This window comes from Pithys albifrons, chromosome 3, assembly GCF_047495875.1.
Source record: "Pithys albifrons albifrons isolate INPA30051 chromosome 3, PitAlb_v1, whole genome shotgun sequence".
NCBI classification, from domain to species: Eukaryota; Metazoa; Chordata; class Aves; order Passeriformes; family Thamnophilidae; genus Pithys; species Pithys albifrons.
Window position 1 is genome coordinate 49,831,640 of NC_092460.1, and position 287,616 is coordinate 50,119,255.

A 287,616-nucleotide genomic window follows, 5' to 3' on the forward strand; every position below is an offset into this window, starting at 1 on the left:
TTCTCCCTGGCTGCAGCTTTCTCAGTGCTCCAGGGAAGAGCAAACATCTCTGTCTGTTACTTTTGCTGGTTCTCCTTCTGGTCTCAGCAATGCTCGGTGCTCCCCACCTTTCTTGCTTCCCTGCTACAGAAACCTACAAGTTTTCCTGCCACTGACAGTCCCAGAGAGCACCCTATGCAGACCGTGCAAGGGGATGTTACTATGGAAACATTTACGTCCTTCTCATTTTTGGTGTACTTACTAAGAGCATTCAAAATGTTTGTTTCCTGTGTACTTGATGGTGGAGGAATAAAAAACCACTTTGCAATGTATACTTTAAAAAGAAAAAAAACAATTAAAGCACGTGCACTGACCTTCCATCTTAATGAAGGAGGAGGGTGAAGGGCACAGTATTAGTTTTCCACCTCCTGGTGATGCTGTTTGTCCGGAGGTGACTCTCTGCAGTGCTGTATTTAGCAGGGCAGTTCATCACTGCCCAGGCAGATCTTTGGCCTCTCTCCTGCAGCAAGCTCTGCACGAGCAGCAAATTTCCCCCTGCAGATGGCCCCTCGCTTCTGGGTCAGGACAGATCTTGCTTATCACAGGAGCTCTCTTTGCCAAAGTGTGGTATCCAGGGCAGGAAAATAACATCCATGGTGCTGAAGCTGTTAACGTGACGGCAGGAGTTCACTGGCCATCACACAAATTGATCTTCTCTCAGATGCCACCTTTTTGAGCTGTAAATTAAATTTTTTTCAGAGCTGCCAGACTTTCAGTCTCTGAAGCACAAATATATTCAGTCATACTGGAAAAAACCTCTTTTTAGACATTTTTGAGTTAGTAGTGGGTAGCTAGGGGTTCTTTGCTTAGAAAATACTTGTGACTTTTTTTTGTACAAAAATTCCCAAGAAATTGCTACTTGTGCTTAAAAAAAAGGTCTTCTACTTTTGTCAAAAACACTAGCTATAGTGGAGACATCTCTGATACAATACGTGCAAAGGAAGGGAGATAATTTAAAAGGGAATTGGACATGTAGCTCATGAAATTATGTAACAACAGTAATTCTGCAGTCCTACAGGAAACGGAAAAATGTCCTTTTCACTAAATAGCTGGTTTCTTGTTACTTGATTTCACTTTCCGGATTAGAGCTTGTTACAAAATATCTGTCTGGAACTAGTAATGAACACAAGTTCCCCTGAAGTTCACACACACAAAATGGAGCTGGGCAACAGACGGATCTGGGTTAAGTTCCTCTTTGCATATTTCATTTTTGCTTACGTGATTCTTGCGCACACATACCCAGAGTCATTTCAGAGAAATCTGTAATTATCTTTTCATGATGAAGGATTGGCTGTGTATAGCATTTCAGTTTATTTAGCTATGATTAGGGTCATACAATTACCCTTTTCACTTACAGGAGGGGAAAGCAGTCACGGCAGGGGATGTGAGAGCTTTCCCTTAGCCCGTGAGATCATGGAGGTGCTGTCCACCCACCCACCCAGCCATTCACCCACTTGGCTTCTTTAAAAGCTGATGCATCCTCTTATTTTGCTCTAAGGCAAGATCTGCCTACTCTAGAGTGTATTTATCAGAACAGTCATCTTAGATCACTTGATTGCTACTGTGGTTTTTTTTTTTGGCATTGGAGGACATTTTACTCTGCCCCCTCTATTTTAATGAGTCATTCTGAAATACGTGCTTGCTTCTACACAAAAAAAAAACAAACCTCAAAAACCTAACAAACCTCCCCACCCAAAAAAATCCCCAAACAAAAACCTCCCCAACCAACCAAAATAAAATAGCAACAAACCAACATGGAGGGAAAATTTCCCTTTCTCATTCAGTAGGTACAGATGCAGAATGACATACTCTGCTTGTAGCGGTGATGGTAACATCAGACTGCTAAAAGCAGAAACTGGGTCACACCCCATCCTTGCAAATTACCAGCCAAGCTGTTTAAGTTCCAGGCAGTTAGACCTGAGCAAATGTGGTGAAGGCTATGGCTTTATACAGACTAAGGTCCTAGCTGGAAAATAGTGGAACCTTTTGTAGAAGTAGCTGAGAGCAAGTTGACCCACAGGATAATGATGATTGAACAAAGGAGGACCCACTGGAGCTGATGGTGCAGTGAGGCTGGCAAGGTGGAAAATCAGCCTTTTGAAGCTGGATAACTCTGACAGTGAGAAAGGGCACAGTACTGAACTTCCCAGCTCACCAGAGCTGGCCATGCTCATCTGACCAGAGTGAAATGATGATGAAGGAACTGAAACCAGTGGAATTCTGTTGACCCCTGTGCGTTTCTTGGTGTCTGTGAACTGTTGCAGTGAGGGACAGGACTGCTGGTGGAACCATTTAGCAGGAATAGGGTGGGAGAAGAGATCTGACTTCTTTCCTAGAAGCATGTTGATTTGGATTAGATAAAACATAAGGTGAAACTGCACTTGAAAAGCTATCCAAGGCGGCACTGCCCTTTGCAGCCACGAGTCTCTGTGGGTGATCCATTAATGCTCACAGCACTTGGAGTAACATCTGCAGAGAACAGAACCAGCTGCATCGGTGCGAGACAGCATGGCAGGAGAGCGCATTCTCGTTCCTCAGCTGGGGAGTAACAGCTTCGTGTTCAGCCTTTGCATGGGGTGAGGGCACTAATTAGACGGGTGGTCTGGGCTGACTGGGAGCGCGAGCCCGCGCAGACGCCCTCAAACACACGCAGACAGACACACAGACACGGCGGTAGCGGCCTAATCTAAACGCTGCATGTGTGGAGCAGGCGGGGCGGGGGAAGGCAGCGCTGCCCGGGTTGACGCGTTATCTGGGGGAGCAGAGGCCATGGCGGCTGCCGCCGCCTCAGCGCGTTACGAGCGCCATAGGAGCGCCTCCGCCAGCGCCCGCCTGACCTCGGAGCTGCTCTGTGTAAAGAACAAAGGAGCCGTTGGAAATCAAAGTGGGGAACACACTCTGCTTCGAGAGGGACACGCCAGGGAAGGCACCGGACTGCGGTGAGAGGGCGATTTCCCTACACGGCTGCTCCTTCCCGCCACGGTAACATCCCCATCCCCATCCTGCTCCCCCTCCCCGGCCCGAGCCGGCGCCATTTCCCTGCCCAGCTACTCCTTCTCCTCCCCCTGCCCTCAGCATTGGTCTCCTCTGTGCCCTGGCCAATGACAGCTCGTGGTCTATGAGAACGAGTCGCCCGTAGCCAATGAGCGCTGTCTTTCCCACGTGGCGAGCTGCGTGACACCTCCCGCCTTTGTTGGCGGGCAAACCACCCCACACTCCCTGCGGGGGAGGCGGGAGCGTCCGCAGCCGCTCCGGTCACGTGGCGCGGCTGCGCCCGGCTCGGGGGCGAATGGCCGCGCATGGATACCATATAGTCCCTCCTCGGCTGCCTCGTCCTGGAGCCGTGGTTTCGTGTCGGAGGCTGCTGAATGTAACCCGTAGCAGAACGACACTAGAGAACCCCAGAAAGACAGAGCGCAGGCCTGTAGGCGCGGGCGGGAGGCAGGTGACGCTTGGCGGAAGGACACCTCATGGACGCGCTTTGTCATGCTTAAAGCGCCTCCTATATAAGGGCGGCACGCGGGCGGTGCCACCTCATTGTGTGCCTGTCGGTGGAAGCAGTGGTTGTGTGGTGGTCTCTGTGCGCAGCACCTCCCGCGCGGCGCGGACCCGAGCAGCGCCCCCCCTCGCCGCCATGGCTCTTTAAGGCGGCAGGGCCAGCGGCGGCATCGGCCAGTGCAGCAGGCGCAGCAGCAGCGGCGGCGGCCCCAGCACACCCCCGGCATCTGCAACCATGGCGTGAGTATTGTGTCTGAGGGACGGCTGTTCCCTCTCCTTTGTGTTGGTAGTCCCCCTATTTACCCCCTTTCCAATAGGCTTCAGGGGCAGGTTTACCACCCGTGTGGTGGTGGGCCGTATCTCACGGGAGGCGGGGAGAGAGACTTCCGTGTAGGAAAATAATGTTTAGACACTTAAATACACCAAATTGGGTGCGTGAAGAAGGGATCTTTATGGGGCTCAACATTCCGAGGGCGGTGGTTGTCAGAAATGGCAGGAAATGCCATTTCGAAGTAAGTTACGAGGTACCTCGATGTCTCCTTTCATTCAAGAAACCTTGATTCTAATATGTTTTAAAATTTATTTTTACTCGTGGGGGGGGGTTGTGGGGGAAAACCGTAAAAAGCAATACATTCCTGGGGAGTTTCTTCCTCCTTCGTCGCGAGGGGAAATGCTTCTGTACCTGGTGGGAAATGGGGCATTGGCGGTACTGGGGGTTTGACTAAAAGCACTACTTTGGTTTATAGCCAGGAGTAGGTGCACGGGGGCTGTTAAGCTCGCAGCAGTACTAATGCCAGATAACAGTACGGCAGCGCTGAGCCTGCCCCGGCCACGCTGGGAGGGTGGGCGCTGCCGGAGCCGCGCTGGAAACGTGGCACGGCACAAAATGGCGGCGGGGACGCAAAATGGCGGCGGGTGGGCGGGGCGCGCCCTGCCCGGGCATGGCGGGGCGGGGGACGCGCGGTTGGAGCCGCGCCTGGCTGTGCCCGGCGGGAAGCACCGCCGCATTTCCCCGGTGTTACAGCTTCAAAGGGCTGCTATGTTGGTCAAAGCAAGTACTCACGCGCTAAAGTTTTGTTGGCAGGTTTTTCACGGCATCGCACAGCAGCATTGCTGTAGTCGACGAAAAGACCCTCTGCTTGACCGCATCCTTTGACGTCAAACCATTACAAACTGACCAAGATGAGCTTCTTGAACAACGAGATGCTGTTGGGGGATTCAATATCCCCCTTCAGCCAGCCGTGTTCGGTGGCTGAGGAAAGTCTGGGACTCCTAGATGACTACCTGGAGGTGGCCGAGCCCCTCGGTTCGCATGGGTTCTCCAGCGACAAGGCTAAGGCAGTCTCCTCCAATTGGCTTGCTGTGGACAGTTTAGGCAACACCATAGATAGCAGCCAGGGTAAGGCGTTATTTATTTGCATAAAGGGCATGAATCACAATGGTATATAATAGTTAACCTTCAAGTTAAAAATAAATTGATAGGTTTTCGGAAACATGGAGGCAACTGCACATTATGTCTGCTTGGAAGGCACTTGTACTGTGCTGCTTACACAATAAAGAATTGCTGGTTATGGTGAAGTGACACTTGTATCGCCCTTCTAGTAACATACCAGTTGCTAATGGTACTGTTTCCTGGCAGAGGTCACAACAAAAAAAAGCATGGTTGTGTGTTTCAAATGTCCCTGAATTCTTCAGGTCTTTGAGTAAGAGGGTTGGAATGTCACAACAGCTGACTGCTTACCTTGTACCCTGCAGTCTTTGGAAGCTCAGTGGCAGGGTATTTTCTTCTCATACCAATATATGCAAGAGAGAAAAAGCTAAATAAAGAAAAGCTGTTTAAAAGTTTCAAAAAGCTTCAGTTGCATTGGTTGATGGTTTAGTGAAGTAATTTTTTTTTTTATTGTGCAGAGGATGCCTTCTCTGGCATGGAGTGGATGGTGGAGAAAATGGATCTGAAGGAATTTGATTTTGATGCCCTGTTAGGTATGGAACATCTGGAAGCCACCGTCTCACCAGACGAGCTGATGGCCACGTTGGAAGACACGTGTGATCTCCTATTTAGTGCTACCATCCAGGAATTCCACAACAAAGAACTTCCACTGATAAATGACATAATCACCCATGTCCCCGAATCTCCTGCTTCCTTTTGGTCTTTTCCCCTCTCCCCAGGGTCTCTGACTTCCACTCCAGACCACTCATTTAGTTTAGAACTAGGTAGTGAAGTGGATGTTCTGGAAGGAGAAAAAAAAACGGAGTGCCCTGCTGTTGTGGTAGTGGTCACCAAGTCTGAGAAAGAGGAGGAGAACCATTCTGATGATAGTGGAATATGCATGAGCCCCGAATCCTATCTGGGAACCCCCCAACACAGCCCCACCAATTCAGTTGGATCCCCCAATGGCAACCAGTTCCCTGCAGATGCCACCTGCGGCTCTGTGCGGTCCAAACCATATGATCACCCTGCAGAGAAGGTAGTGTCAGCAAAGGTGAAAGGAGAAAAGAAAATAGATAAAAAACTGAAAAAGATGGAGCAGAATAAGACGGCTGCCACACGTTACCGGCAGAAAAAGAGGGCAGAACAGGAGGCACTGTCTGGGGAGTGCAGAGAGTTGGAGCAGAAGAATCAGGCCCTAAAGGAGAAAGCAGATTCCCTTAGTAAGGAAATTCAGTACTTAAAAGATCTTATAGAAGAGGTCCGCAAGGCCAAGGGCAAAAGAGCTAGAGTCCCTGAGTAGTGTAGTCAGCAGTGTTGATGTGCATGTATATAAGCTTGATGCTAAAGCTGTGTATTGCTGTCTAATAAATAATTTTGTAGTAAATGTACAATGAATGTGTGAGATTATTGGGTACCTGTAAAAAATGATTTGCATCATGTCTGTGTGCAAGTACAAACATAACTGGGTGTTCAGAAGAGAATGCAGTGACACTTCTGTGCTGCTTGTTACACTTGATGAATGCAGTGCAAGTGCATGTGCACAAAGTGCTTTGTTTAATGAAGTGTTTGTTTACCTCATTCTCATGATTTCCATATATACTACAGTGCTGGGGCAGTCATACTGAGGTCCTTTAGGTTTTTCAGCAGCAAATGACTTAAGTCCATTACGGTGAAGTAGTGGAAGACCCAAAGTCAGTAATAATTATGATAGGAGGGGTTTGTTTTCAGACTTAAATGCTGTCTCTGAAGAACATCCCAGTACAAAACAAAACACGTGTATTTCAAGCAGTAACTTGCTTGGAGTCTAGTCCAGGGCAAGTAATGGCAGTTTAACTGCACTTTGGTTTCTCAGGTTCATGTGGGATCTCTGCCCTAAAGAGGCAGGAGGTGTTTCCTGTCCCTGGCTGGTGGGGTTGGGGTGGGGGCTGCCTTTGTACTGTGTTAGGAGAAGTGGGCCCAAATGAGTGGGGTTACAGTAGGATCTTATCGATGGAACAGCTTTGCATACCCAAGTGAAAGAGCCTTCAGTGAGCCACTGACAAGTCTAATTTCTGACTCCTACCAAGACTGCAACTTCTTAGCTCTAGTTCAGCCTCAGCTGTGTAGCTGGTGCAGGGATGTGCAAGGGGGCTGGAGCAGCACCTGTGTAAGGGGGTGGGTCAGGGTTGCTTCAGGATTTGGATGTGTCGTTTTCAACTATTTTGTGTGTAATTTGTTTTTTTGGCCATTGATAACCCCGTTTAACAGCACCTGATCCCTTTGGCATGTAGATGTGCACATCCTTTTATGAGGGATGATTCCTTCTTGCTTGCACTGACATAGTGCAGTGAGCTGCCTAGCTCAGGCACCTGGACGTCCCAGCTTGGCTGGTGCATACATGCAGTGCAGTGGCATCAGGGTTCCAGCCAGTGCTGGAGGGGGCAGGGAAAAAGTCCTTAAAGGTATTAGAAAATCGTTTGTGCAGTTGCAGCTTGGTGGGTGTCCTAGTTTCTGACACTTGAGCTCCTTATGTTCTCAAATTGGGCTTTAGTGCTCCAGCCCTACTCCTTGTCCAAGCCACTGGCTGACCATGGAATACAGGTGTGTGCTCAGGGACCTGCTGTGTGAAGGGTCTTCCAGCAGGCAGGTGGGGCTGGTACCTGCTGGCAGCAGGGCAGCTGCTTGCTGGTATGGAGTGCTGAATGCGCCAGGCCGCCTGTGGTGACTTGACCTGTCTATGCTCCCAGCTGATGCCTGTGTGACAAGGATGCCATTTAAATTAAAGCGAGAAGGCTCCCTGTCAGGATTCAGGGCTCATGCAACGTTGAAAGTGGTGTGGGTAACTAAGACTCTCCCCTTGGGTTTCATGAGACAATGAGTTCCCTGTGTTTGAGTAGTCTCTCACCTCCTGGGTGAGGGGCACTGACTACCATGTGCTGTATGGATGGGATGCACTGCAAACTGGCAGGCACATCAAAGTCCTCCTTGAAGTGCTGCTTTGTCCCTCAGAGTTTACTGGAGACTGTGTGCAGGGACAAGGGACTGTTGTGTTTTGGTAGGTAGATGAATGTGATAGGTTTCCTTCAGATCAGCTGGAGCTGCCAGGCTGGAGATGGATGGGGATAATTAGAGGCAGAAAAGCCCAGTAAGGGGGATAATCTTTCCTTTGAGCCAAATTGGCATCTGGGGTGACAATGTGTTTGGTCTCAACTGAGCCACAGAAAACATGGTAACTGGTATGAGTGAGCAAGTGGCTTCCCTGTGCACGTTAAAACTCTGCTCTCCCCTCCATACTGATACCCTTTTGCCACCACAGGGCAACCACTTCCCTTAGAGCCGTATCAACTTCTGCTTAAACTTGGCTGTTGCCAGGGCTGCAAGGACAGTGGGTGTATTTTGCAGCACTTACTCAGTTCTCCCAAAGCCTGTAAAGATTTTCAGCACATTTCTCCCCTCTGCTACCCCATGGTATGGCTGTCTGTGAGCACCTCGCAGCTAAAATCAATTTTGAATCCATGCTCTGCAGGCAGATGAGGCAGTGTCGGTGCTGGCCAGTAAATACATGATTCTGCTTTCTACAACCCTCCAGAGAGTATGTAGCTCCAATTTACCAAATTACATTCACTCTAGGAAAGGAAGATTTGAGCTGGAACAGGCAAGAAGAAATGTGTGACACATCCCTGCTGCTTTGCTTTCTGCAGCTGTGTGTGCGTTTTATAGAACTCTTTGCAGGAGAACCTGCCCTTGAAGAGCAGTCAGCATCATTGCTGCTTGCTGAGCCTCTCAGCCTGTGGCTTTGCAGAGGCAGCCAATATGGCAACCTTATGCAATGCCTGCTGAAATGACGCTGTTTCCATAGTTAGAAACTTAGTTAAGATTTTACACAGCCTAGAGATTAGAGCTGACTCTTCCTCTGTGTTTTTTATCCAGACTTTTCCTCCAGGCTTGCGTTAGGCACAGTCAGCATCACGCCACTGAGCTCTGCAGCCCAGCAGCTTGTCCAGCCTGCAGCAGGAGCCAAGGAACACTGAGGACACAGTCACATAAAGTCCAGCCCACAGGATAAAAATTCTGATAGCCTCCTCCCTGGTGACTGATTGTACGTTCTGCAAACCGCAGGAGCTGTCTCCTTTCTCTCACAGAACAAATGTCCCTCAATTGAATCCTTGTGGCTTGCATACAACATGATACCATGTCCAGAAATAGATTGTAGTGCATGAAATGCAGGTATTATCTACCCCCAGAAGAGCCCAGTTCTTCTACATCCTTGGAAACAGCAGAATTCCCCCAATCTACATTATATAAAAGCTATTTAAATCTGAAGCTGGCACGGCTGATGGGATTTCTCTCTCAGTTATTTTTCCTCTGAACTAAGGGAAGCGAAGTAGACCTTACATGCACAGCACGTGTGACCCTCAGGCTCTCCATCCCTTAGCAAATTTTGTGCTTCATAGTGAACAGGAGTCCAATATTCCCCCACATAACCAAACAAGCCCTGGCAGTTCACTGCTCACAAAGCTGCTCTGACAACATGTGGTCCCTTCTCATGAGCTTGTTTCTGCTGTTATCATGATATCTATAACCACCTTTCTCTCCACCCTGCCTTTAGAGAGATCCAGGTGCTTGCACTTCTCTTTCAAAATGAAAAGAGGAAACCATCACTGCTGACAGCTTCTTCAGATGCCTGTGTGGAGAATCAGATGCACCTTTGAAGCACACTTAGGAAAATAAATTCACAGCTGCAGTGTTGGAAAGTGAAGAAAGAATGATGATAAAATCTTCCAAATAGCTTTTGCCCTGGCAGAAGGCCCAGAAATAGCTGCAAGGACAGGCTGTCCTTTGGGAGATGAATACTCCTCCAGTGCTGCTGAGCTGGACTATAGAAAGAAAATGTGCATTATTCTGATCAAAACAATTTCACACAGTGGTAGTCCATTCATGGCCTTTTTTTGGGGTGGGAAATCTATATAGTTTTGGCCAGAAGATTACCAGTTTTCTTTATCTTTCCATAGACTTAGGCCTTCAGAAAAAAAAGCAGGATCTATATTGTTGTTCCTACAGGCAAAATTTCCATCTTGTGAATACAAATTTTTTCTTAGCATGGTTCAAGTAGTATCTGGAGATATGTCCTACCTTCCTTTGTCCTCCTACTCTGTTCAGAGCTTTGCTGTGCAGTCCAGCACATCAATTCCTGTTACACTTCATTTCCAGTGCAAAGGCAGTCTTGGGATCTTACAATGAGCATCCCTTGCTGGGCCAGAAATGCTCACTGTTGCTGACTTTCCCATTGAAATGCTTTAGGCCCTGTGAATTAACAGGGTAGTTAGGTCTCCTGACCTAGGCAATACTATTTTGGCTGCCTAGGTATCCCAGGTATGCCACCTTTGCATTATTTTTGGTGCACTCATGCAGCGTCACAAGCCACTGAATAAAGCTAGCTCTACCCACAAGCTCCAATTTCCCTATTACAGAAGTGCATGTTCTCCAAGCAACACCTAGCTGCCTCTCATTTCTCCTTCAGCTGCTCTTTTCCTCTCTCACATGTACACACCCTTTTAAGAAATGGCAAGGAGCAAGTTCCAGGCGCAGCAGATGCATCAGCTTAATTTATATAGGGCAGAGTGTCTCCAAGTTCTGTAACTCCTCTGCATCTCCATTGCAGTGTGCAGGCAGGTGGAGAAAGAGCCCCAGTCTTTGCCTCCCATTAAAGGAGATAAATGATCCTGCTGGCACGCAAGCAGTGCAGCTCAGGACAGACCAGCTTGGCTGGGTCTCTGGTTAGCCCTGCCAACAGCTTATTCGTTCAGAAAAAGGTGCGTGTAACCCTGTAAACAGCTGCAGAGCAACCTTCACGCTTTTTATGTTCCCTGCCCCACAGTTTAGTGGCTGCCACTGTTAATCCTATTTAACATAACTATGGATAGGCACGCAAACCTTTAATCTGTCTCAAACCTACTAACCCTTCAGCCTGCCTTGGCTGGAGTTCCACGTTTTTAACTGTAAGCAGACATTAGGCAGCCTGTCTTCTTTCATTTTTAGTTGATTTGATGGGTCTTTGTGTCTTAAAATGGGAAACTTCCTTTGCTGTAATTTTTATTTTCTGGGTTATTTAGGATCCTGCTGCTGTGCATCTTTTGTACAATAACCAGTCCCTTCCCCAGGGCATTCAGGATCCTGTCAGTACTGTAGGTGCTGGTGCTGTGTTGATCATCAGCAAGACTGAAATGGAATGCAGTCATGGAAAACAAACCAGAGGGTGAGATTGCCAAAGGTTTTTAGGACCCTTCCCCCCTCCTTGGTTTTCCCCCTCAGCTTTTTCAGTGTTTTAAATCTCATTTGCCTAAGCAAGTTTTACAGTCTGTCTTTGTTCATTGGCAGCCAGGTTTGTTACTGCTTCGTCATTTCAGAGGTAGGAAATTGGTTAGTGCCCTGAGCAAATGTGTCTTCTTGATTTATATTTGCAGTCATCCCCTCTCCCAAAACACATACAGTGCTGCTAGTAGCTGCTGTTGCTTTCTATGGTAAGGACATGAAGACTTACTGGTACAGCAGAGGCTGTATGGGCTTACATTAGCTTGAACACCTTGGAAGAAATTCATTTTTTTGCCTGTCATTCACATAACAGGGGAGCAATATTAACAGGCTTGATGAATCTTACACTAAGCTAGCTCAGGACTGAGCACCTGGGAACTATTCTGCCTCCTCTAAACAGTTTCCCTAGAAAGGTTCTACCACATTAATAACACTCCAGAGCTTTTATTTGCATTTGTATTAAAGCTGCTGTTGCCTCCCATTCTGGCTCTCTGCTGCATGTGGGTGGAGATGCACTGTAAGATGGCACCCTCCTCCTTCTTCCCTAGCTCAGCTACCTCTATTTTCTGCTGCAGGATGCTCAGCTGGTGTCGCAGAGCTGGGAAGAGAGCCAGCAGCCTGATGAGCTCAGTCAGCACGCGGCCCTCGCCCTGCAGCAGTGGGACACATCCCTGCGCCGCCATTCGCAGATGTGTGGGAAAGAAATACTGTCCAGCAGGTCCAAAGGTTATGGGCTGCGGATTGTCAGCTTCCAGCATAGGAAACAGGCTGGAGGATAACTAGGAAAACCAGCTATGGCAGCTGCTCCTTCTCTAACCCTCTCTTCTTTCTCCCACTGAGTAGAAAAGTCTGGCTGCAAAGAACTGAGACATCACAGAATCATAGAATGGTTTGGGTTGGAAGGGGACCTTAAAGTTCATTTAGTTCCAATCTCCCTGACATGGACAGGGACACCTTCCACTAGACCAGGTTGCTCAAAGCCCTGTCCAGCCTGGCCTTTAACACTGCCAGGGATGTGTAGGTTGCTCCAAGGTAGCCACCACTGGGGGTTCCAGCATAGCAAAGATGCTGGCATGCTTTAGACATGGCTAGACCATAACATAGACAGCAGGGAGTATGAGAAGGTGCTCAGCTTTATCTCACCACCAGGCATGTGCGTCAGGCTGATACCTGCTCTCCCTTCTCACTTGAAGACATTCCCCTCAGAGGCCAATACCTGTCCTTATCTAGCCCGTGTGGAAGTGGCACTACTCTTCTTTCCTAGAAGCTCATAGCCTGCCAGGCACCGGGAAAGTCAAGGCTGGAACATGTTTGGTCTTTGCCCTTGCAGATCTAGAACCATCCAGTCACTTCTTGCTTTTCCTTCCTCCCACTAAATAGTTTAATTTATTGGAGGATACTGTTGGCTGTACAACCAAGTTTGGTTTCAAATTACAAAATTCAGACTGTCAGGTAGCTTTACCCTCCTTGACAACATAATGCCTCATGGCATGAACCTCAAGTATGTTATTACTTGTGTTGGCCCTAATAGTCTTTCCAGCCAGTAATGAGAGCTACCATCCAACTCTAAAACTTCACTGATCTGGATGTTATTATCCTCATAGAAAACTGCTCTAGGCCCCACTTTAAAGTTCCTCATTAACTTTAAAAGGAGAGCTTCCCTCTTTGTTTATGTTTGCAAGCAAACAAGCTGGGTTTTGTACAGTGAACTTCATTACCCTCCTGTTCTTTTCTGGAGCAAGGATGGTTTTGCTTTCCTCAGTCTGCAGGAGAAAGGCCCAGGAGCTGAATAAACACAGAAACAAGGGTGTGTAGGAGGAACTGGTAGAGGAGGTTTAGGAGGTGACATGAAGGATGTCTGTAAGGCCTCAGAAAATGCCAAATACTGAAGATAAGGCTTGAAACAAAATAATGCCCCAGAGATGTACCTCTTTAACTAAGTTGTGGCACAGTAAGCTTTTTCACAGTTAATTATCTCTGTGACAGCTCCACACAGAGATGCCTGTGTTAGGCCAGCTCACATACACTGCAGCAGGAATAGGGTGCAGAAGTTTTAAGGAGACATGTGCTGAATACACATTTTGCTCAACTGCTTTTTCAAATAATAGTGCTTTGATTCTTTTAAACTGTTCTTTTTTTATATATACTTTTTAAAAAAATTTGTGAGCAAAAACAAACTGAAAAAAGGGAATTGGTCTTTGAACTGTTCTATATTTACCACTTTTGGCTGCAGATAGTTGAACTTGATCCTATTACAAGAAATCCCCTCCCACGTACTATTGCACAGTTTCCCGTACACCCACTTCAGTATGTTCACTCTTTCCCGTCTGGACCTCGTACATCTGAGTGACCTTCCCTCCTATGCAGACAAGAGGGAAAGAACTCAACAAAGCAATCAGAGCACAGGGAAGGGATAGCAAATTCTTGCCAGTGCTGACATCAAGCAGCTGCTACTCAGGTCAGCCAAGCCCCTTGTAATCAATTCCTGAGTCAAACCAAAGCTTGGTATTAGTCCTTCTGTTTACGTGTTTTTTCCAAAGGGAACACCCTTCCCATCTTACGAGGTAAAGGGCAGCGGCAGGAGCTCCTCAGAAGCAAAGTGGTTTAGTGTGGTTTAGTGAGGAAGTTTCTGGAACAACACTCCCACCTACTGGGCCTTGTTTGTTATAGCTGGGAATTTAGCAGTATGAGAGAATACAATTTCCCTTTAAAAACTCAGCACCACAGCTTCAGGCTCGGATTTTAACTAGATGCGAGAGATTAACGTTTGGGTCACAAGTCCTCCTGGCTACAGGATCTGGCAACATTCAGCAGTGTTGCCCTCCTGGCATGGCTAAATTTTGGTGGGATGCTCAGGTATAAGCATCCAAAGGACAACTTTCTCTTCCTTGGAGAGACAGAGACTGTAAGTAGGCAAAATGGAGGAGTCATCTCCATTCCAACCTGCACTCTTTGAAGGGCTCAGCATGTCACAGAGAAGATTAAATACATGTGTCAACATGAATCAGAGAGGCCATTCACACAACTGAGTCATCTTAAAGAGAGGAATGCTTGGATCAGAACAGTGACACAGTTTGCCTTCATCAATTGTAGCCTGTCATAATAATATTACAAAGCCAAAGACAGTGTCTACAACAATTATTTAATCAAATGACATATAAAAAGATTTTGCAATGACTTAAAAGACCTGACAGGGGCTGTAATAAGAACTGAAATTGCAGGGTTAGTCAGTCTTTCAAAGCATCCTACCCTTCCAGCGATTTATTAGTGCTGGTCCAAAACACTTCTCCCTTCAGATACAACACTTTAAATACTCCCTGCCAAATACCACAGGTAGCAGAAGCCTTACATCCTGAGGAAGTGAAACAGGATTTGTATTTGGCTTTGTCTGCCCTTCAACATTAAGCATCTAAGACATGCTGGCTGCAGCAAGATAATCATAAGGACAACACATCCCAGGGCCAAGAAAACCTCTGGGCTTGAGCTGGCCAGTAACAAGTTCTGCACAGATGCAGAGCTGCTCTGCAAGTCTGCTGCTGAAGCACTTGCTGGCAGAGGCACATCTCTGATGTCCCATCTCAAACATGCTGAGGAAATTCCCAGTCCTGTGTGCTGAGGGCTCAGCTACAGAAAGAATGGAGCTGCAAAAATCCCTGTCACGTTGTTTATGGTATCCCAAAGTATTCTCTCTCAAATTTACGGAAATCTTCCTCCGTAAAGACAGTGCCTTCAGGTTTCTTCTTTTCTGTCTTCTCTGGAGGCTGATCTTTGGACTTCCTGCCCCTGTTCTGAGCAAGAACCTTCGGAAAACACAAAAATGGAAAAAACAACAGTCATTGTTATCCAGACCAAACCACAAAAGAGCAATTTTCAAGTTCACCTGCAGCATCCCTGCTATTCTTCAAGTACCCTGCTATATCCTGGAGTACCTCCAAAGAAAAGTGAGAGGCAATCATCAATGTTAATCAAAGCAGGTCACTGGGATAACAGTACATACCAATTTGTTATTTGGAGTCAAATATGAAAACTACTTTCTAGTAACTGTCACAGAAATAGAAACACTGTTTTCAATTCAGATCTTCCTGAAACTATGACCTTCTTTTATCATCTCTCTCCATGAGACAATTGGAAAACCCAGTAAGTTGCCGGAATTCCTTCATCATTTTCTAATATGCCATCACTTTCTTTCACAATCTCCAGCCTGAGAAACACTGGGCCAAAACACTTGGTTTGTCTACGTAAGTTAATAGCCCTGTCTCTCAATAGCCCAAGATTTTAGCAGTGTCAGCTATCCTCCTCTTCAAATCCTGGCATGGGACTACTGTTTGGGAAACACCACTGGCTAAATTCTCAAGTTATGAGAAACACCATTCAAGAGGCCATGAAATTCCTATAACATGACCCAGCAGCACACCTGGTTCCTCCTTAAAAAGCCTCCAGCTACAGACAAGGCCAGTTTGATTGACAGTAAGGAGAAGGTCTGAACCAGGGTTTCTTTGCCAGATGAAGCTCTGAAATCTCTGGTAATTTAGACAGCCAACAACTGTTAGTACATTTGAGGAACCTGATCTAGTGGATAGCATCCCTGTCTGTGGCGGGGCAGTTGGAAGTGGATAGTCTTTAAGGTCCCTTCCAAACCAAATCATTGTACGATCTTAACTAGTATCAGTGAACACAACAGGGGACAACATTATCAACAAGAGTGTAAAGTTTACTAAGTTATTTTGCTGATGCACACAGAAATTCCTCAAGGCCACTTGTAGACAGACACTAAACTTGTCTCCCTTGCACGAGGTATAAAAGCTGAAAGATCTAGGGATGGTTCCCATTTCACCTGTGTCCCTCAGTGGAAACAGATCCCCAAACAGAAGTTACAGTCTTACTTGTTCTGTGATAGCTTTGTCTGCAACAAGTCGTCCCTTCAACATGTACTGTAGGTTTTCTCTCAAGTGATTCACAGGCTTCTTCTTATGATACTCCTCTGGGGCAAAGCAGAGTGAGACAAAACGCATCAGCTGCTGCTCCGGGCAGCTCACAACGAGAGACACGGGCGGATCAGCGAGGCACCGGCAAAAGACGCTGCCAGAGCTCGGGGACAGGCGTGCGCCCACAAACCAGGCTGTGTGGAAGCGGCACCAAAACGGCATCCAGGAGGGTGGGAAAGGATGGATACAGCGACCGGCAGGGTGGCTGCGGGACACCACAAGGGGCCCGGTGCGAGGGCTGGAAAGGGGAAGGGACTCACCTATCGCCGACTTCACGACTCTGCCCTTGACCGTGGCCTTACTCCTGGCGGGCTCCGGCGCCCTTCTCCTCCGCCTCGCAGCGCCCGTCGTCCTGGGGCCATCGCGGCCCCGCTGGGCTCCCGGCGGCGCCTTTCGCTGGCCTGCAGCGGGAAGAGGGATGGAGTTACTACAGCCGTACCAGCCGGGAGCCATCCTCTCCCTCCCGCCCGCACAGCGCCCGGTCCCCGCGGGCTCACCCGGCGCCTCCGGCGGCTCCAGCAGCTCCAGCCCACGCCGCAGCAGCGCCGCCGACATGGCCGTGCCAGGCCAAGCTGGGCCGCGCCTGCGCCCCGCGCCGCAGCGCCCCTGCCGGCCGGAGGGAGAGCCGCGCTCGGCCCTGGGGCGGGTCCGAGCGGGTGGGTCCGTGCGGGACAGCAGCGCTGGCCTGGCAAAATTAGCGTGCCGAGAGGACGGTGCCAGACTCTCTTCGACGTTGCGCAGTGATAGGGCGAGGAGCAGCGGCCATAAACTAAAACACATCAAATTTCACCTCAACATGAGGAAGAACTTCCTTACGTGGGGGTGGCAGAGTGGGGGAACAGGCTGCCAAGGAGGTCATGGAGTCTATCATAAGTCCTTATGGGGAGAGGCTGAGGGAGCTGGGGGTGTTTAGCCTGGAGAAGAGGAGGCTCAGAGGTGACCTCATCACTGTCTAGAACTACCTGAAGGGAAGTTATAGCCAGGTGGGGGCTGGTCTCTTCTCCCAGGCACTCAGCAATAGGACAAGGGGGCACAGGCTCAAGCTCTGCCAGGGGAAATTGAAGTTGGAGATCAGAAAAAAATTCTTTACAGAGAGAGTTATCAGGCATTGGAATGGGCTGCCCAGAGAGGTGGTGGATTCACCATCCCTGGAGCTTTTTAAACTGAGATTTGATGTGGCACTGCCATGATCTGGTAAAGGGACTGGAGTGGACCAAGGGTTGGACTTGATGATCTTGGAGGTCTTTTCCAACCCAATCCATTCTATGATTTTAAGATTCTTCCACTCTGGAGACATTCCAAACCCACCTGTGTCACCTGCTCCAGGTGACTCTGCCTTGGCAGGGGTTGGACTGGATGCTCTCCAGAGGTCTCTTCCAACCCTAACAATTCTGTGACTCTGTGAGGATGTCAAAATTGTCTTAAGTCAGAATATTCTTTGATGTAAAATCTTTGTTCACTTTCAAGCCTAATCAGCAAGAAAGGAGACATAATCAGTGGAAAAGGGAGCAGGAAGCATCCCTGAGTTAAGGGTGTTCTGGAACTAACAACCTTTAAGCATGTAGCAAATCACAATGTTGCTGTGTGTCAGTAGAACAGATCACAGTTAGCATCCCTTACTCCAGGACATCTGGAACTAAAAAGCTTTAAGGATGTACTAAAATCAAGATGTTGAGGTATGTCTGTATATACACTGCTTACTTGGCAAAATACTCAAGAACAACTCAAGTATGTTCATTATAATACTAAAAATCATACCTGCAGGTCAAAAGGACCCCTGCCCAGGTGGAAACCCTTCCTTTGAGCACACGTGGAAGTTAGTTGGGGTTATGTAACTTGTATGGAAATTACTGACACATCATAGAGGGTTTGTGCATTTAGAGTTACTAACTCTGAACTTCGGTGTATAAATAATGGTGTGGAAAATTCAGCGTGTGTGCTTGACTTGTGGAATACCACTGAGCACCCAGGCTTGTGCAATCTGAAATAAGTAATTGACGTCTCTCTCAAGTGTGTAACTATTGGCTTGTTGCACACTGGGTAATGAATTCTATTTTGTGGACAACACGAGGGGCAACTGCCATCACAGGGACATTAACAGGCCAGGAGGAAAGGGAATAGTGTAATGTTTTATCTCAGCAATGTTCCCAAATCCAGATTTAACTCTGTACTAGATTCCTCAGAGAGGTTTGCTCTGCCATAAATTGCTTATATTATTCAGGATTACTTTAGTCTATTTGTTTAATGTTCCCTTCTTTAGTTTGCACACCTCTAGAGACCTGATGCTAATATCTGCTAAATATAGCTATCATTTGAATAAAGCTTATTCAATTATAGCCAGTGCTGGCAGTAACAAGCTGACACTGGAGGAGAGAGGTTTGTTCTCCCTCAGACATGTCCTGCAGGGAGAAAGCGATACAAATGACTCTCATTGTTTCTCATAGTAATGATCCCTAACAGGGACTGATAGCAGTTAAACTCTGTTTATTAAAATCCAGTCATTCTCTGGAAATTGTCCACTAGCCCCTGCAGATGTTACCTCAATGCCTGTCTTACTGTTCATTTTCTTCTGAATCCCTCTGTGGACAGGTCCTGGCATCCTGTGTCAGTTTCTGCTGATGGTGCTAATACATTTTTCTAGACAGGACTTGCTTGGTACTTATTCCTGGCTTCAGGACTGGAGAACATCAACTGCTTGTTCAGCATGTCACTTTTCACTCTTAATTTTCCTTTTACAGTAGTCTGAGTAATTTTTTTTTGTTGTTTTGGAGAGCCAGTCATTGGGAATGAAAAGCAGAGCACTTCTCCATTTTCTTGTTTTCTATTTCTAGCAGGTGGGACATAGTGCTTGCTCAGCTCTTATTGCCTGCCAGGGTTGTCCTTCCAGTTGTGTGAAAGTTCGCAAAGTTACAGAGAGGTTATTGGAGTTTTGCAAAGGAGAAGTTGAACACACCAGGAGTTAATTGCCTGTTGGTGAAATTGAAGAAAGCAACAGAGAGTATTTTATTCAGCACAAAAGTTGTTACTGCTTTGTATACTCAGATGCTTGGTCAGAGTGAGATAAATGATAGCTGCCAGTGATCTTCCCACGGAGAAAGCTTTTTCAAAAATACCTCCTCAGTCAAATGCTCTCTTTTAGCCCCTAAAATACGATTTACAAGTTTTTTGTAAGCTGGTCATGGTTACATTTTGCAGAGTAAATTCAACATAGTTTATTCTACTGATTAAATGCAATGTTTGTATAATTTATTAGGATCACCTAATACACTGTTGCAATGCTTTGTGTCAGAACAGTGGAACCTTATAAATGCCTTATGCAGGAACCTGATGCAAAAACATCTTTGCTAGCAACACTGCAGAACATGTTTAACAAATTAGTGTGGTAGAAACTGCACTGATTTATTATTCTGTTGATGAAAAACAAATGCCCTTTTCTACCTCAAAAGTAAACCATTACCAGTACCATCTAATTTCCATTTTGTTGTTCCAATTAATAAAGCTCTCAGTTATACAGGTCTCTCAGTAAGTCTGATCCCTTCTTATTAAATACCTTCAGTAGCAAGGAATCGTAATACAGGCAACGCCTCATTTGACCAGCAAGGCTGAGCACAGACTTGCTATGATTTTAGTCAATTACCTGCAGAATAAAATTTAATGAGCGCACAGGGGTCACTTTGCTGAAGAGGGAGAGCAAGGCATTTTCTTTAACTGCATTCACAGACTCCTGCCTCAGAGTCTAGTCAGACTCTTGGAGCTGGTTAGTTCACCAAGAAGTTAAATGGATGCAGGCTTTGTGGTGTGACACATTCCCCAGGTTTGGATCCAGTGCCAAAGATCATGGTCTAACATAGGCTATGGGTTTTTTAACACTTTGTGAAATCATGTACCTATTATTAATACATTACATTTCTTCAACTCCTTTTAACAGGATCTGGCAGCTTTTCTCGAGGCATGATCACTGGATGCTTTTCCTAACTGCATTCTGGCTGCATCTGTGCTTGGCCTTGTCAGACATGGTGATGGCATCTGCGAAGTCTCTGTCCAGGTGACTGGTAAACCAACACCTGTCACACTCATACAGACAGAGGGACAGGGTCTTCCCCTGCTCTTTGGCTGTAATAGAGAATTATGCTTGTATCTTTTCCCTGCACTGCTAAACAAAATAATTTTACTGACTTATATTAGTAATGTATGATCATCTCTTAATATGAACTGGACTTTGCTTGTGTATTATGTTACTTTAAGTCTGCATCTATGTAGAATTTAGGCATTTGGATCACATAGTCTCTTCTATATGTCACAAACTGTAAAATATCCTCTGCTGACCTTAGAATAAGTCAACTACGTGCATTGGATAAATCTTCTGTATGCTGAGCACAGCACATAAAATGGTGTATTCTCTTTACGGGAGCTTCCATGGCTTTATCAGTCTCTCAGTGATGGTATGCTCCTTATGTTGCCATGATATGTACATTTAACTATCCCTTTCTTTTACTGAGTCACTATTGAAAGTAGTTGAGCAGACTCTACAAATAACTTTTTCCAGACTGGTCCATACTATTAAAAAATTAATGTTAGGAGACTTTATGTCTATGTCAGTACAAAAAAAAAAATCAGGATTTCATTATACTCTACTCAAATTAAAATTTCATCCAAGATGAATAAAAATAAAATTTCATCACTTTGTAATTCCTCAAAAATCAGTTCAGCTAGCTCTTTGAAGTGCTTTGGGGACAGAATGAATGTCAAATGGTCTTCATTTAAATGTAAAACAGCCAAATAAATCCCTATCTTAGAGCCTGAATAATCTAAGTTTGGATGGCAAAAGCCAGAGGTGCTGCATTTCAGATTGAGAATGTCTCTCTTTTTGAGAGTTAAACTATCTTCAAAAGCTTTCTGACACTAATGTCCGTGTTTTATAGCTTTCTTTAAATCTCACTGCCTCAGTGGGTAGCTGGCTTTTCAATTACAAATAACCCATCATACCAATCAGCTGAAGTTTAAAGTAACTTCCATATATGAATATTATCAGTTCACTTTCTGCTTGCTTTGTTATGGCATTGGAAAATGGGATTTTTTTCCTGTTTGAATATGCTAATAAAGTGACTTCTCTCTATTATACTTGGCTTTGGAAGATATCTGATTGGTTTGTTCCACCTTATTATTCTGTACTACACGCCAACAAAGACGTAACTGATGTTCATGTCTAGTCATGTTTCTGTCTGTGGCAGTTCATTACAGCTGTGTGTTTGCTCTTACTTTATGTTCCAGCTTCTGGGTTCAAGGGGTTACACAGGAGTCTCAATCTGAAGGAATATTGTGAAGAATGTGAGGAAACCGAAGCTGAGAGCAGCATTAAAAGTAAAATATAACAACCACAAGCATTTATTTAGTTTAGGGCTTTTTTAAAAAACAGTCTTATGATTTGGGGAAATGGGATCCTGACCCTTGAGCACTTGCTATTATCCATACTGACACATATCTCTGTATTTTCTCTTCTAAAATGAATCAGACCAGTTTTCAATCTGATTTATAACAGATTTTCGCCTCAGCCTATTTCTTCACATGTGGATTACGGAATGTGCTTTACTTTAAACAGCTGTCCAGTTTTACTCCTTCCCATATTCTCTATTTTCTCTTGAACAGTAATACCCGAAGCTGCTGTCATTAATATTTAGCTGTGTTTGCTGACTTGAAGCAGTTTGTGTTGAGGTCACTGTTCCTACAAAGAGCAGTGGATCATAACCTGCCCTGTACCTCAAGTGCATGGGAACCTTTATCCTTTAACTGTGTGACATGCCTTTGAAAAGCAGTTTGACTTTCTGGCCTACTGATTTTGAACAAGCACTGAGCAATGCTTTGATTCACATACTTGTATGGAAAAATGTCTAGTTAGTTTAGACTGATAGAAAGTATTTTATTCTGATTTTTTTTAATCCAGTGCAGATACCTACCTCTTTCATTCACTTTTCAGTGACCTCTTCCAGATCACCAAGAATCTGGTTCTGCTTTGCACAACTTCTGCAGAGAATGTTGTCACGGGTTAAGATTAAATCACCCTAATGCTGTAGTAAGAAATGAACTCTGCCCCTGAAGGAGACAAAAGTTAGTATCCTCCTACACAGATGACATAAGGAGGCACAAAGGTTAAGCAACTCTCAACATCTCCTTGTTCTCCACCTGTTTTCTTTTTTTTTGCTCTAAATGGAATGGGAAGAGAACAAGCATCAGTAGCTCTACTCATGCTCTAAAATCCTGCTTTGTAGACAAAGGTAATATTTTTAAGAACATAAATGTTTTATTTGGAAAAAAATGGAACAAGTCCTTCTTCACGGCGTAGAACACCAGAAGAAAGCACTTTGATTATAATATTTTGTATATAATACGGAGTTGGTGTCACATGGTTTTTGTGGTCAGAAAAATGAGGTTTGGCATCCAGACTCACAAAAACATCTGAATGTCTAGTACCCTCATACTTTCTATTTTTCCATAAAAGGAAAATTATTTTAAGGAGAGCATCTGCTGGTCTTGCACACCTCCTGGAGAGGAGCAGGCAAAATGGGTCTGCAGCTGGAGAGGAACAATTTCCCTCTCTGTTTCCCACCACTACCCTTAAATGTCCAAAGAAATAAGCACTGGAAGGATTTCAGGGCTCAGAATGATTCACTTTTTCCTGTTCCTTCTGTGGACCATAGACATAATTCCTGGATCTTCCTCCTGACCTCCTTGCCTACTTCATTCCTACAGCATTGGCTTAGGGAGGAAGTGGCAAACCTTACTGTCACTGTTTTCATCAGTCTAGAAGGCTTGCTGTAGTTGCTTTTCCTTTTCCCTAAAGCCCTGAGAAAACAGGATAAAGATCCCTTGGTGGAGCAGGGATGGGCCTGAGTGAACAACATGTAGGGTAGCTGTGGACTAGGAACTGCTAAATGCTGGATAATGGGTGTAAAAGATGGTGAACTAGGGAAGGAGGCACAGGAAGGGCTTGGAGTGAGCATGTTTGCTTTAGAGATTGTCAGGTTGAATAAAATGCATTGTAGAAAGGTGGGCAAAGCATGGACAACTCTAGTGCCATATGTTCACACTGGGGGTTATGGAATAACTTGAGAGTTTTGGGCCCCTGTCTTACTCTTTAGGGATCCAACTTGGGTTTTTTTTTTGTTGTTGTTGCTGTTTGTTTGTTTGTTTTTGGTTTGTGGTTGTTTGATTTGTTGTTATTGTTGTTTTGTTTTGTGGTTTTGTATCACTGGCAGTGCTAGTTCAGCACAACTTCCAGAAGTTATGAATCATTTGGTGAAAGCCTTTGAAGACTCTTCCAGGAAACCTTCTCTTGTTATTTTGGAAGTTTATGGTTAGTCATGGGCTCGATGAGAACTTACACCTCAGTCAGCAGCATCTGAGCCTCCAAGTTTACCAGGACCTTTGCTTTCCTTTCAAATCAGCTTCCAGCAGCTGGACTGTTACCTGTTGGCTTTAGTTTTTTTCTTTCTCTTACCTCTGTATTTCAGCCTATCTTTTCTTTTTCCTTTTGTGCTTCTAGAATTGGCCTTTTCAATTGAACACTGACCTCCCTGGCTTGATGTTTGACCTCCTTTTGTTTCATTTTTGGCTTCAAGTTACTCTTTATTCCTTTCTTACATTGTTTGGTTTGCTCTTTGTGGCTGTCTTTTGTGTTTTAGTCAGAAATATAGGTATTCTATGTAAGAATCTGAGAAATTCACCCCCAAAAATATTCCCCATGTGAATACACAGAAAACAGACAGAAATTGATATGGGGATTTTGAGGCAAGGTTTAGTGCATAACATTCTTTAACTAGAGGGATTTGTAAAAGGACAGTGGTGGTTCTCAATTCTGGAAATGTTGTGGTCTTTGATGAAATAAAGAGTTGTATCTTCCAGAAATGATGTATTTTACCCTGGTTATGATGGAAATAATGATTTCTCATGTAAAGAGCTTGGAAATACACAGAAAAGAGGCTGCATTAGAGCTGAGAGTTAAAGTGTCCTCATACTGTGTAGATGTGAAACTGGGCAAGTCAGTGGCTATTGAACATGGCCACTTTCAAAGCAGTGATAATGGAGTGAAAGCCTCTGTGTTCTGTTTCTAGTCTCTCTATTCCTTAAAATGTTTACTAGCCCCACAGCTGGCTCAGAGTGCAACCATGTTTAGCTAGTTATGCTTGTCACCAACCATTAAGGGTTTGGAGACAGACAGGAGCTGGGCTGGGGTTGTCACGGGCTTTACTGCCTTAGGGAGGCCTTGTTAGTGGATGTCTGTGCTGCTTGGTGCATAGCAGAGCCAGGGGAGCTGGGGGCAGCATTCCTGCTGCTGCCAGAGCTCCTGCCTGCTCTGTCCTGTGCTGGTACCCATGCAATCTTCCAATGGCTAAATGTGTGTCATGCCCATGCCTCAGTCACTAAAGGTGTAATGTATCCCCTCCAGTTCCCCAGTCCTTTCAGACCTCAAGAGGAGCCATTTGGAGATAGGAGAAAATGGGAAGCAGAAGAGGAACAGGGTTATGAAAATGTTGCAGGGATTGGGATGGCCAGGTCACCAGAGTGCATTAGAAAGGAGTGAGTCACATCAGGTGATTGCCTCTCCACTTGTTTCTGATGTGGGAATTGAGAGCAAGGTGGCATCATGGATGCTGCAAGCAGCAGGCAGGCTGGATGCTTATTGCCACAATGCACAATTTGTGGTTTCCAATTTGTGAGATTATTTTTTTCAGAATTGCTCAGAACTGCAAAGAATAACACGAGAGGCTTCCCAGATCAAGGAGATATTCTGTCTTGTGGTTGCCATGCTGCATTTGTCTGTTTAGTGCCAGACCTCTCTCCCTGCACTCTGCTTTTGTAATTTTTATTTCCTCACTTTTTTCTTCTCTTCTCTTCCTTTGTTCTCTCTCTCTCTCTCTCTCTCTCTCTCTCTCTCTCTCTCTCCCCTAACTGTATTTTGTCTTTCCTTGTCTTATTTTGTTTGCTTGACTGCTGTCTCTTTTTGCAGTCCCCACTTCTCCAACCAGGATCTGCAATTTCTGAGGCTGTGAGAGGGTGACAGTTCAACCTGACCTTTTACCATTTGTTCTTGCAACTTAGCAGTTGAGTCCCTCTGAATTATATGTTTGCCTCTTCCCTCCCCTCCCCTCCCCTCCCCTCCCCTCCCCTCCCCTCCCCTCCCCTCCCCTCCCCTCCTCTCCCCTCTTCTCTCTCCTCCTGAAAATGCACTGGCATGTACTTGAGGGAACCCCCCATTCTCTTGCGGTGCAGGGGCAGCCCTGAAGGTGCTGGGTACCAGGCACCCATATGCCCACTACATGAAAGACCCATCACGGGCAGTCTGCCTTCTTGTTCAGGGCCACATCTCCTGCTCTGCACTGTCTGCTGAAGTCCGAGGAACAAATACCAGTGGGAGAGGAGGCCAGGCTGCCATTCCTAGGACAGTTGCGTGGTGCCACTAGTGCTCTCCTCACTAGATGTCACTGTGAGGCTGGATTTCGCCTGACACAAGCACGGTAGGTAGGAAAGATGGGTGTTGAGTTTTAGGAAGGCACTGCCAGAAGCAGGAAAGGACATGGAAGAGGTTTGCAGGACAAATGTAGGGTTGCTGTAGGTTTTACTCACCCCTGGCAAGTTTTGGGAACAGAACCAGCAAGATGCAGTGGGGATTGGGGTGCAGCTCCAGCTCCATACCACTGCCTTTGAACATCCCAGCCTACATTTGATGGTCCTCAGGGCCCTGAGGTGAATCAGCCACCATGACTTTGGTCTGAATTGTGCTCATCTGCTGATTGTGATACCAGTTTGGCACCGAGTCTCTTGCTCATTAATGTTCAGCTGTGGATCACTGTTCACTGTCCCCATCGGCCATCACTCATCCATAGCCCTGGTCAGAGCACACCTAAATAGCCGTGGTACTGCCTCTTTGACAGGACTACTGTTGAGTGGACCCCTGGGGAGACATCCTGGGGACCCCCAAGGTGCTGAGGTGAGTGGTGGAGGGAGGCTTGTTAGGGCTGACCTTTTCTCTTGTGAAGGAAGCCAAGTGACAAACCAGCCACGTGGTCCCTGAAGATGTGGGGCATGAGTGCAGGGTGGCTGGCAGCTGGCAGATGCTGTCACTGTCAAGTGGCTTGTGTGACACCTCCCTGTACAGTGAACAAGGAGACCTTTTGTCCCACAGCCAGCATGCACATTCTGCATGGTGACAGATGCTTTTATAATTTGTTTTTACTTGCTTAATTTTTTTGCTCTTTCCTTATTTAATTTTTCTTTTTATTCTTTACTCCCTCTCCACTTTGATGGCTGTCTTTTCACTTTCATTGCCTCTTTTCCTCTCTCTTTGTCCTCTCTTTCTCCTTCTGGCACTTGCTTTTCCAGCCAGGGTCAGCAGTTTCTGGGAGGATGATGTTTCAACCTGATGTCTTATCTCTTGATCTTGAATCCCAGCGCTTGAGTTCCTCTAAATTACAAGACCAGGTCTTTTCTTTCTTATCTCTTTTTTTTCTTGTTTTCCTCCCTTACTTCACTCTTTGTTCTTAAAACTTTGTGTTGGGAGTTGGACCTTAGGATCATGTCTCCAACCTCTGAGGGGTTCATACTGTGCAGAACCTGTAAACTGTGTCCTAAGGGAGAGGAATTGACTAATTAATGCCCCATGAAACACCTGATCTGTGGCACAAGTAATTCTTAGGAAAGTTAGATTGTTTTATCTTTAAGTTAATCAACAGCAACCCAGAAGCAAGGGAACAAGTATGTGGAAAGCTATCAGTTCCAGGAAAAGTGTTTTGATCTGGTTGTGTATAGGTATGCAGCCTTCTGTCTCACTGGGCACACCATGATTTACACTGGTACAAGAGCACACCTCATACACATGTTAGCATCCAAAGGAGTTTCTACCTGGATGTGCTTAACTAAATGGAAACAGTGCCATGGCCTGCACAGTGTGTGAGCTCCTCTGCATGCATCCACATTGATTTTGTACAGCTGGTTCACTGTGTGGGGTTTGGCTTGCTGTAGGTAAATGTGTGTTTTTGTGTGCAAGCTGGCTCTATGCATTTCCATGTGCACCTCCATCAGTGTTAAAGAGGTTGTGAAAGTGACTGGATGTGAACCACGGGGACCTGCAGTCTTCATGGCTGGCCAGAGTGTGGGGAGCCCAGAGACTCTTCCACTGGGCTCATCTTGCCATGCTCTTCCAGCTGCATGCTGCACTGGAGGCTGAATGAAGCTTCACTTGTTCACATGCCAAGGCTCATCAACATTCACTCTATCACACTGCAACCCAATTAATATTTGAATCTGGCAAATGAGGGAGGGCAGAGAGGTTAAATGGGGTTGCTATCTGGGGTGCTGGGAATGGAGAGAGGGAGGCATGCTCTTTTTTTGTGCAACCCAGGGGAGTAGAACTGAAAGACTTTCCTGGAGGAGGAATCAGGATTCCACCAGGCTGACCACTGTATGGGATGATGGAGAAGGAGCAGAAAGTTGCTTGAACCCTCTGGGCCCTAATCACACAGATCTAATGGAGTGGGCATGTCTGTTTAGCCAGTGTTGATAGAAGGTGCAGGACTTGAAGCAAACGCCTTGAAAAGCTCTCAGCTGGAAAAAAATGGATAGATCCAGGCCACAGGATTCTGAGGAGCAACTTCTGTGTCATTTACTTGATGCACTGGCAGATAGCCACCCAGTGTCAGTGGTGCCCTGTCAGTGGTGCTCAGCAGGACATGCAGCTTTGCTTCCACACCCCAGGCAGGTGGGATGAGAGAGATGGACTCTGTCTCATAGCAGAGGTGAATCCCATGTCCTCCCCTTCTTTGCAGAGCTGCCTGAAATCCCCTGAGGACTGGGTGGCCCAAGGGGGTTCAGCAGGATCAGGAAAAGCTGGTCTGGGCTGCAGCTACTTTAAGCCTCTCTAAGATGTGATTGTTCCTTCCCAAGTATGCATCATGTCACTTCCCAATTGAAAAGTCAAATGACATTTCCAGGCAGGTTGTGGCTTTTATGCTTCACTTATTTACTTTTCTGCTCTTCTTTTTTATTTTAAATGTTTTTTCCTTTCTTTTTTTTTCTCTCTCTATTCACTGCTGCCAGCTGCCTGCTATGAATTTAGTTTGTTTCAAGGGCAGGAGAAATTAATTTTCTGCTTTCCTATTTGCTGCAGAATAAGTTCTTCCCCCCCCCCCCCGTTCCCATTCCCCTTCCCTGACTTTTGCTGAAGTAAAGAAGACGTCTTGGAAACATTTTGATTTTAAAATCTCCTTCTGCCCTTTTGTAGCTACTTGGCCTCTCTGCTGAGAGTGTGGGACAGGTGCTAAGACAGTACTCCTTTCCTGATCCAAGAGCTGGAGAGTAAACTCTTAGGCATATTGCAGATAAACAAGTGAGAGCATATCTCACTACAAATTTAGCTAAAACCAAAAGGAAAATAAGTATTAGGACAGTTGGAGAGGGAGAGGTTTTTCATCATCTCTGGGATATCATCCCTGCTAGTGAGCTCCTTACAGCTGTCAGTACTCTTACAGAGAGCATCTCAAGGTTCAGTGTTGAGACAGCAGGCTTGTCCCTGCTTGGACCTGAGATGGGAAGCATGGTATGGGAGGACAGCAGCCTGGAGATGATATGGTCAGTTTGCAGCAGACATCTGGTAAATCTAATGTTTTATTCTGGAAACTGTGTTTTTGTGTGTCAGATGTAAAACTTCCCAGCTAGGCATAAAGGAACTGAAAGCAACTTCCCAGCTCCCACAGCCCAGCAATGTATAGACTCTGTGTGTGTGTGTGTGGATGTGCAATACTTGCTGGCAGAGCATATTTGTGAGATGTGGCATTTATGTTACCTTTTAGTGGGGAAGAATCGTTTATCTCAGCATTCTAATTATGTTCCATTAAAATGCAAATTTGGGTTTATGCATTGAAATTGTCAGTACCATTGCCATGGCAACAGGAGCTTGAGGGAGGGGAATTGGAATAGGTGGGACTGTGCATCTCTCTTGAAAGCCCTCTCAAACACCTTCAGGCAATTGAAACCACAGTGCCCTTCCCCAGGAGCCATGGCACTTTCCCTCTTGTTAATTTGGGGCATCACTGAAGTTCTCTGTGAAGCTGTTATAACAGGGCAACCCACCATGTGTGTAGGTCACCAGGTAATTCCCACCAAAGTGAAAGAGCCATTGCACAGGTCTTTCAGGAAGAATTGAATCCTTCCTGTTTGACCCACTCTGTAATATTTCTTTTGAGGTGTCTGACTGGGAAAAAGGAAGAAGAAATCCCTAAGTGCCATCTATGTTTTTAAATCCACTCACTTCCATTTAAACAGCCAGTCAAGCTATCTGTGCTGGCAATGTCCTTCATGAGCAAGTTCCCCATGTCAGGGTGAGCAGACCTTCCCCATGCCACTGGCCTGGGGTCCTGCTACATTCTCTGCTTGTTTTATATGGCAAGATGGCATGACTATTTTCCTCCTCTCTTTACCAAGTACAGCAGGGATACCTGAAGCTTGTCTCCCTCCTGTTTAAGAATCAAGTGAAGGAGTTTTAGGATGCTAGTTGGAAGTGAATGCTGAGAGAGCTTAGGATGTGGCTGAGTACATTTTACAGGGGAAAAATGTGCCTTTCTCTTTTGGCTGTTGACTGAAAATTTTGATGATAAATAAAGCATGATGAGTTAATTCCCAAACCACACTGACAGCTGGGCAGGAAAGACAGGACTAAGTCTGTTTTCTGGCTCCCCATTCCTGTTAAGAGGTTTACAAAATCATCAGATACCTCATCCTGGTTTTGTCATGGGACTGTTTTTTCTTGTGCACTGGGAATCTCATTTGCTGGTGGTAAAATCTAGATACAGACTTATGAACCTGGTGATGCAAACTGCATTTGTTGTTGAATGTAATTGACTTGAATAGCCTGGAGGCTGATTACCATCCATTTAACAGTGAAATAGGGAGGAAATGTTCAGAGCAGGCTTTAGTTCAGCCTAACGAGGACCCAGGCAAGGAGAGGTAGAGTCAGGCACTGCCCCCCCAGTACAAGACAGAGAGTGGCAAACTAGAGTAAGTTTAATGAAGGGCCATGAAGATGATTAGAGAGTTGGAGCACATAATATAAGAGGATGCTGAGAGTACTAACTTTGTTTAGGCTGGAGGACAGGAATTTCAGGGGGATCTGACTGATAAGGTAATGGGAGATGTGTGCAGAGAAAATGGAAATGGATTCTTCCCAGAGGTGTGTGCCAAGGGCAATAGGCAATAGAGACAACTTGCAGCTAGGGAAATTCCAATTCCATATAAAGGAAAAACAAAATCGTGAGGGTAGATCACATGTGAGATGGTGACTCAAAGGTGTTTTGTAGTCAGCCTCTTTTGAGATACTCAAAACTCAAGCAGAAAGATGCTGAGCAACCTGCTATGGCTTTGAAGTTATGCGTGCTTTGAACAGAAATTTGGACTGGAGGCCTCCACAGATTCCTTTCAACACCGGTTATTCTGTGGGCTCCTACTGGGGACAGGTTCTGTGACACACAGTGAAATGGGGAGCCCACACTGTTTTCTTTGCTGGGATGAATAACAGCAGAAGTGATCTGTTGGCTTCTTTTGTGAGAAAATGTGTGACCCTACCTCCTGTTTTGGAGGAGTTATGTCTGTGCAGTGAGCACAAAAGTGATGGGGCTGGGGGCTGGGCAGAGATCTAGATGCCATGAGGATGAGGACTATCTCTTGCTACTTCCATGCTAGGCAAGCCACTACCTTTAGGAGAGTGACATCTGACTGGGAATGAAGGGTAGGACTAAAATAGTCCATTTTACATCCCAGGCTTTCTCAAAGAGCAGATTAAAAATATATGATAGAGAATGTCCTTCTCTTCCAAGTGGAGAAGATGGTAGGGGAAAAAAAATACATGATATTTGAATTTCTGTGTCTGATGTGACAAGGAAAAGCATGAAAGGGCTGGTCCCTGAAAGCAGAGAAGTGAATACTGGTTTCGGTGTGAACGAAGCCTTTTCACCATGTTCAATATTATCATCATTAAGATAATCAGCTTCACCAGCAAGGAAGATATTGAGAATGAGAGAGCAAATATTGTAAGGGATCTAAAGGAACACACATGCAAAATAACTGTTCTGGAGAAGACTTGCCAACAAATGCTTACAGAGGGAAAGACAGAAGGTGAGACAGAGACCAGAAGAGAAATTGGAGAAGAGAAAATGACAGGGTGGAGGAGAGTGGGAGAAAAGAAAATTTCTACAATTTCTGTAAATCTCTCCATCCTGCTCCTTTGCTGTTCCTTCACACACGCAAGTATCCTCCCTTTCCTCAGCTGCGCTGAGAAACTCAGATTTCCCCTGTACAATCCTGGTGACACTCTTGTTTCCTCTGAGGATAAGCTGAAGGCCTTCAGCCAAGAACCTTCCTGACCACTGTCCCACACCCCTGCCTGCAATTTCTGACTCCCACTCTCCCTTCCACCTCCCCAACCAAGAACTGTGCTTTAGGATAGAGAGCTTGTGCCACATCTCCTTATGAAAGACATTGAGGTGCAACAGAGGCTTCCTCTTTTACTGGGCTGAGGTTTTACTGACTAGGAAGATTCAACCCTGTGTCGACTGATATGAAAGAGCTTTCCAGTCATTTGCTAACCTTAGCAAAAGGTGGTTTTTATCTCACTAATATGGGGGAAGAGCAGAGAGACTTATTGACCCCATATAGTCCCTTGTCACCCCACAATTCTGTAGTCATTTATGTGACACTGGGCGAAAACAGCCAGTGAACCTTGTCCTTGCTGGACAGGTTGGCATTGCAAAATGTCATATTTAAGATTGGCTTTCCCATGTGAGGTCTTCTAGTGGAAACCATGGCAGAGATACCGAGTCTTCTAGCAGAGGTATCAGAGCCAGGTGATGCATCCCCTTAGCATGGCATGTGCTCTGTCCCTTCACCTCCAAACCCAGGCTGCCTGTGCACCCACACCCATCCAGACCGGTGGGGATGGCAACACATATACTCTCCTACTGCCATTCCCTCATCCTCCCTTCCCTCAGCCTGCCAGAAACAGATCCCCATTGGCTGCTTTCTTCTCACACCCTTGGCTGTTCTAACATATCCTCAGGGAAAGTGTAAGACCGGCTGTAGCAATGAGATTGTGATCTTTCTCTTTCCTTTTTTATTTTTTATTTTTTTAAAAAATTGACAGTGGAGTTTCCCTTGCCATTTTCAGCAGATCTAAAAAAACCCCTTCATCGAATATTCAGCATCTTCCTGGAGCTCAGCGGTAGCCAGCGGGGGCTGTGGGGACGTGCTTGCAGAGGAGATGACTCACGAGTCCTATCTTGTTCTTAGGCCCCCAAGATTCCTTTGCTTCTCTTCCTTTCTCCCTGCCAGCAGTTTGTGCTGATGGGCCTGTGGCTGCCAACTTTGACGGGGCTGTGACTGCAGCAGTGCTGACAGAGGAGGGGAAAAGTGCAGGGAAGGGGCGCCCTGCTCCTTGCAGGCTTCAGCAATGAGATGGGAACAGAGGTTTTCACTGGAATATGTGGATTACCAAAGGAGGGTGCCTGGGGCCTTTACATGTAATGCTGGGGATGGGCTAAGCAAGAAGTCTGGTTGGTGGGTATAGATCTGAGAGACCCTGATTCCGAACCTTCTGTACAGATCCCCCTCATCCACTCCAGATAATGTCCCCGTGTCCTCCCACAGCTCTTTGGTTCAGGCTTCTTTCTGATGGAACCTAAGCCAGCGCTGGCTCATTTTCACACCCTGTCACTCGGTCATTGACTAAATTAAATTTCAGTTACTATTTTCTTATTAAAAACCCAGTGAGAGCAGCAGTTTTTAATTGGAAGCAGCTACTTGCCTGTTGTAGCAGTGAAGGGTGTGCAAGTGGTTTGATGATGATGTGGAGTAGGCAGGGGAAGGTGCTGACTCACAGGTGTCACCTTTGTGTGGAAACGTGGGAGGGCACAGGATTGGGTTCCTGGCTGAGTCTCTCACCAGGAGATGTGGTCCCTTGTGGTGGAACATGAACAGCTGGTTTTGATACTCTTGTTCTGATGGGCTGCTAAGAGTGCATCTTGCTTGTTAGGACACCTGGCACAGCCTAACCTGCCTTCTCTGGGAGTATGTCCTTCATGGCCCCATAACAAGCTGGCAAACTCAGGAAAGACAGTGAACGTCTTTCTATGTGCTTCTGCTGGGACTTGGGGAAGAAGAAGTGTATCTGTCTGAAGGCACACACCGCTTGGCTGTTCCCCTCCTCCTCAGATGAGCAGAACAGGAGGTGTGCAGGAGGCAAAGCTGTCCTGGATCCTCTGGGAACACCAGGAGTCTTGGCAAGAGCATTGCTTTGTGTCTTTGGTTTCTGCTGTTGCTCAGTTTTTCTTATTTTCCCTCTATGCTCCTTACCAGTCATCTCTGGGAAATGTAACCTGTGACCTCAGCCATCATGACTGTGTCAGCCATGTGGGTCAGAAACAGCTGGGGCCCGTTTTCTGCTGGTGACATCTCCTGGGTGCATGCTGACAGATAGTCAGGACTCATTGTCTCTCGTACAAACCAGAAAAATAAGCTTGTATTTGAATCCCAGGTGCAGAGAGGGTCTGTCTTTCACAGCCAATTCAGCTGCTGCTCTGCCTAGTACTGTTATTTACTATTCTACAGGCTTCTATTCACCTTGCTCCCTTTTTCTTTTGCTTGCCTTCCCCTTTGCTCCTCTCTTTCTCTCTCCCTCTCCTCCCTAAGATGGCTATTAAACCAACTGTGCCAAGGTTGCAAGATGCACACAGGCACTAGGAACAAATGACACTGAGCACTTGCCTCTGTTGCAGCAGTAGGACATCAAGAACCTCCAGGAGCAGCATCTGCCGGAGACCATGTGTGTGCTGGAAGAGTGTGGGAACAGGGCATTGACAAGAGGTGTGATCAGTCCTAACTCTTTGATGAGCTGCCTCTTGCATCCTACAAGCCAAGGTGTGAGTCTGTACTGCTTGAGCTGCCAACATATAGGGGTGCAAATTTCTGATATGGTCCATGGGGCCAAGAGCTACTTTGTGTAAGTATGTTATGTACAGACCGGAGAGAATGGAAGAGATGCCTGGCTCCCTCAGGCAGTTGTAAAAGAGCCAGGGTAACTCCAGGCCCAGCACAAACACTGTGAGCAGCTCTGGGTTCTCCTCATCAGTGACCAAAATGTAAATCCAGATGCACTTGTGGTATCTTCAGGCTTTATGGAAGCAGTGGTTGGAAGGGCAGTGGGGTAGAGGAAGCATTATGGGTTTGGCTATGTCTGTCACATGGAGGAGGGGAGGTTTAGAAATGCTGACATCTTTACAGCTTACAGCAACCTCTTTTGAATGGAAAGAAGGATGAGAGTGAGGTTTTTGTATAGCCTTTTTTTCTGCTTGAGAAGTTTATTTTATTTTCATGATGGCAATTTCTCATGTTGTCTGGATTCTGAAGGGTGTATGGTGTCATCCTTCTGTACAGTGGTGATGGTGGGGACAATATGCATGAGAGGGGTGAAAGTCAGGGTGCTGAGCAAATATGGGCATTATCCTGGAGGAAGAGGATAGAGGAGAGAAGCAGATAATCAGAAGAACAGACTCAAACAGATATTATGAGTTAATTTCTGTCTGAAGGAAATTAGATGCCTTTCCCAGACTTGTTCATGGCTGTGCTCAGAAACTGTGTTGAGGTGGCCATGGCTTGCATGGATTCTCAGGGTGTTTGATGCTGGGAAAACTGGGGGTAGTGACGTGGCTTGGGCTCAGCAACACCTGTGGTGGCAGGCAGGTTGCCCACAGGCCTTTGCAGGGGACAGAATCAGCAGAGGGGAGATCATCATGCACCAAAGGATCAGTGCCTGCTTGGAGTCTGTCTCACATTATGACAGTTTCCCTTACAGGCTAGTTCTCCCTCATTGTAACTCGTTTGACTTTCAGGGATTTGCCCAGGAGTGGGTTAAACTTCCTCATTAATAACCAGACAGATAAAAATCACTGGAAAAGGTAAATGAAATGCTGCTCTGACACATCTGATGCAGTGGGGGAGGCAAATTCTCCAGACTGGAAAGCCATTGTCTCCCAGGGGTTTTCAGATATCACATCCTCGATGGAAGTGAATAGGACATGCCCAGCTACTTGAGAGCATCTGGTAATGTAGCATGGAGTGAAAATACAGGGACAGATTGGGGCCAACACTGCTTTTTGATTTTATTTTGGGAGAGAGCTTCGTGAGAGGCAGGCACTGTTTTAATCCCTGAGCTGAAGAATAAAGCACAAGGGGCAGAGACAAGATGAGCTGCAGGATTTCTATGGGGGGAGACTGTGAGCGATGAGCAATGCAAGGGAAGAGTGAATCAACCTCTGTAGGAGGGGGTGACAGGCTCGGGCTTGGAGAGACCAGCAGTGCCAAGTGCCTGGACACTCAGAATTTTCCTTAGCCTGAGCAGCACCTCCAGAGACTTATTACAGCCTAAGTACTAAAATAAATTAAAAAATGGTTAGGGAAATATTTCTGCTACCTCTTGCTGTTGTCAAGGCAGCTTTGTAGCAGGCAGTGGCAAGGACAGCCAGCAGAGGCTGGCTGGCTGCTGCTGGACAAAACTTCCCAGCAGGAGGTCATGCAGAAGGGAGTGGTGGGTCAGGGTCTAGAGTAGGAGCTCCTGCTATGAGCTCCTGAATCTTCATCCTCGTGCTCTCCTTTGCCAGTGGCAACCAAGCAGTCTGCGGCAGATTCCTCTTTTTCCCCTGTGCCTCTACTCTAATTCTGTTCAGAAATAAAAAAGAAAAAGACATTGAAGGAGCAAAGAAGGGGGAAAACTGACTTGGAAAAATAACTCTGGTGTAATATAGAAGGAATTGTATCTTATTTTGTTGAAACAGACTCGGTTTAGAAGGAGGAACATTAAGGAACACTTTAGGGAAATCTTTAATCTGGTAGCAGCATCCAAGAGAAACAGTGTAGGAGAAAAAGACCTGAGGGAGATGAAGATATGGAGATGCATTAGCAGATAAATAGCATGTAGCAGGCTCTGGGCACTTCCCCATAACTCTGCCTTGGAAGGACCATCTGGGTCTATCCTTCAACAATTCCAAATCTCTAGTAGAGGAAGAGAGGGATGCATGGCTAGGCTCTCCCTGTCTTCAGCTCTGAAGAAGCTTTCCATTGACCTGGTGTCTAATTGTAATATCCCGAGCTTGTGTCTTTAAGCATTTACACCTCCAATCAGGCCTCCAGTGCCACTGCCATGTAGAGCCATAAACAGGGATAAACGCTGATTAGTATGGTAAATAGCTTGGCCTTGTGTTTTCTGGTTACAGTATCATGGTAATTATTTTCGACTCCCTGCCTGTGTGCTCCTGCTGCCTGATTTTGTGCTCTGTACATCCTTGCCAGCCTGATTATCGTTGAACACATTAAGATAGGCAATTGCTCTCTCCTGTCTCCCATCCACTTCTCCCATCCAGTTCTTGGCTGGGGTGGAGGGAGGTGGGGGGCGTGGGGGGACAGGCCTAAGCCCATTTCACCAAGGTGATCAGGGATGATTGAGGGGAGATGGGTAACATCAGATAGCTTTCTGTCTTCTGGGGGCTGTACCTTAATGGGCAGAGCACAGGGCCATGCTGAGATAGCATAGCACAGCATTTTCTGGAAACCTACTGGTGGTGCTCAGCCGTGGCAGATGAACCTTAGGAGGAGAGTGTAGCCAGTTTCACACACGCTGTGCCTCACCTAAAAAATCCAATGCGCAGGCTCGAAGGACACACCCACGTGGGTAGAGTCCTTCCCAAATCTTCGTTTGTGAAGATTAGCCATGAATGAATGACTGCTGGTGACCAGGGCTTTGTAAAATATGGCAAAGAAATGGCCAGATGAAACAGCTGGGCAGCACCTACCTGTGCATTCCATGTCTGAGGCTTTTTTCTCTCTCCTTTTGTCTGCCTTGCTGCAGCAGACAGCTTTGCCTCTGACAGAGGGTCTCATCTCATCCTGGATTTTGAGCCTGCAGGGATGGATGTGCACATGAACTTGGGCATACATGAGATGGCTCAAGGTCTTGCTTGCTAGTGAGGGACAGATCAAACATTCCTCATCTTGGTCTCTTGGCCAGCATCCCAAACTAAGCTTTCTCAAATGCAGTGTGTTTGCTTTGGCATATATATATACAGGCTGCAGTCAGTTGAGAGCCTGAGTTCTGGCCAGCTGTGTGGAGCCTGCTTCAGCTTGAGACAGGATTCTCATTTCTTTCCAAACTCCCCCCAGTTAAAAGAGTCACTCTTTTGCAATGTGCTGTGCTTTTCCCTTGTTTCTGCTCCTCTTCAACACTCCTGTCTCACTTTTTCCTTCTGAGTGTTCCTACTTAGCCACCCTCCTGCATACTACAGGTAAATATGTGTCTCTGGCTTTATTTGCACCCATCCCTTTCTGATAAGCATGCACAAAGATCAGAGGCACTTGATGCAGCTTCTGGAGCAGGGATAATTGCGTATTCACTCCCTTTTATCCAGTGGCCACCAGTAGCATGAACAGTTCGTTATAACTCTCTCAGGTCCTGTTTTATTCATGGTTTCACCTGTTAAATGTCACCAAAATGGTTGTGTTTTCCCAGTTATAGCTGAACTCTCTGCTCTTTCCCCCATGGAGCTACACTGTCTTATAATCCCTGTGGGCCTGGTGGGTTGGATTTTGCAGCACTGTAGGGTTCACAGGCAGAGGCATTTGCTGCTCCTGATGCACACAGGCATGTGCCTTAGCTGACCCAGTTTTTTTGTTAGCTGGAGACATATGAGTGCTATTATTCACAAAGTGTTGCAAACACATGCTGGGCTCTGTGAGACTCTCAGGAAGACAAAATAAATGTGTATTGCTCAGGAAGAAATGGCCAGGGGAGAGACAGCTGCTGTTTCTCCCCGAAATGCACCACAATAGCAACACTTGATTGTGGTGGTGGCCACAGGCATTTGGGATTTGACACCCACAGAAGACAGGCCTGGCAGTATCCTCAGGATGTCACTGACTTCATATCCATGTCAGGATGATCAATGCATGTATTATTCTCAAGAGGTTTTGGCTGGCTGGTTTCGAAGCCCCAAAGGACAGGACATCCCCCTGCATCCTCAAGCATTGTATGTCTTGTCTTCCTTATCACTATATGCTCTGTACTGCAATGTAAGCCTGTTATTGCTTCTGTCCACTGTGGACACTAAGAACTGAGAATTCTTCTCCTTTTATTGCAAACTTGTATGTGTTTGAAAAATGTTATCATGCCCCTTCTCAATCTTCTGTATTCTCAACAGCTTCATTTTGCTCAGTACCGGTAGGTCATGCTTCCTGCATCTCTGATCCTGGTGGCATGATTCTCCTAGTTATTTGAAGGAGTGTGGCACTCTCCTCCCCCATCACTCTCAAGCTGATGGAAGAAAACCTGTCCATCACTCGAGGAACTGTAAGTCCTTATGGAGAGGCATGCCATCCTTCACTCCTCGAGTATGGCTTTGACTGCATGTCATTTTCCAAGGCAACTGAAGTCATTCATCAGATTTGCCTCACAAGGCTTGGATTGGAGTGCATTGCTGTTCACTAAGGTAATTAATTCTAGCTAAATCTTGGCTTAGATGTGAGCCAAAAAGGTGTCTAAAGGAAAACTTATTTTATATGTGTGTGTGTCTCCTTTTGAGAATCTCTGTAGTGTTGATCTTGGGGGAGGAGAACCTTTCCATTCATTCCTTGTAACTCCTATGCTGCTTGGAAAATCACCTCAGCAGTGGAAAACCACTCTACTGCATGGGGAGTTTTCCAGTCAGTAAGCAGACAAGTTTTCTGTGTGGCTGCCATTGAATTCAACCTTCAGGTCCTCTCAGACAACACATGTGGGGGGTTGTGATTTTGTTTCCTCAATCCAGGGTGCAAAACAGCTCATGAAAATGACAATAGCGAGATTCTGCCATTCTCAGCCTTGCCCATATTTTTTTATCTCTCACAGCTAGAAGATCAGGAGGTCTGTCTTGCCTATAGGCTATTGGAAAATCCTTCTCTGATTTCTTATTTACTTCCAGCACCTGCGACCTGGTCTTCACCTTCGTTTTTTTTTTTCTGCCTACTTATGGAGTCATAGAACTATAGAATGGTTTGAGTTGGAAGGACCCTTAAAGATCATCTAGTTCCATGGGCAGGGAAGCCTTCTAGTAGGCCAGGTTGCTGTGAGCCCCATCCAGCCTGGCCTTGAACACTCAGAGGGATGGGACATCCACAATTTCTCTGGGCAACTTGTTCCAGTGCCTGATACCCACACAGTGAAGAACTTCTTCCTAATATCTAATCTAAATCTGTCATCTTTCTGTTTAAAGCCATTTCTTTTTGCCCTACCACTATATTCCCTGATAAAGAGTCCCTCCCCATCTTTTCTGTAGGACCTCTTTAAGTACTGAAAGGCTGATACAAGTTCTCCCCAGAGCCTTCTCTTCTCTAGTCTGAACAACCCCAATTCTCTCAACATTTCCTGATAAGGGAGTGCTCCAGCCCTTGGATCATCTCCATAACCCTTCTCTGGACCTGCTTGAGTGGGTTTTTGTCTTTCTTATGCTGGGCGCTTCAGAACTGAACACAGTATTCCAGTACTTAGGACTGCAGGCTCTGCCTATCTGCCTTAGCTGAAGTCTTCTCCTCTGTCATGATCTCATCTCCTTCTGACTGCTGTAGTTTCCATTCATCCTCTCAGCTTAAAAAATGTTTACTTTCCTGCTTGCTTTTGCTGCTTTGCTTCCTTGAAATCTCACCTCAGTGGCTGCAAGAGCCCCAGTTTGCACCCATGTTTTGAGAGCTGCCTGCCTTTACCTCTTCACTACTCCCACTCCTGCAGAATGCAGCTGAAATGTCACCTGTCCTCTCCTCCTCCCTGCCTCCCATGCCCTCCCTCCCTCATTTCCCACTCTACCAAAAGTTCAACTTGCATGCAGTGACGCATGCAGAAGCGTGTGCTTAAGACACATAATAAGCACTTGGTTCCTACAGGCTGCATTTCAGCCTTGGGCTTCAACACGCTTCAGCAAAATGACAGAGATACTGCCCTCTCTGTGCAGAGCAGCAAGGTGACTCAGACAGTAATGCTTGTGCCCAAGCTGGGAGGAAAATGCAGACAGCCTAATCCCTGCCTAATGTTTCTCCTCAGACAAACAGTCCTGCCTGTCTCTGGATGTGTCTGCCTGAGGCACATCCCCCCACTTGTGATGTATGTGCATGTGAAGATGCAGATATGTGGGCACAGGCTGACCTTGTTTTGGCTGTGAGTGCCTGTGCACATGCCTAGGCAGATGTGCAAGTGCTGGAGGGTATTTCTAGGCACAGATAGGCCTCCTGGCTCTGGTGCCTTTCCCAGCAGCTGGGCTCTCTGCCTGGCTACATTTCACACTTCCATGGTGGCCAGGGAAGGGGGATGCGGAGGGTCACCAGTGGCTGATGCCAGCATGGAGGCTGGGAGTTAGTGGGAGACAAAATGTGTGACTGCTATACCATGGCAGTTCAATGGCTAATGATGGCTCTATCCCAGCTCAGTGCTGGCTCCTGAGGGCTCTGTGTTGGGCTCAGAGTACTCAGGTTAGCTTGGCAGCCAGCCCACTTAACAGCCACATGCCTTAGACAAGCAGCCTTCTCCCGGGGATTTTGTGTGGCAGCCTTTTTGGTGGGGAGGATGGTGTTGCATTGGCCTGATTTGCAGATTAGAGGAAACTTTTCTGAAATGCTCATGGTTGATCTGGGGCCTTCACCTGAGACCTGCTCCCCAGCTGACATCAAGGCAGCTTCGTTTGGTGGCTCTGGAGTACTGATGGTGACAAGAAGACACGTGTCTTTTCTGCCCTCATGCTGAGTACTTCATGGGTCTATTCTTCTGTATTGTTGTGGAGAGCTGTTCCACATGAGACTCTTCCTCCTCTTCATCTCTCAGTTGCTAATGCTGGAGTCATTTCCTCCCTGTCCAACGCACTAGCACCTGCCTGCTCTGCACATTGCGGGCTCTGACTCCATGTGTCCCAGTGGGCTGCATGCAAAGTAGGAGAAGAAGAAGGCTTTTCCTTTCGAAGTCTGTACAGCAGAGAGTAGAATAAGGAGACATGGAGCCTGTTTTTGCTGCAAGCTGGGGTTAACCCCTGCTCTCCTTTGCTCAGGCCTCCCAAGCAGCTTTTGGGGATGCATAAGGCATACTACAATGCCATGCAGATACTAGCTGTATACCAGCAGTAGAGTAGCTGTATCAACAGGACAAAATGATTTGTTCAGGTGTGATGGCTCCATGCATCTCCTTCAGCTCCAGCTCTTCTGTGTGACCCTGGGTGCTCAGGCAGACCACTTTCCTTTCTCCATCCTCAGCAAATGGAGAACCTTTCCCTGCAATTTTGCTGTGCTCTAAGCACTCCCTTCCCACCCTCTGGTAGGGCTGGCGGGGGAGTCTGGGGAGCGGGTGTGCCTGTGCTGATGGCTGGGTCAGTGGTGTGAAGCCATGGGAAGAGGCAGGCGCCCTGCATCAAATTCCCAGCCTGACATGAAGTGATGGAGCAGAAAGAGTGAGTGACAGGCAGGGCGGGAGGCAGGATGGGAGCGATGGAGGAGCTGGGGGAGGGGAGGATGCTGTAGCCTGGGAGCAGAACAGCAAATTGGCTTATTATTAACCATAACCCCTGTCCCTTCTTAACCTTGCATCTGATACACTGTTGTCTGATTCCTTTTGTGTGTGTGTGTGTTTCCTTTTTCTTTTATTCTCCCTCAGGCGCTGCTGTAGCTCAAATTTAGCCTCCAATATTTATATCTTTCTGTCTCTTTTATTTTCTTTCTTATTTGGAAAATATCCTCAAGAGGACTGTGGGACTTAGGAAGAGTTAGAAGCACAGGGTATGCCACATTAAATCAGTTGATCTATTCCAAGATCTTAATTTCTGCCCATAGTCTACCTTCATGGAAATATTAAACTGCCAATCCCAGTGAAAAACACAGCTGTGCAATGGGAAGTTTTATGAGAAACACCTTCCTCACTCTCCCCATGGCAGTGCACACCTTGAAGTGTCAGATTCAGCTTCTGTTTGATGATATTTGGTATCCATGAGGTTTCTCAGCTGGGTGCTGTACAGGAAGACCCACTGTGTGGATGTTGAGCTGGGACTGGGCAGACCTAAATTTGCATCTGCTCTGTAGGGTGACCTTGTATGGATCACCTTCTTTCTCTGGATCTCAGTTTCCTTGTCTCTAGAATGAGAACTAATAAGACATGTTCCCTTCATCAAGTGCTTATATAATACCTCTCCAGCTGAAAAATACTAGAGGAGATGTCTTGTTTTGTAATTCAACAATAGAAGAGAAAGTATCTCAGCTGTTTCTAGACCTGGAAAATTCCTCACTGATAGCATCAAGTACGTGGAAGGTCATATTGCCCCTGATGAGGGGGAAATCAGTAGGCTTCAGAAAGAGCTAGAAAGAGATAATATTGGGGAGATAATCACCCCATTGGGAAAGGTTCCTCTCAGCTTATACCCTGGGAATTTGATCTTGTTTCATCTTACTCCAGAGCCCAGAATAAGGATTGGTGGATGAAATAAATTTTCAGTTATGTTAGAGGGCAGGTGAATCCCAAACCTTTCATGTTGTGCCAATTTATGCTTTTGATTCAGGAAAAGACATCATCACAATCACCCCTCTACTGCAGTGGTGAGTCCTATAATAAAAAACACATTTTCCTTTTCATTTCTATGTTGTTTTGTGCCTTTAGTCCACAAGTTCAGTATGATGGCAAAAGGTTGAATCCATCAGCATTTTAGGCACCCTCTGTCATTTGAGCTGGGAGTTATCTACTGCATTCCTCAGGTTTCTGCTGCTCTCAGGAAAAACAGTGTCTCAGTCAAATTCATGTCTTTCCTGGCCATAGTGAATGTGAATGGGTCTCACCTTTTTGTCTATCTTACTTCCATCTCAGTCCTTTTCCAATTCTGCCCTTGGAGCCAGGAGTTCTTGACCCAGATTGCCTTTCTTGTTATTTTGTCTCTGTAAATCTCCCTCCTTTTCTCTTACTAGTCCCAGTTGTCCTGTTGTTTTTTGACCTATTGCTGGTCCCTGCCACTCAGCTGACTGAAGACATTTGTCTGATTTTCCCTGGAAGCTCCTCTGGATCCAAAGCCAGGTGAGATAAAACAGCTGTTCAGAACATGGCACAGAGCCTCAAGGAGTTAAGGCCAAGGTGGTGAATGGGTGATGAGAAGGACTATTGCTTATTTGAAGTGCAGCTTTGCTCTCTTTATTTTTAGGAGAAGTGAACATGCCTAAGAGGAGACTCCAGCCTACCTTGGGGCACTCTATAACCCTTGCTGCCTTCTCTGCTCCCTGGAGTAGCTGCTGACTGAGGAATGCCTCTTGTCTTCTCTGGCATCTCTCCAACTGTGCACGGGCAGGCAGGGGCGCTGCTTGAAAGAACTAGGCAGCACAATGTGCCAAGATGGTAGCAGATCTCTTGGAGTCTGTTGACCTCAGCCTAGGCAGAGCCTGTCCTTCTGAAACAGGCATTTTGCAAACACTTATGCACTTGAGGTTATCTTGTCTGTGCTCTCCAAATGAAGTGCTGGTCCTTGCTTAAAGGACGATCAAGCTGCTGTAAACAGACTCTTTGTGTTGTCCTTTGGATGATAAGGAGCATGAAGCTGGTCCTGATGGCTCAGCTTTGGTGCTCACCTACCAGCTGGGAAACCAGTTCTTTAACATTTTGAGTGAAGATGAGAAGGTTTTGAGCAAGATGACATATAGGCACTGGATGAGACAGTCCCTTAGAGATGGGTGTACCTCAGTCTAGGTCCAGACCCAAGGGGGAAGCTCAGATCCAGGTTTCACCATTGGGTCTCACAGACCTATACCTAGAGAAGATTCATACAGGACTTTTGAAGACAATGTTCCCTTTCCCAACAGCTGCTTAGCACTGCTTTCCTAGACTGAGCTGTTTGGTTAAATTGAATTCCATCCCTTGGAGACCTCTCCCTCAAATGCACACTCTCTCATTATGCTTTGCTTCTCCACTGGTTTTTTTTCATAGCAAATCATAAATGGTCTTTGTCTCCTGTCTGCCACCATAGCTCAGAGCTGCCCTTTGGGGGCAGAAATTCCTTTTTCTCTTGCACTCTTTTGTTTCTCTGGTCTTCTGGAGGGATTAATTTTTATTTTCCCTCTTGCCTTTTTTTGAGCTCTTCTTTTTTTGCTGTCCCCTTCTCCACTGTTTCAGATGAGGAGGAGTGAGCTGGGTGGATGTCACAGCTTGCAGATATTACAGATCCAAGGTGGCATTCAGTGTAATCAGAAATGATCCTTGTGTACTCAACCATCTATTTCAGCTCTGCTACACCACTCTGGACGTGAATTTTTGGAAGTCCAGACATGTTTGCACATGTCCTGCAGCAACGTGTACCTCTGCACTTTCTGTCTTCAATGTTACACCTTTAGAGAGGCTTCTTTTCCAATATGTAAGATGATGCTGTGTTTATCCGTGGTGGGAAGGGAAGGCAGCACCAGGCAGAGAGGAGGAGTGAGGGTGTGGGACCTCTCTCTGTGGGCCCTTGAACCTCCTGTGCAACTGATGGACATGTTCCAGCCCATGTCTAAACCACAGTAATTGAAAAATGGGAAGGCAACTGTGGCACCATCATGCCATAAATGTGCAAGGTATGGGTGCAGGTGTGAGGGAGGGTGCTGTGGCATGCCAGTCGTGTGAGTCCCCTATGCGAGTCCCTCACTTTGGCAGATCACAGAAAAGAGTTGAAAGGTCTTATTCAAATGCCTTCTGCTGATGAGAAAGTCCTTTCTCTGGATCAAAAGAGAACAGCTGGCAGTGGTTGTCAACCCTTCCTTGCAGAGCAACTGATGCCCAAGTGCGACAGGTAGGTCCTGAGACATGTTGGCAAAATGGCATTGTGTCCAGGGGCAGTGGGCTGGAGAAGGCAGGGATGCACTCTGCCAGACCTGGGACACATGGGTGGGTCCCAGAGTGGAGCTTCATGGTGGAGCATTGGCACAAGGGACCTTTGGGAGGCAACCAGTGTCCATTGGGATCAAGGCACCAGGAGGCTGCATTGGATCTGTTTGCCAGCACCGTAGCTGGGAGCATCAGGCCAGGTTTGAAATGCATCAGCAGATCTGTGAGAGGAGCTGTGCTTAAAAGCCACAACACTGAATCAATTCCCAGAAATCCCCTGTCAGCCTAACCATAAACATCAGGGAGAGTGGAAGGTGGGGACATGTGTTTCTTCAATTTCGTACAACAAAGCAAGCATAAAGGGGATTAGGAATGCAATGCTGGGGGAAAAGAGAGAGATTTAGAAGGGAAGGGTACATTAAGATTTAGATGGATAAAATGTGGATTGAAATTGTTGGGCCAGAACAGAAGAACTTCTCAGTCTATATATTTAGCTCAGTGAGGTATATAAACAGAAACCTACAGCCAGCTCAGCCACTTCTCCCCCAGTGGAGTGAGTCATCAGCCCTTGGATCTAAAGTTAGGTTCACGTCAGAGCTTGCACTCTCTCATTTTATTTTTCTCTTTCTATTTTGAAGGGTGTGGGAAAAGCTGAGCACCATCTCCTGGAAGCAGCAAATATAAACCCAACAACAGCAACAGATGCTGGACCTGATGCCCTACCTGGGAGTCTTGTGGCAAAGCCTGATTTCTCTCTGGCTTCTCCTCTTCCTTGTTGCCAGCCTGGGGATGAGCTCAGCCGACAGGTGACCATGGCTGATCTGAGCACACAACAGACCCAGCACTGAGGGGTCTATGCACTGTGCAGATGAGACGGAGGGTGGGATGGGCTGCACAGCCATTCCTGGGGGAAACAGCAACATGATTCTCAGTGATGGTCAGTGTTTGGCTCCTGTATGCTGTGCAGGAGAGCAGCATTTGGCATCAGGGCTGGGTCGGCTTGGCGGGAGGCAAGATGATGTCTGTGAGACTTGGCTAGAGGATGCCTTTAAATCCAGTGTAGGTTGCTGCCTGGTGAGCTCAGCCCACAACCACCTGCAAACCTGCAGAAGAGAAGGTTGCATCTCCCCCAGCTATCCCTACAGCCTCTCTGGCTTGATACAGCTCCCCTTTTCCTGCTTGTTCCCTCTCCCCTAGTCCACCCTCTGCAGCAGTTGCAGTGAATCACACACTTTACCCTACTAACCCACCAGCTAGTGCTACTCACTCAGGTAGTGACAGGAAAAATGTGGACTTTCCTATTCCTCTCAAAAATCACAGAGAGGACAGTGAGGGATGTTTGGAAATGCTTTGGATGCATCTGTAGAAACAGTTTGTGCCATGTTAACCTCTGGTGTGATCTACCAAGAGAGCCCAATGGTATCACTCAGGGCAGATGACAAAACTCTGAAAGTGCCTTGAGGGTTGAAGAGGGAGCCCTGTGACTACTGTGAGCTGCAGGACAAGGAGACATTCATCTTCAATCCCTTCCCTTGGGGATGGTGGAGAGAAGGGTCTTGCTTAGGGAGGGCAATGGCTTTTCAGTCCAAGTCTTGAGACTGCTGCTGTGGGGGATACCTGTGTTGTATATACCAGTAAGCCCATGGAAATCCTCCCCAGTATGCAGAGATGGGGAGGAGTGTGGAGATGAGAGGGCTCTGCTCTGGAGCATGAGCTGCCCTGGGCTTGCTTTTTTCACCAGATCCAAATTTGTGAAGTGATAAATTGCATGGCTCCGTTTCCCCACCTGGCCCTTCCTCCTCTCCCCTCCTTCCAGGCTTGCTGTGAGTCTATTGATTTGGATGGTTTGTCTGAGTGAGAGTTCAAATGTCTCTTTATCCCCATGCTTTGGGTTCAGTGGAAGGCACACAGACATGATCCTGGGATGTAGACATGATTGATAACCCACAGATTATCCTGAGTGCGTGTTTATGTGCCTCTGTCTTCCTGTGCCCCTCTGCATGTACTCTTCATCTTCCTTTACCATTTAAATTTTTTTGCATGTTCTTGCTGCCCTCTTTCTCCATCCTGCCTCATTCACCCCCTCTATCCCCTGCCCTCCTCCTCATTCTCTTTTTCTCATTTGATATTCATGCAAGAATAAATTCAGTTGCATTTTTCCCTGTTCCCCCTGAAGGGGCTTGTTGGTGAATTGCAGGCATCTGAAATCACATAATGCTCAGATTCATCATTTTGGGGACATTATTGAAGCCCTTCTATTTCTCAGAAAGGAATAACAGATGGTCTTCATGAAGACATGAGTGGCAAGTGTCTTGTGGTTGGTGAGAAAGAAGCCAAGGGGATTAACTTTGGCAGCACAGGGTGGACTTGTTAGCAGAGGGGACTAGAAGGTCAGCCAGCCCCTCTGATACAAGGCACACACAGGCGTGTGCGTATGGAGTGTGACTGCCTATGATTGCACACATTGGCTATGTGTGGTGCTAGGGGTGTGCTTAGGGATGAGTAACACCTTTTAGGGGGCTGCCCAGAGCTGGTGGAGGCAGAAACAATCTCAGTGGGGTGTCAGCATCCAGCATCCCAAGCATTTAGAGTGACTGTCTAGAAGAGATCTTCCTGAGCATCTGCCTCAGCTGACTTGTGGGACATTTATATGGCTCTGCTATTACCCCAGCCTCTACTGTGGTTCTGGGGTTGTGCCCAGCACTGCATCTCTGTTGTGCTGAGAAGCTGAGGTTCATATGTCACAAAAGCATGCCCACTTTGAGTGGGTTCCTGATGTGGCTGGGCACTTGCTGTCTCCCTGCTCCTCCATGGAAGCCTTCCAGTTCATGCAGAACAGTGAACTCAGCATAACAACAACCATCTTTGGGGCTGAATGTGACCAGAGGTAGTATCCTCCAAAGCTTCAATACAAACAGGCTCTGACCCATGGTGGGAGAGGTCTGGCTACCATAAAAAATTATTATCCTGGAATAAAATCTCTTTATAGCTTGTGGAAGAGGAATAGGTTCACCATGGAACTGCAGCCCTGGTCAGAGGATACAGGAAAAGAAAGGCTGGATTTGTCTGAGGAAGGGCTGTTTTTCATGGGAGCTGTTAATCAGGTAACATTTGATGGTCACAACATTCCCATTGTTTGTAACATTGCGCTTTTTTTTTTTTTAAACACTTCTGGTGTAGCCTGAGCATCCTCTGAGGCCTAAATTTGCCTTTCAGGAGTGATAACAAGATTAGGCACTTTATTAAGCACCAAAGTGTTATGCTAAAAGCGTACAGCAGCCATTGTCTTTGTTCAAAAGACTTTTAAGATTCTCATGAGAGACAGTGACAGGGCCAAATACCTTGCTTAGGCTCCAAGGAACTTGGCTTGTGTAAGTGGCTAGAGGCTCCTTGATTTCTGTCTCATGTTGCTGGGCACAGCAAGGCCAGGCCACACAGTCATGAATGGTAGAGGAGAGGAAATCTACTGGGTGTTTTTCAGCCTAGACGGTGAACACATGTGAGTTACCTTGAGGTAAAACCAGAGTAGTGCTGACTTTCCCAGAAGGTGGGCTTGCTCCACTGACTTTCCACAGAGAGTTAAATTCTGAGGGCCTGTTTCACGGTATGATTAAAATGCTTGGTTTCCCAGCCATTTTTAGTTTGATATGTTAATTACCCTGGCCCAGCTATTCTAGCCATACACATAAAGATGCAACAGTCAGTGCAGACATCATCTTGATGAGGAAGGTTTGGAGAGGCTTTGTGTATCCCTTCAAGGAAGCTGAGGTGCTTCTGGGCTGTAGCGCATGTTGTACCATACCTCAACTGGGAACTTGGCAATATATTAGCTTCTTATTTAAAATATATGCCTGTGGCAGAAGCAAGAATGTCTCTGTCTCTCATAACACCTGGGGTTTTATTGGTCTGAACAGGCAAAAACCATCAAAAGCCTCGAGGACTGTGATGGCTTCTTTCCTTTCCCAGGGCTGACTCAGGGATCCCCAACAGGAAAATTGAAGGTTGATGCTCCAAGAATGAGGGGCCTGTGCTGACACGGGATAGGGCTGCTCAGTTACAGAATTGGACCAGTGGGGGAGATGGCTGGGCTGGCCCTCCATTGGATGAGGTTCAGGGGGGCCATACTTTGCTTCAGCCACTGGAAGGTGGGATCTCTGCATGTTATCCATCCCCCTCATTTTCCACTGGCTTTGTAAAATGCCACAGCAAACTAATTTGCAGACTTGTTCCCACCCCCTGAGTTCCCGTAACAGATCTGGGAGTAGGATGTGGGAAGGGGAGGGACTGGTTTTGAGGGAATGACTTTTGAGGGGACATTGTTAGTTTGTTCTTTTAACTCTTCCGAAGGGATAATTCTCTAACCTGCTTATCTGTGACTTGTTAAGGGACACATGCTTACAAGTTCAGGGAAAGGCAGGCATGCTGAAGCCAGTGTCCATCAGAAAAGAAAGGATGAGTGGACTGCAGGCAGGGACAAATCAGCTGTCCTGAGTCCCCACCATGGTTGTGAGTATGTGATGGTGTGTGATGGTGTACAAGGAGATTTCTTCTTTTCCCCTGGTGCTGTTAGAATTCCTGCATTCTGTGCCTCTAATTGTAGGTTTCCCCAAAAGACATTTGGTGTCACTGTAAGGACGGCGTTTCACTCTTCCTCTCTGCCTGTACAGTTATTCTCTCTCTCTCTCTCTCACTGTGCAGTTTGCTCCATAAGCCGTTGGTGAACACAGCAAGAGACAGAGAGGGAGAGAGAGAAACAGGCAGAAACCACACACTAGCCCTTCCTCCTCACTTTCCCACCATGGAATAGCTAACCTTGCCCTCACCCACACCTCCATCACCTCTCAGCATCCCACAATTATTTTGACCCTTTCTGGTCTTTTTGGGAGGAAGCTTCTGTCACTTCTTAACACCATCCCCCAGGGAAAAACACACAGACAAAGCCCCCCAGACCCTCCCAGGAAAGAAGAGGTCCTTTTTTTAACCTCTTTTCATTTTCTCTGGCCCCAAAGCTTCAGACTCCAGCCTGAGCAGCCACAATTTCTTACCATGTATTCTCCTTTTAAACGATCTCCTTCCTGCACACGCTCAGTCCTTGCAGGCACGGATCTAACACAACTCCCTGCTCCTCGCCGGCAGGTTCTTTGCTCCCCATCACTCAGCTGATCCTGATCTTTTTTTTCCTATTCCCCCCCTCCCCGGGCACTGAGGTGTGTGTGTCTGTGTGTGAGTGTGCCTGTGTGCAAGGGGGGAGGTGGGGGGGCCTTTTTTTTTTAGTGGGGGGATTTTTTCAAAGCATCTTCATTATTATTTTATTTTGCTTCTCTGACTTGGACACTTCTCTCTTGGAGATTGCTTTTCCATGCAAAGGTAGGTGAGACGCATGCACACCTGGCTAACCTTGTGTCTGTCTCGTTTTGCTCGGTTTTGCTGTCTTTTTAATAGAAAACTTGTTCCCACTTGCATCATTGCATCATTTGTTTCATACCTGTTTCCTCTCTGGCAGAAGTAAAAGCTGAGGGTAGACATGTCTGTAATGTTAATAATTCTGTCTTTCCAGAGTGGAAAGTTATTTCTCTGTGCATGTCCAGTGGTATGTGTGTGTCTGTGTGCAGTGCCTATATATGTGAGACTGCTTCTGTTTACCCAACAAGTAGCAATAATTGATTTTGGTGTGTGTTTTGGTCAGTGGTGGTGGTGGTGGAAAGGGAATGGATGTGTGTCCAGCCATTCACATTCATGAGTGATTGCAGCAGGGAATATGTATCTCACAGATAGTCAGCAGCTCTTTATACATTACTATAAATGATACAGGGAGTGTGAATAATGCCAGAAACTTCAAATTTAGCCCTGATTAGTTTGTTCCGTTATGATGGGTAAGGGTGGTGGGGAAGAGGAAGGGTTACAAAATCTCCTCCTTGGAGAGGTAACTGCCTGAGACTTGTAAATATGTAACTTTTATAAAAACCTTCTTACTGTTGAGGGTCTTTTTGGGTTTGGGGCATTTTTTTACTTTGCAAAGCAAAACTAGGGTCTTGAATTCAGGTTTCATGAATTGTCTTTTCTTGTTTTGTTTATGGTTATTATTGCATTTCAGTTGCATGTGCAACATCCAAAGTGTCTGAAAAGGGACAGGGAATAGCATGTACTTTAATATAGCAAATGTATCAGCTTCTGTACATCACTAGAAGCTGTTGGCTAGAGTCAGGAGGCAGAGGGAGGGAGAAATAGAAGAATTAAAAAAACCCAAACTCACACAACCCCCCCACCCCCAAAGAAACAGAAACAGTATTAGGCATTGTTGACCAGCAGTTATCTGGTATGTTTTCTACCAATACTGGTTTTTGTAACACTCTTCATGGTTACATTTTGCTTCTTGGTAACAGCAGCTGTGTGAAAAGTAACAGGGGCTTTAAAAAAATAAAAAGCCAGAAAGAAAAAACCCGCCCAGTATGTATCAATACCCTGAAAATTATTGCAGAGAAAAATAGTAAACATCAAAACCCCAGAACTTGTTCTGCATTTTCTCTCTGCTAATAGGAAGCATTTTTCTCATTGATCTGGGGGTTGCTAGTAGTTCTGTGTCTCTGTCGCTTAGAAGACTGCTATGTTATGTGTCAGTTGTTTCTGTGTTGTTTCTGAGCTATTGCAGAGCTCTTGGTCTTAAATTAGGAGGATTTATTATCTCAAAGAAGGAAAGGGTCTGCTGACCCTCCAATCCCCTCACACTTCATTATTTTAACTCCGACACAAACTTCTCTGTCTGTGGAAAGGAATCTGCAAGCACATTATCTTCTCAACGCCCTACCTGCAAAGAAACTTTTAATTCAGAGCACTGGGAATGGAATCCAAAAGCCCTGTTTCTGACTCCCTTCCCCTTTATATTTAAGGATACCTTCAGAGCATCTTTCCCTGAGCCAGCACTGCCCCATCCCTGAAGGTCTGGGCAGGTGCACAGCCTCAGGCAGGTGGCAGCTCCCTGCTGCCTGCAAGGGACTGAGAGCATTTATTCCTCTCTCTATTAAATAACATGATAGTTTCATGGTGTTGGCATTGGATTTAAGCTTCCTCAGAAGGGCAGCAGTGCATGTGTGTCAGTGAAGGTCTAGTGTCACCATCCTCTCCCAGGAGAGCTAGGATGCAGTCAGGGATGGAATCTGGGCATTGCACTTGATTTACTGCTGACTGGCAGGCTGTATGCACCAGGCTGGCTGGGCGAGGGTGCAGTACCTGTTTGGCAAAGCCTTGGCCCTGGCTGCAGCAGGAAGGAGGGGAAAAGCAGTTTTCCTGCAGATCTTACTGGAAAGCATGTGTCTAAGCAATGGCCACCTTGATGCACCAGCAGATGCACATGCACCTTGCTAGGAGATCTGGTCATGAATATCTCAGAGGAGAGTCAGGAGCACAGAGAAGGAGCTTTGATCTGCGACATCTAAGAGGTGTGCCTTATGAAGCCTGGATCAATCTGACAGTGCCTATTATAAAGGGGGGTTATGCCAACCTGTGTCATGTTTTATCTTTCAAAATCTTCTCTCGGTGCTGCTTCAGGAGAGTTTTCAGACAGTGGATCTGGCCAAAGCAGGGCCAGCGCATCCACAGCCATCAAGGGAGCAAGGGGAAGAGTTATGGGAGAGGGATGTTGATTCCCAAGAACTTGCTGCTTGCCTGTGGGTGTTTCTGGATAAGCACAATGGCCTTGGTTGGCATATGAGGAGACCAGCTGGGCTCCTTGGGGTCTATCAGAGTGCACCTGGGATGCTGGGTAAACTTTCCTGTGTTCCCACTCTTGTCTCCACCAAGAGCGGCACCTTCTTTGCTTGTCCAGTCCTGAGCATCCTTGAAGTGCCAATAATGCACCTGTATCCCAGGCTGCAGCTCTGGCATCTACTCTAGTCCTGGCCTCCCTTCCTCCTTCCTTCCTTCTTTCCTTCCTTCCTTCCTTCCTGCCTTCCTGCCTTCCATCCATCCTCCCTCCCTTCAACCAACCCACTTCATATCTGGCTGCATTACTGCTGCCTGATCTGGTTTTGGAGAACTCATGTGTCCATGCCCGGTGTAACATGGTCCCAGTCTACAGCCCTACTTATGCTGTAGTCCTGCCCTGTTCCAACCACAGCAGGCCACACCAAGAGGATGTCCCAGACCAGGGTGGATTATGCTGAGCCCTGACACCTTTGATTTTGGGAAAAACCTGCAATTCTGGACTGTGCTGCAAAGAAGCTATATGGTTGGTCAGCTTTTTTTCCTAGGGAAAAAAGAATGTTGAAACCAATGTCCTTTTTTTTTCTTTTTCATTTTTCTTGAAGAGAACAAGTATCTACAGCTGGAAAGTCATGAAATACACACACATAGTGTTAGGAATCTTTAAAAGAGCAGGCCACTGATTTAAAATGAATTTGGCCTTTTATTAAATCAAAGCCCTAATCCTGCACAATCAAACAAGCAGGTGAATATCTGCAGTTACCCAGAGCCTTACTAAAGCTGCTGGATCCATGAAAAGGCTCAGAAATCAAGTGGTACAGGTGGATCTGCAAGATCATGTAGTGCCATTTCCTAGCTGTACCTTTTAAAACCAATTAGATGGGATAACATAGGGAAGATTTTAAGAGTGTTCAAGATCTACAAACCCCCAAACTGCTATTGGAAAGTAGAGGTTTCTTCCCAGTTATGCAGAGGTGCACGGTTGTTTATAATGACCTAATATAGGCAGCTTATTTAGTTTATTCATCTGTATCTGAAGTTCATACCTTGAAGCTCTTAGAAATCACACAGTGGGTTGAAAAATGTCTTACACTGATACAAAATTTATTTAAGCCCTCTAATCATAACTCAGACTGCATAAATCAACCCACTAACTTGCTAATAAACCCCTTGCTCTCCTGGTACTTGTCAGGCCCCCGTGTTTGAAGCATCACAGTGTGCTCTGAAGAGCAATCATCTTGATGTATCAGGGAATAAGATCTCAGAAAATGCCTTCTCACTTCCGTTGGACTGGAGGTGTGTACTGCTGTGGTGGTGCAGGAGGGAGGTGGTCTCTTGGCTAAGCTAGGGTTAGTCATCAGGGACTTTTGCAGGTTGACACCAGTCCTTGCAGACTGTGGACAAGTGGATACGCTGTGGGCTCTTGGTGTGAAATGCTGCTTGTTGGTGTTTTCTGCAGTAGCTTGTGCTTTCTGGCACCTGCAGAGTGCAGTACAGAAGCCCTATTTCCATGAGACCAAGGCAAGATCAGAAGGGTGCCTCCAAAAAGAAAGGTTGTTCCTCTCTCAGCAAGTATGTGTGTGTATTAAAAAAGTCAAAAAAACCCCAAGGACAGCTGGTCTCTGCTTCTGATATAACCCTTATCTGCAACACAGGCATCACATCCTTCGCTATGCCTTGATGTAAAGCTCTGTGTGGGCATCCTGGGAGGGCATGTCCATGTGAAACCACAGGAGTTGGGCTTATGGCAGTGGGGTTGAACAGAATGGAGAAGAGATGCTGACCTGAACTGTTGGTAGCTGGTGAAGTGGCGAGTAACAAGGATTTTGCTGCTACGATGTGACTTCTGAAAGTATTTGCCTGATATGATCATTGGGGTGGAGGGGGGCAGAGGGGAGGAGGTTTTTGTTTCCTTTCTCTGAAGTCAGAGTTTGGCCATGGCTAGAAAAGCTGCACTGTATGGAGAGCGCAGGTGGGGTTAGTGGTGTTAAACAATTCTCAGGTGTTGGGTTAATGTGTCTGGCTGACAGGCTCAATTAAGTTGCTTTCCAGTACAGAGGTTAAGAATGGATTTTTCTACAGATCAAACTGTCAGAAATGGATGGGATCCTGTTTCTGCTGCTCCATGTGTGTGTGCAAGCATGTGCATATGTGCCCAGTATCATTTTGCGACTCCTGCCAGAGCAATGACTTTCAGCAGCATTGATGCCTTCAGTTGCTTGTCTTCCATGGGCTTTTTTCCCTGTTTTGCCTTCAGATTTGCTATGAGTTTGCCCATGGGGGTGGTGGGAGTTGAGGAATAGGGTAACTGTTTATGAACTCCTTGTAACTGAGTTTTTGTGCCAGATTGCAAGGAACTGGCTTGGGCTGTAGTAGTCTGTGTCAGGTCTGTGGTCAGATACGCTTGCATCAGTGTCTTCTCTGCTTTTCAGTGATCTCTATTCAAACAACTGTCCAAGCTTTGATTCCTTTTCTCGTTGCAGGAGGGAGAGAAGGCAACTCACATAAATGAGTAGCAGTGTCAGTAGTCAAACCATGTGTGATGCAAGGAGCCATTACAAGGTCCTGGTCTATCTATCGACCTGAGATTGAAGAGCCTGTAGGCCATTGCAGCAGAGCTAGAAATGTCTCTTCTCTGCTTCTAGATGATTCCCATCTTCATAGCTACATTTTTTTCCCATATCCCCCCCTCCTTTCTTGAGGCAGAGCCTGGGGCATCATCACACTCCACATCGCCTCTCCTGTTTTTGCTTTTACTAAGACTTAGTTTGCTCCAAATGTGTAGCTGGGTTTATGCAGATTATCTCCATTGGAGGCATTGTAATTCATATATATGGAAGCAGTAAATTATAGGGAAAGGAGAGGTATTATATATAACTCTAGATGCTCCCCAAAGTTCTTAGTATTTTGTTCCCTTTAGATGTCCTCTACTGTCTCCATCTCCCCACCTCCATTTTCCCCTTAGGGAATCTCCTCTCCAGATGTGAGCAGTGGTGTGGGTTGGGACAGTCTGGAGGTGGAGTGAGGATGCTTGTGCAGAGATGGGAGGTTGTGTTTAGTGCTGTGCTGTGACTGGGAGTAGGGCGTCTCCTGGGATCTCCCTGCTCCTTGTAGGCTGCTGTTTTCCTACTCATTCACACTGCAACAGGTCCTAAAGGGACACTGGGATGGAATGGGCATTGGGACAAAAAGGGCAGAGAGGCTGATCTGGGAAGAATGGTGTGAAACAGCAGAGCTTCTCACTGGTGGCTCAACCTGGGTGGAAGCAGCCCCAGGCTGCCCTTTTCCATCCACTCTCAGTGCAGGTACAATTCTGGCAGTGGCAGCACTGGGCATCTATCTTTGTGGTGGGCAGGAGCTGCGGCTCTGTTCCCGCAGCATGGGCTTCTCTGGGAGGCACAGGTGAGGTATTTGCATGTTATGTCTTTCCTGCAAGCACTTCATATTCTGGCCCAAGGGCTAAGGATTAGAGGATGGCCCCAAAGCCACCACTGCTAGTAGTCTATGACACGACTACCTTCTTCTTCAGCATCCTCGTCTGACCCATCTGAGGTGTCATCTTCATTGCTGATCTGGAGGAGGGAGTAAATGGCACATTAATGACTTTCCTGAATGAAGATAAACCAGGTTTTTGCCTGCCAGGGGGGATGCAGCAAAACAACACAAGGGGAATTAGTGAGGTCAGAAAGACAGGCAGAAAATATTTTAACGAAATTTATCTTAGGAAAAATACAAGCTAATGCATCTGAGGGCAATGTAGCCTGAAACATGGGGTCTGAGGACCTGCTGAGGGGCGAGGAAGGGACGGCATGGGCTACAAGACCAAGGTGTAACAGTAGATGGCATATCAGACATGGACTCGCAGCATGTCAGGACCAGCAAGAGAGACATCTCGATGGCAGTTCGCCTATGCGGCCGGCTCAGGCACCAGCCCTGCGGGAAGGCGGCACTTGGCACATCATTATCAGCAGAACAGTGGTAGGTGAGAGGCGGCTTTCAGTGCAGATCTGCACGGAGGGACCGCGGGGCTTGGAAGATTATTTTATGAACAAGGATTAAGTGCTAAGGATGTGTGGCTTGGCTAAACGGTGGTTTAAGTGAGAGGACTTGACAAGAATCCACTTATGTGAAAGGTGTGCGTGTGCCCGAGGAGGAGGCACCACTGTGAGCAGTGCAGACCAAAGAGGGCCACAGAGAGGGAGTGGGGCAGGTTCGAAAGGGAAAATACTGACTCAGGGGCAGAATCTCCACAAAAAGGGCCTGTTGGAGTGTGGACTCATCCCCAAAAGGAGACTTTTAGTGTCTGTTTACTTGGGACACCAAAACTGAAAACGTTTTGTTGAAAACAATTAAAGATATTCCCTGGGGAGCAATGGGATAAGGCTAAGGTCTTCAGTAGCCCCACACAGTTAAGGCTAGGTAATGATTTTCCAATGGGAAACTTCCTTCTCCTCTGTATCTCCTACATCTAAAGTGACCATGTTTCTTCTATTCCTTTTTTTCCTCTCATTACCTTTTCTCCATCTCCAGCAACACCTTTACTGGTCTCCATGAGATCTCCAGACTTGGCCAAAGGTCCTTAGCATCATAAGCAGATCCCTACTTTGCTGTGCCAGAGGCAGGGACCAGAGACATGGACAGGATGGGGCTCTCCCAGACACATGAGAGGGAAGTGATACAGTGGATATTGTCTGTGATGAGGAGGGTGGGACTGTCCAGGAGATCTGGGCTTGCTCTTCCTACCATTGAGGGGTGCTGCCTGCAGTACAGGTTGAAGCCAGGGTATTGTTGAGGCTTCGGGACAGATAGCTTGCTTATTTTGTCTAGTGCTGGAGGGAATGCTCCTTTCCCTGCTCTATGGGATGTGGCAATTTCTTCTGCTCCCTGTCCTGAGCAGGAGGAAGGATACAAAACCACCAGGGTGAAAAAAGTGAGGGTACAAAGCTCTTGAGCAAATCTGGCAGAGGTTAATGGCATGTGTGGAGATATGGCACAACAATCAACCAGCACAAAGCTGAAAGACAATAGGTTGTGGGCATTTGACCAGGGCAGGGCAGCTGGGAGACCCTGGCTCTGGTGTAGGCCATGGATGGTGGAACACCAGCACCTGTGAGCAATGGATTCAGGCACTATTTGAAACACTGTCTGTTGGGTTTCTGCCATGTCCCATTGCACTTGGAGGTGGTGAGACTATGGAGATGTAAAAGATGGTCTTTCAAATTAACTGCTGATAAAAGTGACCCTGTTCCTTACTGGCACACGTACAACTCCACACACATACAAGCAGATGAGAACAGGCACTGCCTCACATGAACAGGCAGAGAAACATGCCGCTGCCAGATGAACACAAACACAGAGGGAGACATGTACTACTAATTATATTGTACCATGACAAACACTCAGAATGTGAAACCTGTATGACTAACACATCCCCACAGCCAGACGCGTGCATCAAAGATACCGCTTGCCATTTATAGCAACAAACAAGCATGGACTGACAACCATGTACAGCAGACCACCCTGGGAGGCACACAGCACACACAGCTACTGAATGGGGTCACCCACATGCTATCATCAATATACTATGCAGTCAGAGACCTCCTTAAAGAAGTCTGGCTTTATACGAAGCTGGTCACAAGAGCCGTGTCAGAAGAAGCTTATCAACCTTTGGATGGATGTTCAGAGATGATAAATAAACTCATGTGCCTCAGGTGTTGCTCCAGTTGACAGGGCTGTCTTGCCCACCCCTGCAATGCCAGCTGGAATTTGTAATTTTTGTACCTCTTCTGCAAGGCTGTTAGCAGGGCAGAGTGGCTGCTGTGCTTCCTGCTGGTTCTGAGTAATGGGTGACTGATGGTGATGGATCACATCAGGATGGGAGGTGCTGTGTGTACATAGGTCTGCTCTCAAAGGAAGTGCACTCTGCACTTTCATTTCAGATGTGGACCCCAGTGTTACCTCTGTGAACAGTGCACATGGAGGAAGGGACAGCTCCCAGGCAGTGTGGGCTGATGAGGGATACAAAGTTAGTGATGGTGGTGGCCTAGGTGATCTCTGAGGATGCTCCCACATGGGAGGGGAGTTCTCATCCCAGTGGACTCTGAGTGGATTGCCTCCAGCACTGGGATGGTGCTCTGTGGACCTTCCTGTGGTATTTCCCTCTCCCAGCTGGCTGCAAAAGGCTCTTTCACTGACAAGATGCAATAATCTGGAATGGTCTGCATGGGCATTGTAAAGGTCCCATCAGTCAACCCTCACCAATGGTCCTTGTTGGCCCTTCTCTGCCCGAACACCTGCCAAGAAGGGGTAGTGAGGAGCCAGAAAACTGCTTCAGCTGGGGTGTGATGAGTGCAGGACACCTTGAGCTGGCTTGCTCATGGCAGTTCATGGCATTAAGAGCCCTGGAATGCCAGTTGCAGGCCTGGAGGGGAGCATGTCTGAGCATAGACCTCTCTGAGCAGTGCACATCAGGGGGTGATATCAGCCTTTGGGGACAGACATCCACTTCTCCTGAATTGTGACATCTCTTTTTCTCCCAAACAATTTCCACAACTTCCCTTTCCATTCAGAGCATCCTTTTCCCTTCCCCCTCAGTAGAGTCTGGCAGGACCAGGTGCTTTTGGGGAAAGGTTGAGCCAGAGGCTGTCAGGTTCTCCTGTGCTTGCCAAGTCACTAAGCTCCCTGCCAGCACATGTGTCTAAGGCAGGTGTGTGCAGGACCAGTGGGTGTTCAGCTGGGGATGATAGTGGTTTTAAATGGCCCTTGGGGATGGATGGTGGGAGGAGGTGTCCAGGCTCCACAGCAGGTTTTGGCAGAGGCTGTGCAAGGAGAGAAGCAGGAGGTGCAGCTGGTGTAGCATTGATTCTCCAGTGGTGACTTTCGCATGGGGATATTTTTGTGTACTTGGAGGGTATTTGGCCAGAAAAATTGGGGGTAAGGAGGATTTTCTTTTCACTGCTGGGTCTGGCCTGCCACCACCAGCTGGGGTTAGGCTTGTCTGAGCAAAAGACTGAGTGAGAAGAATGTGCATCTGGCCACCCCATAAACATCTAATTGTCCTCTTGCATCACCCTTGTTACAGTAAGGTGCACTTGCACAGAGTGTTAGAGGCATCCCAAAATTCTGGACATTTATAATTCTCTTTGGTTATACTACTACTGTCTTTTGTCTGTGTAGGAACCCTCTCTGTTGATGCATGTTTTTCTGTGTATGCATATGTGTGCATGTGCCAAACCCATTCCCCTTGGTCATTTTGATTTAAACAGGGCTTCTCTAGGTTGAAATACTGCACAGGCTGACTCCAACCGAGTTACACAGCAATGCTACAGCATGGGAAGGCCAGTGATTGCAATCCCAGTGAAAACAGCAGCATTGCAGGAGTTGCAGCCTGACCAAAACTGGGGAAATAGCTGGTTCTAACCTCGACATTTGAGACGGTAGTGATGAGGACATTGGGCCTGTCTCTGGCAGGAAAAACACTCTGTTCTTTTTTGAAGTTGAGATGGGAGCAGTGACTGCATAAAGAGCTCAGAAGTGCCCCAGTGCTTGATTTTCCTCTTTCTGTCTTTTGACATAGAATATTAATCCTGCTTAATGTGGCAAATATGTTGTGATCACAGCCTTGGGGCTGCTTTGAGAGGGAGAATGGGATTTAATCTCAGAAAGGTAAGGGGTATTACTCACGTCTCCAGTGGGGCAGCTGTCATTTAAGGACTGTATTTAGTTTCGGGACATCCAAACAGACTCACTTGGCTCTGAACAACCCCTAATGACCCAATCTGAGCTGCCCAAATTGGAGTGATAAACTGCACATGATGCAGCCACTACCCAATTTATGCACATGTGTTGGACATGGGCAGAGCATCATCCCAAAGTCCCAGCTATATCTGGCAGTGGTGAGATGGAGAAGAGGCCCTGAAAGCTGGCTTGAGGGCAAAGCAGGAGATTGCTGATGAGTTTGTTTCTGCCATTCCTTTGCTTGGTAGTACTGTCAATTATGAGGCTTTCTACATTGCGGTTTGGAATTGTCATGCCCTCATCAGTGTGCATGCTCTGAGCACCCTAGTAAGTAATTCTTCCTGGCTGTCCCTCCTAATCTTTCTCCTCTGTGCCATTAATGGGAGGGAAGAAGGGTTCAGCCACCGCATGTTAATTGCCTGCAAAGGAGCCAACTCAGAGCAGGCAATGGGGAGCTGGTGGGAATAGGGAATGGAAAAGGTAGTACAAGTAACTGAATGGGTGCCCAGATCAAAAACATGATGAAAGAGAAAGCAGAAGTGCTGGACAGTGAGAAGGATGCACTGGCAATTTTTTCACAGAGCTCATGAACAGCATCCCAAATCTAGTCCGGAGACATAGTACCCATTTATTTCCAGTAGCTGCTGGCCTTTGGGATAATGAATTCAAAGAGTGTCTCTGCTATCCCCCAAGGGACACTATGTCTGCTTTTCTCTGTGCTTGCTGCTCTTTCTTCTGACAAATACCAAGCCTCGAAGAACAAGCAAAGCTTTGGATCAAGGTGCATGTTGGAAGCAGGAGGCTGCGAGAACAGGATGGATAAGCAGAGCTTTCAGGGTCTTAGCTGAGATTGATGGGGCACTGCAACCCAAGGTGGGAAGGCTGATAAGCTCCTGACAGAGGAGAGCTGTGGAGAGCACTGGAGATCATGAATCCAGCAATTGGAGCGTCAAAAGGGTCTCTGGCACAGCCATGCCAAGGCAAAACAGTGTCAACAGAGGTGCATGTAGGCTTTATGATCCTAAAGTGAAGAGAACAGAGACAAGTGTCTAGGAGGATAACCTATGGTCAGTATGCAAAGAGATGAGATCTGTGCCATGGACAGACACATGCTTTCCTGCTGCTGATCATCCCTTTCTGTATTGCAGTGTGTCTGAGGGCTCTTGTGTTGCTTTTAAACCTGCAATTGTAGCAAGGGCACTCCAGACAGCTGAGCATGCCAACAGGGTGAAGGGAAGAAAGTGGGTAGTCCTTGGCCAAGCATTCTTTCCCTAAGAGTATCACTGTAACACCCAAGTCAGACCTTGGAGTTTAACTCCCCTCACTTTGACAAGGAACATTCACGCTGTTATTTAGTTGACAACATTTGGCTTTGTGTTTTCCAGAACAAGGCTGCTGTTAAGTGCACCCAGGCAGCAAAGGGGTGTTCTTTAGCAAAAGCATGGTGCTCTATAGTGCTCAGGTGTGTTGGGGTTTAACCCCAGCTGGCAGCTAAGCCACACTAAGCTGCTTGCTTACTGCCCCCAGGGTGGGATAGGGGAAGAACCAAAATCATCAAATGAGAAAAAGGCAGAAAAATGAGATAAAGGCAGTTTAATTGATAAAGCAAAAGTTGTGCACTCAAGTAAAGCAAAACAAGGAATTCATTCACCACTTCCCATGGGCAGGCTGGTGTTCAGTCACCTCCAGGAAAGCAGGGTTTCATCATGCTTAACACCAATTTGGGAATACAAACTATCACTCTGAATGCTCCCCCCCTTCTCCTCTTCTTCCCCCAGCTTTATATGCTGAGCACGATGTCATATGGTAGGGAATATCTCTTGGTCTGTTAAGGTCACTGTCCTGGATGTGTCCCTTCCAGATTCTTATGCACTGCTGGCCTGCTCAGTGGTGAGGTGCTGTGAGAAGCAGAAAAGGCTTTGATGCTATGTGAGCACTGCTCAGCAGTAAATAAACTATCTCTTTTACCAGCCCCACTGTGAAGAAAATTGACTCTAGCCCAGCTGAAACCAGCACAGGGTGCCACCAAGTCTGGACTTGCTCTTCCTGTGCCAACCTGTGCTCTCTGACCACTCCATTGAGTAGAATAACTTTTGTGACCTGTATTCACAGAGTTTCCACTGCTCCAGCACACAAGAGCTCAACAAACTCCAGTGAAGGGGGCTTAATATTTAATCCCACTTCTGGCTTGTGTTACAGCTCTCTGTTTCAATGGGTGAGTGTTGTGCATGGGTTTGGCATGCACTTGTCAGTGTCAGTCTGAAGGAGCCTGTGCAATGGTGTGACATGGGGCCAGCCCAGTGTGCCCTTGGATGGGAGAACTGGGACAGCAGAGCTGAACCTGTTGTTAGCAGGACTGTGTGAGGGACTGCGAGGGCAGGGTGGGCTCTGTTGTGTCAGGATGGGGCAAAGCTGCTCAAAACACAGAGCTCCATTAAGGGGCTCAGGCTCTTTCCAAAAGAGCTGGCACTATCCCCTGAGATAGTACAGCACCGTGACAGGGTGTGTCAGATACAGGGATGGTTTAAATAGTTAGTGATGGAGAGGGCTAGCCAGAGGAGTCTTGATGGAGAGAGCAACTGGCAGAGAAGAGTTTCACTTAAAATTGCTTCAGCAGAATGTGTGAATGTGGTTTATCATTTGTCAGAGCCATCAGTCCTGCAGTTCTCCCCTGTTCCAGACACACTACGAGAGCATGGGCATGCTGTGCTTTTGCTGCTGATTCCTCATGGGATTTAATTTCTCTTTCTCCCCTTCTCTCCAGGGGTTCTCACTTGTGGCAGCCATGGCAGAGTATATCCCCCAGCCTCCTTCCACCTGGCCTGCAAGCCCACAGCCCCCTCACACTTCTGCCATCTGCCCACTGGAGCCTGTGGATCTGGGCATCTCAGAACAACAAACACCACCGGAGCAGCCGCCGTCCTCCCCGGAGCTGGGTGAGGATGAAGAAGTCACCTCCCCATCAGATCCTGATGTCCCCTATCCTGACTTGGCCCCAGTTGTCTTCTTCTGCTTGAAACAGACCACCAGCCCAAGGAGCTGGTGCATCAAAATGGTGTGCAACCCATATCCTTTCTGAGCTGCCCCTTCTCCCTCCCTGCCTCTGGCTCTCTCCTGCCCCATCTCTTCTTCACCCTGCCCTTCCAGGGCACCTGGCAGGTAAGGAATGACATTTCCTACATATTTAATGACCTTCTTTGTTCAGCACTTGCATTTAAACAGTAGTCTGCTGTTTTAGTGTGTGATCAAAAGAAACTGATTATGAAAGAAGGGACTTCAGAGAGAGCTGTTGACAGTCCTAGGCACAGCAGACTGGGTGAGAGGAGAGTGCAGGTATGAAGAGATGTATATTAGAAAGGCCTGTTCTTCCCCTTCCCAGCTCCCTTTTTGCCTGGGACAGAGTACGAGTTGCTAGCTCAGAATCTTGCTGGAGGCTGCCATGAACGGGAGAGGTGTCTGAGCGTACAGGCTTTAGTGAGAGCTCATCTTGCCCTCAGTGAGGGAACCACAACTCCTCTTGTACCTCAGCAGTGGGGATTGGACTGCTTGCCTTTCCATCTAGCACATGTCACTGTCCTGCAAGTGTTGTGATGTTTGGCCAGGAATAAATGGAAGAATCTATTCAGAGTTTGATGTTGAGCTCCACATACCCTGTGAGAGGGACATAAGCACATCCTTCCTTTCCACAGATCATCAATCACACACATGTGTCACCAGTCATCCTCACTGCCTTGATTGCAGGGAGGCCCCTTGCAACCCATCAGTACAAATGACGACCCCCCTGCATAGCTTATCAGCCCTGAGCCTGCTGGGAGGGCAATGGCCTATGTGGCTTCTCAGCCTGATGCTATAAAAAGAACAGGTGGAGGGCACTTGCTGTTCTTTGGGCTGTGGAACTGTTCGGGGTGGGAAGCAAGTGGAGAAGGTGAGTCCTCAGAGAGGCTGGTCTGAAATTTTATGTGACCCTTCTTTCAGCCAGAAATCTCAGGTAATAGTGTTTTCTATCTGGAAGTAAATTAGTTCTTGGTTAGGTGGGTGTTATCCCTAAGGATGCTTTTTCTGGTTTTGGTGCACTGGCTTCTAGATTAAATCTGAATCTCTGGGCACAAACAGAGACTAGCAAAATTTTTCTAAGGATATTTTTAGCTTCAAGAGCCAAACCCTGGGTGAAGTCTTGAGGTGGTGTCGGAGATAACAGATAACCTTAGATGGCTGATGACTCTGGAGATTTGTTTTGATTTCAAGTATAGTTAAAGGTTTGTGTTTGAGTTCTAAGCTCTTGTCTTAAGGTTCAAAAGTCCTTAAAGAGGTATTGCAGTCTCAAAAAACAGGTTATGACTGAGAACACACTGGAGATTTAGATTTTCTGCTTTCCTTTCTACTGGCTGCTCCATAAAATTTTAAAACTTTGTGTTGAATTATGCATTGCTTTTCTATCACTGTGTGTCTGTGCTAGTTATTATGTCCTGGGAATCTTTTCTCAGCATGCGGAGGGCTCAGAGTAAAGTGTGAAACATTTGTATCTTAATAAAAGGACTAGATTTAGGAAATGAAAGAAGAGTAATAGCTTGGGTTTGGAATGAAGATTTGCTCTTGAATGGGGAAAGGAGGTTATGGAGGAAGAAGATAAGAGCCTGTCCCTATTTCTGGCTAAAAAGTCAGTTAAAATATTCCCTCTGGTTTTGTATCTTGCAATGAGTTTGATTTAAGTTGTCAGAGCTGTTATTCGAGGAGGGGTGCTATATGGCCATTTTAGTGTTTAAATGTTACTTCTGTTCTGTTCCTCAGACATGTGCTCTTTGACTCAGAAACGGAATTTCTCCTATTAAGAACCATAACAAGAAGGGAAAAGCTTCAATCAGTCACCTGTTGGTGATGTTACACCTGGCTGCTTGTGACACCAGGGGGGTGAAGGTCAATGGTGGGATTGCTGCAAACCCTCTGAAAGGGTGCTTTCTGACCTAAGATTTCATCTCAGCTGTATGAAGGTGGGAGATTGTATGACAGATGTAGACTGAGTGAAGAGGATTCAATTCCTCCTTTGATTTCGGCTTAACTCCTTGTGGTCCTCATTTTGAATGGATCATACAATAACTTGTTCCCATAATTTTTTTTTTGGAAATGAGGTTCATTTCTGGGCCCTGAAGGCTTCTTGCAGCTTATCATATATTCTTGGCATCACACTTTTTCTAACAGCAACATAGAAAGGATTTACTTCCATGACCTGGTGGCAGATCACTTGTTGTGGCCTCATGGCTGGCTAGGAATGAGACCCTTTATTAAAGATGCTTCTATGAAAGTCAAATTGTGTCTTCTACAAATTGATATACTTTCCTCCTTTTTTCTGGTCTTGAGTCTTCCATTCTTTTTATACTGAGCTATTTGGTCTCCAATGTGCTGAAGTTAAGCAGGGCCTGACTGAGTCACGGTCATAGGTCAACCTCTGGCATTTTCTGAATATTCAGCAAAAAAATAGGGCATTAATTAAATGCCCATTAATCTTCTCATTGACTTTTTACTAGGCTAGAGCTTCCTGATTGTTGTTTTGGAAGTACTGTCAATGAGACTTAAAATGGAAGCTCTGATAGTTAAGGGCTATGTAGCAATTTTTCTAAACATGAGGTCATTAACCACCAAATTTCAATTTAGGTAATTGCATTCTACCTACTTAAATCTCCCTCCCCTGAAGATTATTTTTTCTTTCATGAGCAGTCCTGTGATTTTGTTATGTGCTATTAAACAGCTGCCATATTGCTTTGCTGCACTGTAGTAAGAGAAAGAACCATTTATTTCTGTGCTTTAAAATCGCTTCTGGAAATGTATTAGTATACAAATGTAGAATGCTGTCATTGGAAACATTTACATCTTAACTTCCTTTTAAGACATTGACTCTGCTCCATGCGAAACTTGGAGTGTTTGTCTCCAAAAGGAGTATTTACAGTGAATTTTGCTATTGTGGTATGTGTGAAAAGGAGCCTGGTGCTTTGAAGCTTGGTGATTGAGTTTCTGGGATGGCTCCACATACAGTGGGAATGAATGCTTGAATGGCTTTATTTTACTGGGGAGCAGATTTGTTAGATCCAGGTTAGTGCTATAATCAGCTGGTTATGGAACAATGCACACCTGGAGGTCTGGCTTGTCTCCTGACTATTGTCCCTGTCAGAAAGGAGTAGGTGTGATGCAGCATGTGAACAACCTGCCAACTGGCTTATCAGATTGATTTCTGTTTTGATGAACTGAAGACTGGATGGCTCTGAGTTGTAGACCGTGGGGTCGTTGCAGCTACCGTATTAATACAGTCAATATCTGAGGTATGGTTAGGAGAATGGCTGTAAGATTTTATTTTTAGCTTTTATAAACCCTAAACTCTGTCAATTAGGATTTGAAATCAAACTTGTGTGGGGAATATGGTGAAAAGTATGAAAATTTTTCCAAAACAACTGCATAACATTCACTTAAAATTTGTAAAGCATTTGGGATTAAATAATGGGTATGCCACATGGCATTTTACAAATGGATTCTTGTGCACTCTGCAAATTATGAGAAGATTATGACAGATGCCTGGATGTCTGTAGCACTGTTTGACTCCTTGAGATTCCATAAAGACTTTACACTTCATCCGTCCCGAGGGTCAAATGCATTTGGGTTATCCTTTGAGCCTTTCTTGAAACTCTTCCCAGGAGGCCCAGACCTCCCTTTGCTGTTATATCTATAATATTGACATGACAGTGAGAGTTGGAACGAAGTGTGCCATTAAAAAACAAAAAAATCAATGCTAAAACTGTAGCAGTAATGAGGTAGGCTCTGTAGTTCACTGCTGTCATTTTTCTGCTTTTGGTTGTATACCAACCCCTCTGTGAATGAAGTGTGTTGGCCATTTGGGCTTCTGTTTTGCACTCAGGCAATGAAGTGTTGCATTTCCAGCTGATTTAAGTGGTGTGGAAGCAGCAGGTCAGGTCCCAGTTGCTCAAAAGCTTATATATGCACTTAAGTTTTAGTACTGGGAGCTGTGTTTTATAGTGTACTGAGTAGAGCGACTTCTTAATGCTGGTATGACTCTGAGTACTGAGGAGCTGCCTTGTAGCTCATTACCTTTAAAGATCCACCAAATAGAGCCTTTGGCATCCTATCTGCCTCTGAAAGTCCTACCTTGTTTCTGGAGGTACCTTTCCTGTAACTTTTACTGGCAGCATTATCAGCTTGGACTATGTGCTTGGTGCACAGGGAAACAGGACTTGTCTTCAGCATTTTAATGGGAAAACAGGAAAACCTACAGATTAATTCTCTATCTCCTCCCTGCTGGGTGCCACAGACATCGTTTATGTATGAGTCAGTGGAGGATAGGATGGCTGCTGACGGGAGTGTTTCATGCTGGCACTGCCCTATGAGACCTGAGTGGAGAATCAGATGTTGGAGGAACAAAGAAAACAATGTGTATGTGGATTGGTGATTGATACTTCTCTTGGTGACACTGAGCAGATGGTGCCATGGTGCATGGGGACTGGGGGCTGCCAAACCCACTGCTTTTCAGGTGATGTGGAGTTGAGGGGCCAACAAACTTTTTACTCACCAATAAGCTTTGAGTTAATGTCTGTCATATACTACTCCCTGGTCAAATACCAGTTTGGACACTTTGTTTTTGTTCAAATGAAATTTTATGTGCAGATTCTGTAGTATGTTGCCCTTGTTTCTGTCTTAAGCAGCTGGCTTGTGTACTGTTACACCCTGGACATGGTTTTCATAACAACTGGATGTAGTTATTAAATAAGAAAACATAATCTGCAAATTTATTGCAAGTCTTCTAGCTGATGACTGTCTTAACATCTGAACTCTGTAATCTTTGGAGTTTTCTTTTTTACATGTGTATATTTGTGTGTGTGTATAACTGAAAATAATAGTTCCTGCATCTCTAGTAGGTAGAGAGAAGTTTGAAAATGTGATTAGAAGGTATGATAATATAACAAAAATTGAGTGGCTTATGGATTTTAAGCAACATTCATCATTCTTGAGAACTTAGGGATTATCACTTTGTGCTCTTGGAATCATCAGCATCAGCTTTTATGTGCGTACCTGAAAAACAGTTAAAATGTATATTATTCCTGTGTTTCCATTTTAAAGGCAGATCTCTTCCACCTCTTTTAGAAAATCTACCTCTGAAGACACATGAAGAGTCTGGCACTTATCTCAGGACTTGTGACAGCTTTTGTATCATACTAGTTAATCAGGCAGATGTTTTTGCTGTGCCCTTAGTAGTGTATTGATTTTTGTTGATAGTGCAACTTTGTAGACCTCCTTTCAGCCAAGGAGGATATACCCAAGTTCTATCAAGTGCAAGATTTTTCTCTCCTCTAACAGATTATCTAACTCTTCTGCACTCCACAACATAACTAAATTAACTTTGCAGTTGCTCCTGTTACATGGGAAACTGAGGTTGTCCAGAGCTCTCCAGTGAACTTGCAGTGTCAGTGGTATTGGTGTTTCCCAGGGCATGGGTCAGAGGCTTTTCAAGGTTTAAAAGAGAGCACGACTGCTTTAGGTAGGTCCTGCTGGTTTTCTGCCAAGCTCCCCACTGGTAGAATGAAGTTTGCTGTTAGCAAATAAAGTAACTTCTAATAAGTCAATCGTCCATTATTTTGATTAATATTTGAAGGTGCTGAATACAGTGGACCAATGCAGCCAACTTTCCAGGAGTAATCTGTCATCAACTATTCTCTTCCTGTTTATGTTAGCAATGTGCCTTAAAGCAGACATTTCATGTGCTTGTGAACTGACCCTTAATTTCCCTGTTAATTTTCCTCTTGGAAAGTTGGTTGGACTTCACCCCATCTAATTCTGAAAATCAACCGTCCAGGTTCTCTCTGGATATACTTGTCAGACTGTCACTGCAGCAGGAAATTCAGCATGCTTAATTTAACCTCCCTCTTCAGAAGGTAAAGGAACTCTCTGAAAGGGGCTATTCCTCTTACTTTAGTAAAGGAGTTTCTGGATAGCGGGCTGTAGGGTTTGCTGGCTAGCATCCTGGGCTGCATTTAGGGTTGCTACACTGTTCGGTTTCCAAGATGCTCTGGATGAAGGGAAAGGTAGGGAGAAGGTTTAGCTTTGGAAATCGTGCAGTCTGAACATTTTAGTACTTTCATAATGAAATCTTAGTTTTGCGGGAGAAGAGGAAGGCACGTTATCTGTCTGGACTCTGGATTGGGGAAAAAGTAATTCTGTAAATTTCAGCTCTATTTTTAGGATAACAACTCTTTTTCCTGATTGTGATTGATAGAGGTGACAGGGGAAGCATGATAGTGCCAGGACCTTCCTAAGTAGTTGGGAAGGAAGTTGTCTCTGCAAAGCTAGTGACAAGGAAGTGTCATTGCTGTGAGTCATTGGATGTGCAAATTTACAATGGGAAGTTTAGAGGAATCATTTGCACAGTCAGATGTAGTGTAAATGGAATTTAAACTCATGCGTTGTAATTACTTGTACACAAGGGATGAATATGTTTGAAGGAGATTTGCACACTTGAGACCTGTGAGAAACTAGCTTGATCGTGTGTATGTGATATCTATGCAATCCCAGGCAAGTGGGCAGATATAAAAGGATGAGGTCTAAATTTGTCTGGCTTCAAGCTGGCCCTGTGCATCTAAGCACAGGTCCTGAAATAGGATAAATCCCTGCCTTCTATCCCTTTAGCTTATTCCCTGGAGACTTCTTTTTATAGTTAGAAGTCAAAGACCGTGGTTTGGAAATGAAGTAGGATCTCAGCACAAACAAAACAAGGGCTCTGACTGCCTCTGAAGATTTAATGTCCATAGGGTCTAACAAAATTGGAAATAAAGCTGAAAATTTTTGATGCATCCTTACTGTCTTCATTCAAAGCTCTGAGCACTTTTACTGAAGGATAGATTCCTAATGTTGGAGGAAGGGCTAACTGTAAAATACTGGAGGGGCCTGTAGTCTGACAGAAGTATTTCTGCTGTGTTTGTTGTACTGCCTTGTTTCCCCAATTTGTTTCAAAAGCAATAATAGTCCTCCTAGACCTCCATGCCCTGATGCTTCAGGAAAGTGGGACTAGGACTCTTACGGCAATAGCTTTTGACAAGGTGTCTTAATACAGTCCCTGAATTTATGGTCAATGAATGTGAAAGGTGCAGGGAAGCAGGTGAGAGTAGAGGATGAAAGTCGTGTCATTGTCTGGTGTAAATTTGTGTTCTGCTATATCTGGTGAAAACAGATCTACGTGAACCAGCTCTTCAGGTGAGGTTGGGGAGATTGGTCTTGTCATATAGCACCATGTTATCCAGTGCAGACAGTGTAGTTTGTGGCAGCCTGGAAGTATCTGGTAGTGCTAGGCCAGAAGAGGTGGACAATGTGCTCAGCCAAATGCAGGGATAGTAGCAGTGTCTACTCTGGGGGACCTCCCCGTTGCTTTGCAATGTGTGTTGCTGAACAGAAACAAATGCTGAAAAACTTTTCTGGAGCATATTGTGTTTATTCACTGGAATATATTTTGCCTTGGAGATGAGAACCATTTATTCTTTGAAAAATGGTCAGTTTGCTTTTTCAGTCTTTGTGAACTCTGGAGCAGGGTGTGTGAGAGCCAGAAGGGCTCTTGTAGGAATAGAAAGGGCAATGAAAATACTCATTTTGAGTTCAAGACCTATACAATACTCTGACCAGACCAGTAATTGCATGTGCTGTTATAACATTGTGAACTAAGGCAATTAACCACTAACAAATTGACCAGCTGCCTATTAGAGGACTTCACACTCTTCCCACCCCAGACCATGGGAAAGGAGACTGGAGCTTTGGGCTGTGAGCATAATACTTGACAGGGGCTGCTTCAGGTGAGGAATATTAACAGTTACAGGTCTCCTGAAGAAAATGGCCTGCAGCTGGTCCCAGTATGGCTAAGAGGAAAGTGTATGAAAAACTTTGCCCATTACAGACCTGTGGAGAGAATAGGAGCAAAGAGTCTGCCAAGCTGTCAGCCTTTATGCTGGAAAGGTTTTTATAGTCCTAGGGAGACAGTGTCTTTGGATGAAGACTGGGGTAAGGCTCTTGTCTGGTGGTGCGAGATGGACCAGGCTCAAGCTTGCATCCACTTCTGTCCTGTGCTTCTTTGCCTGCTGGTTCTGGTTGGCCCAGCACCCCCTTGGTCAGCCCCTGTCCGGAGTGCCTCATACATCTCTGCTGCTGCCCCTCCTGTGCCTCACTGTCTGCTGAAGGGTAGGGGTGAAGGAGGTCCTGTTGGACATATGTTTCTCTGAAATGGGGTTTGCAGCCGCTTGCTGATGAGGGCTAAGCAGAGGTGGTAAGGGCTACCAGCCTAGGCTGGCTGTTCAAAAGGAGAAATCCAGTGGTGGATTGGGCTTGCCCCACTCTTGGTTGCTGCTGCTCCTTGGGCTAGGAGTTTGTGCTGTACTACCTCCTGTCAGCTGTGCTCCTCCATCAGGAAGGGACTGCTGCTGGCTTTGCTGCCCTACCTGCCTCTCCTCCCTGGAGGTGTTTGCTGGGCTCTGCTATGGAATTGAGCAGGAATCATCTCTGTGAAAGATTTGGAGGGGACAGGCTAGTTGAAGGGGATGGGTTTTTATTCCTTCTGGAGGAGATATCAGAGTTGAGACCAGCAGTCAGTGAATGAGGTTGAGATGAGCAAGGAAGAAAGATAAGAGTGTAGCTGGACTCGTAAAAGAAGAGATGAAGTGTGATGATGAAGATTTAAGACAAACTGATGGGGAGTGATTAGTGGAGGTTATCTATGTTGGAAACAGATGAGGCAAATCCCTGCTGAGCTTGGCAGGCACCTCAACAAACCCTTGCAATCAGTGGTATCAAAGGCAGCTGACAGATCTGAGACAATCAGCACGAGTGCTTGATCTTTGACTGCCATCAAGGGCTGGCGAAATGAGAAGGTGGTGTGATGGCAGGGTAAGCCTTCTGTTAGAAGATCTGAATAGGTGTTTGGATGGGTTGACTGGTCTGGGGGCTGGAGTCTCAGTGCAGTGCTGTGGTTGGTAAAGCTTTCCCTTTCCCAGCCCTTACTGCAAAGTCAGCTAGCAGGGATGGAAATGGCAAGCTTAGCTTGGCCTTCCTCCCTGAAAGATGTCCACCCCTTCCTTTCCCTTCTACATCTTTCTCTATGCCCATTGCATCAGTGCAGACTGGGAAGGGAAGCAACTCCCTCAGGCAGGATGGGGAATGCACAGAGCTGTGATGTGGGGGACCATCTGTCCCCTGAGACAATAGTGCCTTTTATGCTTAGATACTGCAATTCATCCAGGAGGAAAGATAAATATGTCCTTGCTAATGATACAACAGCACACTTTGTTTATCCTTTCTTCCTTTAACTTTCTCTCCTTGTCATCACCTACTGTGCTTGAGTCTATAAAAGAAGCCATTGCTCCCCCTTCTCAAGTGTGACTTGAAGCTTCTGAGTCCCTGCAGTTCTGCTAGCAGATGCCAATGTGACTAGCCACCCTGTCTCTCCCCTCTCCTCTCTGTCTGTGGCCGTCTGTCATTTTTTTCTCCTCTGTTTCTTCATTTCTCTTGCTGTCATTCCTGGGTTTTGCTTCTAGCAGCCTCTCTGCGTTGATTGTTCCTTCCCTTGTGTTGGCTCTTTCTGCAAGGTGGCTCTTTTGGCCAATACTGTGGACAACAGGCTTCCTGGGGTCAGGTATCCTGAAAGGTCAAGAGTTATAGGGAAGATCTGGAGATATGATTTAAACAGAGGACATCACTCATTGGACCTAGTTGGAATAAGGGAAAAGGTCAGGGCTCTGCTGAGATGTCAGAGCTTATCTGTTAAAACCGCAGATTTCCTCATACAAGGAGGGGATTGCTACATGGTGTGGATTGCTGCTTTCTTGTACTTGCAGGCTGCTTCTATCCCCATAGAAAACATTTTATTACAAGCCCAGGTCAGCCACTATTTTTCTGTGTCCTCCAACATGCAAGTGGCCTCCATGACATCCCTATCCTAAGTTGTCATTGTGCAGGAGCCTGTGCTCATTGCTGGGTTGCAGAGTCCAAGGGATACACCTATCCTGGGAGCAGGGAAAGAATGCAGGTAGATGAGCATCCCCTTAGCCAGTGTGAGTGAAACTTGCTGCTGGATCAGCTGGCCCTGGTCTTCTTTGTGATGTAGCTGGCTCTCTGCTAATCCCTGCTCACCAGGATGTGCTCTTGTGAGCAGATGCAGACAGATGTGAGATCAGCATGCTGTCTGGGAGTGGTGTGGCTATGATGTCCTGGCCCTGTGCCCCAACTTGAAAGCAGGACAAGGTGCTCAAGGGTTTGCTTACAAAACCTGAACCAGCACTGCTGTCTCAGCCATGTTCCTGACCCCTGAACTTTTTGTGAGAGCCGTTTCGTCTTTCCATTAATAACTTGGCATTGTTTATCACTACCTCCCTAGAGTAGCAAAAATGCTAAAATGCCACAAGGGGTTTCAGGTTGCTTGTAGCTTGAAGTAACTGGATGTTGTGAGAGGCAGAGCGAACTGAATGCACCTTTTGAGGGATTTCTCCTCTTAGAGTCAAGGATGAAAAGGGCTGATATCAGTACAAATGCATCCAGGAGAAAGCTGCTGGATCCAGTGCTTATAATGCTAGCTATGAGATTTGCCTCAACAAACAAGAAGGGAAAGAAAACACATGTTAAAATATTAACTTCCCTATTGAAATAGGCAGTTTGTAACAAACAACAGCTGTTCTGTTTCTCATGGCATAGAAAATGCAGGAGCTCAATATTTGTGGGTGGAGAAATAGTTTCTTCCATCCAGAGGTTGATAGTCTCTCAAGTGAAAGATCAAAAATGTCTGCTTGTCTTCTAAGCCCTGCTTATTAAGTGGAAGCATACTGAACCATCATGAAAGGTGTACTTGGCCCCATCATTCACACATCCCAAAAAGGGTGCTTCCTATTTTTACCTATATCCAGCATCTTGATCCTCAGCCAAAACCTCATCAGTCTAGTGGTGCAGTAAGTCCCCCTATGAATACAATGCCCTTATTTTCTACGCTTCTAGCAGATGTTGCTAATAAGCTTTGTTAACAATAATCAAGCAAAAACATATCTGAGAAAAGTATGCTTTGTGATGTAATACAGTTTTTATGTAATTGTTTTTGTTCGCATTTACAAACTTGTGATGTAATTTTTGCTTTGAGTAAGTCTCCTGGTTTTGTGGGTGATTCTGGCAAGCTCTGCTTTGTCCAAGTGTGAGATTCAGGCCAGGCCTTGAAAGTATCATGATTGAATTATATAAAAAAAAACCAAGCTCATAGGAATGCAACAGTAATAATATATTGCCTTTGGTACTGCCTGATGTTCAGTGCCACTGGCCAACTGTGATATTTCTTAATGAAGAATGTGTTTTTCCCTCAAGGCAATTTTTTACTTGCTTTTTTCTTTCCCTGTGGCTCCTTTCTGATTAATTTCCTTGATGGAGTAGAATCCTTCCTGGGTTTGGATTTTGCTCCTCTCTTCTCTGTGCTTACTTGACCCATTGTTTAGCAACCTCTGTGCTGCCATCTGCTTTTCTTGCCATCTAGAGCCCTCCCTGGAAGTGGGATTTTTGTGAGTGGAGGAGACTCCAGATAGTAGCCCACTAGTTTTATACAGGAAATGTTTTTGGAGACAGCCTTCTTCTCACTGTTTTCTTGTAGCATTTTGTTCATCCCATGCTACAGCCTCCCAGTTTCCTCTTTTTGTATGGGTTGGCTGTGGTGTCTTTCCCTCTATGACAAACAACTTATGTTTTGTTCTTGCTGAGTACTGGGTAATGGTTTTTCTTTCTTTCCTGCTCAGCAGGATTTCTGAAGAGGTGGCACAGTTTGTACAAGGGCCATGCACACAAACAGAACCAAAGAAATGGAAGACATGGTTTCCATTGTTACATGAAGTGGTAGTATGGTTTTGGAAAGTTGTCTCCAGTTTTTCTGATTGTAACAGTCTTTTTATCTCTTAATGAAACTTCAATTTGAGATCTGGGAGACAGGGACCAGACAAAAAGCTGGGGAAGGATACTGGAATGGGGGACTGAGAAGCCCAAAAGGAAGATAAACCTACTGGGTCAGGCAGCCAGCAGGGATCTGAGGTGGAAAGCTTATCCACCAGGTAACTGGCCTCCAGAGGGGAAGGACTGGAGAGTGATGACATGAGGGAGCAACCTGGAGAGTGGGCTGGATGGGCTGGGCTAATGGAGGGGTGGGTAACTGGGGTGTGGGAGGGGAGGGTCTGGATGGAAAGAAACTAGTTGAGAAGGCAAATTCTGGGGCAATGAGCTTGAGTGGAGACAGGCTATCGGGGTGGGAAGGCTCAGCATGCAGTGAGGAGGAGTGAGGTGGGAGCATCTCATGGAGTGGGGTGAAGTTATGTCCCCACCCTAGAGCCTGCATGCTTTGCATTCCTGCTCACTTCTGTTTTCCTGCTGTCAGCAAACTCCTGTAAAGCCCACTGGCTACATAGGCGAGTGCCATCCTTCCTTGTGTGTGCAGGTATCCTGTGGGAAAAAAACCCAAAAAACAACACCCCCCAAACCTGAACACATGAATGTGCGATAAAGAGTTGTGTTGTGAAGGTGGTGTGGGGAGGGGGAAACTGAGATTCTACATTCATCCTTAATTCTGTCATAATTTTTTGGATTGAGTCATATCCAAGTTTCTACTGAGCATATTCAAAGCACAATCCCCCCCCCCCCCCATAACAGCTGCTACTTTATCACTATTTGGATGGGTTGTTAGAGGATGATTAAAGAGGCCTTGGGTTACCCTGCTGCCCAGTGTGAAATCAGTGTTTCAGACAACCGACAACAAATGGTAGACAAAAAAAAAAACAAACCCTGACACTTATGCACAGACAAAAAATTTTTTTTTCAACTGTTGAAATTCAACCTAATTTTTCACCATAGCAGTGATACCTGCCATGGAAGTTTCAGTTTAAGCTGCCAGTTAGATGAAGCTCTAAGCAAATGAGACTGGTTGTTGGAAGGAAGAGGAGTTTGTGGTAGGATTAATTAAAATTAGTGTTATCAGTATAGCTGCATGCAGCCTTCCACCACATAGGTCAGCTCTTGCTGAAGCCTCAAGTTTTGCCTACAATGTAATAATTAACTATTAAAGTGGATACTTTAGAAAAACCTTCCTTCTGCAGAGAACCATAACCCAGGATTTTTTTCGAAGCATGGAATTAATTGCATCCCTCACCAGTATCTTTGAGGTGCTGGTATTTCTTTAAAATGCATTTACAGCATATTGTGATATGTCACACATCCTTTAAATAGCCAATAGCTTTTTAACTTTTAAAAATCTATTTCACACTTAGAAGCATGTCTGTAATGCATTTTTCTGGAATGTGTGGCAGATGTCTGGGGAAACTGTTTTCTCCCATGTGGGGGTTATTTTACTGGAAAATGAAAGGGGGTTGACACTTCATGTGATTTTTCCTGATTCTTTGTCTGGGTGTGAGACATGAATCCAGATCATACGTAGAGTGCACAAGGCAATATGTACTTCCTTGCCTGGATGGAAGGGAACTTCCCATTGAGGAACATCCTCTGAAGGCTACAAGGGGGGGAAACAGGCTGGGGAGGTCTGCTCTACATCCTGCTCCCAAGACTTTTGAGCATGCTCTGGAGATACAGAAATAGTATTAAGTGTATACTTGGACCTTCCTCTGCTAGGAGGAGGAAGGTGACAGCTTTGAGGTTCTCAAATCTTCAAGGAACTCCTGATACTTTTGACTGAGGTTCCTGAGGTAGGAATGGAGCTTGTACTTTGGGGTTGTGTGTTGCTAATTTGACTCCTAGGGAGGAGTCATAAATCCCAGGGCTGCAGTAATTGTAGGTGTGTCAGGCCACCGTTGCCTGGCTGTGGTTTAGGGACAGACAGAAGGGAATGTCATCACTGAATTAGCCAAAAATATTTGTGGTTTAAGGGACTAGATCTGTTTTTCTCTTGACTAATCTCTACTCTGCTTGAATGCAGTTTTCTGTTGTCTCGTCTTTGTCCTGTGGTGGAACATGTCCATGTATTTTCTTTTTTGTCCTTTTCCTGTTTCCAGGTGGAGCACTATGCTTGGGGCAGGCCCCTTTGTCATTTACCCTGCAACATCAGAAGAGGGGCAGGGATGGAAGTCAAGCAGAGGAACTGCTGCAAGCTCCTGAAGCTAGTGCCTGTGCCAACATCTCCCCTTTGCTGAGACAGATGCAGTGGGGATAAATACCAGGTGTCTTTTGAAGAGTTGTCAGATGCATCAGCAGCCCCTATTTTGTCATGTTGGGACAGAAAAGTATTTTTTCCAGATTTACATTTCAAAGGATTGCCTACAGCACATGGCCCACCCCCCTTGCGCTGAGCCTGGGAGATACACTCCTCATTTTCTGTGCAATAAACATGCCCAGGGCTTATTTGGCTGTGGTAGCAGCCAGTGTGTCCTCACTGCTGGTGTGTGTGGGCACAGGCATGCTGCTGTCAAAGTGTTTCTGGGCAGAGTCTCCTAGGGACTGAGGAGCATAGCCCTGGGGGAAGCTGTCACTGTGGGCCTTGAGCGGGGAAAGCAGGAAGGTGCTGGATATCATTTGGAATAAAGATATCAGCTTCCTCTTGGAGGTGAGGGAATGGGTGGGTGAATAACCTGGGATGTCCTCCACAGGACTGAGGATGTCTGTGATCCCATCAGTGGAAGCAAAGGTGACTGGTTAGACAGCTCTAGCAGGAGAGGGCAGAAGTGATTATTTTCTTCCCCAGCCACTTGACTTCTCTGGGTACTTCTTGAGTGTGATTAAGCTGATTAGTGTCATGCACTTGAGACTTTGTCTTGTACCTATGGCGTTTCCCATTCTTGTTTGTGTGCGTGAAGGATTTCCTCATCCATTGCTGGGACAATTCTCCCCACCTGACAGAGAATTATTCTTTTCTGATGATTAATGTTTTCATGGGTCTCGGGTAGCTTTTCAGGAACACAGAGATGTTCCCAATAGAGAATCTGATGCAAAGTCTTTATTTAATGGATTTAGTAGCTACCACTGGGACTATTTCATCCCACTGAATGACCTCTTCTGAGACCCTGTTGGTTCCACCAAACAGTATTGAAGCTTTGGATTTAAAGGTTTATCTCTGCACCTCTTCCTTACCAACCATGCTGCTTATGTGGGTGCCCTCAGGCACTTAGCTACATACTTGTGCTTGGAAATTGTTTGGAGGCCTCATGCACTGTCAGGAGGTTTTTGTCTTAGTCTTTCCCCCTCACCCCAAACTTGTGTGTGCTGTGATGCTTCCTGGGAGACAACTCTCATGGAGCCAGTGTGACTCTCAGCAGAAATGTGTGCAAGCAGCAGTCAGACCATCAAAATGCACTGAGAACTGTGCAGAAGAAAGTGCAGGAACTGGTAATGCGATATTTGTATTGCTTTTATACTATTAACGTCTATATTGATAGACAAATGCAATAAAGATATTTGACAAATAGTGATACAATTACTACATAATAAATAATCTAAATGAGTTCTTTATTATTCTAATTTAAATACATCTGTATGAATCAGAGGTGTACTTACCATTTCTTTGCCATCTCAGAAGGTACAGGGGGATTAGAAGACATTTGCATTGATGAGTCTAAGGTAAATATTTGACCTACTAATGAATTCCTATGCAATTAATCCTGGGAAAGGCTTGTTGCACCTTCCCCTGTGCATCTGTCTGGGTGATCCCAGAGGGATTTGGGGAGGGGGGGTGTGGTGGTTCACTGGTGTTTAAAATTCTGAATGGGCTGAAAAGCTTTTGACAAGAAGCTGAGGGTTTAAACTTGTTAATACTGTTCAAATTGTAGAGGGAAGACTGGAGTTATAAGAAAGAATAGGTCATGGTGGAAGAAATCTAATGGGCTGCTGTATTTTGGGGCATCTGGAGGTCACTGATGGGCAGAGTAAAGACTGAAATGCATCAGAGAGTTAAAACTGGTGAGCTCCAAAATGTCATTCAAGTGTGTAGGAAATTCAGGGTAAATCACAAATGCAAGAAATTGTGTTGCTGGTGGAAGTGGAGCCCTCCCAGCTCTTCCTTGGATCCCTACCCATGGGCTGACACATCCAGGTAGCCAGTGAGACACGAGAGGTATGATTTGGTTGAAAAATGAGTTATATTACAGGGACTGGATTCATACCCAGGAAATGGGCTGATAATGAGAACCTTTGTTTGGCATGGAGCTCTCTGTCTGCATGCAAGGTGTGCTGAGCCTCCAAATGTGCTGGTTTCAGTGTAGGTAAGTGCTTAAGTGTTTGAGTCACGCACTAGGATTAATAAATTGGCACCAATTCACTGACTTTGAGAGTTCTGTTTGTTAACCCCAGTCCAGGACCTCTTGGTTTTCTCAAAGTGGGGTGTAAATTTTAGAAGAGAGAATGAGCTCTCTCTTGCAAGACAATGGCCACTTTTCTTGTTTTCATCAGGCTGAATATACTATAAAAACCAGCCTTTGTGCTGTTTCCATGCTTTGGTTTGAACGAGGCACTTACTGAAAGAAGATGAAACCTGAGCTGACAAGTTAAGTTTGAATTTTGTCTTCACTTGGCTTGTGTTTTGTTCAGATTAATTCTCCTTTCTCCCAAGTGCTCATACCTCCCATTTCATCCCCCAGACAGGGAGGCAGTTGTTTAGTTGTCACTCCTCTCTTTTACAAAGACCCAGTGGAAAGAGGAGACAAAGCAGAACATCATCTGCCTTCTCCTCTGATGGCAGATAGGGAGATGAGCTCTCAGAGGAGCCTATGCCTAGCTGCTGCCTGTGCATCGGTGGGATGTTGCTCTGTGGGGATGCTCATGCAGCAGGTCTTGCAGAGGGAAAGAGGAGGACAGTCCATGAGAGGAGGGGATAGCAAGTCCAAGTGTTGTGAAGGTTTCTAGTTTGGGTACTTCACTGGTGCTCTGTGTATCTGTCCGAGAGAGACCTGCTAGGGAGGACCTCCTGGGATGGCTAGGCAGGCTGCAGCATGGAGACAGTGTGGGACAGAGGACCTGGGGGATGAGAGGAAGAAATGCGTTAGTGCCCCTAGGAGCTCGTATGTCTGTAAAGCTGATGTGTTGCCATGGTGTGCCTGGCAGGGAAGCTCCCTTGTTGCTTCTTTAATTCCGTTCAGGCAAGGAAGAATGGTGAGGAGATTAAACACAATGCAGAGCAAAGGCACTCTATCTTCTGCTGTAGTGTGCTCTCCTTGGCTCCTCCACTGTCCATTACCTGGGCTTCTGTAGAACTCACTACCCCACCTGGGTTGGGTAAAACAGCTTCTCTTCTACCTGCTGCCCTAGGCAAATATTGCTTTCCCATATTGTGGGAACTTGGGAGAATATCCACCTCAGCTTTTGCATGAGCAACAAAACAAAGAGTAAGAAGGAGCCTTTCTGTGAAGCCAGGAGTGTGGGTGCAACACTGGAGGCAGCAAAACTAATGGCAATACTCCCACCAAGAAAAACAGAAGCAGAACTGTGTTGGTGGAGGTCTGGTGTTACTTAGCTTCCTTTTCAGTTACTGAGTATGTTAATGGTTCTGTAGTGGAAATGTCAAAAGATCCTTGTCTACACGGTGATATAGGTAATATCACCTGGAGAGATTAGTAGTAAGAAAGACACAGGATGCATGAGACAGCAGCATGTCATCCAATTTCTTCCAAAGATGTGAAACGTGGATCTGCATTTGCAAGAGCAGTATGGCAGTTCACATTGGAGTAGATTATGCACGTGAAGTCTGCATGTTGACACTGTCTCTCTATGACCCTATATCAAGATTGATATCAAGCTTTACCTTAGCTCTCCTCAAGTGTTGTTGTTCTCTGGGTGTGCTCATTCCTCCCTCATTAGGAGGAATCCATGAAGGAGGAGTGAAAAATAAGGAAACTCAATTTGACTCAGGAAGCCCTTGAGCTGAGAGTGGTTGACAGCTGGAAGAGTGCCTAAGGGAAGTATTGTGACTGCTTATCCCATTTTTACACACTTCTCTGGGCAGCTGTGTTGTAGCCCATTCTGGACAGATGTTTGGTCCAACTTGAGATGCTCATTTCTATTTATTTTTGTTATATTCCTCTGACTGCTCCCTGACTTGTGTAGGCTTTCTGAGAGTCTGTAAACTCCTAGGTCACTTTTTTTTTAAACATCCTTTCTGCTTAATCCTTATTGCCTTTCTCTTTCTTTCGAGGTGCTTGACCTTTTGATAGGTGTTCCCATTTAGGGCAGCATGGGACCTCAAGCTCTGGAAGGAACAGGAGCTGTTCTACTCAATGCTGCTTGGTGGGGATTTCATGCTGATGATCAGTCAGTGTTCAGATGGGGTTGGAGACCTGCTGGTGACCACCCACCCCATGTTTACCTGCTGACTAGAGCCCTGAAGGAACAGGCTGGCAAAATGTCCCTGCCCAAGCACTGTGGTGTCCTGTTCTCTATCTCTCCTGCTAAAAGCAGATCAGGAGTAAGAGCTCCCTCAGAGGAGAGAGGGGTGAGTATGAGTTTTGACTCTGCTCTGCTGTAAAATTAGATGCAAAAGATGAAAAGAGATGAGCTGTCGGCTTTGAGAGGATGGGATGCCTCCTAAGGGGGAGACGGCCTCTGCCTTGATTGGATGCATTAGTCTGCCTCTGTTTAACCTGGACACACTCAACTCTACTTCATGGTTTGCTTTATGTTCATCTTCCTCCTTTCCTCCTTGAGTGTACATGAGCCTTTGGTCTAAAAATTTAACTACAGTGATCTTTTCCTTCTAGGCTGTGATAATGGCAGTCCCTGGCTACAAAAAAAGATCTAGACCAGCTTACTAACTAGTTGGAGGCTCAGTCACATGTTGAAGTTCATTTGCAGACAAACCTGTAGCACAGCAATTGAATACACAGGCAATTCAGCAACCTGAGGCTGCTGAAGGAAAGCACCGGCTGGGCAGAACTTTGCATTTCAATGCACGATGGCCTAGACCTGTTGCATTACTCTTGCATTTTGCATTTGTGGCTTTTAACTGTTTTCTGTACTCTCACAACAGCTCAAACTCCCCCAGTTTGAAATTCAGATTTAATCATAACACCAGTATTTGTCAGCAAGAGATGCAGGTGATTTAAAGGAAACTGGTTTTGTTTCTGCTGTTGACTGTGTATTTGTGTGAGAGAAACACTTCTTATTTCTGACTTTTCTTTTAAAATCATATTCAAAGTTAGTTAAGTGTTGCTTTATATGAAATACTACTCCTATCCTTGCAATGCAATTTTTCTTTAGTAAGGGCTTTGGCTGTGGGTGCTGCTCCCATGCCTCCCATTCTTTAGACTCAGCATAGTATGTGGTTTTAAGACCTACTAAGCAATTTTCTAAAGCCATGCCTAATTTCCAGGACTACACTGAGTAAGTTACTACAAGGATGAAGTAGTCTGGGAGGAAAGCACAGGGATGAATAAGCACAAGCTTTGATGGGCATCTAAGAATCAACCTTGTAAAGAACTGAGGGGTCATGCAGGAGTGGTTATTTAACTTCTAAATGAAAAAGGTGAGAAAGTGCTATTTGCCTGGGTAAAGTCTGCTTTCAATCCCTGAGAGTTGGTCCTTCCTTGTTCATAGGTATTGCAGTGACAGTAACACAGTCTAATGCTAAAGGAGACACAAAGATGATTTAGGCTTTGGAGGAGTAGATCATCAGTGAATCCATTCCACCTTCTTAATAGAAGCAGCCTGTGCATCTAAATAGGTAGAAGAGGTGAATGAAAAAATGTTTGAATACAGCTGATGTTAGCAGTTCTGGTGGGAACTCAGAGTGGGTGGAGGCAGGACAGATGTAGAAGAGAGGGATTAATTAAAAATGATTAAAATGCCTAATTTGCCTAAAAGGTTGCTTAAAGAAAATGACAATTTGTGAAAATTCTCTCTAGCATTTGGCTAGGTTTCAGAGGGTGAAAACAACTGTCCAGCTGTTGTGAACACTGAGTGAGTTCAGAAAGTGGTTCACTTGCCAGGGGGTAGTGCAGTCTGATGGGCAGTGGGGTGTGAACACCATTGATTTATTTATTTAGCATCTGTCTGAGCTCTCCCTTGTGGGTTATCCCTGTCTGGGCAGAAGGTAAAATGACTGTGAGAGCACCCTGATTAGAAGATGAGAAAGAATGAACATTGTGTTCCTCACAGAGGGAGGTTTGTAGGCAGAGCACTCAGGTGCATGTGCAACATTACCTTGAAGTCTCTCATAGTAGAATATAAATGTATTTACCTTCTTCCCAAGTCACTCTCTCCATCTGTTTTATGTTCTAGGCACCTTGGTTCTTATCTAATGTTTTATCACCTTGATAGCTCTTACCTTATTAAGTATGTCTGCTTCTATCTCTAATCTCTTCACATCACCTCCCCAGGGTGCTCTTTCCTTTGTCTCTTACTGTTCTCAGTCACTCCTTTACCTGATGCTAATTTTTTTCCCCACCCTTCACTGATACATTGCAACCTCAGCTGACATTTCTACTTTCCCTTGGAGCAGTGGTAAGGAAGCACCATTTGGATACTGGCAAGAGATTCAAAATGCAGCTGTAGTACCCTGGGGAACTGGACATCTGGTGCTCCCTGTGCTGGGGACTGACCCCTCCAGGCTTCCTATGTAACTAAAGTCTGCTCTGACCTTTGGTGGCATAGACAAATCAGACATGAAAACATCTGCTCTGTGTTCATGTAAGGAGGGAGTTTATGGGAGCCAGAAGCTTCCCACAGTGTGGTAGGAGATGCCCAGAAATGTTGCAGTAGTGAGCCTTTTCCTCTGGGACTGGCTCTTCCTGGGTATGTTCCCCTCAGGTCCTGGTGAACAGTTGTAGTTTGAGTGGCAGTCAAGGGACAAGGAAACAGTGTGTCAAATGGAGAGAGGGCTTGATGATGAGAGCAGAAGTTAAGGCAACCTGAAGAAAACAGGTATTAAAGCTGTCTGGGCCCTGGGGTTAGATCCATATTTCCTAAGTGGAGTGAAAGGGTACTGGCCAAAGGAATGTGAAGCTGGCAGGAGGGCAGCTGATGATGGTGTTGCTTTGCAAAATAGTTTTCTATCCATCTTCAGCAGGGTTAGCCTGTGAGCATCCAGCCTTACCTGAGAGGCAGAGAGCAGTCAGAGAACCCTAAATGTCTCCAGCTTGAGTAGATCTCTTGCGCACAGCACCCCCAAGAGAACTGCTAACAAGAATTGCTTGTATAGAAAAGTTATCCCAAAAAACCTCATTGTGGAGCATCTGCAGGCTTGACAGTGAGTGTGCCCTAAGCAATTCAGCCTTACGGTGGCTCCTGATCTCAGGTGAGCACTGTGCTGGTTGAGCTAAGTTGCTTCAGAGAGCCTGATCCCCTGGGAGTGGGTTTACTTGGCTGAGAGTTGATTTGTCAAATTCAGACAGACCTGTCATGGGGGGTGAGCTGTGGAGGCGAGGTGTCTAAAAAAATAAATCTCTTTTGTGAGCTGTCTAGTTGCTGATATCCAGGCAGGTGAGTTAGATGGCCCATGGAGGTGTCTGTACCTCATCAATAACTAGAAAGGGAGCCTGTTTTATCAACTCAAACTGCATTCCTGCCTTCCCATGGACTCCATGTCTACTGGCTGAAGGGACACGGGGGAGGGAATCTGAATCAGGGTGTGTGTGTGTGAGCTCTTTGCCATTTTTCCTGCTGAAGGTGTATCATTAAGTTGTCCTGCTCTGCAGCGGCAGCTCTGCATGCTTGGTCTGCTAACAGACATATTGCACCAGCTCTGTGCACATCAGTAATGGCACCCTGTCCTCATGGGGTGTTCTTATCAGAGATGAGAATGGCATTTTGAGCACTGGCATCTGGGTGCTTTGTTCCCTGGTGATGGTTTCTAGTAGGTGATGAGGCTGTCAGCAGAGCAGCATGTGTGTGTGTGAACACGTGGCTGCCCCTCAGGCATAGGGATGTGAGGAACTCTCTCTGACTCCTCAGCTCTTTCTGCCACTGCCTTTTTTCTGCCTTCACTCCCCGGATCTTTTCTATTCTTTGCCTTGGCAGGAAGAGGTGTCCCAGTATGCTCAAGGAAATGAAAGAAAAATTGGAAGCATTTCAGCTTTTTTGTGCATGTTTCAATTTTTCCTTGCAGTTTACAGCGCTAGACGCACTGGATCTTATTACATAAAGATGTTGTTTCTTGTCATTAATCCAAGGCACGGTGGCTGTTGGCACTTTCCTTCTAATTTGCAGTTCTCCTTGGTGAAGAGCTATCTCATGGCACACACAGACTCGCTCTACTTTATCCCTATTTACAGTGTTTGCTCCTTAACTCTAGGATCAAGGGAAGCATCCATCCCTTTTTTGCTTTGTTTTATTTTCCTAATTTTATTCATGATGTAAAAAATAACTCTGACTGAAGCAATAGCAGTCCAGCAAACCCATGGCTACTCTTTTTGGGGAGAAACTTTCTGGGTTTGCCCATTCAGGTCACGCAAGAGTTGTAGTGCTAAATTCTGGATCCACTGGAATCAACTATTGGACCCACAGACTCAGTTTTGTCTAGAAAGACCACTTTAAAATGCTGTGAGGATGGTTTTCCACAGAAAGAAAACCACTATCAGTGCTCAGCTGTTCATTTTCTCATGACTTACTAGAATATGTCAGTGTTAATGTTTCAACATTTCTCCTTTTGTTTAAATCAGGATGCAGAAAGCATCATCATTACAGCTTTTTAATGTGCAAGCATGATCTTTCAGGCAGGGATCTGACTAGTGCATGAGCTGTTGTTATGGTTTAACCCCAGCTGGCAGCTAAGTACCAGGCAGCTGCTTGCTCACTCTCCCCCAGCCCCAGTGGGATGGGGAGATGAATCTGGGGGAGAGCGGGAGTAGAACTTGTGGGCTGAGAAAGTAAAATATGATCATTCAAATATTACTAATTATAATAACAATTACCATAATGAGAAGGAGACAGAGGAGTAACACCCGTCAGAAGCAAGTGATGCACAATGACTGTGTGCCACCTGCTGACCAATGCCCAGCCTGTCCCTGACCAGCAGTTGGCAGCTCTTGACCAGCTGCCTGCAGTTTACATACCAGGCATGATGTTCTGTGGCATAGAATGTCCCTTTGGCCAGCTGGCTGGCTGCCCTGGCCGTGTTTCCTCCTGGCTTCTTGTGAAGCTCTTCACTGACAGAGCATGGGAAAGGGTAAAGTTCTTCATTTAGGATAAGACAGTACCTGGCAACAGCTGTAACATCTGTGTGTTATCAACAATATCCTCATGCTAAATCCAGAACAGCACTGTACCATCTACTAGGAAGAAAATTAGCTCTGTTTCAGCTGAAACCAGAACAGTTGTCCTGCAGTGAAAGTTTAATGCTGAAATCATCCAAATTCTCATCTTGCTTCCCCTTGAGGTTAGCCTTATGTATGCTTCTGTAATTCTCTATACTTACTGCTCATTTGAAAATAAGAATAATTGTTTGACCACCTGGTGGCTAATTAAGGTCTCAAGCAATAGAAGAAACTGAGACAAAGGCGAAGGTGGAAAAATAGGAAACTGTGGCAGAACCAAATCCTCCACTGTTCAAAAGTGCAGAATTAAGTTGATCAGTGTCTTTTCTTATGTGTTCACAGGCCATATATTTTCCCATCGCTCTCCTACTTCTGTCAGGTTCTTGAAGGATGGTGTTCACTTAATGAGCAGCCAGATTACACTTTGTTTTCCTGTGTTTGTTCAATGTGTGGCTCTAGGTCTTATTGACAATACACTGTTTTAAGTCCTGTCCCGAAGATGGGATTATTGATTTCCTCAGAGTTTTCTTTTTTCTCTTTCTTTTTTTTTTTTCTATCACAGTAGTATCTGAGTGCTTATCACTGTAGAACCCAAGTGCTTCACAAACATTAATTTATCTTTACAATGCTCCTGGGAGGAAAGAGCTTTTCTTGGCTCCCTGCTTATACAAAGGGGAATGGTAGTGAGCACAGTTGAAATCAGAAGCATCCAGTAATTTTGAAATCCTAATTAGAGATACATGGGACTAAGTATTTTTCAGAGTCTATGTGGTATACCACTTGCTGTGTTCAAAGTGTGGTGCCTTTAGATGTAGAAGTGGGTTGTCAGTCACTCCTCAAGCTGTATTTGGGATTTCTGGTCTTCAGTCCATAATGAAAATACCAGAACTGGTGACTTATTTTAGAATCATAGAATCCTTAAGACTGGGAGAGACCTCCAAGGTCATCAAGTCCAACCTCTGACTGAACACTACCATGTCAACTAAAGCACAACACTAAGTGCTATGTCCAGTTGCCTCTTGAACGTTTCCAGTGATAGTGGCTTCACCATTTCCCTGGGCAGTTCATTCCAATGCTTAACCACCTCTTGAAAAAATTCTTCCTAATGTCCAACCTGAAAGACCCCTGGCACAGCTTGAGGCCTTTATCTCTTGTCATGTAGCTGGTTGTCTGGGAGAAGAGGCTGGCCCTCACCTGGCTATACCCTTCTTTTAGGTAGTTGTAGAGAGTGATGAGGTCTCTCCTGACCGTTCTTTTTTCAGGCTAAACACCCTCGGCTGCTTTGGCCACTCTTTGTGAGTTGATCTCGACCCTTCACCAGCTTCATTCTACAGCCAGAGCTGGAACAAGGTCTTCTCGAGGTGCCTTTCTCATAGTACTAAAAGCCATTCCCAGAGGACCATGGACTCTGGGTGGTGTGGGGCTTGGGCCTCGGGTCTTGATGCTTCACACCACATTGGGGTCACATCGATGCTTTTTTCCAGATGGTGTCATGGCAGCTGCTCCCTCAGCTTTGTGTAGCATGAGACCATTGACTGTGTAGCTCTTACTGGGAGCTGCAGTCTCCTCAGGGACAGCTAATCAATGGGATCTTGCCTTGGCACTTGGTGGAAGCATCCCTCAATTAGTTGTTTTGGAGCCAAACACCTGTGTTAAACTCTTGCCAGTTTTGTAAGCAGGGAAATGTGGGCTCTGTTTTTCCCATATGTGTAATATTTGGAAAAATATGAGAATATTCTGATATAGTAAGTTTACCGTGTGGGAAATATGGTTCCTCTGAAGAAAGCCCATTTTGTCCTAGCTATGTGTTTGAACTTCTGACTGCTTTGTCTTGCATATTTCAGGTAAATATTAGTTATTTACTCTTTTGTACCTTTGTATTTTCACTTCTTTCAGAGAGCTTCTCATCACAACTGTTTTTCAATAGGAAGTTGTTTTCTCAATTTCATGGAAGCTTTGCCATGAAAAATGTCTCATTTTCACAGAAAAGGATTATTTAGGGCAACAAGCATAACACCTCAGGGCCTGCAACACTTGCTCTAAGCCCTCAGTATTCAGGTTCTGCAGCATATTCTGGCTTACTATAACAGAGCAGGTCGACTGCAGGGTATGACAGCAACCAGACACCTGTTCTTACGATGTCTGCCTGTCAGAATTTGCTGCTTCTGGTTGCCAAAATAGCTGCCCTGTTTTACAAAAGGGATATGAACAGGGAGTCCAATGCAGAGAGAAAAGTTTGAATGCTGAGCGAGTGGTTGAGTCCCCTGGAGCAACAATTCAGTATTCAAAGTTAATATGTTTTTCTGTAATCAGTATTTTAATTTAATGCCAAAAGTACAGAAGAAACGTTTTTTCTGACCTGCTGTCCTCTGCAGTACATAATTGCATAGCTGTTGCAGGGCTAGCAGGTTTACTTTTGACTTCCAGCTGTAATTGTTTGATCCAGCCATACTGGCTGATTGTCTAAATGGTGGTTTTATATGTTAGAGTAAAATTTTGGTTTATTTTGCTTCTCTCCCAGCTGTACTTCCAAGTCTGTGTTTTGCTTATATTTGGATAGCTGATGTCTTATGTGGGATAAATGTACTTGTTTGTCTACTTGTTGGCATCTGTGACAGGAAATCCAATCTTTCCATTGGTGTGTTTTTGGGATCCAGTGGAGACAGGCATAGGTCTTTATTGTCAATTTTACCTTCTTTTAGTCACATATAGTTGCTGTCCAATAGAGTGTCTGGTTCTGTGTGCATCTTGATGAGAAGGTAAAAGGGTGAAATGAGTGTGTTTTAGTGTAATTCACAACCGAGAACTGGGCTTATGTATTTCTATTTGCAGAACATGATCTAGTGTGCTGTTTGAGCTTTTCTTCCCACTGCAAAATTAAATGAGTGCTACCTGTATTTTTTGACCAAGGTAGGAGTGACCAGTCTGCATTTGAGCAAGTGTCATCTTTCTTGATGTTGCTGGAGTATTTAACTTGCTCCATTTAAGAGAACATTCCCCTCGCTGATTTCTTCCCTCAGTGGCCAATGCCATCCCAGTTTGTTTCTGCTGCAAACCATTTTTGGGAAAATGCTAATTGCTCTTACAGAAAATAAGACATCTTTGTCATTTAACGTGAAATGCTGCACATCTGGCTGTGGAGAAACAGCTGCTTTGCTAAGGCTATGACTGCCATCATTTGGATGTAGACAAATTCTGATTGCCTGCACTTTGAACTGGAATTACCTGTGGCACTGAAAGCAATAAATTGTGTTCTGCTGGGCTCAGTGCTGTGCTGGTGTGGTCATGGCTTCCTGCTGGTTCTGAGCACAAGTGTGGGGTGTGAACTGGTTGCTATACACAGTGTGCACATCACTTCTGTATGAAACTTCTCAGACCTGAGCCAGAACAAGACCAGGGCAGGTTTTGGTCCTCTCAAAGCTGTGAAAACATGCTTATGCAAATGCTGTTGGCTCTGAGAAATGTAATGGACACACACACATACTAAACCCTAAAATCCATCTTATGCTTTGGAGAATACAGGTGCAATTCTAATTTGTTTGTTATAATGGTGCTAGTTTACAAGACTTTCTGCTGAAATTGCATTGATGAGAAACTTTCAGGTAGCAAGTTTTCTGATGAAAGCAGAGATGACCAGTTGTAACACTTGAATGAAGACTGCGAGTCCAAGTATTGCTGTGAAAGTGCCCTCTCTCCCTCTGGGAGAAGTTGGTTTGCTGTGATCTGCATATTGAAGGATGTCACTCTGGAGCAATGCTGGTGTGTCCAGATTTTTCATAAAAGCACAGAATGGTTTTGCTTGGAAGGGACCTTGAAGCTCAAGTTCCAACCCCTGTGTTATGTGCAGGGACACCTTCCAGTAGACCAGGTTACTCAGAATCCTCTATCCTGGCCTTTAACACTTCCAGGAACGGGGCATCCATAGCTTCTCTGGGCAACCTGAGTCAATGTCTTTACACTCTGATAGTACAGAATTTCTTTCTAATGTGTAATCTAAATCTACTCTTTTTCAGTTTACTGCCATTACCCCTTGTCCAATCACTGTGCCCTTGTAATAAGTCCCTCTCCAATTTTCTTCTAAAGCCCTCTTTTAAGTACTGAAAGGCTACAATGAGATCTCCCCAGAGCCCTCTCCAGGCTGAACAACCCCAACTCTCTCAGCTGTCTTCACAGGAGAGGTGCTCCAGCTGCCTAATGATCTGGACTCCTTCTCTGGACTCACTCTGAAAGCTCTGTGCTCTTATGTTGGGGGTGGTGCCCCAAAACTGGACACAGAACTCTGGGGTGGGGGGTGTCTTATGAGAGCCTTGTAGAGGAAGACAATCCCTTCCCTTAACCTGTAGTTTTCCCGGTTTATATTCTACCCGGAAATAAAGAGGAACTTTTTATTACCTCTGGTGCACTGCTATACAGTTATTTTTAGAAAAGCATAGTGGGTTTGTTAGGTGAAACAAGCTCCATCATCTTTTCAGCTTTGGCATCGTGTATTGTAGTCTAGGTTCTACTCCAAAGCACACTTAAAGAGGAGCTCACAGCCATCTGTTTGATATTTATGAAATTGTAATTTTAGATCAGAGATTTTATTATTCTGTATTAAAAGGTAGGCATAAAATAAACTAACCTAAAGGGCATACAGCCTTTCAAAAGGTTTTCAGCCAGTTAAAGCTTTCTCTCTCTCTCTCCTACATAGTAGTGTGAAAGCAAGATTACAAAACACCTGGATGTGGTTTGTGTTGGCTCTATGTAGAGACTGCAATCCAAATGCAACTGGCTGCTGCTCTTGAGGGGGCAAAATGTCTTCTGCACTATTTTTTCTTTTGGGAGAGGTGGAACTCCTGGCATTGCAGCTGACTTATGTAAATTACAGTTTACAGTTGGCCTGTTGTTTAGTGTATTTAACTGTTCTACACCCTTCCAAACAGCTGCTGAAGGCAAACAATGTTTCAGCTTTTTCCTGAAGTGGTTTTACTGCTTAATAGCAGATTTGTATTGTTTTCTTTCAATCTTTATCACACTCACAAATCTTTGTGAACATGCTTTGGTTCTGGTATGGCTGTTTCTGCAAAGCTTTTATTTGTTAATTGGTGGATTTTATTGTTGCTGTGATTTTTTTGTTTGTTTGTTTTTTTTTAAGCTGTCTTCATTCACTGCAAGTCAAATTCCCCACAAAGGGGGTTGATGCAGAGCTTGGTTGTTGCTTGGCTCCCAGATGGATATAGACAAAAAATCCTTCTCCATGGCATTTGCCTGTATTTCACCAGGAGCTTATGTGCGTGCGAGTTTGTCCTTAGGTGGGCTCTTGAAGTGAAGATGAATTGTCATTTCTCTGCAGAGATGAACCGTTTGCCCTGTAGAGAACAACACTAACAAATGTCCGTGTTGTTTTCTGAAGCAAAGCATACTGCTGGATCTTTAATCTCTGGCAGATGTGAAATGTACGCTTAAAGCTTTGCATATAAATGTATGTCCAATTGTATTAGTTTTTCTGTGAACATGTGACCATGAAATAGGATTGCTTTCCTATATATATGCATGCTCTGTACACAACTATATCATGTGAAATATGCATTTCTTCACTTTTTCTTTTTTTCATGGATAAACACAGCTGTGATCAGCCCATGGCTTATGGATTTTACATGTGGGTTACTTCAGTTGAACACAGGGCAAGACTTAAAAGCCTGTGTATCAGTATTGCAGCACAAAAGAGCACACAAGCAGACATGCTGAGGTTTCTCTACATTTAATGAGGCACGTGAGTGGTTACCCAGTTTTCCCCCTAAAATCCACTCCCCTGCTAGTGAAGGTTCAACACCTCTTGGACCAGAAAATTTCGCTCCTGTGTAGTTTGAAGATAAATGGTAAGTGCTAAGTGAAGTACGCTAAGCTAAAGCCATAGAGGTTTGTTACTGTAGCAGGATACTTTAACATCTGCAACATTTATCTCTAAAGGTGAGGCTGAGTGACCTTGGTGAACAGCAGGAAACTTGTCTCTGGAAACCTGTGATGTCGTTTGGATTTGTGCTGTTGGGTGGCTTGTTGAAAGCAGCTTCATTTTGGGATTCTCAACCGTGAAGTGCAGATGCTTTTTTCTAATATAATAATGCTTTTAATAAATTTTCTAGTTAATTAATGTATATTTGCAACAAAGCTTGTCTGTAGGGTGCTCTTCACTGCTTATTATGTCACGTTGTTCATGGTAGAATTTAGCAGAAGTGGAATAACATGGGGAGAATTAGGCCTTGTTCTCTAATTGTTCCTTTCATGGATTACCCTAATTAGAATTGCATTATTTAATAATTAAAATGCACTAATTTGTAATTCTGTAAGGATCTAAGTAGTTAGTCTTTGCAAGACTTGAAGAGATTTAAAACCAGGTAGAGAGCTCTTCCACATGAACATGCACAACATTGTTAATTTAAGTTTAAGCCTCCCTTTTTGCCAAAATGCTTATATGTACCTGCACATATAATCTCCTGTGTTGCTTGAAAACCTGGCTTTTCTCTTCAGCAGTGGGTTTTGTCAGGCAGTGTTCACATTTCATATCTTTGTATAAATCTGATGTATCACTGCATAAGCATTCATAACATGGCTTTTCAGTAACAGCCATAGATTCTGGCTTTATAGGAAACTACTTTTTCTACAAATCTCCAGACTTTCTACACTATTATGGGTTTTGCATATTGGGATAAATCCAGCTTTTACCTCTGTATCCTTAAGGAAAGAGTCTAGGTCCCTGCACCATCTGTCTCTTGCACTCTTGAAACTCCTTTTGACAGAGGACCAGAGGTTTCAGCAGAGCTAATACAGAGGAGCCATGTAGGCTTAAAAGACCACACAAAGGCCTCTGCAGCAGAAATCCTGCAATGTGCACTCAACATTTATCAGTTATCAGGGATTCCATGTGGCTGTTCAGCCTTGAGACACATGCATACAAGGGAGCCCCTGCCCATGCCTTGGGAATTTGCTACTTGTCTGCATTCATGTTGAGTCCTGACAACAGAGAGAAATCCTCACCCCTCAGTTGTCTATGCACTTTAGAAGATGGATATTTGGCCAGAAGGGAGATGGGATTTCTTCCAGTTTATTTAAAAAAAATATTTTTCCTGGGTGCTCTGTCTATGAAATGGTTCTGACAGCTGACCTCCTGCCTGAAGGTTGATTCTGTCTCCCCTTCCTCCTACTTGGAGTTTATTTTCCTGTCCCATTTGAATGACTCACTAGTGATTACCCTCCATCTTTTAATGCAGCTCACAGTGGGAGGGCAACTTGAAAGAGGAGCTCTGTGTTTCTCTGCAGGGCCTTGGAGACAGCCATGCTGTACCAGAAGACACTTGCAGCCAATTTCCTTGTATCTGGCATTGCAGCAAGGCAGACTTCCAGCTGCACTATATTTGTCTGTGTGCACTGGATTGAGAGTTGCCACCCAGTGCTACTGTTGCTTTTTTAATTCTTTTTGAGTAGGGTGCAAAAAGTTGTTCGCCCTTGTATTTAAAGTCCTGAATAAGTAGCATAGCTTGCATTTCTGTGCATTTTCCTTAGCTATGCTATTTATTTTCTAGGATTAATGCTGCCCAGAACACCAATGTCTAGCAGAACAAGGTAGAGTTCTGTCTATTCCACTGAGCTATGATCAAAGAATATCCTAAGCTGGAAAGGACCCAAAAGGATCACTGATGTCCAACCTCTGAAGCAGATTGTACTGTGGTCACTGCAATTACCAAAAAATGCATATCATTGTTCCAGTGCTGCCCAAGTGTGCAGGAGGCTTTGTCTATAGCAGTGATGTAACTTTGAAAAAGCATTTCTAGCATGTAAGTACTGATGATGTAATTGACTAAATGTTAAGTGTTTTCTGACTTTTATTTCCCTGTTTATGTAAGGCTTGTTACAGCTGCGACAGAGGCACCAGAGGATCTTTCTTGGCTGTGATGAGGTGTGAGGTTGGCTCTTTGTACTTCTAGTCTGACGATCTGTGATTGCTGCTTTAGTTTTCTGCATTTTTCAGCTCTGTCTCTTTTTTTGAACGATGTCACCTGGAATAGCTGCTTCTGCTGTCTCAAGTCTAAATTTCAATGTAATTGTAAAATGTATTTGCATTTCATAGAATCTGAAAAATCCCTCTGGCTTGGGTTAAGGTTAAATCAGATTACCACATGAGGCTGACTTGCCAGTCCTTTTATATTCTGCGTACAAGCCTACTCTTTTCACTAAAGGGACTGTATTTCCACAAACAGACATATTTAAGCTAGAAGTCTGTCATATGCATCTACTGATTAATCTTTCCATTGGTGAAGATTAAAGGAGGAAGGTCCCACACCAGTAACTCCCTTGTACAGAAGTGTCTCCTTGCTTTGGCATCTGTCTGTGCTCTGCACCTTGTTTTTTTTCATCCTCCCCTTCATGCTTGCTGTGCTGGGAGCCTGCTGCAAGGAGAAATTGCAATGCCTGCCCTTAAAGGCTGCAGAGGGAGAGCCACCCCCTCCGTCTTAATTTCATATTGCTCCCTCAAATGTCATGTCTGCTGTGATTTCCTTGGCGGTTTGTTGTGGAGGGAAGATATTCCTTTTTCTGTGCGGCACCTGGCATAAGGGCCCTGATTAGACCAGGGCATGGAACCACTGCAGTTGTGCAAACAATCAGTAGTTTTGATTGCAAGCTCTCAGGAAGCAGAGGAACATTTTGGAGCCGGCTGGCTGAGCAGAGGAAGGCTTTGCTTTGTGACAAGAAGTATCTGGAAACTGTGGGTCTATCCTGGGTACCAGCAGTGCACTTTTTTTGTGATGCTGTCAGCTTTCTTTAACTTTGCGTGGATTCTTAGCACTTCTGACCTTTAGCATAGGAGGAGCTAATTTGGTTTAGCCTGCTCATAGTCTTCAGTATGTGCTATCCCCAAAACCGATGCTCTTCCTCTTGTTGGGGTGGCTCCAAATCAGGTCTGCACCTGTTGCAGAGACAGCCCAGGTCTGTAGGGAGGGTTCTGGTCTCTTGGTGTCAAATCGGCTCCTCTAACCCCACATAACCTCTGCCTGGACCCACTTGCTGGTCTGTCATTGGCTGCAGGTTTCTCCCTTCTTCCTCCTTCCACCTCTCACCTCACTGGCTAATGACATGTACCAGACCTGGCACACCTTGCCATTGTACCACATGTGACTACCTGGTCTTGCCAGGTGGCATCCAGTGGTATTGGGTGGACCTGCCCAGAGCAGCGGAAATAGTCCCCACTATCTGTGTGAGATCATTTGCTTTCTTAGAGAAAAAGTCCTCTCCCCCCTCCTCTCTTTTTTGCTCCCCCTTTTTTGCTTCATAGTTGTTTGCATTTTTCCACTTTCAGGCTCTGTCCTCTTTTTGAATGGAATTTTAAAAATGACCTTGTAAAACCTTTGCTCGTAATTGACAGAACTGCCTTGACACTGACACAGAGAATGAGCCTGATTGAGGGGGGGGGGGGGGGGCGGAGAAAATAAATGGTATTCCTGTTCATCTGAGAAACAAAATAATTATTTCTTTTTCATGTAATAAGTCTGTGTGAAATGAAAAGGGGAAAAGACAAACCAGAAGAGTTTAAATTCTGCACCAGGGAAGATCTTGGTGCATTCAGTCCCTGTGCACAGTGTATAATTAAACCCAAAATAGAGCAGTGAACCGAGGGAGGGAGGTGGGCTACAAGACCAAGCAGGGAGGGGGCAGGGTTACTCACTTCAGAAGCACTATCCAAAAATAAGTTTCCATTTCTTTCCTGCTTTATTTGATAAATGAACTTGGTCTCATTTAATCCCATTTCTGGTTTACTTTCTTTTCATCTTCATCTGCTCCCATTCTCTCTGCTATGTCACCATAACCATTTATTGGAAGTATACTGGAACATGATGTCCCCAGCTGAGGCTGAAACTGCTGTGCCAAAGACGTACCTGCAGTGAAGGAGGCTGGTGACTCTGCCTGGGGGGCACTGTGGGGTGGTGGGCTGCGGGAACTTAGTCTGTGTTGCCTGTAGCTTTCTCTAATTTGTTATCTAATTAGCCAGGACTGGAGTATTTTTCTCTTGGTTCAAATGTATTTCAATAACTTTTCTTACAACCACTGCACCCCTATGCCTTTTCACTAGCCTTATGTACTCTTTTTTTTCCTCCTTTTTCTTATTTAGCTTTAATTTCTCTTCACTTTTCTCCTTTTTGTTCTATTTGCTTATGTTCTTGCTTCTCCTATTTCTTTTTCCTGCTACTAAAGCTCTCTGTTGCTTTATTTTTCTCTTATTGCATTGCACTTTTCTGGGGCATCACACTTATAATATAGCCACAAGGTAAAGGCCGATGGGCTTGATAAGGAAACTGCTTTGCAAAAAAGTGAGAAATTCAGGTTAATTGGATGCAATCAGGTCAAAATTTAGTTAATCTTTGAGTGGGTGGGTGTGTTAGCACAAGGCTGTGTATGCTTGCCCGGTCTGGGGACTGATCCAGACATATTCATTTCCAACTTTGTATGAATATGCACATTCTCTGAGACTGAAAGAGTGATGTGCATCTGGGGAAAACAGCAGGAATACAAAAGTGATATCTCTTCATGTCATAGAGAAATTTCTTCCTTTTCTGGCAAGAGAACAAGTCTGTCAAATCCTAGAGTAAGGATAGCTGTAGAGCTGTAACCTAATAAACAAGAGTGAAAGTTCAAATGGAACATCTGTCCAGAGGAAAGAATGCTCTTTGTGGAGGACAGAGGGACATTGCCTGTGTGAAGAGTGAAGGGAGGGAAGGTTCCCTCAGATACCTCTATTGATATTTCTTTTTTTTTGTGTATGTGTGAATAAGGAACAGATTTGGTTATTCAAAGCTGTCCCATTTTATTCAGCTGTTGAGATGTCCCTGTACTTGAATGTCAGGATGGGATTGGAAGGTTGAGGAAATTGGTGCTGTAGTTTTGAGGGACAAAAAAAAAATCATTAAATCCTTCAGACTGGAAGAGTCACAGGAGTCCAATCTCATGCTGAAAGCAAGGGCAGAATTTAGCTTGGGCCACTCTGCTCAGGACTTTGCCCAGTTGGGTGTTGAAAACCTGAATGTATAGGGTCTGCACCACTCTGGGCAATGACTGCTATAGCTGCACTATCTACATAGGGAATGCTCTTTGCTTCTGTTTGATTTGAGGAATGCTTCTTTTTTTTTCCTGCTATGTACTTCATTAAAAGCCTGGCTTCATCTCCTTTAGTGTATAGGCTATTAGGTCCCTCAGATCTATGTGGGCTGAACAAGCATCTGTCCCTCAGTCTGTCCTTGCAGGGCAAATCCTTCAGCCCACAAGCATCTTGGTGGACCTATGCTGAACCTGATCCAGTTTATCAATATCTTGCACTGACAGATCTGATGCTAAGCCAGTTATCCATGTATGGTCTAGCAACTGCTGTATGAAGGGAAATAAACACTTTTTCCTTAATCTACTGGTTCCAGTCCTGGGGATACAGCCCTATATGCTCTCAGCTGCTTGTGCTGCTGGGGTATAGTATGTACTCCTGAAACTTTGTTTGTTTTAAGGCATTCTGTCTGATTTGGCCAGTTGTGGCATCTGAGTGGGGATGATCCTGCTTGACATTGACTGCCTCTCATCCTGGACATGAAGGGAAGGGATATGGCTCATTGTTTCTGTTGTGAATTTGCCATGTGGGAGACAGTCTCCTGGTGATGGTAAGGGCTCTGAAGGAAATGTGGAGCTGCTCCCCTTGTCATCAGAAAAAAAAAAAAAGGATTTCCCAGTGTCTAGAAGCTATTGCTTTTCATGGTCATTCATTTGGAAATACTGGTACTTTGGCCTCTATTATTTAGCAACATGAAATCAGACCCACTGCAAAAAAGTGCTTTGAATTTCTATGGCCAGATACTCATATGTCTGAACCTGTGTCACCAGGCACTGCTTAAACACTGGAATCTTGTTTGGGTCTGGAAGGTAACTGCCACATCCATCTGTCACACAGGAGGTCAGTTTAAATAATTTCAGTCCTCCAGCAGTCTTAGGCCACTCTGAGTCTGGTAAAGTGCAGAAAACATGCCTGCAAAAGTGGTACTCAAGTAATCTGCTTGGACTCTCATGTGTACTTTAAATTCTGAGTCCCACTGTACTGTAACACACTTTTACCATTCACATAGTGGACACTTTTCTTCATGCAAATGGGTGTCCTCATCTGCATGGCTTGATGTGGCCACTGAACTATGGGTTCATGAAAGTATAACCTGCAGTAGACATTCAAAAGCTGTTTTACTTCTAGTGCTGGTTTTATATGGCCATGTGGTTATGGGTTAGAATTATTCACTTGTACAGCTTTGAGAATAAATAGCTGAAAAGTAATATTAATGAATTACAGGGCATTTCCTAAGCAATTTGAATATTCAGAAATACAGTAGAAAATCAGCAAAAGGAGTAACAGATAATTTGTAAGGAGAAGCCATTCAGAATTGTAAGCTGTCTCCTTTCTTTTGAATTTGGTTATAAATCATTCATGATTAGGCTCTGTAGGAGGATGCTAGAAAATGGAGATGTAGGAAACTTCTAGGAAGCTGGAAAGAGTACACTGTCCCCATGTAACCTGAAATTAATAAAAACTTTGCTTCAAGCATGTGCTCTATCCATATTTGGGGGAATCTCCAATGGAGCCAAGGATTTAGGATTGTAATAGAAAAGGCCTCAGTAATGAATCAGCTAATCCAACTGGCCCATGAACTGCATAAGTGCTCACAAGGTTCAAGTGATTTCCCAATTTGGGTCTTTGTCAGAGAGCAGAGTTTGGATGATGCAAGAGCTGCTGGATAAGTTGTGGCTTCAGGCTGGGGTAAGAGGTGAATTGGATACCCTCCCTCAGCAATGAGAGGTACATGGTGGCTCTTGGCTGTCTGATACAGCTGGTTGGCTTAGGAGCTTGGAGGTTGTCTATCTCCATGCTGCAAAGGAAATGCCCACTAGATACCTCAGGGCTGTGATGGACTTTGCTTTACAGAGTGATTTAAAGCTGACTGAGTGGGTGATGGATTGTTGTTACTGGAGTCGTTTTAGTAGTACCTTTGTAGACCAGAGACCCTCAGTTCACCACCACTGAGTGTAAAGAGTGGAAAATCTCAGAGGCAGAGCCATGACTTCAGGGAGTAATGATCTGCAGCAGGAGATGGAGGGAAGAGAATGGATGCAGTGATTCTCTCTGCCTTTGGGCATTTCCTGCTCTGTGTCCTATTGATGCAGTCTGGAGAGACTCCCTTATCCAGGACTGAGGTGACTTTGTGTCATGGTGGGAGCTGAGCTTTGCTGCTCAAAGACTGGAGCCCTGATACTCTGTGCCTCCTGGTGGGGCTCTTAAGCCCCCAAGAAAGGTGGCAAACACAGAGGCAGAAAGGTGTATGTGATGTGGTATTGACAAGGGACTCTACCTTTTTTCCCTGTAGAGTCACGAGACATGCGCCTGGACAAGAATAAGATGGATTGTAGTCAAAACAAGATAGAGTGCCCAGGACCCTTGGAAAGGCTCCAACGGGGCAGTTCTGAGGGTGGTACAAGGGCACATGGCTTTTGGGTTGGACCTGAAAGCTTTCATTAAACAACTGCTCTCTACCTTATCTGTATTAATATTGTTTGGAAAGGCTTTTTTCCCCTCCATTTTAGGCAACATCCAAACTCAGCCCACAGGCTGAAACACTCTTGAGCATCTTTATCTGTGGCATGCTAAATGCTCGTGATTAGTTTTAATTCCAGCTATTTTCAGCTATTAAAGTACTGCTTTCTTTGCATGGCCTCGTGCTTTTAATTAGCCAAAGCAAACCCATATGCCACAAAATCCTTTCCTTCATCCAAAAGGAGGAGAGTGTTATAATTTCTGCCACAGCTCCTCTTGACGACACACAAAGAGTACCCAGTAGCTGGGCAACCCCCAGAGCTGCCAGGAGCCTGTGCTGCTGCAGGCTGTTTCCCTGGCATAGGAAGGGAGGGGTGGAAGACTCCTTTTGGTGCTCATATCAGCTCTGTTCCTTGGGCAGCACTGCCTGGGATGGTGGGAACTGAGGATCTGTGCCATCTCCCCTGGGCTGCTTGCTGTTGTGTGGCAGTGCCCACCTCGTGGCTTTAGTCCAGGTACCTTCACAAGACCCCCACCTGCTCTTCCTGTAAGATGCCCCTCTCTCCTCCTTTCTCCTTTGCTGTAAACACAGGTTTTTCAGATAAGTGATACAATATCATCTTATTTTGTGAGCTATCTGCCATGCTAGCTGTAATTTCTGAACACAATAGCACAATTACTTTACATAACAGAAGTAGGCAATTCAATAATAGCAACAGCAGAGGGAAGGGAGAAATCAACCACTGAAAAAGTGAGAGAGATGTTTCCAGCTATGAGTTTCAATATTCACAGGAGTTAAATTCCATGCCAGATGCATTTTTGTGGGGCAATCCTGAAACAAGGGAAACACTTTGGTAGGGAGTGGCATGGGGGGAAATACAGGTGACTGTTTTGCCTGAAATGCAGTGGAGAAGGTAGGAACATGAAGAATGGCCTTACGCTAGATGGGTACTCTGTCTACAAAAGCTGTCAGTGTATCTCTTACCAAATTGGGTAGTGCAATCATGGACATGGCTTTGTTTTACCCACCCTCCCCATTTTATTTTTTGGAATTTTATTCCCGTTGAGAGGGTGACCAGCACTGCATTTAATAATCCCAGTATGATTTCAGTCCTGAATTATAGAGGCTTGGCACTGCCTCTGTATTGCTTCCTTTTGTGTTCTGACATTAGTTGTGTTGTTTTTTTGATTTTATTTTTTCTGTTGTTTTTTGGGGTGTTTTTTCTTGTTTGTTTTTGATTTATTTGAGGGTTTTTTTGCCACAGCTGCACAGTAAGCTGAGCTCAGCATTCAGCTGTTCCTATTGCCATCTCAATTCCTTTCTTTTGATAAGGCAGTTGTTTCATAAATTTGAAAGATGTCTAAATAATATATAGCTTTCTCCTTTTTAGAGGTATTATTTGCATTTAGCAACATTAAATATAACTTATTATCATGTTTTCTGCTAAGGTTTCACTCAGGTTCATCCCTCTTCCTTCTGCTTTTGGCCACTTCACATAATTTGGTGTTGTGTGTAATTTTGTCACTCACTGGGTGTCCTTGTTTCCAGCTAACTGTTTAAGTAAAATACAACAGATTTAGAAATTAATCTTTATCCATCACAGAATTCACTGCCATAGTAAGGATTTTAACACCCATGGGGTATAAACATTGACCAATTTTATTCACTCACTAGCTTTTTGTGTTTGAAATATTCAGGTGGTGGCAAGAGACGATTTGCTTTAGCGTGTATGGAAAAAAAAAGCATGGAGTTTGTCATGGCATTTTCTTCCAGGTGTTTAGATATTATGGTTTTAGAGATTATTTTATCCCAATTGCTGGACCTAACTTGAATATTTCCTTGTATAGAAGTTTCTGGACTGGCTTCTGAGATGCTTTCCAATGCAAGTGTGGTGTGCTAGTTTCCCAATTTGGTTTATGTTAACTGAATTTTTAAGTGGTGGAGTTGCCTCATACTGCAAGTCATTTAGAGGTCATTGGTATAATATTTGGGAATAAGTAGCAGCTTTTTGGGTTTTACTGTATTGGCTTCTTCCTGAGCTGCTTGTCCTCCTGGTCCCTCAGTCTCCAGCCACATTGTTTTACTTTTAGTGCAGAAAAGGATGGAAAAGAGGCCAGAGCCAAATTTTTTTGAAGTGGTAAGTTAAACTAGATTCTTCTAAATGAATTGGAGATTAATGAAGCTATTCAAGTGCAAGAAGGATGATAGCTTTTCATTGTACAATGTGAACAGTAAGAGAGTGATATTGGGGGCATGGACAAGTGAAGTGGGATTTGAGGCAAAATAGGGAAATGGGTCATGATAAGAGGAAATGAAAGTGTGGATGAAGGTTGCAGCAAAGGGAGGTTGAAGAAAACTGTAAGGATGATTAATTAGACTCCTGTCTGAATAACTGTTCTTATCTGTACATCTAAAAGCTGTTCAGACATGCAGCACACCTTTAGAGAGTCCTAATAAAAGTAAAATTAGCTATGAACTTGCAAATCAAAGTATCAGAAGAAAAGTTCATAGTGGTCTTGAACTGCACTGTTAATACTCTTAGTACTGTTATTTTTAGCTCAGTTTCCTAAGGACATCAAGTGGAGGTGATCGATTCAACTCTGTAAGAACGTTTTGGCTGATGAGATGGGCAGAGCAGGGACCTCATGTATTCTGCTTGGTCCACCAGCTGCTGCAAGACAGTAAGCACCTGGGCAGTCAGCCTGCCACGCTGGATGGCCAGCACTTGTGCAGTGCAGGACCAGCTGGTAGGGCATGCTGTGCTGAGTAGGGTACACTGCTGGGAACAACGAATGGACCTAGGCATGGTGGCAAACTGTTGAGATGTTGGGAATGTAAGGAGGAAGTAAACAGTGGTGTGATACAGTGTGTAGAGTTACAGGAGGAGATGACCTGGGACATGTTGGAAGCTGGGCAAACCCAGAGAGGATGAAAAAAGTAGTTCTGTAAGCAGCAGAACTAAAAATGCCTCGTGTTTGCATCTCATCCCTTGCTATACGCTCTCCCTGAAGTAGAGGAAGAGTCACCCTCAGGAGCTCTGGGGAAGACACCTGTTCCTGGAAAGGAGAGTTTTGCAGGGATACAACATAAATCATAAAAGCTTAATAAGTTCTGCAGCTCAGAGCACCTTGCTCTCACCGTTCCATAGTAAAAGCAGGAACTGATTGTGATAAACCTTCTATAAACATAGAAAGAGAAAATGGTCCTGGCTTTAAAGATACTGTTTAGGTGTACAGTAAGACATCGTACAGTAGACCTGGCCTGTAGTCCTCCTTTTTCCTGTGTGATTGAGGTCACTACATGTTGAGTACTCTGGACTCTGGGAGGATTTTGAAAGGACCAAAATGGGAAAAGCAGCAAAAGAGAAAACAAGGGGAATACCAAAGGATCTGGAAGGATTGGTGGGGTTTTGTTGTGGGTGAGTTTTTTGGTGGTTTTTTTTGTTTTGGTTTGGGGTTTTTTCCCATTCAGAAAGATTGAAAGCTTCAATTGTGGGGTTTTTGAATTATCAAAAAGTCAAGGGGACACCTGGAAGTAATTTACAATAGGAAAAGTTTCTGTCACAGGGACGGAAAGGATTTATGTTCAAACTGTAGAAATGCTGAAGGCTTATGGTGGAGAAAAGGGACAAAATATTTTGAATATTCAAAAAAGCTTTGTGCCTGTGAAGGTGTTAAGCTGATGAATGCCCCATGGTTTGTGACACTTGCAACCCAGCTCAAATGCACTAGAAACTGTGTTGCTAGGATCCTTCAAGCCTGAGCCCAGAGAAAAGGTCTGGCTGCTGCATGTGACTCTGTCTCTGCTGACTTGCATGTTTGTAGGGAGAGAAGTATCAGCTCAAGCATAGAATTAAGAAGGAATATGGCAATTACAAGTCAGTCATACTGGAAGCCCTATCGTTGTTTCCTTGGCTCTAGCCAAACCACTCAGGCCTTAAGAGTGTCCTAGACTTTACTGGGTGCCATTTTCAGGAGTGATAGAGACTGGGTGCACTCCTATCCACAATGGCAGCAGTCTCTAGGTATCTCTGCAGTCCAGGAGGGACCACTTATGGTTTCCTTTTAAAAAAGCGAATGAGAAGGCCACAGCAGGCAAGAGTGTGTATGAAGATAGCTCTACAGAAAAGGAGTTACCTACAGAAAGAGGAAGAACAGCTGTATGACAAATTAGGAAAAGCTGGGCAGGAACAAGGGATGTCAATGCTAAATTCCAGGAGGGTGGAGCAGTTCAACATTTAAGGGTGTGCTAATGTCAGACAGAATGAGCCAAGAGAAAATCTCATGGTTTGCAGAAGATGAGATCATTAGCTATCCCAGGCAGTTCCAGTGCTCTGACTGTCAGAGCCTGCTCTAAAAACAGGCTGGGTTTCTGCTGTGTATAAAAATGAAAATGGCATTTCCCCTCTCCCTGCTTCCCTGAGAAGAGGGAGGGCTGCAAAGTGAGAACATGTCAGGGCAAAGGTGGAAATGTGCAGGGAATATATGTAGTGACATCTAGCAAGGTGGCAGGAGAGTCATGGAGGAGAAGAAACTTGGAATTGTTACATTGGGACAGGGAAGCTGGAGGGGGGTGAAAGGAGTGGGAAGTGGTGCAAAAGGAACAAGAGATGAGGAATACCCCGAGGGATGTGAGAAGGAATAAATAATATCCTGGGAGAAGTAAAAAGCAGCAGCAGAGAGCAATGTTATTGAGACTTTGACCAATCTTACATTGAAAGGAAATTACCTGTGCTCTGGCTGCTCCCATTACATATGTGTAAACTGCAATCCTGCATGCGTACACTTTTTCAACAATAAGGAAATGAGTAGAAAATTAATGAGGAACTTGGAGCACTGTCCAGGTTGTCTGGCAATACATAAAGAAAAAATTGTCAAGTGCCATGACTGAAAAGGAGATTAGAGCTCAGAGAAGGCTTGGGCACTTGGCAGTCAAGCAAACTGAGCTAGATAAAGCATTGCAAAAAAAATTTGGCTGGCAAGCAAATCTACTTACTCTGAAACTGGCTTGTGGTGCTTCAGCATTTCTCAGTGCAATACTATCTTGTAGCTGGCTTTTTCCTGGACACAGTTAAGCAGACATTCCTCTGCCTATTTAACTTACAGAAGAAACTGATGTGAAGAGGATAAGTATGTGGAGCATCTCTAGTGCTAGGCTAAGTCTGATACGTTGTTGTGGCGTCTCTGACAGTGACTGGTGGGGAGTGTGACAGCTGCCTGAAAGGTGTGTCTACCTTTTTGACCATTAAGTAGTATGAATCAGCAGCTGCACTATTGCAAACAATTGTTCTTATAAATTAAAAATGGCATGTCTTGGCCTGATCTGTGAAGGTCTGACTAAAAGTTATGAGAACGAATTTTTAGGAAGGGGAAAAAAAGCCCCAAATGAGCCTCACAGAAGGTAACACTGATGCCCGCTGCATCTGCTGTGACTCACAGCTGCCCACTTGCTCCATGCTCCAGCTCAGAGATGAGACCTGTTGCTTGTCTGCCTATGACTCCATTATGCTTAGGCACTTCAAAAAAATCAAGCAGTAAATTTGATTGCCTTGATTATAAATGTCATCCAGCTCAGATGAAAGAGGAATGGCTGAGCAGGGGCTGGTCCAGCATGTAACTGCTGCTGATTAACCACAGCAGGGAGCACCTCACAAGGAAGTGTCCAGCCTTTGCTGCAGACAAGAGTGAATTTATCCTGTGTGTATGGTTTAGAGATTGATGTAAATGCTGGGGTTTGGGTCTCTAGTAATGATAATTCTGCATATGATTTTATTTTCCTATGGATTGCTTGGTTTTGTATTGAATGATATGGGAATCCTGATCTTGCTACATTTGGTGGCAGTGAGTTCTGCTGTTTAGTCATATATTGAAATTGAGGGCAGGGGAAGGGAGGAAGAGGAGCAGAAGAATATTTCCTATCTGCCAGCTTTGGATTTGCTGTTTTCTAATGACACTGTGTATCCTCTTGGCCTTGCTCTGTGGGCACATAATTTTCTCACTTACTCTTTTTATATTTTATATATTGCTATGATGTTTCCTGTTCAGATGAGCTCAGGACCAAAAAGGACAGCTGGAATTGTCTTACCGAGCATCTTGCAATTGTGAGCCATTCCACCGTTAAGTCCAGAATGAGCTGCCAAAAACATACTCTCATATGTCAGAGGCTGTGAAATATTTTAGTGTGCTTTACAGCAGATGTAGGACCAATCCACTAGCAGATCAAAAATCTCAGAGTAATATCCTGTGGTGACAGCCCTGCTTGGCATGAATCAAGAGTGTTGTTAATATAACCAGTGTGGGGAAGAGGATTTCCATGGTAAAAGGTGACCAGAAACTAACCTTAAGTTTCCCCTCCTTGGAGACAACCAGGCTCCCAGGATGTCCATTGCCTTTCTCTGAACCCTGCCCCAGGTTCTGCAAAAACTGTTGCAATCTGAGATGACCACTCCTGCCTACAACTACCTGCGGCTTTCTTCCTTTTAGTCCTTTTGTAGGTGGAGACCTTGCCTGATGGCACTGTGGCTGGCTGAGGAGTGCTGAGTTGGTTACAAAACCCCAGCTCATGTGCATAGGTTGTTGCTGCTCAAAATCCTGTGAGATGACTTGTAGCAACATTAATGTGGGTTTTCCAAGAAAATGAGTTTGTTTTTATTGACAGGGTCACTTAACATTGTGTTGGCCATCTGCCTCACTTTGGTTCAGTCTCAGTCCAACACCCAAGAATCCACCCTGGATTTGAGAGGCTATTTTGAACTACCTAAAATAACCTATATCCTCTGCAGACAATGACCCCACCAAGAGCTCTCTTCCCACACTTATATGTTATTTAAACCATCTGTACAGCACTTGCATCCTTTACTCTGAACCAATGTCCTTCTGAATGGCTCCTGCTGTTCTCTAAACAGTCTTCTAAAATTTAGTGTCATTTGTGCATCTCTTCATTCACTACCTCCTCCTAGGATATTACACTTAATTACATTGTGAACCCTATTACTTAAGGGCTAAGGTATTGTCACTTCTTGAATTAGCTCCTGCAAGTTGCTGAAAATTAAGTCAGGAATAGCTGCTCTTGCTCGTGAGTGTTTGAATTAGCTGTTCCAATTGTTTAAAGCACTGAGAAGCTGTTATGTTCTTTGTGCCAGCTTACAGGTGAATTTCCTCATCCTCATTGTCTTTACATTGTGTGTTTCTTCAAAACTGTACACCCAGTTGTCTTTAGCTGGAGCTACATGATACATGTGCAGTGTGTGATTATAAATGTATTGCAATTCCTGGGGTTGTGAATTCATGCAGAGTTGATGGTAGATCTTCTGCATGTAGTTTTCCCCTTTAAGAGTTTTAAGGTTTGAGTTAACTCCATGGAGGTATTGAAAAGACTGCATTATTCCTCCAACCCTTTGTCTTGAACCCACTTTTCTTTTAACTTGCAGCCCAGTATTATAATATTGCATTTGCTTTTTAGTGTTCTACCAAGTTTCTGTCATTTATAGTGTATTAGTCATCATCCATTGCCAGGATTTCTAGTTCAGCCCATTTTGAGATGTTTAAAGCTGGGGTTGAAGGGGAGAGAGAGGAGTAAAAGAACAAAAAAAGAGGCAGTAGTAGAAATGCTAATGTTGAACCTTCCTTCCTTATTTAAGACTGTTTAAGATGTTATTGTATCCGTATTTCCTGCTTCTGTCTCCTCTGAAACTGCATGAGTTGCTGAGGGAATGTGATTTCTGGGCTTCGATTTGCTGACTAACTGGTTTATGGTTTTTTTATCTGCTGTAATGAAAGCAAGGAAATTGGAGTCAGTAGGTGAGAAAAACTGTCAGTAATTCCCCTTACTTCACTGCTGTGTAAACCTGTTAGGTTTAAGGGGTTGAGGGCTATGGAACTTTGTTCTCTGCCCCTACTAGCATGACACACTGTGCTAGGAGCAGGGCTGCCAGCCCCAGGGCATGGAAAATGAGTGCAATCTCCTGTCCCACAGCACTGCAAGTTCCTCATTTCCTTCAGATTTGTCCTTTCCCTGAAGGTGAAGGTGGGCACTGCAAAGGGGCCAAGCCCAGCTTGCAAAAGAGGATTAGGCACCCTGGGGAATGGGGTAGCTTCCTCCTGGATGGGAGGCATGCATCATAGGCTGTGAAATTATGCTGATCCTTGGCTTGTAGGACTCTGCAGGGAAGGGGCTGAAGGGACCTCCCACAGATTAATCCAGTTAAACCATTCTTCACATGGCAGATAATCTGTGTCAGCATTTGTGAGTTCAGACCCACTGACGAAAGTTACTCTGCAGCCAGCTGGGAGCTGGATAAATAGAGCAGATACTGCTGAACATAATGAGTTTCAGCACTCTGTGGAAACATCTGAAAGCAAAAAAAAAAGCTCAGTGGAGAAAAAGGGGCTAAATTTGAATGCTTCAATCTGTCCAGATGTGCATAGTGTCTGATGAACACAGTGGACAGTATATGAGTCCCCACTGATGCTTCTGGTGAACTTTGCCCTGGAACTGGTTTCAGCTGGAAATTGCTGATTCAGTGAAATCATCATTAATTTGTTGTCAAACTTCCACCCCCAGGAAATGATGTGCGTGTTTTAATCAGTTCAGTATGTTTCCTTTGGCTTTATATGCTAATGTAAAAGTCAACAGGGTAATGGTGATAGTCAAAACCCTTAGGTCAAAACAATGTACTTCAAACAAGCCAAAGCAAAATGTATTTTTGAATATATTGTTTTTGGGTCATTGCAAATTAACATGGCACAGGCTTTTACAGCACATGGCATGACATTTGACTCCCAACAGCCTATTAGAAATCTGTGACCTTAATGTCCAAACAAATTCAATATTCATTTTATTTCTCTTATTTTTAACAGAGTTCAGTTTTGATTGCTGTGGGGCTGACAGCTCTGAAGATCAAGCCTTAATGCATTTGTGCAACTCCCATCTTGAAAGCTTGTTATGTCCTGGCAACTCCTCTGTTTCTGAAGCTATCTTTTATAATTTTTCTTTCAAAGCTTGTAAGGTTCCACTGCATCTGTCAAAGCACAAGTTTATCTGTGAGGTGGATGGTGGGGTCTGCAATACAGCCCATGTGGTTTCCCACACATTGCTGGCTCCAAGCCCACCCACTGTGCAGTCTTGGACGGTTTGTACCATGCTCAGGATGCCTGTGGACAGCCCATCCAGACTGCATAAATGAGAAAAGGCAGTGCAGGGCTGAGAGTGCAGTGCCTGGGCTGGCACAGAAACTTACTGTGGGTGCTGGGTTTTTCAGGAGGGCTAAGGATGAAGCCTAGGAGGGATAGTGTCTTTTGGATCCCTGTTCAACCCATCTGTCAAAAACATGTGCTATGTTTTCAGCTGGTTTTGGATAGTTTATCTGCTTGCAAGGTTATGTTAGAAATGGGACAACCCTGCAGGAAACAAGGAAGGGATGAGTCCCTAGGGAGGGCTTCATGCTTATCTTTCTGCCATCCCTGTAGGAATGGAGAAGTCAGAGTGCTGAACTTTCCTAGTCCTCCTTGCTCTTTTGTTGGTTGCTATTTCTCAGGACAAGTAGCAAGCCAGGACCTGTATTGGGAACCAGGCAAGAGACAGGGCTGGTCTCTTCCCCCTCCATCATAGAATGGAGAAAAGCGTGAGACACAGAACTAAATATGTCAGTTGTCCTTGCTGGACATAAGCAAAGGTGTATCTTGCCAGTTATCACAGTAGCATGAGCTTATTTGTCTAGAGCAGAGCCTGTACCACCCTTACTCCCATAACCTTCCTGATGCCAGAGCAATGTGGGGCAGCTGGGGGAAAGCAGAGTACAAGCTCTCCCTTCCAGAGCTGGAGTGTTGCAGGGAGAGATACAAGTAATGGAAATTGAAATGCAAATTCTTCTTCTCAGTGGAGAAAAGGCCCCCCATAAATCAGGAATGACAAGAACACAAAGACACCATCAGGATGCATTTGCACAATCAAGGGATGTTTCATATATCTGAGAGAACCAAGGCACAACCTCCTCTCCTGAAATAAACCAAACCCATTTTTTTCTCATCAGTGAAGCAGTCTCTGAAATTCCCTGTTTGAAGAATAACAGAAAAACAGAAAGGAGGTTTGAGCTAAATTTTACTCAGATGTGGCTTGTTTTATAATCCAGACAGGAAAACATTTGTTTTAAAGGGTCAGTGAAAAATAAACAGTTCCCCTCTTCCTACACATCCAGCAATGTGACAGGGATCTGCATTTTTTCTCTAGACTTGATCATCTTCAAATAAATGCTACTGCTGCTGAGAATGATGATATGATTGTGTAGTCTAGAAACAGAGTAGCCTTATTGTAGAGAAAGAGAGCAGAAATGCCTGAATCAAGACCCTGTCCACAGGACACAAGCAAAAGGAGCCTGGGAGCATACAGAGCTTTTCCCAAGGCTTAAACATGTAGCCACAGCTAAATGTTTCAACAGCCTGTGCTGGAGGTGCTGCTATAGCAGGAGGTGGAAGTTTTAAACTGAAATCAGAAGTGACAGAGCTGAGTGATGGAATTTGGTCATTCAAGCCCTGCCCTGGATTTTTGTTTCTCTCTTCATCATTCTGTCACAAGCACCAAGTTCATCCGTCTTTTTCTGCACCAGCTGATAAACCCCCTGTGTCTCACTATCTTCCATGTCAGAGTTGAGACAGGTCTTTCAGGCTTACTAACTGGCTTTCCTAACTAGACGATATGTGCTGGGTGTTTGTCTACTTCCATTTAAACATTCCCAAGGAGTCCAACTCCCACGGGTGAGTTATCTTCATTCCAGCCTTGCTATGAAGTAGTTTTTCTGTGCAGTTTCAGTGTCTCAAAACCAGATTGATTGTCCAACGCTATCTCTGTATTGCAGAAAATATGATTATTTATGTGAAGGGATTCTAATAAATCAACTGTAACAAATTTGAGCTCTGCTTTTCAGTGCATTTATGTGGTCCTGTCCCATGTGTAGTATTGGGTTGCACTGGGAAGACGAGCAATTGGTATTTTCTGTTCCCTTGGTATAAGGCCCTGAGCAACCCAATCAAGTGAGTGGTATCCATGCCTATGACAGGGTGCTGGAACTACATGATCTTTAAAATCCCTTTCAATGTAACCAATCAACCAAGATATGCTGCTATTTTAATTTGTAAATGGGGAAGTCCACTGACTGATGGGAGTTAGAGGCAATTCCTGCCCATGTACAAATATAGGACCTGTCTGGAAAGCCGTTGGGTGGTAAGCACTGGAGTTGCCCCAGTTTCTATTTTCTTCAGCTGAGCCATCATCCTCTGCTTTTTCAGCTGCCGAATGGGGATGAGACAGACAGGCTTTTTTGGGATGACTTTGGATGGATTAAAATTTACAATTGAATTATGCAGGTTCTGTGTTAATAAAACCTTTCCATCACACCACCACATGCTCTAAAGCACATTAGAAAGCCCCTGCATTGTGAAGGGCTTGAGGAATTCAGATCTGTTCTCCTGCAGCTGTTTTTCTGACCCTGCCAGGGTCAGGTATATAATATATCATCAGCTTCTAGCTGCTGGGGCTGGAAAGAACTATCTCTGTTCCTAAAAGATAGCCCATGATAACTTTCTCCAATACTAAACTGCTTTTTTACTTTTTTTGAACTATTTCACAACTAGAAGGGAAACAGGAGAATTTCGAGAATGTGGGAGGCTCCTTCCTATGATGTGTTTCAGTGATTCCTGCTCTCCTCTGTCCTGATTAATTTATCCCAGTCTTGTGCTGGTGGAACTGTCAGTGGTGACAATGCTCTGGGATAAGTGAAAAGCAAAATCCTGATGCAGAGAGGTCACAGTGTCTGGGTGAAAAGGAAATGATAGTTCCTCTCTTCCCTCAAACAAGCAGACAAATCTGAACATGCATGTGCACTATATGTATTATGTAACAAAATAAATATGAATGCCCAGATTTATGTACTATTGAGACTGGAGGTGTGGTAGCTAAGATTTGATGTCATCTGGGAAGGGGAGCTGGAAATAGTTGTTTAACTCTGACTTAAGATGTCAAGGTCTTATTTGTGTTTGGAGAAATTCTCTGTGCTGTGGGCTGATGGGTGGCTGCTCCTACCCAGGACCCTGTCTGTTCAGTGTGGAGGGGTTTGCTGGCTTCTGTGGTTTTGTTTTGGACCTCGGTGGTGGTAATTACAGGAAAACTTGCTAAAGGATCACAGCAGCTCCTTATGTAGAGCACAGTGTTTCAGTGCAAAGAGGAGAGAGAATAATAATTTTTTATTTCTGTTTCTTCTAAATTAGGGTTAATTGCAAAAAGTAGGGGAATTCTCAATCATGGGAAGAACAGACCCTCTCAAGGGAGATTGTTTCCAAATGTGTATTAGTGGTTTAAAATAAAGGATTTTGACAAATCAAATGGCATAAAAAACCCTGGATGTTCTATGTGAAGAAACAAATCACTTGACAGACCATCAAATCACCTGAATATACATGACTTCCCAGTGAAAGACCCCTGTCAGGTGATGAATGTCTAATGGATATGGTCTATATCCTTGCCTATGTTACATGTGTGTAGGTGCACTTCCTTTGAAAAGCTGTAACACAGCAGCCTGTAATGGACAGTCAGTTTGGTTTCTTTTTTACCCACCTTCAAACAAAACCTTCTCAGGCAGCATCCAAGAAGCTGAAAGGAGGAGTGTGAGAGAAAAGTGACTGCTAACAGGAGAGGAAAGGATCAGACTGTGTGTGGAGTCTTCATGGAAATAGTCTTAAAGCATGGTGAGACAGGACCAGTAAAAGCTTTGTATGTGACAGTGCAGACTGATGTGACAATTGTCCCTTAAAAATTTTGCCTTTGTGTGGCTGAAAAGGTTTTTTGAAGGGTTACTAGCACTAGTTATCCTGGAGGAATGAAGTTAATTAAACAAAAAGAAATTATAATAGGGGTCACTATGTGCAAAATTTGATTTTCTTTTGTACTCTCCTCCCCAATCTTGGTGGGTGGGAAGGGTGCAAAGTGAGGGACAGTGGTGTGGGGAAAATTGCTTTATCAGTCTGGTGCAGCATGTGGGGGTTTGCGTGTGTGGCTGGCTCCAGACCTGGCATGCTGTGGCTGCTCTGGCCCCATCACTGCCTGGCAAGGGTCCCTTACCCCATTGGGCCACAGGACCTCAGCTATCTTACTGTTTGTTGGTGATTTGTCATCCTCCCTAATGGCAGAGGGTTTGCAAGTAGATCTGGCTTTAGGGACAGGCTGTTCTTTCTGGGAAAGTGATGGGAGTTCTTTTGTGCTTGTTTTTTGAGATTTACTGTGGGTCCACAGTGGCTGTCTCCTCCAGGCATGCCAAGTCTGATTTTACTCTCCTGACCTACGCTCTGGTTTTTCTTTTCCTTCCACTCACTGTCATAAACATGAAAGCTTTTTAAATGTGGTGAAGCTAAGTGGGCGCTCGAAGCGTGCTTAAGAGGAGGCTGTGCTTTACATGTTGTGGAAGTGCAGATGTCTACTGCTTCAGCCTCCTGCTGTAGGAACAAGTATGGCAACTCTTCTTCCAGAAAAGAAATGGTGATGCAGAGGAGTTTTCTCCATTTTGAAAGATGTGTTATGGCAGGACTATCCTTTTTTTGTCTTCTCACTGATAAATGATGACTGCAACTACCTGAGGGGAGAATGTTTTTGACCCTTACCTGACTCAGACAAAAAGACATCCTTTCTGCACAACAGAGTCCCATGGGAATAGGTAAGTGAAGGAGTGTGTATCCTGGCAGCAAAATGGATGGGTACTTGGGGCACAGGTCCCAGCAATGCATTTTCACCCCTCAGGCCTCTATATGCACCAGACTCTTTAGGAAAACTCTTCTTCTCTGTGTTTCTTTTCCATGTTCTTTGTGAAGTCCTGCCATTGTCAAGTTGTCATTTCCAGATAAGGTGAAGTAGGACAAGCTAAAGACTGTGGTCTACTTATGCTTGGAGAAGCATATGTGATCAGCAGAGTTATTAGATATGTGACTAGAGGAAGGGACTTCTTCCCTTCAACTCCCAGCTTTCCTCTTCAGAAATACCATCATTGCTGATGGTGATGACAAGGATGTACTTGGTACTGTCAGTTTGCATCTCTACTGCTTTCCCTGTGAGGTGACATTCTGGATTTAGGAGATGACAGCTTGTGCAGGGGTGCCGACAGTTTCTGGTTCATGTTTGATAGTCACTATATTGGCTGTGTAAGCTGAGCAAGTGTGATGTGCAAACAGGTTATGGGGGGAGGAGATAATGCTGTTGTCTGCCATGTGGACAGCTGGAAGTGTGATGGCCAGGAGACGTGTAAGGTGATTTGCCTTCTGGATACAATGGTGTCAAATAAGGTATATGAGTATGTTAGAGACAGCTATGAAGGATCCTCTGGCCATAGTATAGCTTAGTGTCACATAAGGCATATAAGAATCTGTAGGTCTTGAACTATAAGGGCAGATTATTAGCAACAAAACCTAAAACTAAAGCTTCTGTGACAGTCTTTTCTAGCACACCTCTGGCTCCATGTCTGATTTTATCTGGACAGGAAGAATCATTCCCAGAAGAATAAAAGGTTGTGTAGAGAAAATGAGCTTAGTTAAATAATTGCTAAGTCTGTTTAGAAAAGGATACTGCATGTAAGTGTTCTGAGAATAAATTTACACAAGTGGATGGGTCTTCCAGCTGCAGGTATCCTGAGCCTGGTAGTAGCTGGTGTGTTGTCTCAGCCATCCTAATCCAAAAAGAGTGAATTTATCACTTATATCTGGTCCCTTGTGGTCCCCCATTGACAATGTCTTGCTGAGCTGGGAGGGTTGTCAATAATTTGGTGTCTCTTTGCCTTGGTGATCTACTGCTTCAGGGGCCAAAATGTTGGCATCATGATGCAGCCTTCCTTGCAGTGGAACTTTTTTGGCTTCTGAGACCCTATTTGAGCCTTGTCCTGTGGGTTAGGGGAAGATGGCTGGGTTTTGTATTCTGCTCACCAACATTTTGAATTAGTGCTGTCCCAGCAAAACAATCATCTTTATTCCATCTTCATGGTAAAGGCACTTTATTGTAATAAGTGAAAGGGAAGCTGGAAATGACCTTAAGTATTGTAGTTTGGGTTTGAAGGGATCTTACACATCATCTTCTTTCAACCCCTCTGCCATAGGCAGGAATACCTTTCACTAGACCAGGTTGCTCAGAGCCTTATCTAACTTGGCCCTGAACACTTCCAGAGGGATAGGACTGCTTCCTGAGCAACCGGTTTCAATGCCTCGCCACCCTCAACAGAATCATAGAATGGTTTAGGTTGGAAGGGACCTTAAAGATCACTTAGTTTCAACCTGCCTGCAGTGGGCAGTATTGAATTAGTATGTATTATGGAGAGGAGTGTTATGGGTTCACCTAGGTGGGCCTAAGTTTGGGCTCTGAAGTCTGGACTAGGCTGAAACTGTCAGCTGACTTGAGCTGGGCTGAGCTAACAGCTGACCTCTTCTAGCCAGTAATTTTGTATTCCATACCACATTATGACATCATCTCCAGGGAAGTAGGAACCAGTGTGGGAGTGGTTAAGGCAGTGGCTTCTCAGCCTTCCTCTTGGGAGGATGCACGATGCTGCCCCAGGGGGGATGGAGAGGACCAGGCCCACCACTGGCTCACAGGGTATCTCAGGAAAGTAAAATGTGTTGTTCTGGGTCTCTCCTTTCTGCTTAAGTTTGTCTCCCTGAGGAATAAGGTTTTTCTTAAGTAATGTGTAGTTAGGACAGTAGAATTTGTGTGTTCGTTAAGAAGTGGGAAATTTGTTATTGCAGACTTGTGTGAGTGTATATTTGTACTCTCTTTTAATTGTCTCTTCCTTTCTGTAAAAATATATGTAGTTTTAGTATAAACGTGGTTTGAAGTGTTTTTTTTTCTTTCTCCTCTCTTTTCCTCCCTTTCCCTGGTGTTAGGAGGGAGGCTTTACTTTCTGTGCTTGGGGGGGTTGGCAGTTGCTTATCTCAAACCAAGACAAGGAGGCAGGAATGTGAGGGCAGCAGACTAGTGAAGGTAATGGAACCTGCATAGGACAATGGAAATGCACATGGTCCTTTGGTGCTCAGTAATTAATGTGACAGAAGATGGATGTCTGTGAGACAGTGAAGAGTAATCCAATAAAGGAGCAGCTCCTGCAGAGGCACACAAAATTGGGGATGGTTGTTAAAATTTAAAACAAAACCAATAAGCTCATAAGAGACTGTGAAAAGAGAAAGGGAAATGCTTGGAATGCCTGGAAAGGATGGGGTAATGGGCTAGGCTGCAAGTGGTATGTCCAAAATGAAATGGGTTTAACACATGTCCTTATTTTGTGGCTGGAAACTGTACAGGGAAAAATAATTTAGACAGTAAACAAGAGGAAGAAGCATGTATTTCCAGAGGCTGTCAAAACTCTAGAATAAATAGAGTGTGAAGTTGAATCTGTATGAAAACAAATAGGTCAGAGGAATACAAATGTGGTACCTAAACCTGAAGAGAAATGATGAGTACAACAGACAGAAAGACATTAGAGAGAACTATGCTGTGCTGATGGTGGAGACTTTAGGCAGCCTGTTCTATTAGCAACATGCTGTGTAGGAGCTGCCTTTTTTGGAGATGGCCGTTCTGCAGTCACACATACTGATAACTTGTGTTTGTATAGCAAGCTTCTAACAAAGGAACATGGAGTGCCCTTGAAAGGTAGCAAACTCTTTGGTAGATGGGAAAAGAGAAAAATGTGTGGGTTTTAGTGTTACACTATCATAACTATGGGCTGAATTTTATCTTGAGGACCCAGTGAAGGTGTCAATGGAAGATAGAAGTAGAGAGCAGGTTTTCTGGCTCTTGCCTGCCTTTCCACTGCACACCTGAACAGTCAGAGACCTCTCTGGATGCTAGGGAGCCCTACATTTATGGTAGTCTATATATAATACATTACTTGCCTCTACAAAGTGGAACTTGGACGCTTTTCCCATTGTTCTTGGGAAAGATTTACAGGAGAGCCGTTCTCCCTGTGAGCACTATCCTCATCAAATGCAGTTATAGTTGAGAGAGAGAACAATCTTAGGTCAAAGATGCTGGAGAACAATTTGGGAGACTTTTGCTCAGTTCCCAGCTGTGCCCCATGTCTCCTGTCTGCCCTTGAGTAAATGCACTCATTTCTCTGTGCTCTTGTCTCTTGTGTGCAAAGCACAGATCATAATGCATCGTTAGCCTATCCTGTTCAGTTAGATTGAAACCTCTTTGGAGCAGGCAGTGTGTTTTACCGCATGTTTATGTAACATTTAGCACAATTTGGTCTTGGCTAGCACCATCTAGGACCTGTGGAGATACCTCATAAATAATACTAATAATATTTTAATATTGATAATACTTAGCACATTCACAGCATTTAACCCCCCCCTAAAAAAGCACTCAATACTGTCAACATCACAGTGATTGAGCATGAGTCATGTTGGCTCCTTTCCCTGGCATGGTGGAATCTGTCAACTAGCCAGAAAGCTGAGATCTTTAGTGAGCATATAGTGGGTGTCAGGAACACCTGAATCTTAATGCAGTCCCAGGCAGTGACTTACTGTGTCATTGCTGGGTAGGTTTTTTTTTGTGAACTCTGATCTTTGCCAGCTGACTTGAGATGGTGAGAGCCAGTGTCTTGGAGTTTCATGAATCCTGTTAGCTGTGTTAGAAATTAAAAGTATTACATATTCCTGAAAATCAGTCTCTAAGAAGCTCATGCATTGGAAAATTCAAACCAGGGGACACTTTTAAAAAAACCTGCTCCTCTCCTGCTTGCCTTCTTTTCAGTAACAAAGTGGAGGTATTTAGGTATCTTGAGAGGCAGATGTGTTAATTTAGTGAATTTAACGAAAGTTTATGCAGGTTTTTTTTAAGAAAATCACTATACTATTTATATAGTCTCATTTTCACTGACTGATCTTTTGTTGCAGGATATAAAAGGAGGGATGAAAAAGAATGGGACCAGATGTACAAGGAGAGTGCTGACACATCTTATCCACCATAGGGTCCCTTTTCCTCCACAGATGAGAAGCTTAAATAATGAGAATCTCTCCTACATGGATACATCAGGACCTTCCTTTTCAGGAGTCCACCCGTAGCCCTTTTGTGTCCTCAAGGTTCCAGCAGCTGCTGTGAGCCTGCATGCTGGCTGAAGCTCCCAGCTTCCAGTTATCTGCTGAGACAGATTGGCTCAGTCATTTGCAATCAGTCTTCTCTCCAGGCACGTGTCCTGTGGGCCATCAGTGCCAATTCTTGCAGCATATTCTGGAAATCACAGTTGAGGGACCAGCTACAAGCCTTCAAAAAATCAAAAACTGTTGGGGGAAAAATTTGTATTCAAAATATGGGGTAGTGGCAAATTAAACTCTGAAATTATGCTTTAATTACAGCAAATAGTGATAAAAGAATAAAGCTCATACTCAGCTCTGTTATTGTCCTATGTTTTTCTTAGACTGTGTGCAATTTCTTCTCAGTGACCTTACTGAGCACTTGCTTCACTTCTGAATTAATCTTTATTTACTTTGCTGCAAAGCTTTGTCACCACATGACTTTCTTTTCTGCCCTCATCAGAAAAGCCTACTAAGCTAAGCACCAAGCATAGGATTTAGTGATGCTGTATCCTCTGAAAGCATCACCTGGCTGGTAGAAGGGAGAAAGCACAGTGGCCTTATCCTGTCTTTCTGTCCCTCAAATGCAGGGCTGCTATGGGAGTCAGAGTATCCTTTAAGATAATTTAGCCTTGGAAACTGGCTATCTGGAGGGGCAAAGTGCTCACTTCCACATCCTTCCCCCAGTGATGTGCTGGCTTACAGGATATTGCCCTGACACTTGCAGAGAGCAAGAGCCCTTGTGCAGAAGTGCACACACACCTCTTAAACCTGTGAGAAAGTCTGCAATCTGTCCTCTCTACTTTCATTGTCTTCATATTCCTGCAAGGCAAGATGGCCTTTTATTGATTTACTATTTATTATTAAATAAAAAATTATTATTACTCCCTTCAGACATATTTGAGTTGTGTGTCCCTCTAAGATCAGCTTGAATTCATGTGGCATTTAACAGGGGTAGGTGGAAAGTTGGAAAGACTGGAAAAAGCACTCCTTAACATCTGAAAACTAGTGTGGACTAGAAAGACAATTATGAACAGAGACCAGTGCAAGAAAAAGGGACAGAAACACAATGAGTGTTTGTTGGGCTTTAGACCTTCAGTGCTGGTAAGGCTTCGGCTACTCTTTTTCCTTTTCATGGAATCAGCTTCTTATTCAAAGACAGATGTTTCTATCACTCCTTTGTACTTGCAGTAAATTGAGCAATCGGGACCCATATCTGTCTGTCTTCCATGTGTCTGTGCCTCTAGTCTTTGTGGAGGTGACTCCTAGTCCTCCAGGCTTGGAGAGTTGACAGGCAGCTGCTTCAGGAGGTTCATTGGAATATCCTCTTCATGCCTCACAGACTGTTTCCCAAGGCCCACTAAAGCTAAAACCCACAACAAGAGGACAAACTCCACACCTATAAAGCATCAGAAAGTAAGATGAGAAGATAACCTTTTGCTGAAAATGAAAGGAGTAGTCCTTACTTTGTGTGTGCCTACTTTTCACCTATTTGAGTTTGTGACCTACCAGAGAGCTCATCTCATAGGCTTGAGGAGCACAATGCGGTCTCAGTAATATCTGTGGGGAGGCAGGGATCTGTGTGATGTAAAAGGTACCACAAAATGTTCCTATGCATCCTTAAGGGTCTGCATGGCTTCCAAAACCTGGCTCTTTGTTCCTGAGGAAACACTTCTTCCTTCCTTTATGTTGTTTCATTCCAAATATTTAAGTATTTCTCTTCAGGAGAGTAGAGAAAGAGATACCAAGGCTGAAGGAAGAAAACAAAGAACACAAAGAAACCTGAAAACATTAGGAGCAGTAGAGAGGGATGAAAGCAAGACTTTGCTTTTTTTTTTCTCTTCCTTGCCCTCCGAAATCCATCATCATTAGTTCTTTCCTCTCCTCTTTTTGAAGTTTTGTGGTTATGTCTAGTGGGCCCACTCAAGGTAAGGACCCCATTCAAACCTATCACAGCATAAAGGCAAAAGAAGGGACTTCAATACTACCAAACATGGCAGGACTGTTGCATCAGTTTAACAAGTGCTGAGGAAGACTTACCCAACTTTGGATGGAATTGCTGGGAGGCAGGACAATGAAGCACAGAAGCAGAGGGAAAATTGGGAGATATTTTGATTATTTATTTTGGGTTTTAATTTTTTTCCTTTCAAAACACTGTTTTTATATTTTGAAAGGAAATTTCCAACAAGTAAGCTTGACCACTTCTGGATTAAATCTGATAAATAGTCAACACTCATGCCACCCTGCATGGCTCAGGCTCTGGTATGAAAATGGTAACTTCAATAGTCACTCTGATCATGTCACTTCCTGGGGTCATATATGATGGGGAATATATATGTATCAGAGCATTGAGCTGCACTGTTCAAATTAAGATTTTTGTCACTTTGGAGCACATTACTAATTCAAATCACTCCTGGACTGTGAATTTCTTCCTGTTTTGGCCTGTCAAGTTTAGCTGTTCCCTAGAGCGGAGGTCCAGCTGAGTCCAAAATCAAAGACCAAGTCTTCTAAGGTCCCTGTTTTGCAACTGATGTCAGTAGGGAAATGCCTCTGCTAAGCGAAATATCAGTAATAAGAACTTTAAAGTTTGGATCCCAGTTTTGTGGTTCAGGGGGTTTTCTCAGGTAGTCCTTCTCTGGTGTTTGTTGCCCCCCCAGTTCCATTTGCAGCAGGAAACAACTGCTGAACCTGCCACTTTGACTAGAAAATTTTGGAGCAAAATTCTTTACCAGTCATATAGCACAGTAATGTTCCAAGCTGCAGTCCTATTGTCTCATACTGTGACCTTGTTGAAGCTCCTAATGTGAAGCTGGGTCAGGTTTTGGAAGGCAATCTCCAAGGCAGAGCCAGAATGCTGCAGGAGGCACCATTTGGGAGTCAGCAGGAGGTGTGATTCCTCAAGTCAGTCTTGAACTGGTTCCACAGCATGGTGGAGTATTGCGTTCCTGGCAAGAAAGACAGGCAGCTGCAATCTCAGCTATCTGAGGATATTAAAAAGCTCTTTCTCCAGGAACAGTCATTACCTCTAATACCCTGCTTAAGTTTAAATTTGGGTAATTACTTTCTTCTGACCTAAAAAAAGATTCTTGGGTAATTTTTTTCTAGGTACTATATTTTTTCGTACATTCTATAGTAAACAGCTCTGCAGGAATGCTACACACTGTTAAACAGATGCTCTGCTGCACTCTGAAAGCTAGATGCAATTTGGAGGTTGGTCATTATCAGTGGAGAAGCTCTGGGGCTCAGCTGCTACAGGCAGAAGATAATCATTAATAGCAGAGTTGTGTAGTGGCATTGATGAAGATGCATGGTATCTGTGAGATATTTGAATAATTAGCAGTGGAGCTGCATACCTCATCTGAGGAAAGCACTAGGTTGCTTTAGAAGATGGTGTATCCACCCAGGTGCCATGACAACCAGCCAGAATCCTTGGTGTAACTCACCCTGGCTTTAGTACCAGTGAGTCCTGGGGTCACTGTGGTGAAGAGCATTTTAAAGAAGCTTTGCTTTCTCCCTGGAGCTTCCCATTTGATTAGGGGCCTGCTGTGGCCTTCTGTACTAGGTCAGAGATCTCCTGTTGTCTTCCTATGTGGAATATCTGAAGACTTGTCTCATTGTGTTAATACATCTGTTTATTTGTTCTTCAGATTCCTTCTTAGCCTGTTAATTTTCATTGTATGTTTTTCCTGACAGAATTTTTTTCTATTTTTAGTTTTACTAGACTTGAGAGTTTAATGGATGAAGTTAGAAGATCTGAATAAATATAAAAAGAGTTTTAGCAATGAGAGATTTGCTTCATTTTGTTTCTCTAATGAAAAAAAAAAACTTTTCAAAAGCTGTCTTCAATCCTTGCCTAACTCTGCAGGGGAATATGATGTGGTGTATAAGAAACAACTGACTAAAATTCAAACTTAACTTAGAGCCTAATGAAAACTGATCTCTGCAGCCAAAAGCCCATATAGCCTCATATAGGACCCACTTTATGAGCAGTCCTTGGAAGTCAGACCAGAGGCTGACCTATGGTACTTTGTTTTATCAGCTTTAACATTGATACGACAGTCTTTGTCTTTTCTAATGAATCTGTTCTTGATAGGAAGTCCGTTCCAAAGGGCAGAAACGTAGAAGCATTGCCAAGCATTTAAAATTTCTCTACTGCCTCCCATGTAATGCCATCACAAATTTAAGACTTCCCTAGTGCCTCTCAAATCAACACATAGCAGTCTTGCTGCAGTTTGCAACACTACAGTTCTTTCCTTGGCATCAGTATTATTGAAGACTTGAAGACCTTAGTGATGCATATGTCAGAAGTCTAAAGTTCTTTCATGAGAAGAGTGTGTGAACAATGACGTGATGAAAGCAAACGTGGGAACACCTAGAGGGTGGTGCCTACCTTGAGTGCTTGCAAAAAGGCTTTATAAATTGCCTCTGGTGGCTTGGCCACCATGAAATACCAGCATTCCAATGCTGAGTGCTGGCATTTAATTTCCAGTGAACTCAGAACTAGAATCCAGAGCATTCTATGTAGGCCAAAAAACCACAACCTTTTTTCTGTAACGTTGAAATTTTTTGTTGTTCTAAAAAAGACAAAGAAGAAATGCTTCACTGTTTCCAAAATAGGATTTTTAAAGCTTTTTGTTCTGAGAAATGTTTTGATTGTTTTGATCTATTTGAACACAAACATATTTTGAGAGGTATTTTTCTTTGAGTGAACATTAAGTGTTACATTCAATTTTTTCTGGTGTGTTAGCTTAGCAGATTAAGGCTGAAGAGAAAGAACCCTGTTGATTCTGTCAGCTTGTTTTGTAGAAAACGACAATGAAAGTCCTATATATCAGCATAAAAGCAAGAAAACCACAAAAGCTAAGGGATGATAAGAAAAAGTGGGAGGGGACAGAAAATGAAACTTGCCTGTGAGAGCATTTGCAACAGACAAGAGCAACGAGGTAGAGAAAATGAGCACTTCCTTCCTTGGAGTTACTCATTTTTCCCTGATCTTCACAATAGATCATTCCTTCTGCTATAAATGAAATACTAACTGTCCTGCTGCAGGTACAGCATCCTACTGGCTTCTTGCAGGACAGTCACAAAGCAGGGAAGGAGCACACCTCTGTCCTTAGCTTGTTTCAGAAAGGAGGGAAACAAAATGTAATCACTGCAGACTGGAGTGACAGGGTGAAGCCACTCATCTAATGGGAAGGATGGTGAGATGAGAGGTAGGTGTAGAGGAGCCCAAAAGGGAAGCAGAGGGAAGTGATGGAGATGTGATTTCTCACCTGTACAGTGCTCCCAGCTGAGCTTGCCTGGCACCACTCTCAGAGGTCAGAGGCCACGAAGAGTTGTATGAATGAGTGGCTGGTGTTTGGGATGCATTGCACAGGGCTTCCACTTCAGTCACTGCTCTTCTCTCCATTTTGGGGCAGGGACAGGTTCCACCATGATTAACTATACCACAGGGCTGGCTTTTCCCTCTTTAAGTGCTTTCTAATCAGGCATTTCTACTGCAGGTTAAGCAGGTCTGAGATACTCAGGACCTTAACTGGCACAAGGCATGCTCTAGGAGCAGTTTGGGGACTGTAGCAGGAAAGACTGAGGGATTGTCATGCCTGTAAAGCTTATATATTTTCTGTGGTCTTAGTACTGCCAGCCAGTGGGGAGCTCTTTGTACCTGGTTGTACTCTTACTGTTCAGCTGATGATGCAGGAAGAGGAGAGGGAACCCGAAAGCTCTATTTCATTTTTCTCTGTTGTATTTTTGTCAGTGATAGAAAACAGAGATTAAGGCCAATCCCAAGAACCTTGCTGTACTCAGTTTTTCAGGTGCAAGTTATTTACAGCTCCAACACAGCAGACATTGCTTCTGCTATTTGTTGTTCAGGAGTTGAGCCCAAAACTTTGCCTGTCTCCCATCACCTGTTTCTAACATCATCTTCCATTAAGTATAGTCACTTTATTGAGCACTACCACAATATGTCCTTTCCCAGAAACACTTGTACATGTCCTTAACTGTCATGTAACTTGGGGATTTTGGCATATGCCAGATGGTTTGTGGTGGATGATGGGCCTCTCTTGGGGTGTGCTAGTGATGCATGACTCTCTTGAATCTCTCCTCATCCCAGACTTGCTCTGTCCATTGGAAGCCATGGTGGAGAGTCAGTGGATACGTGATGTCTGCCCCTGGCTAGCAGCTGCTCAGGCCAGGTCCTGCTCAGGGTGCAGAGGACAGGGATGCCACCCAGCAGCAAAGGGAAGTGTTGCTGTCTCAGGCAGGCACCAACTATAGAACCAGCACAAGTGTTTTTGTCAAAATACAGTTAACCTAGGTATGGGTCTTGTTGTCAAAAGAGAGTACTGAAACCAAGAGTTTCACAGGACTTCTACAAGGAGGAGATATTTATGTGCTCAGTGAGAATAGCCTATTGTTAAAGCAGTCAGGAAATACTTTTTATTGGTTTTCTGTTTTTCAAATGAGGGCCATGACCCTTTTATCTGGAAGGGCTTGAATCAATTGTGAACTGTAACTATTAGGGGAAAACATGCCCTTTATGGGCAAGTTGCAACATAGAGGATTGCACCTTCCTCTGAGGTACCTTTTGGTGGCCAAGAAGAGGAGCTGACCACAGGCAGAAATTGTGTGGGTCTTCTAGTTTTCAAAACCTGTTGGAGGCCCCAAATCTCACTGGGAAAGGTGCTGAAAGCGAGGCTGTGGGAAGGGAGAGCAGCAGTGAGGAAGGGCTGGGGTGGAGAGAACATGTGCCTGGGTTTGCTTGTAATTAGGAGATTTAAACTTTGAAAGAAGTTAATTAATAATGAAATTTCTGACTGAATGATGCAGATTATGAAGACTGGCTTTGTCAGCAGCTGCAATTAATTACAGGCTCAGGCACAGGGAGAAGGAGGAGGGGAGAGTGATGTGGGAAAGGGAAGGCATCACCAAGAGAAAGATGATAAACCTGGCTGCAGGCTGTTGCTGTGGTGACAGGAGGCAGTAGTTATGGTTGAGAGCAGTGACAGATTGAAGGCAGCAGGTACTTCTAATTACCCCCTCCACCAACCCAAGCAGGCAGCAACCCCTCCTGACTAGGGGCAGGAAATGCTCTGGTTTTCTCCTTGTGCTTCCTCTTTGCTACAGATTGAATGTGCTTTTTCCAAGGTTCCCAACTCTTGAAAGGAAAACAGTGAGGCAGTGGCTTTTCCTAATATCACTGTGCTAGCCTGGGAATGGCCAGAGATCCAGCAGAATCCTTGGGAAGCATGAGCAAAGTTCGTAAAATTTGAGAGCTGATATCCAAAAAGCAGAGAAGGAGAAGTCATGTTTAGCTGGCCACAGTTTTTTGAGCAAGATGAGAGCCTTGCACATCTGGCCCAGGTTTTAACCTTTCTGGGAGTGCTTGCTATGACTGGTTAGGCCTTGTACTTTGGGGGTCTTGCCAGCTGCCCAAAGGCACCCTGTCCTGGTCTGCATGGCCTTGGGGGGGACAGTGTAAGGGGAGCAAGAGAAGCATGGGGGCATCCTGACCACCCACACAGTGGTGCTGCTAAAGCATGTGGATAGAAGTGTAGATCTGTATTAAATAAAAACTCCTGACTTTCAGTCCCTTTGCCTGAATTTTCCTGAGTTTGGCTGCAGTCAAAGAGTAGTACTTTGTCCCAGGTTCTCGTGTCATGTTTTCTGAAGAAAAAAACAACTGGTTTTAAAAACAATTTCTGCTTCTCATTTTTTTTAATATATTCATTTCATGCAGGGCTGCTCTAAAACCCTGGTTTTGTCCATACATCTTCTGACTTTCTTACACCTAGGGAGAGAGACTTTTGCAATCACTGGCTTAGCCCTCTCTGACACTCCTAGCCCACAGAAGAATGTTCTTCAGCACTGCTCCTTTCACCAGGGCTTCCCTGGTGCTGCCTTTCCAGTAACTGTCAAAACACCTGCTGCCAAAGGGAGATGCTGAGAGCTGGAACTGCTCACTCTGGAGGAGAGAAGCCACATCTATACCTAATGGGAGGAGTAAAGGATACAGACTGCTCAGTTGTGCTCAATGACATGGCAAGAAGCTGTGGGCACAGACTGAATAGTAGGATGCCCTATTTAAACATAAGAAAACACTTTTTCTATGCTTAAATAGTCAAATGCTGGAGCAGGTTGCTCAGAAAGGTTCTGGTGCCTCCATACTTGAAGCTGTTCAAACCCCAACTGTATCTGACTTTGAGCCATCTGCTGCAGTTAATGTTACTTTGAGCAGGGAAATTGGACAAGAAAACCTCCAGAGACTCTTCCAACCTCAACCATTCTGTGATTCTATAATTCTGTGAAAGATGATGCCAAATAGATTTTGATTAGTCTGGAGGAGAGCTGCAGCTTTATCCAAAAAACCTGTGTGAGCTAATGGAAACCTCTCAAACTGATTTCCTGGGCTTTGGATCAGATCATTAAAGAAACTTGTAAGAGAGAGGAAGGTGAAAAGCTGAAGTTGTGTTGTATGGAGACCTGAGGGAAAATACTTTATTTGTGCCCCCCTTTTGGTGCAGTCCTCTGAGGAAAGGTCTCTGGTGTTGAAGTCTACATTAAGGATGGGCTCTGAATGCATAACTTTGTAAAGCACTTGGGGTAAACTTAGGTAGGGATAATGATAACACATTCTTGAAATCACCTTATAACATAATTGGCACAGTAGAACTAGTGCTCTGCTCCTGTCTGATTTTGCAACCAAAGGTAGCTCACTGAAAACTAAGTGGGGGAGAAGATAAAGCATTAATAATCTTCTAGATCAGATTGTGCAGGATAGTCATAAATCACTGTCAGAGAATGAGCATGGAAGACTTGCTCAGAACAAACCATAGTTGTTGAGTGTCTTTCGGAAGTGATCAAAGATACAGGCCACTGTTTTAGGTTCAGTACTGCAGGGACTAAAAAAAGGATGCACTCAGCAGGTTATATTTTAAGTGGATAATTTCACAGCTCTATTATTTAAAAAAGATAAAATAAATTTATCTGACAGTGAAAAGTGGGCAGATATGTTGCTGTGAGGTGTGCAAAACACTTGAGAATGATGGTTCTGATAGGGGTTGGAGGTCTATTCTCTTCAGCTCTACGTCACCTCTTTCAGATGGGAACACGGGAAAAAATATCACAGAAATGTGCCTGCTTTTAGAACTAAAATACTGTAAATGAGTTCTTGGATAAATGTCTATTAGGCCTTAAAACTCCTTCAGGAGGAGAGGGATGGTGAGGAGTGGGCAAATAGAGGGTGGGGAGAGCACAGGATAGGTCAGACAAATACACCATTTTTATCCTCTTTTCTAATATATAAATGAAGTGGCACTTAATGAAATTAAAAGACAACAAATTACAAATAAATAGGAGGGAACAATTTTTAATGTAAAGTATAATTAGCCAATGTAGCTCACAGCTGCCAACTATTATCAAAGCAGATATTTTAGCAAGAATATCAACAAAGGAGTCAAATGAATAAGCAGAGCATCTGTAGGGACACCAGTGTAGCTGAGAAAACAATTATAAGGGCTCTCAATCCTCATGCTTTAGGCCATAGAGATCACCAGCTGGGGTCAGAAACACAATTTCTCCCCATAGTTACTGAATAACTTAGGCACATTGTGGAGTTTTATTCCGAGTCTATCACTGCTGGAAGCAGAATAACCAGATGGACTATTTACAACTCTTTACCCCCAAGTTCCTCTTTGAAGAGAAGAAGGAGACTTCTTCCCTTGTCTTGTACCCTCTTCTCAGAAGGGCAATAGTCACTAGTTTCAGAAGGAGATCCCTAGATCTTAGAGATCTCTGATGCATTTGGGAATAGGTCACTGTGGAAAGTCTCCTCCATGTATTTGGAAGATTCATTAAACCAGTGAGGGGAGAGACTCAGCCAACCAACAGGAGAGAAGCAAATGTGTGTTCAGCTATAGCAATAATTTGACTAGCATAAATATATTAGGCCTTTTGTGCTACCTCTACATTCCCTTTTCAAAAAGAGTTTTGGCTTAATCAAGGAGTGGAGTAGTGAAATCATGGAGGAAAATTTAAGAATGTAATAAATCAGCCTTCCAACACTTCTTTCCCTTGATCTTGCTGTTTTGTCACCTCAAGCCTAGAGCAAGCTTATCTCAGTCTTGATGCTTTTGCAGAAGTTTTCCTTGACTCTTTTCCACCTGGTTCGAGTGTGTCAGCATGATGGTCATTTTGCTAAACTGCGTTACCCTGGGAATGTACCAGCCATGTGAAGATATGGACTGCCTTTCTGACAGGTGTAAAATCTTGCAGGTAAGCAGACTTTCTTCTTCTTGTGATGGTGTTTCAGTCCAAGTCACAAATTTTCATGCATGCTGTCCTTCAGTGTGTGAGCAATACCTTCCCAGAGAGGCTGGCAAGATTGTCCCTGGCAGTAAGCTATCCTGTTGTAAAATGACAAAAGCTTGCTTTGAGGAGGGGAAGGGGGTGAGAAAGAGAATGAATGAAGTCTGCTTGTGACCATGCAATACAGAACAGTTGCTAATCCTCCTGATCCTACGCATAAGCAGGGGTTTCCTGATGTAGACAACTACAAGATATGTAGGTGAGAGTTCAGCCAGAGGGAGGCAGGACGAGAGAACAGTAGTGCCCAATGCATTTGTTGGTCTGCTGAGAAGCCAAGAGTATTACTGTTTCAAAAGGTACTGTGGCATTCAGGATGCCCAAAAGGAGAGGAGATAAAAGGAATTCCTCGAATGTCCTTGAGTACACCTAGATAGCTGTGCTTACTGTTTCCCCAAAGAGGTGGTGTTGTGGCTGAGATCTCAAGATAGCTGAAGCTTCTATCTGTGTTTGGTATGTGCTGTTCAAACTCTGCCTGAAGCTGCACTATGTCCTCAGCTCAGGCATGTGCAGGAGGGTGATGAGAAGTCCCTCCTGTGGGACCTTGGAAGAACAAAGTTTTCCTGGCCAGGTTTGGACCTGCTGGTGCTGAGCCAAGGTCTCCTTTCAAGTCTGCGTAAGGAGTCTCTGAGTCTGCATCAATTACTTTACTTGTGGGGGGAAAAAACACTATAGAAAACCCCTGTGAACTTGAGCAGCAGGATGCTGATTCCAGGGCTGCATGGGAGAAGCTCTTCCAGCCCTTCTTCAAACTCATTTTCAGAAGTACTTAAATTTGTATTGCTATAACATTCTGTGTTTTTAAAGTCCGAGGCTGAGAACAGTTATCAGATGTTCTCTTGGGTTTATGTTTGGCAGGTATTTGATGATTTTATCTTCATCTTCTTTGCCATGGAAATGGTTTTAAAGATGGTTGCCCTGGGGATCTTCGGCAAGAAGTGTTACCTTGGAGATACCTGGAACCGCCTGGACTTCTTCATTGTCATGGCTGGGTAGGTTGATAATTTCTGGGTTTATTTGGTCTGTGTTTACTAGAGTCTTGCATGGGACAGAAATGATGTGACTGAGGGGAAGGTTTCTACTCTGGTGCAATTTCAGTATGTCTGCCAAACTGGAATCAGGCATCCCAGGATTAGCAGTCTATGGAAGCAACAGTAGACAGGGTAGCTGAGCTCCCCAGTTTATGTGCAGCCATCTGTCCAGCACAATTTCAGTAGGGGGTGTTAATTTGTATCACTTGAAGAGCTGGCCCAGAAACTTTTCTGGGGTTTTTACTGTTCTGTTTTTACAATGTCCAAATGGAAGAGGCACAACCTTTAGCAGAACCAAAGTAAAGCTAGTTTTTCTGTTTCCAACAGCAGCCTTTCAAAGGTAGGAATGTAATTTTTGTTACTCAGGGCTTTTTGTCTTTGTATTGCACCAGCGTTGCCCACAGTACTATCGGGACAAGCTGACATTTGAGTATTTTTTTACAACAAAGTTGCTATGGTGAAGCTCTGATTTTCCCCTCTGCTTGTATGAAGTGGAAAGTCTAACAGGATTTGCCTTCTGAATCACAGCAAAATGTCCATTTCTGAAACCAGTGCGATGTGCTTTTTGGAGTTCTAATTTTCAATTAGAGTGCCTTGTGGTATAATAATAAAAAAGTCAGAAATAAATATGTAACATTGCTGCTCTCATGGTAAAAAAAGTGAATCTATTTTCAGAGAGGAAGCTTCACTTCTCTCTTTACCAGCATCCACCGTTGCCTGGAAGTACATGTATTACTGACTGTGCCAGCAGTGAGTTTGGGCTCACTTGGCAGAGTTTTCCCCTGTGGTGTGGAAGCAGCACTGTCTTTATATTTGCTTTTGACACACTTCTTCTTACAGCAAGGCTTGAAAGTCATTCCCTCTGGAGGGGCATATAATTGTTTGCTTCTGGGAGGAGCAGAGTTTCAAACTCAGTGCAGTTGTAAAAGTTTGAAGGCTGATTCTCGGTCATGTAGTGCATGAAAGGAGGACAAGCAGTTGAAAGCTATAGGCTTTTCTGAATTAACACAATATGTGTGAGATGGGAAGACCTTTCTTGTAGCTGAGCCTGCTGAGATAAGCACCTGATTTAAAATGGCCCGGCATGAGGACAGTGAGTTAAAACACCTGATACACAGTGATGAGAAGAGCCAGATCATTGCAGGTTTTAGCCCAAGGTCCTGGTGGCAAAATTGCTGGAGACTGGATGCAGGGAAAGCAAGACCCTAACACAGCAGCCTTTGAGGAACTGATGTGCTTGAAAAGCAGACCTTGGAGTCCACGATACTCCTCTGTGTGGGTGACATGCTTTGGTATGTTGCGCGAAAGGCTGCTCCAGATGGGCACAGGAGCACCAGCATATGAGGTAAAAGGTTTAGGAACTTAAGATTTTGCTCTGTCTGGTGTTTCTACAAGAATGGTATGTGAGTGGCTCTGAAAAGATGATGAAATCAGTGGGGCAATGCTAAAGGAAAGAGGGTGAGCTCAAGTACTTCATGCAGAAAATAAATGAAATGCACACTACCTGGACAAGAAGAGAGAACATTCAATTTTCATATTTCCTTTTCATTTCAGGTCCAAAACTGAAAGAAATTTGCTTCTTGTTATCTATGCAATCATCCTCATGAGATGTCAGGCTGAAATGATAGTAATCTCATTAGAATATCTGATCTCGAAAGATGCCTACTAAAGAAAGATTTTTTTTCCATTTAGTTACTTAGAACTAATGACTATATAATGTATTTTGAGTTATAAAAGCTTGTGGTTATTAATTCATTATTCCTTGAAATTCATTAAATTTGTCTGCACTGTTTAAATCAAGTCCAAGGCTTAAACTTACCCTTACACACTGTAGGCTTTTATTTAACCTGAAATGTGAGCCATAACCTTTATCCTTATTGATCCTACACCTGGATCACGGCTTCAGCTTACTCAGGTCCAGATGCTGCCCTTAGCTCTCTGACTTAGAAAGGAAAGCCTGCATCAGGTCTTGTATGTTTTCTCCATGCCAGTGAGTAAGATCCTGATCAGAGGCTAATCAGTATTCTTTAGGAGCCTTCTCCTTTTCATAGTCCTGGATTCCCATTTTCTGCAAGGGAGATCATAAACTTGGCTTGTAAGAAGATGTCTGTGGTGTTGGGCAGTAATGGCCAGCACAGAATACATGCAGCTTCTGTCAGTTCCAAGGAGAACTGTAGTTCCAGCCCTTTCTTTTCCCTTCTCCCTTTCCAAATAAACACCAACAAGACAGCAAAGATTGGAATAAACTGTAGCATGAAAAAGTGAAGTACAGGCAAAGGACAATTGTCAGGCATTCCTGGGCAGTTGAGGTATCTCCCTCTGGTTCTCTGCTTGACAGCACATTTTAACAAAGAGTGTAATGACAATTCACTGTTATTGCCCAAGACGGTGTTTTTGTTACATAAACAATGTATTCAGGCAATCATTTGTAGTTTTTTTTCCTCACTTCCTTGTAAAGCCAAAAGCTATAGTTTTAGTAAGCTGAATTCCCTCATGTGCCCCTGCCCTGCTTGCCCCTGCTCTCCACGCAACCCAGCAGCTCAAAGAGGAGGACTCCACTGTCACTAAAACTGTTCAGTTTCCATAGAGATAGGAGCTGACATCACCAGAACTTTCTCCCCTCTCACACACTCCCTCCCCCAGCCAGCTTCAACATAAGGATTAGAAAAAAACACCAAAACACCAGTTGTAAGTCCATATCCTACCTCATTGTTCCCCTCAGAGCTCCTAAAACCGCATGAGACAATTTGGTTTGAAGAATGCCAGTGCTCTTGTGTGCACAGACAACCACGGCTGCAGATTCAGTTCCAACTGCTCACTGGTGACAGGAGGTCACAATTTCCCAGACATTTCAAGCAGACTGTGTTCATCACCAGCTGTCCTGGTGGGAGTCCCTCTTCTCCTGCATTGTGATTAGGTCTTGTCTGTCATCATTTGTTTCCCACAGTGACGGGTGCATTTGAAGAGCTTGATCTGAGGAAACTTCAGAGGGCAGCTTGCTAAAGTTGAGAGCCTACTATATGTTGAAAGTTGAGACAATGTGAATACTAATCACCTTTGACATGTCAGCCAGAGTCTATATGTGTGTGAATTTAGGGAAAGAGCCACTTATTTCTGGGCTCACACTCATCAACTTTTTAAAGCAGGCAGTTCTCTAGCAATAAAAAAGTGAGCAATTTCTCCTACTTGTTCTATTCTGTGAGACAGTTTTGTTCACATGTGGTTGGAGATGATACCACTGTTCTTCTAGGAAGGGAGCTATCACCCCTTAATGTCAACCTGGCTTCAGGGGCATGAATTCCAGAGGGAGTGGTTTTTCTGCCTCTGATCAGCCAAGTGCTGTACTTAACCACCTATGGTGGAAATTCTCTCTTTGCCCTCTTCTGTGGCATTCCTGGGACTTTTCTCAGTATACAATTTACTTGGATGAATAGGTGGTTAGGTACATATGTAGATCAAGGGGGAGAGAGCTTTGCTATGTGGTTAGAAGGGACAATTGTGATTACAAGTGTGTTCCCCAAATATGCCCAAAATATTTGCTTAACTAGTTGCTCGGAGTCCAATGGCTGAGGAGAGTCCTGCCTACCTTTCAGAGAATGCTCTGTCTTTACCTCTCTCCATTATCACAGTGGAGTTTGCCATGTAGATCCCAAGCTGTAGTCAAATCCCATCCTGACCTTGCCCCTGATGAGAGGAATGGCATTTTGGATATCCTGACATTCTGAGATATGCTTTCAGTGGTCTTAAATAGCTTTTAAAAGTGGTGGACATCAGAACAAGACACAGTACTCTGTATAGCTGCTCCAGTGCCTTTGCTGTTAATATTGCCTCTGTATTCAAGCCTGAAATTTCCTGGTTCCTACAACCAAGTATTGCAGAAACCCATCCAGTCATTCATAGCATCCCCCTATTTGTTAATTCAGCTGCTTTCTTCATTGGCTCCAAGCTTTATTCACTGGGATTTTTTTCTCTGTCTCCTCTTTTGAAGAGAGAAAAAACTTTCCTTTTAGTAGGAACAGAAAACTGTGTTCCCAGATGTGTGTTGGTTTCATTTGTTCACACTGGAATATATTATTTGCATTTCCAAAGCGGTTAATGCTGTTCTATCACTAACTTGTCCTCTTCATTTCTTTTCTGTTTTCCCAAAAATATGCTTCAACTGCAAAATTCATCCATGACTGTTTTTAGTTTTCTGTCAGGTTGTGATAAATAAATAAAGAACAGAGTGGCAAGAATTGTACATTACAGAAGTACATTTCCTCACAAATGAGTCCTCATTTAGAGTTGTCTGTGAGGTTTATTACTTAACCATTTTTTTTCTCCAGCTAATTGTCCTAGTTCAGCAGGAGGGACCAGCTAACCCTGTGTGGGGTGATCAAAGCTGTGTATTCTACCCCCTCTATTCATTCCCCAAGGACAATGGACCATTAGCAGCAGCTGCCCAGGGAGCCATTATCAGCTTCACACCCAGCCTGAGAGGGCGGAGCTGCTAATGGGCCATCAATAGTCCAACAATACCCCCTGGCTCCCAGAGTTAATCACCCATTGTGTGAGTCCCCGCCCAGGGGGAGGGACTGGGTGCTCCCTAAGGGTACATAAGTGGTGGGTAAGAAGACCTCAGTAACTTCTCATCGGATCCAGAGGAGCAGCAGGACCTCAACAGGAGGAGATCACCGCTCATGCCCAGACCACAGCCCTTGCCTGCACCAACAGGTTTTTCATTTCCTTTTGCTCTGGACTTGGGGGAGCCACAGGGGTCTCAGCACAAGGGCTAACAACCCCCCTTGGGTTTGTGCTCCAGGACACTGGGTTATACTGCTGGGTTTTTGTGAGTTGAAAGCAATTTCCCTTTTGTGTCAATGTATTTATTGTAATATTATTAATAAAATTTTAGCTCTGACTTATAATCTCTCTCGTGGTGAGTTCATTTCCCCTGCTGGTTCACCTTTAAACCAGCACATCTTTTGGCGCCCAACGTGGGGCCACGAGAGAGAGGTGAGAATTGCAATTTCATTTTGTGTATTTGGATACAGAAACTCCCTGCCTACCATGTTGCTTGATGTATTCATGTGGATGGTGTATCTGGGCCTGTTCATATTTCGACACATGGGGAACCATGTGCCTATTTTGATGCTCTCTTTAATACCAGGGAGAAGGATAAAAATTGCTTTATTAATATACTATGTTTATGTTGTCATAACGTCAGAAGCAATGAATTTCATTGTGAATGTATATTCAGTCTGGTTTGCCTGTCCTGGTTTGGGTTGTTACCTCTGGGGTCTCATAAAAAATGGCACCCAGACTGTGGGGAAAACAGGCGGAGATGGTTACTTCCACCTTTTCATCTCTGCTACAACAATAATTGAAAATATTGAGCTTCCTTTTGATGTTAGGGACAGCATAATCTTACAGTTAGTGCTGTTAGTGTTGCTTTGTCTCCTCTGTACTGTATACACCATGTTTAGGATCAGAACTGGGCTCTCTAAGGAGACTTGCTGGAGGCCTGCCCTGGGAGCGGATGATGTTGAGTGGCACGGGAAGTGGGAAGATATGGGCCAGTATTTGGAGACCTTCTCTCCTCAAATGATCTGGAAATTCAACCTGGAACAACTGCAGGACCCTGCCAAAATGCTAAGCTATGTGAAAGGAAGATGCTCTGGTAGTCCCAGAGATGTGCAGCTCACAGCAACCTGCTGGGCCCTGGCCACTGCCTACCACACACTGCTTGATGTGGTACAGCATTGTCAGGAGGAGGAGAAAAGGAGCAAATCAACCAGCACCATGTCCACTCAAACCATGGCTGAGCCAGAGAGGAAAAGAGATACATCAACCAGCACCATGTCCACTCAAACCACGGCTGAGCCAGAGAGGAAAAGAGATACATCAACCAGCACCATGTCCACTCAAACCACGGCTGAGCCAGAGAGGAAAAGAGATACATCAACCAGCACCATGTCCACTCAAACCACGGCTGAGCCAGAGAGGAAAAGAGATACATCAACCAGCACCATGTCCACTCAAACCACGGCTGAGCCAGAAGGACAACAGAAACCGATAGCAGTTGCCCCTGTCCAGAAAAGAAAATCAAAGACCAAATCAGTTTGTATAGTGAATGACGAGGAAGAGTCAGGACCTTCACCTCAAGCAGAAGAAATGGAGCCAGAAATAATGACCCGTTCCCTATCCCCAGGAGAGCTGCGTGAGCTCAGGAGAGAGTTCACACGACAGGCAAATGAGTCCATCTTGACCTGGCTGCTTTGAATCTGGGATGCGGCGGCCAATGACACAATTCTAGATGGGAGTGAGGCAAGGCAGCTGGGATCCCTGTCTCGAGATGTGGTCACTGATCAGGGCATTGGAAAGAGACAGAAAACTCTCAGCCTCTGGCGGCGACTGTTGTCAAGCGTGAGGGAGAGATATCTTTGTAAGGAGGACCTCCACGTACAGCAAGGACAGTGGAACACGATGGAACAAGGTATCCAGTGCTTAAGGGAATTAGCCATACTGGAGATAACCTTTTCAGAGGATGAGAGATTCCCTAGAAGTCCAGATGGTGTCCAGTGCACATCCCAGATGTGGTTAAAATTTGCACGACTTGGGCCAGAAATGTATTCTCGCTACCTTGCAACATTGCAGTGGAGAGAGGGAGAAGACAAGGTGGGCGCACTGGTCAGCAAACTCAGGATTTATGAAGACACTGTCACTGCTCCATTATGAGCCCACATCTCAGCTGTGGAAACAAAACTGGCTGAACTGGAAGAGAAGATTAAGGAAGGACTCTTCCATATCTCTCCAGAACAAACGAGAGTCTCTGCCATCAGAAGCAGGCATCTTCTGGCTAAGGAGAAAGGGTACACTCCACGCGGCAATCTGTGGTTTTACCTCCATGAGCATGGAGAAGATATGAGGAAGTGGGATGGGAAACCCACCTCTTCCTTAGGAGCTCGGCTACGTGAATTGCAAAGAGGCACAACTAACACAGGGAATTCTTCAAGGTTGAAGGCTGCTCTGGTCTCTCGTGGGCAAGGCTCCAGACAGTATAAGAATGATGATGTCATGCCCTATCCTCTTGAAGGAACCTCCCGGTCATATTCACAGGGAGAGCGCAGTGAGTACCATGACCAGAACTAGGGGGGCCCTGCCTCTAGCCAGGTAGAGGAGAGGGACAATCGGGTTTATTGGACTGTGTGGATTTGGTGGCCTGGCACATCAGACCCACAGAAATACAAAGCTCTAGTGGACACTGGTGCACAATGCACGTTGATGCCATCAGGATACGTTGGGGCAGAATCCATCTCTATTTCTGGGGTGACAGGGGGATCCCAACAGCTGACTGTACTGGAAGCTGAAGTCAGTTTGACAGGGAAGGAATGGCATAGACACCCCATTGTGACTGGTCCAGAAGCCCCATGTATCCTTGGCATAGACTACCTGAGGAATGGGTATTTCAAAGACCCAAAGGGATTGTGTTGGGCTTTTGGCATAGCTGCTGTGGAGACAGAGGAAATCAGACAGCTGAGCACCTTGCCTGGCCTCTCAGAGGACCCTTCTGCTGTGGGACTGCTGAATGTTGAAGAACAATTGGTACTGCTGGCCACAGCCACAGTGCACCGTCGGCAATACCGCACTGACCGAGACTCTGTGACCCCCATACACAAGATGATTCGTGAGCTGGAGAGTCAAGGGGTGATCAGCAAGACTCACTCACCCTTTAATAGCCCCATATGGCCAGTACGAAAGTCCAGTGGAGAGTGGAGGCTGACGGTGGATTACCGTGGTCTCAATGAGGTCACACCCGCCCTGAGTGCCGCTGTGCCGGACATGCTGGAGCTTCAGTATGAGCTGGAGTCCAAGGCAGCCAAGTGGTATGCCACCATCGACATTGCCAATGCCTTTTTCTCCATTCTGTTGGCAGCAGAGTGCAGGCCACAGTTTGCTTTCACCTGGAAGGGGGTGCAGTACACCTGGAATCGACTGCCCCAGGGGTGGAAACACAGTCCCACCATTTGCCATGGACTGATCCAGACTGCACTGGAAAAGGGTGAGGCTCCAGAACATCTACAGTATATATCGATGACATCATTGTATGGGGGAACACAGCAGGGGAGGTTTTTGAGAAAGGAAAGAAGATAATCGACATTCTCCTAAGAGCTGCTTTTGCCATTAAACGAAGTAAGGTCAAGGGACCTGCTCAGGAAATTCAGTTCCTAGGAGTGAAGTGGCAAGACGGGCGTCGCCAGATTCCAACAGAGGTGATCAACAGAATAGCAGCTATGTCCCCACCGACCAGCAAGAAGGAAACTCAGGCTTTCCTAGGCGCCGTGGGCTTTTGGAGGATGCATATCCCTGAGTACAGTCAGATTGTAAGCCCTCTCTACCTTGTGACACGGAAGAAAAATGATTTCCAGTGGGGCCCTGAACAACAACAAGCCTTTAAGCAGATTAAACAGGAGATTACCCATGCAGTAGCCCGGGCCAGTCAGGACAGGACAGGACAGGATGTGAAGAATGTGCTCTACACTGCAGCCGGGGAGAATGGCCCATCCTGGAGCCTCTGGCAGAAAGTACCTGGGGAGACTCGAGATGACTGCTGGGATTCTGGAGTCGGGGATACAAAGGATCTGAAGCCAGCTATACCCCAACTGAGAAAGAGATCCTGGCAGCTTATGAAGGAGTTCGAGCTGCCTCAGAAGTGATTGGCACTGAGGCACAGCTCATCCTGGCACCCCAACTACCAGTGTTGGGCTGGATGTTCAAAGGAAAAGCTCCTTCTACCCATCACGCCACTGATGCCACATGGAGTAAGTGGATCGCTCTGATCACGCCGCGAACCCGGATAGGGAATCCTAATCGCCTTGGGATTTTGGAAATCATCACCAACTGACCGGAAGGTGAGAGTTTCGGATTGTCCTCTGAAGAAGAAGAGGAGCAGGTGACACGAGCTGAGGAGGCCCCACCATATAACCAGCTACCAGAAGAGGAGAAGCGATATGCTCTCTTCACAGATGGCTCCTGCCGCATTGTAGGGACAAGCCGAAAATGGAAAGCAGCTGTATGGAGTCCTACACGTTGAGTTGCAGAAGCGACTGAAGGACAAGGTGGATCAAGTCAGGTTGCAGAGCTGAAAGCTGTTCACCTGGCTTTGGATATCGCTGAACGAGAGAAATGGTCAAGACTAACTTTACACTGACTCATGGATGGTGGCCAATGCTCTGTGGGGATGGCTGGAGCGTTGGAGGAAGGCCGGCTGGCAGCGCAAAGGGAAACCCATCTGGGAAGCTGAGATGTGGCAGGACATGGCTGCCTGCGTAGAGAAGCTGAGTGTGAAGGTCCGTCACGTAGATGCTTATGTACCCAAGAGCCGGGCTAATGAGGAGCATCATAACAACGAGCAGGTGTATCGAGCTGCCAGGATTAAAGTCTCTCAGGTAGATCTGGATTGACAGCACAAGGGAGAGTTGTTTCTAGCTTGATGGGCCCATGATGCCTCTGGTCATCAGGGCAGAGATGTGACATACAGATGGGCTCGTGACCAAGGGGTGGATCTAACCATGAACAGTGTCTCACACATTATGCATGACTGTGACACATGTGCTGCCATCAAGCAGGCCAAGCAGGTGAAGCCTCTATGGTATGGTGGACGGTGGTCGAAATACAGATTTGGGGAAGCCTGGCAAGTTGACTACATCACACTTCCCCAAACATGCCAAGGCAAGCGCTACGTGCTGACCATGGTAGAGGCAACCACTGGATGGCTGGAGATATACCCCGTACCTCATGCCACTGCCTGGAATACCATCCTGGACCTTGAAAAACAAGTCCTGTGGAGACACGGCACCCCAGAGAGAATAGAGTCTGACAATGGCACCCACTTCAAGAACAGCCTCATAGACACTTGGGCCAGAGAGCACGGCATTGAGTGGGTGTATCATATCCCCTACCATGCTCCAGCTGCTGGGAAAGTTGAGTGATGTAATGGACTGCTGAAAACCACCTTGAAGGCGTTGGGTGGGGGAACTTTCAAACACTGGGAGCTGCATTTGGCAAAGGCCACCTGGTTGGTCAACACCCAGGGCTCCATCAATCGAGCTAGTCCTGCCCAATCAGAACTCTTGAATACTGTAGATGGAGATAAAGTCCCTGTGGTCCATATGAGAGGTATGTTAGGGAAAGACTGTTTGGGTTAGTCCCACCTCAAACAAAGGCAAACCCATCCGAGGGATTGTTTTTGCTCAAGGACCTGGTTGCACTTGGTGGGTAATGCAAAAAGATGGAGAAACATGTTGTGTACCAAAAGGGGACCTAATTTTGAGTGAGAAGAGTTTGTAATGTTTCATTGTGTATATGTATGTATAGGTAAAAAGGGAATTCAATTTGGGAATGACTAGATGGTGTAGAATAAGGGGTGGATAATGTCCTAGTTCAGCAGGACGGACCAGTTAACACTGTGTGGGGGGTGATCAAAGCTGTGTATTCTACCCCCTCTATTCATTCCCCAAGGACAATGGACCATTAGCAGCAGCTGTCCAGGGAGCCATTATCAGCTTCACACCCAGCCTGAGAGGGCGGAGCTGCTAATGGGCCATCAACAGTTCAATACCCCCTGGCTCCCAGAGTTAATCACCCATTGTGTGAGTCCCCGCCCAGGGGGAGGGACTGAGAGCTCCCTAAGGGTACATAAGTGGTGGGTAAGAAGACCTCAGTAACTTCTCATCGGATCCAGAGGAGCAGCAGGACCTCGACAGGAGGAGATCACCGCTCATGCCCAGACCACAGCCCTCGCCTGCACCAACAGGTTTTTCATTTCCTTTTGCTCTGGACTTGGGGGAGCCACAGGGGTCTCAGCACAAGGGCTAGCAAACCCCCTTGGATTTGTGCTCCAGGACACTGGGTTATACTGCTGGGTTTTTGTGAGTTGAAAGCAATTTCCCTTTTGTGTCAATGTATTTATTGTAATATTATTAATAAAATTTTAGCTCTGACTTATAATCTCTCTCGTGGTAAGCTCATTTCCCCTGAGGGTTTACCTTTAAACCGGCACACTAATGTATGTCATGATGATTTCATATAATTCCAAGCCAAAGCAACATAATTACTTGTGTGAACCAGGCTTGTAATCTCATAAGAAATTATGGCACGGTAGTTTGATGATGTGTATTTTTCCTTAAAGTTCTGTTGATCACGGCTAATTTTATTATCCACCTTTAATCCATCTCTCAAAGCTGCATATTGGCGCTCTTTACTGTATTGTGATCAGCATCAGCCCAGTCAGCCTCTTGGATCCCTGTGTACTGGCACAACATCAGAATTCCTTTGACCCTTGGGTGCTTTCCCCATTCTCTGAGTCTAATCAAAAATCATCAGAATTGGTCCAGACCTTTTCTGGCCATCTCTTCTAAAACTCTTGCATACAAATTGTTCAGGCTTGCTTATCTTAGAATGTCCCTATTTAGGCACAGCCTAAAATACTTGATCACAGCTGGAGCTGAAATTAGCTCATTATGATCTATGGTATACATATATCATCTGACCTTCCCCATAGAACTTGTTTGAATTGATGTTTTCTGTATTTTACACTGTTCGTGACAGTTCTGTTTTCTTCTTCCAGTGATTAACTTGTACCATTTTGTATCCTTATTCAATTCTACGAAAAATTTTCTACAATTTCCATCTCCTAATTTATATTTATTGGTAACAACTTGCCTTCTCCTCCTATTACGTTGCTGCTTTTGCTTTTACTTATGCTGTACTCTCTTTTTAACCTGTTCACCTCTCTTGTCTCTATTGAAGCACCTTGAATACCTCATAAATAATCCCTCAATACCACTTGACTGTCATGCACAGCTCATGAAGTCTGACCAGTTTGATACCTGGAGGTATTTAAAAGATGTGTAGATGTTACTGGCTCATGATGCAGTGGTGCATTTGGCAGTGTTGGATTAACAGTTGGACTCTCAATGATCCTAAAGGTCTTTACCAGCCTAAATGATTCTACGATTCTATGGCTGTTTCTGTGTCATTTCAACTTCATGAATATGGCCTCTAATCCATGAAATATATCCAGTACTTTTGATGACCTTACTTGATTTGTACATAACACATGTAACCAAGTTTTTAAGTTCTTTAACAATTTTTTTTAAAGAAGGTACTTAAGAGACAATCTTTCTGTCTTCCAACCTTGAAAAGAATTCTCTGAGTTGTAAGGCTGGGAACTCTCAAGGCAATTTAAATACCCCCAATGCATTGCCCAAATTCAGCTCCTAGAGACGGATGAAAAGAATGCTTTTCCTCTACAATTTGCAGACCAATATCAAGAGAAGTTAGCCTGTTTTCTAGTGTGATTTGGATATGCCTAATCACATTCATAGGACCATAGCTAATCAGGGTTGGAAAGGACCTTGTGGGATCTTCAGTCCAATCTCCTTTTTCAAAGGAGAGTCAAGACCAAACTCAAGTTTTTGCTTAAAGTTGTCCAGCCAAATCATGAAAACCAAAGCAGATATAGACGGCACCATCCTTCCTCACCGCAGCCCCACTGCTGATGTATCTTTGTAACTAATCTGAACCCTCTTTCCCTCTTTGGATTTATTTCTGCTGTGTCTTATTCTCCTGCTGTGTGAGATTGTGAAGATTCCACTGTGATGATTTTGGCGTAATCTCCTTACTGACTGCCTTACAGGTATCAAAGAACTGCAGTTAAGTCCCACCAAAATCATCTCCTCTCCAGGCCAAACAAGTCTGAATCCTTCAGCCTCTCCTCGCTGAGCCAGTGCTCCAACCCTTGAGCACCTTGGTGACCCTCCACTGAACTTGCTCTAGTTTATCAACACTTTTCTTTAATTGGAGTGCCAAAAATGAGTGTGCTATTCTAGATGTGGCCTACCAGGTGCAAAGTATAGGGGTTAAATCCCTCTCTCATCTACCAGCTGCCCTCCAACCAGCGCAGCGTGGTATGTCATCAGCCTTCCTGACATGGGCTGTGTGTCACTTGCTGTGCCTCAGGACTAATGGGTCGTTTTCAGCAGCACCACTGTCTCTCAGTCCTTGGTCAATGGATCAGTCCACTACACACAGAGGATCTTGCATTCATCTGTTGAATTTTATGACGCTTCATTTCTATAGCCAGGAGGAATTCTGTTCTTTATATGGTAGAAAATTAATCTGTAAGTACTCATTTCCAGATTGTCACTGATTCTGTACCAGAAAATGCCATTTTTGACAGTGTGATTTGGACACGTCCCCCTCCCTTTCTATTTACCTGAGCCTTCTTAGCTAGGTTAAAATTCTTGATTTTAATATTCTTTTATGTAGATTTTCTCACCAGGGTTTTCTAATGGCATTTTGGCTGTTTATGCTCATAAAATGGACTATTTGTATTCTCTTTATTACTCAGGCCCCTGGCACTGGTGTATAGACAACACTGTTTTTCTCCTCTTTACATCTTTTAGTGCCTTGATTAGTTTTGCTTTTGATATGCAGGTTCTGTAGAAATAACTTTTTTTCTAATTTCACTGTTTTCCCCTTTGGTCTTTCATTTAACAGTCTCTTGACTCATGTCTCTCTCTTAGTTCTCTAAAACCTAATTATTCTTCTAAGGAATGCTTGTTAATGTTTTTGCACAGATTAGCCCAGTGCTCTGCAAATCTCATGCACTCTGTGGCTGGCCAAGTCAGCAGTTTGTTACCAGATTGCTTCATCACCTTTTTTGCCTGTTGGCCAGAATCTGCCACTAAGGAGCTCAACTGAATATTTCTTGTCCATCTTCTTCAGAAATGGACATAAATCTAAGTCTATAATTTGTGGTATATCTGTCATGATAAGAAAAACAGTTTCAAAGCACATAATAATGGCTAAATTATGTCCTTCAGGTCTGAAAATCCTTCCTAAATTTGCTCTTTAAATTTCATTTCACTTACAATATGGCAGCACAGCTCTCCTGATATCTTAATTTCTTTTCCAAAGCATCCTTTCTGAGTAGTTATGCAGACTTTGGAGATGATTTTCTGGCATGTTTATACAGCTGAATATCTCAGGCAAGCCTGATAATCCCTTAGATTAAGCAGAATGTTTCTTCTCACTCCCTGTGCCTTTTGGCTAGTTGCTTCTTCAGGAGTGCTTTATGCAGCTTTCACACTGGGAGCCTGGAAAATATTTCTGTTAATGAAGATATTATTTTTACTTTCTCTTTCTGATGGTTATCTTCTGTCCTTGATTTCTGCTTCCCCTAATTCATTAGCTGTTTCATCCTTTGTCCCTGATTTCTGCTTGCCATAATTCCTTAGACATCACACCCTTTCCATAAACTTGCAGTGATGATGCTTCCCAAATTCATCCATCCAAGCTCTTTTCAAACCTGTGCATCATCACTGCGTGTACCTCTGAACACCAACTCTGTCCTTAAATGTAAATCACTAATGGCCCCAAGTTCATCCTCCACATTTCAGCCCAGGAAAGGGAGCTGGCAGCTCTCTGAAGGATGTGAGGTACCAGCCCCCAAAACTTAAATGCCCACCTGTTCCCAGGAAACAAAATTGTCACTGTGTGGTGCCCTTCCATGCTGGGAAGATGCCACTTGCCCTGAAACACACTGATTGGCCTTAATCTCAGAAGATGGAGAAGTGTGTCACCAATCTTCAGCTTTTTCTTTGCTTTAATTAACTGCGCTTCTTCAGGGACCTGGCCAGAATTTGCATAGTTATGACTTTAAAATCTCAGATCATTAAATACTTATTAGCAGCAGTGTAAACAGCAGAATTCTCAGAAAATCCTAGTTAGCTAATGTTCAATGCCAAATAAAAGTTTCTATAAAATTATGGCAAGTTGAAGAAAACTGTAATAAATATAGCAATTAGGTGTTTCAACTACTGACTAGAAAAAGATGGAAACCAGCAAGCAGCAGGCTAAATAGCATCTTAGCCAAAGGTAGAAATATCAGCAGCACAGTCCTCCCCTCCAACAAGCACTCATTTTTTTCTTCCTTAATGATACTAATTATTTCATACTTTCTTCTAGTAAACTATCCCTAGATGTGCAACATATTGAAATGAAAGCAGTCATCAAAATGAAATGAATCACACCAGAGAAGAATCAAAACAAGGAGGCAGTGGTATCCTGCCTGTGCAAAGTGGTGTTCTCAATTGTTGCCTCTGATTTTTCTCTCTTCCTAAAAGCTAACTCCCTACTATGTGAATGTTAGGTTTATTTAAAAAAAAAAAACACACACATAAAAAACCCCAAACCTTAAAAACCAGGGTAAAACTGTCAGGCTCACAGAACCAAAATGCAGATATCCTTTTTATTTGTTTTCTTTTTTGTTTTTAAATTATTTTTTCCCCCTAAGCAATGAAATACAGAGCTCAGAGCCTGTATTCTGACTCTTGGTTTTTAAAAGTGAGGCACCATCACTTGCAGTCAGTCATTGAGCTCGGCGACTCCTTCTGGCTTTCTTATCACAGTGTGAAACCTGCTTATGTCTTCTCGTATCATGTCTCTGAAACTATTAAGAAACTCTGACACTTTTTCTTAGTACACAGTTTGCAGAGAAATCTGAAGGTTCCAGGGTATGAAATAATCACATTCAAGGCAGCAAGGGACCAGTCTCACAGGCTCTGGAAGCTTTCAGCAGCTTTTGCTTGCACAGCAATATAAAAAAAACCCCACACCATGTTTTGTACTGGAGGGAGGGACAGTTGCAGGTTATTTTTTTAAGAATACAAGGCATCACAGCTCTGGAGCTGATTGAGTAATTAGCAATTGATCCAGCACTCCCTGAGGAAATGTCTTTTTACTAACAGAATTATAGACACCTTGTTATTATTATTTTTAAAGGGGGAAAAAGGATATAATTTTTGTAGTCCTTGTTTTATTAGCAAGGGGTCTTTTTTTCTTAATTTCTGTGTTTCAGCTTTTATGACAGCATAGAGCTGTCATTTTTCAGTGTAATAAGCTCTAAATTTAAAAGAAAGAAGGACTACTTAACTCAGTACACTGTGGTTTTCAGAGCAATGTGGAGGCTTGTTGTGTAATATCTGGCCACGTCCTGTATGATGTTACCCTGTTCTTTCTATGGTAGGTGTTGAAAGGAGTTCAGATCATCTGTTTAGGGTGGATTTTGAAGCCTGACCCCAGAGCCACCAAACTGGGCAAAATGGGTGCAAATGCAATTTGTTCTATATCAAGTGAGCTGATAGCAGGGACAGTGCTGGGGACTGCCTGGCAGGCCTGTGCCTCCTGCACCATGGAGCAGCCAATGTCCAGATAGCAAAAGATCAGGTTCAAATACCCTGTCAGTTGGGAGCCAGAGCATCCATTTTTAAAGAGCTATCCATGGGTGACTGCAGCCCTGATGTGGCCTGGGGTCTTCATGTGCTTAGCACAGTTCATGCATTTGTGCCCCACCTGCTCTCAGTGTACCCAGTACATGTTGTGCCTTTTTGCAGCTGTGAGCAAGCAAAGGCAATGATAGCATGGACCATGACACAGAACTCTGAGCAGGGGAAGAGGGACACCTAAAAAGAGTTAACTTTTGCCAGAGTCCCCAGGAACTCTGAGGAAAGTAAGGATGTGCTCTAGCTGAAGAACAAAAGATGTGGTGGAGAAACCTTAAAAAAATATCTTCTGCCAGGCAGACCTGCTGGGCTAGCGAGTAGCCTGTTTGCATCCACTAGTGCATATGCATCCTGTAGCTGCAGACTCAGAGTGGAAGCAGTTGCCTTCCTCTCTTGCCTAGTGTCTGGGCAGGCCTTGTCAAAATCTCCTGGCTCTGCTTTTAGTATATTCAGATGGGTTTACACTCTAGAGCATGGATTCATCTACTGCTGTCTTTGTGTACAAGCTCAGGCACATCCAATCTTAAGAAGGACAGGAAATGCCTTGAATGTCACAGATGCCTTATGCTCTACTTCAGCTCTGTGTTCTTCCTGCTTCCCTGATGTTGCTCCAATGCCAATGGTCTCCACTATCCAGGCAGTTGTGGACACCAGAAATCAGATGTTACTGCCTGTCCTCCCTTTACACACCACAGATTCAGCTAGTGGAGTCTCTGGTGGAGTCTGGCCAGCCCAGTTCTCCACAATCCATGCATGTTGCTACATCTCCAGCCACAGAGGACCAGGACTGTGTGGATCTAGCAATGCACATGCTTTTTAATTTCCTTTCATCAAAATGACTCCATAACATGAGAGTGGAGATACTCTTGGAGTATATTGTCCAGTGAGATTACTGGCTTTGCTTCTTTGCCTTGTAGACAGTCTTTGAAGCCAGAACCAGAGGCAGTGAGACCTTCCTCTTATTTAGCTGCATATAACAGAAGTGGGAGTATTTAGGGGTAAATCAGTGTCCCGTCAATCCAAAAACTGCAGGTGGGAGATTTGAGCTGTTGGATGGCTCATTTATCAGGACGGTGGACATTTTGGTAAAAGGAGACATGTCAGCTCCACCTTTCAGCATAGATAACTGAATAAAAAATTCAGTCAGGGAAAACTGATAGTCTAAGTCTTAAGTTTTACTTATGATTCCTATGTTCTAGATCTTCAAAGTGGTAGAAATTCCAGTTTGTAAAATTTGATGGCCAAATCAAGTTGTTGAGTACAGAAAGGCATATTCTTGTACCCAGAAGACATTGATTCAATCCCATTTAGTAATTGTGTAGGTACATGTTGGTCTTAGACTCCTGACATAGCTGAAAAGCTGAAGGAATTCAGAACAGAGAGCAACTGAAGTCTTCTGCCTTGTTCAACATCATGTACTCATAGATGCAAGGACCAAATAAAGGTCCACAAGCAGAAAAATCTTCACTTCCCACAGACACTCATAGCAAGTCCAAAATCACGGCTAGGAAGTCACAGCCATGAAGATTTTTGCTTCAGTGCCAATGCCAAATTTATTTAACAAAGAAATGTTAATTGATTAGACTTCAGTTAATTAGATTTCCATTGAAAACTCCTATTAGAGAAGGAGAATTAGGCAGCTTTTGGATTTGACAAAAACATATTGGCCTTGTGTCATAAGAAAAATCCTGCCTTGGTATTTTTCATGAATGCTTCCAGAACATACTTTAAATAATGTTTCTTGGCTGCTAATTTTTAGCAAATAGAAGTTCAGAAGTGAAGATTAGGAAAGTTAATGAGTATTAAATAAAGGTATAAGGAGATGTAAATATGAAGGGGTAAATGGTAATGTTTGAAGTGTTGTAATAATGGATTTCATTGAGTGTAATTGTGAGGTAGCAGTTAGTCATGCACTGCATAAGTACATCATCTTGGGTTACATGTGAGCAAGAAAAAGTCTGAATTTTCTGGACTCCTTACATATTTTCTGTAATCTTACTGTGTCTTTTTAAAATAGCCTTAGTTTTTATTCCTCCATCCCTCTGGTTGGTCCGGTCTTCTGTGCCTGGCACAGAGCCACCTTGGCCATGCATTTCTGCTGTTGGACAATGAGCAGTGCTCTTCTCAATTGCCAACACAAGCCCACTCCAGAGCTCACAGGTGCAGAGGAAGAAAATAAGTGCCAAGCTGTAGCTGATGAAACTACTCTGTTGTTGTTGAGGCCTCATGAGCACTGAAGGTTTGTATGCCAGTTGTTTGTGTGCCCCCTAGTCCCTGTGTACTCCCTGCCTACTCCAGTGGCTTGACATGGGATGGAGGTACATGAGACCAGACACTTTCAGGACAGGGTTAAAGTGCTAATAAATTGCTCACTCATTCCCTGTGCTAGCTTGGTCTCATCTCTCTTTAACTTGAGGTCTCTTGTATGTTCAGCTGAGTAGGCTAATGTTTATCAGCAAAGCAGAGACTAATTTGAAGGAGAAAGCAGAAAGATGACCAGTAGGGAAAGGGACGAAAGGAATAAAGAGGAAGATGGAAAAGGAAAAAAAGGATTGGGAAGAGAATTGAGGGATGTGAGGAGAAGTGGAAAAATATGAAGGAAAGTAAAGGGGCAAATGGCAAACTTTAAAAGAAGAACAAAGATTAAAATGTGAAGTGGAAATGTTGCAGGGAGGCATGAGTCATAGTGATGTAAAGAGAGAGAGGGGATAGGGATACCTTGAGAACAGGGAGGAAGACAGAGTTTAAACAGAGAACTGTTCCCTGCCAGACATCCCCCCAGTTCTGCAGGATGAGCCCTGCACGTGCAGATGGTGCCCCTGTCCCATTTCCTACCCTGACAGCATTCCCAACATGCATCAGTCTCGAGCTGTGTGGTGTGGGGATGGTGCAGGTGTCAATCCCCTCTCCTTCCAGAAGAGTTTCATGTGAAAAGTTTTGAAGAAGAAAATCTCTAGTGAGGGAAGTAAATTATTTTATATATTCAATTATCTTGACTGCTCAGTGCTCAAATTCTATACAATCATGAGTTTCTGTCTGATTTAGTATAGTTTAAGCTTTTGAACCTGTCCCTGCACTCGCCCACCCACACTGGAGGCCACAAAATACTTTAGTGATGCCAGAAATGAACTGCTATTTCTCTCAGAAGAGATGCATTCCACTCTCCCCCGCCATGAGAAAGGGAAAGGATTCACAACCACCCACCAACCCCCCCACCATCCTAGATGTTGTCTGATTGCCCCTGGACCTTAAAGATACCACGGTGTTTACAAACAAGACATGCTTTAAGCAGCCAAGAAAGAGGGGAGAACTAGATGAAGGGTAGTCAGGTCAGGGGCGCTACCTTTGCTCATGGCACTGAGCTGCTACAAAGCAAGAATGAGGAGCCTGGAAATCTCCTGAAATTCAATAAGGTGGCAACAGTTCTGTATTTTGTACTGCTGTAATGCTTCCTTGCTCTTGGTTTACAAACACTGAGCAAACACAGAGTTCCGCAGGTTGCTGGTGTGATAAGGATCCAAGCACTGAAGAGCGAGTGCCTGCATAAGAGTCCAAATAAGCACAGTACGCCTGATCCACCATCTCAAGATCCTTAGACACAGCAAATCTGAATGTCCTGACATAAGTGTGCTGCCAATTTCTGACTGATCACTTTCTGTGATAAGCCCTTTTGGCGTTCTGTCATCCTGACACCATTTCCACATATGGCTGTAGGAGATTGGGTGCAGCCCAAACCTAGAGGGGGTTAAGTATCTAGGGTTTCCTGGTAGTAGGGAGCAGGGCTGACTGGAGAATGATAATAACACATGGAGCTGGGCTAGCAATTCCTCAAATGCTGCAGATACCTGGAGGCTCCAGCAGAGTCACTTAGAGATCCCATTTTGTTAGAGGAAGGAGGCAACATTTGCATTTATCAGTTTTACCTACAAAGAAAAGGGTTTTTTTTTCTTAATCAATAGAGTTTCATTTCACCTTGGTCATCTGCATGGTATGGCCATGCTACTGTTGGACAAAGAGAAGCATGAACATAGCTGATGCTAAAGCATCACTACGAATGAAAAGACAAGAAGGAGGGGCTCTAATACAAAAATACACTGGAATTGCATCAGAGTTGTTTTGGTTCCAATTTATGTGACTACAGTAGGCAAGACTCATCCATGGGGATTCAAACCTCCTGGATGTTCTCTGTTATTACAGCCAAGACCAGGAGGCCTCAGGAAGAACTGTTGGCAGAAGGGGTCTGTTGATTGAGCTGAAGCCCTGGGGGCTCCTAGGGCTCAGTACATTTTTGTTAGAAGCTACTCTCTGAAAAATTTAGCAGTTGCCCTTTTCTAACCCATCCTTTTGACAGCCCACTGTTTTTGCTGGCAGTGTTATTGTCTACTCGGCCTTTTTTGTGTAGCTACACTGGAATGTAATCACAGCAAATCTGCGGCCACCACAGGCTGCGGGAGGCTGACTTGCTGCTGTCTGAACCACACAGTTGCAGCTAAGGCAGCCTTTGTCTTGCACTGAGAGGACCCACAGTCACTACTCTTATGATTAATAATTTTCTAGTGAGACATGGACTGTACTACATAGGTGGCAAACTCATCCCAGCTAGGAGAAGGCAGTGATGTGCACCTGGTTAAGGTTACTCCCATTTTAATGCCAGAAACGTGGCTGTAGCCACAAGAGGAAAAAACCCAAATGGTTTGTAAGCAGAAGTTCTATTTTTAAATTAATTTTGCCTGGTTAAGGCTAAGAAAAGATAACATTTCTGCCCACTGATTTCTTGCCTGTGCTTTTTCCCTGTGCTCGGTTTCTGTGAGGGTCACCACGTTATTCAGGACTTCTCATTTGGTTCCTTGCAGTTCAGAAAGGAACAGTTTTTGAATTAGATTTATTTTGGGCTATTTGTGCACTTGGCATTTGACTGTTTCAGGTTGTTCTGCTACTGGTCAAAAAGAAATTTTTGGCTTTCAGAGGTTTGGTCTCAACCCAGTGAGATGCACTTTTTTAGGAGAGGATAGAAAGTTCTGTGAGATTTCACCAAGCTTGGAAACCTTTATATTTCTGTGCAAATACCTATACCCTATAATAGACTGCAGTGTAGGGGCTCCTTCAGTCATGAAGCTCCCTCCACATGTGAAGCTTCTGTGCTGTGAAGAGCTGTTAGACCACATCCTGGGAGTAATACAACTATGCCTATATGGTGTTTCACCCGTAACTGTAGTTCTAAAGTTTTAGCAGGTCTAATTCTGGAGTAACAACATGCCAATGAGGCAAATCTTGCTTTATGGTTTTTGAGCAAGGTTGGTCAGTGCTTACTCAAGGTCTTTAGCACGGTGCTCCTTTGAATCACACAGGTATGTCTTTTGTATGATGTCCTATAGTCACATCTATGCATTTATATCTGTGTTCGTTCCTCCTCCATTCATACCCACTTCACAGTTTCATCTGACTGGATCCTAAGCATCTATCTATCACTAATATTTTCTGTAGGCTAGTTGAATATTGCTGCTTGGTTTGAGGTTGATGGGGCTTTTGGGTTGTATTTTTTTGGGGTGTGAATATTTTGATTACCTGCATGAAATCCCTTGTCCCTTCTTCTACACTTGGTATATGTAGAACTGACAGCTCCAGGGAGGTAAATGAATGCCACTGCATTTCAGAGGAAGAATTATTTCATGCAATTACCCTAAAAGTGCATGAGAGAACAGAGTGAAAGGAATGAGGGAGAGAAAGAGAGCATGAGAGACAATAATCACAACACTTCGACAGATATACCCCATCATGTTTGAAAATCTATCACTCTGACAAGTCCCCTTTGTGAAAGGTGTAAACAGATAACAAGGCATTAGCTCTTCTTGAAAGCTAGGTCCTCTTGAGTGGAGGGTTGTCCTAGTTCAGCTGGAGGGACCAGCTAACCCTGTGTGGTGGTGATCAAACCTGTGTATTCCACCCCCTCTATTCATTCCCCAAGGACAATGGGCCATTAGCAGCAGCTGCCCAGGGAGCCATTATCTCCGTCACACCCAGCCTGAGGGGGGCGGAGCTGCTAATGGGCCATCAACAGCTCAACACCCCCTGGCTCCCAGAGTTATCACCCATTGTGTGAGTCCCCGCCCAGGGGGAGGGACTGAGTGCTCCCTGAGGGTACATAAGTGGTGGGTAAGACCTCGGGACCTGCTCGTCGGATCCAGAGCAGCAGCAGGACCTTGACAGGAGGAGATCACCGCTCTCGCCCAGACCACAGCCCTCGCCTGCACCAACAGGTTTTTCTTTTCCTTTTGCTCTGGACTTGGGGGAGCCACAGGGGTCTCAGCACAAGGGCAAACAAACCCCCTTGGGTTTGTGCCCCAGGACACTGGGTTATACTGCTGGGGTATTGTGAGTTGAAAGCAATTTCCCTTGTGTGTCAGTGTTGTTATAATAATATTATTATTAAATTTTAGCTCTGACTTATAATCTCTCTCGTGGTGAGTTCATTTCCCCTGCTGGTTCACCTTCAAACCAGCACATCTTTTGGCGCCCAACGTGGGGCCACGAGAGAGAAGTCAGAACTACAATTTCATTTTGTGTATTTGGGTACAGAAACTCCCTGACTACCATGTTGCTTGATGTATTCATGTGGATGGTGTATCTGGGCCTGTTCATATTTCGACACATGGGGAACCATGTGCCTGTTTTGATGCTCTCTTTAATACCAGGGAGAAGGATCAAAATTGCTTTATTAATATACTATGTTTATGTTGTCATAACATCAGAAGCAATGAATTTCATTGTGAATGTATATTCAGTCTGGTCTGCCTGTCCTGGTTTGGGTTGTTACCTCTGGGGTCTCATTAAAAATAGCACCCAGACTGTGGGGAAAACAGGCGGAGATGGTTACTTCCACCTTTTCACCTCTGCTACAACAATCATTGAAAATATTGAGCTTCCTTTTGATGTTAGGGACAGCATAATCTTGCTGTTAGTGTTGCTTTGTCTCCTCTGTACTGTATACACCATGTTTAGGGTCAGAACTGGGCTCTCTAAGGAGACTTGCTGGAGGCCTGCCCTGGGAGCGGATGATGTTGAGTGGCACGGGAAGTGGGAAGATATGGGCCAGTATTTGGAGACCTTCTCTCCTCAAATGATCTGGAAATTCACCCCGGAACAACTGCAGGACCCTGCCAAAATGCTAAGCTATGTGAAAGGAAGATGCTCTGGTAGTCCCAGAGATGTGCAGCTCACAGCAACCTGCTGGGCCCTGGCCACTGCCTACCGCACACTGCTTGGTGTGGTACAGCATCATCAGGAGGAGGAGAAAAGGAGCAAATCCACAGGCACCATGTCCACCCAGACCATGACTGAGCCAGAGAGGAAGAGAGGTACATCAACTAGCGCCATGTCCACCCAGACCATGACTGAGCCAGAGAGGAAGAGAGGTACATCAACTAGCGCCATGTCCACCCAGACCATGACTGAGCCAGAGAGGAAGAGAGGTACATCAACTAGCGCCATGTCCACCCAGACCATGACTGAGCCAGAGAGGAAGAGAGATACATCAACTAGCGCCATGTCCACCCAGACCATGACTGAGCCAGAGAGGAAGAGAGATACATCAACTAGCGCCATGTCCACACAAACCATGGAGGAGCCAGAAGGACAACAGAAACCGATAGCAGTTGCCCCTGTCCAGAAAAGAAAATCAAAGACCAAATCAGTTCGTATAGTGCATGACGAGGAAGAGTCAGAACCTTCACCTCAAGCAGAAGAAATGGAGCCAGAAATAATCACCCGGTCCCTATCCCTGGGAGAGCTGCGTGAGCTCCGGAGAGAGTTCACACGACAGGCAAATGAGTCCATCTTGACCTGGCTACTTCGAATCTGGGATGCTGCAGCCAATGATACAATTCTAGATGGGAGTGAGGCAAGGCAGCTGGGATCCCTTTCTCGAGATGTTGTCATTGATCAGGGCATTGGAAAGAGACAGGAAACTCTCAGCCTCTGGCGGCGACTGTTGTCAAGCGTGAGGGAGAGATATCTTTGTAAGGAGGACCTCCACGTACAGCAAGGACAGTGGAACACGATGGAACAAGGTATCCAGTGCTTAAGGGAATTAGCCGTACTGGAGATAATCTTTTCAGAGGATGAGAGATTCCCTAAAAGTCCAGATGGTGTCCAGTGCACATCCCAGATGTGGTTAAAATTTGCACGACTTGGGCCAGAAATGTATTCTCGCTACCTTGCAACATTGCAGTGGAGAGAGGGAGAAGACAAGGTGGGTGCACTGGTCAGCAAACTCAGGATTTATGAAGACACTGTCACTGCTCCATTACGAGCCCACGTCTCAGCTGTGGAAACAAAACTGGCTGAACTGGAAGAGAAGATTAAGGAAGGACTCTTCCATATCTCTCCAGAACAAACGAGAGTCTCTGCCATCAGAAGCAGGCGTCTCCCAGCTAAGGAGAAAGGGTACACTCCACGCGGCAATCTGTGGTTTTACCTCCATGAGCATGGAGAAGATATGAGGAAATGGGATGGGAAACCCACCTCTTCCTTAGGAGCTCGGCTACGTGAATTGCAAAGAGGCACAACTAACACAGGGAATTCTTCAAGGTTGAAGGCTGCTCTGGTCTCTCGTGGGCAAGGCTCCAGACAGTATAGGAATGATGATGTTATGCCCGATCCTCTTGAAGGAACCTCCCGGTCATATTCACAGGGAGAGCGCAGTGAATACCATGACCAGAACTAGGGGGGCCCTGCCTCTAGCCAGGTAGAGGAGAGGGACAATCGGGTTTATTGGACTGTGTGGATTCGGTGGCCTGGCTCATCAGACCCACAGAAATACAAAGCTTTAGTGGACACTGGCGCACAATGCACGTTGATGCCATCAGGATACGTCGGGGCAGAATCCATCTCTATTTCTGGGGTAACAGGGGGATCCCAACAGCTGACTGTACTGGAAGCTGAAGTCAGCTTGACTGGCAAGGAATGGCATAGACACCCCATTGTGACTGGTCCAGAAGCCCCGTGTATCCTTGGCATAGACTACCTGAGGAATGGATATTTCAAAGACCCAAAGGGACTGCGTTGGGCCTTTGGCATAGCTGCTGTGGAGACAGAGGAAATCAGACAGCTGAGCACCTTGCCTGGCCTCTCAGAGGACCCTTCTGCTGTAGGACTGCTGAAAGTTGAAGAACAATTGGTACCGCTGGCCACAGCCACAGTGCACCGTCGGCAATACCGCACTGACCGAGACTCTGTGACCCCCATACACAAGATGATTCGTGAGCTGGAGAGCCAAGGGGTGGTCAGCAAGACTCACTCACCCTTTAATAGCCCCATATGGCCAGTACGAAAGTCCAGTGGAGAGTGGAGGCTGACGGTGGATTACCGTGGTCTCAATGAGGTCACACCCCCCCTGAGTGCCGCTGTGCCGGACATGCTGGAGCTTCAGTATGAGCTGGAGTCCAAGGCAGCCAAGTGGTATGCCACCATCGACATTGCCAATGCCTTTTTCTCCATTCCGTTGGCAGCAGAGTGCAGGCCGCAGTTTGCTTTCACCTGGAAGGGGGTGCAGTACACCTGGAATCGACTGCCCCAGGGGTGGAAACACAGTCCCACCATTTGCCATGGACTGATCCAGACTGCATTGGAAAAGGGTGAGGCTCCAGAACATCTACAGTACATCGATGACATCATTGTATGGGGGAACACAGCAGGGGAGGTTTTTGAGAAAGGAAAGAAGATAATCCAGATTCTCCTAAGAGCTGGTTTTGCCATTAAACGAAGTAAGGTCAAGGGACCTGCTCAGGAAATTCAGTTCCTAGGAGTGAAGTGGCAAGACGGGCGTCGTCAGATTCCAACAGAGGTGATCAACAGAATAGCAGCTATGTCCCCACCGACCAGCAAGAAGGAAACTCAGGCTTTCCTAGGCGCCGTGGGCTTTTGGAGGATGCATATCCCTGAGTACAGTCAGATTGTAAGCCCTCTCTACCTTGTGACACGGAAGAAAAATGATTTCCAGTGGGGCCCTGAACAACAACAAGCCTTTGAGCAGATTAAACAGGAGATTACCCATGCAGTAGCCCTTGGGCCAGTCAGGACAGGACAGGATGTGAAGAATGTGCTCTACACTGCAGCTGGGGAGAATGGCCCATCCTGGAGCCTCTGGCAGAAAGTAGCTGAGGAGACTCGAGGACGACCGCTGGGATTCTGGAGCCGGGGATACAAAGGATCTGAGGCCAGCTACACCCCAACTGAGAAAGAGATCCTGGCAGCTTATGAAGGAGTTCGAGCTGCCTCAGAAGTGATTGGCACTGAGGCACAGCTCATCCTGGCACCCCGACTACCAGTGTTGGGCTGGATGTTCAAAGGAAAAGCTCCTTCTACCCATCACGCCACTGATGCCACATGGAGTAAGTGGATCGCTCTGATCACGCAGCGAACCCGGATAGGGAATCCTAATCGCCCTGGGATTTTGGAAATCATCACCAACTGGCCGGAAGGTGAGAGTTTCGGATTGTCCTCTGAAGAAGAAGAGGAGCAGGTGACACGAGCTGAGGAGGCCCCACCATATAACCAGCTACCAGAAGAGGAGAAGCGATATGCTCTCTTCACAGATGGCTCTTGCCGCGTTGTAGGGACAAGCCGGAAATGGAAAGCAGCTGTATGGAGTCCTACACGTCGAGTTGCAGAAGCGACTGAAGGACAAGGTGGATCAAGTCAGGTCGCAGAGCTGAAAGCTGTTCAGCTGGCTTTGGATATCGCCGAACGAGAGAAGTGGCCAAGACTCTACCTTTACACTGACTCGTGGATGGTGGCCAATGCTCTGTGGGGATGGCTGGAGCGCTGGAGAAAGGCCGGCTGGCAGCGCAAAGGGAAACCCATCTGGGCGGCTGAGATGTGGCAGGACATCGCTGCCCGGGTAGAGAAGCTGAGTGTGAAGGTCCGTCACGTAGATGCTCACGTACCCAAGAGCCGGGCTAATGAGGAGCATCGTAACAACGAGCAGGTGGATCGAGCTGCCAGGATTGAAGTCTCTCAGGTAGATCTGGATTGGCAGCATAAAGGTGAATTGTTTCTAGCCCGATGGGCCCATGATGCCTCTGGTCATCAAGGCAGAGATGCAACATACAGATGGGCTCGTGACCGAGGGGTGGATCTAACCATGGACAGTGTCTCACAGGTTATCCATGACTGTGACACATGTGCCGCCATCAAGCAGGCCAAGCGGGTGAAGCCTCTATGGTATGGTGGACGGTGGTCGAAATACAGGTATGGGGAAGCCTGGCAAGTTGACTACATCACACTTCCCCAAACACGCCAAGGCAAGCGCTACGTGCTGACCATGGTAGAGGCAACCACTGGATGGCTGGAGACATACCCCGTATCTCACGCCACTGCCCGGAATACCATCCTGGGCCTTGAGAAACAAGTCCTGTGGAGACACGGCACCCCAGAGAGAATAGAGTCTGACAACGGCACCCACTTCAAGAACAGCCTCATAGACACCTGGGCCAGAGAGCACGGCATTGAGTGGGTGTATCATATCCCCTACCATGCTCCAGCTGCCGGGAAAGTTGAGCGATGTAATGGACTGCTGAAAACAACCTTGAAGGCATTGGGTGGGGGAACTTTCAAACACTGGGAGCTGCATTTGGCAAAGGCCACCTGGTTGGTCAACACCCGGGGCTCCATCAATCGAGCTGGCCCTGCCCGATCAGAACTCTTGAATACTGTAGATGGAGATAAAGTCCCTGTGGTCCATATGAGAGGTATGTTAGGAAAGACTGTTTGGGTTAGTCCCACCTCAAACAAAGGCAAACCCATCCGAGGGATTGTCTTTGCTCAAGGACCTGGTTGCACTTGGTGGGTAATGCAAAAAGATGGAGAAACACGTTGTGTACCACAAGGGGACCTAATTTTGAGCGAGAAGAGTTTGTAATGTTTCATTGTATATATGTGTATATATATATGTATAGGTAAAAAGGGGATTAATTTGGGAATGACTAGATGGAGTGGAATAAGGGGTGGATAATGTCCTAGTTCAGCTGGAGGGACCAGCTAACCCTGTGTGGTGGTGATCAAACCTGTGTATTCCACCCCCTCTATTCATTCCCCAAGGACAATGGGCCATTAGCAGCAGCTGCCCAGGGAGCCATTATCTCCGTCACACCCAGCCTGAGGGGGGCGGAGCTGCTAATGGGCCATCAACAGCTCAACACCCCCTGGCTCCCAGAGTTATCACCCATTGTGTGAGTCCCCGCCCAGGGGGAGGGACTGAGTGCTCCCTGAGGGTACATAAGTGGTGGGTAAGACCTCGGGACCTGCTCGTCGGATCCAGAGCAGCAGCAGGACCTTGACAGGAGGAGATCACCGCTCTCGCCCAGACCACAGCCCTCGCCTGCACCAACAGGTTTTTCTTTTCCTTTTGCTCTGGACTTGGGGGAGCCACAGGGGTCTCAGCACAAGGGCAAACAAACCCCCTTGGGTTTGTGCCCCAGGACACTGGGTTATACTGCTGGGGTATTGTGAGTTGAAAGCAATTTCCCTTGTGTGTCAGTGTTGTTATAATAATATTATTATTAAATTTTAGCTCTGACTTATAATCTCTCTCGTGGTGAGTTCATTTCCCCTGCTGGTTCACCTTCAAACCAGCACAAGGGTAATCAATAGAATGACCAGTCCATCAGTCCATTTCACTAAATGCCTCTCCCTGATATTTTTTACAGACTGGATGTACCCCATTTCCCTCTCAAAGTCTCACTTTGGCTCTCTCGTTCACTTCTCAGTGGTTTCTGGGCAGACAGACCCAGGTCAACGTTAGGTTGACTTGTGGATCTTTCTGTATAAGTTACAATGATTTTGCTCTGAGAAGGGTGCAGTAACAAAAGGCTGTGTCCCCAGTCTCTCCCTGTCCCTTCAGTCTTGCCAAAATGCCAAGGAAAAGGGGATTTTTGTAGCTTCATTATCTATGTCTGAGAAGAGATTCAGTAGAAGCAGTTCCTGTCCTGACTTTGCTGCTATTTCACCTGCCAGCTCTGTCACCCTCTTGATCCCATTTGCACATCAGAGTCACCCAAGGGAAGCTGGTGGCATCAACCCATGTCCTGGAGGCCTCATGCGCCTATGTTCACAAAAACAAATGAAATGCTTTGAGATCCTCAAGCAGAAATTGCTGGCCAGGGTAAATTGTTAATTGTTAATATAATGGTTTCTCACCATACTTTCAAAGAGGCAGGACATTTGCCCTGCTGGGCTTAAGGGATGCTGGGCCAGGTCACTTGTTGTCACTTGCACCTGCTGCTCTTACAGCAAACCCAATGTGTTAGCCACACCTATTTGCACTTTGAGGTTATTTAGACATCATGTTGTTGTGTAAGGAAAGCTAAGATCCAGCATATATCCTGAAAATAGGCTTTCTCCCTTTTGGTTGGTGTCAAAAGGACTGATTCACAGCTATGGGGAAAGCCTCCCCACCCAGTCAAAGCAGTTACTGCTTTAAGTAAGAGAGTTTGTTTCTATGTGAGATAAAACAGGTTAGCTGAAGCTGGCTCCAGGGACCATATCCTGCAGTGTGAGATGAGTGGGACACAGGGACCATCCCATTGTGCTGCGGGTAACACTCAGCAAAACTGGCTACACAGCCCTCTCCTGCGGGCCTCGTGTGCAAGGGCCACCCCACATGCATGTCCTCACTAGGAGCTCATGCTTCTTGTCAGGGCATCTTCATGCAGCACCTTCCCCTCCTAATGGTCACAGCAAGTATGTGTTATTGCATCTCCTGGCCTGCATCCTGCTCACTGCTCTCGCTGCTCACCGTGTGTTCTGCCAGAGGAGCTGTGGGCTCTGGTCTTGTTCCCAGAGGGCTCATGGAGACTTCACTTTTGCTTCCAAAAACTCAGGCTTCATCCCCATGACTTCCAGAAACTCTTCAGTGAAGAAATGATAAATCTGTGGCTCAAGCCAAAATTCTGGATTCTTTTAAACTTTCTTTTTCTCTCTTTTTCTCTCTCTCTTTCTTTTTCTCTCTCTTCCCTTCTGCAGGATGGTGGAGTATTCCCTGGATCTCCAAAACATTAACTTGTCGGCAATCCGTACTGTCCGTGTCCTGAGACCCCTGAAAGCTATCAACCGTGTGCCTAGTAAGTTGTGCTTCCCTCTCACACCTGCTCAGCTTGGCTTTGGGGGAGTACAGGACAAATAAGACTGTGTGTGATGGTGTTCTCCAGGCAGGGTTCAGGTACAGAGTGGAGGCTTCTGCAGGATGTGTGCAGGGTTTACCCCATCACAAGGCCAAGAGATGTTGTTGGATGGGCAGGTAAACAAGAGACTCCCAGCATATCTGATCATGGGCATTTTATGCACAGCCATTCTGATGGCTCAGGAGCTGAAGCTGAACAACATGCAGTAAAGGAAAGTGTTTTTTTCCCTCTTAACTCAAGGCCATTGCAGGTTTCTGCTTCAAAAAGGGCTGTGTGCAACATCTGGAGAGGGATGAGCTTGGGGAAGCTGAAAGAATTAGTTTGCTCAGGCCTTCACATGGTTTTCCAGATCCTCTCCTGTGGAAAATTTTCATGCCGTTACAGCTTAGGGTCATGCAATAGTGACTGTTTTTTCTTTCTTCCTCACTTCGTGATTTGCACTTGCTCTTTTGTGCAGCTATCCCTCCTGTGAGCTGTTGTGTGTATGAGCCAGGCTGAGCACCCCTGGGAATGAGGCTGCCACGGCTGCGCCTGAGCCTGGATGTGTCAGCAGCCAAGTTGTTGCTCACTAGCACAACTCTGGTCTGAGGCACAGCCCCCAGCTCAGGTCTGCATGTAAACCAGAGGTGCTGCAGCCCTGGGATATGAGCTGCAGCCATCGGGCATGTGCTATGCACATGTACTGCCCCCACAGTGGAGGTGGTCCCTGCATAATCCTCACATTTTTCCTTCCTAGAGGATGGGGACAAGACTATCCTCCTCACCATATAATATTTTGAAGGTTTTGGTGATGCTGAACTTCTTCCCTCACCTTCCCTTCCTATGCCTCTCCTTGTTTGTTTGGGGTTTTTTTCCTCCTTCTCATCACTGTTGTTGCCCTGAAGCAAATAACAAGCATGGTTATTGTTACTGAACTGCAGGAAACATTAATGGGGGTGCCTCAGGTTTTGCAGTGGTTGTATCCAGCTGTATGGAAGTGAACCGGTGGACAGGTTGCATGCCATTGGGATTAGGGTGTTGCAAGAGCACTGAACTCAGCCTTCTGTGTCACTCTGATGTTTCTGGCTGTTCCCTGTGGAAAGGCAGTGGTTCCTGTGTGCTGCCCTGTGAGACTTCAGGCATTTCTTCTGTAAGTTTTCCACTCTTACAGAATGGTAGGAAGTTTCTTTGCTCTTCCCCATAGTCTCCTTGATTAGGTTGTCTGCAGTGGCTAAGACCTTGCCAGAGCTCTCCTAATCCTTCTCTCAAGTTCAGATGCTCCTTTTTCTCTTCCAGTTCTGATGAGGCTTGCTCAGTTGACCCAGTCTGCACCATATGTTTTCCCTTGTGCTAAAGTCACTTTCGTGATGACACCTATTTCCTGAACATGTTGTGGAGGTGAATTTCAGGATCTCTGGGTCCATGCAAAGTCCCCATAGAAGGGGGTCTTCCTCTTCCTAGATGTACTTTTATGTTTGAGCAATGATCATGGACAGAGGGTGCCAAAAGGTGTGATGGAGAAACTGAGGCACAGTCTTTTGTGCCAACATGGCAGGAAGGTGCCAGGCAGAAGAGTAGCTGGCTGGGGCACTGCGAGCACACCTAGGAATGTAAGAGGTTTATCACAGAGTGATAAAAATGGGAGTCAAGACAAGCTCTTGGCTATTCATTGTCAGCAAAACAACTCCCTCTTTCTGTCTCCATCTCTCTGGCCCTTCTCCAGAAAGCAGAGGGCCAGGAGCCAGTCTCAGTCCTGGAGGTAGGTAGGGGTCAGGGGCACACTTTCCCTGAGGGGGTGGGCCAGAGGTTGTGCATGGCAGGCTAGCCCCTTCCTGGAAGTGTATGGCCAGCCATGGGAGAGCAGCACCATCATCACGTTATGCAGTTTCCCTGTCTCTCTGCTCCATCAGGAGTCCCACAAGTTTGTGCTCAGAGACTACTTTGAGACTGATCTCTGTTACAGGGTAGACTTAACCTTGGTGGTGAGTAAAAACATCTTGAATGACATGCAATTAACTCCTACAGGTGTCTGCCATTTTAATTGATGGACAGTGGTGGTCAGGAGCAAACCCTGACTGACAGAAAGTCGAGGCCTTCTTTTATTCCTATTTATCTCCTGGACCAGCCAGGGCTGCCCCAGGATGGAGTGGTGTGAGCCACATCAGAACTGACCCACCAGATACCTGCTCCTTCCATGCAGAGGCACCAGAGGTGTTTTCCATCATCTCTCTTGACCTTTGCAGTGCACAGGACAATGAATTTCCACTGGCTGTCCCTGCCATGACACTACCTGTCTGCTCCTTTTATCAGTATAAGAATTTACCGGTATGAAATTGGTGGTATTTTAATTTCCCATCTGTAGTTAAACCTTTATGTATTTTTCTTGCTTCATAAATATGTGGTTGTATTCAGAGAATGTTTTGGAAGATAGACATCCTGTCATTAATTAAAATAAAAAAAAGGAAACTGGATTCTCTGTGAGAGGAAGCATTGACTGGAGGGCTGAAAACTGACAAAGAGGCTGTAAACAAAGGTTGCTGATAAATGGAGCTGTGTTAGAAGAAGGTGCCTAGTGAGGTACAGCAAACATAATTAATGGGACCTTTGGCTGCAAATCTTTTTTTAATGTCTTTAAGTTCTTCATTACTGTTCTGAAGCAAGAGGAAAGTCTATTAGTGAGATGCACTGATGATACCAAGCTGGAGGTGTTACAGATGCTAACAAAGAAAGTGGTAAATAAGACAACAGGAAGTAGGGGGAGATTGAGGTCATGGTTCTGAGTGTGAGATATCTGGGGAGAGGAGTTAATCCCAAGGGCAAGCATTTGGCTGTGTTCAAAAGGCTGCAATGGGTCAGTGTGGCCCAGTGTTCACCAGTGGGTGTTTCAAAGGCTTTTCCACGTGGGCAACCAGGTAGGGACTGATTTTCACAGAGGAGTCTGACTGTGTGGACTGAATAATGGCAGATTATTATTGGGAGGATGGACAAAGTGATTAGGGACCTGACTGATTACAGTATGAGTGGAAGAGTGCACAAGTGGTCTGTCAGGGTAGATCATTTAGCACCCAAAGAAGAGGCCCACTCTACTAATCAGCCAGTGTTAGAAAAGGCAACATACTGAAGTGAGATATTTCTGGAGAAGTTTGGAAGAAATTTCATACTACATGACAGAAAAGAAAAAAAAAACCAAAAAGCAATACCAGAAAATTAGGAGAGGAAATTCAGAAGGAATTTCTAAGGAAACAGTAGCAACATGGTAGAGGGAAAAGTGTCACCTGTTAAGTAAGTTAAATAAACTTATTTTATATTCTTGGCAGGTGGGCAAAGCTGAAGTTTAAATGCCCAAATTGGATATGTCTAAATTCTGCTTACTCAGGGTAATTCTTAACATGTTGAAAGCCCTTCCTTACAGTGAGAGTTCTGAGGCTTTGAAACAATATCCCAGAAGGAGATGACAAATGCTATTTGTGTGTGCTGTACTCATTATCTATGGTGTAAAGAATGCATAGGCTCTCTGAATCAAAGCACTAGAAGAAAAGGATAACCAGAAGGTGGTAAATGTTCATTAAGAATGACATTCTCCACCCAGTTCATAATTAGGCTGTAAAACTCACTCCCTTTGGAAGTCCTTCCAGTTTCAAATCAACCAAAAGACACTGAGCAAATAAAAGAAGTAAAATGGGATTTTGCTGGGGAAGACCCATCCTTGAAACTGTCCAAGGCCAGGCTGGATGGGGTTTTGAGGAACTAGTCTAGTGGAAGTTGCTCTTTTCCATGGCAGGGGATGATCTTTAAGGTCCTTTCCAACCCAAACCTTTCTATGATTCTATGAGAGCTCACATGAAGAGATTTCTAGATTTCACCTCATTACTTCAGGGTTAAAGCTGATCTTTAGCTACTGGTTATCAGCAACTAATTGCATTTCTTGCAATTCTCAGCAGGATGTGCTGCTGATCATTTCATATTTCCCTTCTGGATGAAGAAGCCTGGGGTTCTCCTGCACCTGATCATGCCATCTGCATTCTCATGTCATGTTTGCAGTATACTAAGTGTGAGGCACCCTAGTTTTCTGATATGTATTGCACCATCATTAACATTCTGTCTTATCTCTTGCATTCTTGATTACAACCCCAGGAACTTTGCCTTTTGGGTTTTTGGTTTTTTTGGGTTTTTTTGAAGATGCGGGAGAAAGAAATCAGAGATAGTTCTGGTCCTATTACCATGTCATTCAACTCCATGGCAGTGAGTTGGTGTGACAAGCCCCACAAGTTACTGAAGAAGTGCAAAGAGGTTAAAAACACTCTCCAGGTCTTGTCACGGGTAGTTTCTTTCTACTCTGGACGTGTCTATGTCCTGGTCTTGGGGTGAAAATCCACATCCATTAGTCATTATTATCATTTTGTGATTGTGTGCCATGTTGCTAGGCAAAACATTGCTCTTTGCACTAGTTCTTTTGATGCTTCTTCTCATGGCCAGGTAGAAGATCTGGAGGGGAGGCTGGTTTTGCTTTATTTCTGCCTGCTTTTGAGCAGGGAGTCTGTAGTCACTTATGATAATTTGAATTTCTTGTGCTTCTGTTATTTTTTTTTACATTAGAGCAGAAAATGTTTTTTCAGTTTACTCTTTTTTTGTTGCATTGACCTTATGCAAAGAAGAGCTCTCACACTGTGTTTGATGTCTTCCAGTTTCCACTTAAAATTTAGTAACTGACTCCTCATTTGGAAGCAGATTACTTGAGCTGAGCATGCTGTACAGAAGTGAAGGAGTATGTTGTAGTGTTGCATAGCAACTTTATTGAGTAGAAAGGATATATACATGTGCTAATAGTGTGTAAGCGCAGTAATACTTGTGTGGAGTTATAAGCATTAGAAATATAATATTATATTCTTATTACTAGCTGTGCAGGAAATAGAATTTCAGATTTGTGGGATGTTCTGCTTTTTCTAAATGTGGTTTAGTTTTAGTCACAACAAAAACAATATTTTCCCATCCATTTTATTATGGCCTTATGCTGTCTAGTTTTAGGTGGCTTGTTTGGTTTTCTGATTATTTTTTTCCTATACTTGGTCTTGAAAAACAAGTTTAAAAATAAAAAATCCTCAATCATACCATTCTAGTATAAAAATGCTTTTCTCTCCTCTTGTCCTCCTTTTCATTTTGCTAACTGTTTTAATTACTATTGCATCATTTTTATTTCAATGAAATAGCATTTTTTCTGGTAAAAGTGCTGTGTAGGAAAAACTTGGTCTAGTTCCATTTTTCTTTATTAATGATTGTAATTATAGTAGCACCATGAGTCCAAATAGACTGCAGTATTCTACTTTTCTTCTACAGATCTCAAAGACATAAACCAAGAATTTTTATTTTAGTATTTCTCATGTTTCACACCAGGTGAATGAGACTCGGCAATTGTCATTAGCAGACTCAGGAATCCAACTGACATATCTTAATTCTTAGCTCTGCGTTCATCTTGCTAGACCAAACCACTAATATAAAATTAGTCTAAAGCAGATGAACCCTGAAATCGGAAGAGCAGATGTTTTGCATTTATATGCCTGCCTTAAATCTGTATTCCACACCAAGCTACCTGTGCTTGGTGTTGTAACAGTGCATAAGAGAGCAATCTTGCTATGAACCTTGCACTTGTCATGGGGGAAAAGTGATGACATCTACTTCTAAATGTGTTTAAGAGCTAATTTCACTGATGAGTGTATGTGAAATTAGCTTCTGACTGAGATGTATTGGGCTGTAAAACAGTCTCCTTTACAGCTAGATTGGACAAAAAACAAGTGCATATGACAGGCACAGTCCTGCCCTAGCAGTTGGAAATGTAAAGAGATTATGAGATTCCTCTTCTAAGTCCCTCCTCCTCAGAGTCTTTGCTTTAGATGCTTTCATCTTTTTGCAAGAGGACTGTCACTTCCTTGTTTGTTTCCAATGCTGATCCCCTTTCAAAAATGTCCTCTTCTATTTGACTCTTTCGAAAGTACATTTCCCCCCTTTTGGCTCTATTTGTGTAGCAATAACTGAAACTAGAATACTGTTGTATTTTCCAAATATTTAGACTTACCCCATTCACAGTTCTTTTTAGAAGCTGCTCTGTAAATATTTATTATCACATCTCAGTGGCAAGCAAACCACACTTACAGCGATGTGCAAATGTGTTTACACACAGATTTATCCACAGGCAGCCAAGGTCCTGAGCAGGTTAGTACAGGTACAGAAGTGATGTTCTCTCACAGCACCCATACACAAAAGTCAAGAGGTCACAAAGCACTTTCCATTCCCTGCTCAGGCTGTGTGACACCAATGCATAGAAAGACGAAGCCGCCAGCTTTTTGCAGGCTCTGTCTCAGACAGGTGGGCAGTGAAAGGGTGGAGAAAAGTCAACAGGGAATGGACTTGACTGATGGGGTGAAGTTCAGTCTGTGTCCTCCCTTCCCAACCCAATCTCCTAGCCAAATGGAGCAAAGCACTGAGTAGAGAACTATGATTTATGTCGGGTGCAGGCCATGAAAGGATGTTTTTCCTCCAAGAAGGGGAGAGATCAGAGATGGAAATGTATTCAGAACTGCAGTATTCTGTATGTGCAACTCTCTATGAAGTCAGTCAAGCTCTAAATCAGGATAGCCAGGATACAGGTAGCAGTGCAAAGGTGAGCAGAGCAGAATGGCCATCAGTAGAGATGAGAGCAGAGAAAGGAGCGGGGTTGGAAAGGGGAGTGCACAGGAGGCAAGCAGTGGGGTTCTCCAGGCACAGCATTATCCTCTCTGTGTAGGATAATGCTGAGACAGTGATGGGGGTGGGAGGGGAAGGAGAGGAAATCAAAACTGAAACAAAGTCAAGGACTAGTATAAAGAAAATCTATTGACTCTCAGATAAATATATTGGATGGGTTTGCAAATCAGTGCTTCTCTGGAGCTTTTTAAAATTGGTCTGTCACAGGCCCACATCTTCTAGTGCTGGAGGAAGTATTCATAGAATCACAGAATGGTTTGGGTTAGAAGGGACCTTAAAGATCATTAAGTTCCAATCCCACTGCTATGGGCATGAATACTTGCATTAGACCAGGTTACTCAAAGTTCCATCCAGCCTGGCCTTGAACACTTCCAGGGATGGGGTATCCACAACTTCTTTGGATGTTTCAGTGCTTCACAACTCTCACAGTAAAAGAATTTTTTCCTGTATCTGATTTAATTGTTCAGTCACTGAACACAGGCTGCAATTTTATTTACTTATTGTCTGATCTCAGCGCAGTTTTTCATGGGGATTCCAAGTGTGCAATATATTGCTAGGTGATAATGGGAGAAAGCAATCTTTCCCTCTCTGAATCAGTTCACTTGATTTCACTATTATTAGCAATTCAAAAGTCACAAATTGTGTGCTTGTAGGTTGTCTGACAGGTTTAAAACCATGAGATTTGGAAAAGGAAGAGGAAAACCAACCACAGTTTATTTTTCCCATTGCTTTCAGACCCTTAGACATGTGACTCAGATCTTTTAGTCCTCTTTTTTTCCTCCCATAGTGGTTGGGTACAGAAACTTCTTTTTTTTTTTGCTGTAATCTGGGATTGTCAAATCATAACAAGATTTCACACCTGGAGGTTTCTGCCGTGCATCCCAAGGCTTATGATAGAAATCACAACAGTCAGTAATAGCATCTTGGTGTTTGTGTTATTGGAAGTAAAGCAAGCCTGGAAAAAAACCAAAACAAAGCAGAGTCATAAAAAGACCTTTGCTGGAACCTTTATTTCTTCCTTCTCCTGTAGGAGAAGGTGCACAGCCAGAATTTTAAAAAATGCTCAGGGCCAAACAGCTCCCATTGTGGCAATTCTGCTGCCTGTTCAAACAAGCTCAGTCTCCAGTGTACACAGCACTCACGAAAACCCAGCCATGTATTTTGCCGCCTAAATGGGAGCTGAGCTGTTTTGCAAAGTTTGTCCCATAGGACCTATCAAGCAATGGATACCATGGAAATGTGAGCAATAATGACTGTGTATTATGAGGTGAAAGATAATGTCATATTACACTAATGCAAATTACACTTTGTGGGAAGGGCAATTTGCAACATAACCTTAAATTTCTCTATCTTTGTGTATTTTGGACCTGATTCTCTTGTTCACACTCATTTCACCTAATGTCATGTCACTGCCTGCAGTAGAAAGAAACATGATTCATGCCAGTGACAGCAAGAGGAAATTAGCTCCCTTAAATCTTAACCAGAAGTTGCATTAACACTGTTTTACATAATATTTTGCATTATTCTGTCCCACTTACACAGCACTAGAGATGTGTAAAGAACTTGAGGATATTTATAGAGTGGAGTGACACTGGAGTCACCTTGCCTGGTGTTGGGTGACCCCAGCAATTCTGAAAGAAAAGCTGGCACTGTATGATTTTGATGGACTCTTTACTGAAAGTGAATGCAGTCGTCATTTGCAGTGATAAATGGGGGAAAAAATTGAGATGATCAGTGAATGAACTACTGTAGCAGGTGGTAGTAGGTGTTGCTTATTAGATGTTCAGTATTACAAAGAAGAACAGAACGACAGCAATCCCCCAGAGAGACACCGCTCTAAGAATTAATCTGACACCTGTCATCACTCTGCAAGACAAGGTTTCTTAACAGTCCAAAGCTTGCAAGGTGATAATGGAAAGAGAGTGAAGAAAGGGCTGCTGACTGAGACCTTTGCTTGCATTTGTTTCTGCTCATGTCTTGGATTATGTGGCTACCAACCATGCTATGGTGGCACATACTGCATGTGAATGTTTGTGGTGGAGTTGCTTTCTGTTATTATCCATGACATCTCAGCTGGGCTCCCAGCATCCATAACAACATGCAGCCTGCTGCAGAACTTGAGTGTCTCCTTTTTGGAAGACAAAAGAACATGGACTGGAGCCACTCTTTTTCCAGAGATGTCAGCATTTAGGTTAGGTGTCAAGGTAAATGAGCTGGATTTTGCTGTCTTTCTCAAGGCCACTGTAACCCTGGGGTCAGGTCTGCAATTAGGAGGCTTCACTTCTGAGTTTCCTTCTTCACAGCACGTGGCAGCTCCACCTGAGCCCTCTTTGGCAGTCTGTGGCTATTCAGTGCCTGTGTGTTTATTTGCTCATCTTCCTCCAGCCCCTAGAAACAGAGCTTATGTCTGGTTTCATTTGCACTCTTCATGGCAGTTATTTTAGCTGCATATCTGCTGGGAGGTGTTCTAAGTGGTTTAGTTTTTCTCCCCTCTTACTTTTCTTTTGAATGTTCATGTTGACCTGATCCATGTCTCGCTCTGTGACTGAAAAGAGGTGAGGTCTGTGTTAGTGCCTGGATAAGCAAGTTTCTATGGCCTTGGAGAAAGCTTAAGAGAGTTCTTTCTCTTTTTTAAGTACTCTGAAAGCTCTGTTGTCCCAGCAGGGTGAAGCTCTGGCCAACAGTGTTTTTCTGGAGTTTTAGTTTCTTTTTTGGTTATCTCAGGCTTAAGCTGAAGAGTACTTTGAAGGTAAGGACGGAGGACATTTAATGCTTAACTTGATTCAGTGTTCTAAGGAAAGTCACTGTACCAAGACGAGGCTTGATGTGTCCATGCTACTGAGAAAATCAACAACAGCCCTTTCTACTGGCTGAAGCTTTAGAAGTGCTGGAAATGTCATATTTTGATCTTTTCTGTGGTCACACTGAGGAGTGACAAAGATTTAGATAATCTGAGGTTATGTCATGAACTGGCTGTACAGGTTGAGGTGTCTGAGCCAGTCAGAGGTGCTAGAAGGCTTAGCTTGTCAGTAAGACAAAAGTGGTGAACTGGTGTCAGGAACCTGACAGAGCTCCTGAGCTATGGCTCATGCTGACCATCTGCAAGTGCAAAGTCCCCATTTCTAAATGTATCTTTACAAGGATATATGGCAAGGGAGACAGCAAGCACTAGCAACCTGACAAACAGCTCATTGGGAAGACTCTGTTTGCTCCTGAATGAGACCAGTGTGTCTGGGACAGTTTTTCCTCAGCAGCAGAACTGGCTTAAGGTCTCTCACTACCTCATACCATGAACTGGACCTGTCTTTCCAGAGTTCATGTAATTTGGGTCTGGCCATCCATCTGAGCATGATCTCTTGCCTTGGTGCAAAGCAGATGGTGATGGCATGCAATGTGAGTGAGGTTGGCTTTGCAGCTTGAGGACAAGGCATCTGGAGCTGCTCGCCAGCTGTTCCAGCTGAGCTCCTTTTGCTTACACTTGTTTGCAGTTCCTCCTCAGTTAGGAGGAATACAGCAAAGGGAAAAGACCTGTGTGGTGAGGAAAGCTGTGAGTTAGAGTATTGGTGAGCTTGGCAGTGTGTCTACTGTTGAACACACAGCTGATTGGTGCTTCTTAGCAATGGCCTGGCTCCACGTTTCAGCTGATGTTCAGGAATGTAATGTGTGAAATGACAGCTAAACCTCAGATCAGCAAGAGATCAGTGAGAAGGGCCAGAATTTGGAGCACCAGCTTGCAGTGTGCACAAAAAATGCAATTATTTTAACTACAGGGGTTGGCTGGATAAAAAGCAACACAAAAAACAAACCACAAAACCCCACAAACAAACAAAAAACCCACCTGCATCTCTTTCTATGTACGTTCTGCAGAATTTATCTACAGGAATGGTTCCTCAGTTATGAAAATTTCCATAAAGGAGCTTGCACAGGAAAATCCTGCCAACCACATGCTAGCTGGGTGGACTGCCATGTGTCCTGGGGCAGGGGAGGAAGGAAAAAAGGCACGCTTGGACAAGCAGCCTGGCTGAGGAATATGATGACACTTCAGTCTCTGCATTCTGCAAAATGTCCTGCCAGCTGACAAGGGATGAGGGGAAGGAGATTGGCTTTTGTTTCCGTTAAAATGACAATTGATGACTTGGTCCATGATGGGATGGGTGCTGAGAATTATGTTCTCCCCCATCTGGTTTACTCTAAGCAGGGGAATGGTTGCCTCAAACAGCTATCTCCTTTTGAGTTTGCACGCATTAGCTTTGTCCCTCACCGTGTAGCTGGGAAAGATTTGAGGGCCTGAGAAGGGAGATATAAGAAACCAGAAAAAAACCAGGGTTTCTCCCCTCCTCCTGAACCAGTCCCCGGTTCAGATCACAGGGTGATTAGCGCTAAGGAGTGAATCAGCTTAGCTGTCGGTCCTCATTCTTGGAGAGAGGCAGGCGAAAAGAAGGCGAAGTGACAAAGCGATGGGGAGCAGTGGCGGCGGGGACGCGCCTCGGGGCACACCTGCCCTGCACAGCTGGCTGCGGCTCCCGAAGCATCCTCCCCAGCCCTGCCCCGGCCCCGCCGCCGCCGCCGCGCTCTCCCCGCGGCGGGAACGTGCCAGACGAGCCTGCTTGGCTGTGGTGGCCAGGTTAATCAGGTTTGATGGCAAGTGTCTGGAGGGAGCGAGGGTCACTGTAGAGTCTGCAGTTTGTCAGGAAGGGTCTCTGGATGCTGCCGAGGTGAGGCAGACGATTTCCTTTTCCCAAACCCAGGAGGTAGCACAGAGACCCCACTCAACCCTGTGCTTCCTGCTGATAGCTCACTTCCTGGCACTCCTCTAACCCTCGCATCATTTCTCATCCCTGTGACGACATACTTTTGCCCATCTACTGCTGTGTTTGAGTGGTGGCTTTGCTCCCGTAGAATATCCTACCAAGAGTACCCCTGCCAGCGAGGTACCATCGAGCACCCTTCTCTGCCCCTCGCCCAAGAGCGTGGGTAAGCAGCAGGGAAGCATTATGTGAGCAGTTTTGTGAGGATCCTTCCTTGGATGCCCGCAGCTGAGGCCATTTAATTTCTTCCTTTCCCCGGTCTCCTTGTGAGGATGAGTGGAGAAGAGAAAAGACCTTTCAGAGCCCACACCTGGCACTCATGAATATTTAATGTTTCTAGCTTTTCTCTCCCTTGAAGAGCAAAACCTTTTCACATTTGATGCCCTGGAAGGCTGTTTGGTTGCTGAATGTTACTTCACCAATGATCTCCCTCCCTGCTTTTCCTTCAGACCACCCAGCCCTTTTTCCTTTTCCTTCTCAAGCAATGTCTCATTTTTTTCAAAGGATGCTTCAGTAAAGGTCACTGTCCCTTTCATATCCCCTCCTTGCTGTGAGTCAGCGTGGCTTCTGCTCTGCCAGTGGTAAAGGACAAATGGGGATGTGGGGAAAGGGCACTGGGAAGGGAGGCCAGGAAACATTTGCACATAAGCTGAGGGAGCAGCACAGAGGCAGAGAGGAGTTGTAGACACAACAAGAAAAAAGTAAAGTGGCAGAGGCAGCAGAAGGTAGGAAGGAGGCAGCAGCAGGATTTTGCCAAAGAACTGGTTTTCCAGCACCTTCCAGAATTTGTCATGCAAGATGCCCTGGTGTTGCTGTAAGTGGCAGCTTGTCCAGAAAAGGCTTTTTGTCTCCCTTTGGAAAAGGGAGGCATCCCAGTTCCCCAAAACAGAATTGTCCCACAGATGCACTGACAAATATGCCTTCTGCCCATTTCATTGCCCAGAAGTTGCTTTAAAGATCTTGTCATTTTGGCAATGAAGCTCTACAGTAAACCGTCCCCTGCTATCCTTATGCTTTTCAGCCTTTCTCTCTCTTTAACTCGCACCCTGTAAGTACTTGACGAACCAGGGACTGTTTGCAAACTGCTTCCAATCAGGCTGGGTAGACCCTGAGGTACACTTCTCTGTAAGTCCTGCCTGAGTGGGGCTCATTCCCTCCTGCCCATGTTAGTGTTCAGACACCTGGCAGTGAAAGACCTTCCTTGGAAACCTGCCACTGATGCGTTAGCTTGGCTGCCAGGCCAGCCTGTTCCTCCTGGGGGATGGGGGACTGCAAAGAATCAGCCACAGACAGACTGGGCTGCTGATCAGGAGGGAATAGGGAGGCCGAAAAACCTTCCTCCCAGAGTTCCCATAGTGTCACAGACACACACCGCCAAAATGCCATAGTAGAGGATGGGGCTCAGGGACTCCAGCCTGAGTATTGCAGGCAGCAGGGGAGGCTAACAAGGAAGGAAACAAAGATACTGAGCCTGTGTTTACACCGTGCCTTTCATCTATACGGAAGTAACAGCTGAAGTACCGACACTAACTGTGTCAACTTGGCAAAGAAGATCCATCTGATGGACCAAACTGATGTCTCTGGTGAGAAACTAGTTTCCAGAGCAATTGCTTTGTAGTTTAGGGAAGGAAGGAAAAGAGGCTTTGCACAAAGTAAAGTACTGGATTTGTTTTAGAGATAGTTGGCCCATAGAACAATTGAGATTTATGTTTGTATGGGTGTAGCTTCAGCATTACTGCTTTTGGAAGAGTCAGTCATATCTACAGTCAGCATCAATGGGAAGAGGAAGATGAATCTGTTTAACAGTGACATTAAAAAATAGAAATTTGGTTTCATTTAGATTTAGAAATGGAACCAGTCAATGCTGAAGTTCTTTGTGATATAGAAAAGATGCCAAGTGGTGGGGCCACCTGCCAGTTCTTGGGTCATGGCCTTGTGTACCCAAAGGGCCTAGCATAAGGGCAATAGCTATGATCTTGGAGCTGTGGATAGCATAATCTTGTACCATCAGTAAACCCTCTGAGAGTCAGGATGGAAAACGTATGGGCAGGCAGGATGTTTCCAAGAAAAAGGCAGGCAGTTTGGCAAGTCATTTGTCTTCTCTTGGAACATGGACAAAATCAATTTTTGCAAATTATGACCCAACAAATGTGTTGTCTGTAAAATTCTGGTGAGAATGTCTGTTTTATCTGTTCCATGTTTCAGCATAAGGACAGGCTCCTCCTTGCCATTACCCAGCTCTGGAGTGGAGCTATCATCAATCAATCTGAAAGACATTACCCTCTCTTGCAGCACTACTGGCACAGCTTTCCATGTCACTTGGCTCACCCTAATGTACTGACCAGGACAGTTTATGGGAACTACAGAGTTGGTGCTGTGAAGCAACATTAATGCTGGGAACATGGTGCACTGCAGTTAGGGTGCATGGTCTTGAAGTCAAAGTGCTGTCCAGAGCATTTCTGCAGGGTCTGGCAGGTCACAGCGACCAGCAGCAGGGCACTGGGCCTGTGCTGTCAGACTTTATGTGGTGAGAGATCAGGCAGCTGTCAGTGACTCATGGCATGTCCACAATCCCCAGCGAGTGGCTGGAGCTGTGCCCCTGCGCTGCTGAGTTACTGATGTACTTGTCCAGAAGCTGTCTTATGTGGTGACTAGTGACACAGCTGGGCAGTCATGCACCAGGGCATAACTACTGTCCATAGCCTGCCCTTAGAGCTAATGCCGTCGTTCCTTGTCCTTCATGATCCCATGCAGCCACAATTAAGCATCTTCTCCTTCCTACCTGTAAATACCACTCCTGTCTCTTCCACTCCCATCTGTTCCCAAAATTTTCCCTACTAATGTAAACCAGTCTGATGTCCCACACCTGGCATGCTTCTCCCTCTCTTCAGTGCGTGTGCATCCCCTGCCTACATGCCCCACTGCAGGCACCACTTCCCTGCCCTCTATGTGGCACGAGCAGTCTGGGGAATAGACATGGAGCATAATGCATAGCATCATGTGGCTAATTACTTGATGTTGGGCACACAAGGGGCATTATCTTGTGCCTCAAAGGACTGTCAGAGAATCCTAATCTTATCCTCCCTGCCTTTTTCCCTTTCCACTGCCATCTGAAGTAATGAACTGGTTATAAATACCTAATTAGCTAATTATTTGCTGGCCTACATGGAACATCTTCAGTGAAAGAACTCCCTGGGCAAGTGAGGGAGGGACCTCCACGGAGGGGAGATGACCTCATGGGGTGTGTGTAGGGGTAAAGACAGTATGGTGGTGCTCACAAGAATTTCCAGACTTTCATCGCCTCTGGAGAGCAGAGGAAAAGTCATTAGCTCCATGGAGAAATGAACCTATCTTTACCTCTGCTTGTGGCTGTGTGAGCTGGAAAGCTGGGGGAAAATTAAATCACAGAAATAATTCATTAGGTAATTAGAAATTGGGGGGGAAAAGGCTTTTTTTGGAAACATTTGCACTGGGCAGAGGTTCTGTGCTGGCAGGATTTCGAGCTGTGCCTGCTACTTTTATGCTTCAGTCCTGTTGGGACAGGAGGACTAGCCAACGGTCTGTCTCTGGCTAATGTTGTCACTGAGAAAACCATTTTATGCCAGTTTGTATGTGCTGGAGAGGTTCCTTCCACTGGCAGGCTGGCCTTGGTCTGTCAGTACAATTCTCATAGGTTGCAGCATGCAGTTATTGAACTGGGATGACTTTCAGTCCAAGACATCTGAGGATGGGGACGTTGAGCTGTCACACGCCTTTGGGACAGTGGTCACTCTGTTGCCTTTCTGCAGGGAAAGGGAAGGGAAGGGTGTCAGTCAGCTGATGGCACTAGAAGTCTCATTCCCTTTTCTTTTCTCTGCTGAATTTGAAGGCCTAGGTTTAAGGGATCATGGCATCACAGCAGCTCTGCTGGCTGCCTGTCAGTAGAGGTTAGGACAAGAACAGGCAATAACCACAAAGCTAGCCTGGTTTGGATAGTTGTTAATTTCTGACACTCTGCTTTTATCTTTGTGTGGCTTTTTTTTTTTGTGTGTGTGTGTGTGTGTCTCATAAACCTTTCCTTTTCTTCTCCTTCCCTTCCTCTCTCCTTTCTCTCTTCCACACTTGCTTCTTCTGGCTTTCTTCTCCCCCTGCAGGCATGCGCATCCTTGTGAACTTGCTCCTGGACACCTTACCCATGCTGGGGAACGTCCTTCTTCTCTGCTTCTTTGTCTTCTTCATCTTTGGCATCATTGGGGTACAGCTGTGGGCTGGGCTGCTCCGCAACCGCTGCTTCATGGAAGAGAACTTCACAATGTGAGTGACTGGGGGACAGTATCATCTTCTTTTCTTCCAGGAGTGTTTCTCTTTCCCCTTCTCTGTGCTTGTTTTCTACTGCCTGGCTCTCCGTATATCACTGACTCCAAACAGCTTTAGGGTAATAGTGTGCAGAGTGTTGGTCATATCTTGCAATGGAAAGGGAGGGCCGGCAAAGACAGCTGGTTTTCATCTGTCTTCATGGTCCACAGAAGAATGAAGCTGGGCTAATTTGGATTGAATCAAGGCAAAGGATAGCGTGGCTGCCTCCTCCAGCCATGCCCAATGATACAGGATGCTGCTTCTACACCTAGAAAGAATTGAAACTCTGAAACACCAGCCATGCTGCTTTTTTCCTGAACTTGCTCCCTCTTCAGAAAGCAACACCCAGAGGAGGCTTACAGAAAACCATAGAGCTGCCCAAGGCATCCAGGGTCATCTTTGGCACCTCCAAGAAGGAGCTGAGGTCACTGTTTGGACAGTATTGCATTACGTTTGGAGGCCTTGAAAGGACGGGCAAGTTATTGGAAAACTTCAGGAGTAGAACTGCATGTGAGTGGTGCCATAGGGATGGGATGGAGGGCTGGTAGGAGAGGTGTCCTACAGCCGGGTTAGTGGAAGTGTGAACATCTGAAAACAAAGAATGTCTGTTTGAGTGGGACACAAAACTCATGGGTAAATGTGGGCACAGTTCAAGCAGAGAGCCTGAAGCTGCACAGGACAGTCTGCAGAACACAGCTTTACTTCTCCCTGCAGGTAGTGGGGTAGAAAAGCTCCTGCCTCTCATGAATTCTTAGATTACCCAGTTTCAGGGCACAGCCCCTCCAGTTGACTTTTTGGCTTTAGCAGATCTCAGGCTTTAAAATGTTTTCTTAAAACCCTATGCTAATCCCAGGTGTGTTATCAGTTTAGACTGCTTTAAAAAAAAGCAAAAACTGTAGGTCAGTTTAAACTGATTAAACAGTTCTGAAGCTTTAGATCATCTGAAATTGGAAAAAAAAAGTGTGAAAGTACAATCTGTAGAACAGCAATGAAGTTGCACATTAGGAGCTGCTTAAAGCAGGTATTTCCTGTGTTTATTTATTCCTTTGGGAAAAAGTAACACTTAAGTTGATTGTCCTTTATGCAAATCAGGAGTAATATTACTTTAATGACTGTAATTACACCCATGCAGAGTTGATGTAACTGAGAAGTGAATTGGTGCCACAGCCTTCTGAGTGACAGATATTAGAAAATGTTTGGCTGACCATTACTGGAGAAATCAATTCTGAAGGTACCCAGTTCTCCAATTATGAGGGTGAACTGTGACAAATCTTTGTGGTTTAGTCCTGCGTAGTTTGGAATCAAAGAATTTCTGTCTTTTTCATCAACACCTGTCCTCTTCCAATGACAGTGCAAAAGTCTGCATTCATGCAGTGGGAAAGTTGTGTATTGCAGCACTGCAAGAAATACACCAGATAAAGTTTTATCAAAAATTTTTAATCTCTACCTTTCACTTTTCTGATCATTAGCTCATCTCTAGCTAGGCAAGCATAGATTATTTAATTACTCATGCATTTGGAAGGTGCTTGCATTATTTGGAAAAAAGCACATGAACTTGTCATGAAACATTACACCCATATTGCCATCTGCCAAGGAGTCAAAGTTAAGTCAATTTTAGCTTTGCATTTCCAGATGTTAAGGCTTATCTGTACAACCTTAATTATGCATGAGCTGGATTTTTTCTTTTTTTATAAGTACAGAAGGTTCTCTTGGAAATGTTATAAAACATGTCCATCAACAGTTACATACATGAACACATCACAGTAAAGCCTGATGAACTACGTTAATATCGTTGCATCTAATTTAGATTTGATGCTAATCAGGGAAGCGATCAGACCAAAAATCTCTACATTCCAGCTTTTCTTCATCTCTATGCAAGCAGATTGCATTGGCTTGGGATGATCCGATGGCAGACAAAATTCTGAAAACTGGAGACTCAGCCTGGAAAATTCCTGTTTTTCAGGAGTCTTGTCTTCCTTTCCCTTCTCCTGAGGCAATAAACCTTAGAAATCCCTTACCCAGTTCAGTCCTTATGTCAGAATGGGAGCTCTCAGCTTCATCAGAGTCACTGATGGGAAACTGTCTGTCATAGGAAATTTTTGACTGTGGGTTGTTTTTTTACTCTTACAGACAAGGTGACATTGTCTTGCCCCCTTATTACCAACCTGAAGAAGATGATGAGATGCCCTTTATCTGCTCACTGTCAGGAGACAATGGAATTATGGGCTGTCATGAAATACCCCCACTGAAGGAGCGAGGCCATGAGTGTTGTTTGGACAAGGATGATTATTATTACTACAACTCAGTCAGGCAAGAGTTCAATATCAGTGGCATGTGTGTCAACTGGAACCAGTACTACAATGTGTGCCGTACTGGCAATGCCAACCCGCACAAGGGTGCCATCAACTTTGACAACATTGGGTATGCCTGGATTGTGATATTTCAGGTAAGTCCAAGTTAGCCTTCTAACAAGGCTCAAGCTATTTTTCTGTTTTTAAACCCAGTCTTTCTGGGCTCCTGTGGTAGTGTCTGGAAGGTGTGATGCAGACGCAGAGAGTAAAGAGCCTTGTAACTACCCTAGTAAGAGAGACAGCACACACACCGTCAACAGCATTCCTGAATATGGGTAGGGACATAGAGCAGTTACAACTGCACTCTTCAGGCTGACTTGTGCACCTTTCCCCTTCAGTGCAGACCACTGTAGTAAAAACAGGTGTTTTTTTTCAAATTCCCAGCAAGTGTTGCAGATGGGAGCTAAAATCCATGCCTTTTTACTTTTCCTCCGGCTGTACACAGTGTCCAGTCCAAGGGGCACAGAAACCTGCTGCGGGTTTTCCCCTGCTGTGAACCAGGGAAATGAACTATTTTAATGAAATATTCCTGCTGTGGACTAGAATGATCTCACAGGCTTTGACAGTATGCCAGTGTCACCAAGTACTACCATGCTGATTTCCTGAAATGGAAATTTGGCTTCATTGAAACAAATTGTTGTTTGTCACCTTCTTTGAGTTGTAACAGCCCTGACAGTATCTGCCTGTGTACAATGAGGAATGAACTCTGGAAGCCCACTTACCTCCTGTTTCTTTTGTTGTTTATCTTTGCAGGTGATCACACTTGAAGGGTGGGTGGAGATCATGTACTATGTGATGGATGCCCATTCCTTCTACAATTTTATCTACTTTATCTTGTTGATAATCGTAAGTATAAGACTTAATGGATGTCAGCAGTGCAAGTTAAGAGCCCACAAAAGACAGGTCTTAGATCAACAGAGATATTGGGAAACCAAACTTCTAGGAATTTCAGAAATCTGGCCAGTTGATTTTCACCAAGAGTTTGTGGCAGAATCACATACGTAGTTGTCAGCTATGTTACTATCTTTTACTCATAAAATATACTTAGGATTGATTTCAGAAGTTATACGTGCCCAGTGTAGGATAATGTTCTCATTGGCAGATCTTGCAAAGTAAGTTCCCCAAACCAGTTGGCTTAAAAGCACAGAAAACCATTTATTTGTCTGCCCTTCTACTTGGTCTTTTTATACATTTTAAGCTCTTCAGTAATTTTTGAGCCATGTTGAGCCAGCAGCTTTTGGCAGCACCTGGATTTCTCTGGTTCAGAGACTCAGATTCACATTTTGTTAGATTCAGGGTCTGTCATGCTGAATTACTTCCTCACCATGAACAAAAAGGAGCTGCTGCTCCAAAAGTGTCAGCAGTCCAAAATAAACTGGCTGTGTGAGATCCCTTGTGGATGGAGGGGATGGAAAGAGAGAAATGTGTCCACAATGAGAACTTAATAAGCAGTTTATAAGCCCAGTGGATGTATACAAATGAAGTTTGAAGGTTGATTTTCTGTAAGGAGGTTTGTTGTCCGTACCTGGGAAGAAAGGTGAGAAACATGGTGCCATAGTCTCTCCATTCCTCAAGCCTCCTCTACATAAGTATGTTTTCTTGGAGGGAATGTCCTGTTTCTGACAAGGAAGAATTTTGTTTTTATGAAGGCTCTTGCACTTTTCTCACAGGAGGATCACAGTCAGGAGTAGTAGGCAAAGACATAGGATGAATTATGGGAAGAATAAAATTCAGGTAGATGCAATTTAGTTCTAGATTTCTTAGTCAGTAAGGGCCTCAGTGTGTATTTCCAGGCCTATATGCATTTGGATGGGCTGACAAATGGACCTGGCTAAGACTGATCTTCATCTAATACTGTCCTATGGGGTTGTGCCCTCCTAGAAAAAGGATGTCTAGAAACAGTCACCTAGTAACATTAACAGTCTTACCTAATACAACATCTAGTTTAAATTCAAGTTGACATGTAGTAACTTAAGACAAAGGAAACTAACCCAGTTTCTGAGAGAAATTCTGCTACCTGTACATATGGAGAGTGGCACCAAAAAAAAATGTCTGCTGGCTCATTCAGTTCAAAGAACTTATGGAAAAACTTATTATATCCTTGATTTCACCCTGCCTTATGACCCTCTACCATCACAAGGAAAAGACAAGAGAAAAATAGAAGGATGACCTACTCTCTGTGAACTGTGCCCCTGAGCCAGGACAGCAGAGGTGAAATGCACCTTACAGAATGTTGCTTTTACTTTGAGTCTGGAGAGTCCCAAAGAGACAATGCAGGGATGTGATTGCACAGGATGGGGTGGCAGGGGGCAGTTCCTGTGTGCTCTGTTCTGAATACCCACTGCTTTTTGTGAGTTCAGAAAATATGATGTTTGTTCATATATCCCACAATGCAATAGATGTTTAGTACCCACTTGCCTTTTCAGTTTGAGCAGCATACTGAGGATACCCAAATTTGTAGAATGTGCAGTTTGACACAGAATTTACTCCCTGTCCCAGAGCCAGGGAGGACTGTGCAGGGTCAGTGTTTAGGCAGTGTGGCAGGCATGCCCATTCTTTTGTAGGCCAGTTCCAAAAACTGCCCCTCATGTCCCATTTCAAACTACATAAATTCTGTCAGTGTATTTTTGGTTTCGAAGTATCTTTCTAGTGCTGGCTCACCTCATGTGGATTCACACAGGTTCAAAATAAGTCTCTGAATTTGCAGGCACTGAAAACCCTCAATTAAACACTCCACCAGAGATTTTACTGTAGAGTGTCATTGACATTTCTAGACACTCCCTCCTCATTTGCAGAAGCCATATGGATTTATTTCCATCAAACACGGGAGAATATGAATCCCAAGTTACTTTGGGAACTGCCCAGAACAAAAGAACCATATGCCAGATGGGATATTTCCTTTACCTTTGGTGGAGATACACCAAGAACACCTTCTTGGTGTGTGTGGTGCATCTTTAGTAGCACATAGCAACACCTCATTGTAAACTTGCTATAGCTTGGTTGCATTTTCTGTCTGAGTGTTCTTATAGAAATGACACTCCCTCTTTAAGTCTCATAAAGTACAGTCCTTCCAGCCTTTATACTTCCCTCCTTCTCCATGGTTGAAAGGCTGGAGTTTCCAGGCAGGAGTGCTATGAAAGTCATAGTTTAAGCCCTGACTCTTTGGTTTTCCACGTACATTCTAGCCTTGGCTCAGACTTGGTCTTCTGGGCCTGGATATCTATTGCTTCTCTTTAGAGCTGTGCTTTCATCCATTACTTCTTCCGTCACAATGATATCTTCAAACACCTACATTAGGGTATTACCTGGTACTGCTTTTACAGCAGGAAGAAAGCTCCACCATCTAGATATATTCCAAGGACAGTTAGAAATCCTGTATAAATGTGCTGCTCTGAGGCGAAGAGTGCTGGCTGACCCTGCCACTCAGAGTGGCCTTGTAGAAGAACCTGGTAAAAGAATTTTACTTATTCAGCAGATTTTAGGTAGCTCCCCCCTTGATCAGAGATCAGGGAGGTGACATGAAGGAGGGACTGCTTTCTGCTCTTGGGTCTGTTTCATTTCAGTCTTCCTACTTGGGGTCCAGCTGTCTCTTTGTCACCTCTCTAGCTACTTGGCCACTGGTGTGGCTCCTGGGCTAGAACCAGGTCTTCTGAACTCTCAGATTGGCATCTGCAGGGCAGTACTCAGAGGCCTCCTTGAAGTACTCTGTGCTTATACATGTGGGCTTAAAAAGGCAAGCTGGATATCCAGGAATAAGCAATAAAAATAATTGACAAGTAAGTCAGAATTTGCAGCACTAGTCAGATTCAGTTAGATATTACAGAGACAAGGATTGAACCTTGGACTGATTGAGGCCAGGATCTGCTTAACCAAAACAGAGCTCAGTCTCAGGACTGAATGGGACTCCTGTGTCAGGGCTCTGAATCAAAGGTCTCCATCTGCTTCTTTCAAATGCTTTGTCTGACTTCATGTCAGACACTTTCCATCTCCCTGCTCAGCTGAGATGGATCACTCAATTAAGAGCCTTTTGAGACCCTTCCTGTCCTTCCAGCTGGGAGGCAGTGTCAAGCACAGGAGATCCTGAGAGTTTATGGACTTGGCTGTGGCCTTAATTAAGGATTAACCAAGCTAATATGTTTTACATTTTATGTTCCTAGTTAAAAGGATAAGGATAGAGAATTAGTTGCCATATCCAGTCCTCTCACTCCTCCCCTTTTTGGTCATCTGGTGGGTGTCAAGTGAAAGGGAGGAGGGAGACAGAAATGCAAAGATTTCTAGTCTTAACTGTGTTAATATAAAGTTAATAGCTATAAGAGCCCTCGGGATAATCAAAACTTTATGAACCCAGCACTGCCTGCCGGACGCTGGACAGAACACAGGCTGGAAAGATCTTTTACTCCTCTATGAGGACCTTACTTAAGCCAGGGAGAAATTATTAGCAATAAGCGTTTCCAGAAAATTAGAGCCTTATGTTTCCCAACACTGCCTATTGACTACGGACAGCACGCAGGTTGGAAGGATTTCTAACCTCTGCTCTGAGGCCACACTTAAGCCAGGAAGAACACATCAGCTAAATAAGTGCCTCCAGAAAATTAGGGCCTTGAACCCAGCACTGCCTACTGATAGGGATAGAACACAGGCTGGAAGGATTTCTAACCTCTGCTCTGAGACCACACTTAATAGCAAGAAAAGAACTTTTCCCACAACAACTCCCAAAATAACATTTATCAATAGAAGTATGTGACAGTTATTGTGGGTTTTGCATTGCCAGTGATAACGTTTAGCTGCAAGGTTGTATTTCATTGATAATAAAAGACCCCAAAAGAAACAAGCACAAAACACATTTTACAGAGACCAGCACACCAAACTTAATTTTCAGTACAGCAATGTATCCCATTTTCACGACAGAAACTAGCAACAAAGAACTACTGACCAGAAACACAGCCACCTAAGACACTTACCTAGACACTCTTTCAATAACATAGGGCAATAAAATAGCTTGCACACCGCTCTCTCTGTAACACAAATCAAAAGGAAAGAACAGAGCTACTTCTTATCAACACATATGTTGAAAAAGAAACTGCACATTGCAAAAGAAAGCAATAACTAATACAAAGTAGGGAAGTGTAAAGCAAGTTACTGTTATTAGTTTTAAGGTAGCAAAACACAGTAAAGGAGGTGCTTATAGAGTAAGAATCAAAGTAGCTGTTAGCATAAGATGTAAGATAGAATGTATAAAGGAATAAGCTTTGTAAGAAAATAAAGTTAAGAAAGTAAAGTATAGAGTATAGAAAACACATGGCTGTCACCCCTACATTGTTCTAAGAGAAGGAGGTGGGACAGGCTGCCAGCAGTTACCCTTGCAGAGATATGGCAGTTTTTTCCCCCTCTGCTTGAGTTTAAACCCCACACTTTTTATACCTTTTTTTTTTCTTCCTGTGGTTTCATGTGACTAAGTCAATGCTGAGGGGGTGATACAGATGCCTGAGGGTGGTGGCTCCTTGAGTGGTCAAGCAGGGCCATGTCATTCTTAAACAATGCTCCACTCTTTGTTAATCTTATCAGTTTGAAAGCCTTTGTCCTCGGCTGGGAGTGTCCCTCCAGGGGGCTGAGGCATTTCCCTCAACTCATCAAGGCTTATCAGCCCATCATCCCACAGATGGGATATCAGAGCAAATGTGCCTGTGAGGACAGGGCTCTGTGATGGAAACCTGAAACTCACTCTAGATTTCAACCCCACACTGACAGGGTGATCCTGATGAGGATATCTTGTTGTCCTCATCTCTTCTGCTTGTAGCCTAAAGGAAAGGTGTTCCAAGTCTTAATGGCTTGGTTTTCATGGAACTATTAGAAGTTGCAAAGTACGGGGCAGTGTCACAAGTAGCGTTCCAGAAATGCTTGTGCAGCTGGTGTTTAGCTCCCAGTACTGCCTCACTCAGTGCAAGCAGCAGGAGATAACGGGAAAGCTCATGTGAGTGTCATATGTTGCTGAGAAGAGTGCATCAGAGGAGAATTTAGATTCCCAGTCATACTCTTTCATCAGTTAAAACATGCAAGATGTCATGGACTAGGCCAAATCTTGGGTGAAAGTGAAGGAATCTGAACAAGGCAGGTTTTTTAATTTTCAAGGCCACATACACAAACCGAAGGGAGAATAGGCTGCAATAAGGAGGAAAGGAGAGAAGGGTTCAGTGATGAAGTGGAACAGAACTAGAACGGCTTTGAAGGGTGCTGAGAGGAGGAGAAGGGAAAAAAACAAAGCACTTTCTATTTTGAGATAGTTTATTGTCCTTATGTTGAATCTGGTTGGAAAGAGCTTCATGTTTCAAAGGTTTATTGAGATGCTAGCAGGGACACCTCCCCTTTGAAATACTGACAGCCACTGTATTGAGCCCCTGGACAGAGCTGCTGGGCACCTGTATGCAAAAGCAAGGGACAACCAGGGAGAACAAGCTGGTGTGGGGATACCAAGGGCTATGAACTGAGGGGAAGGATGCTTGGATAGGTAAAACAAGCTGGAGTACTTGCTGAAATAAAACATCTTTTTCATGCACAAGGGCTGGGATCAGGTTACCACCATCTTTGCTTGCTCTCTCTCCTTTGCTAGAAAGTTTATATGGTGGAGGACACATGCATGAAGATAAGGGAAGGACTGAATCCAGCTCTCTTTCAGGGCTGTTTCCTTATGGAGGAGAGACAGTGAGGTGAGGCTGGATCCTGTGTGGGTTCATACAGGAGAAACATGATGTGAGGATGTTCCTTAGTAGGGATACTCACTGATCCAGGGAAGCAGAAAGCTTGACCTGATGCCTTTTTCCCACAGTGTCTGTTTCAGAGTGGCACAGAAATGTGGTCCTTGTTCAGAGTTCAGACTGCAGTTTATTGATGCCCTATTGACATTCACAGCTCTAGGGGGAATAGGGAGCAATCAAGCCATTATAGCTTTTGAAAATTATTTTGCATGTGGTTACCAGCCCTTCTATGTATGAAATTCTCATCATAATGAAGCCTAGGTTTTATCCTAAATCTCTATACCTATGGATAGCTCTCCTAATGGAGTTTCAACTCTAATTTTGTAATATGTACCACAAAGTGAGATAGTTTTACCCCCAGATCTCTCAGCATCAGGAAATTTTTGTTCCTTTTCATAGACAGAAAAACTGAGGCTTAAAGGAACATACAAAGTTGTAAACTACGTTTGGTAGACATTTTGCTTCTGTATGGGCAATAGGGAGAACCTGGGCATTTTATTTGGTTTTGTTTCTAAGTCACCTCTGGGGAAGTGAGTTGTGTGAGTTTTTTGTATTTGAAATGGAAAGACTACCTAGGCTGGAGAACAAGGAAAACAAGAGCTAATATAATATGTCTTGTACCAGAAGAAGAGAAAGTGAGCAAGGAAGCATAGTTTTGCCAGACCACTCAGTGTCCTTCTCAGAGTCATTAGTTTTTGTAAACTTCCCTTGGACTTCAAGAGCTCATCCATTTCAGAAAAGTGTCATCTCCCTGTATGGTGAATTAAGGTGTAAATGTAGAAATTAATAATATGCTCCAAGTACACTGATGTGTCCTTAAAATGGTCTGAGAATACTGACCATTCTTCAAGAGCTGAAGATCATAAATAGCAGTGCATGATTTCTCTAGTAGTAAATTAATAACCAGAGGAGAAAGAAACAAAACTACCAAGCTGGTTCTCTGTTTCCCACCACCTGTTTAACATAAAGGAGAGGGGAAAAAAAAGTCCAGTTTCCATCAAACCCTTTGTATATACTTTCAAAGTGACTTGCTAAAGGTCCCAAAGCCTACCAAAAAAGCTGGAAGTTGAACCTACATTTCCTGAATTTCAGTTCATAGATCTAAGTTTTGCATGGAAATGATGTCTTGTGATGTCTCAAAACTAAATGCACATACTCCTGGCTTTCTCTGAACCCCCTTCCCCTTATGTAGAGGTTCCCATTCCTCTGCCTCCAATGCATTTCTCCTGTTATATTCTTGCTTCCATGCGTTCTTCCTCATGCTGACACTGACCCTTCCTTCTTCCTCCTTTGCTATTAGGTGGGCTCTTTCTTCATGATTAACCTGTGCCTGGTGGTCATTGCCACACAGTTCTCAGAGACCAAGCAGCGGGAGCACCAGCTGATGCAGGAGCAGAGGGCCCGGTACCTCTCTTCCAGCACTGTTGCCAGCTACATGGAGCCGGGAGACTGCTATGAGGAGATCTTCCAGTACATCTGCCACATCGTGCGCAAAGCCAAGCGCCGCACCCTTGGGCTGTACAACAGCGTGCAGAGCTGGCGCCAGGGCCACGTAGAGCCCAGTGATGCCAAACCAGGCACGAACAGGAAAAACCAGAGGCACTACAGTAAGGATTGCATGGATAATGCTGGAAATGCTAATAGTGGAAATATGACAGTAACTGGGAGCATCTCCCTATGCCAGCTTTCCAAAGACCTGTGCCTACAAAGCACAGAATTAGAACTAGCGTTGGCCATTGAGCATGGTACCATGGCCAGCACACCAGAGCAGGAAGGTGGGGATGACAAGCCAAGAATAGGAATGAAACAGGGCGGCCAGCAGGGAACACAGCTAATCCAGCTCTGAAATCCAAAGACCACAAAGAGATAAAGTTAGAGGCCCTCTCTGAGACTTTTAAAGAGTTCCACGTCTGGCATAGCCAGGTGATGACAGCAGTTTGGGAGAGAGAAGACTTAGGAAGATATGACAAAGTAGGACAAAGGATTGGACTTGGTGACACTGCAGGACCCCCAGAGCTTTTTTCCCAAACTGAGGTGCTGTGGGACCTCAAGAGAGAGGCAAAGAGAGTAGAATTGGAATAGGGTGTTGCCTGAACCTAAGGAGCAATGCTGAAGAAGTCTGTTTGATACGCAAGGGCAGTGGAGATAATTTCTTTTGACAGAAGCACATGCTGTTGTGCAAAATATCACACAAGTTATCATTTAAATTGGATTCCTGGTCAGAAAAGTCACTGTAAAAGTGGTTTTATAGAGTTAGTATTAACTGCCTGCTGACTCCTTTTCTAAATTGTGCTCCCATTAACAAGAAGAGGCAGATTTTCCTTCAGCTGGTCTTGAACACTCAGACTTTCATTTTCTTTGCTTGCTGGGCGAAAAGCTTCTGCAGGCTTCGTGCACTGTGTTAATGAATTAATTGCTTCATTCCCCCAGTGCTCATTCCTTCCAGACCCAAATGAAGGATCAAGGAACAGATATTTAGTTTTCTCACTGAAATTAGGAGATCTGTTCTGATGCAGAATGCAAACTATCAGAAGGTAGTGTTCTTGTGCTACCTCTTCTGGCTTTTTTTAGATGACTTGCAGTTTCCCTAATTCCGAGAGTTCAGCTCAGCCTGGGTGTTCTCAGACCCCACTTGTAGCAGTTCATGACAAAATCATCTCTTGTGATTATTTTTCCCCTCAATTCCCACTTAACACAAGCTACTGAGTCTCAAGCTGTAATTTATCCATTAAACAAAACAATTCTTTCTCTAATGGACATGAATCTCAGTTGAGCCTAATCACTGGCAAGCTAAACAGTACCATGCCTTTTGGAGACACAGCCTGTCACCATAGAGCCCCCAACAGCAACAGCTTATGTTGCTGTTCTTGAGATGATGTGTCAGTGTTTTATCATCCTTACAGCTAAAAAGCCCAGTTATCCTGCCTAAAAGCCAAACAGGTGTCCACTTTCCATATCTCTTTCAAAGCCTTCTCCTTTAAATACAACCATTTCTCTTTCCAGGGCTTTGCCAGCAGCACAACTCTCTTGGCTGCCCTCCTCAGGGCTTGGTACAGCCCATTGCTGTGACAGCAACCTCTGATCCCACTAACTGCCCCCGATGCCATAGAGGGGAGCACGAAACATCCAAAAGGCTCTCTGTCCTGGATAGCACTGATTCAGACCAGGACAATAGAGGAGCCAGTGAGGGGGAGGGAGAAGGCAGCAGAGAGGACCAGGATGCCTCAGCACTGGAGAAAGAGGAGGAGGTGGAAGAAGGAGGGCGGCTGAAGCTCTGCAGTGACATGTGGAGAGAAGTGAGAGTCAAGCTTCGAGTGATTGTGGACAGCAAGTATTTCAACCGTGGGATCATGATTGCAATCCTAGTGAACACTATCAGTATGGGCATTGAGCACCATGAACAGGTAAGGCACGTCAGGGCACAGAGTGGGCAGTGTGGACTGGTGAACCCTGCTGGGGGTTATGGCCTTGCTAAGCAGATGCCTCAACGGAGGCAGAGATTGAGCAATTTGGACCCCAGACTGCAGCACAGATGGTCCCAGCATGGCTTTGGAGAAAGACTCAGGATCTTGCAGGGTCTTTAACTTCCTTATTCCTGCACTTAACCACTTTTACTGTCTCCATGTATTTTCCTCTCACCTCTTTTCAATCTCTTTCTTTTCCTCCTCCCTGCTCACTCATTCATCTTTCTTTTTTTGCCCTATCTTCTTTTTCCATCCACTTTTCTCTTCTTCACCCTCATCTCTTCCATTTTCCCCATCTCTCTCACTCATTTCTCTCTTCATTAGCTTACTGAATCCTTAGTCTATTTGGTTAATTTAATGTGCCCTCCGGGGATGTCACAGGCATTTCACCAGCATCTCAATTCAAATCCATCAGCTTTCTAGCCTTCCCAACTTAATTAAGAGATGCCTGAGCTCATTCTATCTATACAGGAAGGCTAGGAAAGGCACCATCTCCCATCTCCAGTCATGCTGGGGGAGCAGGCAGCTTGATCCTTTCTTTTGCCCTGAGAATAAGAAGTGATAGATATGTCAGGCACAAACAGCAGGTGTAGGCACAGGTTTGACTTTCACGCCAATAGTTTGCAGGCAGCTCTGAATCACTCATGCACTTTATCCTAATGATAGACTTGTAAGATGGAGGAGAATTGTGTGCCCTCATTTGATAGCTGGGAAACAGAAACTGTGGCTACTTTGTGATGTGCAGAGCCAGCATCACAGGGTGTTAAGCGTGTCCATGACCTTACATCTGCATGCTGGCTGGTAGCTCTGCTCCACTTTCCATTAACAGAGTCCATGCTGTAATCCATGTCTCAGACCTATGCTGCCAATGTGAATGTGACCAAGCTTCGTTTCAAGTGCCTACCCAGAACACAAAAGTAAGAGATCACTGCACTACTGAGATGCTAACTGTGTTGAAACTTTGTAGCCAAGGTGAAGTCTAGTCCCAAACACCAGCAGCAGAGGCCGGCAATGTGTCTGGTTCAAGCAAGGCACCCAGATTTGTCCCATACTGATCAGTATGGAGATATCTTGAGACTCAGTGTCTCTTACATTCCCTGTTTGAGGCAACATGGTGTGTGAGTCAGTATTTGAAACCTCAGATGTCTGAATCCCACCCATGTACCAAGCTTCAGCTTTAGATTTTTCATATCCCAGCTAGTTTCTGATACAAGGATGGGAAACCTTAATTTGATCACAGAATGCAAAACTGCACTGTATGCTTCAGTACCAGAAAAATACTGGCAGGAGCTCAGAGTAGAGGAGAATGAAGAAGAGGCTGGAGGGGTTGACTCATGGAAATAGATAAAAAAGAGTGATGTATTTATCACATAGCAGAGAGATGACTAAGGGCTGGAGCTCAGGACAATTTCTCCACTGATGTTTTAAAGATGTGAGTGCCAAGCAGGGAGAGCCATTGTTCCTTCTGGTTTATTGGAGAGAGCGTGAATTAACAGTGTAACAGAAGAATATTTGAGCTGGAGGTAGAGAATTCACTTTCATGTTCTGGCTATTTTATGTGCAGATTTAAGCCCTTTTAGAATGCCTCTATTGTGTTTGTATAGCCTACAGCAGAGTGGGATCTGCCTCTGTAGCCTTGGAGTTTCTAGTAAAAGGTTCTTAATGACACATCCTTAAAATTATGCTATTACTTTTTATCTATAAGTATCTAGGAAAAGCTTGTGACCCTGCATGCTGTTTCTACTAGAAGAGATGTCAGTGAAACTGATCATAACTGAAAAATGTGGTGCAGCTTGTTTATTTAAAACATGTGCACTGAATTCTGCTTCTCTGGCACAAGAAGATTAAAAAATGTTTAGACTATACCATGAATTTCAGGTCCTTTCCATTCAGCAGTAAACTCAGAAGTACAAAGACATTTGTACTTCTCTTTGCTCTCCTTCAGTTTTTCTCAAAACATGCTATCAGTACATCTCAGGCTGATGCTTCATTGCCTCCTTTTCTTTTCTTTTCTTCCTTTCTCTTTTTCCTGCTGGTTTTTTCCTTCCAGAAACAAAAATTTTCACCGAATTAAATCCAGAAAAGCCCCTCTGCCCACCAATAGCTGTTATTTTCAGGGTGACACCATCCTTATGGCTGAAGAATCTTCTGTTGCTTCAGCTACTTCATCATATGCATGTCTTCTGACCCAGAGATGATGTGTGTAGAGACCTCTTGAGCTTTTATTTTCTGATGCATGGGAGATTGCAACCTCAGCCACCCCCTGGGGACATGTTCAGCTGGTCAGAAGGATGTGGGAAGATGTTACAGGTTTGAGCAAACCTGGGAACAGCTCATGGCATGTACATCAGCTCCTTGCTGCTGCACTTTTTCATGGACTATTCACAGGCCAGCTTACCAAAGCACCCACAGCCATCAGGGGTGAGGAAAACTGCAGGAGTGAGGCAGAAGGTTTAGGCTCAGAAACACAGGAACCTGAGGGACAGAGCCCATATGTGAATCTCACCTTGTTACAATTCAGGGGTTTAATACTCACAATGCTTTTCTTGGAGGAGACTTAACAACTCAAACACCTTTACTTGGATTCAAATCACCTTGGAATTTGGCTTGGTTTTTCTTATTCATCCAGTCCTTTGTCCTGTCCTGATTATGTGGCCAAGGCAGCTTCCCATCTCCTTATGTATTTCTTGTGAGGGAAATCAACTCATTTTGGAGAAACTGCACTACTATGAGTAATTTTTAATCCATGAGCATATCAAGTTATCACTTGTAAATAGAAAAGTTTATCCAAATCCATCAGTGTGCAATATACCATGTAATATTCCCACTGTTAGGCCTTCAAATATTGCTGAGACATTGCCTAAGTCAAACCCCATGATTTCAAGCTTTATCCTGCTTGAAATGTTTTTTGCAGCTCTTCACATTTGCTTCTATTTGGAAGTGTCTATTTTTAAAATCCAGTATAGAAAATATTAGATTGTCCAGAAGGATCCTTTTAAGAGGCTTACTTTTTCCTAAATATTCACAGTGTTTTTGGTCCTGCCCAATTTTCTCCCTTATTCAGCATGAGGATGAAAGGCTGGTCCTAGGCTGAATTTCTTGTCATGTGTTTCTTGAACGGCCTGTTGGACTCAAACTTCTTTGCCATTAGCAGCCCTGTTAGACTATTGCTGAGTAACTTGGTTTATCTTCTCCAGTATCTACTTACAGTTTTCCTTCACGCATCAGATCAATACTTTGTGAGGTCTGGCTATGCGGATTAGAAGATGACCTCTTGTTTTCTAACTAAACTCACACTGTGGATTAGACTTCATATACTTTAGCTTGTGTGGTTTCCCTTTATACCAGCATTTATTGCACTCACTAGTTCCTATTGTATAGTCATTGCTTCACTTTTTACTATTTGCTGCTTGTCAGAAACATTCAGCAAATGTCCAAGCCAGCTCACCATACTGACATTTAGTAAATGATGGAACAGTCTCCCTGGGGTGGTAGATGAAAGTACATTACTTCACTCTTGTAAAACTGGGGTATATAACAAGCCATCACGAAATCCTGTATTGGTTGTGGGGTGGTGTTTAAACTAAGTGAAAGCTAGTTGGTAGATTCCATGGCTGATTTCTACAGCTTTTCTGTTTATTGTCAAGTGACTTTGAAATTGAGAAAATAGGCTGGAGAGACCTTTATGGAATATTCTTTCTCATGCTCTCAGAAGCAGTGATGTGCAGGTGCAGTTCAGGGGTTTGGTCTGCATAGATCACATCAATTACCCTTCAGTGTCTAGACAGTTGCAAATTTACTCCTGGTTAGAAGAAACTTTTCCTGCAGGGGCTTCCTGGTGATCTGCATCTTCTTAACCTTTCCTATGGTACAGGACTTTCTGGGTGTTGTCAGACAATGGACTAATTACATTTTCAGTCTAATCTAACAAAATAACTCTGAAAAGAAGGAAAAAGCTGAGCTGCTGCCCTCTATTGCCCCAGTTCTAGTTTCTGATCACCGGACAAATGTTCTGGAGTAAATCTGACTTATGTATTTCACTCTCAGTATTTGATCTAGAGATGAAGGACTTTATACCATGAAGATGTCAATTAGATAGGTTCATGGCTTGGGAAAGAGATCTGTACACAGAGTAAGTGAAGCATTCTGGTTAAAACTTGGTCCCCTTCAAGCCACCCTCCTTGCTCCAATACTCAGCTCCCACAGTTTTGTTCAAGTTTCACTCCTAGTGTGATAGGTAAATCAGTGTATTTTGTCTTGGCAATATGAACTGACTGCTTGTGGGGAAATTTCTTGTGTTCTTTGGGTTTTCTTGGTCTAAAATAGCCTGGAGTTTAGGCCTTTCCTTGTGGATGCTTCACTTCACTGTTTCTAGGTAAAACTAGGAGGAGGAAGGCTTGCTAAGGGTTTTGATGACAAATGCCTGAATGTTGTCTGTGCAAGCCTGGAGAGCCCTCACATATATGAGGTGACACATCCACTCTGTTGGAGATTCTGTATGTCAGTGGAAAGAAAAGGAGAGAACCACTTCTTGGTGGTTTGCTTGTCCTCTTTATCAAGTTTGCACTTTCCTGGCCAGAGAAGAGTCCCTTGGACCGACAGTGTCCTAGCCACCTACCTCATCCATTGTCACTCATGGCCACACTGACCCAGGAACAAGGGCATCCCCACACAGGACGCAACCCTTGGTGGCCCCCACCCTGCAGCCCTGCACCCCAGCTTATGGCTCTTTACACTCTGTCAAATCACTGGTATCTCCAGAAACAACTGCAGAGCTGGATCTGCCCTTAGCCAGCAAGTGTGCTTCTCCAGCTGGCTCCTCTCTATTTATCTCATCTTTTTTTCCTGACTTAATTTCTATTGTGTTGCTCTTTCTTCCCCATCCTGTACTTCTTTCCTACTCCATTTAAAACAAATCTTTCCTTCTCTACTTATTGTGAGTGCCAATGAGTTTATTTTAATTTTTTTCCAGCTTTGTTTTTAGAGATTTCTCCTTTCCTGCTTTTTTCTCTGCCCATTTCTTTCTTTCTTTCTCTGCCCAGTTTTTCCTGTCCGTTTCTCTGGGAAGGATGCTTTTCTGGAGCTGATCGATGGCCCATTAGAAACAAATTAACATGTGAAGCTTGACTAGACAAACAGATGTTACGGAAGGAAGGAGAGGCAGAGGAAAATGTGACCTTTTCCACAAGCAAATGCAAGCATGGCTTTTCAAACATCAGTTGCTCCCTACAACAGCACAGGAGAGAATGTATGGAAAGCAGAGGGGAGGATAATCCACCATCCTAACCTGTTGCTTTTTTACATTGCTCATTTTCACTGACAAAATCACTTGGTTCAGACTGAAATTGGCATCTCTGTTTAGCATATAGACCTCATGTTCTCGGCAAGTGTCATTTACTGCCTGAGTTTCTGTGAAGTAATCTTCATTTCTCCCTTTCCACGTGCTCTTGCTCATTCTTTCTTTCTCTTCATTCTTATCTCCCTTCTTTCCATGTCAGTTTCAGGATGGTATTGTTATTCAGATGTAATTATGGATGGAATTGAGCCACCTCCCCTTTTTTAATTTTAAAGAGATGGATTATTTTATTAAAAGCTGCAATGAGGAGTGCAAGAAATTAGCAAAGGGCACGGGAAGCCATAGGTGTGAGGAGCAGATTTCAGTAAATTTGCTCACCTGGGAGGACCTGGGCCCCTGGGGGCCTCAGAGCAGGAGTTAAAGCAGCCCTCAGCTTCAGGCAGAGGGTCAGAACCAACCAGATCACTGGACAGCCTTAGCAGTCTCATAAAGTCCGAAGGTTATGGGTTGTCTAGCCTGGCCCCAAGATGCCATCTGTTGCCTTGGGAAGAATTTTTGTCTCTGGCAATATTTTGTACCTTGCCATTGCTGTGGTAGTCTTCCTGAGCTAGGTATGTGTGTGTCTGTTAAGTGCAAACATGGGCAGACTTGCATGTCTTGCCCCTCACACATCTGATCTTGTGTGAGATCTCAGCCCTTGCTGTTTTGCCTGGTGCAGTTCTAGTCCCCAGGTGAGAGGTGCTTTGAGCACATAAGTCCATCCCAAAATCAGTGCAGGGAATGCCTCCATTTCACAGGGGATGACAGGTTGCTGGCATCCCTCATCAATGATATCAGCACAGCTTCTACTTTCCTCATTTCAACATTCCTGAGGAAATGGTCTAGACCCCTTCCTGACCTTGTCAGAGAAGTTTCTGAAGCAGCACACAGTGAAGAAAAAGTCATTAATTCAGAAAACAAAAGGAGGAGTAATTTAATTTGTTAGAGTTGTTCCACTAATGGAATCATTAAAACACTTTCTCTTATACATGCAAACACACTCATCTCTGCTGGAGAAGACAGGGAGTGCAAAACATGTCAGAGAGTTAACAGGAATAAAAATGCCCAATGCAGGGTTAGGTTGTCTTTTTTTTTTTTCCAAAAGTCATCCCTAGAATTTTTCACCTTGTGCTCTTGCCTTTCTCTTCTTGCTGTCCATTTTTCTCTTTTCTTCATCCTGTACTGTTCTTCCTGTCCCGTACAGGTAGGTTTTAGCAGTTTGCCTCTCCTCGCTGTTGTCTTATTCATTTAGCTCAATATTAACTTGGGTAATTTTGAAACCCCTTGGAGGATACAGGCATAAGAAAAGACTGATGGAGCAAAACCAGCAAACTAATGCATACCAAAGATTTGATGGGGATGGAAAAATGGGGAAGTGAAAAAATAGAAGGGAAAGGGGCAGATAAGCGTGGTGAGACCTAGAGGAAGATGGAGAACTGTTTTCTTGTCATTCTAATGTTTTCAGAATTTCAGCAACAAAATGTGCCAGCTACCTGTGGAAACCTCAGAGTAAAAAATTCTTGACAGAAGAGACTGACCACAGATCAGCCACTTTTGCCCTGCTTAAATAATACATTCTTTGCACAAAATAAAGGAGCTTTAGCTGGGGGAATGGAATATGGAATAGAATGTGGGAAATATTTGGTTGGCCTTCTCTGTGTGAATGGTTGTGGGGTTCCTGACCACCTCTAGTAAAAGAATTTGTTAGGGACATAATTCACGATGAAGGCAGCAAATATTCAAAGGAGTTGGAGTGAAAGAGGTTCTATTCAGCTCACTCTAATCTCACCAATGGAAGCTTAGCAGCTCCCAACAAACTCTGTTCTCCGGGAAGGGTGACACATTAATTCCCATAATTTTGGGGCTCTTTCAATTCTGACTCTGAATTTGCATTTTCTTCAGCCAGAGGAATTGACCAACATCTTGGAGATCAGCAACGTTGTCTTTACAAGCATGTTTGCTCTGGAGATGATCCTGAAACTTGCTGCTTTTGGTCTCTTTGATTACCTTCGCAACCCCTACAACATCTTCGACAGCATCATCGTCATCATCAGGTGACAAGGGCCTTGGGGGTCAACTGAAACACACATAGAAAAAGAGTACCACAGAGCTTGCACACCTTTTCAGAAGGGATTTAGCAGCTCTACTAGGAGGAATCTGAGCTGATGCACAAGGCCAAGGATTGGGAGACAAAGATGTCTTTTCCCAACACTTGATGTTGGTGCAACACAAGCTACAGAGCACTTCTGTCCCTCCATTCTCTCCTCTGTAGAATAGAGGCAACAGCAACTGCCTTGTTAAGTCCATAATAAATACTATCTGTGAAAACTTTTTAAAATGCACAAATTGAGGAAGCTTCAAAGGTTTAATATGTGATGAATGAACTTCTCTTGCTGGAATTTAATGCTGAAATCCTTTCTTCATTCCTGGAAAATGCAGTTGCCTCATTCATGCTCTTAAGGCATAAATGCAGCTTTCAACACATAAGTATAAGCCTATAGTATATACTTCTGTCTTGCTCAGACAGATTTTCTTTCTCACTCCTTTATACTGACAGTGCAGAGGTGAAAACTTAGCATTGTTATTCCTCACTCTCTTTTGTTTGTCCACTTGTCTTTCATTTTGTCCCTCACTCTCCCTGTGCCTCTCTGGACCACAGCATTTGGGAGATCATTGGCCAGGCAGACGGGGGCCTTTCCGTGCTGAGGACTTTCCGTCTCCTTCGGGTGCTGAAGCTGGTGCGTTTCATGCCTGCGCTGCGCCGCCAACTTGTGGTGCTGATGAAGACTATGGACAACGTAGCCACTTTCTGCATGCTCCTCATGCTCTTCATCTTTATATTCAGGTGAGGAGGCAGCTAGTTGGCTTTCAGTGTTTTGGAGTGGCACTGCATTGCTCATGGGGACAGAGCTTCAGACCATGATTGCATAACTCATCTTGCTCATTACTTTAGGCTAAGGCAGCACTGACAACCATATATTTGTTCATAAGGGCTGAACTTACTGTTGTCCTAATTTGGGTTCAGCAGCTGAAGATTTTGGCCGGGATGGGGTGGCAAAATAGTGCCACCAGATGTGGATGTTGAGCATAATGTCCCATTGCAGGATAGGTGAAGCCTCTTGGTAATCAACACTGGTTAAGGGGAGCAGTTCAGTCTGGAGGCTGGAGGAAGCAGGAAGCAACCAAGAAAGTTTCTCTGTGCATCCCATGGATGTACTGATAATGAGATGAAGAAATATGAGAGCAAACAAGAAAATAGAGAGAACAGATTTGAATGACAGTTTGGAGGGAATATGAAGCTCTGAGTCAGCACAGATGGAAAGCAAATTTTTTTGTGAGCTACAAGGGTGCAATATGCAGTTCCTTCTTCACAGATAGGTCCCAGTGGTCTGATTGTGTTGTTGCACCCCTTGCTGTTGTGATGTTATATTAGATTTTAATGAGGAAAAGAGAATTACCCTGAAGAGATCATTGTGGTGGCAGAGATATTTATATTTGACACCATCTCCCCTTCTTGCCCCAAAGCATCCTGGGAATGCACATCTTTGGTTGCAAGTTCAGCCTCAGGACAGACACAGGAGATACAGTTCCTGACCGAAAGAATTTTGACTCCCTGCTTTGGGCCATCGTCACTGTCTTCCAGGTGAGCCCACTTTGCTCCCTCTGTGTGGGGCAGGTAAAGTGAAGAGGATTGGATGATGCTTTTTCCTCATTGCAGAGTGCTGCACTCATTCCTGACAGCATAAAAAGCTGCATAAAAGACTTCCTCATGATATTTGGAGGAAGAACTGATCCATATCTTAAACAGGGGAGTTCCTTCCTTCCTAAGGAACAACTTGCAAAGGTCACTCCTTTTGTGGCAACTCCCAAGTTTAACACTATCGTCTCAGCACGTGACTGCCCTAATGGTTGCTCGTTTCCTCTTGCTCAGCTACCATTTTTGGTGCAGTACCACAGCTGGGTGATGACAGTGGGTGTGTGGTTACGGGGAAGTTAAGAGGCCTGGACATGGTCCTGATGTGTATTCCTTCACTGTCCTTTCCTGGGAATCCCCTTCATGTTCTTCTTTCACATTTTTCTGACCTCTGCTTCTGGTTGCAGATCCTAACCCAGGAGGACTGGAATGTTGTACTCTATAATGGCATGGCCTCCACCTCGCCATGGGCTTCCCTCTACTTTGTGGCTCTCATGACATTTGGCAATTATGTACTCTTTAATCTGCTGGTGGCCATTCTTGTGGAGGGGTTCCAGGCTGAGGTGAGTTGCCATCAGAAGAAGGAATAGAGGTGCTAAAAAGGTAAACTTTGAGACACACTTTGAGAATAGTGGACTGGATGACTTTCGAAGTATCACACCTCTGTCATTTCACTCCTGAAGTTAGGGTGCTCCTTAATTAAAAAAGAAAAAAAAAGACTGTGTAAACGCTTGGAAGGAAAGAGACGGGCTTTCTGGAAGGGAATTCTCAATTTCCATCCTGTGATCCCAGTAACACAACACACCCTACCCCCAGGGTGAGTCCTTTACCCCTCTGAAAGCAAGAATGCAGTACATCAGCCATCCCAAATCACACAAGATCCACATACTGGATGCTTGACTGTCAAGGACAATTTTGCAGTTGTTTCAGCAATGAAAGACAAGAACAAATGATCTTTTCTGTTTGAGTTCACAGATTCTAAATTTTTGTGTTCCAGGGAGATGCCAACCGGTCGTACTCAGATGAAGATCAGAGTTCATCCAACATGGAGGAGTTTGATCAGTTCCAAGAGATCCAGGAAGGCCTAGGTACAGTAGCTCCAACAGTCTTATTTGCTTATGTCCTGATGCTGTTGCATGAAAAATCTAAAAGCAGATTCTGGAGAAATTCTCTCCCATCTCCAAGAATTTACCAGTTTTCATTTTGAACTTTATGCTAGTTTGTGGTGCTCCCTGTGGAAAAACAGAGGCATGTTGACATCCTGAGGGATGTGGTGGCTAAGTGGAGTGCTTCTTGAATGACCTCCAGAAGAGCTACTGGAAGTCAGAAGTGAGACTGTCTCTGCTCTGCTTCAGGGGCACTATTTCAGGAACACTGTGTCCAAAAAGGGGACCTACATTTGGAGAGGGAGTACCTAGACATTAAAAAAGGACTCAGACAAGTCTGAAAGTCTTGCTTCAGCAAGAGACTAATGAAGCTTAGAGAAACCAGAAAAGTGTCTTGATCACTCGCTCTATAGTTGTAGACCATAAGGAGAGATTTCTGATGGTAGATAGCTCTTTAATTGAGCAGAAAAAAAGCATAATGAGATTATAAAGGTTGGAAGCTTAAGCTAGACAAATTGAGGCTGAAAAAAGCCACATATTTTCAAGGAAAGATAATTAACAGTTGGAACAATCTGTGTACAAACTGCCTGGTAAGGTCTCCATTCCTCAAAGTCTCCTCAAAGGCTGTGAGTCTTTCTACAAGAGATATCACACTTCAGACAGGCCTTGGTGGCAGGGAGTAGCAAGAATAGCTAGCTCTGCAATCCATGGTGAATGAGGAGCTGAGGGGGACAGAGAGACGGGCAGGAGAGCAGGGACCACACTTACAGTACTTGAACAGGGTGAGCAGAGCGGTCCACTGGCACTAGCAAGGGTCAGCCAAAGGTTCAGTGATTACCAGGCAAGTCCATAGTAGTGAGGTGGGTCTGAGGTTAAGCTACAAAGTCCAGTCAGTATGACAAGATCAGGATAAGAAAAATGCAAGAAAAGGCACAAGCAGACTCACAGCACAACCCAGGCATGCATGACATGCACGTCTGGGCTTAAATGCAGCTTGCACAGAGCAGTGGCTCCAGTATTGGCTTGTCACAGCTTTTCCCTGCAACTTAGGTCTTTTCAAAGCAGTCCAATCCTGAGTTACTTGGCTGCACCATCTCAGAGCTTGCATTGAATGTAGGCAGTAAAAACCCCTGAGACAGAAGATGGGGAAGAGGTTATAGAGGTGTTGGTGCAGTCATACCTGTGATGCAGCTATGGATAGGTGACTTTCATTATGCAGTAGTCAAACAGGAATGATAGTTCCAGTCCTTTCAGGCATTAAAAATTCAATACCCTGTCTTCTCCATGCAGCTCGTCAAATGCTGATGGTCATCCACAGCACCCAACATATCCCTCAAAAATGTCTTGGATCTTCAAGGTCAATGATCAGTCATTTGATGAAGCACAGTGGTAGTAGGATAGACTGGGATACAGCATTTGTTTGCAATATGATTGCAGGAATTTTAAGGTGACCCTAATGCATAGGTGGCTGTGCCTATCCCTACATCTTGGTTTCTTGCTCTGTGTTTCAGCCAAACTGCTTTAAGTAGACAGTCTGACAGTTGGTGGTATTTGTTCAAACCTGAAGATGCTGGTGCCTGTTCTGGGCAGGCAGAAGTACACCCTCATCCCCTTGTTAGGGTTCAGCTTCACGCTCTGCCTGTTGGCCTGAGGCTGCCTGACCACCACTCTGCTCGTCTGTCTGTCCTCAAGGAAAGCTGCAGTCAGTTTTGGAAACTGAGGAGATTAATGTCTTCCAAGCTTGCAGTGCTTTTGTCACAGCATCCTAAATCAGGGGAATCGGGGTTGATTGATGCTAAAGAGCTAATATCCTGTTAGCTGCTGTTCACATGCTAAACCACTCAGAAGTTGAAGTAGTCACTGCATAGTGAGGAACCCACATTCTTCTTTTCTCATCCTTCTTTCTGTATCTTTCCACTCAGATCCCAAGCTCTGTGCAATTCCTGTAACACCTAATGGACACTTGGACACATCCTTGCCCTCTTCCAACTCACCCACAACTGCTGGGGGTGTAACCAATGCTTCACGCAACTCCCTGCAACTCGACCAGATCCGTGTTGCCGTTGGCTCCCGGAAGAGCAGTGTGATGTCCCTGGGGAGAATGACCTATGACCAGCGGTCCTTGGTAAGTGAGTGTGTCATACCCTTCTTTTGATGGCCAAGCACTTTGTTGCCTTTCTGTCGTCACCTGGGGATTGCCGTGAAGGGTTGCACTGATGCTGTAGGCTTCTAACAGAAGTGCATTGCCTGTCTTGAGAATCCAGGTCAGTTCACATTATTTATCTAAATTTCCAGATTTTTGACATTTATTCCCAGGTTACTTATCTATATTCTGTTGAGTGTGCAATTCTATTCTATATCTCTGTCTCTCTATATATTTATAGATATCTATAGACATATATATCTCTATTTCATTGAGTGTGAGAAAGGGAGAACACCAAAAGACAGTCTCCTTCTTAGAGTGAAACATATTTTGTCCCCTTGCCCTTTCTTTGTTTTCCTTGAGTGCAGGACACAAAATGATGCCTTGAGCGTGTTAAGAGCACAGAAATATCTAGGTAATGCCTAGTCCCATTACAGCTGTGTTTTCTGGGAGCTTTTGTAACAATGCAGAGAAAAATCTTGATTTGGAGCTCCCCAGAGCAGATCCTGCTGTCCCATAACACTTCCCCAAGCACTGCAGGCTGTCTGCCAAGTGCATCTCAGACCTGTCCGCCTTAGCATATCAGCTTCTGGGCTTTCTACCCACAGCTCTGGGGGATGCATTAGTGCTTAAAGGGTTCATGCCCCTGTTATTTCTAAACAGGGAGAGGTAGCAGCTACATACTACATAATAAGTTGCTGATGTGGTTGGACTAGACTGTTACAAACAAGCCTGTCTCTTTTATTTCTTCATTTTACTAAGACTGTACTCAAAAGACAGTGTGTCAGATTATCCATCACCCTGTACCTTGTGTTATCCTTTACCCCAGGGCAGCGTAAAAAGCTGCCAATCAGATTTTTTGAGAGTTTTATTCTTGCTCTGTGCTGGTGTAACACCTGGCCTTTGGCTTTATTACTTAACTTCACCAGAAGTGCTTTGAACACAGGTGGTGCTGTAAAGTAATTACAGCCAACACCATTGCTAATTCATTATCAATTTATTGTCAGACTTACATAGATTGCTGCTAAATTCCCATCATGCAACTTGCTCAACATCTGATGAAAGGCAACCTTCTGGTTTAGGGGCCCGGAAGTCTGTAATCTGAAATAGGATCACATGCTCCCTTCCTGTGCTCGGAGTCACTGAGTCCCCACCCCACTCTCTTGCAGTCCAGTTCCCGCAGTTCCCACCATGGTACCTGGGGCCGCAGCGGAGCCTGGGGGAGCCGTCGCTCCAGCTGGAACAGCCTGGCCCGGGGACACAGCCTGAAACACAAACATCCCTCAGCCGAGCATGAGTCCCTCCTGTCTGGGGAAACTCACAGAGCAGCAGATGGGGAGCCAGATAGGGCGGTAAGGCTGTTTCATCACCGCCGGACACTCTCTCTGGATAACAAAGGCTCCTGTGATCTGCTGGAGTTGGCCTCGGTCCCATCCAGCCACAGAGTGACGCATAACCTGGGACCACTGCCTGGGGCCAGTGAGCATCAGGACTGCAATGGCAAAATGCCCAGTATTGTCAAGGAGATATTCCCAAAAATGAATAATCGCAAGGAGCGGGGAGAGGATGATGAAGAGATAGATTACGTGAGTATTTGGTAGTGGGAATCTGGGATTACACCACAATGTTGTGGGAAAGCCCACGTTCATTTCCAGGTTTCTGTCTTCTTGATTGTGGATGGGAGAGCTTGCAAAGATGCTTTAGGAAAGCTGGAGGACAGCACTGAATGCAGATGGGACCTTCTTGTCACAGACAAGCTGAAACCACATTGTCAGGCTGCCTGCAAGGCAGCTGTACAGTTGGATGGTGGGAGGAAGGCAGATGTGAGATGCACATATGGTCATTTGGGGATTATTATTTCAGAGTCGTGCAGCCAGTGATTTCTACAGGCTGTGTGAGCAGAGAGCACTTTGCATGGGGAACAGCAGCAGACCAGAACAGGAAGCACAGGCACCAGAGACAAGGCACATGGGTTTGGTGGTGCCAGCCTGGGAGATGGCAATGCCTAGTTTGTGAGCAAATCAAAGGGTGGAAAAAATGGAGCAAGAGTCAGTAGAAATTTGAACAGATATATATGCTGTATGAAATCTCAAGCCCAAGTGCCAAGAGAAGACCTTTTTGTCCTGGCTTCTCATTTAGCTGAGGTAAGAACAAAACCTTGTCCTCATGTAACAAAGGCCCTCCAACAGCTCTGAGAAGGTATCTTGCACAACATCCTGATCTAGAAGGGACACCAGCAATTTTATTCATGAGAATCTGGAGAAGAAAGCAGATGCTAAGAGGTTAACAGGCACTGGCAAAGCAGCTTCTACCTTCTTTTCTGTGACTTGTTGCCTTTGAGTTGATTTCCTCATTTAGGGGCTTAGAGAAAGGCAGGTAGTGCACTTGGTGGACTGCAGGTAGTGATGTTTTTGGGTCAGGTGTGAAAGGAATAGTGTCTCTCTCTCTCAGGTATACGGGAAGGTAACCAGGGCACTTACTTCTTCTGCACCCCTACAGAGCTTGTGCTTTCGCATTCAGAAGATGATGGAAGTCTATAAACCAGACTGGTGTGAGTTACGGGAAGACTGGTCCATATATCTCTTCTCTCCACAGAACAGGTTTGTGCAATTTTTGCCATGAGAGGTTGAAAAGATAGGGCAGAGTCTTTTGCTGTGCTGGCCACATCCCCAAATGTTAGGTTGCGACTTTAAACTTAACAGCTGGGAAGTATTTTCTCCTCCATTTTCCCTTCTACAGCCAAATAACTTACCTTTTCTTAGATTCTGGAGATGAAACAGAGGTTGAGCGTCCTAAATAGCTATTGTGATCTTCCCTCCCTTTGGAGCATCCCAATTTTATTTTGTGTAATCATAAATATTTATAGCAAAGCAAGGCAGGGAATACTAATGTTAGCCCAAAAAGGATAAAGAATGTATTATTAATGACTCCATAATACTGATACTTCCTCCCCTGGTACCAGAACAGTCTCTCCATTTCATTTATAGTCCCAATATCAACTTATGAGCAGTCATACCACACCTTTTAGCATAAAGTTAGAATTCTTCTTGCCTAAACAAAAAGAAATTAGTGTTAAATTCTTCCTGCTAAAGAGGTCTTCCCACCAGGAAAAAGTGTCCCAGTACCCCAGCCAGCAGTGTTCTCACCCATGTGCATTGACTCTTGAAAAGAAAGGGTGTTTATTATAGGTCATGGGGGAAAACTTTTTGCTCTGACAGCTTTATTAATGTGCCCATTGTCATTCAGAAGTGTTGTCCTCATGACTGCTAACCTACTTGCCTCTCCTCAGCTTTCAGCATGTAGCCTCTTTGCTTGGGAGGTATAAAGTTTGAGTTTGGGAGGTGTGCTGGTTTAAAGGTAAACCAGCAGGAGAAATGAACACAACACAAAAGAGATTATAAGTCAGAGTTACAATTTAATAACAATTTTACAATAAATGCAATGGCACAAAGAGAAATTGGTTTTGACCCATAAACCCCAGACGTATAACCCAGCAAGCTGGGGCACAAACACAATGGTGTTTGTTAGCCCCTGTGCTGAGACCCACATGGTTTCTCTGAGTCCAAAGCAAAAGGAAGTGAAGAACCTGTCAGTGCAGATGACGGCTGCAGTCTGGTGAAGAGTGGTGGTCGCAGTCTGGTTGAGAGTGGTGGTCTCCTCCTGTCGAGGTTCTGGTCCTCCTCTGGATTTGATGAGTGGTCCCCTGAGGTCTTCAAACCTCAAGATTATGTACCCTCTGGTCCAGGTGGGAGCACCCACTAGCTCCCCCAGGGCAGACAGTTACACAGTGGGTGATCTGACTCTGTGAGTCATGGGGTATTTTGGAATCATTGATGGCCCATTAGCAGACACGCCCCCTCAGGCTGGGTGTGAAGTGCTAACAACTCCCTGGAGGGGAGTTATCACAGTTCTTATCTCACAGGCTTCTTTCACACCCAGTTCACAGCCTGAGGAGTCTGGTGTGCCCTGGGCAGCTGCTGCAAATGGTCCATTGTTAACAGTTCTTGGGAAATGAATAAAGGGTGTAGGATACATAGCTTTGGTCACTCCCGGACAGTGATTAACTGTTCCCACCTGTTGAACTAGGACAGGAGGAAAACTGGAACTCAGCCTCTTCCTTACAAGGCAAGAGAGAAGCGCAATGGTTAGGAAACCACTCTAACACTGGGGATATGGATGGACATTCAGCTCCTTCTGCTGTTCCAGTCTCCCCGTGTGACCATGGACCATCCTGGGATATTGCCATGTCAACAGACATCAGTACCAGTGATAGAAAATCTGCTATGTTAGAGTCCAGTTTTAGCCACAACTCTTAATTATCTGTCCTCATGGCTCCTAAATTCACTCTGCCCAAGGCACAAGTACCTACTGGAACTCTCTTGCAGGTTTCGCCTCCTCTGCCAAACCATCATTGCTCACAAGCTCTTCGACCATGTCGTGCTGGCTTTCATCTTCCTGAACTGCATCACAATTGCCCTGGAGAGACCACAGATTGAGCACAGAAGCATGGTGAGCACAATTACCTGCCACTTGTGTCTTTAGCACAACCTCTAGCCATGGTCCTTAAGTGTTTCTGGGACTGGTATGACCTCGAAGAACTTCAGTATTAAACACCAATTCCCACTGAGTTCAAATGCCCAAGTACTAATAATTGACATAGTGTGTGCGCTTCCCCTGCAATGTCTTATAGTGGGGCAACCGCCTTTATAATACAGAAATCCTAGTTGCTTCTTTCATGGAAAGCAAGAGAGTTCTCCAGGAACCTGCATGTAAGAGTTGAATGGCAAAAGTGACAAGAACTAGGGACTGAAAGATGGAATTAACTTCCATCCTATAGGGATGGCATGCCATCATTCATGTATGCTACTCTTGAGCTATTTTGGAGGTGGCTCAAGCTGGCAAGTGAAATTACTTTTTCTACTTGTCTGCCTTAGCTGACTCCCAGACTCTAGTCTACTCAGATACAATCCGTGGTCAGTGCTCAGCAGCTCTTTGAAAAGCAGTCCCAGGTCAGTGCAGCAGATCAGGACTGAGCAGCAGTGCCAGAACAGGGCAGAGAGTGCCTTGAAACCAGATTTGCAGAATACATTGCAAATCCCATCTGCTATGCTCTTGCAGAGATGTATAGGATCCTGTCCTGCCTGTGGCACAGAGCTGAGCCAAGGTGTATGAGCTGAAAGCTGCCTAGCACTGGCCTCTGCCAAGGGTGCATTCCTTATTGAATGTAAAAGGAGGGAACTCACAGAGTAACAAGAAGAAGTCAAGATATATTTAAGGTCTTTCTCTGTTTCTTTGTTTTGGGTGTTTTGGTTTTGTTTTTTTTTCCCTAGGAGAGGATCTTTCTCACTGTGTCCAACTACATTTTCACAGCAATTTTTGTAGCTGAGATGACACTGAAGGTAAGTTACTGGAGTTAAGCAGCTCAGGGCCTTTTTCCAGTGTTAAACATGGTTCATAATTGCTCAGCACCCTTTTAAAATTTGTCCACCTTTTCAGTGTGCCAGGCTTTTCCTCTACCATGGTAAAGGCAGATACTGCCTGGGGTTGAGTCCTGTCTTTGTCAGGCATGGAGGGGATGTTTATCCTAGACTTTAGATCCAATTGAATCTTAGCATCCATGGGGGTTAGCTGGCCTTTAGGTATGGATTTTGTAATGATGCGAAATGTCCGTTCCCTTTCTTCTAGAGCAAGAATGGAGAAATAACAACAATATTAATAACGTGTTCTTAGATAATTATTCAATAGATGTCTTAAGTACTTTGCAACAATCAGGAGACCTTGTTACTCTCTTCTTGTGGATGGGAAAGAGCCCTAAAACGGTGTGCCTGAAGTTAAATCCCTAGAATTCATATCTGAATTTCAGCCACTCCTTCCCGTGTGTTAAGCTCTCCCCAAGGACAGCAATTTCTGTAGCACCTGCTGTTTTTGAGAACTGCTGACAAACAAACTACTTCCTTAAGAGCCTAAGTATGGATTTTGGTGCCTGACTTTACCTCCCAGTTGATCTTTGGACTGGGACACTTGCCCCAGGTCTGTGGTATGGCAGGGAAAGCTTTCCTGCATGTTCCCTACAGTACAGTATCCTGTCACTCAAGGAAGCAGAAAAAAGGGTGAGAAGAGGCCATGGCCCTATTATTTCTGGAGTTTTGTGCCACCACTTTCCCCAAAGACATTTTCCTTCACAAATATCCAGGTGAAAGAAAAATATTATGAGATTACATTTCAATGTCATGAGGAATTGATAACTATTCCCCATCCTCCCACGTTCTCCACAGTTGCCCTCTACCGAATAACATGAAGATGAGCCGTTTCACCCCCTCGTCTCTCCCCTCTCTTGCAGGTGGTCTCTCTAGGCCTGTATTTTGGGGACCAGGCTTATCTCCGCAGCAGCTGGAACATCTTGGATGGCTTCTTGGTCTTCGTGTCTATCATTGACATTGTGGTCTCAGTGGCCTCTGCTGGTGGTGCCAAAATCCTGGGGGTGCTGCGAGTTCTCCGGTTGCTGCGCACCTTACGTCCCCTCCGGTCAGAACCCCACCGAGCCCTGCTCAGCCTCCTCTTCCCACTGGTTCTCCCCAGGAGGGGTCCCAGAATGAGTTTCATCTGTGACAGGAAAATTGTTGTCTTCAGTAAGCCACAGGGAGGTTCCCCTTAGCCATATGACTCTGATGCTGGAGATACCTCATCAGACAACAAACTAGTGGGAGAGTAGGGGCTTTTTGGTCACAGGAGGGTGATCTCTACATAAGGAGAGCAAGGGTCTGCTGCAGCTGAAAATGCTTAGCTTAGGCCAGACATCCCTGCCCTGTCCCTCTCTATCACTCTTCACTTTTCTTCCCTTCCAGAGTCATCAGTCGAGCACCTGGCCTGAAGCTGGTGGTAGAGACACTCATTTCTTCGCTCAAGCCCATAGGAAACATTGTTCTCATCTGCTGTGCTTTCTTCATCATCTTTGGCATTCTGGGTGTGCAGGTAGGTTGTAACTGTCCATCAAACAGCCCTTGTGCCCCCACCCCAACTACCATGGGCACCTGTACCCCCAGTTCCTACAACAGACATGGAGAACAAAGTAGAACAGGAGGCATGGGCAAGCCAGGAAATTTTCTGCACTGGCTCTCCCCCACCAGCCGTCTCCCTCCATAATGAAACCATAGCCTTTGGCAAGGACAGACAGGCACTCACCGAGTGCAGACATTGCTGGATGTGAGAGACAGGAGTTGACACTTGCACCTGGCAGGAACTGGATCAGGGTTTGGGTCAGCATTATGGGAGAACTGAGGGCTGGCATAGCACAGAGTTCGCTGAGCACGTCCTGCCTACAAAGACAAACAGTTCAGTGCCTTCTTGCATGAACCCTGCCTCCAGTCAGCTCTGTTTCTCCCCCTCACTCTGAGCTCTAAATCTACCCACAACCTTCTTTTATTTTTTTATTTAATCCTCTTTATTTTTGGCTGTTGCATTGCAGAGGAGCAAGGGTGTGGGCGTTACTTCCATCTCAGGGAACATACTATACTTAGTCTGCTCTGATGCTTCTGTACAAATGCACAATCCAGTGCTTTCCATATGGGGAAAGGAGCCCTGGGCAGAAGAGCCACAGCAGTGCAGTTCAGCCTTGTCAAAAAAACCCAAAAGAAAATTAAAAAAAGGGAGGTAAACAAGAAGAGGAGGATGTTTTTTTCTGTTTCTTTACCCTCAGATGAGATCTTTTCCCATCAGCACTTTCTGTAACTGGGAAGCAGGGTGGGAAGATTACTCTAGGGGACTGGTTAGTAGATACTTTTTCCCTTTGTACCCAGTAAGCGCTGTCAGATGGTAAGGACTTAAAATGACTGCTGGCCAGGGGGAGTGGAGGGGGCTGAAAAGCTGGATGTAAGTTTAGAAGTGTGGTCCTGGCTCATTAGCAATGTTTGAGCCAGTGGTCTACATTGTGGTGGTGGTGTCCCTGTTGTGCTCCACATGGCTTGCAGTCTTACAGCCCACCCAGCATCTCAGGAGCTTTTGCACATGCCAGGGAGCATGGGGAACCCAGTGGAGAAAGGGGTTGATAGGGTCATTCCCCTTCTGCAGCTCTTCAAGGGCAAGTTCTACCACTGCCTGGGAGTTGATATCAGGAACATCACCAACCGGTCTGACTGCATGGCCGCCAACTACAAGTGGGTGCACCACAAGTACAACTTCGACAACCTGGGACAGGTGAGTGTGCCCACAGCCCCTGCCTCTGATGGGAACCCAGCAGAAGGTTTTTCTCCTCCTACTATGTGTACTCCTCCCTGAAAGGCCTGATCCCTGGGCCAGAGGGAGCAGTTATTTGGCATGGGTACCCATGCAGAACCTGTATCACTGCATGTTGGTATCATGATGATGCTTACAAGTTGTAGGGAAAAGAAAAGTTGTGGCAGCAGCTCTTTTATCCTGCCACAAAGCAGATGCTCTTCACAACCTCTCTTCTCTGGTGAGTCTAGCTGCACATGGCTTCCTGTCAACCCCTCCCTCTCCTTCACAGGGGAAGGAGCAGGTTTTGACGTGTGCAGAGACAGAGGCAGGAAGAGTATTTCAGTGCTGTGTGTGTTAGACTAGAAACCCATGATTTTTTTCCCTGCCTGCCAGATGCACCTTCTCCACATCTGCTTTGCTTTGTATGTTGCAGGCTCTGATGTCCCTCTTTGTTCTGGCTTCCAAGGATGGCTGGGTCAATATTATGTATAATGGACTAGATGCTGTCGCTGTTGACCAGCAGGTACAAAGATTTCCTTGTGAAAGGACTTTTTACACTTTTCCTTGAGTTCATAAGGCAGAAGTATGTTTTAACATAACATCCTGCTTCAGATACCTCCCTCAAACCAAGACTCCCTTCCAGGGCCCTTCTGAATCCTTTGCTCACCTATTTGCAAGGGGTCAGGTCCATAGACTTGCCTGGTTCATGTAGGGTGGTGCAGCTGTGCCTGTGCAGTAGGGTGTCTGTAGTAATTCTTACCCTCTACTCAGTTTGGATCTTATAGCAGGCCTTTATCTATTTGTAATGATGGAGAAATGATGCCATGTGCCTTTCTAGGCATGTTGGCTCCCTCCTGGCCCACAGATGGTTATTTTAATACCTTGTGAAGCAGGAACTGTTGGGCTCCTGCCCATTACATCCTTGTTTCTCTATTGCTAAGACAATGACTGCCTCTGTTTTCCCGCTTCCTTCAGCCAGTGACCAATAACAACCCTTGGATGCTCCTGTACTTCATCTCCTTCCTCCTCATTGTCAGCTTCTTTGTGCTCAATATGTTCGTGGGGGTGGTGGTGGAGAACTTCCACAAGTGCCGGCAGCACCAGGAGGCCGAGGAGGCGCGCCGGCGGGAGGAGAAGCGCCTGCGACGTTTGGAGAAGAAGCGAAGGAGTAAGGCACAGCCTAAGTGTTTGGTTGGTTCGTAGGCCAAGGTTTTCTGAGAAAAACCTTTTCCTCTTCTTTTTCTTTCCCAATGGGCTGGTCTCCAAAGTACGTTGCTTGTGGCCATGCTCTCAGCCTTCCTCCCTGCACCACTGCTGTGTCACTACACACTTCACTGGGGTGGCCTGGGGAAGAGGGTTGGCTGACAAAGTCTGCTGGGACTCTAGGGAAGCCACTGGGGCTTTAACATCCTGCTGCTCAGGAGATAATGTACCAAAAATACTCTGGCGTACATGCTGGTGTGTACTGTTGACACTGGGCATGCACACATTGGATACACCTCCTGGGCTTGGGATAGTCCCACCTAGGCTTCCTGCAACTCAGCTGGCAGTTGAAGGAAGACCTGGACAGACCATCCTGTGTGTCCAAATCCAACTGTCAAGAAGAGAGAGGGAAAAAAAGAAAAGAGGAAGACCCCTGTGTTTTGTTCCTGGTTCTTTCTGTCAGTGTTGAAGTGTCACTCCTTAGGATCCAAATCCTCTGTGGTGAAAGAAACCCTCTTTTCCTGGTGTTTCTGTCCTCTTCTGTGTTACCTTTAGTCAAAGATTGCAAAAGCCTACTTTCCCCTGGAAATCATCCCTACTACACAGACTGTTGATTTTCTTCCTTTCACAGCCTGTGGGCATGCATTCCCTTCCTCTGCTCCAGTTTTTCCCCTCTCTCCCGTGACACCCCAGGGCCTCTCCTTGAACCATCTGCTGCCTTTTATCAGAAGTGATCTTAATTTGTCAGGTTATGAAATGCCGATTTAGCACCATTCCCACAAACATAGACTAACAGATTTTCTTTCTAGCATTCCTTTCCCTGTCTTTTTTCTACTTATATGTTCCCCACTTCTTCTTTCCTTTTTTTTTTTTGCATTTTCCTCCCTCCTTCTTAAGTCCCTTATCTTTTACCTCTCCTTTTCTAGTTTTTCTCTCTCCCACCTTCGTTGCCTTTTCTTTCAACACCTATCACCAGTCTTACGACTTCTCCCTCCTCAATATTTCTTACCCATTTCTCTCTTTCTTCCAATTTCTTCCTAACTCTGCCTATATCCCTCTTTCCACTGAAGAGGCACAGCGTTTGCCGTACTATGCCACCTACTGCCCCATACGCCTCCTTATTCATTCGGTCTGCACCAGCCACTATCTGGACATCTTCATCACTTTCATCATCTGCCTCAACGTGGTCACTATGTCCTTGGAGCACTACAACCAACCTGTGGTGAGTGAGATCATGGAGATAAGCCCTGCCTCTAGACATTGTTACTTTGCTACGGCTCTCTGATGACCTCTGCCCACCAGCATAAGTAGGATACTTGACTCTCTAAAAACTACTGTTAAAATTTTGTAAGAGTTAATGTAGTAGAAAAAGTTGGGTGAAGAGTTTCACATGTATCCATAAAGGTAGTTCCTACTCAGACATTTATTACACATTAAAATCAACAGGGAGAAGGCATCTAAGCCAGAGTCAGGCCCCTAGAAAGCACAGTGCAATTAAGTCTCTGTGCTTTATATTAGTAAGTGGATATGTGGGTCACCCAAATTTAGCTACCTGCTCTGCTTTTTATGTTCCCCTGGACTATAATAGGAGTCGTGGAAGCAGCAGTGTCCTGGGAGCTTCAGGCTTTGCATAAATTTTTCAAATATCAGTCCAATTCCCATGCCGTTTGGCCTGAGCTGAGAGAACTAGAGTGGCTGGTTGTGTGTCATGGGATGGAATGTCTTTACCAAGCCACCTTTTTTTTAGTAAGAAAACTTGCAGGGCCAAAGTGCTGAGCAGAGCCCCTCTCTAAGCTTCCGAGGGTGATTCCCAGTACAGAACCTTGGAGGACAAATAAGTTTTCCACTTTGGCTGGGGAAGACCATGTACCTCTCAATGTTCCTGACAAAGCTGTAGATGCCTTTGATGGAAAAAATGTATGCTGCAGATATCAAAGGAGCCTTCTGCCTCCATATGTAGACAAAGCATTCATCATGGCATCTCCTCGGTGACATTTCAGTATTCTCTTCAGAAGACCCTTGGTTTAGGTGACAGCTCTGTTGACTGAACAGGTTGTCCAAGGGAAATTTGATCATGAACTTAATCTGTCCTCATTCAAATCTACTACCAGGCTCCTCTTTTTTTACGCGTCTTGTCCAACTGTCCAGCTTTTATCTTGCCCTTGATGGTGCCCAGTTTTACTCTGCAGGAACTCTCAACTTTTATCTATTGGCATCCTCACATCAAGCCTTTGTTCCTGAACAAGTCACTCCTCTTCCTTACTCCTCAGCTCCTTTTCCTGGAACACAGGTCCAGCCACACAAGCCTGTTGTGAGGCTCTGTTAAACAATGTTCTCAAAGTTCTTCGAACCCTTCCAGTACAAAATGCCACTAAATGCTACCCACTGCTCACACTAGTCCTTGGTGGTGGAGAAGGGGCAGCATGCAAAAGAAGCAGAAGCCAGATGGCTCAGAGGTGTGACATATGCTGGCCCCAGACCAAGGTACAGCAGGGTTTCCTCCCATCAGAGATGACCTGTATGTAGTGGTTTTAGCTAGGCCTCAAATTGTCAGGCTCAGAGAATCTATGTGGATTGGGAGACAACTATCACCTGACTGGGTAACCAAGGAAGTATTTCATACCAGATGATGCAAACTTCAGATATGGGGCAGCAGTGAGAGGTGTTAGTTCAGTTCCACCATGGCTGGAGTGCAGAGAAGACCTGCTGCAGTTGTTCTCTTCTGTTAGGTCCTGCCCCTACCGCCGCTACGTTTTGTTTGAGTTCAGGGAAGTAGAAATATTTTGTTGTTATACTTTCTCTTTCTTGCAGGGTGTCATTTAGAGTGCTTATGAATCTAGAGTAATGGGCTTTGTATTAACTGGGGAGTGGGAAGTTATTTCTTGTTATATATGTATAACTTGTGTAAGTGTGTGTTATATTGTAGTTTCCTCTTAATTTTCTCTTTTCTGTATAAATGCATGTAGTTAGTTTCGGCATAAACCTGGTCTAGAGGGTTTTTATTTCCTCTCCCTCTTCTTTTTCCCTTAGCTGGTTGGGGGGAGGAGGAACTCTTTCTCTCTGTCTTGGACACTTGGCATTTTGCCAGCTCAACCCAAGACACCTGTATCATCAACTGGAGTAGTGTCTGTTCTTCACTCCTGGTTCATAGATATGCCAGTGCCACTAACAAGCTGCCATCCAGGTGGCACAGCCTACTGGTGGAAGGAGAAGGCTGATAGTATTTTGTGAATTTTCTTGCAATAGCTCCCTCCTTCCTGTTGTGCTGAACAGTACAGGAGAAAGAAATAATAACTGATCATGAGAAGAACACGGGGCAGAGGGGCCAGCTGGTGGCTGCCCTTAGTAGGCAGCCTCCACATTCAAGTAGGTTGGAAGCGTGGGCCAGCTTCCCCACCTCACAATGAATTCCTAGCACTTAGGAGAGTCCCTGCACAGTTCTGTGCTTGATGTTGCTTTTGCCTAAATTCTTTATCTTCTTTTTCTGCTGAAAGTCCCTGGAAACTGCCCTCAAGTACTGCAACTACCTGTTCACCACCGTCTTTGTGTTTGAGGCAGTCCTCAAGCTGGTGGCATTTGGTCTGCGACGATTCTTCAAAGACAGGTGAGCAGAGGGTTGTCAACCATGGCTGTGGGACAGCTGGGTTTGGGGTGGAGTTTGTGAGGACAGTTCCCTATCTAGAGTGTGAGGTGGTGGTAGAGTGCCCTGACTGCCTCCCAGTTCTGCACAGCATGGGCCTAACCTTAGCCCGCACTATTTGCGATGCCAAGGCAATAGTGAGTGTAGTCCAAAAATTGCCTCTTGGTTGGCATCTGGTGGTTAGACTAGAAAGCAAAGGAGATGAGGTTAGAGAGACATTTTTTTTCCTGCCCTTGAGGCAAACTGTGAGCATGCTGAAGCAGAACATATATAACAAAGTTGATTTGAGGTAGTAAGGCCATAAAAAGTTGAGCCCATTAGTCAATGCATAGCACCACAGTAACACAGCTCCACGCTTAAAAATCAGGCTGGCTTGCCTCTGGCTGCTCAGGGTGTGTGCAAAGTATATCTCTGTCTGCAAAAGCCCATACAGGCTGACTCAGAGTGGGGCTTGAACTCATATATAAAGAAATGTCTAGGTTAAAGTAGAAACAATTCACTTTGTTTTTCAGGGAAATGGAAAATCTCTATCTTCCTTTATTCTCTCCATTTTTCTTCTTAAGGTGGAACCAGTTAGATTTGGCCATTGTGCTGCTGTCTGTCATGGGCATCACGTTGGAAGAGATTGAAATCAATGCTGCTCTCCCAATTAACCCCACTATCATCCGGATCATGAGGGTGCTGCGTATTGCCCGGGGTGAGAGAGACACTGGCCAGAGGCAGGGTACATGTGGTCATGGAGTGGGACTTGGTGCCATGACTCATTGAGCAGCAGCTGTAAAGTCATGGACTCACCCTGTCCCCAGCTCTGGAGGAGCCTCTGTGGTGTCCTTTGTCACAGTCCAACAGGGATCCTGCTGGGATGTGATAAAGGGCACCCTAGAGGATAAGGCTTTCTGGATCCCTTGGAGGGGAAGGACTAGGAGGGTGGACAGATCATGTGAGAGCTGAACTTTCTCTGTTACTTGTTATGCGGCAAGCATGGCAATGGTATGTGGAGAAGAGGCCATTAAGCAAGTTGAAGTTTGCACAGGCAGGGTCGTGAATCCTCCTGGTGGTGGCTAAGGTGTGCTAAGCCAGGTTAATGGTGATAGCTGGAGAAAGAGAAAGTGATGGAGGGACAAATCAAAGCAGAGGAACAACTGGGGTACATATTGCTTGGGAAAAGAACACTTGGTTAGAGTGCCTGGGTGAAGCAGAAGAAGCCCAGTAGGCATGGGTGGCAGAAGCAGAGTATTTAGTAAAAAGGATAAGAAAGAATAACTGGGATTGTACAGTCAAAAGGGAGAAGAGGGATGAGGGGGAAAATCCAGTTTTTCTAGGGTAAGGGGAGACAGGATATCTGTCTTATGCTATTGTCAACAGTAGGACACACAAAGGACAGACCTTCTGAGCTCAGTCTGAACCACAATTCTCTTGTGCTTGTTGCAGTTCTGAAGCTACTGAAGATGGCCACAGGAATGCGAGCACTGCTGGATACGGTTGTTCAGGCCCTGCCACAGGTAAAACTGACCAGCTTCTCAAAAGATTCTCCTTTTCTGTCTCTTTTTCCAAAGGGCTGATTCTTGTAGTCTCAGAGACAGTGTCTACTGTGTTGTGCAGACTGTCTGAAGGTCATGTCTTGGTCTTCTTGTCATTCAGGGAGATGCAGCTCACCTCACACCTCTGTTCTCCAATGGATGAAAGAAATAAGGCTCGATGCCTGGATAAGGGCAGGTTTCTTCCCATCATGTCTAGCTAGTGTGTAACTGTTTGCAGTAAGTCCTCAGCTTCTTTTTCTCCTCTCCATAAGAAGAGAAGAGTGACTGGCAGCCATTTCAGGAGGAAAGGAAATCTCTGTGTCACTGTCCCTCTCACCCTTCCCTTCTCCCCTCCCTCTCTTTCATTCACACTCTCATCACTTCTTTTCTTAACAAGTGCCTCCCCCTTCCTTTTTTTTCTTCTTTTCTACTCCTGGATCCCTTTGTGTTTCTGAGCCTCTCATGTATGAGGAGCAGTGACATGCTCTCTTGTGGCTCACACAGCTGAGAGTTAAGTGTCTACTGCAAGACAGCTAGACAGAAGGATTTCATGGGCTGTGAGCGGCAGCCATTCCCAAATGAGATGCTGACATGGTGCTTTACACAGGCTTCAAACCCACTGTGAGTATCCTCCATGATGGATGAGCAGCCAGGGAGTCTGGTTCCCTTCCTTTTGGATTGTTGAGAGAGAATTGTTAAGCAAGGAGTAATGGTACCAAGTGGCTCTACTGATCATACATCAGACCATTCCCCTGGCAGGCCCTGAGAAGGCAACTATATTGCATGATATCAAAATGCACAGGCATTTGTCAGTTGATTTATCAGCTAATGTGCCAGTGCTGGTGAGTGATGATGAGCTGAGAATCAATCTGAAAACAGCAGGAGTAGTTGCCCAAGGAATTCACTTTTGATGTTGGTGACAACAAATGCCAATCTGGATTAGAGGAATCTGATGGCAAAAAAAGTGAGAGGGGAAACTCTGGCTTCTTTTATGGATCGTGAGCTGTGTCTGATCTCCCGTGCTTTTTGTTAAACAATAATTACTTGTGGTTATTAATAATAAAAACAATAATAATAATTCATATGTAGCATATTATATATCATTCAGGATAGTTGTGGACTGAGATACACTGGACAATAGAAGGAGATTAAGGATGTTCTTATAGCAGGAAACTTTAAACCAGTAACATTTATTAGTTCTGGTTCTGCTGGCCCAGTGAAACTTCTTTGCATCTTGCTGTTTTCCATTCCAGGAGCTACAAGAGGTGATTTTTTTCAGGCAAGAGTCTGGAACAGAGCAGGTCTTCAGATCCAGTGTCTGCATGTCTGTAGCATGTTTATTCTACAGCCCAGATAAATGCACACAGATATTAAGAGCTGTATGAAAGAGTATCCAGAAACCCTTGGTAAGGGGACTCAACTTCTATTCACAAAATATAGACAATAAATAAGAGAGGAGGAAATATTCACATCCCTGTCATGTACATGGAGAAGCTGAGTCATCAGATGGTGAAGTGCTTTGCTCAGGATGAGTCCCTACTCCTGGTCTTAGCCACAAACTACAAGTATATTTTTCCATACTTTATAAATTCTGACTTTTCTCTCTCCCATTTACCTACAGCTCCTTTGCTAACCAAGTTGGTAGGTCAGGTCTTTTGGAGGTTACTAATCATCATGGCTGGGCTCCACGAACGAAGATTTGGGAAGGGCTCTCCCCACGTGGGTGTGCCCTTCCAGCCTGCGCAGTGGATATTTTAGGTGAGGTACAGCGTGCACAGAACTGGCTCCACTGTTTAACTCCTAAGGTTCATCTGCCTTGGCCAAGCGAGCTTGGACGGTGACAGTGAAGGCCTCAGGACTAGAATCTACAGCCCCTGGTATTCCCAGGAGGTTTCCCATCCAAGTACGAACCGGGGCTGACCCTGCTAAGCTTCCAAGACCTGATGGGATCAGACATCAGGGTGGCATTTAACTGCCTAGGTCACTACTACTTGCCACAAAATAAGCAGATGTCTGAAGGTTTGGCGTCTAGGTATTTCCTGGGAGGTAATAACAAGCAGTACTTAATCCCTTCAGCATCAAAGCCTGTGATCAATGCCCTTCCTATTGACTGGCTTTTACTTCCTCCTATAACAGGTTGACTTTGTTTAATAAGATTGTGTAACAGGGATAAAAAAATCACTTCATAGTTAAAGTTGTGTAAATGTCCATGCTTAAAGGACTAACATCCACCAGTTTCACCATTAAAAGAATAAATTTAGTGTCCATATTTTACACTGGGTCTTTGGGGGACAATTGCATTATCTGCAATATTATTTTCCAAGAATTCTTGGCTTTGCCAAAAGAAGCAGCTTAAAATAAGCTGTCCTTTCCCTTGCACTTTTTCCTCTTCTTGACCTTTCTCTTTTTGTTCCTAGAGCACAGACTCATATCAGGGATTTTGGCTTGCTAATGGCATCTCCAGCTGTCCTGTTTCGACTCCCTTCCTGTCTTTGTTATACTGCAGCAATTCTTAATAGTGAATAGACCTTTAATTTTAAAGAGCCTTTTGGAAATGTAGTCTTTAGCTAAGCTTTATTAACTTCTTTTTCTTAATGCCCTGTAGACACAGACCCAGTGGTGTGTGTTCACTGTTTTAGCTATGGTGCTCAATTTAGTCATCAGAAATAATTTCTTCCACTGAAGGGAGCCAGGATCTGGCAGCCCCAGGGAGTGGGTGGGCTGAATCATTTATTTCTCTCCTGAATTTGGATGACACAGCAGTTGAAATGACTAAATTAGACTCTTGAAGTGGATGATCCTAACAAAGGCCTGGTGACCACACACATTCAGACCACAAACTGTTCAGTTTTTAAAAAATACCTATATACCAGTTAGGTACTTAATTTTTCCATTGATTTTCTTGTTCTACCAGCTCTGTTAACCATTACTGGTATTTTCTGCTACTGTTCAACCTACGTCTTCCAAAACCCACTCCTGTTCCTCACATATAGTCTGACTGCCCCCCCCATATGGGGAGGCAGGAGATTCTGAGACAAGCAGTGATTTGGCAGAGTGAGGACTGGGTGGCAGTGCCCATATTGCTGGTGGCACTGCTGCATTTTTGCACCATTAAGAAGCAATCTTTGCATGGGAAGGTTTCCGAACAGCAGCCAGTGAAGGTCCAGAAATCAGGCTTTGACCTATTATTCATGAGATGCAAAGGTAGCTCTGCTTCCTCTCTTGACTCCTTCATAGTCTCCTCTCTTCTCCTCCTTCTCGGCACCATCTTAAAAGTGTCTTTATCCTTCTTCCTTCCCACCTGCCTACTCCTCTCACAAGCCTTGATGCAACCTCCACTTGTAGCTGGTGCTTTGCCCCACGTATTCTTCCAGGTTCACGGCAGGAACTGGTGTACCTGTGCCTCTCTCTCCATGGAACACTGTTCTTGCACTCTTCGCATGATCATAACTTCAAGGGATTTAGGCAGTTTGGAGGGACATATAGCACTGCAGGATATGTCTCTATGCTGTGACTCATAGCTTGTCCTTCACCCAAGCCAAGCTGGCTTCACCTTCTGTGCCTCTGCTCCAATGTGCTTGTTTCACCTGTCCCAGAAACTGCACGCTTCAGTCAGCTCTGACCAGAGCTTGTGCTGGAGTGGAGACAACTGGATAAAGAGCATCCTTCAAGTCCAGCTGCAACTAGAGCCACAACTGATGATTTCCCTAGTGCTGAGCAATTGTTTGTTTTCATTTGTACATTGGGAATTTGCTGCTGTTCTCTTCAGACTTTGAAAGGCAGAAACACTTGACTGTACAGATAGAAATGGGTTTTGGGATAGGCTGACCATGCCGTTTGCTTTCAGGTGGGAAACCTTGGACTTCTTTTCATGCTCCTCTTTTTCATCTACGCTGCTCTAGGAGTGGAGCTCTTTGGAAAACTGGGTAAGTCTCGAGCAGGCCATGCTGCTGTGTGAGCTACAGACCTGCTGGTTAAGGTTGCTCAAAATCAGTACTCTTCAATAAAGAGACTGAATTATTTGATGGACTTTATTCTTGCTTCTGCATACGTGATAGGAATTTCCCTCTAAATTTTTGTGGTCCTAATATTCTAAGATAATAAAAGTAGCCTCTAGTTTCTCTTATATTCTTAAGCATTTGCATTTCTGGCACTGTATTCCTTGATGTTGCCTTTAAGGTTACAAGGAAAAGTTGGGTAAAGTTTATTTACATCTCTTGCCATGGAATATTGATCAAGGAGAAAGGCAGCACAATGATGTGTTAGGAGGATACCCCCGAGCATCAGAGTACGCTGCGTGATATCCCAGGGCTGGGTCATCAGGGATTTTTCTATATTGATGGCCCACAGCCAACTGTTGGGCAGGGTGCTGATACCATTGCCTTAGGTCTGCAGGTTGTGAGTTCATATTGCTGATCTCAGGGCTGGTAGTGTGTCCTCCACTGGGTGCTGTGATCTCCTTTTTTTCAGTATGCAATGATGACAACCCCTGTGAAGGCATGAGCCGTCATGCTACCTTTGAGAACTTTGGGATGGCCTTCCTCACACTTTTTCAGGTGTCCACAGGTGACAACTGGAACGGGATCATGAAGGTAATTAGACCTTTGGGGCAAGGATTTCCTACTTGTGTGGGAAGAGAAATTCTGATGTGTGTCCTGTTCAGCAACGCTTGGGCTGACAAAGGGAAGGAGCGAGTACAGAAGCTAGGTTGATAGATAAGGTCCCTATTTGGTCCAGAGTCTCTCTTCACACTGTGGTTACTCAAACCTTGGGCTCATCTAATCCTAGAGACATCTGATTGAGAAAGTGTCAGTTTTTCTTGGGACGAACAAGAAGACTGTCCAGGCTAAGAAGAAATATCCACTGTACTAAGGTCTGTTGTTAAAGCTGAGCATAGAACATGTGTGTTGGACATGGCACCCATCTGTAGAGCATACCAGGAGAATCCAAAATACTTTCTTCAGAGGACATAGAGAAAAGAAAGTTCTTTGATCACCTTTAGCGCTTTTGAGTCTGGAGAGGAGAAGGCAGTACTAGACTGCTCATTTTGGGTCTTGCTCCCATGTCTGGGGCTACAGTGGCAGCAACCTGTGATGATCTGAGAGTAGTTTGTTCCATATATCTTTGGATGTTTTTGCTCTGAAGCACACAGCATATGCACAGGTAGTGTCCCAGATTCTTTGGGAACCTCATTATCCCAAAGGGTATGGAGTGATAGAAGTGTTTGCCTTGTTCTTTCTGCTGGCAATCAGTGGTTTTTGGCAGAAACAGCAACCAATATTCTATTCTTACTTTAGTTTTTCCTTCCTTCCATCCTTCCCCCTCAAACCCAACTTCTCCTAAGGATACTTTGCGTGACTGCAGCCACGATGACCGGAGCTGCCTCAGCAACCTGCAGTTCATCTCCCCACTGTACTTTGTCAGCTTTGTGCTCACAGCCCAGTTTGTCCTCATCAATGTGGTGGTAGCTGTGCTCATGAAACATCTCGACGACAGCAACAAGGAGGCCCAGGAGGATGCAGAGATGGACGCTGAGCTTGAGCTGGAAATTGCTCATGGGCTGTGCTCCCGCAAGTCTGGCTCTCCAAATTCAGGACAGAGAAAAGGAGCAGGAACAGGAGGTGGTGGTGGCAGAACAGATCCCGAAGGACATCTGTGCATGAGATGTTACTCTCCAGCCCAGGTGAGTACATCTTTGAGCTTACTAACCAGACTGAAGTAAGTAGTTGTGGGTAGAAGCTGGGCAGCCTAAGTGTCTGAGGGCCTAGCAGTAGCAGTCTTCCACTTCAGGGTGAGAGGTTTGCTTTCAGCAGTAGACTTTTGAGTTGGTAGCATGGTGTAGGGGCAAGGCTGTGACAGCAGTGTGTCCTATTCATTGTCATCATGGTGTAGGAGCCTAAGGGCCAGCAGAGGAGGGATGGAGCAGATTAGCTAAAGGTGTGGTATGAGCAAATTTGAGAGGGGAGCTCAGGAGAGTGCAGGGGAAATGGCAGAACAAGAGTGAGGCACTCCAGAAGAGCTGGAAGGGAGGCATGAGCAGTGCTGTGGTGCACTGAAAGTGAGTGAAAACTGTCCCTCATTTTCTTTTTTTTTTTTTCCGCATTGAACTCTGGCACCTTTACACAACCTATGGAGCAAGTGTTCCCCCAGTGACCCTGTGCAAGTACCTGCAGAACAAGATGCTGCTCCAGATGAGTCAGGGTGGAGAACCCAGCCCCAAACTCACATGAAACTTTAAAGCAAAAAACTCGACATTCTTAAAATGATCTCTCCCGTCCTCCCCCCTTTCTTGTCCCCTAGGAGAACTTATGGCTGGACAGTGTCTCTTTAATTATTAAGGACTCCTTCGACGGGGAGTTAATGATCATCGATAACCTATCGGGCTCCGTCTTCCACCATTACTCCTCGCCGGCCATGTGCGAGAAGTGTAACCATGACAAGCAAGAGGTAACCTGCGTACGAGGATGCGTGAGGGGACTCTCCCCCCAAGACCTGCATACCCACACCCACATGCCCACAGGTCGTCTGATGTGTGCTCCTGACTGTAGATTGTGTAGACAGTAGAACTTGTGGAGCTGTGTTTGTTGTTTGTTGTGAAGTGCTGATACTGCCTCTAGTACTGGCCTGCCCTACAGCCACAGGTGGACGTTTGAGGTGGTGGAAAAGTGAGACATAACAGGACACAGGTCAGGAGGGACTGAATGACCTGTGGAGAAATTATTATGAAGGCACCCTGGCAGCTCTTGTTGTGTTCAATTTGGCAAGAAAAGGATCAGTTCAAGCTCGTGTTGTACAGAGGACTCAAAGGATCTCACCCCAATGACAGCACTCAGGAGCAATTCCATGGGAGATTTAAGCATGTGTTTTGTCCTGGTTTTAAGCATATGTTTGCTTATTCCCTGTTGAGGTTGATGAATTAAGCACATGTTTAAATGCCTTGTTGAATAGAGTCACAGTCTGCAAGCAAGGATTGGTTTGTGGTGAAAACCAGTTAATTGGTTTGAGCAAAAACTAAATAAAAATGGGCCCACTGAGAAAGTGTGTTATCCAAATGGGTTGTTGTTAAGAGTAGGGCACCAAATGGCTTAGACTTGAGCATCTAAAGTTGGTAGATATTTTGGAAAACTACTTCCTAAACTATTAGTCTTTTCAGATTGTGAAACTTCAGGAAAAAAGTAGTCTGAGAGGAAATAGGTTATTTCTGAAATTTTATTTCTGAAATAATTTTATTGGATTTAAGTGTTCCAATTTTGTGTGGTCAGATTCGTAGCGGTAGTGTGGCTTATCTTACAGTAAATTGGTACATCAGTGGACAGACTTCATCTTCTGCTTCCCCTTAACTAACTTGATATGTTGCTGTCGCTTATGAAGACACAAGAAAACTTGGAAAATGAGCTCTTATTGGCAGATTACTCTATTCCTGTTTGAAGAAAACAGTGTTTTGTTTGGCTTCAGATGCCTAGTTCTGATGCTCTAATTTTTTCCCAGTTTTTCAGCTATCTGCTCATCCCCATAGCTTCCCTTTGAAAGTATCAAAATGCAAACATTCCTGTAGTTTATCATTATTGCAACACTTCACTAATGGTTTCTACATTAATACAACTAAATAACTGGTTTTCAATTAACTGCAATTTCCACTCTTTTACTTAAGTCCTTATGTTCTGCAACTGATGCTCAGCTTTCTCTGGAAATGAGACCTCCTAAGGCATTCCAGAATGATTATCCCAAAGTTAAGTCAAGTGCAGCTACGTTGCTACATTTCAAAACCTTCTAAAAATCTCAACTGCAGAATTATTCTTAGATCATATTTTCTAATAGTTGTTAGAGAGCCATAAATTATTTTTCAAAATTGGCATTTCAATACATCTCAAATGTAGATTTGAAAATAAATTATCTATATATGCAAGAATAACTTTAGTAAGAAAAATGTAGATATGTTATTTCTGACCATATGATTTGAAATTACACTTCAGGATTTTAATCATGATTGATCATGGCCATCTCTTCATATTTCATATTAAAAAAAAAAGAGGTAATTTCCACAGAAGAAAACTATATGGAGACATAGCTAACATCAGGAACACAATAGTCATTGAATTAGAGTGTACTCTGCTACATCAACATATTCAAATAGGTATTGTACACACAGGCAGAATTGTACAGTCTCAGAAGCAACTGACAGCAACTTACATAGGCAAAACAAGTTTTATCTAGTCCTCTTCAATACATGTGTATTAGAAAAAAACCATGTACTTGCTGTCCCCTTTATGACCCTTAACTCTACCCTTGTGACAAAAATGACTTATTAGCCAATAAACGTTCACTCTGACTTCATGGGTAGTTTAACTCATCAAGATGCTGAGCACAGTGGATGGACAAAACATTTAAACACATGCTCAAACTTATTAATATGTGCTAAGCTTTACATGGCATTGAGCAGAAGTGCTCAGTGCCTTTCCCAGTTATGCTCCTGACACTCTATTTTCAAACCAATTATTTGTACAATTAAGAATTTTTGTAATCGCGGATCTGTTTATAAAATATATGCAACTAGTTATTTTCTGAGGGATATGTGTGCATGGTTCAGTGTCTCAGACTGATGTTCCTGGCACTTTTCATGGATTGTGATCTAGTGAACAGCCCCTTCTCCTCCCAGTGTAATTTTAAAAATTTTTTTGTTCCCCATCTTCAGTTAACTGATTTTAAAGTATTCTACAGCAAAGGAAGCAATAAGGACAAAATCTCCTTTTTTCATGGTGCTAACCTCTTCTCTTGTTGTTGCTACCCTTTCATTCTTGGGATGGTTGATGAGCATCTATTTATTGGTGGCTGAAGCGTGTTTATATATGGGTAGGAGTTTGTCAGTGAGTACTAGTGAAATGTGTTTCCACACCTGCAGTTTATCAATTCATGACTTTGTTGGTTATGTTTTTTGTGTAGATCCCAGGGTGGTCAGAATTCGCAAGCAAGCAGTACAGTGACAAACAGGCTATTCTGGCTTTTGTTGAAATCCTTTTTTATGGATGGAGAAGGTAGTCACAGTTGTTACCATGTTTCATGCTCCTGTCTCTACAAGCACAGCTGTAAGGTTGTTCCGGTGTAACAACCTCTTAGGCGAGTAATAGATGAGTACACACACACCAAGTAGGACAGAATGAAGACACTGTTTCTCTATACAAGTACTTGCTGACTGGTGGTTGTGTAGAGTGTTTGGTATAAGTTCATTGTGGGCTCTCTGTGTGTTGGTGCTCTGAGCAGCAGTTGTCAGCGTTGGGCTCTCTTCATATTGGAACAGCACCATGTGCCTGTGTCAGAATACTTCACATAAGAGTATAATTTGTGCCCTTTGTTTAAATCCTGCCCTGGTTTTCCATCCTGTTTGTTTAAAGTGCATTATCCCTCAGATGGAGACCTCTTCCACTCTGGCATTGGCATAAGCCACTAAACTTCCAGCTCAAAAGAATCTTCTCTCCAAATGTTTTACCTGCTGTCATGGCACAAAAAATGTACCCGCCTCTTGCAAACACAACCACATGGCCAGAAAGATACACAGCCAAAAAGCAAGCTGTCGTCATTGATGCAACACAGAATATAGCTCTCAAGAGTTATCTGCTGTTGGTGTGATCTGGTGGGACTCTAGAGACCAGTGACAGAAATCCAAGCACAGGAGGGACAGAGCAACTGCTTAGTCTAGTAGAAAATGGAGAGGCTTTTCAGACATTGTGAGAAACAGTTGTCAGGCAGAGGGGGTTTGAAAGCTTGGAGGAAAGAGGATGGGAGAGGGACACATGTAGTATGAAACAGGCCAAAATATTAAGCAAAGTCAAGCAATGGGACTGGAGCAGAGGAACAAGAATAAGAAAGATGCAGTTGTCAGACTTGTTTTCAGAAAGCAAGAGAGTGCAAGTATAAGTGAGTGGGAGCAGTGAGTTTAGGGATAGAGAGCAGAATGGGAGACAGTGTTAGGTGAGGTCTTGGGTAGGTTAGAGGGGAGGGGAGAGGGAGGACTCAGGACAGCTGGAGGGAAACAGGGTTTCAGTAATGAAGGTAAGAGAATATGAAACGCATGATACTGGCATGGACTGCAAGAGGCATGACTATCCCTGGAATGAAAGCACCTTCATGTTTAAGCAGGGCTGTCTGTGGTACCTTCAGAGAGAGGGGTTCACTCCTCATCCCTCAGCAGAGCAGGCTGCCTTGTTACTGGCCTGAGGGAGCCCTCTGCCTGCCTGGCTTTACTTGCAGGGCCTTGGGCCAACTGTATGGCTGTGAAAAATTCAGGACTTATTCCTCCAGTTCTGGCACTAGAGGAGCATGGACTGGTGGTGGGCTGCTTGCATATTGTATACTCAACCTTCCTTAAAAAATTAATTCTCCTGCCCAGCCCAGCTTTGGGTTAGGCAGTTCCTGATGTATCCAAGGAATATAACCTAAAATTGAATTTGGGTCTACAGGCTCTCACTTATCCACCATGAACAGTGTGACTTCTTGAATTGTGGATGCCAGGCATGACCTGTGATAGCTCCTTTCTCTTCCTGCAGGTCCAGCTAGCTGAAATGGAAGCATTATCCCTCAACTCAGACAAGTCCTCTTCCATCCTTCTAGGAGATGAGTCAGACAATCAAAACACTTCTCATCTGAGTCCTAAGGAGACCAAGGTCAGCCCCAGGTGGTCATGGGCATGTTACACTATGCACTGTATTTATGCCCCTGCTCGTTTCAATTGCTCTATATCCATCCAAGTGTCCCTGCTGAGGAATATAATTCTAGTCATTTTTCAAGAGCTTCTCCATAGAGACATACCATGGAGAAGGATTTGAAGAGAACAAAACGATGTATGTTTCTGAAAGTTCTCTTCACTACTGTTAATAATGTCCTCTGGATGAGTCTAAATTAAGGAAATTTTGGTGGGAAAACTGAGCATCTCTTAGCTAGCTTGAGGGTATTATCAGAATGAGCTCTTTTTAAGACTTTGATAAGTCTGCTCTACCATCTGTCATTAGATTTCACAAGGCTTTGTCCTCAATTTTTTCCAGCAGGATGGCCAGGACAGCCCCAACTCCAGTGGGGCAGACAATCTTGGGGAATGCTTGCTCCCAATATCCAGTGAGGATGGCTCTACAAACCCTGACAATTACCTGTGTGAAATGGAGACTACTTCTTTCAACCCAGTCCAGTCTTGGCTAAAGCATGAAAGTACCAAAGGTGAGCACAGTTCTCATCATTCTCCAGGTCTGCTGAAAGCGTGGGTTGGCTCAGCTCATCTGTCTTTCCTCTGCCTCACCTCTGCCAAGAATGGAGTTAATGTGACATGGAGTTACACTAAACAGCAATTAGCTTTGTTTGCTGGTCTTCAGGAATGGTGTGAGGAGCAGTTCCTTCTTTAGCTGCTAGATATAACTATGTGAAGAACTGTAAAAGAGCTGATCCCCATTCACAACTGTGTGCCTATGCATGGTCAGAGAAGAGTGGGGACATGCCAGCTGGATTAACTGTGCTCACTCAGCTCAGTAAAATGCTGCTGCCTCCAGCAGCAGGTACAGGTTCAGGGAATATGTAACACATGCCTGTCCTTGGTGGAAGTGCTCCAGTTCTACTCTGGTCTCCTGTGGTCCCCAGGTTTCCCAAACCACCACTTTATTTATCTCCCTTCATCTCTTGCCTTGCAGGATCTGGAGTGAAAATCCTTTGGCAGTAATACATACTTTGTGAGAACAACAGCAGGGGCAGGCTGGGCTGTTATTTTGTGACTCTGAGCTGTGTTAGGTCTTCCAGGTCTGGTGCACATTTTTGTACAAGAAGTGGGATCCATGGTCTCAATACCAGACTGAGGTTTCTGGGTCAGGAGTACATGTTGTTGAATATCCTTTGTACGCTGGACTGGAGGACCCTCAGTGTAACAGCACCAAAGGCATCAAATCAAATCAGAGGATTCAAACTTTTTTTCCTATTTCTGTCCTCTTCCCCTTGCTTTGATGTTCTGTCAGTCCCTCCCAGCCCCTTCTCTCCAGGTGCATCTTGCCCTCTGTTACCTGTACCAGCAGAATTTTTCCACCCAGCCATCTCTGCCACCCAGACAGAACCTGAGAAGGTCTCCAGTCCACACAACCTTCCTAAGATCTCTCTGCAGGGCTCATGGGCATCACTGAGATCTCCAAGTATGAACTGTTCACTTCTTCATCAGGTGAGGAACCCTGCCTCCCTCTCCTAGGAAAACTCAGTTATCACATCACACCCAAACAGAAGGGTCTGAAGGAGGAGTAGGAGGGCAAAGGAAAGAGAAGGGCAGCTGTGGTCATGGGCTGGGTAAACCTGGTTCTGTTGGAGGAGCATAGTGGACTGCAGAATGCAAGAGGGCTGGGAAGAAGAGAGGGTAGTATAGCAAAGGGGTGTTGTATAGCTTTTACCCTATCAAGTCATATGTTCTTCTGCTTTGGATCAACAAATAGCTTGACAGCTGCAGTGAACCCCACATGAAGATGAAATCACATCACTTTGTAGCTCTGCCCTGGGTCCCTGCCACTGAGTGTGCTGCAGACACCTGCGTGCACAGCAGCCATGGTGTGAGCCAGGGAGATGACAGCTGCACAGCCTCCTCAGGTCCTCTTGGCACTGTGACTCCAGATCACTCACCTTGGCTGAAACAGGCTTTACCCCACCTCCACAGCCCTTAGTGCCACATCCACACACTATGTCCCTAAGCTCACTGTTTTCCCCTGCCCACTTAGCTTTCGCATCCCAGAAAGGTGCTATCTCTTTCTGAAAAAGCAGCTATTTCTCACTAGTGAAAGAGAAGAATAAAAGCACTGGGGGAAGATCAAGTGTCTCTGAAGAGCAGAGGAGGCAGAGATGAAAGCCCAGTAGAGATCCCTGTTACTGTTCTTGGAAGATACTCCATGAACAGGGATACTCCATTCCAGATAAACTAAAAAATAAAATCAGATGTTATCCAGCCATATGTGACAGACGCTGTTGGTACAATACAAATGTGTATAAATTCACCAAGGATAAATTAAGCCTTAATCTGAGACCAGTGAGTTGTTCATGTGTTGAAACTTGTGGTGTAAGTTAAGACAGGAAGAGGAAGAGCTCTGGAGCTGACATACCAATGGGACAAAATTACTGAATTGTTGTAAAAGGAAAAATTGGTAAAATTCTGATTGTGTGATGCAGTCTCTCTTGAATTAATGTGGTTTAGGAAACTGCTTCCAGTCCTATGTGTTTTATTCCCAGTGCAGTGTCTCAGTGATTATCGCATAGTGCAGGCAATTTCCTATAAACAACTGAAACGCAGCTTAACTAGCTGAGCCCTGATACAAGGAAATTAGGGCTGTTTCCTATTCCTGCTGGAAGGGAACCCCACCTTTCTGCCTTCAATATCATCACTGCTGCTAATGCTGATCAGAAGAACCATAAGCCCTCTTTTCTCTTCCCATGTATTGTTTATTTTTTTAATGAGGGGAGGTCTATGTACAGAAGTCCTCTGATTCCTGCCCAGATGATAATTCTGATGTGTTCACAGCCTGTATGGCAGGTTTATAGGGAAGCTATGAGTGAGGACCCAAGGGGAACCTTTGTTCCACTGCCCTCTGGACCATCAGTGCTCAGGGACAGTCTAGTGGCAGAGACTGCAGAACTTACAACTCACCAGCATCCCTTCCCTTTGGTGGAGCACTTCACATGGGATATCTAGATTCATCCTGGATTGGAATGAAATCAGTCCAAAATACTGAAACTTTTCCTCTTCCTTACCTAGAAGGAAATCCCCTAGGCAAGCTGCATGGGTGGTGCTTCATAGCCTTGCTTAGGGGATTTATAGCTGCCCTCACGAGCAGAGGAGAGTGAGAGAGGAATCAGAGTTTTTCCCCCTTCTTGTAGTTTATTTTCACATCCCAAAGTAATCGTAAAATAAATTAGGCAAAGTCACTTGCCCACTGTCCGTCTTCTTCCTGAGACCTCAGTTTTCATATTCCTGCTCCCCAGCCGCCTGAGAGTGACACCTCGCTGGATAGCCGGAGCAGCAGCTCAGCGGGCAGCCTGCAGACCACACTGGAGGACAGCCTCAATCTCAGCGACTCTCCCCAGTGCACCCTCGACCTCCCAGTGGCTCTGTGTCCCATGCCAGCTGCGGGCAGCCAAAGACCCCTGGCAGCGCCCCTCTCCCCTGCCTCCCGCCGCCGCAGCCTGCGGGGCCGGGGGCTCTTCAACTTGCGAAGCATGTGTCGCCATCAGCGCAGCCACAGCAGCGGTGGGAGCACCAGTCCTGGCTGCACTCACCATGACTCCATGGACCCCTCTGATGAGGAGGGGGCGGGCAGCAGCCTGCGGGGGGGTGGCAACAACAGCGAGCCCTCGGAGACCCTCAGCAGCCTCTCGCTGACCTCCCTCTTCTCGCCCCCACCACCAGGGCTGACCGTGGTGAAGAAGTGCAGCAGCACCAGCAGCCTCCACGCCAGCCCCTTGCCCCGCCGTCTCACCACCCACCACGCCAAGCCCTTCTACACTGTTGACCCTCGAGGCTTCCTTTCAATGCCCTCCTGGGTGACGGACTTCTGCAAGGACACCCCCTCACCCAGGCAAGGATTGGAGCCAGACAGCCCCAGCAGACTGGGGACAGGGGACCGCAGCTCCCCGCTCCCGTCTGAGCTGGAGCTGGGTGACGGAGTCAGCAAGCGAAATAGATGAGGGTCCTTGAGGTGCAGGGAGAGAGCTTTTGGCTGCTGGTATGGGAAGCATGTTACATTAGCTTCTCCCCAGCAGCAATTCCAAAGGATTTGCAAGAAAAAGAAGCAGGCAAACAAAAATTTATAAACATATATATATACGTAAATATATATATATGTATATATATATATATAAAATAAATACTCTGGTAAGGTACCTCAGAGGCATGGGAGAGTGCAAGCAATACGGGAACAGTCCTGCCTAAGGGCAAGACCTGGACCATCACCACAGAGACTTTAGTGACAAGAAAAGGCCGTGGGGCTGGGGGCCAGGCCCCTCCAGCCAGGTTGTCTGCCAAGTGGCAGCAGTTTAGTTATATACATATACATATATAGAGAGATTGATTTATTTATTTTTTTTACCAAGAGATTATGAATTTCAGAAAGCACTACAGAAGAGCAAGGGAAGGGGGCTGAAGGAGCTGCTATTCCAAACAGGCAGGGTTGGCAGCAAAGGGAAGGGAAGCAGAGTGAGCAGCAAGGAAAGAGCACCTGAGGCTTTCCTTGCCTGTTTCTGTGAACTTCCTTATTGTCCATGCTTCCATTTCAGACATTAAAAATTGTGGGCCAGATCTTCAGGGCAAGCGTAAATTGGCAAAACCCGATTGTGTGCTGTTGGTGTAAAGCAGCAGAGCTCTGGCTCGAGGTGGATTCACGCTGATTTGCAGCAGGTGAAAATCTGGCCCAAGCAGCAGGGAAAAGCAAACAGCCATGGGGCACAGGAAACGTTTTGAGGTGAAAAGCCTTGCTATGAAGGGAATGTATGAACACAGCAGGCATGATCATGGGAGGATGGGACGGAGGCTACATGGCATATTGTTGTTGTTGGTTTGTTGGTTTTGTCTTTTTCATTTTCCAAAGAAAACTGCTAAGGAAAAAAATTACAAGACTCATGGGGAAATTTTAAATGGGAGAGGCATTATGGAAGGAAAGTGGGAGGTAAAAAGTGGATAGATGAACTTTCCCCCCTTTTATTTACAGTAATTGTGATATTTTATTTTAGAAGCCCAAAGGTGCAAAAATCAACCCTAGAAAAACCTATCTGCTATTTTTGTATCTATAGCTATATATATTAAAAGTAAACAAAAACTAGAATATTAAAAGTACTTAAAAGAAAAGGAGGCTTTAACAACCCAAAACACAATCATTTACTTGGCTGAGGGCTAACCCTGTTCCAAGTTTCATTGGGAAGTCCCTACATCTCAATGGTGACTCTGTGTCCTCTCCATCATCGTCCTTTGATGTTTTCCTGGTTTGCATCGGTGTAGCTCAGACAGAGTCCTGCTCACTGCCAACCATGGAATATGGGGGGGAGGGGGGGGGGCGGGGGAAGGGGTGTTCACAGTTGTAAGGAACTTTGTGTGTTGTGTCCAGGCTAACTGTCTCACCAGCTGGAGAGACAGGTGAGAGACCAGGAGAACTGCAGCTCTCCTTGTCTCTGCCTTACAGGGCAGTGAGTGGAGAGGAGTGCAGTGTGGAGGGCAAGGACAGATCGACTCCTCAAACCATGGCCTGCCTCAGGATCCAGGATTTAGTCCAGCGAACACAATCCTCTCCCAGTGTGGTTGCAGCAAGGCCTCCAGAGGCTGTATTGCTCCCTGATTTTCCAGAGGTACAGCAGCACAAGTCTCCTTGCTGGCAGGGCCTGCCTGAATCTCCTCCTGCACCAGCTCCAAGGTTTTGTACCCTGCCCAGATTGGCAGGTGGGTAGGAAAACCAGACACCTGAGGGGGACAAAGAATTTCAGATGTCATCTACCGCCTCAGGGAAGTTCCACTAAGGTGTGTCAGAGAAGACAGCATGGGAACGGCAGTGGGGGCAGGATAGCAGCCCAATGGAGATGAGAAGGTTTGGAGGCTGGTGCACTGAGAAAGAGCAGGGCTTCCTTTTTTTCCATCAGACCAAGAGGGCCCCTGCAGCCCTCACAAAGGTCTTCCAGCTGGCATACAAAGCATTGTGAAGTGGGCAGCACAAATAGATGTTCTGTTTTCATTGTGACCTGTCTGTCTTTAAAGCAGATGATGCATCTTACAAACTGGAGCTGTAAACAGTGAGCACATCGAATGGGACCAAGAGTCAGGAAAAGGATAATTACTGTGTGAACTTAATTTATTTGCTAGAAGGAGTGTTTGCTGTGTTGCAAGCATGCATGTGGACTGCAGGGAGGTTAGACCTGTAAGAAGAGTCCAGGAGGCATGGATCCTCGTTCTTACAGAAAAGATGCAACTCGAGATTTATTAAAGCAATAATAAGGGTATTTAAATGCTTTTTTTGCACTGGTGGTTCTTTGGGTGAGTTGCCCCTGCTTGCTATTCTGTGGGCAGAAAGGAGGGACAAGACACATTGTTTCACATCTTCAGGGAAGGAGGAAAACCACTCCGCAAAAGGCCCAACGATGAACCTGGTTTGCACAAGGCTTAGACCCAAACCCAGAGCTGCTTTGAAGACAGAGGTAGGTCTTACCCAAAGAACCCAAGTAGCTGAAACCCATCCAAACCCAGAAGAGTGTTTCCTGGAAGGTGTCCATGAGGGAACACAGAGGTGGGACCCTGACCCGTCCAGGCAGGCATTTGGGCTGTGAAGAGTTTCAACGAAGGAACGGGAGAAAGGTGAGAGATCAGTGCGGTGCAAGAAACTATCCCAATATTTGATTATGAGAAAGCACGGCCTGCACTTGGGATGGTCGGGAGGGAAGAAAGGTCAAAAGGTGGTGATGGTGACCTCACAGGGTGACTACAGCCCCTAGGATGGATGCTCTCAGCATATTCTTGATTGTCCCTGGAACAAGAAAAAACATCTTTGTTTTGCCTGTGGTTTGGGGTTTGTGGCTGTCATTTTGCTGTGCAGGTTGTCTCCCCTTCAGGATCATGCCACTTCTCCCACCCCCCTGCAAAAGGGCTTTGAGCAAAAGGCTTCTGGCTTAGGAACGAGGTTGCCATGGAAACAGAAGACTAGGTTATCTTGAGAGGATATTTTGTCTCTTGCTTTTAATTATTTACTAACTGTTTGAAGAAAAAGAAGGAAACATCTATCTTTTCTGAAGAGGAAGTAGAATGCTAAACTCCAGTAACCACTTTGGTTTTTTGCTGGAGATTTCTGTGGCAGGGCAAGTTGTTTCGTTTCTCGTGGCAAAAGCTGCCTTTCCCAGCCATTCTTGGCTGTTGGCACCCAGAAAAACCTCTGTCATCACCCACCCACCTCCCAGACAACACCTGAGGGTAGCCCAGGATTTGCCCAGGCATGGTTTCAGCCTCCTATGCTCCCCACTTCCTACTGGTGTCCATATCGCAGTCAGTGCCTGCCAGGAGGCTCTCTGCTGTCATCAGCCTGATATCACTCTGTTTTGCCCTGCTGCCACACTGCCCTTCTGCCCAGCTCTTCCCCACATCTGCCACTGAAAGCAGTCCCTCTCCCTGCTCCACACTGAACTCCTCCTTGAGCTTGCACATTGCTGCTGTGTCCTGCTCTCACTGCGACTCTACCAAGCAAGGTATATTTACCTCTTTTCATCTTGGCTCACCAGGTGGTTCCTCCACCTCTTTCAAACATTTATCTGAGTCCTTTTTGCTAAACCCTCCCTATAAATTTTCCTCTCTCACTGTGACCTCTGAGCCTGTTGGTATTGTTTATTGCAGCTGCAGATCAGCGCCCATCCCTAGTGCTTCCCACCTTCTCTTTCACATGGAATCCACTACTCCAACCTGCCCCTGGAAAACATGCATTTATTTAGTATTTCTTCTGCACCCAGAGGCTCTGACTCAGCATAGCCAAATGAGTGAAGCATGCCACTAGGTGTGCTTCTCATGGCTTCTCAATCTTCATGTGTCTTCCTTGCTGCTACTGAAAGTTCCTTAAGAAGTTAGGTATATAAGAATCAATTGCCAGTGTGACCAGTGTTTACTTTCATAGACAGCTGGCAGTGTGGTGCATTTGTGTTTCTGACGTTCTTTGGTGGGTTTGATTTTTTTGTTTTGGGAAAGTCCTGTAAAGGACTGAATACCACCAGCCCTCTGTGAAATTAATGAATTGAGCAGGACTGAGGGGAGAGGGAAATTGAAAAATTAGTGACTGAGAAAATAGTTTGTCAAACAGAAGAAAGATAAAGAAGAAATCCTTGAAGTGTTCAAGTAACTGAATTTTTTACTTCTTGCTGAGAATGAAAGGATTCCCACCAAAATGGCCTTCATGTCCAACATGCTCCTGTGGGGCATCACAGAAGTATTGTGTTCTCATTGGGCTGTGGTTACAGAATCCCCGAGACCCCAGGCAAGTCATGCACCCCACAGGCCACTGAAGATTGGTTCCCAGGCAGTGAGGTGTCCACAGGAGATGTGCCCTGCACACACACTGTGCAATGAGGGCAAAAGTAGTCATAACACTGGTTCTGGAGCAGAGACTTAATTTTAGCCAATGTAATTAAAATCTTAACATTTATTATGGAAGATAAGGAGGTAAGCAGCTTTGGTTTCTTGGGTTTATCACAAAAATTTCACAGAGAAGAGAAAAATTAAACCCTGCTGATTTTTTAATTAGCCAACATACAAAACACACAGTGCACCTTGTAGGAAGATCTTGGTACTTTGCAAAGTTAGGCACCTGGATGTGGGCCACCCAGTTCAGTTTAATTACATGTGACCTGACTTTCCAAATATCCCCTTCCCTGGTCTTCATGAATACTTTATTTTATGAGGCCTGCCTTACTTCTCTTTTTTTATTCATGTTATTTTAGTTCCTTAGTAGGGACTGGTTTTCAGTAGGAACTCACTACCTCCATATCTTTGAGTTATCACTCATTTCTTCCATCTAATTTAGAGATATATATATTTCTTCTCTATCACTTTTTCCTTCGTCTGCATATTTCCAAGCCCCTTGGTTGCATTTGCTAAGATCCTGCCACACTTCGAACAGGAGCTGGCAGTCTGCTCTTCAATATTTATGCCTCCTGGGCACTTCTAGAGCAGATGTGCTCAATTTACAGGTAAGGCGTGCTCACCCCCACCAAAACCAGCATACAGACTGTTTTGCAGCATGTCTCTGCCTTTGCTCCAACATTGGCTGCAGCAATAAGGGCTCTGCCCTTCCCTTTATGCCAGCGATGGGATTGCACAGATGAACCGTATGGCTGGGTTCATTCTCAGCCTCACTTTGCATGTCAGCAGAGCAGCTGAGCATCTTTAATGCTCTTGATATTAGTAAGAGCAGGGAGGACTCAGCACCTCACGCAGTTGTGCCAATGAGCAGCTGGACAGTTGCAATGTAAAGCGCAGCAGGCTCCAGCTCACACTCTCCTTTTGCTGTGCAGCACTGTGGGCACAGAGGAATACAAATCTTTTTTCCTTAGTGGTGTTGTTTGTAGTTGCCAAAGTCAGAAGATACTGCTCTCCCTTTGTCTCATGGTCCATGGAGCAGAATGATAGGAGTGAGAGAGGCACTGTTCTTCTAAGGACATTTTCCTGAACAGCAGAGCGCTTTAACTCTCTGTCTAATGCTGCTTTAATTATCTGTATTATTTTGGAAAACTTTGAAAGGTGCTGTAGCCTTGTTTTGAGTTTTTGAGGATTCTTTTGCTTCTGGTTGCTGCAGCAGTGTCGGTACACACAATGCATCATGCAAAAAAAAGAAGCTCCTCCTGCAGCTCTTCCCCTCTCTGTCCTTCAGCTTACTCATCTTAGATGAAATTTTTGCACTGCAATCTACCTGCTTGTGCTGACCACAGTGCAGTGGGATTTGTCATTGCCTTGCTGCCACAACTTTCTCTTCTTTGCTTTCTTATGATCTGCTAAGGGAATAGCACTGTTCCATCACAGAGTCTGTTAGAGCCTCTCCAAAAGGGGGGCCAGCAACCACTCAGCACAAGCAGGCAGGGCAGCCACCCCTCCTTCAGTCAGACATGCTCATATGGGGTAAGATGCTGCTTCAAAACAAATTATCAGCAATGCCATGGGATGGGCAGTGGTGATCTGAAGAGAACCTATTTTTCAGTAAAACATGTTAAATCCAAGCTTTTGTTCTTACATTCAAAAGTGCCTTCTTAGGGAGAGAGCCACCCACACACAAGCAGAAAAGATGTCATTCAAGAACCCAAAGTATGGGGTCCACGCACAGGCAGGTATTTCTGTTACCTTGCAAGTTCTTGGTATAAGCCTTGCTATCCAACTATCAGAGCTGTGGAGATGAAGTATCAGAGGAGTCCCCCAGATACTTTCTGTCTCCGAAAAAAGGGACAAATAGGGTAGGCTATATCTGGTGGACTTTCGTCTTAAACTACCACTGTCACACTTAGCTGCATCTAATAATTGCTTGGATGATAATGATGAAATCAGACACCCTCATTTCTCCTTTCAATTTGAACTTCACCCAAACAGTTAATTTATGTTTTCACATACTTCTTCTCACACCTCCTTATCTGAACTGTATGAAGGGTTTGTTTCAAGATTTGATCTACGCACAGAAATACTATATACATTCTATATAATTATAGATATTTTTAAGAAAAAAGTGGAGTGCAATGTAAATGGGATGATGTGGATAAAAGATTTGCTTTTGTGGATATAGTCCCTTTATATACACACAACTGTCCCCTGCCCCTATATGTTTATATTTCTTGGTGCAGATTTTTGAGATTACATTCCATTGAATGTAGAGTTAATAACACGTAAAAGACTGTTAATCATCATTGGCCACTGATTAGTTTCTGCTGTTATTGTAAGCCCAACCATAAGAAATAAATCAGGAAGGAAAAAATAAAGAAAAGAAGCTAACAACAAACAACATGGCATTTAATTAAAAAAAAAAAAAGCAAGAGACTATCCTGAAAATCCCTCAGTGTCTGCTAAATATTTATTCTTGTGCTTCCATAGTCACTGATGCTTTCCCTGTGTATGTGGGCATAGGCATATATCTGTTTCAGGGTGGTTATGGTTTATAACCAGACCTCCCACTGATCTCTGTGTTCAAGGATATATTAAAGGAGTAAACAACCCAAACTGCTGACATGGGCCAATGCTCACCAGCAGTTCCCACAGTACTGATACACAGGCCATGTTTGGGCAACACTGTCTGCAATGAGTTGCAGAGGTCTCTGCTTGCTCGAGGGTGGTGAACCCCCTCCATCCCGCACTGGAGTAAGGGGCAACCTCAAAGTGCCTGAGGGACTGGGCACAGCTCAGCTGCAACCTATAGTAGTCATCACTCAGGGAACTAATTGAGGAACCAGCATCTGTGGGCACGGGAAATGAGCATTGGGGCTGGTGGGGAGCTGGAGCAGATCCCATAGTGGGGTACACAGGGACCTGGGGCCATTGGAACCACTACATGTGTGTGTATGTGCATGAGTCTGCACTGCTGAGGAGTACTCTCCCTGCACTGTGTAAGTTGCTACTCCATCTGTGATTCAGGACTTGAACTGTGGCACTTCAGCATCAATGATTTGCTCAGGAAACCAAAGAGGTCACAGGTCCATGTTGAAACATGTTGAAATACTCTCTTGTTTGGGCAATGATGTTCTGGCACCTCCACAAGGAAGGCCAGGGAAACAGCAGCTCGCCCTGAGGTAGAAACCACCAGCGTGCAGAGTCCTGGCTGGGGCAGTCACTCCTGCACTGATCGCATTACGGGAAGGTTGGTTATCATCTACCTGAGCATGGCTCATACATGGGCTTTGCACATGAAATGGAGACACCGCTGGCAGACAGAAGGAACAAGGAGCCCAAACATCCTGGGGCCTGTTTGACGTCTAACCTATAACTTGGAATTTTGCTTTCAATTCTGGGCACCTCTGATGTGGACACGTTTGAACAGCCCAAAGTCTCATAACAAAGCAAAGATGACTGTGAAGCTGCTGTTTTTATGACTGGAGTCAAGACCAGGGCTCTGGATCCTGCTCCAGAGTGATCCCTCCGGGCTTCATCCATACTCCTACTCAGTGACCTCTACAGATGCAGATCCATTAACCTCCATCCCAGCTAACTCCAACGGCCCAGTCTGGTGGGATCAACAGCAGGCTAAGCCCTGGACTGGGGGTGTTGACTCCTTCCCAACCTGACTGGTAAACCAACAGCCTTTCTTCCTGGGCTGGTATGGACACAGTATTTTAATGTTTATTTGTGTCCATGTAGCCTAGGTAACAAAGAGGTGAGAAGGCCTGAGGGGAATTTGCCTTGATGATGGAAGATCGTGGAGAGTGTGGAGGAGGAGAAGATTTGATTGCTGGCTTGAGACAGATGATTCACCTGGAGGGACACTGCGAGGGTGCAGGTTTCTTCCCTCCAGCCTAACACTCACTTACTATTGCAATCTTCTGCTCTGTAAATGCCGCAGGAATCAGTGCAGTAGCTAATGTGGCACTTTTGACATTTAAGGGAGGATTATCTTAGAAGTGTATAAATCTGCTTTATCAAAACACCAGAGCTGAAAAGCAGATGCCACCTTGCAACTCTTGCCTGTCCGGGGTCTCCTGGTGGCAGCCCCAGAGGGACAGGCCCCATGTGTGCAGGAAGTTATGGGGCTGTTGCAGCACTGGATGAGTCTAAGCATGTACATAGGGAGGAAAAGAGGCAGACTAGCTGGTTGTGTTACTTGCTTTGCACAGGTGATGATGCAGTGGTATCATTTTCACACTAAATGCTAATTTTCTGCTTTGCTGGCCTCAGAATCGCCTACATTCATATCCTTCATTGGAGTAATTAAAGGGCTGGGTGCTCCAGCTGATGCAATTGCAATGAACGTGATTTTAATTGGTGTGCACAGGAGAGAAGGAGGAATGTGATTGCCTTGCTGTTGCTGTGGGAACACGTGAGAGCTTATGATGGGTAGGAAAGCCCCCATCCTGGTATGTGTGAACAACAAGCTCCAGCCCAGCAATGGACTGGATAATGCAGGTTTGTCACATCTTCCACTTATCTGTCTGGTCAGGAATTGCTGTACGACTTCAACAAAACACTGGAGCAAATCACTTCCTCCCCTGTCTCATGTTTATACCCTGTGACACCACGTTCAAAGGTGCCATGCATGGCACTGAGGTCCCCAGCTGATTGCAAGACAGGCTGAACATCTCTTGCCTGTCCCCTCCAGCAGGAAGCCAGAGCAGAGGGAGAGGACCACCCTGTACATGTAAGATTCCCAGGTGTGCCTGTAGGCAGAAGGAGTATATTACATAGGTCCTTGCTGTGAGATGACATCTGAGATTGCTCTGCACAGATGGGCAGGAGAGTCTACTTGTGAAAGTGCAAGGGAAGATATTAGCATGTAAGTACTTAAGCATTTACAGTGTTTGCCTAAGTCATAAAGCTTGTGCTGCTGGACGTGCTCACAGATCCCCTGTGCCTCTCCAGCTGGCTTAAATGTCCCTCCAAAGAGGAACACAAGCTCTCACTTGAATCCTTGATGGTTTGCCTTCCCTCCGTGCAGCCCAGTGACCATGTTTGTGGGGAGGAAATCACTCTGCTGAGATCCCCACTGAGCTGTACATCTCCCTGATGCTGTCACAGCACTGCGGGGAGTCACAGCAAGTGACATGGACAAAAACCCATTGATAGGTAGAGTGGGGAGGGATGCTGGGTCTTCTCTTACTTTATGCCCCACGTCGAGGGATTCTACATGCAGGGGTATCTTCAGGAAAGGAACATCTAGGGAGAGACCAAACTCATGTCAAAACTGCAGGAGCCAGTGGGAGGGAAGTAGGGGGTAACAATATTTCTGGGGCAGAGGCAAGCTTCCAGGGTCATAATTTCAGCTTCTCCTTGAATGTACCCCAACTCCTATCTACTATTCCTTGTCCTCTTTTCATTCCCTTCTCTTCTAAGCTCATGTATGTAGCTCCATGGAGGTTGGTCATAAGTTCCTGTTCTGATGTAGGGGCTGCTTGTGTAGGTCAGTCTCCTTACATACCTTGAGCAATTTGGGTCCCCCATCATGGGGATTCATGGTTTTCAGACCTCTTTCAAATTCAGGAGTCACCCTTGTGTTAATGCTCCATGCCTGAGATGAACATCTGTGCTGAGTCAACTTCCCCAGTTCCACCCTGAGCTTACAGCATCATTTCTGCTACATCCTCTCTCAAAGGGACTAATGCATGCCCCCTTCAGGAACTTTAAGGGTCCCAGTGCTGTCCCACCCATAGGAAGGACCCCATGTCCCCTCACAGCCCATCCCACATTGCAAATGCTAAAAGGCAGGAAGGGGTGTGGGAAAACACATACTCCTTCTCCAGCTACTCGCAGTAGTTCTGAGTATTCCCTGCAAATGTCCTGAGAAGGAAACCTTCTGTTCATGCTGCCTCTGAGAGCTGGGAACAGAGAAGGAGAAGTTAGCTCACCAGTGCTGGCTGTGTGTGGTACATGCCTAGGAATCTGCTCAGGGCAGGCCACACTTAGGGCACATCAGCTTCCAGAGTCATGGACAAAGGGTGAGGAGGCAGTTCCAGGTGTGAGGCAGGGATGTACTCAGCCCACAGGGTTGTGGACCACAGGAGGTTGTGAAGACAAACCTGAGCTTGCTTTAATATAGGTAATCCGGTCACTTAATTGTGAAATAGTGGAAGGAGAAGGTTTGAGCATGAGCTCACCATCTGCATGTGGGGCATGGTACCACATAGGTCTGTGCCAGTGCAGTTTTCCTGCTCTCTATACCCAGGCTGGTGTGAAAAAACTAGCCTGGGATGACTTCACTGGCTGCAGTGATACCTTGGAGACTACAGAAATGCATCTCATATCTGTCTTACTCCTTGACTGTTCATTTCTCCATCTGAATCATTTAATAGAATCATAGAATGGCCTGGGTTGGAAGGGACCTTAAAGATCGTCTAGTTCCAGCCTGCCTGCCATGGACAGGGACACCTTCCACTTAAACCAGGTTGCTGAAAGCCCCACCCAACCTGCCCTTGAACACTTCCAGGGACAAGGCAAGTCTCTATCTGAATCATTTCCCTGTTTTGTGGTCCACCCACTTTTTGTAGGAGTCAGAAGTAGTAATTACAGACAACACAAAAATCAGGGAAGCAGCTGGTTTGGTTCTCATCACCAGGTCAGAGAAGATTTTCAATCTTCTGTCTAGATTAGCCACCATATCTCAGTGCCTGTCCTGTTCCTACCAGTGAACTTTGTCTCAGGCATTTGAACATTTACCCTGTTTTTAATGGAGGTTTTAGCAGTGCCACTGCTCTCTGGTCAGGCAGGAGGCAGGGTCGCCTTCATAGGGCAATCCTGGGCAAACAGCCTCTAGCCAGCTACCCAGTACATCATCCCTCCCTTGCACATGTGGATTGGGCAGGTCAGAGTTGCCTCGTGTATGCAGGACAGCTTTACAACCCAGTTACATGAGACTGGGCTTTGCCCAGCAATGGGCTACAAGATGCACATACACATCTTTATGACCTTCTGCTTCTCAGATATCGGCCAGCCTGAAGGACAAGGTGGAGGATGAAGTAATTAGAGAGGAGGTGGGTTCTTCCCTCCATCAAGCTCATGGCTCATGCCCAGCACGACTCTCTGTTGGGCCCCATCTGACCTTCCTAGAAAGCATCTCTTCTCTCTGTGCTAGCTCTCAAGAAGGGAGGACAGACAGAGGAAACATAAGTGTGCCACAGTGTATGTTCTCTACTTAAAAAAACCCCAAATATTATCTGTCTGTGACCAGCAGCATCTGAGGCAAGCTGGGCAGGGACAAGAGATTCTCACAGGGTGAAGTGGCCATATTTGGACCCACTGCACATCCCAATAGTCCATGTCAGCAAGGACTCCCTGCTGCAGAGGGGCAGCAAGACCCTGGCTGGGGCAGACAGATAGGCAGTGAGCTCAGTCTCCCTCCTTCAGAGGCATAAGTGAGAAGGGAGATTTCTCCTTTACACTAGCTGAGCTTTGAGCTCAGCCTCTATTCCTCTTGCTGTGCACTAAAGACAACACAAAGAGGAGAGGAACTAGAGACTGACTGTTGTGAGAGATTTCTGCTGCTATTTAGGACAGGTCTCTCTCCAACTCTTCTACTTTCTTTCCATTTATTTTGCCATCTCCCTCTTTTTCCTTCCTCCACCTGCAAATCCTTCCCTCAAGCCCAGTCCTGTCTCCCTTTTTTACTCATTCTCCTTGCCTTTTCGGTGAGGAATTAAATAAGCCTCTGTGGAGACAATCCCAAGTAGCCCTTGATTTCTTGGCTAGGATATCAATGCAACCAAGGAAAAGACACTTCCTAAGGACACTGCATTTATTTTTATATCAAGTCCAGCATGTAGCAGGTAAATGTTTGGAAGTGTCCTTAAAGCCACATACATCCTTGCAATGCAAGAGCTCACTTGTGAAGTCTCAGAGCACCTACACACCCAGGTACCTGCCACCTGAAGTGACAATAACCGCACTCCAAGCACTGCCTTACACATAGGACCGGGGAAGGTGGAGTCTAACCAGCTCCACAGGCTCCCCATCACTCAGACGAGGCCCACCTGCAAACAGTAATATAGGGCACCATCCTCACAGTCTTTGCGTAATGAAGAAACCTGAAGGTAGTAGGAGCAACTCAAAGTAGGAAGGATGCAGAGGAAAGGTTTCTTCACTTTAGAGGATGTTGTTGGTTGGGGCTGTCCCTTGGTGCTGCTGTTTTCTATCTGTGCCATCAGAGTAAATAAGCCTTCTCTTGTAATGGCTGACCTCCAGCTATGCAGTAAATTTTAGTGCCAGCCAAACCTGTATTCAGTTGCTTGCAGCAGTATGTACCTTCTCAGTGTGATGCTGCTGTATTGCTTTCACCACAAGCACCAAGGGCTGTGTGATGCTTTCCTTGGGGACTCAATTCCAGTTACAGTGCAGCATCTGGCCAAATTTATTATTGCTTGTTCTCACTCCTCACATTGCAAAAGCAGCAAAGTTTCCTGTTACATTTTATGTCATGTTTCTACTTGAGAGCTGACTTAATCTTTGTATTTTCCTTACCCTGATATCTCAGGATTAAGAAAAAGCTGTGGAAGTATAGGTTGAGCTTTTTGAAATATTTTCTGCTTTAAAATTAAAAAAAAATAACCTGTAATGAGCAATCCTTTTATTTAGAACTGAATTAATGAATTTAAACTGAAGATGAACATGTTTGACATTAATATATGTATAATTATGCAAAACCACTGTTATGCCTCTAATGAAAATTAGATTCTACCACTGAGGCTGTGTTTGGCGATAGTGTATATCTTCATTTGTGCTATATTTATTCTTTTTTCCTAGCTGCATGACCTAGGATTACAGTTGCTATGGTGATAAGACAGTTAGTGAAGGAAGGAGTGAAAGGTAAGTTTGTATGTCTGCCTGTGCTGCGGGGGTGGCAGGGGAGGGGGCTGGCAGTCTCCTTCCCCCATGCTGTGTCTGCCTCCTGCTATTGCTGGGACTGAAAAGCACTACTGCACAGCCTATGGTATTCTCTCTGCAACTCGGGGTGGGTGCTCAGGCAGCAGTAGCGAGTGGGGAAGGGGGCGGGGGGGGGGGGGGGGGGGGCGGGAAGGGTTTCCCCAACCATACACGTGCATGACCAAACCACGGGATTGCTGTGCTGGGACTGGTTTTTTTTTAGTGGGATGGGAGGAGCCAGTCCCCTGTGAGCATCTCTGCCAATGGCCTTCGAGAGGCCTAGAGGTCGGAATGTTTGGGTTAGTGTGGCCCAGGTTAAATCCTCTGCCTACTCTGCTGTGTTTGCTGACCTGCATTTGTGATCCTGTGTGCCCTGGGCTTGGGGCTGGAGATGCTGAATGCATTTAAAAGATGTGTAGCTGTAGTAGACTTGGCAGTTCTCCAACATAAGTGATTTTATGGTTGTAAAAGATCAGCACTTCTGTTTCTCCGCCTTACCTTGAGTTACATTACTATCCCTTCTGCTGGGGTTTGCTTCATGGTGCTTGCTGCAGAAGAGGCAGCATCTCTCAAAACCCTTTCAGCAGCCAGTGCCACCTCCAAACCTGAGAACAGGCTCAGGAGTGCAAGTGTTTTCATAAGTAATTGACAGTGGATAGTCTGTGCTTAGTGCTGCTTTCTTTATTGACAAGGGACATACACAAAGTTGTGTTCCCCTGAACACAGCTGCCTGAAAATTCAAGCATCCCTTCTTGCTTGCACTCTGCAGCCAGACCTCTCCCTTAGCTTGCCCTGCATGTGGTGGCTTCCTGACTGCCTCTCCCATCCCGCTGCCAGTGTCTGTCTCCGCACTCCTCCATCAAAACTGTCCTCACCATTTGCTTTAAGCTCCTAGTGGGAAAGGCTTACCGTGGATACCCAGGGTGACCAGCCTTGGTGATTGCAAGACTGATTCAGGCAGACTGTTTTGTAATTGTCTATTCCAAAATAGCTGAACAGCTTCTTTCTGTCTTTCCTCCTGAAAGAACAATGGCTGCTACCACCAACAACTTAAAAACTTTTCATCTGATCCTCCCAACAGCAATGCTTTTGCCACTCTGTGAAGCTCTGGGTCATGTTCTTCTCTCAAGTACATTATGAATTAACATATTAAGGGCTGGTGAGTAGGTCTCCGGCTCCCACCAATTGGTTTCAGTAGCCCTGAGTATCTCCTTGGGCTTGCTAAGCTTTTAATTAATTATAGATTTTCTGCCAGAGATCTTATAACTGTGTTTAACAAAAGACAAAAATGTTTTAAAAGAGTCTCTCCTCTCCTGCCATGCTTTGCATTTTCCCTCACATGAATTGTTTGCCTGTTTGCAACTTACCAGCAATGCAACCACTTCAATGGAAGCAGACAGTGCTCTCCTGCTCCCAAGGATAGGGTTAAGGAAAATGAGCAGTTTGACAGTCTTGTGCTTGTACTGTTGCCTCCCCTTGAGGAAAACTCTTCCAAGCCACTGAACCTCTGAGAAGGGGTTGTCTTTGTGCTCAATCACCCATCCACAACCATCAGCATCCATCAGTGGCTGCACAAAATGCCTGTGCTCATAGAGGAATCCACAGCTGGAAGAGAAGGTGGAAAAACCTGGTAGGCAATGTTCAGTGGTGACTAGAGAGCAGGGGGATTTGCTTGTCAGTCTCAAGGTAAGAGTGGGAGCTTGAAGGAGCTGCATTTCAGCCTGTTAGAGAGTTGTTGCCATGCTTTCATGGAGGCTACGGCTTTTCTAGTTCAGAAGTTGGGGAGAAGCTGCTTATGTGCTCCCCTAGCATGAGTGTCTTCTCTCCAAATCCCAAACATCATGGCAGGTGCTGAGGGCAGAACAAACCTGTGGGCTGCTTCCCACTGATCCTGTGGGACAGCTCAGCAAAGTAAACTTGCTTGCATCTTCACCAAACCACAGGCTTCAGCAGGGCACGCTGCCCAGCTTTCCCCTTGAGGACTGTTTCAAAGTGTTGTTAAGTGTAGCCTGGAGATCAAGAACATGCTCCTGTGTGCAAAACCTGAAAGAGCAAGAAAGATTAAAGAGTTATACAAGCGGATGTACAGCTAAGACAGAGGAGAGGGAGCAAAACAAGCTCTCTCACATTTCTGACTTCCCTTCCTGAGGCAGGGAAGGCAGCAAGGTGGGAAAAGAAACAGCTGTTTCTCCTGGGAATCCCTCCTGGTTAAGTCCTTCAGCTTCAGCTGTGCTATATCTCAAAATGCCCTTGCACAACAGGTACAAGCCTTTGCAAGTGGAACCAAGCAATAATGAGGGATGATGGTTCATCTGCTTTGGAGATGTTAGTGTGAGGCTGTCTGCCTATGGTTTGGATGATCAGATTGAGTGCTGCCTTATTAAGTTTGCAGACAACATCAAGTTGGACAGGCGTGTTGATCTATCTGAGTCGAGAAGGGCTCTACAGAGGGATCTGGACAGACTGGAGGAAAGGAGGCTCAGGAGAGACCTGATAAGAGTGATAGCTCTCTACAATTATGTGAAAGAAGGTTGTAGCGAAGAAGGGGTTGATCTCTTCTCCCATGTAACAAGCAACAGAACAAGAGGAAATGGTCTCAAGTTATACTAGGGGAGGGGTAGACTGGATATTAGGAAAAATTTCTTCACTAAAATTGTTGTAGATCTTTGGAACAGGTTGCCTGGGAAAGTGGTAGTCACCATTCCTGAAGTTATTTAAAAGACATGTAGGTGTGGCACTTGGGGATATGGGTTAAGTGGAGGACTTGGTAGTGCTGGGTTAATGGTTGAGCTTGATGATCTTAGAAGTCTTTTCAAACCTAAACAATTCTATGATCTCATCTATGAGATTAAGCTTTCCAAGGTGTGATCCTCTTGCAGCCAATGCCTGAAGTGAAGGTGAATTCCCATTAAAGGCAGATTTATGGCATGATCCCTGGGGATTCTGGTCAATGCATCAGGTTGCTTTCTAGTAGTGAAGTATCAGATGATAGCAATCCCTTGAGGGGAGGCATTAAGCCTCTCAGACATAGTTATGCTGTGGGTCCAGTCCAGGTCAGCAGTATAATCAGTCATGAACACCAGGCTGAGATTTGGGAGGAGTCTAACAGCTTTGGGCTTCAGGTTAGATCTGCTGTGCCAGGTCAGAAAAATCAATACAGTATTAAGAAGTGTCTTCATCATCCTCTGACTTTTCTGATCTCCTCTCTTAGCCTCCTGCAGCTCAGTACTGAAGTGGGTGAGATGTGTGTGTACATGTAAACTTGCTGTGCCTCTACCAGCTGGTGGGAGGCAGTCTGGGTGGTGTCAGACAGGTCTCTTTTCTGGAAGAAAACCTGCTGAAAAAAAAATACCAACAGATAATTTCATGTTCCCCACCACCACCTTCTGTACATATTCATCATAAGCAGTTAAAAGGGAGCAGCTGCAGAGGATGAATCCTGAGTTGTTATTGTCCTTTGTCAGAAGGACAGAGTAGTCAGTACTCAAACATCCTTCCCTCTCTCCAGTCCCCTGCCACCACTATGTGCTGCATCTTCATGTGGCTGGGGGTTCATAAAAAGCTTATAGACAGGAATGCAGCAAACATATGCTGTGCCTGTAATCTCAAATGAGCTAAGTGCTTAAAGACAGAAACAACTACCAGGGTAGGAGCAGTTGGACTGACGCAAGGTTTGCATTGCCATGACAGGTTTGGCCTCTCAGAGGGAGTAGCAGGCAATGGGATTAGAATAGATTTCAGTCTATATTGACATAGATACAGCAGCATCACAGTCCTTATGTTCAGTCCATGTGGGTGCCACCAAACACAGGCATGTTGCATAGAGGGCCAGTGGGTAGCCAGGAGCATTGTGGATGAAGCCATGAGGGTCCTGTGTGCTTGGCAGAGAAATGAGAGAGATGGGAAATTCTCCTGGTTGCAGGACAAAAGGAAACAGTGGCATGTGGAAAGGATGCAGCTGGCCGATTAATTGCCCACCTGGTTTGTGATCCAATGTAACTGCAGTGTTTATAGGCAGGTTATTAGCCACAGAACCTATCAAATAGGTGGCAAATTGGGGTATGGAGGTGTTTTGGCATTTTTGCTTTATTCATTTGAAGAGGCATGAGACATTCTAATGTCCCTTTACCTGTGCTTCCAGGGTGTCCCAGATCACCAAGCTTTCTCAGACTCAGCTCTGGGCCATCAGGGATGTGCTATGTCCTCACCTGCATGGCATGGTAGGGGATGGGGGTTGGTAGAGAGCTGCAGTGGGTTCTCAGGAAGGACAGACAGTTGCTGCTGCATAGTATCTCACTGCCACAGCACGGTTATTCTCTCCTGACAGGCTGTGCTCCCTTGTGCATGGGTGGGTGGGTGGGTAAACAGATGCAATGGAAATGTGGCTCTTCCTGGAGAGCAGAGGCAGTGTCCACTTCCCATGTCCTGGCTTGCATTCTGCTGCTCTTCCCCAGTTTGACTCTTGGCAGCTGAAATCAAACCCAGAATGGCCTGGTAGTTTTAATATGGAGGGCATAGCTTGCCTGCCTAAATCTTTGCCTTTGCACAAGAAATCATGACTTCTCTGAACTTGCTGCCAAGAGTGCTGGATGAGGCTGCTCTGATCACCACAAGGGAAAGTTCACTTATCTCTGTAGCTGGTGGTATCCAGAGGCACCCTCTGTCGAACCTGTGACAAAGTCATATGCACCTATTTTCCTAAGCTCAGCTTTTCCCACTAAGGTTTTCTTCTCACACAAAATAGGGTGAAGAAGGGTGTGTATTTTCTGTTTGGTTCTCCTTTTTGTTTGGGGGTAAAGTTCTTTGGCTGCAGGTCTGCTGCTAGGGATTCATCTGCAGGGGCTCCTTCTGTGACTGGGTGATAATGACCTCTAACAGGCAACTCTCAAAAGCTTCACCAAGGGATGGCAGCCCTTCAGACATGAAGTTTTATTGTTACATAGGTCATTTTTACACATAGCTATTGTAGTTATGGCATCAGAGACATCTTGCACATCTTTAATGCAGTCCTGTTGCTGATTACTTGTGTACTTGGTTCCACATTTCTTTTCCTTCTTAGTTGGATGGAAAAAAGTAGCTGCAATACTTCAACCTGTTGATTTTTATAATGCATCCATTTTCCTTCTCATCTGGAGAGTGGGCAAGAAGAAAGGGTTGCAGGACAGACAGATGAAAAATGAAGACTGTAGTCAGCTTCAGTTCTCTTTCAGTAGCAGTTGACGAGCTAGAGCAATCGCTGTGGTTTTATTCTGTTTCATGAGTTTGTGATTTAAAATACAGAGATCACTTTAAATGCTGCTTTGTTTTTAAAAATTGAAATAAAGTTAAATCCATGTGGAAGACGGGAAGCCTTTTTTATCTCCAAAAGTCAAGGGAGAGGGCTCACAAGTGCCTACTCAGTAATGTACCATCCAACCCTTATACTCACCACTAGTATTAGTATTCAACACCCTGAGACTCCTACTAAAAGCAAATAATTTGTGCTTATGGGTGTTGGAAGCATTTGATATCTCCTTTTCTGTATCCTTTTAAAGCTCATTTTTTTCTTTGCTCTTTGGCTCTTGTGTATCAGGATAAACTGTAGTGGTGAGCTTTTCCAGAGGTGAGAGAGGAACAGCACTTCAGCTCTCCTGACATCAGACTCTTTGGCATGCATGAAATACAGCACCTCATTCAAAGGACATCTGATTAAATTAAAAGATTGCAAGCTTGGAACGAAGCTCCAGATCATTGCTAAGTAAAAGCATACTCTAAAACTAACTCCCTGTCCCAGCCCATCACCAAAAGCAAGATCTCTGCAAGATCAATTTGTACTGGACATGTGAGAGCTGAATGAGAAAATCCAGATATTTCAGAATAAATAATAGTTATTGATATTATGCTAAACCTTATGCTTCAGTTCCTTGGGCAATTCTGTTTACTGGGAGCATGATAACACTAACACGGAAGATCGATGCTTCTGCATTACTTACCTTCTCTGTAAGATCTGGTAGTGGCCACAAGGAAACCAAATTGTATAAAGGACTTGAGCAGGGATGGTAGCCCCACACTTTGCCAGGGATTTGCATGACTCTTTCCCTTGCTCCCTCCTTACTTGTGCCTGCCAGTGATGTTTGCGGGAAGATTAAGTGAACTGGAGAGTTGACTGATCCATGACACGGCTTCAAGCTTCCTGTTACACACTAGTGAGCAGCTGACAGAGAAAACAAGAGACTGTAACTGGGACCTGCTGTTGGCCAGTTTGTACATCTCACCCTCAGGGGCAAGTCAGAGTGGCTGGGGAAACTTTTCAGACGTGATGCTGCTCCCTTGGGAACCAGAAAACTACTTCCATGCTGGCGCACCAGGAATATTTCTTGGGCAAGCTTCACCCCACCAGGTCAAAAAGTAAACAAAATAGACTGTTCTTTGTGATACCTATAATTCAGAAGGGAAGGCTGAAATAACTAAATATCAGTGGCTCATTATGTGGGTCCTGAAAGATGTATGTAATGATCTCACACCAGTGAGGACAGTATGAGGTGTGGGAGAAGGGGGGGAAGGAAGATTGAGAGTGCTGAGAGAAGATATAAGCTGAAGTAATGATGTGGGGCTGAGCGTGGGAAACAGAACCTGCAGATCAGCAAGGGATTAGTGCTTTATGAGACCCTGGATTAGTGTCCCAGGGCCAGAGACTGCAGAATAGACTGTATTGAATTATTCCTTATCAGTTGGTGCTGACTGACTTGTCTGTCCCAATAAGCTCCCTGGTTTGGGGAAGTATTTTCTGTGTTCAGGATGGTATACCATAGCTTGGGAAGGGATGGCTTTTAGGAACAAAAGAAAGCTACATGGAGATGAGAAATTATATGAGGACTTGGAGGGGAAAGAATCACACAGTAGTTGCTCTTCCTTAAATTGGAAGGGCTCTCTTATATCCAGACCAAGTCTCTCAAGACATAGCTGGAGATCTCCAGTCTTTGATTGAGATAGCTTTGATTCCAGCACTTTTCCATGTTCCTATTTATTCTTCAAAGGTGAATTCAGACCAGTCAAATCTACTGGTTAAAATTATATCCCCAGACATTTTAGACCACTAGTCAAAGTAGATTTGACTAGTATAATTTTAACCACAGAAAACAATCACTTTATTGATAGATCTGTGAACGAGGAAGAGAAACAGACTGTAAAGAAAAGAGTAAATATACCTGCAGCTATCTTGTATTTGTGCTGTGAGGTTGCAGGAGGCAAGGACAGAGATGAATGTGGCAGAAAGTGATATTGCTTCAGGAGGGGATGCATCTCATTATGAGCCAGCAGAAGTTACTCAACAGACAGGAGAGTGGTGATAAAACACCAGCCCAGGTATCCCATTCCCTTCTTGCCACTGAATATGCAACTTTCTCTGGGAAAAGGACGTGCAAACTGATTTGCCTGGCAAACCTCTGGTTGGGAGGAAGGATACTTTGTGTTTCTACTGTCCTATGTTTCTGCAATCTTCTGAGCCTGTAGAAGGTGTAAAGAGGCATGAGACTACCTATAAGAGGAGGCTCCAATTCTGTGACAGGCCATTGAGTAGTGCTGTGTATTGTAAAGTAAAGAAAGGAAATTCCCAGTGCAGGGCTACTACCCTGCTATGTGAAATAGCTTTAAGTTCTGCAGGTGTTGCACTAATGTTTTTAACCTTTGTTTGCAAAGGAAAATCTCTATGTGGGAACCAATTACAACTCAATGCACTTTTAGGCTTGAAATGGCAAATCACCAGAATTAAGGCTTTTGTGCAGAGCTGACTCGCCCAGATACCCATCATCAGAGATGTTGGAATAAATGCTAGTCACTTGAATGTGTGAAATTTGTTATGATGCAAACATGTGAGAGATGGGCACTTGCAGGCAATGAGGAAAATGAAGAGCCACTTAAGAGCAAGACTCCTGCCTGTAACCTGCATTTCATGATGGAGACTGCAACAGTGAGTATCTATATGAATAGCAACAATTAGCGTAGTTTTGCATGAGTGTGGCGGCCTGTCAGCAACCTTTGTGCAGATCTCCAGCTTCCAGTAACTAGAGGGGATAATGCACCTTTACTACCTAATGTGGTCCTCCCTTCTCCACACAATCACACTGGCATATGAGGGACCTCATTCTCATCATACTGTTAACCACAGTACTTAGAATAAAAGCAGCCGTGTCCTGTAGCCTGTCTGGCCTCTCTCAGAAACCCTACTAAGTGCTCCTGGCCTAACAGAAGTGCTAAAAGCTGTTTTGTGCTGGGGTTATGCTTCTACTGGCTCTTGAGAAATATTAATCTTCACCACGGTTCAGTGATTGATGCTCAGCTGGGAGACCTTTGAGGAAATGCAGGTGATTATCATTCATTGGGTATCACTTGGGCCTTCTCTAATGCTAGTAGACACATTTTGCTGCCAGAGGTAGTATATTTTTATTTAGAGGTAAACCCAAATGCTTAGTCGTTAGTGATGCTGCAATGTCTTCCACAGGGGTTTGAAGGCAAACCTCAATGTTCCTCTAAATTTTACCTAGAGAAAGTACTATTTTGCTGACTTGGCATTTGTTCTGTAATTCAACTTGAACAGTTACTTCTCATTTTCTTCTCTCTGACTCTGCTATACAGTTTTATTATGTGCTGTTATACAACTTAGCTCTGATGTGAAGCCAGCTGTATTTCAGTTAGATGAATGATCCCTATATGATATGCATATATGTCTGCAAAGCACTTAGGATAAAAGATGCTAAGAAATCCAAGCTATTATTTTGCCTTTTTCTGGGTTTTGCTTTGTCACAGGCTATTTAGTAGTTTTTCTGCTGTTCTGTCTCAATGCGTTGTTGAATGAAGTGTTCTGAACAGTTTGGGCACTGCTGGCATACTTTATTAATTGCCTTTTACAGGTTGTTTTTTGGTCTATTTTGAAACTCCTCATTTACAGACATAATTGAATGTTTTAAGCTAAAGTTTTAGCCACCAAGGCAGAGAGGGAAAGAAAGCTTAGCAAAATATTTTGCCAGTTTTAAGCTCAATTTTGGGGCTGACGTGATAGCAGAGACCCCTCACAGTTGGGGTGTAGGGTACAGGAATAATAAGAACTGGAAAGGATCACAGTGCACAGTGTTCTAGGAAGGATAAAATAAGCTAGTAACCCATCTGGGTCTCTGACAACTTCTCAAAGAAGGGTTTTATACGCTGACATTTGTTCCGACAACAGTGTTTTGAAAATGCTTAGGACCCTTGCCATCACATTTAAGTCTGATTACCTTATGTGACATATGCTCAGCTGCTGTAAATTGCTACCACTTCATCAACTTCAGTGACACCTCTCCAGTGTGCAGCAGCAAAGGACTGGCCCCCTGCATCCAGACATGTTGCCTTGACCTGGGCTGGGATCTCATCACAAGTCATTACGAGCTGATAAGAGAGTGCTGAAGGGAAGACATAGGTTATGATAGGTTGTGGTGAAGACTGATCCAGTAAATGGAACTCATTTTTTCTTGATTTATTACTAATTCCAGTTTCTCTGTATGATTTTTTTCCTGAGGACATAATATCTTCTAAGACAGAAAATCTTGTAGATACTAAAACTTCCATGCCAGCCTTTTTAAGAGTGGGGATGATATTAGTTTTGATGTTCTGGCCAGAACCATTGTAAGAAACTGCATTCATCCCATGAAAATTCCCTTTGTAACTACCTTTAATACTCATCTCTGCTGCTTATCGTAAGGCTGCTCTGATACTTGTGTGCTGCAGTGTTTTATCATAACGCAGACGTAAGACTTTCTCTATGAAAGCCCATTTGCAATGTCCCTTAGTATCCATTAGTGTGAAGTGTGCCGTGAAAATGTAAATCATGTCACTGGCTGTCAAGGAGCACCTGGCCTTCAAAGAGTGTCCTGCCACATTACTGACTGAGGGCGAGAGGAGGCCAGCAAGGGAGACACCAGATTTTTTATTTCACTTAGAGGACTCTTATTGGCAGGATAGCATTCAATACACCCCTAGGACTGGAGCATCTGAAAGCAAGGTCGCTTAGCCAGTGGACGTGGAAAGGAACGTACTGTTGCCCTTGCACCTGCGACACCGCACAGGCAGTATTCTCACATCTGGTAGGCAAGTTGTTCTCCCTGTGGATAATGATTCCTACAAGCACAGAACTGTTTCACTGTTTGGATTTGAACAAGCACCGTCTTTTCCTGTAGTTTGGGGGTCTGAACTAGAAAGGCTTCCCCTCACTGGTAGCACCATGGAGCCCAGTCCTGGGTCTCCTATCCTGGCTTGATAAGAGTGGGCTCAGTCATGCACCCAGCCATCACGGTGAAGTTTTTTCTCCTTTATACCAGCCCTGATCAAGCTCATCTGACTGCACACCACAGTATCAGTGCATCTTCCAATCTGCAAAGTAGTATTTCCAAGGGCTATTGTTCTGTGTGAGGGCAATGGCTGACTTGCTCAGAAAGATCAGGTATAAACTTCTGATAGACCTTAAGGTACCAGTGTCCAAGCCAGTGGTGGCCAATACATCTCCTGTAATGAGCCAAGGGTAGCTCACCATTAGATGGCTGGTGCTATGAAGCAGTCATTGAGAGCTTCAGTTTGAAAATATTGTGACTCAGGTTTTGGTGCAGTTTAGTCAATTGGCAGGTTGCAAAGGTCAGACTGGGGCATCCCTTAACCCATTCCAGAATGTTCTGGGTCATCTCTGTAGTGCTTTAAGTTTTAAAAAAATAAAATAAAATTTAAAATTCAAATGTATCTTCTTTGTCCAGTCTGAACTCCAATCCATGATATATACAGAAGTGCTATTACTGAGAGAGCCTTTGTGTTGAAAAGCTGTATCTTCCACTGAATGGTATTGTGTTCATGTCCTTTCACCATATTTTAAGTTTTGGCTAGCTGCAGGTCAGGTGGGTAAGATTTGCTTGTTAGCACTTCTTCAAGGCTCCCAATGCAGACATCAGTTTTATCAATATGAAGTGCTACAGCAAGTATGGTCCTCACAAGGAAGAGTCTGTGAACTTTCTGTGTGGTCCTGGAAAACAAATCCTAATCCTTTAGGGTACACACAGGCTTCAGACTGTCTTCAGGCTAAAGGAAATAGATTCAAGCCTTGCTAAATGGAGCAGTTCCTGGTGATATCAGGAAAGTGAAAAGTGGACTACTTTGCCTTTATATCATGTATGTCTTGAACCTACCAGTGCATGTATGTCAAGCAGGTCTTTAGGCAAGAATCCTGATTCACTCAGCCTTGCAAATGGCTGCCTAATGGACTTTGCTTGAAGCCACATGACCTTCAAAGTAGGCACCCCTTTAACATTAGACATTAAGCAATATGTTTTAACTTATATTGATGGGGACTAGTGCAAACTACGGTATGAATGAGGATTGCTCACCCTGTTAAAAGTCAGAATTATCAGAAAAGGAGTTTTTCCTTTAGCAAAAGCATTTTGAACCGATATTAGGCATGTCCATCTTACAAGATGTCACAGCTGAAAGAGGATTTGACAATATTATTCACACTCACATATGTGAAGCACATTGTATAAAGATTTTGCTGCCGTGTGTCTGCAGTGTTTGTTTGTTGATAAAGCTACACAGATTACTTAGCAATGACTGTTACACTCTTGCTAATACTGTGTGTGCTACTAGTATGCCAACTGCTATTAAACAACTCGGGTGTTGTCAGAGACTGATTTTTACAAGAGCTGCAATATCCAAATTTTGGTGTAATGAGACATCTAATCATATGTAATATAATCCCTCCTTGTCAGGAGAACATATTGTGCCTCTGAAGTAAACATTTCTGCAAAAGTGAAATACTGTCTTAAACCTTCTTTCAGCCAGTTAGCCCTTATGACTACACAGCTGGTGTACATGTGCATACAGCACGGAGAATTGGCCATGCCTATGTAGTAATGGTTTTAACTAGCTTTGCATCCAATTTTGAAGCTTTCTAAATCCCCTTAGTAACAAAGTCCATTCTCTTGATTGTTTGTTTGTGTGACATGTGGCCAGTAAACCATATTTCTGGCAATCGAAAGCTCTTTTGATGAAAGGAAATCCTAATATCAACTGTGCTTTTTGCTTTTTGCAAATGCTTCTTTCTCAGGCTGTATCTTAAAAAGTGACTTGGCCTAGAAGCTCTGTTTTACAAGAATCCTTGATGATGCATTGACATGAAGCATGACTTGAGATCAACTTAAGAAATGCTTTTTGTTTTTAAGCATTTGCCAAAGCTTCTTCAAACTTTGTTGTACTCACTGGCTGCAGGCTGTAAAGGTAGAATGTTCCAGAGCATCTGGCACTTATCTAACTGTTCTGATCCATATCTGCCTGGATGTCCACAGAGCAAAGGCTGGACAACAGCAAAGCCTCCTTCAAAACCCTGTCCAAAAGGTGTACAATAGGCTGGTAGTACTGGGCTACAGAAGAGGAACTGAGGTTCCCAAACTGGATAAGCTCTGCCTCTTGGTTAAGAGAGCTGGTAGTTGTTTGAGCTGCACTCTTGCAAATAGTTAATGTTAAATTCCACTAGCTGAACCACTCAGGTCCAAGTGGGTTATATGTTTTCCTAGGACTGCCTGTAAATTTGGTGATCTGTGCCTGAGCTCTTCTCTCTTGACAGGGGACTGCTGCACTCTGTTCAGGAAGAAAGTGGAGTTTGTAAACACCCCTTGATGAGCTTTACATTCATTATATCTATTGACAGTTATATTTCAGACCCAACCTGTGCTCTTGCTGATCACAGCATGCCAAAACTGTCCTGACAAAGTGAAGAAGATTTTGCTATGGAATTTCTTTAACTTGTAGTGCATATTTTAGGGACTTCATAGGACTCATTTATTGCCTTACAGAGGTTAGAAGTGCACACTCAGACAATAGCTGGGGCTTCTTTTGCTGATCCCTGCAAAATTAGGGAGCCTACTCTCTTCTCTGTTAGTCTGCTTGGCTTGGGTATTCTGATCTGGTCAATAAGTGTTCTTTGTGATCTGAGGTACAAGTAATTCCAGAAAGGCACTTTGCTCTTTCTGATGAATAAAATGAGTTACAAGCTTCAGTTTTCACAGGGATGTAGAGGAAGAGCATTAATGATGACATGGGGTCCCCCCAAGAACTTTGCTGAAATCTGATCCAGGGCTTTACCCCTGGCCCTGCAGCATACCTAATACAGAAGGTCTAAGTCAAAGCTACCTGAAGTCCATGGGGACTTGTCGTTCACACTCCACAAACCATGGCTCTGGGCCCCCTGTGAAGAGGTTGCACCCCTTCTTAACCTGCTCTGTGCTTCTTTGCAATGTCATCAGCTAATATGGGAATGTGACACTGTTATACAGTAAAGTAAGTAAATGAAATTTAGTTTGGGTGCTTTTCCCCACACTAAAGTCACTTCAAGCTACTGAAAAGTGGGAATTTCCCTTCTGAAACCAAGATTGGTTGCACCTTATAGAGCTGGACCTGGTGTAGTGATTCAGAAAATGTTTGCATTTGCTCTGTCCATTGCACCAAGGCTGGAGCTGGACTATTTTTCGTGCTGCCACTGGGAACAGCACCTGGCCTATTCCAATTGCAAATGACATCCCTTCTGCACAAGATTGTGTTAATTAATATCAATGATGTCTTCAAAGGAAAAAATTAATGTCTAAATGCAGATCCCTCTAGATCTCTAAACTAATGTCCTACCCATAATTTTTCTGCAAAATGGATTCAAGAAAATGTTCCTCGTGCTTCAACAGTCTTGGAAATAGCTTCAACTCATGTTGCAATGCAAGGACCAGCACAAGGGTCTGCAATGGTGTGAAAATACAGTCTTTCCTATGTGTTATTGACAGGATATGTTGTTGATGTTGCTAGACCAAAAAAGCAATGTTATTCCTAAAAACAACCATATTGCAGGGAAAATAAAGAAGTCTCATTTTCCTCTCATGCCCCAGCTTCTAGCCAGGAATATATTGACTAAACTTGATGAAGAGGGTTAGGGGAGTGTGGAGGAAGGGAAAATATGAGGGTGTATAGATTGTATTCTGTATCTCTTGTGCCTCAGATGTTACCCTTCACAGCACTGCACTGTATCCCCTTCAGCTGTGCTTTGAGCTTAATCAGAAGCTGTATGAAAGCTGCCTGGAGTACTCTTTCTCTTAATAAGAGCTGAAGCATATCTAGGCTGCTTTTCTCTTGCTTTCCCTACGTTCCCTTCCAGCAGGAGAGAAAATACTAAATTGAGTGGGTCTACTTCCCTGAATAACGCCCTGCAGCCTTCCCTAGATCTTGCTGTTTCGCCCACTCATGTTCCAGTACTACAGTTTAGATGCAGAAACAGTCTCCCCTCCCCCAAGAAACAGGAGATTATAGAAAAAGTGTGTGGTGTGACATGTGAGCCAAAGACAGGGACTGCAGATGTCACCAGTTCAAGAACCAAGAGGACATCCTCACTGGCAGTGTCTGCACTCAATGCTTCTTACCTACACATCGCTGCTGGTGGAAGTCGTTGGTGCGCTGTGGTCAGTAAGTCACCAGTGACTCCAGCACTGCCACCTCACACCACGGCAATTTGCTCACTGTAACATAACTGAGATTTCTCTGTGCAGTGACAGGAAGCCGAGCGGAGCCCCGTACAGACATACACCAGGGAGATCAAACTACAGATAGGAAGTGTCTGCGATGAGAATGCAGAGGTGCTGCCATCTCTACAGGTGTCGTGCCATCAGCTGGCTGCACTCCACACTGTCAGGGTGGCTGCCTGCTTGTGACAGTCACCTCTGGGAGCCAGCCTGTGTGGGCTGCACTCGCAGCTCCGGCTGCAGGTCAGGCAGACCCAGAGGAATAAGGAGGCAAACAACCCTGTGCCACACCTGGAGATGTCAATGAAAAGAGTGTTGACTGGGCCAAAGGCAGAGGGATTTTGTTCCAGTCTGTACTGCTGCTATCCCCTTCTCTGGGAATGGCATTGTCACCACAATCTATGTCTGCTATCTCATTGCCACAGCCAGTGTGTTGCATGGTGCAACACAGTCCTTCAACCCAGACATTGGGAAACAGGGCTCGGGGAAATAGGGAAAAAAGGTCATCATTATTGGCACAGCTAGGGCTGAAAAAATGTCAGTGGGGGAAGTGGCCAAAACATGGAAAAGAAAAGAAATTGTTCTTCAGTTCTTTGCCAGGAGATGATGTGGTTCTTCTAGTGTGGGTTGCCCTTTGAGAGTGTGTAACGTCAGGGGCCTGACAATTTAAACATGGTTGTTCTCTTTGCCAAAGAGACACCCAGCTGTGTTGTTCTTGGACCTATTCTTTCCGCTCTACTCATCTCCCTGGATTTACACTTCCTAATGGAAGTGTTTTGTCAGACTAAATTCAATGATGCCAGTGATGGCACAGAGATGATGAAAGGCATTAGAAGAATGAGATTAAAATTCATCAAAATTTGTGTAGCACAGGGGATTTCCAGGGAACACACCAGAAAAACACCCTGTTACACTCCTCTCTTTAGTCAGAACTGCGTTCAGAGAAATATGTTATGGCATAACTCACTGTGTGTGTATATATTACATTTTTAATGTATTTATACATATATTTATAAATTATTTCAATAATGTGGAAAAAGAAAACATTGCTGAACATATCTAGTATCTGTATCAATTTCTGTATCTTTTGCAAAGCAAGGACACTGGATTTTTTTTTCTTCCCCATAATATAGCTACTGGTAATCTTCTTCTTGTCATCTAATCACAAGTAAATCTTCTGTTTTGCTTAGTAATTGAAATTGGCATTTTTGCATCTGCTGCTGCTGGGCACTGCACCACAGGAATCAATATCATATGTGACAGTAAAAATTGATTTGCAGGCAGTGGCACCCACACCAAGGATTTCAGGCCTCAGGGATCAAATACCTTGAGAGAGCAGTTAAGTCGTTTTAAATCAGGAATTATCAAAAGTGTAACTTCATTATACTGTGCATTTGTCACCATCCCAGGCAGCACCTTGAGTGGTCCCATGCTTATTCCTTACATTGGTACTGAGAGCTGAGGATTATAACCCAGGCACATTCTCAGTGTACAGGGGTACAGCATATGCAGATGCTGGTTGGAGGTGAACCTGAGCTCATTGGTAGGCTGCTCCTCACTCAAAGAGTGGTACCTGGATGAGCTCACAGGGCCAGAACAGTCTAACCTCTGAAGAAAGACTGAAAGGATCAGGAAGAAATGTCTCCTTTTACTGAAACAATACATGAAGGTCCAACAGCAAGATGATTTTAACTATTATTAATGAATGAATGTCAGTAGCAAGGTCATTAGATTTACAGATGCTTATTCCTTCCTCCTTTGTCATGGTGGCAGAAGCTTTGTCTGATGAAACGTGCAATATGTGGCTGTTTCTTAAATTTCAGTTTCTAGTCTCAGTGGGATTGCAGAAGGTCACAGTCTTCGGTGGTATATCCCAGACTTCCTTAAAGCAGAGGAGGGTGGATAAATGAAGGGTAGACAGAGGAAAGAGGACATCCAGAGATGTCTAGATCAAAACAGGCAATGCTTCCACTGGTTCCAGCACTTCCAATCTAGATGTTCCTGGTATGCTATTCTTTTGCACATATTGGTACTATGCAATATGTCCTCTTCAGATGAAGAAGCAGGGATTAATGAACTTCACAGAAACACTAATTTGTCTGGGTTAGAGCAGTTTAGTTTTGATTAGACCATTAACATAATAAATCTTTGGACTAGAAATGTTCATCTGGTGTTTCAGACTCAATGGATTTTTTCTGAAGTTGTAGCCCAATACTATTAAATGAGAATTTCAAAATACGTGTTTTGTTTTAAAATGTAATTTCTGCTCTTTGAAAGCATTTAGAAGATACAGTTAAGTAGAATGAATGATAATATGTCATTGCTCTTATAATTTATCGCACTATAGTGTTTTGAGGGATCCCAAAGTGTTTGGTTCATCTGGAAGCTTCAAATCAAGGTCTGTATATAAGGTTTACCATGTTAAGGGACAGAAGAGAAGAAACACTCCCAAATAAGTTGCAGAGCTGTAATCCTTGGTTGGGTCTGTGCCCTCCTGTCCCATCACAATGTCTGGGGAACTATTTCTGTCTTTTAACTTTTCCTCTTTTCACCATTGCTAAGTTTTTTATCTTTCGTAATAAAAAGGAGCTGAAGTCAGGCCGTTTGAACCATTTACAGGCATCAGAAGAGGACTGTTATGGATCTTGGAAAGTACTCAGAGTGAGAAAACTGCTGCCTGTAAGGGACAAATAGTTAAGGTTTTTTGGGAAAGCCATTGCCCCTGCATTTTGTAGAGCATTACCTGTCTTGGAGGAAAAATGAGGAAAAAAAAAGTAGAGTAGATGATAAAGAGTCCATCTCTACCCCGTGAAACTCCTAAGAATGGGTATGAAGTTGCACCTGTTTGCGTAACTTTGCACCCCCAACCATGAAGTAGTTTTCTTTCCTTATCCAATCTTAAGGTTTGGGATCAATGCAGTACAGTTAGTTCAGCTTGCAACCAGCTTGACTTTTAAAATTCTCTGTCAAGACTTCTACAGTTACCGATCTGTCTGAAAAGGTATAAAATATTAAGGCACTGTGGTGTTAAAATGCATGTGCAGACTGAAGCTGTTATGGGAAAAAGCATTTGTAAAAACGATACGGGGATATAGTTGTTGTTCTTTGATTTGGTTTAAGGGAATTCAGAAACTCTTCTGGAAACATTTTTTAATGTGGAGCTGCTAAGTGAACTTGTTCTAGCAATTTTCCAAAATGGAGCGTTGAGCTTTATAACCTTAGACGTGGGGTTTTATTTCCAGCTCTTTCAGAGGAATGAGAGGAGCAGCTCTCCTTCTGACATTTACTTTAATTCATAAAAATTACAGGCATCTACCAAAATATCCTAAGCTGTGAAGGAGGTAGGAATTGGGCCATGGAAAAAGATTAATGTTGAACAAAAATATTTTCCAGTAATTTTGCATGAGAAGGGGAAAACTGTATATGCTGCATAAGAACAGGCAGGCTGGCTGTGGGGGGGTTTTGCACAACCACTGGCTCATTATGAAGATAGGGGGCTAGCATCAGGGTGATTTTCTTTGTTCTTGTTTGCTCTTCATCATCATCATCATATATACATCATCCAATCCCCATGTCCTGCCCTTTAGATGGGGGCTACTTTGATTTATTTCAGGCACCCTTATGGTTAGGGAGAGGCAAGACCAAATTCTTGTCAGGCAAACCTTCCACAGAGGTCATATCTTATAAATGCAGAAAACTTTGGACAACTCTCCAGCAGCAGCCACAGCAGAAACCTTCTATCTGTTCCTCTAGGTGGAAGGAGGGAGTTCTGCAACTCACAGACTTTTTCAGATGGATTTTTGTACCCTCGAGGGTGAAGTATGCAATTTGACAGAGGTGGAGCTGCTCCACCAACTGGTGACAGCTGTGGGATTCAGGGTTTGTCACTGGAGAGCAATGGAACACCCACTTCTGAAGGGATGCCTGAGGGTATCAGAATAGGCAAAGAGGGCTGAGAGTTAAATGAGAGATGATGTCAGCAAAACTGCCTAAAGATTTAACAAGGGTTTGGTTTCTGTTTCCCAGAACAACCACTCACCTACAGAAACAACAACAAAAAATCCTCAGAAAGTCCAAGCACAACTGTCTTAGACATCACAATGTGCCACACTGTCACTGGCATATTCCCAAGCTTGATATTGGCCTCATCTGTGTACCAGAAAGCACTTACCCAGCACACAGCATACTAAAGAGTAACGTCTCTCGGTGCAGATTTACAGGCAGAGCAGCTGCAGATTTCAAGAGTCACATATGCTTTCCTCTCCATCTCCACCTGGGAGCTTTACCTTCTACACTATTCCCGTGAGCACTGCCTTGCAACCCAGTGACAAGAATACACTAAGGACTAACTGTGCAAGTGGGAACACCACCTTTATATCCTTCCTCTGCTTCCTAAGGCCAGCTGGGGATGTGTTCAACCTCTGAGATAATTAATTATGCTCTTTTGAAATAACCCCTCAGTAATTTATTACCGTTTGGTGTATTTCTTCTTTGGGATGCAGGAGCACATCTGGAACCAGCATAATTCCCTATCTGCGGAGGAATGCAATTATATCTCTTTTAGAAAAGTTTTATGGCTCCTTTTCACTAGGAGACATGACAGAGAGTCCTTGTGGGCAATGATCTGCCCTTTACTTGTCACATTGTAACACGGTTATGCAAGATACCAGTGCATTACTAGGCACCGTCGGACTAACATGAGAAAGCAGATAAGATGCAAACATTTTTTTTGATTACATTTAGTATTATTCAAATTATACTATGCCTATGAAAATAACATGTATAGTTTAACAAAATAGGAATCAATTTATTAATTTCAAAAATATTTTAGAGCTATGTGTATCTAAACTGTTGCATATGGGCTTTTTGCAACAAGAAATATTGGCTTTTTTTTTATCTTTTACTGTGTACTTCCAAATGCCAGTAATGACATAGAATGCTTTTTAGGGGGTTGGGTTTTTTTTGTTTATTTGGTTGGGGAGGGGGGGGATTGGGGATTTTTTGTTTGTTTTGGGGTTTTTTGTTTGGTTGGGGTTTTTTTACAGTCTATTTGAGACAAAAGGTTTTTCTGCTCTTTACTTCTATGGTAGTGGCTTCTCTTTTATTCTGGATGTGTTCAGTGTTTTCTTGTTGGCAGTAGTGTCTCTCTATTGAAATAAAACACATCTTTCAACATCTTCAGAGTGGCCACTCACCCTAGGATGCTCTAAAATGATTTTCTGCATCCTGCAGAGCAGCTGTTTGGAGGATGCAAAAACTTACCTGGCAGAGTGCCATCTCCTCCAGCAGCACAACTGCTCCGAATGCCACTGCCACTCCCCAGTGGTGAATGATGCCATGGTGCGGCAAGCCAAAAGCAAGAGTCACTCCTTTAGCTCAGCTAATAAAACAAGGGCATTTTTGTTTTCATCTAAGGATCTAAGGACATCTCTCTGACCATGAAAATGTTTAAAATCATAGTTTTCAATTTGGCAATTGTTTAATGTCTAGAAATAACTGTAAGGTTTGAATTCCCTCAAGGACAGAGGTGAACTGGTGAAAGAAAAAGCTTATTGTGTCCCTGATTAAGCTGCTCATTTAGTATCAGTAACTGAAGAGGTTTGTGATTGGTAAGCCAGAGATTCTGCCTGGAGTTAAAATCATCAAAGTGAATGCACAGAAATGTGTTGCCTGCTTTTGAAATGCTCTGTTAAAGATGATTGTACTCATTTTCATTATTAGATTTTAGCCTTTCCTAAGAAGATTTACTGTTGAATAATGATGATTTAAATTATAATGATTACTTAAACCCTGGACAGCCTGAACTCCATTGAAGCAACTTGACATATTCGATATTGTACTCACCTGGGGTGCCAGTAAGAATTGCAGCACAAAAGGTGATGCTGATAACAGACACTAAACTGTGAAGGGCTAATGTGCTTAACTGAGCTATCAGAGAATTCTCATCCCACAAGCAGTAGGAAGCAGACAGGGAGTGGAGAGCATTAAGAAATCCACATAGCATTGACTGTGTAAACTCTCCTTGCCCTGGAGAAGGACAGGGAGGCTTGACAGGTACCTGCATGCTGCTCCCAAGAGTAAGGTATTGCACGGCACACTGTAGTGTTTCCCAAAAGTTGAGAGGCATTCATGAAGTAAGGTAGACAGTCTTCACAGAAGTTTTGCTACTGTGTGGAAAGAGATACGACTTTGGGGTTTATGGAAATTTGTTACATCTCTTGACAGTGGCAAACAGGGATAAAGCGAGACGGGTTTTGTGTCTTTAACTGTTTCTTTGAAGGACGTTTCAGGGTAACATAGGAAGCTGGGTTTGAGGCATCTTTATCTCCTTTCCTGTTTAAGCCCCCAGCTTGAGAAGTAGTTTGGTTTGTCTCTGAAAGGCAGGAAGCAACACCTGCAAGGCAGCAAATGAGAATAATGTCACAGAAAAGGAATGTATCACAGATGGAGTGTGGGGGGTGTTTTAATTACGTGGGTCAGAGTGTAAATGGCTCAGCATAAAAATGGTCTTGCATTTTGGCGTACTCTTCAAATATGGTTGTGCCAGAAGAACATTTGAACTGCCAATCCAAAACCATCCAGCCTGTTTACTGCTCAGGTACTTTGTCAGACAGAGGTCGTGCTTTTAGATATGGTAATACTGAATAGGTTATTTCTCGTGAATGTGTTCTGTCACTTTCTGCATGTAGGTAAATGTCTCGTGTTCATAACATCCTTTGGCAAGGAGTTCCACAGCTCATCCATGACATAAAGGGCTACCATTTTGGGCTTTTTAATATGTCAGCTTTGTTTGTTTGCTTTGGTATTCAAGTCATCCCCTATCCACTGTCTTACTAGTGATTTTTAGGAGTCTGTCTGTCTCTAGCTTTTGCAGTTGTGTTGCATAATTCTGGGGATAGTTTGGCGCAGGGGGAATGACACAACAGACCACAATGCAATGTTGAAAATGTGGGCACACTATAAATGTATACAGTTGCATAATTATGATTCCCTTTGGCCTCTATTTCTTTCCTAATTGGTCATGCCATTAAATTTGCTTTCTGAACACTGATAAGCAATGAACTGACATTTTCACACTTCTCTTATGATGCTAAACCCTTGTTTCAAAAGACTGATTGTCATCTCAAACTTACAGTTGTGTAAAGTTGCTGGTAATCCCCATGGATGGTTCTTTACTTACACTGTATCCCTTCTGCTTTTTTATAACATTTCAGTATTGTGGCAACTCTTTATGGTCAGTCTTTAATAATCTGATTAATTTATGCTTCTCAGCAAAGTCTGTCATTACATGACATGTTCTCTATCTTAGGTCATTTCTGTATATGTTGAATGGAACATATCCCGGTGCAGATTCCAAAGGGACTTTTTTGGTGACCATCTTCTACTACAAAACCCCAGTTTTTCCTTCTCTTTAACCTGTTACATGATCATTTGAGGACTGTTATACCATGGCAGGTCACTTTAAGAGTCTTAGTTGAAGATCTTATTGAAATCCTTTGTATTTATAGAGAAGGAAGGCTTGAGATTGCCACAGAGTGTGCTCCGGCTGTGCCATGTCACAACTGGGGAAGAACTGACTGCTATCAAGTAGTTCTTTAGAATAATTTAAGGGAAACTGTGATGAATAGCATTGCAATCACTGTAGCAAATTGCATGTAAGTTGCTAGATCTGGGTTCATTCTCTCTTAATAGAACATCAAGAATCAAAAAGAAAGTTTCTCTTTAGTTAGTCTGGTGCTGGATTAGCCAGGAAAAAGATTTGATAATGCAATTCATAGGACAGTCCTTCTGATGTACTTCATGGGTAGAGAGGGTGGCTTATCTGTAAATATTAACTACTAAGCTATCTTAACCACTAAGGAATATAGAGTTTACATGGCTACAATCCTAATTTTATGCTTGTTCTACACATTCAGAATGGGCTCTGCATTCTAAGAAATTAAACTTGGAACAGTCTCATTTCTGTGCTATGATAATTCTGAAATTAAAAAAATGTTTTGTTGAATCATGAACAGGGTGACCAGAGGATAAAGCTTGACCTGCTGATAAACCATATGGTGTTGTATTCTATTTTAACGATGGCACTCCCTTCCCCCTACACACAGTGTGACTGTTAAGGACTCGTTTCTTAATACTGAGTGAACACAGGTGGCACTGTGAATAACCCAAGTCTCCTCCTTGGTCTTCTCCAGTGATGCCTGTTAAGATCACTTGGATGTTTATGTGGTGTGAAATGTGTGACTGAAATAAAACTGCAAGACAGAGAGACACTGACCCCACAGGGGAAAAGTAAAATATATTAAAGGAGATGAAAATTAATAATTACTCCTCATATATTATGGACTTGTTCTAACTCCAGTGCTATCAATAGAGAATTTTGTGCAATTTTGTTAAAAATAGAGAGGTGAATGAATGCTATTGACTGACATCAGAAAAGGATATTGCAATAACCCTCCATTTGTTCATAAATTTAGGACACTGAATCATCTGACTTGGCTAGATAAATTATCTGAAGCCCATCTTCTTGCCTAATAAATGAAATTATATGAGTCTTGTCAGTTATGGTACAGTTCAACAAAGTTAGACAGGCTTGAAATGTATTCAAACTGCTGTAGGGTCTAAAGAACCCTGCTGCCAAAAAGTTACCTACAAGTAGTAATATTGATGGAGGAGGAAAGTAAAAGAAAAAAAGTTAAAATAGTGCAGCAGTGGAACACATCACTTTCCAACCTGCCTTGGCAATCCATAACAACACGGGAAACTTGTGTTCAGGTAGTTGTTACAGTTTCTTAAGATAAATAAATTTTGAAAAATTAAGTGCCAGTGACATGAAGGCAATAGGAGCCGTTTATCAAGCCAGGTCTCTTGGTTCTTTCTGAAACAAGGCACTACAGGAAAAAAGGCTCTTTTCAGTGAATTCTGAAGAAGTTGAAAATGGGCTTAGCACTCCCTGAGATTTTCTTTTCTTACTGGCTTTTAAAAATATGATAAAACAGCTGTGTTTAAGATAACTAAATTGTCATGGATTAGAATGTCTTATTCTCCTGCTAAATGGACTGTGTTTACAGGGAATGGAGACTTCTCTTCTTGTAACTTACAGTCAGGAAGACCCTGATGGTTCATTACATTTGAGCCAGGACAGAACTGTGCGAAGTTTAGGTCCAGGAGGACAATGAAGATCTGTTTGTCATGGGAAAATTGTAAATAAAGTTTAGAAGATAGGAATCTCTTCACAATTTTTTTTTAACTCTCAGCAGCTTGGTGAGAATGGCAGGAAATAAATCAAACACAACCACAAAACAAGTGTAGTAAAATGCTTCTGAAAATCACATTGTTTTATAATTTGAACACTTTTTAAAACACTTTTTAACTGTTGAGGTTGATTTTCATTACCCAATATCAGTATGCCACTGTCGAGATAAGGAAAACTCTTTATCCATTCACAATGGATCAATGTGTTCTCAGACAATCTTTTTTTATAGAGTCAGGGGATAGTTTGATGCTAGAAGTTCCTAACCCCCAAAACTATGAAAAAGATTTCTTGCAATAGTATCTGTCAAAAAAGTGTAAAACTTTAACCTAATTTTGGCAACAGAATAGATGCTTCCCACAGTGCTGAAACCCAGTATCTGTGTAATAAAACATTTTATGAATCTTGTTACCTTATTTTTCATTAGCTGCTGAACCAGTATTGCCATTATGGTGTTCTAATGTAGTGCCTGCTTTGTTGAAAAAGGTTTTCCTCATGTATGTCAGTGTGAGAAAAATAAGTACTTGCATGATGTCAGTACTTTGGGGTTTTATGATCAGTGCTCTAGGAAGTGAGCTGAAATGATCCCATTATTGTAAATTAATCTGCAGGTTCTAAACACAGGCCTCTCATCTCCTAATGATTCATCATCCTGTGATCTTATGAAGCAAAAAAGTGTTTTAGTCTTGGTCAGACAACAGGGATAACAGCTGATTCAATTCTTTTTTATATCAGAAAGGGAGCAACGAACCTGTCCAGAAACTTCAGGAAAAATAACTCTTGTGAAATTTTGTGGCATTTATGCCATGTGTGGGTAACCGGCTTAAAGACAGTAGGTCAATTGAATCCCAGGAGAAAGTGGAAGTCATTCAGAGCTGGGGTTTTTTGTCTGAAAACATTCATTGTAAAACTTGCATGCACCTATGGGATTGCAGAATATGCTTTATATTTTTTCCCAAAGAAAATCATTTCTACTGCTTCTCTAGACGATGACCTTGAAACTTTTTTTGAGAAAATATTTCAATGTTAAGTTCTGACTTGTGATATGAAAGGAAGATATGTCTCACATGTTTGTTCTGTCCACTGAGAAGGTAATTCCAAGACACTTACTGAAATCATTTGTAAAATGGCACATTTCTTTGCCCATCCACAGCAAGCCCCGAACACTGGCTGCCATTGTATATGTGACAAGAGAATTCTCAAGGAAGAACACCCAGAATTATTACTGAAAGTTTTTCATAGTCTTAACAGACCTGTTATTACTGAAAAGGCACAAAATATTTTCTTACTAGTTAACGTAATGCACTGTTGAGTGACATGGAAACTGTTGGTTAGTTATCTGGCTCCTTTTAATTCTTACTATCAAATTGTAAATGCTTTAATACATCATAATACAGGTGATTTACAGAAATATTTGGCATGAAAATAAATACCCATCTTAGTTTGTAAATAATGAACTAAAATCAACCAGTTAAATTGATTTTATGCATCCTCTTACAAAGAAGTTATTCTGATGATGCTGTTGTGGTTCTCAGTGGAGCAACTCTCATCAACACAGTAAGTCCCAGGCAGAGTAGAGATTATGCATTAGCAATGAAGTAAAATGTCAAGGTTCTGGCTCTGGCTTGTTTATAAACTGTGCCACAAACCACAAAGATTTAAGTCAAAGAAGATGTGTGTGTATACATATATATAAGAAATATCCTAATCAGTTGACAGTACCACAGATGCACAGAAGTAGTTGCAGTGTGTATGCTGAGAAATCTAATGAGCAATCTTGCTGTTGCTGATGAAGATCTTGTCAAGACTGAACAATTTATTCATCATCACTGTGTCCGTAGCAGTGACAGCACAACTGTTAAAACCGCCAGATTAATTCTATTTTCCCCTAAAAAGTAAAACAGTAGAAAACATTCCACCCACTCATCCCACACTGATACAGCATACTCACTGAGCAGCCCTAAAAGTTAGCTGCTGGCAGCAAATGGTCTTAAATGTGATCATTAGCAAACTCAGAGCCATGTGGAGAAGGAAAGGTAGAGAGAGATTTCCAGCCTGCACAGAAAACTCTCCTACAGCAGGAATCATTGGAAGCTGCTTCCATAAAAAGACTATAGAGCCATATATAAATCCAGAGGCTGCCCCACAGCGTTGTACTGTCTCACTGTTGTGAAGTATAAAGCATAATGTGCAGCTGGTAGGTATGCAGAGGAGGCATGTAAATTAAAAAGAGGAGTAAACACATCTACTTGGCATACAAGGGATGTGCAAAATTTTGTAGGACCTGTGTAAAAATTGAGTAAAATGCATTTTTTTCTCAACTGTGCAACAGAAGGTACCATCTGCAGAAATCCAAGAGCCATATAGCATATGGTAGTATTTTTTCTTTCTTTTCTTTAAATGGTAGGAAGTCTGTTAGTGTGGTTTCTCTTTCTTACTGGTTTCTCTCAGTCACTTTTTTTGTGTCAGTTCTGACAACACAGCTATCATAAGAGGTACAGGCTGTAGTTACAGGCTTGTCATGACTGATGTCAGAAGGCCCCAACGCAAGGAGTTTCTCAGACCTTGCATTGGCAGCTCCAAACACGGAATATCCCCTTATGCACCACTGCAATAGCAAAACTGCATCTTTTGTGGTACAGTTTGGTTGTGTTCACAGGGTACTCTGGCTACAGAAATACAAAGGGGGGATTTGCACATGGCCTAGAGCTACAGTCAAATTAAGGCCATTTAAGAATTATGAGAAAGAGGTCTGTATGGGGAGATAGCTTAATTTGTCATGCAAGAGATGACAAGTGATCCTGTGGGGTATATTCTATAGCTGCAATGTAATTCTGGGCTGCACAAGCTGATGCCATGTGAGTCCCTGCACCTGTGGGTTAGACAGACCTGTACTATCGCTTCCTCTTGATTGCTGATTTGCTTTGGCTTCTCATTGTAGGCATACACTGTGTTGTTCAGCACACACTGCTAACCTGAGCCTTCTTTCAGAAAGCTAGAATTTTTTCAGAGATTGCCTCTCTAAGCAATTTCTCCAGTAACCTGATATGCCATATCCCATTAAAGGTTACAAAACAGAGCCAGCAAGCATGACTAGAGATTAAAAAAAATAAATTTAAAAAAACAGTTTAAGTTTACATCTGGATTTCAGAATGTGCAAGTGAAGAAAATCTTGCCTTCAATAATTACAATGCTGAAAGAAATAGAGCTCAGAGATAATAGAAAGGCCAGTGTAGTAATTGCCTGTAGTACTGAACAGTTGATACAGTGGGAAATCTGAATTGCTTAACGAACTGATTTAAAGGTAGATATGTTGTGTCCCATTACAATGACTGCAAATGTTCTGCTAGACACCCCATTTGAGACAGGTTTTTAATTATCTCTCTTTTCCATCATCTGCCACTTATACAAAGATGAGGCAATAATATTCCTTCAGTAACGGAAAGACATGAAATGACTTTGCAAATCTATACATTTTGAAAAAGGTATAAGCATCTTAAATTTGGGTAGGCATTTTCACTCAGGACCCTCATGCTCCAGTCTCAGCAGAAAACACATCCAAAAGTCTTCCAGTTAGGTAACAATACCCATATCCTAGCTGATACCTTCTGGCTTTCTCACGTTAGAATTTGTTGTGAAGTGAATGAGTATAACCTCTTTAAAGCAGAGTTCAATCTGAGAAATGTCATTGATGCTGATCCTTTTCATCTCCTGTGGTTTGGGTGGCTCTCATTCTTCACTGGACTCTAGTACTTTATAATGTATAATGTATATGCTGGCCTACCCACCCCAAACTTTCCTACAGAAGATCTGATACCAGGAACTGCTGCTTTTGTTATGCACCTTCATTTAACTTGTCTCCTTCTTTCTCCTCCTCCATTTTCCTCCTCCTCCCTCCCTCCCCCCAAACACACATTTCCTCTGATACTAGAAAATGGCAGAGACAGTTACACACAAAATGTGCCATCAGCCAAGCTTCTGCCATTTCATAAATCTCTATAAATCTCCTGAGGAATAAAAACCAGATTGTGTGTGAAATGCTGGCTACAGCTTCTGTGTGGGATCCTCCTCAACTTTGCCCCCAAAAGGAGGTGGCAGCTGTCACCTTCTACAAGCAGGGGAGCAGGCCTGCTGTGAACATATCGAGGTTGTTAAAGACCAAATGCTTCAAGGATAGGATGCTAAATTCTTCTGTGGACTTTCAAGAGTCAGTGTGGCTTTCAAAAATGCTGACAGTGCTTGAATTCAGGATTTTTGTCGAAGCTGGGGCAGGTGGGCTGCACAGCACGGCTTACCCTGCTTTGTGTGCCCAGACCTCTGCCCCAGCTGCACATTTAGAGGAGAACTAGTGTGCAGTCCTTTTGTATGCCCAGACAGGGAAGGAGCTGCTGTCAGCATCTGAGGGACTAGATTGTGCAGGACACTCCAGGTGACACCATCCTCGCCATTGGGATGCAGCTTGAGACCTGCACTCCAGAGGTGACCATGGCATGCACGCTGCCCCTGGGTGAGCTGCTGGCTGCCGGCCACTCTTGAAAAGTCATCGTTCATTTATTTCTGGCTTTATATAAACACATAGGCATCTAGTTTTAGGTTTCAATGGCAGGGGCTTTTGGAGAGAAGGGGCACTTGGAGTTTAACCACTCACTTTATTTTTCTGCAAATCTTCTCAAAAAGAACAAAAGGCGTGTTTTTATCAATGTGCAAAGCTGGAATTATTAGGGCTTGGTGCATTTGCTTTGGACAGAGTATTCTGCCATTCTTTCTGCTGCCCTCTAAACCTGATTTTGTAGTGAGTTGAGAAGCTCCGGCCCAGCCACCTGAAACAATTAGGTCACTTTTCTTGTTCAGCAGCTCAGGGTATGCAATTCTAATCAGAGACTCGATGAAGCAGACCTGTATTAGACATTACATGACAGCTGAGTGACAATAGTACTAGGAGTTAAGTGAAATTTAAAAATATATCAAATGGAAAAATGGCACCATTAAAAGCCTCATCTGAGATCATTATTCTTTTTTTCTGGAATTACAGAAGATAGTTGGAAAGGATTTAAACAGAACTTTGTTGCTACAAGGAATTGATGCCAGAAACGGAAGGCAATCAGAACAGATCTTTATTTTCTGACAATAGCTGGGTTTGAAGCACTGGATGTATTAAATAGTTTCAACTCAAACAGTAAAACTCAGTTATGAAACCCTGTACCAGAAGTTTGAAAGGTATTATATTTGTACAAAGATGAAAATTCTCAGAGATCTGAGGGTGGGTTGCAAATGGTTTGAGGAGGCAATCCATGTTTTCACCTACTTCTTGCTGTCTCTTGATGAATCTGAAAAATCATACAGTAATAAAGTTTCAAGGCTAAGAAAAAAAGCAGCCATGAGAGAACCAAAACTAATGGCTAGAAAGAGAAGGATTTGCCAAACAGAAGTTTGGTAGTCCATACAATAGTTTATGGACCATGCACTTGAGATGTTGATTTTTGTGGTTTGAGAGAGGGGAAGTTCAAAGTGCTATAAGAAAAGATTTTGGAGAGAATGGAAAAGGCGGAGTGCGCACGAGGAGCCCTCCACATGTAAAGCTATTTATCTTGTGAGAAACAAATCAAAACAAAGCCAAGAGAATCCTTTGTTTTTAGAAGAATAACTCTGGTTCTTAAAATTTCCATGGTTTGGCAGGAGTTTAGAGTTGGCAAAGTGCATTTGGCATATACAAAAACCAGGAGAAGTGCTATTATCTCTCTGGGACTCAGTGGACGGTGCTGCAGTGCAAGATTAGTGGGCTATCAAACTGAAGTGTGTTCCGTTTCAGTTAAAGGCAGGAGCACAGGCCAACAAAGTGGGGTGCTGGAAAATGACTATAGGCAGTGAAAACAAAAAAAACATAACCATTTCAACAGAATGCAGGATATGTAACAAAGCAGGAAACAGGGGTATTTTGTAGTATCACGAAAAAGTGTTTAAATTACCTGAAGGTATTCAAGCAGTATCATCCTCTGAGAACAACAAGCAAATAACAAGGAGAATATGAAGTTGTTTCCAAGGGATGTAAGAGCTCTCACTGAAGAAGCATCTTTTCACTCTCTCAGTAGGAAAGGTCTTCTCTTAAGCCAGAGGCCTCAGGAGGAGCTGGGTAAACCTGTTGCTCTGTGAGCCGTGCAGCTCATGGGAGTGTGAACAGAAGGGGTTCAAAGCCTTACCAAGGGCTCTTGGCAGGCTTTGGGGTAGTTGCTCTCAGCCTCTCACTGCACCTTGAGCCTCAGATGCTATTTTCAAGTATGTTCACATGCTCCCCACTTGTGAGAAACACAGGTTTGTTTGTTTATTGCAAGCTGGGAGTGTGAAAGTGCTTGTAAATAGCACTGTGCCATCTTGCCCACGCAGGGCCCTCCCTTCTCTGGGCAAAGACCTCACCAGTGTTGCTTCTTTCCCTTGAACTGCTATGTTGCCATCACCAGCTGCTGTGGTGCTGCTCCCATGTGGGCCCTAAGGCAGGTCCCAGCTCAAACAGCCTTGTAGTTGTTGCAGGTACTACTTCAGTAGAGACTTCTGGCAGCTTCTGAAGTGTTCAGAGTCATCTGCCCTCGACTGAACAAAGAAAAATATACACCATCCACAGTGCAGTCTAGTGAAGTTCTTTGGTGATAGGTTTTTGTGTTAACAAAAAGGTCAAAGTCGTTGTCAATTTGTCTTTACTCACAAACAAGGAGGGAAGGCAAAACTCCCTGGATTGCTGAACTAAGAAGCTGTCTGCCCAAATTACCCACTCAAATGAGCAACCTGAACATGAAAAGCTGTCTAGTGGGCAGAGGACTAGAAACTGTAATAAAAAGGCTCACATTCTGAGGTAATAAGTGACAAATCAGTTGTTCACACCTCTTTGAGCCAAACAGAAGCACAGTCTTCCTAACAGTGTGGTTAACATTGGAGATTGGTGTTGTGCACATCACAGGTGCTAAACAAAAAATGAGTGTCCATGTGTTCAAATAAAGCAAAAATCAGTGACCATGATCCATAGGAGTAAGAAAAGGTTATATGGTTTTGTCTGAGAGAAGAGCAATAGCTCAAACCAACCACAAGGTGTGGATGGTATTGTGATGGACAAGAGAAGCCTGCCACAATTTACCTACCCATGATCAGGAATAAAAATTACTCCATATGGTAGTCTTATTATTTGAACCCAAAGCTAGATGTCTGCTGGCATAAATTACTGGTTTTCCCACAGTTAATGAAGTTAGTCTTACTGACAGTATACACTACAAATGTTAGTTCCCAGATACTTTTCCTCTTTGGTGACTTCTTGTTGTCTACTAAGTACAGAGACAAAGGTTTGGTGACCTTTTGTTCAGTAATCCATTTGATTTTTTCAAAACAACTCAAGAATTAACATTGAATTTGTTGGGGAGAGAATTTGAAGGAATTAGTTTTTTGCATTTTCACCCAAGATCATCCATGAAAAGAAAAATCCCTATATTACTCAAGAAGACCTAAACCAAATCTTTCTACCCGCCAGATCCACCAGGAAGTCCTAGATGTGAGGAAGAGGTTCTATGAGATTAACACATCCTTCAGAAATTTCCTCTTTTGACTTTTCTGCTTTGCATGAGACAATTCAAACATTCACTGAGCCAAAAACTGGGGATGAATTGCCTGGCACTCATCTGGAGAGTGGGATAACTGTGTTGTAGTCGTGAACACTTAAGTGAACATGTGTTTGGTAAGGTTCATAGTCATTCACTTCTTTTGCTTTATTTTTGGTTTAAAATGCCTAAGACAAGGAAAAATACTTTGGTTTTCATTGAACTTCTTTAATTCTTTTTCTCTTAATTAAAAAAACTTGGTTTGGATCAGACGAAGGAAAGTACTTTTGTTCTGCATGCTGACACAGCTGGGGGAAATTGTTCATGCATGCCCTAGTAACAGCCCACTGGGGGGGAAAGAAAGAGGAGAACAGGATATATCCATGGTTCAATGGACTCTGAGACTGTAAGATCCTTAGCTAGTGGTGACTTGACATGATTCATGATGTCAAATATATTTTAGGAGTCAGGCCTGTTCCAATGGCCTGCTGTTTGTGGAGCAAGAATTCAGTAAGCAGGGAGAGATGGTAGGCACAAGTCTCGCATTTGGATTTTATGCACTGTTCTAATTGCTTCCTCATGCCCAGCTCATATCCAGAAGAGACAGAGCTGTGCACAGGAGGTTGCACAGAAAAAGCTGTGCTCTTTAGCCCTGAGACCGCTGTGTGTGGATGTTACACTACTGATTTAGATCCTTCCTAGCACAGGGCAATGTTGGGTTGGTGAACTCCTGCCCTGGCAGCAGTTCAGCGCACCTTCACTGCACACTGATGCAGATCCCCAAGCACTCACAGGAGTCAGCAGGCCAAAAGAATGCTCTCTGCAGACCAGACCTCTGCATTTAACAGACCTGTTAACACTAAAGGAAGGCTTTGGCTGTGAAATATAGCTCAACAGTAATTTTGGACTTTTATGTTTGGTTGGTTGTTGTGTTTATCTTTTTAAGACAAAGAGGTTGCCAAAAGTTTTATCTGAGGAGAGTCCAGTGCTGTGGATGTGATCTGAAAATTCATCTTTGGCCTCATCACTGAGGATGGAAGCATTTGGCTGTTTAGACAAGTCCTTCTCAGTTCTGTCTCTCAAAGCTACCTGGAAATTATTCTAAATGCTTCATAGTACAAGTTACAGAGCAGCTCATTACACCTACACTGTCAGGCAGGTAATGTTTAAAAATCACTTATTTTCTGTTTTCATTGCTCTCCCTCAAAAAAAATATATTCTGTTTTATCTAAGCAGAAATAGATCGGACTACTTTGCTTGCAAAAACTGCCTGTAATGTAGTTGAAAGGTTTGGTACTCACCTTTTTTCATTTTCAAAATTAAATAAAAAAGAATTAATTGCTCAGCTGCTACTCTGACATCAAGGAAAACTAACTCACAGAAATTGTTCTGACATAGCTTAGAAGTGGGCTGGGTGCCAGTAGAGGAAACATAAGGAAGCTAAAAGCAATATAATTTTCCTTTATGCAGTTCTTTTATTGCTGCACTACTGCACTACAGCCTGTTAGTGCCTGAATGTCTCACAGGTTTTTTTCTTTCTCCTAAATCTATGAGTGGCTTTGGTGCATCTTAGACAAGGGACAACGAGATTGATACTTGCCATCCTTAATATCCTTAATATCTCGTGAGCTGGGAAAATGAATTAAGAAAGAACTGCATGCTCAAAAATCTCACCAATATCCAAATAAAGCCTTTTTTTTAATCCATGACAACTTTTAAAAGAACTAAAAAGCCAGAGTATAACCAGGTCAAGGAGAATGGTAGGACAGTGGGTTGATTTAGACTACAAGTTTCAGTACCTGAATCTGGTTTAAGCCACAGAAAAGTCAAGCTGCTCTGGACATCTCAAAAATGTAAACAATCTTACAGTCACTGCCCACCTTGAAGAGAAAAGCATTTAGCATCAAATTTGTCTTTTCTTGGAGAAAGGTTGGAAGACCAGGCCAGTGACTACTGACTACAATAATTAATCTGTGCTGAGGCTGAGCAGAATATTACAGGAAAGGCTGCAGGTCTGACTTGCAGTGGGTAGAAATCTGACATTCAAACACAGAATTATTTCTTTAGTGTACTGTTACATGAAAAAAATTGCACCTCTAAATGCAGCTGAGGGGATGACTGCAGTTCTATTCCAAGGCCCATGCTTCAGGGCTATTCCTCCCTTCAAAGAGATGCCTACTGGCAAACTCAAGGCTATTTTTACAGAGCAATCTCTGAAGATGCTAAAAAAAAAGAATTAGAGGCAGAGAAGTCTTCTCTTTAGACATAACCAATCAAAAAATGCCATCTCTGTATCATGTCTGGGGGCTGTCTCCAGTGCTCATGGTGGGATTTTTTGAAGGTCAGGGCAGTTTCAAAGGAAGTAAAATTCAAGTGCTCTGCTATGGCTATTTTAAGGCAGGGGAACTTGTGTTCTGGAGACTTTTTGGCGGCAGCTGGTGCCAGAGAAAGGCAAAAGTAAGTTGCTAGATCCGTTACAAAAGTTACCACCTGGAAATAAGATGGTTTCATTTATAACCCATTTTCTGTTTCATTAAAGAGACCAGTCTCGAATTTCATTGCAATGCACTGCAGGTAGCCAAGTCTCCAGCACGGGAAATGTGAACAGCAAAATTAATCGTGTTTTCAAAGAACAGGATGATCTAGAAAACAAAATAGAGGTTACTTAAGTTTCATATGACTGTAGTCATACCTTGCTCACAGTGTATCAGGAGAGTCAATTATATCTGCAGGTTTTTCGGATGCACTCCTGATTCTCAGCCCTTCTCTCTTTGGGGTTTTAACTGCGGTTTAACTGTTGTAGCTTTATCTGGAGCTAAGCAGCTTGCACCAATTTCAGGTTGCTACTGCTGCTTATTAAAAATTGAACTATACCTTCTGTGTTCTTAAGGGATATAGCTGAGGTTCTGGGCAGCTGAAATTGAGGTTGTGCATAGGAAATACACACAGTACTTACTGGACTGCACAAGTAGGGGTGGTGTTGGGGGCTGCTTGTGCACAGCTGGAATGACTGTAACTGAGAGCACTGCTAGTTTTCCACCATTTTGGCAGCAGGAAAAACCTAACTGAAAAAGCAGCATTGTTGTTTGTAGTGTTCTTGTTCCTAGAAATGAAATTAAGTACTTGCCAGTGAGCTGCAGCTCAGGCAAGAACTGTTCCAGCAGCCACAGACAATTCTGCTGTTTGCAAATCTAATCAACATTGTGACACTTGCTCCCTTCCTCCCCTCACTATTTGCCTGTTGCCTTCTCACAAAACAAAATGAGGGTCTTGAAAGACTGATTTTTAAATCATGGCTCATAGCAAAATAAGACCGCATAGGAGTCTCTAGGTGCTACCACAGCACAAGTAATTATTTAAATAAATGTGTTTCCTTATCACTGGCCTTTTTCCTGGAGTTCTTGCTTTCCTACTGTAGGGGTGATCAGGAACAAAATATATAAAAAAAAGGTTTACTCAAGATCAGGGTAGAAAATCAAGGCCAATAGCCTAATTTATACCACCCTGCTAAAATACAAGCTTTAACATTAAAATTTTAAATGTTTCAAATAATTTTAAACTCTCCCTATTTCCAGTAACACAAAAACACCTTTTCACATTTTGAATGTGGATATTCATAAGTCAGCTAAATTGCCTAAACCACCATTATCTACTTACACTAATAAGCTGGTTTCACACTGAAGTATGTGAAAAGTGTTCATATGTTTTGTTTTGCAAGGCTGAAATCTCCACCAAAAAGACAGTAACAAAGAGTTTAGAGAAGATAATGATTTAATTGAGATTACTGCCAAGTGCATATGTATCTAGCAGTTGGATACAGAGCTGTTTGCTTTCCAGATGTTGAAATTATAACCAGTAGCATATGAGACTGATGATACAGTTTTCAATTAATACCAAGTGATGGCAACATATAAAATTTGGTGTAAAGGAGATGCATAGGAGAGTATAATTAATGCAAATGACCTGTTACTGCTTTGCTCTTTAATTCTCCTCTCAGAGTATATATATAGAATTCCTTCCTCTGGCTAAATTCTGTTCTATGAATTTCTCACCTGTGGTGAGAGCAAGAATCTGTAAGTGATAAAATAAAATTGCCAATAACAGAGATAAGCAACAATGTATAAAACAGAGCGGCAATTTCCTGCATTAAATTCACGGTATTTTGAGATAGGTATTTGTTAAGGCTGTGTTCAAATGTTCATATCCATTACTCCATGGTTTGTGGGACAGACCCTATATTCACAGGAGTACAAATCTCTTAAATTTATTTATTTCTCTCTTCAGGATAAGTGCAGGGGGACTGCAGTGCTATGTATAGTTAAGCTTTTCCCATTCTTTTGGTTCTGTAATTGGTTTTTACTGCAGCAGCTTTTGCGGTGACCTATTGCATTAACAGGAGTAAAAATGAGCCTTCTTGTCATTGCAGCACCACCAACTCCACCCACAGCTTTTTCACAGCCAGTTTAGAAAGAAATTTACAGCCTGCTTTATATGCACAATTAATAGTAACACATTCTTCTGGGGTTTTTTTTAGTCAAAGGAAAGGAATAAAATTCCATAGGATTTTTTTTCTGTATACGTTTCCTATAAGCACACCTGAAACCAATTTTACAGCTAAGTCTTCAGTTTCATGTCTTCAATTTCATATCTTCGTTATGAATGTAAAGAGTTACTGAAATCTCACTGAATACTTAAAAAAGTCTGAAGTCAATTCACTTTCTAATCACTGAGATTTCCTTCATCTGACTCCTCCTCATTTTTCATCTCTAAGGAAACAAGCATTCATTTTGCCATTAAAATAGTCTCTTGCTTTCTTGATAGTTGACTTGTTCCCACTGCAAATAATTCTTTCACCCCATGCCTTATATTTATCATCTTAGCCGTCTGCCAGTGACATCAATGGTGACGTTACCAGAGGCCTCTCTTTGGAGGTGCAGGAGACACGGCAGCAGGAGGCAGAGGTGGACTGTCCTCAAAGCAGCCAAGTGATTTCCCAGGGAAATAGAAGGAAGGAAAACACAGAACATATTGGGGGGAAGTTAAACTGCTCCTACATAAAAAGATATTTTAAGCTCATGTCAGCTGTTAGAAACCCATATACAGAAAACTCAGTTTCAGAGACTGCTTCCATTATGTTAGCACTATGCAAAATGGATCTTTAAAATCTTAACAATAATTTTTCTCTGAGTAAACCTAAGAATTTTTCTATCAGGCTTCCTGGCCTGAAATTTCCTTTCATGTCTGCTGGCTCTGATTCTTGATTGTATTTTTCTCTCCTGTGTTCCTCTCTCCCTACATGTCTGCTTCAAAAAAGTTGCCCAGCTACATCATGCCCAAACCACTCTTCAGCATTTTTGGAAAATGCCCTCCTGGCCATACTGAATGTCTCTAGAGGCTGAGTTTGGTACTCCAGTGTGTTGTTCTCTATTTGGCAATATGTAATGTAGCAATAGGCCTTTGAACTTGAGAAGTTGGTAAGTGTAAAGGTAACAGATGCCTATGAACAAATAAAGAGGTCTTTATGCAATAATGTAAATCTGATGTAGATGGATGAGGCAATTAGGGATATGGTTTAGAGGCAGACTTGCCAGTTTTAGGGGAATGGTTGGACTTGATGATCTTAGAGGTCTTTTTTGACCTGAACTATTCTATGATTGTATGTGGGACTTTAACAACAGGTAGAAAATTCAAGAACAAAGAGTTAACGTCTGCAGATGCAAAGTGCAAAGTGCATCTGCACATGTGAATAGTTGGCTGAATCAAATCAAATCTCTTCCAAAATCCCCATTTATATAATTTCTTCCCAGAGAACTGGACTTATTTTTGAACAGATATCATAATATATGGGCTAGGGCCTGTTTTGCCATCTATGCTAGCACTTCACTAATCAATAACTTTCAGAACAGACTTATTTTGATAAACCAGGAAGCTGAAGATCCTGTGTTAACCAGGATATCTGTCCTGTTCAAGCTGTGCACATTTTCAACAGCACAGGTTTGCCCCAGGCAGCACTGACAGCAGCACTGTTTGCCACTGGTGGCCATTCACCTGCAGAGCTCCTGGCAAAACAGTCTGATGATACAGTGGTAGTGGAGGCATTTTGCTCGTCTTCACTGAACACTATCAAGTCATGATGAAAAGGAAACAGAAATGATAAAGGGAAGAGCCAATGTTCATATACAAGTCACTCTGATCATTATGAGGATGTCTTGTCTTTCCATTTAAGTTGTAAGAGGAGGAAGAAGAGCAAAGTGGTTACAAATTGCAATGTATTTGAGAGATGGGCTGATTCCAATGGGATGAAGTTCAACAAGACCAAGTGCCGGGTCCTGCACTTTGGCCACAGCAACCCCCTGCAGCGCTACAGGCTGGGAACAGAGTGTCTGGAGAGCAGCCAGGCAGAAAGGGACCTGGGGGTACTAATTGACAGGAAACTCGACATGAGCCAACAGTGTGCCCAGGTGGCCAAGAAGGCCAATGGGATCCTGTCCTGTATCAAAAATAGCGTGGCCAGCAGGACCAGGGCAGTGATCCTTCCCCTGTACTCTGCGTTGGTGAGGTCACACCTTGAGTATTGTGTTCAGTTCTGGGCCCCTCAGTTCAGAAAGGATATCGAGGTGCTGGAGCGAGTCCAGAGAAGAGCTACAAGTCTGGTGAAGGGACTGGAGCACAAGCCCTATGGGGAGAGGCTGAGGGAGCTGGGGTTGTTCAGCCTGGAGAAGAGGAGGCTCAGAGGTGACCTCATCACTGTCTAGAACTACTTGAAGGGAAGTTCTAGCCAGGTGGAGGTTGGTCTCTTCTCCCAGGCACTCAGCAATAGGACAAGGGGGCACAGGCTCAAGCTCTGCCAGGGGAAATTGAAGTTGGAGATCAGAAAAAAATTCTTTCCAGAGAGAGTAATCAGGCATTGGAATGGGCTGCCCAGAGAGGTGGTGGATTCCCCATCCCTGGAGGTTTTTAAACTGAGATTGGATGTGGCACTGAGTGCCATGATCTGGTAAATGGACTAGAGTTGGACCAAGGGTTGGACTTGATGATCTCGGAGATCTTTTCCAACCCAATCGATTCTATGATTCTATGAAATGAGCTGAATGGCACTGATGTGTAATAGGCTGTGAAAGGGCTAGACACACCTGGAATGGGAGAAGACACTGTGTAATCATACCTGGAGCACCCCAAGTACCTAAGGAAAGGAATATACCCTTTATCAGCAAATTTATACCTGATACAGAAGCTTCATCACGGGTCAGTGAAATGTATTTGAGGTCATGCAGAGAGTGGTCTGATATCTCTTAGCCCTGTCTAAAAGGTAGGCGAGGCCTTCATGGGAAATGAGTGGGTATTGCCCCAGTGAAATCAGTCGATTTGTGTCTGTTTTCATTAGGTGAAATTCTAGTTGACTGGTCCTTGAAGTTGGTTTGATTTTTAGAAATCAGAAATTGGTAACACTGCTTGCACACTGGCTGATAACACACAGAGCTAGTGTCCAAGCATGTAGTATTTGTGATGTTTATGTTCCTTTGCAGAAAAGGCTAAATATCTACAAGCAGGACATCACTTGGGTTTATCAATGCACTGCTGACAGCAGTTTAAGAGGGAAATAAGACCCTTTTTTCTGTACTAGAATAAAAGTAACTTGCTTAAAGGAGGATGATGAGGAAACAAATACAATTGAAGCATTGCTAAATAACATATATATGTCAGGACAAGGCCCCTTCCAACCCAAACCATTCTATTGCTAACACTAGTTATTAGTAGAGGCTATTTCTGTACTACAGTCATGACAAAAGGTACAAATTCTTAGAGTGGGTTAAAGTGATTCTGCCCTGGTAACAGATTGACAGCCACCCAGAGCAGACAGGGAGTAACTGTGATTGACACATGGCTGAAAGCAGTAGAGCTGTGAGTGACATAAATGTGTATGATCTTATAGGATTGCAGTGTGGGTGGATTAACAGACACAGACATGTAGAAGTGGAAAGCAGTTTCTTGATGATGCACAGGATGCAAGTTTTGAACACAAAGCTCTTCAGGAAGTGCCCTGAAATTCATACTTGTCTTGTCTTTGTTTATCTTTCTTCAAGACAATTATAACAACAATAAGAAAAGCCAAAAAAAACCCCAAAAGAATAGCCCACATCCTTGTCTGCTGCTTTTTCTCACAGCAAAGAAAGAGCATATCAGAGAAGTCCAAATCCTTTCATGCTGCTCTCATCCTGGCACAACTTTAAAGTCTTGGTAGTTTAATTCATGTAAGCATCCAAAAGTTTGGCTGATCTCTGTTTTCCCCCCTCCTCTTAGACTTGACAAAGTAGACCAGAATTACTAGGGGAGGAAAAATTTCCTTTCAACATTTCTGTGTTTTGTTTCCCATTGAAAAGGAAACAGAGAACTTTGAAATGAAAAATTACTGGAAAAATTGACAGACCTTTCTTGAGTCTCTGAAATTATTTGTTTAGGTTTGATTCCAAATCAAGACAATGGCTTGCTATTTTGTTTTGTTTCTAAATGAGAATCAGGCTATGCTTGATCGACATATTATTCCAATGACCATGTTTGGCCCTGTCAAGATCTTCTGGAAGAAAAAAACAAAGGAGACTGCAACTTTTATGCTAGGCTAAAGAAGGTAAATTAACAATGTTTGGAATTGAAATGCCTTCATGTTTTAAGACATGTCTTAGTGCAGAGCAGTTGTAGTTAAACCAGTCAAAAGAACTGATATAATTAGAAAGTGATAGATTGCTGAGATTTTTAGTTGATAATTTGCCCAATATCTAAATTTTTCATTTCCTGCATGTTTGTACTTGCTTAACTCTCTAAATTTTAAGTCCAAACTTCTGACTTTGCCCTCTGACCTGATGAATTCTTAAAAGCCAGGAAAAGGGTTCTTAGAGGTTTTTAAGTATGCAGAAGCTGCAAAGTTAGCTACAGAAGTAAACTATGAAGATCAATAGCAATATGTCCCATGTTCAGAAGGACATCTTCCTGTAATTTCAGTTCTCCTTTCCAAGATCTTGTCAAGGAGTGAATAGCTGTCAAGGGCTGTGTGGTACACTGTCATCCATCAAGCAGCATTGCCTTCATTTGAACTGACACAATGGACAGCAATTGAACTGTTTGAGTTCAATACTGTAGTTTGTTTTGCTTAAACTTGTGTTTATTGAAAGTCTCTTTTTGGAGCTGCCTTGTCAGTGTTTGCATGTCTCTCTCATTCCAAAACTTTTCTAGCATTATTTCTGTTCTCCTGCCTGAGGCCTTCCTATTTGTCCACTACATCTTGTCTCTTCCCCTTCATGCTTGAGAAGACAAAGTATAAGCTCACATTTCTACACATCTGTATTCCCTGTAAATCTAGGTGACACACATGTGTGTTCTAAGATGTCTGCTATCAATAAAATAACTTTGAACCTGTAAATGTTATTTCCACATTTGTGGCAAAATAACCTTCTAGTATTGGTCTAGGATTCTAGTTCAGTATGGAGGCCATTTTCAGAACTCCTAAGGAAATACATTAGATTTAACACAAAACTCTCAGGTGAATGAGAGTGTTATAGTCACATGAAAAAAACCCATGAGTTCTGGCCATGATCAACAGAGAGATTTTCAAGCCATTTACTTTTGAAGTTTCCATCAAGAAAACAAAGGCATGTTCAAGACATTAAGGAAAAGGGCTGATCTGCTTCAAAAATCAGCATCTGCATGGGTGATGTTGGAGGTCTGGCACTGTGTGGATGAAATGTATTCCTTCAAGTCTTGATGTTTAAGCTGAAATATTTGGTTTGCATGTGCTTCTTCCTCCCCTCCACCCCTTTCTTTCTCAGCTTGTCTTCTGAGACCTGCATTTGTGACGTGAGGCATTTTATGCTAAATCAATGGGCATCTCCAAGATATTTAAAAATGTGTGTTTCACGGCTTGCTCTTGGTAATTTAGGCAACGTTATGATTTTGCTCACTCATGCTCTGCATTGCTTGTATATCACTTTTCCAGTAAAATATATGTCAGACTTCTTTTCATGCATTAGCATCAAGAAAAAATTAAATCTGGTTACTGAAGTAAAAAGAGCTAATTAATCACCCTACCTGGTACATATATTTAAAGATACAATGTTGTGTAAACAATTTGTTCAAAATGTTCTCTCTGTTACTTCCTGTTGTAATAACCTCTTCTCTTGACACCTTTCTCACCAGGATTTGTTTTTCCTCTCCAGTCTTTTACCTCTTCCTTTGTTCATAATTTTTAGTCCAACCATAAATAGTGTCAGTCTCCAGTGGCCTATGTTACAATACAAAATATCAGCTCAGTGTTGCACAGAGGTGAAAAAGTCAAAGGGAATGTTAAGAGTTACTGAGAAAGAACAGAATAAGACAAAGCATCATTGTACTACTGTACAAATTCCTGGTGCATTCTCAATCTTGACTATTGCAAAGAATTAGAAGGAGAGCAGGTGTGGTTTAAAAAATACAGTATTTTATACAGGAGGAAAAACTAAATGGTTTCATTTGCTTGGCAAGAAGAGCAGGAGGTTTTATGCAGATCTATAAAAGACATGTGGAGCACAGAAAGTGAATAGGAAATGACTACTCATTATTTCTTGCAACACAGGAAGTAAAGGGCACCCAGTGAATTTATAAGCTATAATAAATTAGCTTGAATACAAACTCAAAACAACACATTTCCCCACAGCATATAATTGAAACTCAGCACCACAGTATTTTGAAGAGGCCAAGGCCAGAAAGGGGGTCAAAACATATTGAACAAATGCAGAGGAGAAATACATTTGTGGCTCTACATGATATTCTACATTCACCCTTTATGTCAGCTCTTTCAACCTATTTCATGACTTGAAGCTTCAAGGTTGTTTCAGGAAAAGATCACCCAGAATTTACACTGCTTTTTGTAGTCCTTACCAAAATAGTACTTAAGTTCTCCTATTGCTGAAGAGAGGATATTGAACTAGGGAAACATTTGGTCTAATTTTGCACAACTATTCTTATTTTCCCTGAATGATGTCATTTTGACACTAAACTGAGAAACCTGTTCCTGTATTGAAGTGTAGTGAGTGATTTATCTCCTGGAGATTTGGACTTCATCTTCCTTGACACCACTTGATCTTACCAGACTAGACATGTTGGTCTTGAGCAAGGTAGGGGCCACTGGTGTCAGGAAAAGTTTTGTCTATGTGAAGTTTTGAAAACAGGTGGCTAGATTTCTAAAACCAACAATAAAATGGAAAGAGAAGGAACCCTGAGTAATCTGGGAGATGTTTTTCTAGCTCGACTTTGTTAATTATAGTTTTCTGCTGTGGTTACTTGCATACATTTATTGAGCAGAGCAATTTGCCTTGCTCTGGTTTTTTCTTATAAAACTCCAAAGTATAGAACTCTCACTCATTGTTGCTGAGGTTGAAATGATCATGTGTTGTCATTCAAGTATAGGCAAGGTGGTTTTAGATAGTGGTTATGGCTTGTCATTAATTGGCAGTTTTAGGATATGTGTTTTTGTTTTGTAGTAACTTTCGGTGTTTCTTTTACATCTTTCCTTTCCCACCGCAGCAGTAATTGCTCATGTGCTCTCGAGTTGCTGTAGGACTATGCAGATCCACAGAGGGATAAGAAAACCTCTGCTAAAAAAAGCCCGTGTATTTTGAGCAGGACTCAGCAAAATAAATGGGAGCCTGTTTTTTTAAAGGCTGATTTATGCCAATAAGAAGATCCTTATAAAGTATGAAGCAGCACTCTGCTGATCTCAACAGATCTACTTTCTTTGGTGGGCGTTAAAAATCTGGTCCCAGGTGTGGAAGATTCTTTCCTTAAGTGGTTGCAATTATCAGCACTGCACCTGGGGAAGGTTTTGCTTCTGTCTCATCTTCTCCTGTCTTTATGGCTGAGTAACCCTACAAATACACTGTTTTCCCATTGCTTTTCTTGAGGGTTATCCACACTCCCCTGGCAGGCTCTTTGTGGCTGTGTGTTGCTGCTTGTGCAAGATTTGATGCTACATGTTTGGTGGCAGTGAAAGCACAGCAGCATTGGCTTTGCTGCAGCCTTGCTGCTGTCCTCGTGTGATACTGTTATGGGTTCACCTAGGTGGGCCTAAATTTGGGCTCTGGAGTTTGGACTTGAGCTGGGCTGAGCTAACAGCTGACCTCTTCTAGCCAGTAATTTTGTATTCCATACCACATTATGACATCATCTCCAGGGAAGTAGGAACCAGTGTGGACTGGTTAAGGCAGTCGCTTCTCAGCCCTCCTCTTGGGAAGACGCACGATGCTGTCCCAGGGGGGATGGAGAGGGCCAGGCCCACCACTGGCTCACAGGGTATCTCAGGAAAGTAAACAGTGTTGTTCTGGGTCTCTCCTTTCTGCTTGAGTTTGTCTCCCTGGGGAATAAGTCTTGTCTTAAGTAATGTGTAGTTAAGACAGTAGAATTTGTGTGTTCATTATGAAGTTGAGGTGGGGAACTTGTTGTTGCAGACTTGTGTGAGTGTATATTTGTACTCTCTTCTAATTGTCTC

At 44.5% G+C, this 287,616-nt stretch overlaps 4 protein-coding genes across 6 annotated transcripts; 3 read left to right on the forward strand and 1 right to left on the reverse strand.

The window, feature by feature from the left end:
- Positions 1-3,562: 3,562 nt before the first annotated feature.
- On the forward strand, positions 3,563-6,360 carry ATF4 (activating transcription factor 4). The gene is made up of 3 exons (XM_071551802.1): positions 3,563-3,777; positions 4,622-4,936; positions 5,446-6,360. Exons 2-3 carry the CDS (start codon positions 4,720-4,722, stop codon positions 6,267-6,269), a joined length of 1,041 nt encoding a protein of 346 aa, XP_071407903.1. The 5' UTR covers positions 3,563-3,777; positions 4,622-4,719; the 3' UTR covers positions 6,270-6,360.
- An 8,021-nt stretch (positions 6,361-14,381) lies between these two features.
- Positions 14,382-16,826, reverse strand: RPS19BP1 (ribosomal protein S19 binding protein 1). The gene is made up of 4 exons (XM_071549878.1): positions 16,743-16,826; positions 16,506-16,646; positions 16,144-16,241; positions 14,382-15,060 (listed from the first exon to the last, which is right to left on the reverse strand). The coding sequence occupies exons 1-4, from the start codon at positions 16,798-16,800 to the stop codon at positions 14,926-14,928; spliced, it is 432 nt and encodes a 143-aa protein (XP_071405979.1). The 5' UTR covers positions 16,801-16,826; the 3' UTR covers positions 14,382-14,925.
- On the forward strand, positions 16,799-202,556 carry CACNA1I (calcium voltage-gated channel subunit alpha1 I). The gene is made up of 20 exons (XM_071550077.1): positions 16,799-16,901; positions 62,380-62,407; positions 62,801-62,816; positions 63,366-63,667; positions 128,665-128,776; positions 129,725-129,858; positions 160,245-160,342; positions 176,061-176,220; positions 178,393-178,708; positions 179,367-179,459; positions 186,666-187,140; positions 188,369-188,769; positions 196,067-196,218; positions 196,824-197,009; positions 197,690-197,807; positions 198,266-198,421; positions 198,856-198,946; positions 200,887-201,089; positions 202,277-202,505; positions 202,552-202,556. Exons 1-20 carry the CDS (start codon positions 16,799-16,801, stop codon positions 202,554-202,556), a joined length of 3,378 nt encoding a protein of 1,125 aa, XP_071406178.1.
- Positions 202,557-202,566: 10 nt separating this feature from the next.
- LOC139670295 (voltage-dependent T-type calcium channel subunit alpha-1I-like) lies at positions 202,567-231,694 on the forward strand. 3 transcript variants are annotated; one of them, XM_071551804.1, is made up of 21 exons: positions 202,567-202,693; positions 203,607-203,707; positions 205,493-205,616; positions 206,438-206,506; positions 207,448-207,632; positions 207,953-208,079; positions 209,175-209,300; positions 209,755-209,844; positions 210,297-210,489; positions 211,595-211,746; positions 214,019-214,128; positions 214,728-214,861; positions 215,596-215,666; positions 219,532-219,610; positions 220,155-220,276; positions 221,029-221,367; positions 221,985-222,131; positions 226,226-226,342; positions 226,721-226,889; positions 227,672-227,868; positions 229,668-231,694. In XM_071551804.1, exons 1-21 carry the CDS (start codon positions 202,613-202,615, stop codon positions 230,367-230,369), a joined length of 3,435 nt encoding a protein of 1,144 aa, XP_071407905.1. In that variant the 5' UTR covers positions 202,567-202,612; the 3' UTR covers positions 230,370-231,694. The 3 variants fall into 3 exon arrangements, with proteins under 3 accessions (XP_071407905.1, XP_071407906.1, XP_071407907.1); XM_071551805.1 differs by having other exon boundaries at positions 226,724-226,889; XM_071551806.1 differs by lacking the exon at positions 221,985-222,131.
- The last annotated feature ends 55,922 nt before the right edge of the window (positions 231,695-287,616 follow it).

What these genes read in the sequence shown, in the direction of transcription:
- ATF4 (XM_071551802.1), top strand. Translation starts at nt 4,720, where the DNA reads ATGAGCTTCTTGAACAACGAGATGCTGTTGGGGGATTCAATATCCCCC. An exon ending in CACCATAGATAGCAGCCAGG is followed by an intron (nt 4,937 to 5,445) that starts GTAAGGCGTTAT and finishes TTTATTGTGCAG; the next exon opens with AGGATGCCTTCTCTGGCATG.
- CACNA1I (XM_071550077.1), top strand. Translation starts at nt 16,799, where the DNA reads ATGGCCGTGCCAGGCCAAGCTGGGCCGCGCCTGCGCCCCGCGCCGCAG. An exon ending in CCTGGATTGTGATATTTCAG is followed by an intron (nt 178,709 to 179,366) that starts GTAAGTCCAAGT and finishes TTATCTTTGCAG; the next exon opens with GTGATCACACTTGAAGGGTG. An exon ending in TGGAGGGGTTCCAGGCTGAG is followed by an intron (nt 198,422 to 198,855) that starts GTGAGTTGCCAT and finishes TTTGTGTTCCAG; the next exon opens with GGAGATGCCAACCGGTCGTA.
- RPS19BP1 (XM_071549878.1), bottom strand. Translation starts at nt 16,800, where the DNA reads ATGTCGGCGGCGCTGCTGCGGCGTGGGCTGGAGCTGCTGGAGCCGCCG. An exon ending in GGAGCCGCCGGAGGCGCCGG is followed by an intron (nt 16,647 to 16,742) that starts GTGAGCCCGCGG and finishes TTCCCGCTGCAG; the next exon opens with GCCAGCGAAAGGCGCCGCCG. An exon ending in ACAAAGCTATCACAGAACAA is followed by an intron (nt 15,061 to 16,143) that starts GTAAGACTGTAA and finishes TGTTTTCCGAAG; the next exon opens with GTTCTTGCTCAGAACAGGGG.
- LOC139670295 (XM_071551804.1), top strand. Translation starts at nt 202,613, where the DNA reads ATGCCCAGTATTGTCAAGGAGATATTCCCAAAAATGAATAATCGCAAG. An exon ending in ACTTCGACAACCTGGGACAG is followed by an intron (nt 209,301 to 209,754) that starts GTGAGTGTGCCC and finishes TGTATGTTGCAG; the next exon opens with GCTCTGATGTCCCTCTTTGT. An exon ending in ACTGTTCACTTCTTCATCAG is followed by an intron (nt 227,869 to 229,667) that starts GTGAGGAACCCT and finishes CCTGCTCCCCAG; the next exon opens with CCGCCTGAGAGTGACACCTC.